We start from the raw sequence: 288,358 nt of genomic DNA, 5'->3' as shown, positions 1-288,358 counted from the left end.
ACAATTCTATTCTTTCAGATCTTATGTATATCATTCTATAATTTTCTGGCCTAAGTTGTTTTTGATATGAAGTCAACTGTCATTTTTTCATTATTCCCCTCCATGTAATGATTTTTTTTCTCCTGGGGTTATTTTTAAGATCTTTATTTTTGTTTTCTAGCAGTCAAACTCTGATGAACATACGTGTGATTTTCTTTGTATTTATCTTGATTGGAGTTCAATGATATTTTTGGATTTGCTAATATATTTTTGATCAATTTTAGAAAAAAGTTGGCCAAATTTTTTTCTACCCCATTCCCTCTCTTTCCTTCCAAGACTCTAGTTACATGAATATTAGAGTACTTGATATTGATTCAGATGTAACTGAAGTTTTGTTAGCTTTTCTCCCCCCAGTTTTTTTTTTCTCTTTATGCTTCAGTTGGATGATTTTCATTGACTTTCCTTCAAGTTCACCGGTCTTTTTTTGTTGTTGTGTGTAATTTGCTATCAGTCTCATCCAATGGTTTTTTTCAAAAAAATTTTTTTGATTTCAGATATTGTATTATTTAGTTCTTAGATTTACAGTTGCCCCTTGAACAACATGGATTTGAACTGTGCAGGTCCGCTTATACACAGATTTTTTCAATAAATATGTATTAAAGTACTACATGACCCACAGTTGGTTGAATCCAGGGATGCAGAACTGTGGATATGGTGGGCCGACTGTAAAGCTATATGAGGAGTTTCAAATGTGCAGAGGTCGGTGCCCCAACCCCTGTGTTGTTCAAGGGTCAATTGTATTTTTTTAATTATAATGTTGAAATCTCTTATTAAATTCTCAATATATACATTTATATCTATATCTTTTAATATAACTGTGTATTATTTTTATCAATATCTTAGTTATTTTAAAATCTTATCTGAAAATAACAAATCTGGATTGTTCTGAGTATGTTTTTTTTGAATAACGTTTCTCTTGACAGTTAGTTACATGTTCCTGTCTTTCCCCCCTTCCCCCCACAGGCTAGTAAATTTTCATTGACTACTGGATATTTTGAAGGACACTTTATAGAGACTGGGTTCTGTTATCTTCCACTAGAAGATGTTTAGTTTTGTTTTAGAAGGCAGTTAAATTACTCACTGCTAATCCTGAACCTGTGAAGGCTTAGTTCTATAATCTGCAAGACCAGGTCCCCTTTCTTGCCATAATTCTTAGGGCAAATTCTTTAGTTGTGAAATGTTTCCTTTACTCCTTAAGTGGTTTTTTTGTGTTTCCATGAAAAACTTGAGACGTTTTCCAAGTTCCTCCAATTTTGAGGTCTAGAATTACACACTTTCCCCTTATTCATCTCTTTTAGGTTTCCAGCTACTGTTTTCACTCTGGTATCCTTGGCGTCTCTCTCATGTATGTGCAGTTTGGAGATTAGACAAGCATTTGAAGGAAATCTCACATGCAAAGTTGGGTCCTTATGGATTTCTTTTTTATCTGAAATTTCTCTTTTTAATTTCCAATGACTCTTGCAGTTCCAAACTCCTTTTCCTGGTTCCTTAGGTCAAAACCAAACCAAACCAAAACAATCTGTGCCTTGCTTTGCAAGTTTTAGCCACTCCATGCTATGGAGTGCCCTCATGGAACAAATTATATAACACATGTGATTTTCAGGAGTCAAATCCCTTCCATTTTCTGTTTGATTTTGGTTGCTTTCCTGTGCCTTCAAACAGTTATTTAAAGAAAGTTTGTCCAGAGTTTGTAATTGTTATTTGCAAGAGGGTTAGTCTGATATAGAAGTTCTTCCATTATTTACTAGAATCCTGCTTATAAATCATTACATATGTCCAAAATATTCAGAGGTGGAGGCATTTAGAAAAAAAAAAGAAAAAGTTCACTTGTAAAGAGTGCAGGAGAGTCAGACTTCAGGAGGACTGGCTCATGAAATACAGAACACAAAAAGCATTTTAGGGAATCAAAGTGCAAAATTGCATGTTTACCAAGTTTATGTTGGTCTTCTTATAGTGACAGATGACAACTCTGTCACAATTAATGAAGTTCAGAAAGTTTATCACATGTCCTTAGACAGCAGCATAGCAAAAACCTAAGAAAATAATTTTGTTAGAGTCCAGATTTACAAGAAATATTCAAGGTTTTATTATTTTAGAGATCAGAATTAGTCAGAGTAACTTTTGCTTGTTTTTCTTTGTTTGTTGTTTGCTTTTTATCTTAGAATGAAAAGTGTTGATTATTCTTATTTTCTTTTTTGAATGATATTTGGTTATTGAGACATAGAGATTTGATTTTTGAGAGACAGAGATTTTATGAGTCTGTCTCATTTCTCATCATTATGCCATATGTAACATTCTTTTTAGGAAGTTGAAAATATGCATCAAGTTCCTTAAAGCTGTTCATATTCTTTTGTCAATAATTCTAATATACAAAAAGCTTACACAAATTGATGAGAAAAAACATTAAAATTTGAATGGAAGAATAGGCATACATGAATCAGACAATTAACAGAGGAAATATAAATGAAAAACATGGGAAAATGTTCCAAATCATCAAACAAATTCAAAGTAAAAAAATAACATCCAATTTTCCTGGTGTTACATTAATGAAGCATATAATACTTAATGTTCACAAGGATACCATTAAGTGGATAGTCTCATGTACTACTGGTAGAAATATAACTTGACAAAACTTTTTTGAAAACCATTTGTTTATATGTTTGAAAGCCTTAAATATTCATAAATTTTGGCCCAGTTATTCTCTTTCCAAAGTGCTATTTTAAGAAAATAATCAAAATTCAGAAAAGATAATATTTATATGGAAGTTAATTAAGACATTTTTATTCAGTGCTAGTTAATTATATATATGCTGAAATGTTTAAAGATGAAGCTTATTGTTATCTATAGATAACTCTAAAATGCATCAAAATTTATTGATGGGTGTATAGAGGAAGAATAAATGGATGGATATATTCTAAGCTAAATATAGTTGAACATTAATTAGTTAATGTTTAATTAATAGTAAACCTAGGTGGTTGGTATATTGTTGTTCACAGAATGATTCTTTCAACTTTTCTATATGTTGAAAGTTTTTAAGTTAAAATGTTGGGATAGGGCTTCCCTGGTGGCACAGTGTTTAAGAATTTGCCTGCCAATGCAGGGGACACAGGTTGGAGTCCTGGTCTGGGAAGATCCCACATGCCGCGGAGAAGCTAAGCCCGTATGCCACAACTACTGAGCCTGCGCTCTGGAGCTTGCAAGCCACAACTACACTACTGAGCCCACGTGCCACAACTACTGAAGTCCGCCCGCCTAGAGCCCGTACTCCACAATAAGAGAAGCCACCGCAATGAGAAGCCTGCACACCACAACGAAGAGTAGCCCCCGCTCGCCGCAACTAGAGAAAGCCCGCGTGCAGCAACAAAGACCCAACACAGCCCAAAATAAATAAATTTATAAAAAAAAAAAAGTTGGGATAAAGAAAACAATAATTAATAACCACAAATATTTGAAGAGTCTAATGTATAATTAATTATAGTGCATACAAATGATATATTAATGAAATAGTTATTCAAATAATGTTTTAAATGAGTTTTTAACAAAGCTTGTTTAATGAGTTTAATATTAGGAGGGAAGTAGAGGATTCAGTGTACCCTTAATTAAAAAGAAACTGTATGTATATATTATCATTTTAAAAAAGCAAGCTAGAGAGAAATGTATCGACATTTTAATGTTTTTAAAAAGTTCTGGATGCTAGTGTTATGGATGTCTACTTTCTTTGTGCCTTTTTCCATATTCCAGATGCTCTGTAGATCACATGTATTCGTTTTTTATTGTTGGTGTAACGTATTACTACAAAGGTAGTGGCCTAAAACAATATACATTTGTTATGTTTCAGTTATCTTAAAATTGTAGACTGTAGACTCTGAGTCTGATGTGGGTCACTATGGGCTAAAATTACTGGGCTGTGCCCCTTTCTGGAGAATCAAGGGGAGAATTTATTTTCCTGTCTTTTCCAGCTTCTAGAGGCCACCCCCTAAAACTTGGCATGTGCCTCCTTCCTCCACCTTCAAAGTCAGCAAAGTTGCAGAAGCTTACTCTTCTCCCTTAGTTACATCCTTAAGTGTCATTATTCTGCCTACCACAGCATGTATTACTCCTGTAAGCAAAAAAATATGTATTTAAAGTTAAAAACCACCTTAAATTATTTCTAAAGTAGTTCACTTACAGGACTCAATCTTAAGAAATAACAAATATAATCCATGGTTTATGTAGAAGATTATTTATTGCATTTTGAATAATAATGGTGAAAAATTACAAAGAATTACAATTCCCCAAGACAGATGACAATAAAATAGGTTCATAGAGTATTATACCTCTAGTTGTTATCCTATGCAGTCATTAAAAATGTTTATGACTATTTCTATCTGCTTGGGAAATTCTCAGTTAAAATGTTGTATATAAAAAGCAGAAGAAAAAATCTATGTACAGTTTGATTTCTACAGTGGAAATGTATATATTGGATGGATGTATGTGTAATCTTACTCTCTCTCTCATATGTATATGTATGACAGAGATGGAAGGCAACACAATACAGCAAAATGTTAACAGTGGTGTCTTTCTTGGTGGTGGGATTGCAGGTGATCAAGACTATCTCCCTCTTAGTTGTGTACTAGAAAATGAGTGTGTGTGTGCATATACATGCAAGTACAGTTGACCCTTGAACATCATAGGTTTGAACTATGCAGGTCCACTTCTATGGGGATTTTTTTTCAGTAGTAAATATTACAGTACTATGTGATCCTCAGTTGGTTGAATCCAAGGATGCAAAGGGTCGACTATAAGTTATATGTGAATTTTCGACTGCATAGAGAATTAGCATCCCTAAGCCTTACATTGTTCAAGGGTAAACTGTATGTATATATGTGTACACACACACACACACACACACACACACACACACACACACACACATATATATACCAAATAATATATCAAATAATTAAGGTGGCATTCTCACTGTTCATTTTCTAATGAGGTATTTAGCTTCCCAATAGATGTAGTACTTCTTATTTTCTACTTAAGAATGCTGTGATTTGTTTATCCATTTATTTTATATTTATGGAGCTCCCATGATGTAAACTACATTGTGAGGGTCCAATAGAGCTGTTAGATTTGTCTTTATCAATTTATATCTTTGATGAGCAAAGAAAATTCTATGCCTGTTTCTTCTCTCTGTTCTCTTTTTTCTCCTAAAGGTAAATTTTAAAACATTGATATGTTTCTAAACAGAAAGTAACTTTCACACTTCTCAAAATAGCTTTCTACTAGCACTTGAAATTCAGGTGTTTATTGGAATTTTTATAGGATGATCCCCTTAACAACTTCGGCAAGAACACTATATTTTTCAAATAGTTTCTAATGCAAACTATAATAGCAAGAGGGTATTTCAGAACTCATTCTAAAACAGCTCTATCCCCATTAGAATGAAACACTGTATAACATTTAAAGATGATGTTTAAAAAAGATTGAATTTATTTTTTGAAGGCAGTATAAAAAAAAAGAAGACAAACACACGGAACCTCAGGTGCTTATAATCAAGATAATAAAACAAGCCTGATACACATAAAATATTTAGATACTATGGTAATATTTTATTAATATACATATTATTAACTATGACTGGCTCATCTCTGGGTGATGTAGCTTCATCTCACTAGGGCTGAAAGAGAAGGAGATGAGGCTGTGGGCGGAGAAGAGGAACCCTTTTAATTTATCACAGCTCAATGGATTATTTTAATCCCTTAATGAGGCGTGGGAGTCTCTGAGTTCACATTGACTTCTTTCCCATATGTCTCCTCTGCTTTTTTCCCTATGTACATTTTAAATTGTTCTAATTTTCTATTGAAAGTATAAAACTCCAAGTGGCCAGTTAACAAGATTCCAACAATTTTTAGAGGAGCAGTTGAGAAGTAGGTTTTGGCATCTGAGAGATCTTTATTCAGATCCAAGCTCTGCTGTTCTGTGCACACACTTCAAACTTAAATTTCTTCGTCAGTAACAATAGGAATAAAATAACAAAATAATTTGGTATTTTCTTGTGAAATAACAAGTAATAGTTATTTTTACTTGTAAAAGTAAATAAATTAATGAAAGTCTTAGAGTCCATTTACCTATTAGGTTCTGAGGTTTTTCTGAGAAATCAAACTTATGTGGTATGCAAATTTATTTCTTGGGAAGGATAGATATGGGAAGTGAAGTTGTCCATAAAAAAGGATATATATGTGTTCACAGAATTAAGGGTACTGTTGATTAGCTGCAAGGATACTCAAGAATTTCCAACTACTTGTCCATGTACTCCATGTTAATAGAGCAAGGGTCACACCTTGTCTGTTTTACTCTTTTCTGTAACCCTCTCCTCTCTAAGTCTATCACACCTAATTCCTTTTTGTAGATTTAGGCTTACTCCATCCAATACCAGAAGAAGTTTGATCTGAGACAGAAGGAATCAACCAGTTCTCACCTCACAGTCTCAGCATAATTTCTTCTAGGTATTGATACACAGGCCTGGGATTGTGTTTTAATCTTTATTTCTTTTTTTTTTTCAAATCATTTTCCTGCAAGCCATCTATGACAAAGGGCTAATTTTTGACCTTACTGGTCCTCCTGTAAACCAGAGTCCTTCTTCTGAAACTTTATCCAATGGCTGTAGCTCTTCTACTCTTAGATGGAACATCCTAATTCTACTTACCTGTTTGGACTTGAGAGTATTGTCTGCCTTGGATCCTTTCCTGCTTTGTGCCATTCACTTGTGGGCAAGCTTGTGCATGATACTAACTTTTCACCTGAATTGATATAGTAGAGTTTACTAAAGAATATTTGTTAGCCAGACCAAACCTCCTGTGCTATTTTATTCTGAGTTCTTTGAACAAATATTTATTGAACTTTCTCTGTATGTCAGGATCCCAGAATATGGAGTTGACTACTACTGAGAAATTCTGATGTATAACACTGACTACCCACAGCAAGAATAAAACAACTGCTTGTTAAAACTTGAATGGGGGAAGGGAGTCTCTAAGGGAAGGAGTGTGTTTGTGTGTGTGTGTGCAGGTATTATTTATCATGACAGACCAATGGGAGCCTCGCCAAAATATTTGGCATTGGCTGATGGCCAACATCTCATTTGCTTTCCCCATGAAACCAGAGGACCTTCATTCCTAGGCTGCCAGAGTGACACTTTCTGAGGTCAGCTCATGAGCCCAGTGCTGGGAAATGTCATTTAGCATAGCTGGCATGTTCCTCAGACAACAGTTACCTACTGAGAGTAGTGGTGGAGGCAAATTGCTTCTCAGTTTTATGCAACGCTGACTCATCAACCCAGTGGATGCATTTCTTTATCTGGGACTTTGCTGAGGATTAGTCTGGACAGTGTATTGAGGCAAATCTGCCTATCAAACCAATACTAGAGGGTTTTATTTATTTATCAAATCTTTTTCTCTTCTATCATAAAGAAAATTAAAAGCAGGAGAAAAAGAAAAAGTACAATTAAAAATATTAGTAAAAGTTAGAAAAAAAAGAGAAAATGTAAGCTGTCAGAGCAGTCCACTTTGTAGATATCTAGAACAATTGCAGCGGTCACTCTTTTGCCCCGGAAAGGGATTCATGTGTTATAGAGTGATGAGCTTCCCTATTCTCTTTCCTTCCATTTCCCTCTGGTTATGGCTGCAAAGGAAGGATATTTTTGTGATCCATTCTACCATTTTAAGATATCAGGGTTTCTGAATTCTATACGCATTTGGTCCCATTCCCTTAAGGATTGTGTCACGTAAGCACCAGGACCTGAACCCTTACACTACCCTCCTTAATCATTAATCCAAGAATCCAGGAAAAACTGTATTCCTATCCACTCATGCACCAGAAGAGGAGGTTTTGGAAACTACTCCAAAAAAGTTTTGATAACACTCTAAATAATAGTGGTTTTCAACTTTTTCTTAGCTCTGGAGCCCTTTGTTAAAATTAAAGTTTTCAAAAATATGGTGGAAATGGATGGAGACTTAATTCCTCAGTTACTACACTCTAGTCTGGGCCCTTCAAGTGGCTCCTTGAACAAGTGCCTTAAAGCCATCTGAATATGTTAAATGTAACTTATGCTTATTGTGGAAAATTTGGAACATTCAAAAAAGGAAATCACATCACACAATAACTACCTTTAAACATATCATGTATGTGTGCCTGTCTGTGTGTGTTTGCTTTAAAAGTTTTGAAAACATAATTTTATATCCCATATTTTATTTGGAATTTTAATATGAATAATATCTATTCTTCAAAAATACTTTATTTAATGCTATATCACATGGCTCTGCCCTTTCCCTACTGTTGTATATATAGGTTTTTTCCCCAAATTTTGTCTATTATTATGACTAGTATTATGATAGATGTCTTTTTGTATATGTCCCAAGGATAGATCACAGAAATGAAAAAATCTGTGGTCTCAGTAAAAAGTTTTTTATGAGAAAGAAAGAGTAAACCAAGCCTCATGTATTGTCTGTATGTCCAGTGTTCTGGAGGGAGCCTCAGCCACCCCTCTGATTGGATACAGGCTTGATTGTTAAACCCAAGGGGTTTAACAGAAGCAGAAGTGAGCTGGTTGAGTAAGAAGGAAGTGCCCCTGCCTCTCTGCATGCTTCTCAGCCCTTTCCTTGCTTTTCCACAGAGAGGGTAATTAGTAAATCTGAGCACTCAGAGCAGGCGTTAGCAAACTTTTTTTTGTAAATGCCAAAGATAAATATTTCAGGCTTTGAAGACCAGATGATATTTTTAACTACTATTCAACTCTGCTGTCATAGAGTCAAAGTAGACATAGATAAGATGTAAGAAAATGGTCACGTGTTCATTTAAAACTGTGTTTGCATAAAACTTTATTTACAAAGACAGACAAATAGAAGGTGGGTTGGATCTGGCCTGAAGTCTATAGTTTGCTGACCCGTGACTTCAAGCCCGAGGTACTGATTGGAGGTTCACTAGTGTGTAGGTTCACTGTAAATATGAGTACAGCTTACTCAATCTGGTTACCACTTCTCCAGGCCTTGCAACTAGTAAACTGAGAAGGGCCAGCTAACAGGGTTGGCCATCTTCCTTTTTCTTTTTCTCCCTGAACACTGGTCATTGTGCTGGGTCCTGGGGTGGTAAAAGTTGGAACCAGGCTTGCATGTGAGAAGCAGGTGACCCTGCATAGGGCTTAAAACTAAGCTGCGTGTTATAACCCAATATTATCAGTACTTTTCTTTAAGGAGTATTCGGCAAAACTCAGCTAAAAACAAAGAGAGATTTTATAAACCATGTGCTATAATTTCTTCTGTGTTAAGCTCCTTTGGAAATCTTGCTTGGTAAGAGGGTGGTAGGGCATGTTTGCAAATTCTTGGGTCCTCTGGTTAGATACCACTAAAAATTCACCCCATAATTTTCATGGAAGCAATACCTTTTCTGCATGCACTGTTGACAGGACATTTCAGCACAACGGGCTATATTTTCTTCCCTGGCTAAAACTAAAAAATATCACTCGAGTGTCCATCTGCATGTTGTTCAGAGAACAGCATTTAGAGATGGCGGGAAGCCAGATGGACTAATCTGATTGCACGTGGAACAGGGGCTTCTGGCCTGTCCCATGGGATCTTCTGTGAGGAAACTCTAATGAAAAATAGATTAGATTTTTACCAAGTGGAGCGTCGGATGTCAAATGCCTAAATTGTACCACTTCCCATCCTCATTACAATTACTGTCATAAGAATTGATTCACATTGTGCTATTTTCTTTTTTTGTCCTTATTACAATTTTACCAGAAAAAAATAAGACCCAGTAGTGCATTATCTGCATGGCCCTGGGAACCACTGGTCCTTGTAATTATGAGGTTTATTTTTTTGCTCAGGCAATCTGTACGTGGAGGTGTTTTATGAAAACACATGTTCTCAGCTGGGAAAAGCATGCCATGGGATGTGGAAGAGGGAGAACTTGTTCGAAGGAGAGAAAGTAGAGTCAGCAGCAGAAACTGAGGCATAATTTAAACATACAAAATGGTAGAGGTAGTGTGCTAGAGAAGCATTTTAGAAGGAAGTAAGGATAACAACTAATAATAATAACCAAGGGAGCAAAAAGCAAAATGGCAAAAGGATTCTGTAGTTATTTTTTTAAGATCAAGGTATTTGAGTAATGCTACCTCCAAGGGAATAATTTCAAAAAAGATGAATATTGAGATGGATGTGGAGACTTTCTAGTCCGTTCTCTGCATTGTGCAGAAGGAGACAGGGTTACAAAGCTCAGTATGATCAAAATGTGGACCTGACCCTAGATCTCTGATTCTTGAACTCTTGTCTTCCTTTCGTCTATAATTTTCTGTCTTGATGAGCAAATGGTTTGGGGCTCACTTCTCATTCAGATCCGAGCTTTGCATTGCTTTTCCTTGAGTGGAGATGGGTCAGCATTTTATTAGGTATTCTAAAGAGTACTAGTCTTAAGAGGTGATCCATGGAGGAAAAGAGTTTCTCAGTTAAATATACTTGGGAGATAGTTGGGAGAAGCTGCTCCCTACATCACTTTCTTGGATGGAAAGACTCACATTAAAGAGCCTGCTTAACTTTATTTAACCCAGAGTATCTGGAAAGTATTTTGCTCTGGAGCCCATTTTTGGTGTGTGTATGTTAATAAGACATTACAGAATACAATTTGGGAAACTGATTTGGATGGGACTGTCCATGAGGGGCTTGGCCTCATTGAGAGTGCTAGTAGTAGCACTGATTTAAATTGCTGTTCTAGAAAGAAGAGTGAACTAATAATATTTATTGGGATTCCATGATGTGACTTGCAATGCTCTTTATAATCATTGTTTCCTTTTTGTCCGCTCATAACCCCATACAGTAGATTTTATATTCTTTACTTTACACAAGGAGCTTGAGATTCTGAGAGACAAAGTGGGGTTTCCAAGGTATCTCATAAATTAGTTGTACAAAAGAATAACCAACTGAGGTTATTTTTCTCCAAAGATCAGTCTCCTTGAAATAGACCGTAGAAGGCAAAGGCAGGTAATCATTTCCTGGTAGAGTGAGAAACATCCTAGATTTTCAGTGCTAAAACCAAGAGAATTTCAAGGAAACTGAGGGTGAAACATTGGTCATTCTATGTTTCTTCCTCTTACCCCCAGAATAAATATAGATGAGCCATACTGGCACTCCTTTCTGCTGAGGCTGCATATGGCCTCAGCATCTTTCTTGACACTATGCTCCAGGAGGCCACTACCAGTCAACTGAAGCAGGGTATGTGGGTGGGGGTGGGAGGAGGACTGAGGAGAGGGTATTTGTCATCTCCACCCTATATTACTTTGGTTCATATGAAACCTTTTGCCTCTCAGAAGCCTGAGTGCTAGGGGAGGGCGGCTGCTCTGGTTCTGTATTTCAGACTCTAAGTTTTATCCACCACAGAATGAGTTAACATTTAGTGATTTTTTACTTCCCTTCAGGCTGGTAGCTTTCATTTGTGACCCAAATCCATCCTTCTCAGTTCCCTAACCCATTAAATCTGGACTAGTCTTGTTCTTGTATTTTGTTTTAGTCTCAGCTCTTGGTCCTCAGAAGGTGCCTTAAGCAAGTGATCTACTCACTTAATAACAAAGAGCATGATTCTACAAATTTGAAATCAGAGTCAATTTATTGAAACTTTATTTTGTGTGTGTGGAGTAAAAATACGTTTCTTCTCTCCTTAATCAACATGAAATCGTAATTAGTTATATCATAGATCAAAATAAATATTAAAAGTTGCATGAGAAACTAAATAATGAAGTCCTTCAAATCCCAGGTTATATGTTATCTAAGAGAATATTTTCTGATATCCAAAGCTAAAAAACAACCCTAATTCTCTAGTCCTATACAGTTTTTTTTAAATAAATTTATTTATTCATTTGTGTGTTTTTTTGTTTTTCTTTTGGCTGTGTTTGATCTTTGTTGCTGTGCATGGGCTTTCTCTAGTTGAGGCAAACAGTGGCTACTCTTCATGCGGTGCACGGGCTTCTCATTGTCGTGGCTTCTCTTGTTGCGGAGCACGGGCTCTAGAGCGCAGGCTCAGTAGTTGTAGCACACAGGCTTATTTGCTCCGTGGCATGTGGGATCTTCCCGGGCCAGGGATTGAACCCATGTCCCCTGCATTGGCAGGCGGATTCTGAACCACTGTGCCACCAGGGAAGCCCCCCTACACAGTTTTTAAGTAAGCTTCTAAAATAGAGCATACATGACAAAAAGAAACAAATCATAAATGTACATACGGCTTGATGCATTTCACAAAGGGAACACAGTCTTGTAATCATTACTCAGATTAAGAAATAGAATATTATCAGTATCCTGGAAGTCCTCCTTGTGCTCTAGGCCTCTGCCCTCCTCCCCAAATCAGCCACTCTCCTGAACTGGATCACTGTGGAATAGGTTTATTTGTTTCTGACCTTTATATAAAGGGAGTCTTTTGTGTCTGGCTTCTTTCATTTACTATTATGCTTGTCACAGGCATTCAGGTTGTTGCGTGTAGCAATATTTCATTCTTCCTCATTACTGTATAGTATCTATTATTAGGTCACAGTGCATTTATGCATTCTACTGTTGAGGGACACTTGTTTAAGTTCCAGTTTTGACTAGTATAAACAGTGTCACAATGAACATTCTCTCACACGCCTTTTTGATGTACACATATAGCATTTCTATTGGGTGTGTACTTAGGAGTAGAATTGCTGAGTTATGGTGGTGGGTCCATAGGTTCAGCTTTAGTAGATAATATCAAACAATTTTCCAAAGCAGTTGTGTTCATTTACACTCCTAGCAGCAATTATATGAGAGCCCCAAGCACTCCACAGCTTCCTCAAGGCTCGGATTTATTACAGTAAAGGAAGTATTTTTCTTCAGTCTTAGGAAAATCTTTGTGGAAGTTGATCCCCTCATTGATGACCCTTGCTTATCGCCTTTTATCTCTTTTTCAGAAAATTCTCTACTGCTTTAAATCTCCCCTTTCTCATTCTGCATTTTCTTTCCTACTCTTTGTTAGAAACATTCTATCTGCCTTTGTAAAGAGGAAAATTGTAATGGTAACAAAAAAAATGAATCACTGGAATTTTAGGCATCAGTATTGTGTGTGTATATATATTTTTTTAAAGATTTCAGTTTTATTTATTTTTTGCGGTACATGGGCTTCTCACTGTTGTGGCCTCTCACTGTTGTAACCTCTCCCGTTGCGGAGCACAGGCTCCGGACGCGCAGGCTCAAAGGCCATGGCTCACAGGCCCAGCCGCTCCGCGGCATGTGGGATCCTCCCGGACCAGGGCACGAACCCACGTGCCCTGCATCGGCAGGCGGACTCTCAACCACTGCGCCACCAGGGAAGCCCAAGATTTCAGTTTTTAGAGCAGTTTTAGGTTCACAGCAAAATTGAGAGGAAGGTAAGAGAGATCCCATATACTCCCTGCTCCCACTCATGCATAGCCTCCCCATTAGCAACATCCTCCACCAGAGCACTACATGTGTTACAATTGATGAAACTACATCATTATCATCCAAAGTCCATAGTTTACATTAGGGTTCACACTGGTCTTGAACTTTCTGTGGGTCTGGGCAAATGTGTAATAATATGTGTCTACCATTATGGTATCATAGACAGTAATTTCACTACCCTGAAAATCCACTGTGTTCTATCTGCTCATCCTTTCCTCTCCCCAACTCCTGGCAACCACTGATCTTTTTATTCTTTTCATAGTTTTTGCCTTTTCCAGAATATTTTATATATATATATATAATATATATACACATATTTTATATATATATATATATATATATATATATATAGTCATATGATATGTAGCCTTTTCAGATTGGCTTCTTTCACTTAGTAACATGCATTTAAGGTTCCTCCATGTCTTTTCATGGCTTGTTAACCCCATTTCCTTTCAGTGCTGAATAATATCCCATTGTCTGGATGTACCACAGTTTATCCATTCACCTACTGAAGGACATCTTGATTGCCTCCAAGCTTCGGCAATTATGAATAAAGTTTCTGTGAACATTTGGGTGTAGGTTTTTTGTGTGGACTTAAGTTTTCAGCTCTTTGAATACCAAGGAGCACAATTGCTAGATCCTATGGTAAGAGTATCTGCAAGACTTTTGATTGTCCTATCCATGGCCTGTTCCACTCACTTCCTGACCCCCCATCTTTATACCAGATATTTCCACACAAATATTCTTCAAATCCTTTAAACTCAACAAATCTAACATTGAAATCATTAACTGCCCAGCCCTGCTCCTGTCAAACTAGCTCAACTTCTGGATTCTTTCTTTTGCTTTTAATAATCTCCATTCTCCTGTGGCTACCAGGCTTAGCAATGTCTAGTCATCTTCCTACCCCTCCCTTTCCCTCCGTACAACATTAGTAACCAAGTTTTCCAACTTCTTTCATTCCAAGTTCTCCTTTTCCACTGACACTATCCTACTGCAGTACCCCATTTTTGCTTAAGCTATTACAATATCCTCTTCCTTGTTTCTAAGCTTTCAATTATTCCATTAATCTAATCCATTTTGTAAATTCCTATTTGCTAAATAATTCTTCATAAGTAATACTTTGATTGTATTGAAAAATTATCAGTTGTTTCCTAGTCCCTGGTGATTAAATTCAGAACTCACTCATATCTTGTCAGTCAAGACCCTCTATATTCTGGCTTCTACCTTCCTCTCTTGACTGATTTTTCTCTCTCCCCTGATATACTTTGTGACTTCCTGCCTTTGTGCTTAGCTCAACTTGTTCTATTTTAGAATGTTCCCCACACCTACATTTATCTCTTAATTGTTCCTCAAAACCAGATGAATAGCTATGAGTTTCCTAATTGTGTACTGATCATTCCATGTATAAATTGTCTCACTCTCCAACTAAACTAAAATCTCTCTAATTGGAGCTCTCTCAAATTTGACTAATTATAAGAATCATCTGAGCTTTGTAAAGATATACAGATTTTTAGGTATACGGCAAGCCTGCTGAATCCTAATCTCTATGGAACATCAGGTAGGTGTGTGAAACATCATCTAATCATATAAAAGACACTGGTGTTCCTTTTCACATGTTGTCTATGGTGCCTTAATGTTTTTTGCATATAATACGATATTTTCTGCTAGGTTACAAGACTGCTTAGGGCTCAGGACAGATCATAATCTCTGTATGCCTTGCATTTCTCAGCACAGTTATTTGTATACACTAGGTGCTTAATGAGTATAGACTGAAAAAGTAAATAATATAGTTCCCGGGGTACTACAATGATTATTTAAAAAAAAATTATCAGCAGCATTCCAGCCAAACCCTATCTGTTCTTGGCCTTGTCATCTTTTTCTAAAATGTCTTTTATCACACTCTGATCTCTTCTTTTGGCTGACAGGACCTATATTTCCAGGATCGGTCTTAGGTTCAAACATCTTCCAGAAAACTGGGAAAACAATTAATCCTGTGTCAATATCTCTTACGTCTGGGAAACCCTATGCCTGAATCAATGCAGGTACACTGTTTTTGATGGGGAAAGGAGAATATTATTCACTCTAACAGAGCTATGAGCCCAGAGTATGATATGAAAATCATGAGTATAAAATTATCTTCCCCATATGTGTGAAGACAGAAAGATATCGAAATGCCCTGGGTAGTTTGTTCTTACAATTGCTCATGGTGATTTATTTAACTTCAAATCCCTTCTAAGTTTTTCTGAAGAAAGATAAGGCCAAATTACCTGCTGGTGCCTAATCTTTCAGTACGATTACTTAAGAGAACACTTTGGGGCAGTTTTGTGCTTTGATGATATTATGGTGCATTCATGATTTAACAATGGTGAGATGATTGTCATTTATGGGACCCATCCTCACTGCACAAGTGTTTCTGATTAGGATAAGACCGAAATTGTTGCTGATTAGAGTCACACACTGCGGTTGGCTGTTAATGCCCCATATCTCCTTAGAAAAAGGTGGCACCTGTAAAAATCAATAATGCATGAGTTGAGAAAACTCTGAGATGGCATTCCTGTTAAGTCCAGAAGGAAAGACAGAATCACTTTCTCAGCCTCCAAGTTTCTCATTTTATTCACATCAAAGGGTTTATATGGAACACCTGTGTTGTGCTTTTTACTCTGCCAGCTGTTGTGGGTTAGACAAGAGAAATACGTCATTATTCCTACCGTCAAGTAGTTTATGATTTTATTAGGTGAGACAAGACATTTAAACATATGCAATTAAAAGGCAATGCAAGGCAGTATGTGGACAGGTTGCAAAGCATGTTATGTAAGGAGAGAATGCGATCCGATTTATAAGAGAGAGAAGGAAATGGGCCATCCTTAAGGAGAGTTGGATTTAAGAATGGTCCTGATTTTATGTGAGAGTAAAATGAAATAAGTAAGTAAGGAACAAAACCACTGATAAATGAAATAAGTAAGTAAGGAACAAAACCACTGATAGAGCTGAATGTCTTTCATCTTTTAGGCAGGGGGTTGAGCACTGAGTAGGAAATCTAAGAATTTTTAAGTGGACAGCTTGGGTAATTCTTAATGTCTTGTATTCATTACCCTTGAAAATGCCAGAACATAATCAACCTTTTTCTAATGGGGGTGTCTCATTTTGCATTTTAAAGTGATTTTATTTACAACTGGTCTAATCCTTATCTTCATCAGTGGCAGCCTCTGAGCCATTAATTTGCAGTCTTTGCATTCTGGTATTTTCCTGCTATTTCTCTTTGTGAGTGTACTTCTCTCTCTGCAGTGATCTATGGTGCTCAGGAAATGATTTTTAAACTGACAGCCTGAAAGATACCATCCCTGAGAGAGTTTATTAAGCCCACAGCCAATGAACTTGGTTCAGCCAATGCCTTTAAAAGAATGAGTGTCTGAGAAACTGCAGGGCACTATATTGTTTTAGCACTGAAAAATGAGACGGAGATTTTGAACAGTGTGAAATGGACATTTTGTTCTGTAGTTGAAAATGTGTGTGAGAGAGGAAAGAGGTTTTGCCAGTGGAAGAATGAAGGAAGTATGAACAGGGACAAATTTATGTAAGTGGCAGTTTTCCAGGGACTCTTGGGAGTCTGTTCTCTCAAGGGTCAGGGCAAGGGAGCAGGATTCTTCTGGATAGAAACCAGAAATTCTACAAAGGCGATCTTTGCTACTTCTTTCTTCTCCTGTTTTAAGGGGGAAAAATGAAGCTTTAAATAAAGCAGAAAATGCCATGGATTATTTAGACACTCACTTACTTTCCTGTAGGCATGGATTGTATCAGATGGTTCTGGAGACTTTGTCCAGCCCCTGATTTTGAGAGTCTCTGTCTCCTGAGAAAGCAGTTTGTGTTTAACTTAGACATAAAATATAGACTCTGTTGAACATTCTAGAACATTCGCCATTCAGCTCAAATAATAATGCAGTGAATTGTGTTAAATGTACATTCTCCAGTATATTACCTGGATTACAGCTCCCAATTCCTGCTTTCATCTGTCTGTTCAGTCTCACTTATTAAGCACCTATACATGACAGGAGACCAGGATACAATGAGAGAGAAGCCCCTGACCTTAGGGAGCTTTGAGTCCAATAGGAAAATTACCAAATGTAATTTGTGGTGGAAACAGAGACTTGGAGGTCAGAAAATGATTCCAGAGCTGAGCTGAGTTTTGATGCCTTTTAAGAGTTAGCTAGGTGGGCTTCCAGGGTGGCACAGTGGTTGAGAGTCCACCTGCTGATGCAGGGCACACGGGTTCGTGCCCCGGTCCGGGAAGATCCTACATGCCGTAGAGCGGCTGGGCCCGTAAGCCATGGCCGCTGAGCCTGCGCGTCCGGAGCCTGTGCTCCAGAATGGGAGAGGCCGCAACAGTGAGAGGCCCGCGTACCGCAATAAAAAAAGAGTTAGCTAGGTAAAATGTGGAAAGGCCAATAGATTATGTATCACAGAGCTTTAATTAGAGAGTTAAATTCATATGATATTGGAATATTTCGTTAATTGCACTCGACTGTAATTGCTATACAAAAGTTACCTACATGTATACAATAATAATTTTTTATTTTTATTTTTTTTGCAGTACGCAGGCCTCTCACTGTTGTGGCCTCTCCCATTGTGGAGCACAGGCTCCGGACGCGCAGGCTCAGCGACCATGGCTCACGGGCCCAGCCGCTCCGCGGCATGTGGGATCTTCCCAGACCGGGGCACGAACCGTTGTCCCCTGCATTGGCAGACGGACTCCCAACCACTGCGCCACCAGGGAAGCCCTATAATAATTATTATTATAAAAAACTGAAAGAAGAAAATGCCCAAAGGAAAAATGATTCAGTTAGTCATGTATAGTTTGATTATGTCACATATATTCAAAACAACAATTTTATCTGTAATAAGCTAAACTCTGACCGAAAAGATACTGTATTACATTACAATCTATTGGCCTTTCCACATTTTACCTAGCTAACTCTTTTTTTATTGCGGTACGCGGGCCTCTCACTGTTGTGGCCTCTCCCATTCTGGAGCACAGGCTCCGGACGCGCAGGCTCAGCGGCCATGGTTTACGGGCCCAGCCGCTCCACGGCATGTAGGATCTTCCCGGACCGGGTCACGAACCCATGTGCCCTGCATCGGCAGGTGGACTCAGAAAGACTGATTACTAGCTCTACTGATACATATGTTCTCAAATGTTTAGTTGTTTCCTCTGGTTGCCTTTTGGGGTGAGGAGTAGAGCTGCTTGAATTAGTAAGTTTTAGTGGTTATCTGAAACAGGCGTTATGAAGAGAAATTATATATTTTGTGGGCTTTTAACACGTGTTCTGGTGGCTTCAAATGCATAACACATTTCTTAATGTGTGACTTTGGTCACAACACTTATTGTACCCTCTCCATCTATTAAATTGGGGAAAATAACATCTTTTCTTCTTTATAGGGTTGCGGTGAGGATCAAAGCCATGTGTGTAAACGTCCTTCATAGACTAAAAACTTGCCACATTCTGTTTTGGGGTCAGAAATATCAAGTTAAGCCCTCTCTGGAAAATTCTGACCTTTCAAACTATTCCACACTGCTCTTGATTTTCAGTTTTCTATCTTCTTACTTTATATATAAAATTAATAATTCTAGAATTCACTATATATGTATACAAATATGGAAGAGAGCTGGATTTTAGTTATATGTTCTCAGAATGTTTGTTTTTTCTTTTTCCATCTTCTTATCAAGCCACCTTTCATATAAAATTAAATGACCACTTAAGATTAACTGTTCAGGCCTAGCAGGCCACCTTCTCTTCTGAGAATTCTCCTATATAAATTGCTGCTCTGAGATCTCTCTCACTGTCATGTCATTAATTGCAGAACTAATTTGTTTGCTCCCTTGCCCAGGTTTATTATCATTAAAGACTCTCTGTGAATCGTTGGAGAGTCTGGGGGCTGAATTGCTATAGGGGATATGTTGTAAGTGTGAAACCTGCATGAGCTTAGAGTCATTCAAACTCAGATCTGACAATACATCAGAAAAATATAAGGTGCAATGCTAGTTCAATGTCCTTCATGATGTTTTTAAGCATGGAAGGGATCTTAGGGAGAACTCACTTCAGCCACATCTCTTCCTCCTGTTCTGGAAATGATGCTGAAATGAATGAAGTGCTTTGGCCCAGGTTGCGCCTCAAGCACCAGAACTCACATCTCTCAGCTTAGGGCTCTTTCCATGACGTGCTTCTCCTTCCCCTTTCTGGTATTGTAAATTTCAGGCCCAGGTGCTTCAGAGTCGGATGCAGGATTTGTCAGGGCTATACAGTGAGAGTGTGGCTTTTGGTTCATATTATTCAATTCAGGGTTTCATCCTAATAGGCAAGAAAATGGATTTTAATTTAATCTTTCAGTATCATAATCTTAAAAAATTGTTTAGATGAAAACATTTAGCTCTTTATGTGGGTATGGTGGGCTCTATTGACATAAGTTAATGTAGCTTATAAATTAAGTACACATATGTGGCGTAGGACTTAGAAAACCTGGATTCTATTTCTCTTCTCTCTACCATTTGGCTGTGAGACTATCAGCATTTCAATGTTTCAGAATCTTAATTTACTTTTCTGCAAAATGAGAAGACAACTGTCTACTACATAACATTGCCGTCTGGTTTAAAATAATTTGTGAATGTGGAAGCTCATGTTGTCTGTAAGATATAATGCAAATACATTAATATTATTACTTAACTGTGTGCTCCAGAGCCCTCCAGCTTTGCTGCCTCCTATATGTGGTTGAATCAAGTCATATACAACCCCAGCACTAGGTAGCTCCATAGGAAGTATCAAGGGTCTTCCTTAAAGGTTTTTAATTCTGATCATCGATTATCTTCCTTGTTGAATTTTAGTCGTATCTGAATGCTAATCGTTCAGAGCTTTGACTCTGGAAATGAGCAATGTCAGGGAAAAGTCATTTATGTTAAAAAAAATCACAAATTAGGAGAGATAACAAGGAAACTGAGGTGATTAAATGATAGAAGGCTTAGTATTCTGAGCCTTAAAAGAAACTATAGTTTATTTTGAATGTTTATTTTGAAGCAGAATTTTTGTGACTTTCCCCCGTGCTCCATGTCCATGCTAATGTTAACAGATGTCCCACCTTCCAAAAGAGAGAGGCAAGCTTGGCAGCTCTTCTCAGCAACAAATTTAATTATGACTGCAAATATGATAATGGAGCAACCTTTCCAAGTTTTAATTGGATCTGCACTTGGCAGAAGCAACCTTCGTTTTTCCACCATATGGGTAACAGTGGTGCAAGGTGCTGTCTTGTGCCCTTGCTGTGAATTAGTCAACTCTTGATTATCTGCACAGGAACCAGCCATGTAGTGGATCAGTCATGGCTCTTTAATAACCCCATCCAGTTCTCCCTGAACCTAATAGGTAGCTGGACTGCCTCACCACATTGTCACTTCGTTTAGTCTTGAGAACTGTAAACTTATTTTAATATTTATTTGGCAGAAAAACCACATATTAATTCTATGTCAGCTTATTCATCACTCGTTGCTATCAGATTCCATTCTAAATGTAATATTCCCATGATCTTAGATGTGTACTGTGTTTTATGATTTGCAGAATATAGTACAAATTGTGTCATATAGACACCAGTCCTATGGCTAGGAAAGGTAGACATTGCAGGTGAAGAAACTGAGTTTCAGAAAGGTTGAGTGACACCTCCAGGGTCATCTTATAAATAAGAAGTGTGACTTCAGCCTTATGTCTCTGAAGTTAGGGCTCTTGCTTCTGTATGACACTTTCCCCCAAAGGACAAGAGGGTTATTTAGATGATCTACTATTTGGAACTATGTATACTATAGCTTCCCTTTATTAGTGCAGGTAATGGAGAGTTTGAGCTTGAATAAAGATGGGAAAAGATGGATATGCAGGCAAAGAAGCAGGGAAATCTTGATATGGTTATGATATCCATTATCTTTCTAAACATTCCTCTCTGTCCCCCTTAGAACCATTGTCCTCTCGTAGCTTCAGGCAGGTCTGTGGAGGTTCTTGGACACGAGGTACAAATGGAGAAGAAATAAGGTTTTTAGTATAAACAGTGCCCGAGGGCATTGAAATGGTTATCATGGACATGTAAAATTTTAATCCAACAACATATATATTGAGTAATGATTAGGTCCTTGCCAGGCACTTGATTAAGCTTCGGGGATAAAAAGATAACTAAAATATATTGTCTTTAAGACACTTATTGGCTAGAGGGAAAGGAAGACATAAATGATTTTGACACCTAGTAAACATAAAGTTAAAAGGAAGTTTGAAGTGCTGTGGGAACCCAGAGGGTGGAAAAACTAATTCAGTGTGCTGGTGAATTTCAAGCCTTCCTGGCTTAATTTGCACATATGGGAGAGCTGAGACCTTTAATAATCATGAAATTTAAAAAAATCTCTTGAGTCAAATGAAGCTATAATTCCAAATTAAGGCTGAGTGTATAGAAATACTTAACCTTGTAACACTAAGGCTAAATCTTTTATGATCAACTCTTTAGAGCCGTATCTGGAAGGAGTCTTTTCACTCATAGCGTGTATAGTCAGCATAAAAGCATGATGCAGAATAAAGCAGAGAAAGCGCTCTCAGTAGCAAAGCAGCATAGATCATTGTGTGGGAGGTGGGGTGCAAACCCAGATAACTGAAGACCCTCGATTTAAAAATGTTGCTTTGGTCACAGCAACCGTCCTAGATGATTTCAAGGCATGTTGAAATAGCAATGTTCCAAGGCATCACACGGTTCCAGGGAGGGCTTTCAACCATGTGGTCCAGGCTGGGCTGCGTGGGTGGAAGGAATGAAGCCGCTTTACAAAATGCTACATGCTGTCTAGGTGCAGGGCAAGGAGGTGGTCTCTCCAATTTGTCAAAAACTCATTTTCAAGCCGCTAGGTCTCCTAGCAGCAGAATGGTTTCTGGAGCCTGCTTTTTCTTTCTTGGGCCAAAATAGGAGTATTTAGCCAGAAGCAAAAGTTGAAAAATAATGACATTAAAAAGGATTGGAGTGCTTAAAATTATGGACTTAATCAAGCATTTCTATAATTTGGGGTGGAGGGATTCTGATTTGGAGCTACATGTAAGATACAACTTCTATCTTTTCACTGCCTCTGGAACCATGGTCCTAATAGGCCACTCCTTGGCCTTTCTCTGGCTCAAGTGGGTAGATTACATGGAAATGATCCTCTGTTTTTGTTTCTTTGCTAAATATTACTTAGTTAAAACATTCCTCCTCTGGTACAAAAAAGAAGTGCTGTATGTGGGTGTGTGTGTGTGTTTGTGTGTGTGCAGAATGCAGCAGAAATAGTGGACGTTGCAGTAATTCAGTTTATTTTTTAATTAAAAAAAATTTTTTTAGTAATTCAGTTTAGAGTAATATTCTTTCCCCGTAAGTAGCCATTAGGGTGGTATGGGTACAATGTGAAGTAATTTGGCAGAATGATATTCTGAAAAAAGACTGGATCTTAAGACAGAGAAGTGAATTTGAATCCCACTCCTGTTGCTTACTAGGTGGTGAAATGTCCTGCTCCTGCTGAGATGGTCTTCTCCCCTGTTCCCATTGTACAGAATCATAGTCTCTTTCAAAGCTTCCCCTAGTTACCTCTGGGAGTCCTCAGGTTTGGGGCGCTTGCACACATGTGCTCAGGGACAAGTTTGACCATGTTCTTTGGCTCTGCTTTCTTGTCGAGGCTCCTGATGTGGCTCTGCAGCTGCCCCACACCCACCCTCATCACAGTATGGCTTCAGCAGGTTAACTGTCATCCAGGGTGGGAGGGACTCAAAGTACACTGGGTTTGTGGCCTTGGAACATGGGTTTGGGGATGAGCTTGGTGTGATGAAAATGGCTCTCACTCTGATTCTGTCTCACTTCACAAAATGTCCTGAAGAAGCACAATTTGTTCCCAGAATCTCACATATCCTTTATCAGACCTTATCTTGTAGCTTCTGGCCTTAATTTCTCTCTCTACAGGACTTTGAAACCAGTCCTTCTGGCCAGCAGGGAGACAGATGCCAAGCAATTCCCTCCCAAATCTAATTCTCCCCTCTATCTTTGACTCAAGCCTCCCTGTATTAAATTCTTCCCCCGCACTTCAACCCTGCACCATAAAGTCATACGAATAAATACCCAACAGTGTCACCAGCCTGCCAGATCCACAAACAGCTCAGCTCTGAATCTCAGGTTTCAATCTTTGCAACCCAAAGAAACAGCAAAGAAAATAGTCAAGCTCTGTTGGTAACTGGAAGGTTTCATGACTTAGTAGTATGTTACAGTAATAATTCAGGAAAGTAGTAATTCTGATACTTATCAGATCCATTTCAATGACAGATGAATGTAATGTACATGGTCAGTGCAAACTGAGTCTTTATAAGTATATACTGGATTCATCCTGTTATAAGAACAGAACAACAAAATTATAATTTGGCAAATAATAATGCTTGCAAATAAACAGTACTTTTAAAAACACTTCCAGAACCATCTTGCTTTTAAAAACTATTTTCTAAATGTTTATTTGAAATACACCTTGATTCAGGCATATCACTTACCATATCTTTATTGTACTTTACAATAAAGTGACAATAAAAATACTAAGTATAATAATAACTTTTATTAGATATTCACTGAGATCAGGCACAGTTCTAAACATTTTACATATATTAATACATTTAATCTTCTTTACAACCTTATGAGATGGCTATTGTTATTATTAAACTTTTACAGATGAGGAAACTGAGGATAAGAGAGGTTAAGTAGTTTGTCAAAGACAGCCAGTGAGTGGTGAAGCTGAGATTTTTTTAAACCTTGGCAGTTTATTAAGTTTCTTCATCTTTCTTCTTTACTCCTTTTTCCTTTTATACTCTTTTATAAACTATTGCATTGCTTAGTAGGTATTTGTTTAGTTTCTTTCTTTCCCCACTAGATGCTCCCTGATAGAAAGGACTATAACTTAATGCAGCTCAGTGTTACACCTGGCACATGGTCAGGACTAAAATGTCTGCTGAACATAGAAAGGATTCATCAGTGAACCTCAGGACTATTTATCTATTTCTGTTTTGTGTATGGAAAATGTTGTTTAGAGAGAAATAACAAAGAACACATGGGCCACATTCTCATATTGTTCCCAACCAATCTGAGGAGAAAAATCTCTTCCCAGATCAAGAGTGATGTGACAGTCTGAAAGATGACATGAATACAAGACAACAAGCTGGTACAGCTAATGTGTGAGAAAGTCCCAAATGAATGACAAGTAAGGAAGGGGGAGCAGCCCTGGGATCTACCAAGTTGCTCAAAAACATAGAGTGAGTTAGTGTTCAATCAAGGACCAACACTGGAGTCTTTCATCTGCCAGGTTATCATTAGCTTTTAGATAAAACAGTTAGATCAATGTGGGTCAGTTAGATCTGGGTAGATTAGAGTCCAAAACCTACAAGAGGGTAGAAAAGAACTAAAGTTACTGATTTCCAAATGAATGATCCAAATAGCAAATTCACTTGATTTATAAAACTCTTGGGTCTGTAGCTTGTTAGTTCACTAAATTATTCACTTTCATTCATTCACTCACTCACTCAACCATCACATTTATAATTAGTGCTTACTATGTTTTAGTCGTGGATGTCTCTGGGTTTGAAAGAGAAAAGTAGAAAGCCCTAAGTTTCAGAATAACTTTTCCGGCTAGGCAACCATTTCTTGGCAGCAACGTGGCATTGTGGGAGGTGTTTCAGAAACCGCTGCTGATTTTGGACGTGAATCAGGTCGAATCGGGCACCTGACTAGTTTTATCAATTCAACTAGCATATTTTGAGTACCCACTATATTTAAGCATTGTAAGAATAAAGTGACAAAATGTTCCTGCACTTAAGTGGCTTGCAGTGTATTTAATTAGGTTTTATAGAGAGTCTATAAACCAGAAGCTGTGGGAGTACATAGATGAGGAGGATCTTTTCATGTAATATAAGCTGAAGAATTGCATAAGTTCATTAATGCCTTGGCTGAGTGTCTGTATCTAGTGCTCACAAGTATCCATGTTCTGCTCTCCCTCCTGGGTACCACAGCTTACCATTTCCAGATCCTTTTTGTAGTTAGCTACAACAATGTGATTGGGTGCTGTACAACAGAATGTGAGTAGAAGTGTTGTACCTCTGCCCCATCTGCCCATAATATTCTCCCCTGGACTGTGCCTACTCTATTTCTTCATCAGCTGGTGGAAAGGATAGGTCTCTATGAACCTAGAGTCGTGGGGAGTCATGAGATGCAAGAAGCTTGGATGAAAAACCACCTGCTGATGCATGATGGGGTGTGACATGAGTGAGAAATTGCGATAAGCCATGATAAGCCAGTGTGATCTGGGGGCTGTTGCTTGCAGCAGTTAAACGACCTTAATTATTCAGCATCAGTGCTTGACTTACACAGTGCCAAATTCTAAAAGCCAGGACACTAAGTCCAGGCATAAGAGGGGCAAAAATAAAACTTGTAATCATGAACTGTGTTCAAACTTACAAAGCACTTTCATGTACAGTAGTTAGTTTTGTCATCGGGTCATATAATAACCAAAGGAAACAGGGCAAGTAGTATTATGTCTGTTTTTCCAATAGGGAAACTAGGCTGTTTGTGTTAGTTAGGCTACTTGGAAATATAGGACTATCAAAATAAACTTTAGTTCAGTTAGGAAAATGCTGCTCTTTAGGACTATCTATGAACTAGGATTTTTTTCCTAACACAGAGTTTTACTCAATTTTTTTTCACAGCCTCTGCCTCCCTGCTTTAACCAGATACATAAGCATGGGATGAAGCGAGAAGAACATGAGAGAGTTAAGATCATCCCCCTATGGGGGACCCCATTGACTCTCCTGGGACTGCTGTGAACTCCAGGAGCACAATTCCCATGGTAGCCTCCATAGCACGGCAGAACTGGGCCTTTTCCCTGCCTGGATCACTATAATTATTTGAGGGCATCTGGATTCTTTAAATATAGCTTCTGACAGAATACCTTTTCTCTTTTCACTCCTCATCCATACAGGCAATTCTGTCCTCCCCAGAGCATCAAACCTTCCTGCAGCCTTTGGCATACCTTTTCTTATTTTAGACTTTGTTTATGTAATTGTGCATCTTATTCTTTCTTATAAAAGGAGAATTTTCTCATGCAACATTTTTACATAGCCTACAGGGACTCTGTACTGGCAATAACTCACTTCAACTCCTCCCACTCAGGGGATTTTTCTAATTCAATTTAACTTCATTATTTTATGCAACTAATAAGCCTAGCATTTTACTAGGGATGGGGCATATAAAGAGACTAGGGTATGATTCCCACTGTTAAGTGGATATTTTTCACAGGAATAGTTTTTTAAAATATTTAAACCAATCAGTATTAATATTCATTTGGAATGACCTTATAAATATATGTGATACACCTTCAATAGACACCTGATTATACTGCATTGTTCTTGTGAGAGTAGAACACATGACAGCAAAGGAGCTCTGAGGATGAAAGAGCAGATTCTACTCAGGCTTGTCTATGTCTGCAAGACTAGATAAGCCTACTGTTGTGGGTCAGGTACTGTATTAGTCTAGACTCTTCTGGTAGCAAGTTATAGAAAATGTAATTTGAATTGGTTTGAGCCAAAGTGAATTTATTGGCTCCTATGTCTGAAACATCTAGGCCATAAATCTGTGCATTAGTGGGATTAGAAACAAATCTTCCAGTTTCAGAGGTTGGAATTAGAACAAGTTCTTTTTCTTCTAGATATGCGGGCCTTTACACACACAGAAATAGAATCACTTAATGTAGATAAAACAAAAGCAAGTTTTAGGGCAACTACCTATCTTTCTTAGATACAGCAGGAAACAAAATAAAGCATTCCAGCAAGAGGACAGTTAAAAGTTAACAGCTTCTCACCAATAAGGCCAAGTAGATGGTATAGATGTCCTGATAGCCTATGGTCCTCAGTCTTCAAAATAGTTGGGTCATAAGATGAGAAAACACTTGTCTAGTCAGTGACTTCCAGCAGGTATAGTAGCAGAAGGACAGGCTGGTGTGTGTCCTCCTACCTTGGGCTCCCTGAAGAGATGGACCCTCTTTTTTATAGCCTCATCTGTGTATGAGTTAGGTAACTCAAGCACACCAGGTTTTGCCAAGGCATTTAGGCAATGGGGCTGAAGGCAAAAAAATTATACATCTTTTAAATATATAATTAAAAACCACCTATACACTATCATTTTAAATGTAGCAGTTGTACCTGAATTCAAATGCCATGGTATTGTCAAGTTATTGTCAAATTGGACTAGCCACCTTTGTATCAGTGGCCAAAATCTTTTAATGATGCTATTGAACTATCTAGATATCAAAGAAAGAAATTCTTTTTACAAAGAATCTAAAGGGCTTCAATGTCTTGTACCAAGATAATACTCAGGCTTGGCTGGATCTAAGTTCTCAAACAAAGGGTCATTCTCCTCATTTCTCAGCTATCCTTTCCTCTGTGTTGATTCCTTCTCAGGCAGATTCTCTGTTTAATGTGCAGACTGCTGCTCCAGTGTTATGTTTCATCCCCTCATTAACCAATAGAAAGAGAGAGTCTTTCTTCCCCAAAATTGAAACAAAAGTCCTAGAGTTGAGTTACTGAATCCACTTAGATCATGAGCCTATCCTGAAATAATCACTTCCAATGAGTCTCTAGTTTTGTTTTTTTTTTTTTTTTTTTTTGCGGTACGCGGGCCTCTCACTGTTGTGTCCTCTCCCGTTGCGGAGCACAGGCTCCGGACGCGCAGGCTCAGCGGCCATGGCTCACGGGCCCAGCCGCTCTGCGGCATGTGGGATCTTCCTGGACTGGGGCACGAACCCGTGTCCCCTGCATCAGCAGGCGGACTCTCAACCACTGTGCCACCAGGGAAGGCCCTATCACCTCTTTTTAAAGGTGAGAAAATCAGGTTCATGGAAATGAAATTTTCCAATGTTGCATAGCTAATAATAGCAGAGCCAGTATTTTCATTTAGTTCTGATTAAATTTTTTTTATATATTCTGTATATAGTACCATGACTGTTAAACTAAGTGTAATAGGATTCTAAGCTTATAATTGTTAAATGTGACGATTCTGTTTTTACATTTGTGTGCCTTCTTTGTGCTTTGTTAATTCTTTAGTTTTAATCAGGTCACACTTAAATATTCCAGTCTTTCCCAATGAGGCAATGTCCCTAGGGAGTGCATATGGCTGGCATCAGGATTAAAAGTAGGATGTGTTTGTCAAAGGCAAAACCCCCTTGGACAACTGTCCTTCCTCTTTCAGTGATTCCTTCTCAGAGCTCTTCCCTTCTTACTTGTAGAATTTTGAGTTTAGGGTTTTTTTTTAAGAAATAATTCTCTTACCACACCACCCTACCCCCCATGAACATACATGATTTGAAAATTCCAAACTCTTAACAGTTTCTGTTCACAATATGTGGAAGGAAGAGTCAGAAGCACATTTCACAGTAAGCACAAAATGTGGCAAAACTAGACAGAAAAACACCCAGTGATGGCACAATTCTGTTAAGAGCAATGGGGCTCTTTCCTTTACCAGGCAGCAAAGCTTATTTTAGAATCATACCTATATATCTATAAAACAAATTTAATTCTATACAATGTGGTTTTGTGTGTTTGTTTTTTAAGATGTGATTCTAAGGTTAACTTCTAACCCTCTTCACTAAAGAAAAGTTAAAGTGCTTATGGTGGCCCTATTTGGCTTCTCTTTCACTATTCTTTTTCATGGATGGGTTTCTTCTGATTTCAGGCAGCTCCTATCCCACACAGTTCATGCTGAGCTAGTCACTTCTTACTATTAGAGAATATTACAGTACATAAGATTCAGGGTCTCTCAGATGACAGTTGTTCATATTTCACTATTAAGGCACAAAGTCCTTGTCTTTGTCTACATATTCTGGAAGCTTCCCACTGCCACTGTACAATGTTTCAGTTTTCTGCTTGCTGTCTTTGATTTGTAGGACTGAATAAAACCATTTCCAAGTGTGGGATAGCCTGAGGAAAGCTCCATTTCTACAGAAATAAATCGACTCTGGCATAGCATCATCTAATATTCCCTTTTTCATTAAACTCCTTGATCCCCTTCTTTTCCCCCTGTCTCCTCTCTCCTCCTCCCCTGGCTATATGGATAAGTGGAGCATTGTTGCTCTAAGCATTTCAGGCCAACATCAGTGTAGGCTACAAAAGCACATGTGGACATGGTCTGCAGACAGTACCGTGGAAGGCAAGAAACTTACCAGAAGATGTTGAGGATAATACATATCTCTGATGTCTGACCCTATCCAGGGCAATCTGGCTCAAAGGAGAGTAGGGTCATGTTCATGAGATAACTTTCCTTTTCTGTACTGGGAAAGTCATCAGTCCAACAAATAACTGATTAGCATCTTACAGTCTACAAAGCATTTCTAAATGCATTAGCTCCTTTAATCCTCGCAACTCAGAGGTAAGTGTTATTATGATCCCCCTTTTCAGACAAGGCTCAGATTCAAAATTCAGAGCCAGAGCTGTGTCTGAATCAAGATCTTTTAGCTCTGAATCTCCTCTCTTTCCTTGATGCTTCATAGCTGTACCAGAAAAGGGTGTAGTTTTTGTGTCTTTTTAACACAGAAACATACCCTGCATTGCCTTTTGTGTGAGTATGGTGAGGTACAGGTCTGTTAAATGATTCACTTAAAGAGGGACCCAACAGGCAAGAAGGGATCTACTTACAGGGCAAATGCAAGGAAATTTGCTTTAGATAAAGGATCAAGAATAAGCTGTATATGAAGATCAAATGATCAGGAATGGGGCAAAGAGGGGCTATTTTTTTCTGTAACCTAGGAATCCATGCAACTTGTACTTTCTTTAACAAATAGAGGCAAATAAACTGCATTCTTCTGCGTGAGAATATTCAAAATTATGAAAGTCAGTATTTTCAAAAGAAATATTATGTCTATTGAAAAAACTCTTGAAATTCTCTAAAATAAGTCAGCTAGCAGAGGTTATGACTAGCAAAGGCAAAACAGAAAAGAGGAGGATTTTTCTTGCCAAGAGAAACTGCTGTGGCAGCCAGAGAAGTCCCTTCACATGCACTGTGAAAGGAAGCCCAGTCTGTGCTTGTCTTAGGTGATAAAGGAGGAGGTTTGCTAAGGCCTTTTCTCCCTTTAAGGTTTTTGATTCTGTGGAGGTGAAATAAATTCCGGACATTTAAAGACAAGCCTAAAATATAGAAAGCAGCCAAGGCTCCTTTTCTCAGTGTGACAGTGTTGCTGACACACAGCTGGAGATTGATTTATCTTCACATTTAAGGAAAGTGTTTAAGAAACTACAACACATATGGACATTAGGCAGTTCCTTTCCCCTGCATAAAGCAAAGTGATAAATGGTGTGTGAATTTTAAAGACATAAATTTTCCACTAAAAACACTAAAACATGTGAACTAAAATATCTGAAAATTGCTAGTTATTCCCCCATTTCAAATGTACAAGGTGACTCATAGGAGAGGATTGAGAAAATTTAGTTGAAATCTATTAGTCTCTTATTTCAATGCTAGTCTTACATCACCCTTTCCGTGCCTCACATTTATAAAATGCGCTGTGATTTTCCTTTAGAAGACTGAGGTGGGTTGGATTTATCATCAGTCTACCCCCTCTGCATGTCTATGATACCCAGTTTTTATTGTTGAAAATTAAATTAGGATGATTTAAAGCCGACCAGATCAGAAGCAGACCTTTAATCTTTTTTTTTTTTTAATTTTAAAAATTTATTTTTGGCTGCATTGGGTCTTCGTTGCTGCGCACGGGCTTTCTCTAGTTGTGGCGAGCAGGGGCTACTCTTCATTGCCATGCGTGTGCTCCTCATTGAGGTGGTTTGTCTTGTTGCGGAGCACAGGCTCTAGGCACGTGGGCTTCAGTAGTTGTGGTGCACGGGTTTAGTTGCTCTGCAGCATGTGGGATCTTCCTGAACCAGGGCTCGAACCCGTGTCCCCTGCATTGGCAGGCGGATTCTTAACCACTGCGGCACCAGAGAAGCCCCAGACCCTTAATCTTTAAATCTTTGAATTTTATGGTAGTCAAGAAGACCAAGTCAAGAGAAAGGTCCAGGAATATGTCAAAGTTTTATATGGCATCTGTCAACAATGCATCTACGGTAACCCAATTACCTCCAATTCACACACGTCTTCTTCTTTGGACGTTTTAGTTTGATCCCCTTAGGAGTCTAAGTAGCCAGCTTGCATCAACATCTAGACCAGAGGTTAGTAAACTAAAATCCCTGGCCAAAATCAGCCCACTTCCTGCTTTTATGAATAAAGTTTTATTGGAACACAGCCAAGCCCATTTGTGTTGCCTATGGCTGCTCTCACACCACAATGGCAGAGTTGACTAGTTGTGATAGTTTGAACCTAAAACACCTAAAATATTTACTAACTGGAGCTGAACATAAGTAGTTTGCTGACCCTTGGTCTAGTCCCATTCAGGCAAGTGTTATAGGGCTGCAAAAGGGATTTTTTTTCCTTCCTGATTCTTTGATTTATAGAAAACTTAATTTTTTTCAATTAAGTATCTATTATTTGAAAATTCACCGGACCTGGCTGTAGACAGATTCCATTCTTTACATTCAAATGACCATTAGACTTGGCAGACATTTCTGTCTGTGGTTCTCTATTTTACCATTTAAAAATACTTTCAATAGAAAGTATATTTAATGGAAAGATTAAAAAGCCATTTCTTGTCTACTTAGCTAGCTTACAAATCTCCGTACTCCCTGAAAATATCCGCAGAAATATCCACGTGATTTTTTCAGTGACTTGAAACCACCATGTCCACTGCTCTCTGCCCCACCCCCCATTCCCACTCTAACCATGTCTTCAATGGTCAGAGTACACAGTCCCAACAGAAATACGCAGAAGACACATAGGGCCCTTTCACGTAAAACAGCTTTAATTTTCACAGTTTTCCTTGTTGCAGGAATTGAGATTCCCATAAGGAAATAACACTCTCTTTAGTGGGTTTGAGTTGGATCCTGAAACTATAAAGTTTCCTCCTAACAGTCTGCTCATAAATCCTTTTAAGCATGTAGCCCTTAGTACAAGTTCCTACTAAATTAAATATCAAGCAGCGCTAGGAAAGAACTGGTAGGTACATTTGATTATTTTATAAGGTTGGGAGACAGAAAGTGTCACAGGAGTTTGAAACTATGATTGCTGCTTTTCCCTTGTCACTTTTCTCATTTCCTGAAGAATTGTAAGAAGTTCCAAGCTCGTGCTCTCCTGGCCATGCGTGTTCAGTCTTGTCCTCAGCTCTGATACCAAGTGCCAAAAGTGCTTACCCAGAGGACATAGTGAATTCGGGGAAGTTTTCCTTTGTATTGTTGAGATTCTTCCTTTAAACAAGGAATATGCATCTTTGGGGCACTCCACCACATCATCTGAGGCAATAAAACAATTCACTAGTGACTCAGCAACTTTAATTTTCTCTCCCATATACCTCAAGTCTCAATAATTCTGCAAGCCAGAAGTGAAATTCTCCAAATTTCCCCTCCTTCTAATATTAAAGAGGAAGATAAGAATCATATTATCAAAAGAGAACTAGAAGCATGAGTATATCCCACAACACGAGGCACTTAGGTTATTTGGACAATATGCAATCATTGAGTTCTAATCCTTGGGCTGCCTTTAATTAGTCATACAACCTGAGGGAGTCCTTTCATATCACTGGATTCGTAAATGTAAAACAGGAGAGAGATTAGGACATGATTTTTAAAGTACTTCTGGCTTATATATTCAGATTAAACTCAAATTCTGAACTGTGAGGGCTGTCAATCTCAAACAGTTTTTCAGTGAATGGCAGTCTTGGAAAATTTACTGTCCTATGTCATCCTCTCTCTGGCCCTAAATAAACCTTTTTAGAACTCGCAGTGAGAAAGAACAAATCCTTGAATACCCTTGGTAAGATAAATGGCCCTTCTGTTTGGAAGACTGTGCTTCTTGACCAAATGTGCATCTTTGGCAAGGGCCCAAGTAGAATGATGAGAAAAAGAGGAAGTAGCTGCCTTTCCCACCAGGTCAGCTGAAACCACTGTGACCCTTAGAGATGTGTTACAGATGGCCTCCACACACCAAAAGGAATTGCAGCATTTTACATATTGTCTCATCTAGAGCCAAGGAAATAGAGAATAAGCTATGCAACTTCCTTCCTAGGCCTATAATTTCATGATTTTCTTAAGTCTACAATTGAAACTTTGATAAGCACACGTTTTTATTGAGATGAATCTTGCCTTAAGAGCCGCAGGTGGGACATAGTTTATTAGGGGCCTCTATGTTAAGGATTACATGTAATCCTCCCTTAGTTTTTGTAGAAAAAAATCTTGACAGTAACACTGTAATATTTGACCTTAATAACTGCACCTGGAGTCATTCACCAAGAATACCAGAGGAATTTTGCCAACAAATTTAGCTCTGCACACTAACAGTAAATCACATTCATCTGCACTTTTTAGGAGGTTCTAAAGCAGCTAAGTTAGCCTTGATGAATTAGTTCTTTCTCTGAAACAGGGAATCACATAACTTATTATTAGCACATTTTATGGAAACGACACTAATCCAAATTGTGAGTAATTTAAGATGTGTATTTCAAAAGTGCATGATTTAATTCAGTGTAATGAATGAAATTAAGAGTAAATTTCCTCCCACTTCTTGTCATGAAATACACGGAGATGTTATAATGCATGGGAAGCAGATTTGGTAATACAGCATGCTTGGGGACTTAAATCAAAAGATGTCTTTTTACCCTGGCATTCCACTCAGTGGTCCTACGTAGAAGTAGACTGCTGTCTGCCCCTGGGGACCAGTGATTCTTCAGCACTCTTTCTTTCTAAGTCTACAAGCACTTAGAATGCATCATCATTGAGACCATTCAGAAAAGAAGTGTCTGTTGAGGAACAGGAAGAAAAAGAAAAAACTCGACATTATCCAAACCCTAGAAAAAATGCACAAACACCTTTCTTCTTATACCTTGAACCCCGATATATGAGTAATGGATTTAAGATTAGTCTTTTAGGAGGTCGGAATAAGACCTTTAACCCAACTGCCTCACCTACGAGAAAGTTGTCCATCTTCACTACCCTGCCCAGGTCAAGACCCTTAATATTTTCACCTGGGAAAGTACTGCAATAGCGCTGTAACTGATTTCTTTGCAGCCACTTTTGCCTCTGCCCACATGCTTTCCACATTGTTAACAGAGTCATCTTGTTGAAATAGAATTTAGTTCCAATCACTCCCATGCTTAAAAATCCATCAGTGTTTCCCATGACCCATAACCATCATGATAAAATCCAGATTAGTCAGTACTGGAGCCAGGCTCCTTCCACATGATCTGGGCTCGATCTGTATCCCCAGAAGGATGCTCTGCTCCAGTCTACTCAATCTAAGTGCAGTCTTCCAAATGGTTCCGGGTTTTCATGCCCTTGATTTTTTTGTACATGCCATTCACTTCTCATTTAAGCTGAAACTGGAAGAATGAGAAATGACAGCCAAATTTGTTGGGCACTTAATTATGAGCCAGTTAGGATTCTGAGGGTTTTCGTTTATTAATGCATTCAGTACACTCAGCAACAGCACGAGTAGGTACCCTTATTATCCTCACTTTATAAAGGAGGGACCTGAAGCACTTGCCTGAGTTTACACAGGGAGGAAGAGTCAGATCTGGGAATCCACACCACATGCTCATGACGGCAGTGCTCTGCTGCTTCTAGGTCTCAGGAAGCATTCACTCACCCTTCACCGTGCAGATCAGAGGTGATTCGCCGGGAAACTCCCATGATGCCCCTGATCTGAAGACAGTGTTGTGTATCTGTGCTTTGTATCCTGTCCCCCTGTTGTAACTTGTCACACAACTTGCTAAGTTCCGGGAGAGACAGGGATCTTGACAGTGTCTCCTGCCTTTTTATGCTTAGTACTTCATAAATATTTGTGGAATGGAGAAAAACTCATTGTTTCCTACCATAAACTATTTCCTTTTGTTTCAAGATTTTCTGTATTTCTAGTGAATAAGTTAGCCCCTAGAAGACAGGAGGTATTCAGTAAATGTTGGGTGATGAAATGGAAGAGCAAATGAGTTTATGGGCTATTTCTTGGTGCCCATAGGAAGTAGGAGATCAGCTTCTATAATGGCAGTTCCCTTAGTTTTCTTTATCACTTTTTGGCCACTCCCTTAATTATAAATACCCCTACTCCACACATCTATGAACTGTAAAGAAAATATTCTCTTGTGTAGAAACTAGAAACTTCTCTTGTGTTACCTTTGACTTATAGGGTATAAGTATATTTTTAATTTTAACACAAAAATAAAAAATTACAACAGAATGTTTTCAAGATTGCTATTTGCTATGGCAATAAAAGTGAAGGAAACCCCTACTATATGCCAGGTCCTGGTGTAAACATTTTATATGATTTTATTTCATCATCATAGCATATTTTAGGATAAACATTATTACTCCCATTTTGCAAATGAGAAAACTGAGGTGGAGAGTGATTAACTATCTTACCAGAAGTGACACTAAGAGTAATCGGCAGAGTATAAACCCAAACCCAGATCTGCCTGACTCCAAAGTATCTCTCTGATTTAAAGTCTATTCAGTGGCTTGGTGTCTGAGGCCAGGGGGATGCCTGTGTAACTGGCTACCCTTTGGGATTACAAATTCAAGTAAATTCACCTATGTGACAAACCTATCCACTCCATTCTGCAGTGGCAGGCTCTGTATTGAGTTTGCAGTGTAATAGGAAGAAGGCATCATTTCCTAGTGATAAAGAGAACAATTCTGGTGCTAGATTGCTGGTTTGAATCCCTGCTTGCTTGTTGTGTCTTTGGGCAAGTGGTTGAACTTCTCCGTACCCAGTTTTTCCACCTGAAAAACAGGTAATAACAATAAATGAAACAGTTTATAATAATAAAACCTACCCTCTGGGGTTGTTGGACTCTGGCTCCTGATCTCTGATTTAAGTTACAGCTTCCCTGTCAGCATTCCAGTGCTGGATAAGCTGGCATCTCCATGCCTCCTTAGTTTAGTGCTCTGTTGTCTGCTTTTTCCTGACTCTAATATGCCGTTCCTCATTCCAGGCTCTGCCGCCGGAGGGAGGCATGTGGTCATGAATGCAAACAATCCTTTTGCTAATGTATTTTCCCCAAGAAATGATGAAAATTTCTTGCTTCAGCTCTAACCATCTTGCAGTTTATGTATACACTCTGCTATATTAATTGTAGTCAATTACTTAAGGTTAGCAACTGAAATTCCCAGTAGTAGTAAAGAAGCTAGCCATTTGTAAGTCATCTGTAGTAATTTTTAGTAACCGATCATTAGACACTCATTAGCTCATTTGCTTAGTGTTGTTTTTACTTAGTAAGACAGTTAATGAGCTAATTACAAGGAAAAGAATGGTGATTACATGACAATTAAAGGGTTTTATATGTAAGTAAACTACATTGTTTTAAATAACAACGTTTAAAACTAAAACAATGGGCTAAATGATTGAAGGTAATGTGATAAGAATTGTTCTATCCCTTATTACCGATTTTCATGGTGCATTAGTCTTGCTTGGTGTGCAAAAGACTAAGCAAATCTCAGGTGATGAGAGTTTTTCAACCTCCGCTCTATTGACATTTTGAGCCAGATAATTCTTTGTTGTGGGGACTGTCTTATGCAACATTGGATGTTTAGCAGCATCCTATTCCTCTACCCACTAGATGCCAGTAGTACACTCTCATTTGTGACAACAAAAATGTCTCCAGTCATTGCCAAATGGACCCTGGGGGGCGAAAACGCCCTACTTGAGAAGCACTGGGTTATATTAAATATCTCTTTCTATTTTTTTTTCTTTTCCTCAAAGGTATTTTATTTTCACTACTTACCTGAAGCTGATTTTTTTTTTTTTTTTTTGCGGTACGCGGGCCTCTCACCGCTGTGGCCTCTCCCGTTGCAGGCACAGGCTCCGGACACGCAGGCCCAGTGGCCATGGCTCACGGGCCCAGCCACTCAGCAGCATGTAGGATCTTCCCAGACCGGGGCATGAACCCGTGTCCCCTGCATCGGCAGGCGGACTCTCAGCCACTGCGCCACCAGGGAAGCCCTGAAGCTGATTTTTTAATGCTCACTGTAACATCTGTGGACTCCACTAAGAATTAACTGATAAAGGGGCAAGAGCACTGAATTTGGTACCTGAAACCTGACTCATAGTAAGTGTTCTACTTACACAGTGAGTAATGAAGCATTTTTGAATATTAGTTTCCTCATCTCTACAAGAAGGACAAGAGAATCATTTTTAGTTTTCAAATAGGGTTCTAAGAGTTTGAAGCCAAAAAATGCTTTGCAATATGACATTTAACCTTTGGTCCTAAGGATCATCTAGAACCTTCCCTGACCCACTGTCTATTTTTTTCTTTTCTTTTAACATACTTATTGAGTGCTTTCTATATACCAGGCACTGGGGATACAGAAGTGAACAAAACAGACAAATATATGTTGTGTTAGAGTGAGAAATAGCACAAAGACAAATAAGCAGAGAGTGGAGATGGAGAATTCAGTTTTTAGTAGGGTGGTCTGAGAAGTTCCAACTTAGAAGGAGCCAAGACTTGAAGGAGAAGGGGAAGTGAATCATGTGGATATCTGAGGGAAGAATATTCAAGACAGAGGGAACAGCCAGTACAAAACCTGTTTCTTTTTTTCTTATACAAAATTTGAAAAGTTTATGAAACTAAATAGACATCGTTACTGATCTTGTTGCTTATAAAATTAAAATTGGGTGTTTTATTACAAGCATCTCAGAATTTTTCCTTTTAAAAGTTATTAATGTACATTTTCAGGATACTTAAAATATGCATAATTATACCTCTTTATTATAATATTGGGATAATTTGAAGAAATAAGTAATATCTTTGTATATTCCAACTAAGGATAGTGAAAGTAAAATTTTATTGAGAGTCAGTTAAAAAATAGACAAACACTGTTGTGTTACTTTTAGTAACATTAATTAGTTGCTCTTGTCAATTTGAGTCTATTGACAAGAACTCTGCATGACATTAAGAAGTCATACAATGACCTATACAATTTGAAATCCTCAGGATACCTATAAAAGTACGTCTCATTTTAATTAGAAAACCTAATAAAGTAAATAAATATTGGTTTTAGAATCTTAACCTCACAATACAAAATCAGTCATAACTGTAATAAAGACCATGTGCTCTCACTGCTAGATTTTCATATTCTTTGCAGGCCACAAAGTTCAAGGGCAGATCATAGATCTTCATTTTGTATTTGGAAGCATAGAGATTGATTTTTTAAAGTGATATTTCCATCAATTAACACTATGGTTAATTGTATGTTGGGCTGACAAACTCAGTTGTTATCGGGGTCTCATAGACTATCCATTCTGGAACTCTACCAGTCTACCAGTCTTTATGTCAGTGTTTCTTGGATCATTTAGAATGTACTATTCTCTAGTAATTCTTCAGGAAAGGCACAAAGAAACAATATAGTCCTCAAATCCTTGCATGCTCATAATAGTTTATATGTGGGCTTTATACTTAAAAGTTAGTTTGCTGGTATGTAGAATTCTTGGCTCAGATTTTCTTTCCCTTAGTAACTTAACATGTTATTCCATTGCTATATGGAATAATGCACTGATGTAAAAATATGATGACACTTTTATTTTCCTTATAAGTGAATTGGTTGGTTTGCACGAATGTCTAAAGGATTTTTTTTTTTTTTTTTCTCAACAGTCCTGCCGCTTTACTAGAATAGATCTCAGTTTGGGTCCTTCTGGGCTGATTTTCCTGGGTGGATTGTATACCCTTACAGAATATAATGTCAACTTTTTTTTTTTTCTTTTAGTTAAAACTTATAGGAAAGTTTTATTCAGGTAAAGTTTGTGTATTTGTTCTGCTCCATTACTTTGGTTTACTTCCTCAGGGATTCTACTAGAAGTTTTGTGTCAGATTGTATTTTTCCAAAGATGGTCACACTCACCTACTTATTCCACGCACATGCTCTTCTCCCATTATGGCTGATATGCTTCTCACCAAGAGGTGAGTCTCTGTTCCCTCCTCTTGAATCTGGATCATGGCTTGGAACTACCTCGACCAACGGATGACGAAAGAAGTGATACTATATAACTTCTGAGTCTAGGCCGTAAGAATAATGCAGCCTCCTCCTGGCTGTTTCTTGGGATACTTGCCCCTTGGGACCCTGCCCTCATGCTGTGAGGAGGCCAGGCCACCTGGAGAGGCCACATTCCAGTGTTCCAGCTGTTACCAACCAGGGTTCTTGGCCTCCTTAATCAATAGAAATTGATCAGAGGCCAGACAAGAAATTCGGGCAAGGCTTTATTGGGGCCCCTGCTGCAGCAGAGGGGAGCGAGAATGAACAACAGGTTCCCTTGCTGGCTCGCTCCCTGAGTGGGGGCAAGCTTGTTCTTTATATGGGGTGAGGGTAGGGGTATGTCCAGGGGTCGGGCTGGAGGGGTGGCTTAGGTGTTTTGCCCACCCCTTAGGTGGTTTTGTGTGCAAGGGGCATGCACAGTACCCCGCTTTTGCTCCTGACCCCCTGCTTTTGCTTCAGGCTCTTCAAAAGTGGCAGTTTGGTTTTTGGTCTCTTTGTATCTTTTGGGTCCAGGATTTGCCCCAACTGCACATGCGTGCAGTTATTTTTAGTCCCATATAGTTTCTTTGTATTTTCTTGCTTGAGGAGAGGTGTGTCCATGTGTAAGCATTGCAGCACTGCAGCAAAGGATCCCAGGTCCCAGCCTGTCTCACAGCCCTAGCCAGGCTCTCAGAAAAGAACCAACGATGACTGCCAGGTATATGACAGAACAAGGGTTTAGATGATTCCAGCCCCCAAGTCTTCCAGCTGAAGCCCTAGACATCATGGAGTAGGAATAATCTCTCCCACTTACGTACTGTCTGACACTCAGAAACCAAGAGAGATCGTTGTAGGTTTGGGGAATATTTGATACATAGCAACAGAAAGCTAACAGAGGTGTGTTGGTTCTTCATTTTTTTAAAAATTTCTATATCTGCTACTTTTTTTCTTTTTCAACTTCCATGGTCTTTTGTGTTTATTCACTTCTGTGTTCCTTCTAGTTTAGTCATTTAGTCTTCATTTCTGAAAAGATTTTTAGCAATGTATTTTAAAATTTTCTTGAGCTCTGTTCTCTTATTTCACCTATTTTTATGTTGTACTCTGTGTCTTATATCAAATTCATGTGCTTTTTAGCTTATTTGAGGAAGTAGGTTACCGTTTTGGTTCGTTTTGTGGACCTATCTTTCTGGTGTATTTTCATTATTTGTAGTGGTATTAGTTTGTCCCTCTTCTCTATTTTGCTTATGAGAACTTTGTAGGTTGTATTACCTCCATCCTTTTTGGTTGCTCACTTTTATGTGAAACTAGTTTTCCTGAATGTTTAGGAGAAAAGGGTTGGGTTGAAGTGGTCATTCTGGTTTCCTGTCTCTTGAGCTCCTTCTTTTATTCTTTTTCTTGAAGTTGTTCTGAGAGCTGCCCCTCAGGGATGCCCCCGCCCCACCTCTATCGGTGTCTCTTTTTCCCTGTGTACCCGCCATCCCTGCCCTGTCCAGTGGGGATTCTCCTTCCAGCAGTTTTTCCTCCATGAGGGCCTTTGTCCTGGAAGGGGAGTTTATTAGTTTTGAGAGTTCTTAGGGGCATATTCTTCAGCACTTTCAGATCTCTCCACAGATTCCTTGTACCTGGATGGCTGCAAGGAGGTGTTCAAACTCCTCCCAGGGTTCATTGCTGTCCTCATTTGGCTTGCAATGTGTGCTGTCCAGTGTGCCCCTGTTAACAATTTGGGGTCCCCTGTTCTCAGGTGTGTGTGACGCCCCTTGGCTTTATTCCACATAGATGCTGATATCACAAGGGCCTTTTGTCTCTAAGTGGTCATTCCCCACCTGTTTATATTCTGGGGTTCATAGGAATACCTTTGTTACTTGGTGTTGTGGGTGTTGTCTGTGTGAGTTTTGTTTTGCTATTTTAGTGGCTTTATATGTTTTAATGGGGGAATTAGGGAGAATCATCACCATTGCTATGGTTCTAGTATTCCACCTATGATTTTCTTATGTTTTTTTTTTGGCGGTACGCGGGCCTCTCACTGCTGTGGCCTCTCCCGTTGCGGACCACAGGCTCCGGACGCGCAGGCTCAGCGGCCATGGCTCACGGGCCCAGCCGCTCCGCGGCACATGGGATCTTCCCGGACCTGAGCACCAACCCGTGTCCCCTGCATCGGCAGGCTGACTCTCAATCACTGTGCCACCAGGGAAGCCCCATCTATGTATTTAAATCTCACTCTCTTGTATGTGTTTCTGAGGCCACCTCAGAGCTGCTTGTCTATAAAGAGAGGATATAAATGAATTTAGAGAAAAGTCTGTGGCATGCCACCTCTGCCTTCCTAACAGTCAGCCACCAGGAAGATGGCAGGCAACGCAGCCATAATCTGCCTAAATGGTGCCCATTAGAATGCCCTCTACATGCAGAGTTTCTTTCCTTGACACAATTTCTTACAGTCAAAGCACTCTTTGTCGACATTACCTCTCAAGACTTCAGAAACTTGACAACTATTTGGAATGTGAGGGAATGGGGTAGGAGGTGAAGTGAAGGAAAGGAAAATGGTGGGGATCATGCCAGCACTGGGTTCTTGAGTCCCATTATTTTCATAAGAGAATATACTGATAAGTTTCTTCTCTATGTTGACTTTTGCCCAACAGTTTAGCCCTTAACAGCTGGAAATAGCCGATAAATAGAATAACTCCCATCAAGAACTGGTGGGGGGAAAAACCCCGGAGAAAATGAGTGGTAGATGTAATATCATGAGCCCTTGCCCTTAAGCCCCTATCTTATAGATTCTCCAAAGGCTGGTGGAGTTATCAGAGTCCTCAATTCAAAAATCTGCCCGAGTTTCCTGATCTTCCCAAGCGCATGCTGAGCAGTCAGCTGAAACCCAGCTGCTTTTGACTTCACCTTATTTATTTTATTTATTTATTTTTTGCGGCACACGGGCCTCTTACTGTTGTGGCCTCTCCCGTTGTGGAGCACAGGCTCCGGACACGCAGGCTCAGCGGCCATGGCTCATGGGCCCAGCCGCTCTGCAGCATGTGGGATCTTCCCGGACCGGGGCACGAACCCATGTCCCCTGCATCGGCAGGCGGACTCTCAACCACTGCGCCACCAGGGAAGCCCATAACCTCACCTTACTTTTATTAAGGTGTTAAGGGAGATTAGACTTGAATTACATTTGGGAAAAAAATCTCTACTACTATGAAGCAAATAAATCTTTAATGGTATTAGAACAGCACTATAAGGTTTCTTTCTGCCTTTTCTCCCCCTACCAAATCTTACTTTCTAAACAACATATTGCCGACTTAAGTGTAAACCAATCAGTAGCATATGGCTTAATCTTCTCTCAAATCCCCTTTGGGCTCAAGGAATTAATTGACAAACTTAGCAGCAAAAGCTTCCTTGTAGTATTTGGAACCCCAAACTCAGGCAGCATGCCTGGAATCACTTAGAGACTCCAATTTCAGTTAATGGCCTTTTCTCTATCAAAAAGTCTTAGAGGGCTAATGGGAATGCAGCCTTCATAGCTGACTACCTCAAGCTCCTGTGTCACACTTTCCCCTCTGCCTTTCTTTCTCTAAGATCTTATTAGGAAACAAGCATCTGTTAAGTTCAAACCAAAGAGCCTCTTGCTCTTGTGCAGTGAGGCAGTCAAGCAGGGGCAAATGCAGAAGCTGGGAAAACTGAGCTGTGCTGTTTCTTTCCTGTCTACTCTTTCAGAAGTCCCCTGAATTCTAAACATCCCACAGAGAACTCAGAATGAGATAAAAGTTTCTCACTACAGGCACATGTTAATTAAGATTCTTCTGTCTTTGCCAGAGCTTAATTAAATAGGAAAGTCAGCTGGTATGCAGGAAAGACTATGGACTTTGGAGTATTGAAAGACTGGAGTTCCAATCTCCTCTCTGCCTCTCACTGGTTACCTGGCTGGTTACAAAAGCTGAGCTGAAATGGCAGGTGCATGACGGGGGCTGTTGGGAACCCCAATCAGCTCCTGCCTGAGGTCTGGCGGGGGATGAGCTCTAAGGCTGGGAGAGTTTGGTCTAAGACGGCAAAATCAATTAAGACCACACACATTAGATTCTGACCAATGTTAGAGTTGCTTCAGACATGGGGAATGTGTAAAGTAATCAAGAACAATAGAAATCAGACTATCAGGGACCCAAAGGCAATCTGCATTCGACTTTTTGGTAACCTCACTCCCACCACTTAAGACACAAATAATTGTCCTCGGGCCTCTAAAATAATTCATTTTGCTCTTGTCTAATGGGGTACACTCTCCCTGTTAGCGGGAGAAAGGGGAGGAGCTGTTATGTATGCTGTGCATGTGGGGACTCAGAGACATGCTGGACCAGTCTTTTCGGCTATGGGTCTTAACCCCATAGTATCCATTTCTTCATCTGTAACATGGGTATGGTAACATGTACCTCATAGTATTGCAGCGAGAAGTCACTAAAATACTGTCTATAATATGCTCAATGCAGTAAATGCCACATCATAGGGGCTCATTGCTAGATCTCTTACAATCTGCTATCTCCTAGTTTATGAAGTGCTGTACATCGATGTCAAGGATTACCATATCCTGAAGGTGATGGGACAGGTGATTGTGAAGTTCATGGGGTTCTGCTTGTGTGTAATTTGATTGAAAGTTTTAGGAGTTGGAATGAATCTTGGAAAGGTTGGTTATTCCCAAAAGCCCTTTAAAAGGCACAGCTATCAAAAGCAAGGTGCCCCTGAAACCTCAAGCTGCTGTTTTGTGACACTGTTACATGTGGGAATAGAACATCCCTTCCCCCAAATAACCACAAAATTCAATCAGTGTAATTACAGAAATCACAGCTGACTCATATTTTTCTTCTGCTTTTTTATGTTGCCTTATTATCTCTGTCACTAGTTGCTTTATAGCTGTTTTATTACCCTCATAATGTTTTGAGACATCAAACTTCAAATAACTTTTTTTTTTAATTTTGGGGAAAAAATGAAATAGAAAAGAACGTGGAGAATAATATTACTAACACCTATGTACCCACCACAGAAAATGAATAAATGTGAAATTGATAAATTTCTTTTTACTTCTGATCTTTCTTTTAAGTTGAAGTCTATCTCACTAATCCTGTTCTCCTTACTCAGAGTCAGTCCTTAATATACCTTTTGTGTGAATCCTGCTAGCCCATGTTTTTGAAAATTTTTCACTATATACAAAAGCTTAAAACCTATGTGTATTTTGTATTTTTTAAAAATTATGTGAATGTTTTGCAACTCCCTATTTCATTCAACGGCATGTTAGAGAGTGAGCCATGTTGATTGACACATGCAGATCTATTAATTCACAGTAACCACTGGATTATATTTTATCGTGTATCTGTGCCAGGAGACTTTATCTCTTATTGATGTATATTGAGTATTTCTTAACTTTTTGCTATTTATTTCCTAAAATGCTTTAGTAGTTTGACAACATGTAAACTTACAAAGCTGCAAGATAAATAAAGCTTTTTTTTTTTTTTTTTTTTTTTTTTTTTTAACATAACCAGGAACAAACCATCACTTTCAGGACAGAATTCTGTAAGATGCAGCTTCGCCCACTTGGAGCACCAGAATCTTGACTGTAATGAAATTGGTTCAATATGTTCGTTTTATATCTGTAGTTCTCAAATTTTAGTTTTTGTTAGAATCACCCAATTTGTGTCTTTAAACAAACTCTCTAGCTTTTCCTTGGTTTATATTTCAGGAAACCCTGTCTTTAAAGACACGAGTTTAGTGTCTAGCATATAGAAATGCAATTGAGTTTTTAAAATTGTGCTTTTATCCTGAAATTTTGCCAACCTCAGTAGTTCGGGTAGCTTGTTTGCAGACTCTGTATGACTTTCTGCATATCATGGCATCTGCACATAAAGACAATTCTAATTCTTCCATTCCAATCTAGGTGCCTTTATTTCTTGTCTTGATTTACTGCACCAAAGACAAAATGAGTAAAGGGAGTGAGTAAAGATACCATTTCCCGCATTCCTGGTCTCGGGGGAAAACACTCCATATTTCAACACTAAGTATGATGATAGCTGTTGGTTTTTCATAGATGACCTTTATCAGGTTGGAGGAAGTATCATGTATTCCTAGTTTGCTGAGAGTTTTCATTAGGAATGGATGTTGGATTTTGTCAAATGTTTTTCTGCTTCTCTTCAGATGATCGTGGTCTTTGTTTTTAACTTGTTAACATGGTTAATGACATTGATTTATCTTTAAATATTAAACCAATCATATTTATGGGATAAACTCACTTGGTCATTATGCATTTTTTTAAAAAAAATATTGTTAGATTTGATTTGCTAATACTTTGTTAAGGTTTTTTGTATTTTTCATGAGAGATATTGTTCTGTGGCTGTCTTTTCTTTTAATGTCTTTATTTCATTTTGGTATAAAGATAATTATGGCCTCATAAAATCAATTAGGAAGTGTTCTCATGTATTCAATTTTCTGGAACAGTTTGTGTAGAATTCTATGACTTTGTTTTAAAGTATTTTATAGAATTCACCAGTGAAATCCTCTGAACTTTGAATTCCTTTTGTGGAGACATTTTTAAACTGCAAATTCAATATGTTTAATAGGTGTAGGGCTCTACAGATTATCTAATTATTCTTGAAGGAGTTTTAGTTATGCTTATCTTCCAAGGAATTTGTCCATTTCATCTAATTCATCAGATTATTTAGACATAAAGTTTCTAACATTCCATTATTACCCTTTTAATATCTGTTAGGATCTGTAGTTATGTCTTCTCTTTCTTTCAGGTGTGTCTCCTCTCTTTGGGCTGGCTAGAGGTTTATTACTTTTATCTACTCAAGGAACAAGATGTTGGTTTTATTGATTCTCACTATTGCTTTTATGTTTTCTGTTTCACTGAGCTCTGCTTGATCTTTATTTCCTTTTTTCTGCTCACTTTGGGCTTAGTTTTGTCTACTCACTAATTTTGATATTTTGTTTTTATTTAATTCCAAATCCTTTCTAATTTCCCTTTTGATTTCTTCTTTTGGATTTATTTTGGAATGCATTTCCATTACATAGAAACTATTTAATATTTTCTAGCCTTGCTTTAACATTTTTAAGGTGGAATTAGAGCAGTCTATAGTCTACAGCTTAGCTTTCTCCATCTTTCACAGTGGAGAAAGATACCCTGCTGAAAACCCAAATGTCTGATGCATTACAAGGTTCTTCCACTCTGCCTGGTGGGAACACAAACTATTCTTGGTCCCATGTGAGCTCTGGAGACTGTTCCCTCTAGTCCTTTTGAATTGTTCTTTCCCTGACTTTTGGGTAGTGTTCTTAGTTGCGTACACTAAGTTCTCACCTGGAGCCTGGAGGGGAACTCTCCACAGACCTCCAGAGCTTTCTGTCTGTGCAGCTCTTCTCTCTTCTCTGGCACTTTGCTCTGAGAACTCTTGCCACCTTGACTTGTCGGGACTCCCCCATTCAGCTTCTTGACTCATTGCTCTGGAAACTCTACAGATGGTAAGCTGGAGCCACTGTAGGGCTCCCCTTATTTGTTTCTCTTCTCTCGGGAATCATTACCCTGTGCTATCTAACATACAATGTCTGAAAATCTTTGTTTCACATATTTCACCCAATTTTTAAATTATTTCAAGCAGGAGTCAATCTAGTGATTCTTACTTCATCTTGCCATGCAAGTAATTTTTTAAAAAAGTGAATATGACCCTAGATTTCCTTGCTGTACATACAGTATGCTGAGCAACTGAGGTACATAGTCTCATACTACTTGGAACTGGTTAGACAGCACCCAAAATATTATGTTTAATATCCATTTGAAGAAATTCATGAGTGACCTAGACTGTAGCCCAAAGACTGTGATTAGAACGGAAATGTGTTTAGAATGGGGGGTGATGACTGTCTTCAGGAATCTTTTTTCCATGTAGCAGTCAGAAGGGATTCTTTTAAATTTTTTTTAAATTTATTTTTATTTTTTATTTATTGCGGTATGCAGGCCTCTCACTGTTGTGGCCTCTCCCGTTGCGCAGCACAGGCTTCGGACGCGCAGGCTCAGCGGCCATGGCTCACGGGCCCAGCCGCTCCACGGCATGTGGGATCTTCCCAGACTGGGGCATGAACCCGTGTCCCCTGCATCAGCAGGCGGACCCTCAACCACTGCGCCACCAGGGAAGCCCCCAGAAGTGATTCTTTTAAATCAGAAGTCCAATTATATTTCTAACTTTCTTAAGACCCTCCCATGATTTTTCATTATACGAGAATAAAATCTAAACTCCACACAAAAGCCTATAAGGCCCTGCATGATCTGGCAAGAGCTGCTTTTCTGATTTTCTCTCCTAACAGTGTATCCCACTCCCTCTGAGCATCACTCACGCGGACTTTCTTGTTCTTCAGAAATATTAGGCTCGTTGCTACCTTAGGGCCTTAATTTTTGCTGTCCCCTCCACCTGGACCATCTTTCTCCATGTGTCTCCAAGGTCAGCGTTTTAAAAAATCATTCATATTAGTATTCATATGCTACCTCTTCAGAGAAGCCCTCTCTACTCTATTTAAATAGCCAATCCCCACCCTACATTATGTTTTTCAGAGCACTCACCACTTTTCTTCTCTGATTATATTTTGTATTTATTTGTTTACTTATTTGTCACTATCTTTTCCCCCAGCATGTAAGTTTCATGAGGGAAGGGACTTTATGTGTCCTGTTTGCTGTTACATGCGCAGTCTCTAGAATGGTATCTGGCATAAGTGTAGACATGCAATAAATTCTTATTTAACGTGTGAAGAAATGAAGACTAGATTTTTATGTGTGCTCCAGATTTAATTATATGCTCCAGAATATAATTATATTCTTCTAATTATACCAGAGATAGAAGAGAGAATGATCATTATTGAGCACCCATTAAACACAAGTCACTTTACATATATCATCTCACTGAATAGGGACAAAATAAAAATCATTTTATAGACCTCAGATAAGGTTCAGAAGGGTTACTTTTTTTGTCTAGTTAATAGAGGAGCAGGGATGTAAGTCTCAGCCTGATTTTCCCCAAATGCCATCATCTTTCTATCATATTCCAGTACAGATCCTCAGCTTGGTCAATAGAGCACTAGTGAGTTCATTAACTTCATCTAAATGAACTGGTCATGTAGGTCACATGGCATACTGTGGGAATGAAACAAGAGGTGTTTTTGCTTTGTGGTGGTTGACTCAGTGCAGGTGAAATAACTGAGATCCACATGGGTAAAGTATGTGCATATCGCCCCTCATTGTTTCTTGTTCCTCTTCTCTCTCTTTTTTTTTTCATCCTTTATACACTCAAGACAGATTTAAAATCCCATCTTGAATTCTAAGAGACTGTCTAGGGAAAAATCAGTACAGCTAGTAGGAGATATTTGTTGTTGATGTTTAAGACTTTTTTTTCCTGGAGGGCTCTCTAGTGAGGTAGAAAACCTTCTAAGAAGAATTACTCCTCAAAGTCTTCAGCTAAAACATTTGTAAAAATTGACAAGCACTGAATTTTCCACTGGGGACAGTTGCAGCGCAGTGGGTTTTCTTCAGGGTCATGGTTCTTAAGGGCAGAGCAAGTAACTTGGTTACATTAGCACAACTTATCATGTCCTGGATACACAGTTGCAGAAATGCTGTGGATTGATCTTATAGTCAGTGTGGCACCTCCGAATGGGCTGAGTGACCATCCCAGGAACATTTGAGCAGAAAATTAATGAGGAAGAATGTTGCATAAATATATTGGGCTGGGTAGTGGATATTTGATGCCTGTTCAGAAACTCAGTATCCATTACCCCATCCACCACCTGTTGCTTTGTAATAGCATTGCAAGTAACTTTTGAGCAATAATTTCTCTGTGATTGTGTGTCATCCTGGTAGCACTGTACATCAGTATGGTCTCCTCTCCCCTATCCAAAGAGTGGGCATATGTTTTAATGTTGACTCAAGTCAACATTGTCAAATGTCAAATTAGTCAACATTGACTAATATCACTATCTTGTGATATTGGAGGTGCTGTGAAACATGGAAAAATACTTATTGTATTCTAGTGTGAGCACTTTGATCAATGGCTTACCGAGAATTCCTTCTCAGCGTCTACTTCTCCAGCCTTTCCATGGACTATGTCGCTATTCAAGATCTTTCCAATAAAGATTATGTTCTCTTTAAGCTTGTCAGAGTTCATTTCTTATAATTTATGAAAATAAATAAAGAAAACCTCATATAAAATAGAGTCAGGAAGCCCTGAATGGGGAGCTCTTACACACTCATTGCAGGAAGAAGGAAGATAAGAATTATTTTGACAAGTGAGGACATGAATCACATGGGAATTTTATTTCCTGCTTTTAAGAAAAAGAAGGAAGAACTCTCCTGCCCCAGCAACAAAGCTTTAACTCCAGAGTGCAGCCAATGAGAAAATGTCAAAATCTCAAACTCTTGCTCTTCTCTAAGGAAATTTTGTTCAAAACAACCCTCCCTAGTTTCCTCCTAAAACCTAACAAAATCTGACCTTCCCTTTGTCTCTTTGGACTTGCCTATGTTTCACCATAGCTTGCTTGTCCTGAACTGCAATTCTCTGCTCTTCCCAAATAAACCCATTTTGCTGGTAAAATAACTACTGCTTTATTTTTAAGGCCGACAAATCAAAGAAGCTGTCTGTGGTGGGTCTGTGAATGTGTTTTGGATGTTGAAGGCATTTTCTTAATTATGGCACCCTGATTTTGACAGAGAAATGAATGGAACAGTGAAATAAGTTATTGTGAGTTAGCAAGGAGTTTCCTTATATGGTAGTTTGTAGACCCTTGAGTGATGCTTTGACCTTTCACTAAGCTAATGACTCTGGGTTGTTGAAACGTTGTGTGTTTCTAGATCACAAAGCTTTGGGGTCTCCCTGAGGAAAAAGAAAGTATTGTCAAGTGTCTCCAGTTTTTTGCATTTTAATTTCATGTATCCTTTTACACTGATCGTTTGCTGATTTGGTAGCAAACTGAAGTAGTAGCAGCCGTGAACTAGATCTAAGTTATCATTCTCATACTCTTTGGAATTGAAATAGCCCTTTGTTATGTGACCTGGTTCAGCTTGTTTTCTCCTTGGCAATCAGCTTAAGACACGGCCTTGAAAATGGAGCTTTCATATTAAGAATGTGATTTATGCTATTTCTTCTTCAGCAAGAACACAGGGCACAGGAATCTACCTCAAATTCCAGGAAAGTTACGGACTTCCGGCAATACTTCCTTTACACAAGTCATTTAGGGACATTCAAATTTCCGGCAAACCAGAAGTAATTTAAAAACTCAGTACCCTGGGTTGTTTCTCATCAAATCTGGTCTAGGTGTCCCATTCCTTATAAGAACTGAACAGAAAAAGAAAAAAAAAAATCTTAATATTCTACCTTAATTCTGGGATGCCTATTGCTTGAAACTAGATTTATATTTCAAAGTAAAATGGCTCTAGAAGGCAATGGAATCTAAGAAATGTAAATCAGAACCAAAGGAGCATGACTTGTAATTGCATTTCTGAAAGACTTCAGTGTAGTGTGTAGGATCTAGACTCAAAGATCTGGTAAGAGTGGGAACAAAAATGAATCAGGTTAGGTAGAGAGACACGTTTGAGACATCATCAAGTGAAAAATATTACTAGGTCTTTTCAGGTAACTGGCAGTAAGCAGCGGAGATTGCAATTATTACAAATATTTTTTCTTCCATCCATGCCCGTTGTTTACTGGGCCATGTTAATGCTATATAATAATATATTCAAAGACTCATAGAATTAAGAACATTCATTCTTGAATGGGGTAGGTGCTGTACTGATACTCAGTCAAGAGACATGGTGTGTGAATTTTCTTTATTTCTGCTAACTGTCCCTTTGAAGAGTGATTAAATCCTCTTCTCAGATTTACAGCTCAAGGAAAGTTTGAGGTGCACAGCTTCCAGCCCAGCTTCCAGTTTCTATCAGAGATTTATCTGGTTTGGTCTTGCTATACTGAGTTGAGATCTGATCTTACTCCCCAGTGGCTGTTCATGATACTCCGAACTACAAGAGAACATATATGCAACATCAGCAATAACACAAATGAATCCAGAGAAAAACAAAAAGTTTTATACTCTGGCTTCAGCCTGCAGTTTCATGAGTGTTTTCTCTATTCCTTGCTGCCTCTGCTAATGGTTTGGTTGTGGGAATATCAGGTAAACTGGAAGGCCACTGCCTTTCAACCCTCAAATTCTTTTTCTCTTTCTTCCTCCACTTTCCCCAGAGGATATCAGCCCCAATTTGGACATGGAAAGCTGTCTTCTTCAAATATCAGTACCTGGTCAGGAGCAAGGTAGGTGTTCAGTTTCTGGCTGGCAGCAACCACAGGTGTCTGAGTAGGGGGGGTAGAGTGAGGAATGGGTATGACCGTGCTTTGGATATTAAAAAGAGCAACCCTATGAAAGGCCCTGGTTCCTCATTTCATCTTTATCCAAAAATATGCACATTTGGGCATGCCTATTATCTTCTGATTTCCAGAAATGGAGTTCAGGAAGGGATCTCTTGATTTTAAATATTAATACATGCATATACAGTGATTTATTCCTGAGCACATGAGAATTTTTATAGTCTTTTATCTATAAATGGATTAGCTACATTTTACAATCACAAATTGATAACACTCTTCTCAGAAAGCTTTGAGATGCTGTAGTTTCTCTCATGAGTCAGTGTATACCCAGTGTGTCATACGTACATTCATGTCTGCAAATATAATTAAGGAAATTCTGCTCCTTAAAAATGCTATATCCCAAAACGTTATAGGAGTATTTTTGATTATTCTCTTATTTGCATTAGAGTCTCCACTATACCCCTTTTCAGGGTGAGAGTTAGCTACCTTTACGGGAAGCTTCTATTTTTTAGGCAAATGGGGTCAGAAATAATTTAAATCGCCTCAAAGGACCATGTATTAACTCTTGGGAAATGCTAATCCCTGCGTTTATGAACTGGCTTTTTGATAGTTATGTGAACCAACCCAGCGTATTTATTTCTTTTCTTTTCCCAGAACTATTTTAAATATAAAATCTAAGTGATTCTTTGGTGGGGGCCTGGATAGAAAAAAAATAAGCTCTTTTTCATGTTGATTACTTTCTGTTCAGAGTGACAGCATCATTGGTTCCAGCTTGACACCAGACACAATAAGCAAACTATAAAGTGCTCCCCTTCCTAGCTGCATTTCTTTAGCAGCCCTTCAGACAGCCTTTCTGCTGTTTAAAGGTGTTGGAGATTTTCTGTTGTATTGACAACTCTGAGGCCTGGTGAGGGTGGAAGTGTAGAAAAAGCTAGTAAAAGGGAAGAGCTTTGTTTACCTGCATCAAACTAATTCTCCAAGGTTTAGTTTACTCACTGCACTTCAGAAAATGCAGTAAGAGAGAAAGAACTCCAAAGCCCTTGATTGCCCATCTGTTTCACCTAAAGATCAGGCTATCCTCCCCTGGCCGCTATAATATTTCACCTTGCCTTCTGACTTTACGACTTCAGTTCACATAAAGTAGTCAAGAACAGTATTTATAACAGAAAAGCTTAATAAAACCAAAAGAGGCAGAAAACGGGTCACTGATGGACATTTACTATTTGTTCATAGATTTTTTGTTGTTGTTATTGTCGGTTTTTTTGTTTTGTTTTTAGTTAGAGGGTAAAATTCAAGTCTTAGGAAGTATGTTGTGAAATCTGCTACAGTGGGACCATTAGACTTCTCCCCACAGACATGCTGCCTGAATGACTCACCCACATTTCCTAGGTGGAAAAAAATTATTGAAGCTAAAAGTGACTTTCACTTGGAATTAATCATTTTTTTAGCTACCCATTTTCTTTCTCCCTCTTTAGGATCAACATAAGAAGGATAAGCAGGCTGACTTTGTGGGCATGCAACGTATGTAGTCACAAAGTCCCCATGCCCAGAAGGGCCTCTTGATTTGTTTAATGGTCTTCTGCCCCCTTCTTAAAATTCTTAACATTTGTTGTAAATTATGTAATTGGTCCTGAGGCTAAATTAGAGGTAATGCTTATTTTGATGGTGAACTAAGAGTAATAACAGAAACACCAGACTGGAAGGTCTCACCTAGGAGGTATCACTAATTAGCAGTCTAACCACTGGCAGTTAACCATTTAATCTATCTGGTGAATTCTGTTAGTGAGTGGGCCTAGACGGGTAGTTTAAGGTACATGGTATATTCGCCTTGAGGTATCATGATTTTTGCTGCAGGGCAATGTGGGGGAGTGAGTGGACTGGCCTCTGGGTCCCTTTCCTGCTTCAATGTGAAGAGTGGGTCTTTAATCTCTTCCATGTTCCAAAGATCTCTTCAGGGTCAAGATTCTATGAATAGTGTTCTCAGGGGTCAGGACTTGTGATTGGGGATGAGGTAAAAACAGAGAAACATAGAGGCCAATGATTTTCCAGGATGAAAGATTTGGACTGGGAGGGGCCAGATGCCAAGAAAATTATGATGGCAAATTAAACTCCTCTTTATTTGCCAGCTGAAATACTATCTTCACAAGGAATTCTTCCTTGACTCACCTAGTTTCCTGTGACATTTCTTGCTTCTGATCTCCCATAGGCCTTAAGATTTTATCACTCATTTGACACAAACTTATGCTGCTTTAAATAATATTTTGGAATAAAAATGCTAATATTAGCATTGCAGTACCATATATATATATTTTTAAAAAAATAGATTTATTTATTTATTTAATTTTTGGCTGTGTTGGGTCTTCATTTCTGTGTGAGGGCTTTCTCTAGTTGCGGCAAGAGGGGCCACTCTTCATCGTGGTGTGCTGGTCTCTCACTGTCACGGCCTCTCTTGTTGCGGAGCACAGGCTCCAGACGCGCAGGCTCCGTAGTTGTGGCTCACGGGCCCAGTTACTCCACGGCATGTGGGATCTTCCCAGACCAGGGCTCGAACCCATGTCCCCTGTACTGGCAGGCAGAGTCTCAACCACTGCACCACCAGGGAAGCCTGCAGTACCATATATTTTGTTTTTGGTAGAAAAAAAGTTTCATTTGTGTGGCCTGCCTCCCCAGCCAGTTATAACTTAGCACATGGTAATCTATCAAAAATAGTTCTGAATGCATTTATGGAATGAATAAATATATTATAAGCTCTTTGAAGACAGACAAAATTAATTTGGAGTTCATGTTTTTCTCTCAAGACCTAGCAGAAGATTATGTGTATTCCACTGATATTGGTTATGAAGTGATTTAACAGTTGCCTCCCTGGAATGTTGCCTGGGGAAAGTTTTATGAAGGTACACAGAAAGTATCAGTATACTATAAAATAGCAAGTCTATATTCATTTTAATTTCCTGAAGGAAACTGATTTTTCTTACAAAATATCTCAAATAAATAAACAAATAAGTAAGAAATGTAAAAGAGAAGAAAAGAAAAAAAAGCATTTCCTTCCATTTCCTAGCACAGTGACCCTGATCCTTCAGAAGGAAGTTATCCAGATGGAAATTATCCTCTAAAACATTCCCACCTTCATTGCTCAGGTTATAGAGACACAGACCAGCAGCATCACGAAACCATAGCCAGGATTTTGCAGATCATACTGGAAGAAAAGGAAATTTCCCTTAGAAGTCATTTGATTCACATTCAGTCCTTAAAGACCATATATATATGTATATACATATTTTTTTTTTTTTTTTTGCAGTACGCGGGCCTCTCACTGTTGTGGTCTCTCCCGTTGCGGAGCAATAGGCTCCGGACACGCAGGCTCAGCTTCCATGGCTCACGGGCCTAGCCGCTCCGCGGCATGGGTGATCCTCCCGGACTGGGGCATGAACCCGTATTCCCTGCATTGGCAGGCAGACTCTCAACCACTGCGCCACCAGGGAAGCCCCTTAAAGACCATATTTTGACCAAACATATAAACCAAGAATTAAAGCTTAACACCCATATATACACTACCAAACGTAAAGTAGATAGCTAGTGGGAAGCAGCTGCATAGCACAGGGAGATCAGCTTGGTGCTTTGTGACTACCTAGAGGGGTGGGATAAGGAGGGTGGGAGGGAGGGAGATGCAAGAGGGAAGAGATATGGGAACATATGTATATGTATAACTGATTCACTTTGTTATAAAGCAGAAACTAACACACCATTGTAAAGCAATTATACTCCAATAAAGATGTTAAAAAAAAAAGTGCCAGCAGAATGAGTCAACCCACCATACATTCCATAAAATCTTCCCTAGGACCAAGAAAAATTTGACCAGAGCTAGGCAATTAGACACCACGCTAATTAAGAGTTAACAGTTTCAGTTCAAGATGGCCATAAAGGAGGAGCCTATACCCACCTCCTCCCACAGACATCCCAAATCTAGAGCTACGTATGGAAAAATGCCTTTTGGGAAAAACAAAACAAAACAAAACACAAAACAAACTAGCTGAGCAACTCCTACACATTGGGTGAACAAGAAAAAAAACACATCCAAGAAGGTAGGAGAGACTGAAACACAGTATTGCCAGAAGCCTCACACCTGGTGCACAGTGACCCACAGTTGGGAGGGAAATCAAATTCCTGAGCTTCTCTGTAAAGAGTGAAGGGATTTCACCCCCACATCTGGAACCCTAGCTTTTAAGACTTGCACCTGGGAAACGAGCCCCCAAAACATCTAGCTCTGAAGCCAACAAGACTATCGCAAACTGAGAAACAGTCCATAAAGGGCTTGCGTGGATTCAGCCACCCTCGACCCTCGATCCTAGCACAGAGGCAGCTGACTGAAAAACGCCCAGTCTCTGTGGAAGAGGTTTATCTTAAAGCATTGGCCTGAGAGGCAGGCGTCTAATTTAACACACATCCAGGGGCCTACTGAAATACTCTCCAAAGACAGAGGCTGATGGGTGCCATCTTTGTGTTCTCCCTATATCTGTGAGGTTTTCTTTTAATTTAATTTTTTTGTTGTTGGACAAAAATCTTTTATTTTAACTAGAGATCAAATAAGTATTACCTTAATAAAGACAGACAGGCAGCCAAGTTGTAAAAACAAAACAAAATGAAAAAAGTTTAGTATAAATAATTGTCTATTTTTCTTTGAGAATTTATCTTAGTAATAATTACTGAATGCATTAGTCACGGTGAAAATTATATTCTATTTTACATATACTTCTCTACTGGTACAGAAAAATGAAACTGGCTATGGTCACCACATGATACTGCTTTTGATAGTCCCAAATTAGACGAGCCACTGGTTTTGTTATTGGCAGAAAATGTCCCATCATAATTGTGAAACTCCTGCTGAAAAAAAGAAACAATAGTGTTTGTAAAGCCACTGCAAAATAGAAATACTAAATAGAAAAAAGAAAGTCTTATAATTTGGTACCATCTGTTAATGATTTTCTTTTCAATTTCCACAAGAAAAGAAATAATTTGATGCTATTGTTTGAAGAGGTTGAGAGAGGTGTTAATGTCCAGTGTCAGTTAATTGTCTCTTGGTAAGAAAATCACACACATAATACTTTAGATAAGGGAGAAAACCTCATTGTAAAATGGTGTTGGATGAGAGGACAATTGTTCTATTAGGTTTAAGAGTTTTTGGCCTATGGAGATAAGATTCACTATTGCTATATTAGATGAATTTCTTTTAATAGACTTCAGTAAGTTAACTTCATCAGTATGCATCTTATAGCAAGAGACACACTTTCCTTGCTATAGTATTTGGGGCATGGCTCTAGGGACCCCATTTACCTCTTTTTTTTTAACATCTTTATTGGAGTATAATTGCTTTACAATGGTGTGTTAGTCTCTGCTTTATAACAAAGTGAATCAGCTATACATATACATATATCCCCATAGTTCTTCCCGCTTGCATCTCCCTCCCATCTTCCCTATCTGACCCCTCTAGGTGGTCACAAAGCACCAAGGTGATCTCCCTGTGCTATGGGGCTGCTTCCCACTAGCTATCGATTTCACATTTGGTAGTGTGTATATTTCCATGCCACTCTCACACTTCGTCCCAGCTTACCCTTCCCCCTCCCCGTGTCCTCAGGTCCATTCTCTACATCTGCATTTTTATTCCTATCCTGACCTAGGTTCTTCAGAAACAGTTTTTTTTTTTTTTTTTTTTTTTAGATTCCATATATATGTGTTAGCATATGGTATTTCTTTTTCTCTTTCTGACTTACTTCACTCTGTATGACAGACTCTAAGTCCATCCACCTCACCACAAATAACTCAATTTCGTTTCTTTTTATGGCTGAGTAATATTCCATTGAACATATGTGCCACATCTTCTTTATCCATTCATTTGTCAATGGACACTTACGTTGCTTCCATGTCCTGGCTTCTGTAAATAGAGCTGCAATGAACATTGTGGAACATGACTCTTTGAATTATGGTTTTCTTAGGGTATATGCCCAGTAGTGGGATTGCTGGGTCATATGGTAGTTCTATTTTTAGTTTTCTAAGGAACCTCCATACTGTTGTCCATAGTGGCTGTATCAATTAACATTCGCACCAAGAGTGCAAGAGGGTTCCCTTTTCTCCACACTCTCTCCAGCATTTATTGTTTGTAGAGTTTCTGATGATGGCTATTCTGACTGGTATGAGGTGATACCTCATTGTAGTTTTGATTTGCATTTCTCTAATGATTAGTGATGTTGAGCATTTTTTTTTTTTTGTGGTACATGGGCCTCTCACTGTTGTGGCCTCTCCCGCTGCGGAGCACAGGCTCTGGATGTGCAGGCTCAGCGGCCATGTCTCACAGGCCTAGCCACTCCACGGCATGTAGGATCTTCCCGGACTGGGGCATGAACCCGTGTCCCCTGCATCAGCAGGCAGACTCTCAACCATTGCACCACCAGGGAAGCCTGATGTTGAGCATTCTTTCATGTGTTTGTTGGCAATATGTATATCTTCTTTGGAGAAATGTCTGTTTAGGTCTTCTGCCCATTTTTGGACTGGGTTGTTTGTTTCTTTGATATTGAGCTGCATGAGCTGCTTATAAATTTTGGAGATTAATCCTTTGTCAGTTGCTTCATTTGCAAACATTTTCTCCCACTCTGAGGGTTGTCTTTTTGTCTTGTTTATGGTTTCCTTTGCTGTGCAAAAGCTTTTAAGTTTCATTAGGTCCCATTTGTTTATTTTTGTTTTTATTTCCATTTCTCTAGGAGGTGGGTCAAAAAGGATCTTGCTGTGATTTATGTCATAGAGGGTTCTGCCTATGTTTTCCTCCAAGAGTTTTATACTGTCTGGACTTACATTTTGGTCTTTAATCCATTTTGAGTTTATTTTTGTGTATGGTGTTAGGGAGTGTTCTAATTTCATTCTTTTACATGTAGCTGTCCAGTTTTACAAGCACCACTTGTTGAAGAGGCTGTCTTTTCTCCATTGTATATTCTTGCTCCTTTATCAAAAATCAGGTGAGCATAGGTGCGTGGGTTTATCTCTGGGCTTTCTATCCTGCTCCATTGATCTATATTTCTGTTGATTACTGTAGCTTTGTAGTATAGTCTGAAGTCCAGGAGCCTGATTCCTCCCACTCCGTTTTTCTTTCTCAAGATTGCACTGGCTAATCAGGGTCTTTTGTGTTTCTATGGAAAATGTGAAAATTTTTTTCTAGTTCTGTGAAAAATGCCATTGGTAGTTTGATAGGGATTGCATTGAATCTGTAGATTACTTTGGGTAGTATACTCATTTTCACAATGTTGATTCTCCCAATCGAGGAACATGGTATATCTCTCCATCTGTTTGTGTCATCTTTAATTTCTTTCATCAATGTCTTATAGTTTTCTGTGTACAGGTCGTTTGTTTCCTTAGGTAGGTTTATTCCTAGGTATTTTATTCTTTTTGTTGCAGTGGTACATGGGAGTGTTTCCTTAATTTCTCTTTCAGAGTTTTCATCATTAGTGTATAGGAATGCAAGAGATTTCTGTGCATTAATTTTGTATATTGCTACTTTACCAAATTCATTGATTAGCTCTAGTAGTTTTCTGGTAGCATCTTTAGGATTCTCTATGTATAGTATCATGTCAACTGCACACAGTGACAGCTTTACGACTTCTTTTCTGATTTGGATTCCTTTTATTTCTTTTTTTTTTTTTTTTTTTTTTTTTTTTTTTTTTTTTTTGCGGTACGCGGGCCTCTCACTGCTGTGGCCTCTCCCGTTACGGAGCACAGGCTCCGGACGCGCAGGCTCAGCGGCCATGGCTCACGGGCCCAGCCGCTCGGCGGCATGTGGGATCTTCCCAGACCGGGGCACGAACCCGCGTCCCCTGCATCGGCAGGCGGACTCTCAACCACTGCGCCACCAGGGAAGCCCCTTTTATTTCTTTTTATTCTCTGATTGCTGTGGCTAAAACTTCCAAAACTATGTTGAATAAGAGTGGTGAGAGTGGGCAACCTTTTCTTGTTCCTGATCTTAGTGGAAATGCTTTCAGTTTTTCACCATTGAGAATGATGTTGGCTGTGGGTTTGTCATATATAGCCTTTATGATGTTGAGGTAAGTTCCTTCAATGCCTACTTTCCGGAGGGTTTATATCATAAATGGGTGTTGAATTTTGTTGACAGTTTTTCTGTATCTATGGAGATGATCGTATGGTTTTTCTCCTTCAGTTGGTTAATATGTTTTATCTCATTGATTTATTTGCATATATTGAAGAATCCTTGCATTCCTGGGGTAATCCCCATTTGATCATGGTGTATGATCCTTTTAATGTGCTTTGGATTCTGTTTGCTAGTATTTTGTTGAGGATTTTTGCATCTATGTTCATCAGAGATATTGGTCTGTAGTTTTATTTCTTTGTCACATCTTTTTCTGGTTTTCATATCAGGGTGTTGGTGGTTGTGTAGAATGAGTTTGGGAGTGTTCCTCCCTCTGCTATATTTTGGAAGAGTTTGAGAAGTATAGGTGTTAGCTCTTCTCTAAATGTTTGATAGAATTCACCTGTGAAGCCATCTGGTCCTGGGCTTTTGTTTTTTGGAAGATTTTTTTTCACAGATTTGTGATTGGTCTGTTTATATTTTCTATTTCTTCCTGGTTCAGTCTCGGAAGGTTGTGCTTTTCTAAGAATTTGTCCATTTCTTCCAGGTTTTCCATTTTATTGGCATAGAGTTCCTTGTAGTAATCTCTCATGATCCTTTGTATTTCTGCAGTGTCAGTTGTTACTTCTCCTTTTTCATTTCTAATTCTATTGATTTGAGTCTTCTCCCTTTTTTTTCTTGATGAGTCTGGCTAATGTTTAATCAATTTTGTTTATCTTCTCAAAGAAACAGCTTTTAGTTTTATTGATCTTTGCTCTTGTTTCCTTCCTTTCTTTTTCATTTCTTTCTGATCTGATCTTTATGATTTTTTCCTTCTGCTAACTTTGGGAGTTTTTGTTCTTCTTTCTCTAATTCCTTTAGGTGTAAGGTTAGGTTGTTTAGTTGAGATGATTTTGTTTCTTGAGGTAGGTTTATATTGCTATAAACTTCCCTGTTAGAACTGCTTTTGATGCATCCCATAGGTTTTGGGTCGTCATGTTTTCATTATCATTTATTTCTAGGTATTTCTTCAGTGATCTCTTGGTGATATGACAGTAGTGTATTGTTTAGCCTTCATGTATTTGTATTTCTTAAAGATTTTTTTCTTGTAATTGATATCTAGTCTCAGCATTGTGGTCGGAAAAGATACTTGAAACAATTTCAATTTTCTTAAATTTACTGAGGCTTGATTTGTGACCCAGGATATGATCTATCCTGGAGAATGTTCAATGAGCACTTGAGAAGAAATTGTATTCTGTTGTTTTTGGATGGAATGTCTTATAAATATCAATTAAGTCCATCTTGTTTAATATATCATTTAAAGCTTGTGTTTCCTTATTTATTTTCATTTTGGATGATCTGTCCATGGGTGAAAGTGGGGTGTTAAGAGTCCCCTACTATGATTGTATTACTGTTAATTTCCCCTTTTATGGCTGTTAGCATTTCCCTTATGTATTGAGGTGCTCCTATGTTGGGTGCATAAATATTTACAGTTGTTATATCTTCTTCTTGGATTGATCCCTTGATTTTTATGTAGTGTCCTTCTTTGTCTCTTGTAATCATCTTTATTTTAAAGTCTATTTTGTCTGATGTGAGAATTGCTACTCCAGCTTTTGATTTCCATTTGCATGGAACATCTTTTTCCATCTTCTCACTTTCAGTCTGTATGTGTCCCTAGGTATGAAGTGGGTCACCTGTAGACAGCATATATACGGGTCTTGCTTTTGTATCCATTCAAGCAGTCTATGTCTTTTGGTTGGAGCATTTAATTCATTTACATTTAAGGTAGTTATCGGTATGTATTTTCCTATTACCATTTTTTTAACGGTTTTGGGTTTGTTATTGCAGGTCTTTTCCTTCTCTTGTGTTTCCTGCCTAGAGAAGTTCCTTTAGCATTTGCTGTAAAGCTGGTTTGGTGGTGCTGAATTCTCTTAGCTTTTGCTTGTGTGTAAAGATTTTAATTTCTCCGTTGAATCTGAATGAGATCCTTGCTGGGTAGAGTAATCGTGGTTGTAGGTTTTCCCCTTTCATCATTTTAAATATGTTCTGCCACTCCCTTCTGGCTTGCAGAGTTTCTGCTGAAAGATCAGGTGTTAACCTTATGGGGATTCCCTTGTATGTTATTTGTTGTTTTCCCCTTGCTGCTTTTAATATTTTTTCTCTGTATTTAATTTTTGATAGTTTGATTAATACGTGTCTTTGTGTGTTTCTCCTTGGATTTATCCTGTATGGGACTCCCTGTGCTTCCTGGGCTTGATTGACTATTTTATTTCCCGTATTAGGGAAGTTTTCAACTATAATCTCTTCAAATATTTTCTCAGTCCCTTTCTTTTTCTCTTCCTCCTCTGAGACCCCTATAATTCGAATGTTGGTGCATTTAAATGTTTTCCCAAAGGTCTATGAGACTGTCATCAATCATTTTCATTCTTTATTTCTTTATTCTGCTCTGTGGTAGTGATTTCCACTATTTTGTCATCCAGGTCACTTATCCATTCTTCTGCCTCAGTTATTCTGCTATTGATTCTTTTTAGAGAATTTTTAATTTCACTTATTGTGTTTTCATCATTGTTTGTTTGCTCTTTACTTCTTCTAGTTCCTTGTTAAACGTTTCTTGTATTTTCTCCATTCTATTTCCAAGATTTTGGATCATCTTTACTGTCATTATTCTGAATTCTTTTTCAAGTAGACTGCCTATTTCCTCTTCATTTATTTGGTCTGGTGGGTTTTTACCTTGCTCCTTCATTTGCTGTGTGTTTCTCTGTCTTCTCATTTTGCTTAACTTACTGTGTTTGGGGTCTCCTTTTCTCAGGCTGCATGTTCGTAGCTCCCGTTGTTTTTAGTGTCTGCCCCCAGTGGCTAAGGTTTGTTCAGTGGGTTGTAGGCCTCCTGGTGGAGGGACTGGTGCTTGTGTTCTGGTGGATGAGGCTGGATCTTGTCTTTCTGGTGGGCAGGACGGCATCCAGTGGTGTGTTTTGCGGTGTCTGTGACCTTATTATGATTTTAGGCATCCTCTCTGCTAATGGGTGGGTTTGTGTTCCTGTCTTGCTAGTTGTTTGGCATAGGGTGTCCAGTACTGTAGCTTGCTGGTCGTTGAGTGGAGCTGAGTCTTAGCATTGAGTTGGAGATCTCGGGGTGAGCTTTCACTGTTTGACATTACATGGAGCCAGGAGGTCTCTGGTGGACAAATGTCTCGACCTCGGCTCTCCCACCTCAGAAGCACAGGCCTGATACCCAACCGGAGCACAAAGACCCTATCAGCCACATGGCTCAGAAGAAAAGGGTGAAAAAAAGAAAGCAAGAAAGCAAGAAGAGAGCAACCAAACCCAAAAACAAATCCACCAATGATAACAAGCACTGAAAACTATACCAAAAAAAAATTTTAAAAAAAGGACAGAGAGAACCCTAGGACAAATGGTAAAATCAAAGCTATACAGACAAAATCACAAAAAGAAGCATTCACATACACAGTCACAAAAGGAGAAAAAGGAAATATATATATATATATATATAAAAGGAAGAGAGCAACCAAATCAATAAACAAATCTACCAATGATAATAAACTCTAAATACTAAACTAAGATAAACATAAGAGCAGAAAGAAATTAGATGCAGAACGCAAACCCCAAGTCTACAGTTGTTCCCAAAGTCCACCGCCTCAATTTTGTGATGATTTGTTGTCTATTCAGGTATTCCACAGATGCAGGGTACATCAAGTTGATTGAGGAGATTTCATCTGCTGCTCCTGAGGCTGCTGGTAGAGATTTCCCTTTCTCTTCTTTGTCCTCACAGCTCCTGGGGTTCAGCTTTGGATTTGGACCCACCTCTGCGTGTAGGTCACCTGATGGTGTCTGTTCTTTGCTCAGACAGGATGGGGTTAAAGTAGCAGCTGATTAGGGGGCTGTGGTTCACTCGGGCTGGGGGGAGGGAGGGGTATGGAATGTGGACGAGCCTGCAGCAGCAGAGGCCAGCATGACATTGCAACAGCTTAAGGCGTGCTGTGTGCTCTCCCAGGGAAGGTGTCCCTGGATCATGGGACCTTGGCAGTGGCAGGCTGTACAGGTTCCCAGGAGGGGAGGTGTGGATAGTGACTTGTGCACAGGCTTCTTGGTGGCTGCAGCAGCAGCCTTAGCGTTTTATGCCCGTCTCTGGTATGCACGCTGATAGCCACAGCTCGCTTCTGTCTCTGGACCTCGTTTAGGAGGTGCTCTGAATCCCCTCTCCTCATGCACCCTGAAACAATGGTCTCTTGCCTCTTAGGCAGGTCCAGACTTTTTCCTGGACTCCCTTCCCACTAGCTGTGGCGCACTAGCCCCTTTCCGGCTGTGTTCATGCAGCCAACTCCAGTCCTCTCCCTGGGATCTGAACTCCAAAGCCCGAGCCTCAGCTCCGAGCCCCCACCCACCCCAGTGGGTGAGCAGACAAGCCTCTTGGGCTGATGAATGCTGGTCGCCACTGATCCTCTGTGTGGGAATCTCTCCACTTTGCCCTCTGCACCCCTGTTGTTTCACTCTCCTCTGTGGCTCTGAAGCTTCCCACCCCCCCCACCCCCCCGTCACTCCCTGTCTCGGCCAGTGAAGGGGCTTCCTAGTGTGTGGAAATATTTCCTCCTTCACAGCTCCCTCCCAGAGGTGCAGGTCCCATCCCTATTCTTTTGTCTCTGTTTTTACTTTTTCCTTTTGCCCTACCCAGGTATGTGGGGAGTTTCTTGCCTTTCGGGAATTTGAGGGCTTCTGCCAATATTCAGTAAGTGTTCTGTAGTAGTTGTTCCACATGTAGATGTATTTCTGATGTATTTGTGGGGAGAAAGGTGATCTGCACGTCTTACTCATCCACCATCTTGAAGGTCTCCCCTTTTTTAATTTTAGATTCCACATATAAATGAGATCACACAGTATTTGTTTTTCTCTGTCTGACTTGTTTTACTCAGCTTGATGCTTTCAAGTTTCACCCATACTGTCACAATGGCAGAATTTTCTTCTTTCTGTGGCTGAATAATATTCCATTTTATATATATGCCACATTTTCTTTATCCTTTCATCCATCCATGGGCACTAAGGTTGTTTCCATGTCTTAGTTATTGTAAATAATACTGCAAGGAAAATGCAGGTTCAGATATCTCTTTGAGATAGTTATTTCATTTCCTTCAGATATATACACAAAAGTAGAATTGCTGGATCATACAGTAATTCTATTTTTAAAATTTTGAGGAACCTCCAAATTGTTTTTCATAGTGGCTGTACCAAGGTACATTCCCACCAACAGTGCACAAGGGTTCCCTTTTCTCTACATCTTTTCCAGCATTTATCTATTTTCTTTTGGATAATAACCATTCTAACAGGTATGAGGTGATATCTCCTTGTGGTTTTCATTTCTGTTTCCCTGATGATTAGTGTAGTTGTGTACCTTTTGGCCATTTACATATCCTCTTTGGAGAAATGTCTATTCAAGCCCTTTGTCCATTTTAAAATCAGATTTTTTTTTTTTTTTGCTATCAAGTTGTCTGAGTTCTTTATATATTTTGGATATTAACCCATTATGAGATATATGATTTGCAAATATTTTCTCCCACTTCTCTCAGTTTTGTGGAAGAGTTTGAGAGGATCATCTCGTTGTACAAGGTCAGAGGTTTGTTCCCTGGCAGGGCTGCAAACTGGGCTCCACAATCACTTCTGGTCAAATAGGGTCTCAGGCTGTGCTCCCAGACTGCATATGGTGCTGCTGGCTGAGCTCTGTGTTTAGGTGAGGCTGTAGGTAGGGCTTCATGATTGGAAGGGCCTTAGGCTGCACTCTGTGAGCAGGTAGGCTCCTGGCTGTGCCTGGCTGTCAGGTGAGGTCGCTGGCCAGGCTCTTTGGTTGGGCATGGTCACTGGCTGAGCTCCCTGCCTGGGCATGTCACAGACTGTTTTCAGCAGTCTGGTGGGGCTGTAGGCTGGGCTTTGTGGCTTGGGTGGTACTGAGGCTTTACAGGGTCACTGTTCAGGCTCCCTGGCTGTGCCGGGCCAGTGGCTATGCTCAACATTTGGGCAGGGCTGTGGGTTTGACATCCTGCCCAAGTGGGGCTGTAGGACGGGATCTGTGGCTGCCCATGCATGGCAGGAGTCTATGCTCAGCAACTGAACAGAGCTGCAACTTTGATTCCTTGCTTAGGTTCTGTGGGTTTTGGCAATATTGAATTGACATGCATACTCTAAAAAATCTCACTATGGTCAACACAGGCTCAGGCAATGTTACACAACCATTTCAGTTAAAATCTAAGTTAAAATACAAAATTATTTTAATAATTGAAATACTTGATCCAGATCCACACAGTAATTAGGCATTGAATCTGGAATTCGAACCTCTTTGTTTGATTTTAAACCCTGTTTTATTCCCAGACGTTGAGATATAGTAGTGCATGGAGCACTAATGTGTTTTGTTTGGGTTTCACAGTGTTTTATTAAAAATGTTTTTAATTATATATACATAGGATATATATATGTAGGATATATATATATATGTATGTATATATACATATCATTTACATAAATATATGGATTTTCAGATTTTGGAAGATGAAAAATAAAATGTTTGAGATGAAATACACACTGGGTGGGTTTAAGGGATGATTAGATGGAGCAGAAAAATAGATTAATGAACTTGAAAACATATCCAGAATAGAACACAACAGAGAAAAAAGACTAAACAAAAAATAGAGTGTTAACAAGCTCAGAGATAAAGTCAAATGGCCACATAATTATGAAACTGGAGTCCTTGGGGAGACACGCTGGCCATTAACACTATAGCACTATAGCATGCAGCAAGGGACTGTGGAGGGGTGAGGCCACTCCGTCTGGTTAGGTGCGGTACAACAGAGGGCCCAGATTTGGGTCCATCCTTTAGCAAGGAGGCTTCAGTGACCATGCCAAGGCTGCAGGTGCTACTTCCATGACACTAGGCATGAAGGGAAGCTACATGTGAAGGGTCACAGGTTCAGGGCCTTTAAGGGCCTCTGTTTCAAAGAGAGCCCAGTATGTAGTCAGCAATTACCACTTAATGGCATATAGTATGGGACCAAGGAGGAGGGCAGCTTCTTATCTGAGAATCCCATGGACAGCTTATGGCCATCATAGGTGGTCCAGAGACTCTCAGACACAGAAGGGAGTTTGCTAAAGTCTCTAGAATGAAGGAGTTTCTGGAGAGCCCTAAGGAGAGTACCTACTGCTTTGTAATTTGGATAGATTCTACAGACTTTCTTTGGAGGGAGCCCCATTCAAAGTGGGAAGATTTGCAAATAATGGCATTAATGGGCTTAAGTAAAACTTTGTATATGCTTCTAGAACCCTCCAAAGCCTGAAAGATGTTGGACTTGTTTTATAGCTGTAGATGCTGAAAGAGTCAATAGCTGTTTCCTGACAGCATCAGGGATAGAGTGGCCTTTGGTTTACCAAATAATTTTAAGGAATTTAATTGAGGCTTTGAATCATATTTGGGGCAATGGCTCATCCTCATTTTTTTTTTTTTTTTTTTTTTTTTGCGGTACGCGGGCCTCTCACTGTTGTGGCCTCTCCCAGTGAGGAGCACAGGCTCCGGACGCGCAGGCCCAGCGGCCACGGCTCACGGGCCCAGCCGCTCCGCGGCACGCGGGATCTTCCCGGACTGGGGCACGAACCCACGTCCCCTGCATTGGCAGGCAGACCCTCAACCACTGTGCCGCCAGGGAAGCCCCATCCCCATTTTTTGAGCTCTTTTATGAGTATTTCTATGTACTAACAAGTATATTAAATGAGTCATCTTGGAAGAGAATATCATCAATGTAATGTCATATCTGTGCCCCAGGAGAAAGCTGAATGCAGTTAAGATGTTGCCTGTAAAGATTACGTGTGATTAAAAGCTGTTGAGGTACCCAATGACTAGCTGGGTATAGGTCTGTTATGTCACTTCAGAAATGATGGCAAACTGCAGTTGAGAGACTTGAAAAAGGCACTGAACAGAACATAGCCAAATCGATAATGGTGCATATTTACCAGTTCCTGATTAGATAGAGTCAATAATTTCAATAATATGCCTCAATTGTGGGAACATGGCATTAAATTTGAGGTAATCTACTGCGAAGCACCATTCACTCCTACCAAGTTTAAGAATAGACCAAATTGAGCTGTTAAATGGAGAAGCAATGGGGATAATCATCCCTTATGAAATAGATACCACTCTTTGAAAGCTCTGTTTTAATTTACTCTGGGCTATATTAATTGCACAGTCCCTACTGGGCTTACTTGCTTTCATTTATGTTAGCTGGCTACCTCTTGTAGGCGTTTATATACTACACTGCTGGAAGCCAGCCATCTGTATGAGTTAACCTCCCCCCCCACCCAACCCCAAACATACTAGCCTTCCTGAAAGAACCTCCATGTCACCTGTTTTTTTTCAGATTCTCCATAGCAAACGGGATTCTTCTAGACACATGGCTGGCATGCAATCGATATGTTGAGTTTGAAACATACGGTTCCCTAACATCCTTCTGTGAAGTAAGCCAGTTTGGGAGACACTGTAATATAAAGGTCGTAAAGGTTAGTATCTGAACTGGGTTTGGTTTTTGGCTTTTCCTCTTATTAACATTGCAAAAAGAGCAAGTCAGTTCCCTCCCTAAGCTTCTCATTTATAAAATAGAGGTGTAATAACATGTATTCTAAAGTTACCATGTGTATTCAATGAAATCTAGTTTATTGACTACAAAGTGGTTAATCAACGTGTAGCCTCCAGGGCATCCCCCTTTCCACACTATTTCAAAGGAATGTTCTCATCTTAGACATTGTTTTAACCAATTAATTACATTTTGATTGCTTGTGGGATGCCCATCTCCTCTTTAGGCTGACTCTGTCAGCACTGTTTATAACTTAGTCGGGCTTTACTTATACTGTGTTTAGCTACCTTGATCAGTTATTTCTAGAATTTCCTCTGATTTTCAAGTGGATAATTTGAAGTAGAAATCTGAACTTGCTTCTACCTTAGGAAATTCATCTCCTGTGACAGTGCATGTGGCAGATGGCATCCTCTGATCCTTCTGCTATACTCTGAAGGGTGAAGGTGGTTTGCAGTTTTTTCTTTCTTGATGATACTATTTCTTGTGAATGAAGAACATGAAAATAGAATTCACTGCCTACTCTACTTCTGTTTAGAAAACTGTCCTTCAGATTTGCTCGTCTGCATCTGTCCTTTAAACCTTTCCACAGCCCACTTCTCTTCCTCCCCTAAGACAGCCGTACTCCCGCTTTCCATCTGACAATACATCTCCCACACACCTTATATAATACTGGAAAAGAAGGGACCTTACATATCACTGAGTCTAATTTTTTGAATTATTATTTTTCAGACTAGATTTGCTCAATTTACCTTAGCCATAAGTGAAAAGAGGATTAGAACTTCATAAGCCAGCACTAAAGCAGGCATATATATCTAAATATTAGTCACTTAAATACAAATAATAGATGCAAACTATTATATATGGAATGGATAAACAACAAGGTCCTACTGTATAGTACAGAGACAAACCATAATGGAAGAGAAGAGAATGGAAGAGAAGAAAAAAATAAATACAAATAATACATGCCTGATGTAATAATTTAAACATTATGAAAGCATTTAGATTAAAATTAATAGTGTTTTTTCTCAAGCTCCAATTCTGCCCTCTTCAATGTATCCACTGTTAAACATAAAATTCTTATCATTCTATATATTTTTATTTGTTTATGCAAGATTACATCAATTGTATACATATAAAATTTTATTATAAAATCAGGATCACAGTATGTGTCATTCTGGAATTTTTTTCACTTCACTCTATTCCATGAATACTTTTTCAAGACAGCACTCAAAAATATAACTCAGTTTTTAAAATGAATGCATTATATCCCATATTAAGAATGTACATCATTTACTCAACCATTCTCATATTGAAAGATGCTCTAATTTTCCCATGTTTTTTGCTAATAAAATAATGCTTTTATATACATTCATATGTCTATATTTTATTTTTATTTTTAAAATAAATTCCTGGAGGTAGGATTGCTTGGTTAAAGGATGCCTGCACTATAAATTTTAATCCATATTGCCAGAAGGCAATTCAAAACTTGTTGCAAGTTAAGCCTTTCAACAATGCATGAGTAGACTTCTTTACTTACTTCCTTGCTTCATGAAATGTTGCTAAACTTTTCCAGGTGGAAGGAAAACTTTTACCTTTTAAAAATTTGTATTTATTTTGTGTTTTGTCAACTATTGTGTTTCATAGTATTTTCATATTGGCCTTTTGCATGTCATTTTTTGTGATTGCTTCTTCAGATACTTTTGCTCATTTTTATTGGTTTATTTATCCTTTCTTAATCAGTTTGAAGGAGCTCTTTGTAAATTAATGATAATTATTCTTTGTCTTCATACATATTGCAAATAGTTTGTATTTTCCTAAGTTTATCTTTTGTTCTTTGGTTTTGTATATAGTACCTTTTGCCATAAAAGCTTTTTTAAGTTTTACTGAATTAAATCATTTATAAAATACTCCTAGGTTTTCTGCTTTCCTTTAGAAAACTTTCACAAGGAGTGGGTATTTTACATAGAAATGCATACAAATTCTCATATTTTTTTCATTTTTAAGAACCCATTCAGACTTAAAAGCCTTAGGCCAAATTTTCATTGCACATGAAGAATTTTCTTACAATGCATTTTAATTTTTCTGGAAGCGTGTCCTCATGAATCACATCTTTAAATTCACTGTACCAGTTATGAATTTATTGCCTCTTAGCCTGAACTATACTCTTCTTCACTGTGCTTTGGATACTGGAGCTGGACCCTGTAGACATTTCTTCTTTCCAGTTGGCAAAATGTTTGTCTTTGATAATAAAGTGTGCTGGAGTGATTCTGCAAGGCCAGAGCAGGAAGAAGGGATTTCTTTTCCTTCTTCCAGTCTGCTGTGATAGCCACATATTGGTTTGTGTGTGTGTGTGTGTGTGTGTGTGTGTGTGGGTGTGCAGGTAATAGTGGGAAACATGCTCATCTCTACAGCCCTCATGGTTTGTTTGCAGCCTTCACTCTTCAGCAAATATGTCCTCCATTCAGCAGCTGTCTACCCCTGTAGTCTAGCTGTAGTGGCTGCCCTTTGGCAAGCTGATTTTCCACTATTGGCTGTGTGTTCCTGTAACTGCTATACCTTTTTTTAGAGATCTGAATCTCAGCTTGTGGGAAGGGCTCCTATAAGTTTCTAAATTCCTTTCTTGTTTGTTCTCCCTTAGTCCTAGGAATAGTGCTGCTTCCTGCCATTGCTGCTTCAATTGCTACTATGTCTTAGAATCCTCTCTTACTGCTTTTAGTATTAACCATTCTTTATTCATTAATAATTCTTTATATTAAATTTTCCTTGTTAAATTACTGATGTGGTGTTTGTCTCCTGACTTGGCCTTATTTGAAATGTAAGCATAATTTTAAGGTTTCTGGGAGAAAACGTCTTCTGTGCATCAATAAGGATTGGTGTGTAGATTTACCTTCAACGATGAAGTTACAAATGTTGACCACAGTGACAAATGAAGGCAACATGATAGGTAGATAAAACTCCCAAATATAGAACTTATAGTAATTTCCCAATCGGTAGTAGTTTGTGTTTTGCCTTATAATATTTGCCATAACTATGGATCACCTGTGCTTTTATTTATTAATATTTTTCCTTCAACCAAACCATATTTAATTGTCTTTACTTTTAATACAGTCTTAGATTTACAGAAAAATAAGCAGATGGTGCAAATCAACCCATTTTAACTTAAATAACTTGTTTAAAAATTAACTTTATAAAATAGTAGGTAGTAATATATATTTGCCATAAAGCATCAACTGATAAAAAGTATTTAATTATTAAAATAAAGTGTTCACGTATTAACTAAAATCATATCTTGTAACATTGTATGTTCTATGTTTGAGAAAGAGTAGATCAGAATATCTCTGAGGCAAGTCTCTGTCTATAAACTATAGACACAATATGTTCATGCACTTTTTGTTTGTTTCAGGAGAGTGTGAAGGTCAATTGTTCCAAATACTATCTTTTATAAACAACAAAAATACCTATCTATATATACATATATATCTATCTACATTTGCATTTGTGTATGTATCCACAAATCTTTCTGAATATATGACTAATATCTATGTCTGAAATATCTTAATCTATATACCATCATTTCCTTTTTCTTTGGAATTTGTTCACTTACTTGATGTACTGGCATAAATCAGACCCATCATTATCCCTCAGCTGTTCCTGACATTTTTATTTAAATCATAACCTTGAAAGGGCAAAAGCAAATTGCTTTCTCTAGACTCTGTAACCCTATAGCAGTCAAATAGTGCTATTCATGATTCATCAGCCATCAGGAAATGTTTTCAGTGAAGATGATAAGGAAGAAATTTCAAGGATTTTCTATTGTTTATTGAGTTCAAACAAAGCACGTGGGGTTGCTGTTGCCACAGTAACAGATCTGTCTGCATTAGTTCATAGCTTTGTCTTTAATAATAAGAAACTGGATTCTTTGTGTGTGTGTGTGTGTGTGTGTGTGTGTGTGTGTGTGTGTAGGCATGAATGTTTGTGTACTTCTATTTCACTTTACATTAGATTTGTGACCTTTATTGTAATGGCATATGCACATACAGATCCATTTAAGGACTAAACAGTCTTTTTTTTAGACTCCTTCTGAGGCATAGACTGTTCCCTCTTTTTACTAATAGCAATAATATTACAGTGAACATACATGTACATATCTCCTTGAACATGGAAAAAAATCTTTAGAGAGATTAAAGGGAAATTTCTGAGTTAGGGTTAGTATTATATTATAAATGTACAAGCAATATATGTTTCTATTTTCCCACATTGTTTCCAAAAGTTAATTTCATGAACCTTATTAATTTCATTCAGTTAAATGAATGTGTGAAATTGTATCACATTTTAAATCTACATTTTCTCTGGACTTCCCTGGTGGCACAGTGGTTAAGACTCCATGCTCCCAATGCAGGGGGCCTGGGTTCAATCCCTGGTCATGGAACTAGATCCCACATGCATGCTGCAACTAAGAGTTCACATGTCACAACTAAGGAGCCTGTGAGCTGCAACTTAGGAGCACATGTGCTGCAACTAAGGAGGCTGCCGGCCACAACTAAGGAGCACACCTGCTGCAACTAAGACCTGGTGCAACCACATAAATAAAAATAAATAAATCTACATTTCTTATTTAGTAGTGAAATATAATATTTTTTTCATATATTGTCCATTTGTGCTTTTTTGTTTGCAAACTGCTATTACAATATCCTCTGCTCATTTTTATGATCTCATGTCAGCCTGAGGTATGTCTTTTCTATCTATTTATGACAGTTCTATTTTTCCTACAAGGAAGTTCATCAGTAAGCCTACGCTGGGTTCTGTTGTATTAACAACCTTCAAATCTCAACGGCTTCATGCAACAAAGATTTATCTTTTTCACAGGAAGTCTACTGTGGGTTCAGATGTCTCTTCAGGAAAGCTGTCCTCCATGTAAACACTCAGCAATCTAGACTGCTGTGACTTTTCAACACAAATTCTCCTCCACAATTCCTGTGCAGGGAAAGAGAGCTGAAAGGTCTCACACTGGCAATTAAGTCTTTATGTCTAGAAATGACACAATTCATTGGCCAGAATCAGTCACATGGCTTAGCTTAATTGCAAGGGGCAGGGAAGTGTAATCCTGCTACATGCCTGAAAGGAGAAAAGGGCCACTTAACGATGATCACTAGACATTGTTATCACAGGAAGATTTAAAACTTTGTGGACATTTATTCTTCCTGATGAACTTTAAAATTATTTTAAGTTCTCTCCCCAAATAGCATTGGAATTTTAATTAATATCGCCATACCATTTCAGAGTAATTGGTGACAAAGAAAGAGGAGGAGAACTGACATCCTCCATTATTAAGCCTTTCTATTCATAAGCATCTTCGTGTCTCCAAATATTTAAACTTCATTTATATCTTACAGGGAAGATTTACAGCTTTAGCCATATTTAGTGTCTCTAGTCTTTAGTTAATTTCTAGGCACTTTATATTCTATGTTGCAACTATAAACAAGATTTTTTTTTCTAATTGGTTGTTTCTCATTTATAAAAGGACATTTAGGTATATTTATTTGTATATTACAACCTTAAGAACTCTCCTTTTAGTTTGAATAGGTTTTAATGGACTCTTTTAGATTTCTCCAGGTAATAATATTGAATATAATATATTCAATAATAATATTGAAAACAATATTTTTACTTTTACCCAGTTCTTTCTCACATCTATATATTTTTCATATAAATAAATATTAGTTTTCTGTTTAAATAACAATAGTTTCAAATAGTAGTAATAATCACATGCAAGATTACCTTGCTACTATAAAGAGAATGACTTTAGGATTTTACAATTAAGAATGACATTTATTACCAGTTTGAGCGAGTCTCACTCTTTACATGATTAAGGTACTAACTAAGATGATTAGGAATGGATATTAAGTTTTATCAATTATCTTTTCAGTATCAAGATAATCACATGATTTATCTATTTTGACCTACCAATATGATGAATTATATTTAAAAATTTTCCTATTAAGCTCCTTTGCATTATATAACAAAGCCAACTTGGTCATACTATACTATACTTTTAATTATGTTTATGGACTCATTTTACAATTATTTAGAATTTTCCTGTGTTTTTAAATAATAATTGGCCTAAACTTTAGTTCTCTTTGTGCTATGTTACACCTTGCTGGCAAGATTATGCTAGCTTTGTATAATGAATTGCAGAGATACATCTTTTTTATTTGCACTACAATAGTTTAAGTGGCATCTGGATTTTCTGATAATTAAAAATTTGCAAGCAATCACTTATAACAATCTTTTGTACTGGAATTCATTTTTGACTATATTTCCCAATCCCTTCTTCATTCATTTTTTTATTAAGTTTGCTTACCCTTCTTAGGACAATTTTGGTCCTTTTTGTTTTCTTAGAAAATGCCCATTTTATCATAATTTTCAAATACATAAGCACAGAATTGTAGACTATATTCAACTATTTAAAATATACCTCTGCATTGACGGTTATGTTTCTTTCTATACTACTTTTGGGGGTTTATATTCTCTTTATATCATAACTTTATTATTTCTTTCTTCCTGCCACTCAGTCTAATTTGATGTTAGTTTTTATAAATTACTGTGCTGAATGCTTAATTTATTTTTATCTCATTTAATGATAACACCAATTATAGTGTAAAATTTCATCACAAGAAATTAGTTCATATCTCATAAGTTTTGACATAAACTATTCCCTTTCCTATTGTTATATATATTGTCTTATAAAATCAGCTTTAATTTCTTCTCTTGCCCAATTGTTATCTTAAAAAGTCTTTTCTATTTTTAAATAGTTGAGTTTTTGGTTAGCAATTTTGTTTTTATTTCAAGTTTACTGCATTATTAATAAAGCCTTTTTTTTTTTTACTTTGAAATATTTTGAAGTTTCTTTAGCTTGTTCTAGTACGTGCTGATTTTAATGTGTTCTAGGGAAATTTGAAGTATGTGTTGTTCCTAGGGTACAAAGATTGCTATACATCCTTCTAATTTGTGTCCCTATTCCCATTGTTGACCCCATGCAATCCATGCTCCATGCTGCTGTTGGGGAGGATTAAGGAGGAGTGTTGAGCTATAATTAGGCACAGGGATAAGGATCAAACGTCTGTGGTTAACTGAGACATCAGAAATGCCTCAACATATCTCTTTTTATTTCCTTGTACATGCCTTAGCGTTCTGCATTTTTCATTATATCCTGAATTCCCTTCATCATAGAATGTTTTACATATTAAAAAATAGTGGGTACTAGTTAAAGACTTGGAGGCATGGTCCTTACTCTTCTTATATTTGTTAGGTTTGTTTTATTTGTTGAAATGTGCATTGAGACATTGGGGAGAACCTTTATACTTCTGTTTTCCTGATGCCACTGAAATCAGTGCATCTTCATTAAAATCGGGCTGTTCTTAGTTTTGATTGGCCAAGGATATCAGTTTCCTGAAGACAAACACTTGAGAATTAGGAGACTGGTACATAATTAACCATCAACAAATATTTTTTGAGTAAATAAGTTTGGGGGGGGTACTTTTTTAATAAATAAAATTAAAATTTAAAGTTCAAGTGAAAGGCTCTTCATTGTAAGGCTCATAAATGGTAAGACTTGGATTTGAGCCTAGGTCTTCTGACATTGGGTCAGCTTTTCCCAGTGAAGTGTTGCTTAAAATTTTGCAAATTTCTTTTGCAGCCCAGATAAGAATAAGTGTAAAGGTAAAATTCTGCAAAATCTGCTTTTTTGTGGGTTTTGCCAGTTTTGTCAGCAGAATCTTGTCATTTGGGGTCTATCTCACGTACATTAAGTTTTTGTAAAACAATTATACACACACACACACACACACACACACACATGTGCATACCTATATGAAATCTAAACAGTAATTAACTCTATTTTAAAACACAACAAAGGATTAACAAAGAATTACTGAATGGGATGAGGAATATATGCAGTTTACTAGTGAGTTAATCTATGTACATTTATATAAGAAACAACCAAAAAATAATGTAAAGTTTGGTTTAAGGACGAACTTTTATTCTGTTCTTACAGAAGAATTGGTTAAACCAAAAGTAGGAAACAGCAAAAGGCAATGTCTCTCTTGGTTTTATTTGGATAGCTTTAAAAAAAATTATTCTCATTCTATATTTTCCATTGATTCTTTTCTGCATTCTGTGTTATGTATATCCTATACCAACTTTTTTTTTTACAACTTCTTTTTTTTAAAGGGTTCTTAGTACTAAAACTAGAGAATTGTCAATATTTTTTCTCAGTCTGTAATTGATGAAAGTTCCGGCCTTAGAGAGTCATCACTGATTGTATCCCTGGATCTTCCCATCTCTATTCCTGTTTATAAAGAAGTTGAGGAGGGGCTTCCCTGGTGGCGCAGTGGTTGAGAGTCCGGCTGCCGATGCAGGGGACACGGGTTCACGCCCCGGTCCGGGAAGATCCCACATGCCGCGGAGCGGCTAGGCCCGTGAGCCACGGCTGCTGAGCCTGCGCGTCCGGAGCCTGTGCTCCGCGATGGGAGAGGCCACAGCAAGTGAGAGGCCCGCGTACCGCCAAAAATCAAAAAAAAAAGAAGTTGAGGAGATTTTCTCTTCTCTCACATTGACAGTATACACACACACACACATTTCTAGAAGGCCTGTGTGGAGAAGCAGCATGTCTGCTTATTCACTGCTGCATATTTCTGCAGGCTCAACACAATGCCTGACACAGAGCCAGTGCTCAACATCTGTCCAAGGTCTCTCTGGGCTATGCTCTCTGTTTCTCTGTCTGAATCTTCTCTCTCTGATCTGGCCTAAAGCAGGAGGTGGGGATGAAAGTAAAGAGTGTTCAGGTTGGATACATCTTGAAAATAGCCTCCTTCCAGAACTCGTTGACTCTCTCTTATTTCCGTTGTATACTATTCAAAATCTCACATGTCTGCAACTGCACAGGGTTTTTCTATTAACCACTCATGCTTTCTGTATGAGAGCCAATGCTTCCACATGGACACATTGTTTTAGTCTAATTTCTGATACGAAAACATAAAACAATATCACAGTTTGTTTTGAAAAATGGGAACTATCATATAAAATCCCACCACTCTATCACAGTGTCCACTTTTGAGTATCCTCTTTGTTTTCCACATGTATCTCAGTCTTTCCAAAGTAGCCATCATCCTGCACATATTACTTTGTATACTCATTTAATACAACGTTGCAACATTTATTCTTTTTTTTTTATTGGAGTATAATTGCTTTACAATATTGTGTTAGTTTCTGCCACACAGCCAAGTAAATCAGCCCTATGCCTACACGCATCCCCTCCCTCTTGGACCTCCCTTCCCCTCCCCATCCCTCACAACTAGGCCATTACAGAGCACCGAGCTGAGCTTCTTGTGCCATACAGCATGTTCCTACTAGCTATGTATCTTACACATGGTAGTGTATTTATGTCAAACCTAATCTCCCAATTCATCCCACCCTCCCCTTCCCTCCTGTGTCCACACATCGGTTCTCCATGTCTGCCTTTCTATTCCTGCCCTGCAAATAGGTTTATCTGTACCATTTTTCTAGATTCTACACATAGGATTTAATATACTATATTTGTTTTTCTCTTTCTGACTTACTCCGTATGACAGTCTCTAGGTCCATCCACATCTCTACAAATGAACCAATTTCATTTCTTTTTATGGCTGAGTAATATTCCATTGTATATATGTACCACATCTTCTTTATCCATTGGTCTGTCGATGGACATTTAGGTTGATTCCATGTCCTGGCTATTGTAAATAGTGCTGCAGTGAACATTGGGGTACATGTGTCTTTTTGAATTATGGTTTTCTCAGGGTATATGCCCAGTAGTGGGATTGCTGGGTCATACGGTAGTTCTATTTTTAGTTTTCTAAGGAACCTCCTACTGTTCTCCACAGTGGCTGTATTAATTGCACATTCCCACCAACAGTGCAAGAGGGTTCCCTTTTCTCTGTACCCTCTCCAGCATTTATTGTTTGTAGATATTTTGATGATGGCCATTCTGACTGATGTGAGGTGATACCTCATTGTAGTTTTGATTTGCTTTTCTCTAATAATTAGTGATGTTGAGCATCTTTTCATGTGTCTCTTGGCCGTCTGTATGTCTTCTTTGCTGAAATGTCTATTTAGGTCTTCTGCTGATTTTTGGATTGGGTTTTTTTTTTTGGTATTGAGCTGCATGAGCTGATTGTATATTTTGGAGATTAATCCTTGGTCTTTTATTCATTTATTTATTTTTGGCTGTGTTGGGTCTTCCTTGCTGTGGCTTTCTCTAGTTGTGGCGAGCAGGGGCTACTCTTCATTGTGGTGCACAGGCTTCCCATTGTGGTTGCTTGCTGTGGAGCACGGGCTCTAGGTGTGTGGGTTTCTGTAGTTGTGGCTCGTGGGCTCTAGAGCACAGGCTCAGTAGTTGTGGTGCACAGGCTTAGTTGCTCCATGGCATGTGGAATCTTCCCAGACTGGAGCTCGAACCCATATCCCCTGCACTGGCAGGAGGATTCTTAACCACTGTACCACCAGGGAAGACCTGCATTTAAGTCTTTAATCCATTTTGAGTTTATCTTTGTGTATTGTGTTAGGTGGTGTTCTAATTTCATTATTTTACATATACACCATGGTTAAAGTGGGATTTATCCCAGGGATGCAAGGATTCTTCAATATACACAAAACAATCAATGTAATACACCATATTAACAAATTAAAGAGTAAAAACCATATGATCATCTCAATAGATGCAGAAAAAGCTTTTGACAAAATTCAACACCCATTCATGATAAAAACTCTCCAGAAGGTGGGCATAGAGGGAACCTACCTCAACATAAGAAAGGCCATATATGACAAACCCACAACAAACATCATTCTCAATGGTGAAAAACTGAAAACATTTCCTTTAAGATCAGGTACAAGACAAGGATGTCCACTCTTGCCACTATTATTCAACATCGTATTGGAAGTCCTAGCCACAGCAGTCAGAGAAGAAGAAGAAATAAAAAGAGTACAAATTGGAATAAAAGAAGTAAAACTGTCACTGTTTGCAGATGACATGATGCTATACATAGAACATCATAAAGGTGTCACCAGAAAACTACTAGAGCTAATCAATGAATTTGGTAAGGTTGTAGGATACAAAATTAATGCACAGAAATCTCTTGCATTCCTATACACTAACAATGAAAGATCAGTAAGAGAAATTAAGGAAACAATCCCATTTACCATTACAATAAAAAGAATAAAATACCTAGGAATAAACCTACCTAAGGAGGCAAAAGACCTGTACTCAGAAAACTATAAAACACTGATGGAAGAAATCAAAGATGACACAAATCGATGGAGAGATATACCATGCTCCTGGATTGGAAGAATCAATATTGTGAAAATGACTATACTACCCAAAGTAATCTACATGTTCAATGCAATCCCTATCAAATTACCAATGGCATTTTTCACAGAATTAGAAACAAAAATTATACAATTTGTATGGAAACACAAAAGACCCCGAATAGCCAAAGCAATCTTGAGAAAGAAAAATGGAGCTGGAGGAATCAGGCTCTCTGACTTTAGACTACACTGCAAAGCTACAGTAGTCAAGACAGTATGGTACTGGCACAAAAACAGAAATATAGATCAGTGGAACAGGATAGAAAGCCCAGAGATAAACCCACACACCTATGGTCACCTAATCTATGACAAAGGAGGCAAGAACATGCAATGGAGACAAGACAGCCTCTTCAGTAAGTGGTGCTGAGAAAACTAGCAACATTTATTCTTGCATGTACATGACAGTTATAATTTTTTACCTTTAAGAATTTATAGTGTTATGGACTTCCCTGGTGGTGCAGTCGTTGAGAGTCCGCCTGCCGATGCAGAGGATAAGGGTTCGTGTCCGGGTCCGGGAAGATCCCACACGGCGTGGAGTGGCTTGGCCTGTGAGCCATGGCCGCTGAGCCTGTGCATCCGGAGCCTGTGCTCCGCAATGGGAGAGGGCACAACAGTGAGAGTCCCGCCTACTGCAAAAAATAAAAATAAAGAATTTATAGTGTTACATCAAAATCAACATGGCTTTGAGCCTTGAAAGAAATGGAGAGGATATTTTCCTAATAAGTAAAATATTCAGTATACATATTGGGACAATATCACAAATTTAGTGTATGACTTAACTAGTTCTCCAACCCATGTTTTCTGACACCAAATCTAGAGGTTACTCCTAATACCACCTAATAGCTTCTCTGGATAAGAGGCTTCAAAACACCTGCCTTCCAAACACCACTATATTTGTTTGCCCCTTTAGTTTGTAAGAGTTGTAGCACTTTATCTGCACAGAGTGAGGATATAGAAATGCCTCTGTTCTACTGCTTAGTTGTTCCAATAATGGCTCCTGAATTTCCTTCAGGAGTGCCTGCTTTGTTTTCTACCTTTCACCTTTAGTCTCCCTAGGTAAGTTGGGTTGTTTAACCACCACTCAAAGTGAGCCATTTTTCTCAGGTGGTCATAATTGGGAAATTCTCCCTAACCCAATCACTTGTGCCAAAGGCATCAATACTCTTTTAGCTTGAAGAACATGATTTGCCTGTTACAGAATACTTTTTGAGTATTAGTTTCTTAGCAAGATTTTTTGAGGCTTCTCGTCCATTGCATCCCACCTCCTACATACTGGGTCATACAGCTTCCTTCATGGTGATTATACAGCTCTGAGGATGCTCTGTCCTAGCACTGTAAAATGTTCTTGTGTAGCCACTTGAAGTCACATCCAGTTATTCCATCCAGAGGCAATGCTGTAGTCTTCCTTAAAAAAACTGTTTTTGTCTCAAAGTTCACAATATCTCCTGGTTCTCTCATAATTCCATCTTAATATTCCACTCTTCTGTATAAAATGGCACACAATCACTAACACTTTCTGATTGTGGAGCAAAATTGCAATATTAGTAAGCTAAGCAAAAAAAATGCAAGTAGAATTCCTCTATAGAATAAAGGTCTACTAAAGATGACAAAAGAAAGCAGAGTATATCTCAAATTTAAATACTCTGACAGTGAGCAAGAAAAGGAAATTTAAAACATAGCTTTTATTTGTGTAAGGGATTAGAGTCAGAATAGTTCCTGGAACAAAGCAGATGCTCAGTATATGTGCTGAACAAATGAATGAGTAAACAGCTGGTACATACAGCTTCCCTCCTTGTTCATTGATTCACAGATGCCTTTAGCCATCAGTCCTAGAAAATGGGTTCTTTTCCTACTGAATGATCCTAAACTTCTTTTCTGAGAGATCTAAGCCCTAATTAGTCTTCTATTTATCTTTGCTGTTCGTTACAGTTTTATAGAAAGTTTCCTGGGCTCTAAAACCACTGTTCCAGCTCCATGGAACATCAAAATCCTATCTCCCCTTTAGAATTAAGGTCGTTTCCATTGCATTGAAACCTTTATATTGTCACTTTCTGGATACCTTGTTAGGATCCCTTTTCTGGACACTAAAACCTCTAAAGAAGCAAGGCCTAGGGGAATGGGTTTGGGGAGCAAAATATATTAAAATGAGTCAGTAGATACACTTCTAATTAGATACACCTCCACATTTGTCAGCAGCTTGCTGACCTCTCCCTTACTTCCTATGCAGCTCCCATTTGGAGTTTCTACCAGAGTGTTCTCTGTGGCTAGGTGACATCATTCTTGCTCTTTGACTTACAAATGAGGCTAAGACCATACATGGCTTAGTTAACAGCACTTAGGTGTGTCCTTATATCTCTACCTCTTGCCATATTATATGTCACTAATTGCAGGAAAGGAGTAAAGTAGGACAGAAAATCCTTATTCAATAATAACAATTGAAAACATATGCCTTGATGCTCCCGTAGGTCATTCTTTGTATAAAAACGGGAATCTAAAGATAATGATGACTTTTTCATTGTTTACTATTATATGGTTATCTTTACATAAATTCTGTTTTCAACACAGTTTTGCTTCTTTCTTTCTTTCCCCTTTCTCCCTTCCTTCCTTCCTTCCTTCCTTTCTTCCTTCCTTCCTTCCTTCCTTCCTTCCTTCCTTCCTTCCTTCCTTCCTTCCTTCTTACTATGTATGGGTCCTAATTTCTCTTTGCAGGGGTTGTAATTCCCGTTCCTCTTGCCATCACCCCTCTCACCTGTCTATGGTAAATACTCAATAACTATGTGCTTCTGTCAATGCTTTCAGGCTGATCTATCTCATTCTCCAAGTGGGGCTATGTCATCTCCCAATAAGTAGATGGGATGGAATAATTAAACGTCAGACTTGGACCGTTAGAGAACTGTGTACCTAGACTGCATTATTTTGACTCTTTATAAACTGTCTTTACTGAGCTAGGTTTGGAGTGACACCAAGGTTAGTATTGAGGGATGTTATACAGAAAACAGCTGTGTGAATCTTGCAGCTGCATGTCTTGTAGGCATGACATTGAGGCTTTACAGTCTGTTGTATTATATAGCTTCTTCTATGTAAGGATGCAGAAGAAATTCCATTCATGTCCGAAGTCCAGAAAGGTTGGACTTCCCTTCAACAAGATTGTAACTCTAGTAATTAATCATAATATTTTTACTACTTTTTGCCCAGGGAAATCAGATATAAATATACACCTCCTTTTGTGAAAATGTATCACTTGTTATAAATCTTGTACCAGTCTTATCTTTCTTTGACTTATTTTTTGACTTCATTACCTTTTCACACCAATTAGCTCACTTATTTCAAGATTTTATATTATTCAATTGTTCACTTTTCTGTAAGCTGCCTCAAATTCTTCCTCATTTTTTTGAATGAATCAGATAAGCATCTATAATAAAGTTTTTATAAACACCCATAAATAAATTTTAATATTCAGTAGTTGGTTCAATTAGTATAAAAAACTTTATAAGAATAAAATTGAATTTAAAACTGATTATAGGGCTTCCCTGGTGGTGCAGTGGCTGAGAGTCCACCTGCTGATGCAGGGGACGCGGGTTCGTGCCCCGGTCCGGGAAGATCCCACATGCGACCGAGTGGCTGGGACCGTGAGCCATGGCCGCTGAGCCTGCGCGTCCGGGGCCTGTGCTCCGCAATGGGAGAGGCCACAAGAGTGAGAGGCCTGCGTACCGCGAAAAAATAAATAAATAAATAAATAAAACTGATTATAAAACACTTTTGATGCTAAACTCTTACTATTATATGCTTATCTTTACATAAATTCTGAATGAAAATGAAATGAAAATTATATTGTTTTAAATTTATATCCTGTTAATCCAAACATATATATTTTTCTACCATTAATTGCTTCTGAATTAATTTTTCCAAGCCATGTATTTTTAAATTATTTTAACTTTTTGTCATTGGATTATTATTGCATTTTCAAATTATTTGTGGAGATTCATTCTGAAAATATGCAGATGAGATTTTATGTTTCTTGTTCAGACTTTTGATTTTTTATATTTAGGAATTTTTACATCTATATCATCTGTACCTTGAGATGGAAACCTCTTCAAGGTCAGGGCCCAAAATGACTCTATTCTTTATTATTAGTCACTAATAAACTGCCTTCACTACTTACTACCTCTGTGACCTTGACCAAACGGCATCTCAGCTCTGGGCCTCAGTTTCCTCACTGATAAAACGTGGATAATTATAATAACCATTTCATAAGGTTGTCGTGGTTGTTTTAAAGGATTAATCACATCAGGAATTTGTAACTAACACTTTGGGTATATTAGTAATGGCAAAGTAGCTGCTTAGCTGACAACTCCCCAAATCTCTGTTGTTTTACAACATAGAAGTTTATTTTTCACTCCATAAATGAGAGAGGGTACTCCACACAGTAATTTAGGGGCCCAAGCTGATGGAGGCTCTGCCATCATCAACATATAACTTTTAAGTTTTTACTGGGTGATCTATTATCTATCTGCCCTATCTATCTATCTATCATCTATTTCAGGTGGCAGTGGTGGGATATATGCCTGGAGAGGAAAAGGGTTAATGGAGAATATCAGAAAAACATCACTTCTTCCCACAGTCCATATGGTCTTCCTTGTATTTGACTGTAACTGGGAAATGTAGTACCTATGTGGGCAGCTTCTTCCCAGCAGTAATTCTTCCCTTCAGAAGAGGAACATGAACCTTTGATAGACAGCTTGATATCACTACCTCACAGATACATGGGAAGTAATTGGTACATGTTGGGTATTGTTTATATATCTTTATATATCACTCAACATGCTGTATCATACTTACAATTTCCGTGTTAGACTCTCCAGTTAGGCAGGAGTCCTTTGAAGTCACACAGGGACTATATTTTGCACAGAGTCCCTGATTGTTAGCAGAATTGAAGAACAATATAAGTTCTTAACAAATGCTTGGTGAATGGATTTCTGTGGATGGCACTCACTTAAGAAATAAATAAATATCTGATCTGTTGTTGAATATACAATCATAATCACCATTAGTATTAACTGAAAATTACAAATAGCTCCTCTACATTGGAAGTTTAAAGTTCCAAAAAAGTGAACTAGTCTCATTGCTTGGCCTCACTGAGTATCAACAATCTGAAGAAAAATAAGCCATCTGGGTGTGGATGGATTTGAAGAATAATAGATGCTGTCATGGCAGTTAATGACAACATGGTCACCCCTTTGTATAATGGTTGCCACTGACTTCCCGTTTCTCCACACCTTTTTTGGGAAATACTCAATAAACCAAGATGTGTAGTACAATTTATCAATGATTTTGTAATCTTAAATCAATATCTAGAGTTATGAGAATCTGCTTAGATTGACTAAGCTTTCCTGCACTACTCCAGTTGTGTTAACACCTGCTTTTCCAATTAGATGACATTTAATCTAATGGGGAATGGGCTGTTGAACACAGTGTCACGTTCCCTCACAATTTGGTCCTCATTACTTCTATTAAAATCACAAAAGAGGACTCCAGTAAGAGGTGAGTAACTTGTAATCTAACCTTTGCATTCTCAGAGCCTTATATCCATGTCTCTCATGACGTGCAATACTTTCTCTCTTCTAAGAAGGCGATATCTCAGAATGCTAGAGCTACAGAGGTAAAAACTGGCATGGACGGTTGTGTCACTATTCCTCTGGAACTTTCACATATCCTCCCCCTTTTTCTGGTTCTTCTGAGATCAGGACAAAAGGAGGGTTCTGGATGGTAGGAGAAAAGGTTTTTTTTTTTTAGTTTGTATTTCTCTTGTGGTTGTACATGCACTGTCTCTTGGCGGGCATCCAGATATTGGCTCTTCTGTGGGTGTATCAATGGATTCTCCAAAGGCCCCTATGGACACATCTCTCATGAACAGGCCCCTGATATGGATGCACCCTCTGGCTGGACCTGATGATACCTTCCAAAAGCTTTTGCCTGTAGCAGAAATCCCTATAGCTTCTTACCACTTGCTTGTCCTATGCTAGCAGGGCATCCTCTTTGGTAGAAGCCCAACAAGACAATTCAAACATGGTTACTTGGCCCCTAGGACATACATCCTTATCCTGCCAAATCATGGAAGAGCAGTCTCCCCAAATTCTAATAGCCCTCTTTTAAACGTGTAGACAAAGCCTGATCCAGCCAGCCTCTCACCTTCAGATTTCCCCAGTGACTACTATTTGTGTTCATTTGTGCCCGCAAACTCCTGGGGCTACATAGCAGACTCTTCAGATATCTCTCCCCATAGCTTCACTTTGGCTCCACAGAGACTTGGGACAGGCCTATGAATTTTTCTTGCTCAAAGGGCATTAAACTAGTATTAACCTCACTTCTTTTCTGATATCAACTTAATCTTTAAGCTTTCTTTCTCTTGACATGATAGAGGGGAGACACCACCCTTCCAAATCTTTTCCTAAGGGGGTAGGAAGAGAAAGAAAAAGAATTCTTCACTTGTATGAAAATTCTTCGACCGATTCTGTTCAATAACCATTTGAATTTCTAGTCTTATAAGACAGAAGCAGAAGATGATGGAAGGTTTCATAGTCACTGATTTGATGTGTTTATGTTTTAGCACAGCATGGATTCATCTTATATACAATAATTATCTGATAAAAATTTGTACAACTGCCACAGATCAAGCCATTTCAGGGTCTTCAATTATTTTAAATTCCAAAATCCCATACCACATTCAACTTTTCAGTTCCCCTGACTCTCTACTATATTCTTATTTTTGTGTGTTTTTATGTTTTGCTGCATGCTTGGACCATTTTTCTTTTCTTACAAACCATGTCTTGTAAATCTGTGTTTGGATTTAATTTTCTTTGCATAACCCAAGGGATATATATCATGAAAATCTGTTGCTTTGCCACTAAGTGGTTCTGATTCTGAAATTAAATATAGTAACTCGTATGATTATGTGTATATTGGCTAGATTTTTCTGTGTTTATAAGTTAGGTATGTTGCCTTCTGAGGTTGAATGGCAACTATTACCACTTGTCTCTCCTGAATCAGTCAGTTCATCATTAATTTCCTTGTCCATTGTGTCATTCATGATGGTGCTTGGATATTTAGCCCTGCAGGGAGAAAAAAATAATCTAGGAATATGTTTTATTGTTTTCTGTGTTAGAGTTTCAGCCGAAATCCTGAGATAATAGAAAATGTTCCATTTAATATATTGTTACTCTAATAGGAAATTTTAATGGCATATTTTCTTTTTTGTAAAGTATGAAAAAAATCTTAACTAACCTACTTGAGACTTTTGACACATATTATCACTCACATGGCAGTTAGGTGATAACCATAAAGCTGAGTGAGATGCAGTTGCTGGGAGGTGGGGCTAAGTGGTCCTTTTCCCCACACCAGACTGACAGTACACACTTTCCAGCCTTCTCCTCAGCAAAACTGAAAATAGCCACACATCTTGAAACTTCAGAGTGACTTACAAACATTCAAAAATCTCCCATTGTTAAATAGTCAGATGCTGAGGGTCTGCTAAGTGGAAGTAATAGGTTGTTTCAAGGATTAAAAGCAATTAAATTTTTTTCTGACCCTGACATCCTAAATATCTCTCCTGCTTGACTGAAACCTTTCTGAGGACTAGGGATCACTTACTTATCTCTATCTCTTCCACCATCCCAGTGGGGTTGAACATATGATCTTTAGAGTGTTGCCAACTTGGATTTTGCTCTGGAACTTAATGGGGTCCTGAATCATCCTACGATTCAGGAAACTAGCCAGTGGTTTGATTTCTTTGTCAGGGTTTTCTCCCCTTTATAGAGAAATTCCTCAAAACCAGATGTCTATATTTGCTGTTTCCATTTCCTTTACCCTCAGTCTCTTTTGAACCCATATTAATTGGTGTTTTGTTCCCTCTTCCACTGAAAGAGCAATTCTATAGTCCTTGATGATCACCATGGTACCAAATCCAGTAGGTGATTATTATTCCTCATCATATTAGATCTATCAACAATGTTAGGAAGAGTCGATCATTCTCTTCTTGAAACACTTTCTTCACTTTGCTTCCAGGAAGTACCCTGGTTGTGTTTTCCTTCTATTTTGCTTGTTACCCTTCCTCGATCTCTTCTGTTTGTTCTTCCTCATCTCCCTGAAGCTCATTCTTCAGACCTCTTCTCCTCTGGTTCTATACTCACTCCCTAAGCTCTCTCTCCCAGTTTCAGGGTTTTGAAAGCCATGTGAACTCTGAAAACTACTAAATTTATATTTACAACCCACATGCCTCTCCCAAAATCATTCTCAAACATCCAACTGCCTACTCAACACATCCCCCTTGATGTAAAGTTGTCATCTCAGACTTAATATGGCTAAAACATAACTCTTGATTTCTAAGCTCCCAATCTGCTCCTCCCACAGGGTTATCTTAGTGACTGGCAGCTCCATCCCAGTCACCCAAGCCAAGAATCTTGGATTCAACTCGAGTTTCCTCTTTCTCTTGTAAAATTCTTTCAGTGGTACCTTCAAAACATATCCTGAATCCAATCATTTCTCAAGACCTTCTTTACTACCTATTTTATCTAAAGCAATATTGTCATTCACTTGGATTATTATAACCTCCTAATTTCCCCTGTCCACCCCAACACTTGGCAAAAGTAAGCATTCCAGTAATATGAATTAACTAAATTCATATTAAATTTGAATTCAGATTTTTGCTAAGGGAATGAATGAATGACTGCTTATTGTTACTGGGTGGCTGTTTGGAGGTCATGTCCCCCAGGCTCACCCTCAGGATTTGAGATCGCTTTGAGACTCCCTCACCAATCAACACATATGTGTGCACGTCTGTGTACACAGTTCTCACCTCTCTTATCTCTTAATAGGCTTTAAAGACTGCCTTTTAACTCTTGGTAATGTTATTCCAGTAAGGCAGTGAATGCCCCTTTAGGTAGAAGAAGGTGAGCTCCACCTTAGGAAAATTATGGGGCTAAGCTGGCAAGACATTCTAAAGGGTAGAAGTGAGAGCTTTTTTTTATTTGAAGACTAAGATTCTTTTATAATAGATGATGGAATAGGAAATTAACAATGAGTGGAATCTGGCAAAACTACCTATATAAGTGGGATCTTAAATCAGATATAATTGGCCTCTGACTTCACAGTGACAGGAACAACTTCAAGATCAATGACTACTGGTAAACATTTTCTTCCTAAAAAGAGCCCAAATCAGCATTTATGCTGGCTTGATTTGTTACTCACTCACTCTGACCCATTCCATTATTTATTGCCAGAGGTCTGAGGCTTGAATATTATCTCAGCCCTGATTTTCTTATTGCCCTACTTTTAGGCTTCATGCTATGTGGACTTGATCTGCCTTTGGCTATTAGGTTCATCAAAAATGTTCAGTTTTTAATAATAACTTCTAGTTCTTTATGCCAGGTGCCCTAGGGCCTTTGGATCCACAGCCAAATCACAAAAATGAATAAAAACAACTTTTCTACTTTCACTAATAGGAGTGCAAACTTCTCATCACATTTTCAGCAGAATTGTCCTTTCATCAAAGTCTCTTATTTGGGGTGATTGGGTCTAAGATTTAATCAAAGGACATTTGGCTCAGACAGAAAGGTGTGGAATTGTTAACACTTCACTTCAACCCTGCTTTGAGTATTCAGATAATAATAATAATTATAGCTACAGTTAATACTGCTTACCTTGTGCTAGGCAATGTGTTGTATTTTTTACTTTTAACTCTACTGACAGCCTTATGAAATATGTACTATTTTTTATCTCTTTTCTATATATGAAGATATGAGGTTTAGAAAGGTTAAGTGACTTGCCAAAAGTCACAGAAGAGACAAATTGCAAAATGGATACTCACAAATGTACTCCTAATGCCAAAGACTATTATTTGAAAAAACTTCACACTACTATCTCCCTTAGAGCAAAGGGTAGTGACTATGAGGCAAGGCATGTTGCTTTCTCCTCTTTCTGTAAGAGAAAAGGACCAACATGTGAGTCCTCTCCAATTATTTTCATTTCTGTCCTGAAAGAATAAGGTAACAGAGTCATTTAGATGCCCCTTTGGTGCCCAAGTTGAGACAAATGATTTCCTAACGTTCCCTACTTGATAGAAGCTTAGGGAAGCTACTCACTCAATTATGTCATTGAACAAACCATGAGATCAGGATATTTTCTGTCCTGGCAGATTCTGAAAAAAATGGAGCCAGAAACCTTTTGGAGGAAAAAAGCCACATTTGAGAAGCATTCTCTGGCATTATCCTGTCCCAAGGCATCCACTTTCTGTGACTTATTAAAAGTAGCAAATGCTAATGTTTAAATTAGATTTTTAGTATATCAATTTCACTATTTTTTAGAAAAGGGTTGTAATTCTACCCCTGGGCCTTTTTAGCTACATTAATAAGGCCCAAGCCTATATAAATAAATTTTGATTGTCTGAAAGTGAAAATACTTCATGAATCAGACTGACAAAAACAAGGAAACCCAAACTCATTTAAACCAATAATTGGCTCATTCCTACTTTTGGCAATTCCTTATATATTTCCCAATAAATTAACATGATTACATTTGAGACCAGAGAACATCAATTTTCACTTTAAATTAAAGAGAAAGTACTTTGATTTATCATTTATCTGACCAGCAACAGGTCTCCAGAGACTCCAGGAACTTATTAATATATTGAGCTTTGAAGTTTTTGATTTGGTAGAATATCTATGTTGAGTCAGTATTAAGTGGTATAATGCTCAAATTCCTTCTCAGCTAGTTAGGTCCATGGGTTAGAAAATGCTGCTAGCAAAGGCACTTATTCTTCATAGAGTAGAGAAATTTGCTGTTCTGAATTATTGGTTGGATTCTTAACTCCAGCTTGTAAATATTTGCAGTGTTTCACAAGGCAGGAACCAGGGACAATCGAACCATGGCATTCATTAGGGCCTTTTGTACTTTGCTAAGCTTGATCTCATCACTAAAGGAAAAAAAACAGTGTTGCTTTCCTTCTACCTCCAAGAATCTCATCTTGCTTGGTCAAATCCACACCATTTTTTAAAAGATAAAGCAGAAGGCTCTTTGGGTTATATCTAAGGGCATCAACATTGGGAATGGCTTAGCCAGGGCAAATTACTTTATATCAAGGACCATTTTGTCAATTACTCGATTGTATAGAAGAGACTCCTGTGACATCTGAGCAAGCATGGTCAGAGGAAAGAGTGGTTGAACTCTTGGCTTCCACCATCATGTGATTGCTTACTCAACATCTCCACTCAATAAATTCAGACGAGTCTCATATTTAACATGTAAAAATAGAACTCTGGTTTTCCCTTTGTGGAGGGTTGAATGGTGCCCTTCCCAAAAGATATTTCTACCTGGAATCTGTGAATATGACTTTATTTGGAAAAGGAACTTTGCAGATGTAATTAGGTTAAGGATCTTGAGATGAGATATTCTGGATTATCCAGGTAGGTCCTAAATCTAATGACAAGTGTTCTTATAAGAGACAGAAGAGAAGATACACAGAGGAGGAGAAGGTCATGTGAAGACAGAGGCAGAGATTGTGGTCATACAGCTCTAAGGCAAGAAATGCCACCAGAAGCTGAAAAGGCAAGGGAAGATGCTCCCCTAGAGCCTTTGGAGGGAGTACGATCTTGCTGACACTTTGATTTTGGACTTCTGTGCTCTAGAACTATGAGAGAGACTAATTTCTGTTGTTTTAAGCCATCAAGTTTGTGGCACTTTGTTACAGTTGCCCCGGGGAAACTACCTCCCTCTTCAAATCTGCTTCAGCCCCAGCCTTCAGATGATAGTAGCTCTGGTCTTCCAGCTCAGGCCAAAAACCTGGCAGTGGGGGAGGTCATCCTTGGCTCCTTTCCTCTCATCTAATCCATCAGCAAATCCTGTTCCTCTACCTTCAAAATATTCCAAGAAGTCAATTATTTCTCATTATTTCCATTGCTACAGTCATCATCTCTTGCCTACCGTATTACAAAAGCCTACTAACTCATCTCCCTGCTTTGATCATGGCCTACTACACTTCATTTTCAACAGAACAACAGGAGGAAGACTTTAAAAACCAAATCAGATCATGGCACTTCTCCATTTAAATAATGTCAGTGGTTTCCTATTTTACTGAGTAAAACCCTAAGTTCTTACAATGCCTCTAAAGCCCCAAGTCAACTGCTCATTACCCTTAACTCGCTGTAAGAACTGCCCAAAACACCTTTTCAGAATGTGAAACTCCTCCCCTTAAACATGCCCTATTCCCCTTACCCTGATTAATCTCTCCCATGACACTTAACCTTCTAACTATGTGATTAACTTTTTACTTAAGCATATTGACAGTCTTCTCCCATAAGAATGTAAGCACCATGAGGGTGGGGTTGTTTCTTTGGTTTTTTGCTTTTCCTATTTTTACCACTGCTGTATCCTAAGCTTCTAGAATAGTAGGCAGCAAATTCTTTCTACAAAGGGCCAGGGAGAAAATATTTTATGTTATGTGGTCCATATGGTCTTTGTTGCTGCTATTTAATTTTACCATTGTATCAATAGTATGAAAGCAGCCATAGACTGGGTGTGGCTATGGTCCAATAAAATTTTATTTGCAAAAATAGGCATTGGGCAGGATTTAGCCTGTGACCTATAGCTTACCAATCTCTGTTCTAGAACAATATCTAGCATGTAATATTTGTTGAGTGAGTAAATACATGAAATTCACAAAAGTGGGAAGATTATTAATCTTCTGGGAACCTCATTTTATTTAGCTATCAAACCAGGATATTAATGTAACTCTCCTAGGGGTGTTTTCAGGTTTAAATGAGAAAAGATATGTGAGAAAACCTGGATGAGTGTCACATGCATGAAATTCATAACAGGACTTTCTCCCTCTGCCATGTAGAGAGTAGGAAAACGTAAAATGGGTTATTGAAAAGCATTGTCTTAGTCCACTTGCTTTAAACAGTAAATAGTTATTTCTCCCAGTTGATGGCTGGAAGTCTGAGATCAGGGTGCCAGCCTGGTCAGATTCTTGGTTTGGGACCTCTTACTGGTTTACAGACCACCATCTTCTCATTGTATCCTCACAGGCCAGAGAGAAGAGAGTAAGGAAGCTCTCTCACTCTCTTATAAGGATGCTAATCCCATCATGAGGGTTCCGTCCTCATGAAGCAAGCAAGGCCCCACCACTTAATTCCATCATGTTGGCGATTAAAGTTTCAATATATGAATTTTAGGGGACCACAAACATTTAGTTTATAGGAAGCATCTTGTATTTGTACATTATTTTTAATTCTGGGCATTTCACATGTATTACTTCAGTGGATCCTCACAGAAACCATCTGATGGAGTTGGGACCCTCATACTCATAGAGCTTATGTGATTTCAAAATCCCTCAGCTGGGGGCAGTGCAGTATGAGAATCTTATCTTGGGATCCTGATCTCTGATCATGTGCTATTCCCATCATGATGGCCTCAATCATTTAAAAGTTATTCTTCTTGAAAATAGTGCAGTTTTTCTAAAATATCAAGTAGTTCAGTTTTGTTCCAGTACCACAGTCTTCCCATTCCATGCCCCAGATATGAGTTATATAGAACAAAGACTTAGAGGAGTCTCTCTATGTGGTGCCTGCAACACATCTAGTTGTACTTATTTGCTAAACAGTTGCCACAGTGGGCTATATTTCTAAGATATTTTCCCCCTCACTGTGAATTCAGAGCAATGAGAAATAGAGGGGAATAATCAGCACAGGAAAAGTACCTCATAAGATGCAGAGGGGGCACTGAGATATGGTAGGAGCAAAAATTTTGATTACATACAGAGCTCTGGCCAGAGGGAGTTGGAGGAAGTTTCTGCTGGGAATCCCCTTCTCCCACTTTTACTTGGCTGCACAGTACATTTGGATACCAGGCGTCAAGAATGTTTTTCTGACTCACTGCGGGGATTTCTGGGAAGTCAGCTTGTCAATATGGGGCAAGAAAAATCATCATGAGGCCTGATGGCACGGAACCAGGAAGACTGCGCCAAAGAATGTATCTGTGGCTGTGCTTCCCTCATCCTTTGTGTGCATCCCATTTCCGCAAAGAGAAAGCAAACACATTACTTTGCTTCTTAGTCTTTTTACTCCTCTGGACAACTGTCAAAAAAACCCTAACCAATAAGACCTGTGTATTTCTATTTTGCAAGTATTATGTCTTAAGTATTATTTCTTAAGATCATTTCTCTCAACCCCTTTCTCGCTTTGTTCCTTTTCCAACCAAAAGAAATGTTAATTTCATTAGTTTTTGTAACCATAGTGGAGAGGTCCTTCATGATTCATGGATCATTGCTCCAATCCAGTCTCGTTAATTTTCTGTGTCACATAAGTCTTGAGGTCCATTAGTCTCAGGATTATTGAAAAGAGGATGCAGTCGCTTTTTAACATATTAATGCTGTTTAAATGGGCCTTTGTATACTAATTTGGATTTAGTAAACGTAGTTAGGGTTGGGAAGAAAAAGATGAAAGGGACCCTGTGACTAAAAAGACAGTGTTAGCCAGGAGCTACATTTGTAATAAGATCATTAAAACATATTTTCATAATGTGCAGGAGCCAAAAATATTTGAAAAGTGGGATGAAGAGAAAGGATAATATTGGAAATGGCAGGGGAATGATTTTCTACTGTATCTCAGCTCTGCCAATAAGGCAACCAGGGAAGAGAAGGGTTGAATAAACACAAAATTTTGGTTGCTGCACAAAATAAGATCAAAGAAAAGGGAAGAATAATCAGAGGTAATGATGGTAAATTGCTTTTTAGTTCAGAGATAATTGACCCGCACTGAAGACATAATTATGGTACCTTGAGGAGATTAAAAGAAAGACAAAGGCAAAGGCATGGAGTGACAACAAACATGATTCAAGATCCTATAATTATGATGTTTTTATAACCACAATATTTTGATAGTAGCCTTTCAACCTACAAAATGCAGTAACAGCAGAAAACCAAGTAGATTCCATTTCAGTTGTCAGATATGTTTTCTTTTATTTAATTTCTATTTCTTCTCCTTTTCAGTTTCTTCTAACAGCTGCCGGTACTTGAATGGTATCTGCTAGTAGTAAAGATGTGGAAAAGTGGAGAGAAATGATGGTGTACTTAGATGAGAAGGGTGAGTCTGCAATGAGAATTCTCCACTCCTGCCTTTTCATCCCGCTCAAGCTAGGGTATTTTGGGCTCAGTCTGAAATTCTAGCAGCTCTCAGCTGGGCTTTCTATTAGATGTGAATTTTCCAAAGTATGACTTAGGCACATAAGATGATTTTAGATCATGTGTGAACAATTTTTTTTTTTTGTTCCATCAGTTATGGATTTGAATGAGCATTTAAAAAGTTATTCATCCCTTAAATCTGTGTTACCATGGTTGTTATTTGCTTAGGATGAGGCCAAGTAAACATAGCAAGTCAATTTAAAGGATAATACAATTAAATAATTGTATTAATGGTGCATGACTTTGGTACAAATCACGATAGAAGCTATCACAAATTACTGACATTTGCAAAATGCTGGTTAGTTCCTCCCTTTCCTTCATCCCACGGAGCTGTCCCATCACTGCCCCACGGTGATACAGTGAGAGAGAGATGGGATAGCAGTTCTGAAAAACCATCAGAATGGAAATTGTACTGCTATATACTGACCACATTGGTGTTAGTTAAGGCAATATGTAATCTCCAGAAATCTGGACTTGAATTATGTAACGAGTCAACTACTCACTGTTGGCAGGTTAGCTATTAATCTAGAGAGTATGCACAGAGAAACCCATAGGTGCCACCAAAGCTGCATGTTGTAGCAGGGATACATGTGTTTTCTGTCTCAATGTGTGTGTGTACGTGTGTGGTGCAAGGTTGACTGCAGGCAGAATGTGCCTCAATGTGGAACAGGTGGTGTGCTTTTCAGAACCAAGCAGACTCTTCAATCAAAATGTGATCTGTCAAGAATAACATACAGAACCCATTATAAGAAATTCAGTTTTTCCCAACTCAATTCTCTCCTTACCTAGCTTCTCCTGTTACACAAATGAAGACACACACCTTTTCTTTGATCCATGGCTCAATCCATCATTTTTGGAAGTGCAATTCACTGCTTGTTTAGTTTTTTAGGAGGCTGGTATTCACCACTCATTGTACTTTCTAACTGAACTTCTAAAAATCTTTTCAATTACACAAAAACTAGAACTGACATCCAAACTACTTGCTCAGAAGGAAGTGAGACAATTTTTCTAAGTATACGAGGTGAGCCAAGTGGGTTGCAAAGTCTAGAACAAAAATGGTCTCCAGGTTGGGAAAAATAAGCATAAGAAATACAAGGAAAATTGGTTATGAAATCTTCTTAGATGGAAATATCTTACCAGGTAGACCTCAGAAATGCTATTTAAAATTTTTTCAAGATTAGGTACACAATCCTCACATACCATTCTCTTTATGGCAAAGGTTTCTGTTTTGAAAGTTGCCATCTACTGCTCTCTCTCATTTGGAGCATCCTCCAGGACTTGGTGCTCAGCTCACCAAGTCTACCCTTTGCTCATGTCTCCGATTGTGAGTATTAATCTTCCCTAAAACTCTTGCAGGACATTTTCCTCAACCAATTCCTACATAGTCACCTTTGGTAGGGGGCGTTATTCAGCCTACAACATGTGATTTTCAACTCATTTGCCTTTCAGAACTCATGTCATAGAAATGTTTAAGGTTGGACAAAGGAAAAAGTCACTGGATGTTTATATTTAACTTCAGTTAACCATTTTATTTAATGTCCTTGCAAATTACATAAATTCTTAAATATCTGTCATGTGTAGCACACTTATCTGTCTATCTATCTATCTGTCTATATTTGTAGTGTGTGGTATACTGGGTACCAGTTTCTTCACTGCAGTTGTCAGTCATACCCATATTCAGTTATCATTAATTAACACTTGGAGTGTCTAACTTGACCTTAAGCATCTTCCTCTCCATTCTCAGCTTCCATTTCAGGCTTGTGTAAAGGGTTCCCTTCCTCTCTATATCTTTGTCTCATAGAATTTCTCCAGATTCTTACCCTTGAACTCTCTTGCTATTTGCTTGACCAGTGTTATCAATCTTTTACTTCAGATTCATTTCCTCCATCTTTTTTGACTTGATACTTCATTAAAAAAATTATTTCTCCCTTACTCAGAATATAATCTTGATGCAGCCACTTTGTTCCCATAAGAGTTTTTTTTTTTTTCTTCTGTATAGTAATATCATTAGATGGGAAGGTGAATTTTGTCGAACAATAAACCTTTCCCTACAAGGCTACAACATTTTAACTTATTAACTACACTGAACATGGCCCCACACAGAAACAGATACAACAGATTTCTGCCATACCCATCAGTTTAGTTTACAGCCAACACCTGGCATTTGTGTTGACATTTTCAACCTACACCTCTCTGGCCAGACTGGATTGTGATACTCTTTAGTTTTAGCCTAGAAATGGCCTCTCAACACGGTGCTTGAGACAACCATCACTAATCGTCAAAAGGAAACATATGCACCCTTGGAATAAATCCATGGAAGGAAACTTGGTAGAATCATATGGTCATGTGTAGAAGGAAATAATATATCATGTAATAATTTCACTTGCCCCCTTACTTCACAGGGCATTTTTAGTAGTTTTAATAAGTATTATTTTTCAAGTACTTTGTAACTCAGGTGCAAGTGCCTAGGTGCATCAGTCTGTTTGAGGTCTGTAGGGCAAAAGTCAATATTAAACCTTCTAAGCTTGACAGCTCCATTTCAGACATGCCCAATTTACCACACTTCAGCTTTAAGCAACCTGGGTCAGGATGAAGGCTGTGTTCTGCTCCTGTTTGACACCTTCTGAGCATCCATTGTCAACATTAACAAGCTGTGTATTGACATTATTCAATATACCATATCTGCCAAGATACATTCTAGCCATTAAACAAGGGTGTACTTTTAAACTGGCAATGGGAATGACTAGCATAATGCTTACAGTGTCAAAACTTGAGCACACAATGTCACTCATTGGCTATATAGGTGTAGGGAAGATGCAAGATGCAAATTTTGGTTTCCAGGAATTTTACAAGGAAAAGGTAAGGACCTCCAAATCTTTTAATCAGTTCTTTCTTTCAAAAGGAATTACTTGCAAAACAAACTATCTATCTATCCATCTTTTATTTATACTTATATACTTGTGTATATGAATGTGTGTATATGTAGATATATATTGTGTGTATATAAATACATATATTTCTGCTATTCATTCTATTTCTGCACCTCCTCTTGTATTCAGTAGTGAGGGTTAGTTTCATATTCTTTTTGAGTCATGGGTTATTCATGGAATCACTGCTCCTTAAGGTCGTGTGTTCTATATCTCACTCTGCTGAACACCACTTGTATCTCCCACATACACCCCCTTCCGTAGTATGCTTGGGCACCAGAAAATCACAATAGCCTTTACTCCCCATTTTTCTTGTTGTCCAAAACACCACTATGCAAGCCTTCATGGGTATAACCAATTTTTTTAAAAAATTGGAGTCTAAAGGAAATTACAATATAAGGGAAGAACAGTCAGTGGGAAATACAACTATTCCCATAGTAGAAAGCATCCAAGAATTTCAACTTTGGAGGGATAATGGTTGATTCTGAGTGTGGGGGGTATCTTTGGAATGTTTTCTGTTCCTTACTCTGTATCACTGTTCTCATATGCATCTCTTTCTGGGACCACGACCTTCTTCTACTTGCTGTGCTTCAGGCTACCCATGCTATTCCCTACCCACATGGAGGACATATGACAACGTTTTAATTATTTGTTTAAGTAATATTTAGAATAACGGTTCTGAGGTCTCCAGCACAACAGAACCCATGGCCCCGTTCTCTTCGACCCCACTGAATAATGTGTTCAAGAGTAGTGGGGTCTGGAGGACATTATTACTCAAAACCCACACAAAAGTACAGGATGGTGTAAGGCAATTCCCTTTGAGTATTTTCCACCAATGGGAGTTGAAGATTCATTTCTTCATTATTTTGGTTGTCCAGTAGCTAACTATAAAATCAAACAAAGAGAAATACTTACCTTTCAAAAAGAAACAACTCTTAGGATAAGTATAGTCTAAAGCAGAGGTAACAAACTCAGTTGCTTAGATGGCCAGGTAAGGAAATTGATTGATTGGGTAGGGTAGGGGTTGTGTCAAACTGAAGACTATGTATTTCTTTTAAAGGTGCATTTCACAGCTATCAGGACCTCAGAAGTTGCTCAGTTCCAGGGAGTAACACATTAGTATCACATAAGTACAACTCCATTGTATTAATTTTACTTAGGTTACAAGCTAAGTGGTGCTCTTTGAATTTGTAAGACAACATGGCCCTGTGACATTATATTTGATTTTTAGTATGTGGAAATTCAAGCTTAGAGTTGTCAGGACTTTCTTTCTTTCTTCCTGAGAAAACACAATTCTATGTGTGAAGTCTCCAATTTAATTTTTTTGCAAGTAATTCAAATAAAAAACAACTCTGTGTAATCCAACAAAATGTCTGCAGACCAAATTTATACTATAAGCAAAGCTACTGCAGTCCATCTAAATCCTTAAGGCAAGAGAAACCTTTTCCTAACTTCCCTAATAAGTTGAGAGATTGTTTTTCTTACAGTGGGGATAGTACTTCACATTTTAATCAGAATGACTGTACCCCATGTTTTGCCTGAGGCAGTCCTGGTTTATGGCAATAATCATGGTATCCAGTTTCATTTAGCATTTGTCCTAGATTTTTCATTTTTTTTGAGCATAATGTCATTATAGATAACTGCATTCAGATAACCAGTGTGCCTTTGGTTGATTTCATTTCTACTTCTAGTTTCTGCCATCTTGAGTGTCAGATGCATGTGCAGTGAAAAGGGTTCTTACTTTAACACGTAGTTAAATATGAAAAATGGGTTAGTGATGACCTATTTCTCTTTTCTGACTCTTTCCAAATGTAAGGTAGCTAACACCCTAAATTCTTCCTTTGAATGATAGCATTAAGATGCTTGCTGGTGAACTCAAGTGCCCTCTAGAGAAGCTAGGGACAGCTAACACTTACTTTTAGGCAGAAAAGGGAGAATTGTTTATTGCTGCTGTTTCTGCTGGCCAGTTGGTGAATTGCTGTGGGCTTACCTTGAGATGCTAGACACACAAAGCACCAATCACAGACAGTGGGAAACTAGCAAAATTATAGGTGAGATATATGTAAAACATGTTTGAGAAATATTTATTGGAATGCTGTTTCTACAGTGATTTTTGTCATTTATTCTATGGTTACTCTATCTACAACAATTTATTTATTTTACTGTTTCATTATGCATTTTTAAATTTTGTAATAAATTATTGCTGCAATGAGCTAAAGCAAAAAAGTGTATATTTAATAAGAGATTAAAAATGAATTTTTGCTTCTTAAGAACATTTTAATGAATGTGAAGCTTTCATAAAATTTTATTGACAATTATTATTCACTAAGGAGGTTGTCATGATATTGATGACCACATAAAAACCAGGAGTCAAAAATATACTGAATAAATAAAATATTAAAGAAGCATCATCATCTATTTTGAAAGTTAGTAGTTACTTTAAGAATACTATCTCATTGGCAATGACTAAAAACATACAGCTCCAGAAAGTGCACTTACATTTCATCTTGTGAAGAATGACTTTTCATTTAGATCAAATGATGGCTTCAAATTAATTTCTTTTATTGTTGATTCCAACTTTCCTTGTGAGCATAATAAAAGTAGAGTAATTGTTGCTAATATGGTAATTTCATTAGCAGAAGAACTTTGTAAAGATTTAAATGATACTAGTTTTTTTTCCCTCAGTGTAAACAAACAATTCAAGTAGAAAATAAACTTAGATAAATTCAACAATAGTGAATTTTTAAGTCCCAGTTAATGGAATCAAAATCATTCTGTCGAAATTACAACATCTGACAGTATTGTGAATACTATTATAAATTTAGTTAAATATGTCAACATTTAATATAAAATATTTATTATGTGGAGAAAAGATGAATACAGATTTTAGTGGAGTATGGTGGTAAAAATAATGTTCTTATTAAAATAAAAGGCCATGGAGCAGAAATGTACTTGAAGTTGGTTGTGGTACACACATTATTTGTAATTGCATCTAAAGCAAACATACTATTTTACCAATCAAAATGGAAGCTGTAGAAATCAAAATAACAAATGTCATATATATCCACTTAGAATAAATAAACTACAACTTTTTTTTTGGTAATGAAGATGGTATTAAATTTTAAAAAATACTTCAGCATGGCAGTACATGCTTACTGCTCTTAGTTATCCAGTATTAGTCAGAAATGTTGGATTTGTGATGAGAAACTTTAGAAAATAAACTAAATGTTTTATGATGCTTTTTTTTTTAAAGTAACTCCTTTAATTTTGTTCAAAATTAATTGGAAATCTTTAATCAAAATATTTAACACATGAATGCCAAAAAACTGCAGCTTTTGAAGTATTTAGCAAGCTTGCAAACAGGAAGACAGTGAATTTGGTCTCTCAAAAAGGAAAGGAGAAACTGAACAAATAAAACAATAAAAACCTAGATTGTAACTTTGCTATTCAAACTGTGGTCCTAGGCAGCATTGGCATCACCTGGGAACTTGTTAGAAATGCAGACTCTCACCCACCCCAGAATTACTGAATCAGAATCTTTGTTTTAACATGATTCATGGGGCTTTTGTATTTACATTATAATTTGATAAGCACTGGTATAAAAGGATTCATTTAGAAATTTGGTAATTACACTTCAGAATACCTTGACAACTAAGAAGCATACTTTGATGATACTTTTTTATTAATGGGAAAATTTATTATTCTCTGCTAGGATGACATGAAATTGAAAAGGCCTATGAAGATGGCATAATTTGGCAAAATATACAAAATAATCATAGAGAAAAAATCATAAATATAGATTTGATTATTTTTTATTAAAGAAAATATCTAAATGGAAGCAAAAGTAACAGTATCCATAAAAATATTTTTTCTGAAATATTTACCATTAAAAAAAGCAAAGAATTAGGATTGAGAAAAACATCCATTTATGAGAAATTGCTCTGAGCTTGTCAGATACCTCAGTGTCTCTGGGAATGATTTTCTCAATTAAAGACATTTTGGTCTACAGAGAAAGGTCAACTGGAGGTGTCAACAATTTAAAATCTATTACATATAAAATGCAATGTTGAGGGTGATGTGTGAAATTTAATTTTAAAAATTAAAAAATAACATTTTGAAAAAAGCAACTTTAAGAAGAATACTAGTGATAAGAGATTAGAGGTAGATATGGCTAAGAAAGTAAAGTAAATTAATCCATACCAAAATAAGTATTTTACTTATGTTATTTATAGTTTTTTGCTATAACATCAATAATCAAACACTAAAGTTTCATAATAATCAGTACAATACTGTTTTATTTGTAGCTACATGGATATATATTATTGTAATTTAGAGAAAGAATTCTATTTTGAAAATAATTTTTAATTCAATTATTTTAAGGTCCAGCAATATATTTGATAGTCAATAAATTATTTCAAAAATTATATAATTTTTAATTATCCCTCAAAAGTGTTTGGACAGTATATCATAATGCAGAACTGTGTTAGTTTCTTTCCATTTGTTTCTTTCACCTTACCCTTTCCAAATTATTCCTCTGCTGACCTGTTTAAAGAAAAATAAAGGTAGCTTTAAATTACCTATTTTCTTAAGTGTGAAAAATCTGGTTAAAGCCTTGAAATTGTCACTTTTAAGGGCTCAACTAAATTAAATTCTCAGGCAAGAACAATAATCCTCTTCAGTTTTGAAGGGTGGGAAAAAGAATAAAGATGGGTAGTTTCAGAACTGCAGTTACATCTAAATTCATTTAAAATGATTTTAGTAACTATGCATTTATATTGACATTATGCCTAATACGGCTATTATACCACATTAATATGTAGTACCTACTATCACTACTGTCACCATCCAGGTCCAAATCACCATCTATTACAGGGATTATTGAGGTAGCCTTCAAATAATACATCTCCTCTTGCCCTATTACAGTTAAATGTTAATATAACAACCAAACATTTTTGCGGTACGCGGGCCTCTCACTGTTGTGGCCTCTCCCGTTGCGGAGCACAGGCTTCGGACGCGCAGGCTCAGCGGCCATGGCTCACGGGCCCAGCCGCTCCGCGGCATGTGGGATCTTCCCGGACCGGGGCACGAACCCGTGTCCCCTGCATTGGCAGGCGGACTCTCAACCACTGCGCCACCAGGGAAGCCCCAGCCGAACTTTTTTAAGTCCACTTTATAACACTTTTCTGCTCAAACTTCTGGTGACTTCCAAATTCATTCACAATAAAAGCCAAAGTTCTTACAAAGTCCTATAAGCCCCTTCATGTTTGCTTTCATTTGGATTATACATACCACAGTGAATGTAATAATGTGATGACTCACATTTTATTTGGTCTTATTTCAGAGATCCTTGATTAGGATTTCTCCGTTGTTGCTACCGTTGTTGCTCCACATCTCACGCTCTGCTATCTTTTCTCTCTCCCACCATGAGACTCATCCCACTCAGTCTCTAATTCTACCTGCTCCTCTTTTAGAGAGAGTTCCATTTAGCCAGCTAGCCTTCCCCTAGAATTCTGGAAAATACATTTTTTTCTTTCCTGTTTTACTGCATGAGATTATTAGCCAGTGATCTATTTCTCTGGTAGATTGATTTTTGACAAGCATTTTTTCCCAGTTAGACTTCATCTTTCTAATTTAGGACTTGCCTTTCTGGCTACCAATCAATGGCTATTAGAGCAATACAGATCTGCTTGAATATGAGAATGAGCAAAATGCACTAAGGCAGTAGTTTTGCTGAGTCTCAAAAATCATCCAATATCCATTCAAAGCCCACAATGTCTTTTGTTCTGACCTTCTCAATTAACTCTGTTGTGAATCATCCATGTGTATATTTGAGAACTGATTCTGCTACAAAGGTAGTTTTCCAAGAACGATATAGCTTGTGGCAGTCTCTCTATATTTTGATCTCTAAAAGAAACTATTTTCTGTACCATGCATTTGGACAATAGAATATACACTGCATTTTCTTTTTTTTTTTTTTTTTTTTAATATTTATTTATTTATTTGGCTGCATCGGGTCTTAGTTGCGGCACGCAGGCTTCTCTCTAGGTGTGGCACGCAGGCTTAATCGCCCCTCGGCATGTGGGATCTTAGTTCCCCGACCAGGGATCGAACCCGTGTCCCCAGCATCGGAAGGCGGACTCTTAACCACTGGACCACCAGGGAAGTCCCTACACTGCATTTTCTAATGTATAATTGTTTCACTCATTTAATAGTGCATTCCTCCTAGGTGTTGAGCACACTTAAGTTTCAGAGCTATTTTCAGGGTACCATTAGTCAAATGGCAAATTTGTGCCAATTTTTTAAAAAAGCAGCTTTTCTCTTAGAAGACATAGTTCTGTGTCAGGTTGCATAGTTTGATGAGCAGAGCATGGGTTATTTCAAACTTTATCTTACTTCCTTGGCTGGGCATCTTTGGGCAGTGAAAAACTTACACCACAGTATGTGACAGTTCTAGAGATGAAAGGCATTTCCTTTGTCCTTGAGGAATTTCAGTAATGTTGGAAATTTCTGGAGGAGCTGGACTCTTGTTTGATCTTTTTTATTCCCACTTATACCTAGAAGAAAGACCTGAACACATAGTAAGCTCCTGATAAATACTTATAGGGATGAAACATCTAACTTACTAGAAATAATGGGATAGTATAGTCTAAAAATCAGCATGTGTTTTTTCACCAGCTTTTTTCTAGCTGTTGTGAAACTTTAAATTTTGACTGAAAGGGGAATATAAAAAAATTAGAAAGAGAATGAGAGAGAGGGAGAAAGAGGAAGATGAAACAAATATACTTATTGATGAATTGAATTGCAAATGGTCTTTGTTGTCAATATTAAAATAATACATAATTTCATTTGGAGAACACAGTAACTCTTTGATTGCTTTCAGAGATATAAATCCCTGTGCATATAATAATGAAATGAATTCTTTGAAATATGGGTGATGATAAAGATTCTTTGATTTCAGATGTCTATTCAGCCTCTTTTCACCTCTCTGCAGAGCAGCGGTTATTCTTGTTAGCAGAGATGTCAGAGGATCCATCTGAATTTTACGGATACCTATTTAACACTCTTCTCAACCAACACTGGACAGATCCTTGTCTATCAATTATACAAAAAGAGATGTCACTTGAAGTAAAACCAATGTCTCAGAACAGAGACAAACCTCTTCCATGTACTGACATCTTCTCTCCTTTAGTGAGACTTAAGAACAGTTCTCTTGAGTAGCTTTATCACTAGTTTATCATCCTTATATTTGCAATTGAAACACTGGTGTGCCAGAATGTCCATGACTTCCCCGTGAATGTAGTACCTGTTCATACCAGCTTTTCTCTAGGGGGCTCCTTGCACACTATCAGTTATGGAAGGTGTAATTGAACAGGAGCCCCAGCTGCTGTGTTCTGAAATCTACTGCCACATTTGTACCTAGTCCATGCTTCCCATGGCTGCTTCCAGCCAATGACTGAGCTTGGCCAGGATACACAGGCAGACCCATTCCTGGGAGATTTGGGACTGCTCTCATGGATACTTTGGCTCAAGTACTCTCTCAAGACCTTGTCAAGCCTTCTTCTGAGAACATGGTGGTCTAGAACACGTCTATCAAACATTGGGGTCAGACTGGCATCATGGTCTGATGGCTCGCCCAGCATTTCCCATATCATTTTTCTATTTTTTCTCATAAAGGTATTTCCCTAATAACTCCTTGTAAATTTAATCCCATCTTGGCATCCAGTTCTTGGATAGCCTGGAATAACACAGAACCTGACTCTTAGCAGCATATGCCCAGAATTCTACTTGGAAAAAAGGCATAGAGTCGACTGCCTTTGTTCTACCTCAGGTAGAATATTGGTAACTCATTGAATGATAATCCCCATTTTCATAGTTTAATCTCATTTCTTCATCTGTTGCTTTTTACCCATTTAAACTAACCCCTGAGTCATAGCTGTACTCTAGAAAACCACATCTGTTCATACCTGTCTGTTGGGTCATTTGGTCACTGACTCTGTATGTGAGGCCCTAAATTCAAGTCCATGTGGTTGAACTTCCTAACTGCAGTCTGTCATGTGACCTTAATCTTGTCTATATCCTTGACTGGGATGAAACTGTAGGTTTGCCTCAGGGCCCACAGAATTTCTGCTCAAAGTTAAATTTGTTAAAGGAAGAAAGTAAAACTTCTATAATATTTTAAAATGGAAACCTTTACTAAAATCTTTATATACCACTTTATTCTTATGTTCCAGGCACTCTGCTAATTAATATGCATGCATTATCTCTACTAATCCATATCAACCCCTTTAGGCTGGCATGATTACTGCTCCATTTTACAGATAATCAGCCTACCAGAGGTCTCACACTAATGAGTGGTGGGTCCAGTGAGTGTGACCACAGAATTTTGCTCTTGATTTTAATGTCTATATGACATTTCTTCACTATTAAAAGCTGTGTGACCTTGACTAATTCACTTAGCTGTGGTAAGCCTATTATACATATGTAAGAGGAAGATAATTATACTACTGACCCTTTATTGAGTTTCTCATGTTTTTGTCATTTTAGGTAATGCATTATATTAGTCCTCATTACAATCCTAGAAGGTAGGCATTGTTCTTGTACCTATTGCTGTGTAACAAAACATTGCAAAACTTAGTGGTATAAAACAATAATATTTTATTATTTCTCATGATTCTGGGCATGTACAATCTGGGTGGTTCTTTTCCTGGCCTCACTGGAAATAATTCATGTGGTTACTGTCATCTGATGGCTCCACTGGGACTGGAGTTTCCAAGAGGGCCTCAGTCACATATCTGGCAGTTGAAGGGAAGAGGCTTTTCAGTTCTTCTACCTGTAGCCTTTTAGCCTTCACTAAGCTAGACTGACCTTCACAGCATCATGGCCTAAGGATTCCAAGGAAGTGAAATTGAAAAGTATAAAATAACTTAAAGCTTAGGTATCACACTTGTAAATATTGCTTTTGCTGGTCAGGGTAAGTCACAAGGCCAGTCCTGATGAGAAGAGCAGCAATGCCACATTCCAAAGTGGACATTATTACATTCATTGGGAGTCATTATTACTATAAACCTCATTTTAAAGGTGAGAAAACTAAATAGAAAAGTCAGAATTAAAATCCAGATCTGTATTCTCACCTCTTTGGTTTTCTTCCCGCTCTGCCGTGCTATCTGCCTCCTTCTCCACAGTTTTGGTATTAGGACTAGATGAGACTGATACTAGGGAAGCAGTCTGCAAACTCAGCTGTGTCATTCAAAGTCCTCTCAGGTCTATGTATTGAGTTTTTATTCTAGCACATATTTATTAAGTGTAAGACACTGTTTCAGGGCATGGAGTTATAACCCAATGATAAAGTAGGATTGGAACTTGAACATGGATCCTCTGAATACCAATTCATTACTCTTTTTACCATATCAAGGGATGATAAATGCATGGAACTTATGCTGCCACTACCATTCTTCCATGACCCTGGTACCACTAATTGATCAAAGTAAACACTCAAGATGAAAGATTTTTAATATATAAAATGGGGAAACAGTAGTCTCAAATAGTGCTGGGGAAACTGGATATTCACATGCAAAAGAATTAAACTGCACCCTTATCTCATACTTCTCACCCAAAATAACAGGAAATAGATTAAGGACTTAAATTTAAGACCTGAAACCATAAAGCTCCTGGGAGAAAACTTAGGGATTATGCTCCTTGTCATCAGGCTTAGGAATGATTTTTTGGATTTGACACCAAAAGCAAAGGCAACAAGAACAAAAATAAACAACTGGGACTACATCAAATTAAAAAAACTTCTGCACAGCAAAGGAAACCAGCAATAAAATGAAAAGGCGACCTATGGAATGAAAGAAAATATTTGCAAGCCATATATCTGTTAAGTGGTTAACAATCCAAATATATAAAGAAGTCACACAACTCAATAGAAAAAAACAATCTGATTAAAAAATAGGCAGAGGAATGGAACAGACATTTTTCCAAAGAAGACATATGAATGGTCATCAGGCACATGAAAATGTTCTCAACAGCACTAATCATCAAGGAAATGCAAATCAAAGCCATAATAAGATATTACCTCAGGGCTTCCCTGGTGGCGCAGTGGTTGAGAGTCCGCCTGCTGATGTAGGGGACACGGGTTCATGCCCCGGTCCGGAAAGATCCCACATGCCGCGGAGCGTCTGGGCCCGTGAGCCATGGCCGCTGAGCCTGCGCGTCCAGAGCCTGTGCTCCGCAACGGGAGAGGCTGCAACAGTGAGAGGCCCGCGTACTGCAAAAAAAAAAAAAAAAGATATTACCTCATACCTGTCAGAATGGCTATCATCCTTCACAATATATGAAAATCAAACCATCATGCTGTACACCTTAAACTTATACAGTGATATATGTCAATAATTAACAAAACTGGAAAAATAACATTATATAAAAAGGAATGACCATCCTCAGAAAGATAAGAGATAACAAGTGTTGGCAAGGCTGTGGAGAAAAGGGAAACCAGGTGCACTGATGATGAAAATGTAAATCGGTGCAGCCACTGTGGAGAACATCATGGAGGTTTCTCAAAAATTGAAAATAGAACTGCTGTATGATCCAGCAATCTTACTTCCACGTATGTATCCAAAAGAAATGAAAACACTATCTCAGAGAGATATCAGCACTCATAAGTTCATTGCAGCATATTCACAAGAGCCAAGATATAGAAACAATCTAAGTGTTCATCAATGGATGAATGGATAAAGAAGTTGTGGTACATTACATACAATGGAATATTATTTAGCCATGAGAAAGAATAAAATCCTGCCATTTGCAACAACATGGATGGGCCTTGAAGGCACTATGTTGAGTGAAATAAACCAGACACAGAAAGACAAATACTGTGTGGTATCACTTATATATGTAATCTATTTTTAAAAGCCAAACTCAGATACAGAGAGTAGAAAAGTAGTTTGCTAGGGGATGAGGGATAGGGGAAATATAGATTGTTAAAAGGATACAATCTTTCAGCTATAAAATGAGTAAGATCTGAGGGTCTACTGTACAGTGTGGTGACTATAGTTGATAACACTGTATTATATAATTGAAACTTGCTAAGAGACTAGAAATTAAATGTTTTTCCCTCCCTATCTATCTATGTATCTATCTATCTAAATATGTGAGGTGAGGGATGTGTTAATTAATTAGATGGGAGGAACCGTTTGACAATGTATACCTGTATCAAACCATCACAATGTACACTTTAAATATCTTACAATTTTATTTGTCAATTATACCTCAATAAAGCTGGAAAAAAAATGGGTCCTACTTGAAATTTATCTATCTTTTCAGATAATAGACAGATATACAGTAAAATCATTGGTCATTTTCTTCTTAAAGGATGGAACTGCCCAACTCAGCTTCCTAAAATATCTAAGACAGGGTACTTTGCAGTCAAAAGAACACTTTTTCTTTTGTTTTCCCTTTTTAAATTAGGTATTTCCTTTCCTGGTAAACTGGGCATGGAAATATTTGGGGCCTCTTTACCACTATTCCACAAATCCTTTTCTGATTGTTTCTTCTTTTCCTCAGCCCCTGCCTCCATTTTTTCATCATTTCCTCTCTGTCTCTCTTTTTTCTTCTTCCATCTTTCTCTGTCTCTGTCAAAGGCATAATTAGCACATCTTGCATTTAGAAATGAAATCCTGCAGAGTGCACTATTATACTACGAATAATGATTACACCCTAATTGCAGTAAAGTTGCCATTTGGAATAAGAAGTTTAATGCTCTGCACATCTGCAATGAATAAATCAAAAGAAACCATTGTTGATTTTGTTTCATGATTCCTGCAACAAATACCAATTTTGATCAAAGCAGTTGCTTAAATGTTTCCTTTTCAGCAGTACCTCACTGCAATAATGAATGCAAGCATTAGAATGATGGCCACTGTTTTTCACCATGCAAACTCAGACATTTCTCTGAGTCCTAGAGATCTGTTTGTATACAGTCGCTGCTGACTTCAAACAATTTAAAAATGCTGAAATCATAAAGGCATCTGAAAGAAAATTAAAATTCTCATTGGTCAGAAAGTTTATCTGGACAAAATGGACCTCATATGTGAGTATTTATATGATAAACTGGATGTAACTAATCAGGCAATCTAAATGTAGTCACAAATCTATTTTTAATCTATGATATTTTTTGTCTGAATGAACGTGAAAATTTACTTCCCTTACTATTGTTTTGAAATTGTAGAAACTGAAGTGAATTCTGAGGATCATTTTGTCTAGTTTCCTGTTTCTAGAACTTCATTCAAAAAACTTTTATTAAGCCTCTATCATATATCAGATCCTGGTAGTTACAGGGACATTTCAGGATGAATATAATACAGTGTCCATTATTACTAGCTATACCACGTAAGTCAGGAGGGTATTTCTACTTATAGGCATCTTTAGGAATAAAAATTCCATGAACTCTTCACGTTATCCAAATGATCAAAGCAAGCAGTTCTACTTCACTTATATTTCTATGTAACTCTAATTATTACTAGGGGATTAGAGGGGAAAAGAAACCCTCAGCTCTCAGCTCATACACAAAGACATTAATTGTTATTTTCCTTTGCAACCAAGGAAAATAGCCTATTGACCTAGTGAAAAGAATTAAAATGCATTTGTTTCACAATTGCTTGGCATGAAATCTATTTGGCATAAATTCAATTAGTCATTTATTTGAGGGAAATGCATTTCCATCTGTGGCCATGTCAGCTGAATCAGCTACTGGGAGTCCACTTACTGTGATGCTCCATCTATAATTATTTTTGTTTTTTCAACCCAGGTGGGTTTTAACGTACTCCAGTTAGTTGCTATATAATTTTATGGTTATTTGTTTGCTTTTCCTCCAAAGATCTTAGTATTTTGTACTCTCTAAAATAAATAAATGATGTGTATACTTTTACCTAATCTAAAATCACATGCACATGAATCTATCATAGTGGTTTAAGCAGTGAATTCAATATGTATCAGAAAGTGAAGCATGAGTAAAAATGCAAAAAAGTGGAACCTAATTGTCAAGTTTACGGAATAGTCAGGGAATGCTGCCCACTGGTCCTTTCTGTGGCAGACGTGCTGGCAGTAATAATGGAACTACCATTTAATTTGCTTTTTTTTTAAAAAAAAAACATCTTTATTGGATTATAATTGCTTTACTATGGTGTGTTAGTTTCTGCTTTATAACAAAGTGAATCAGTTATACATATACATATGTACCCATATCTCTTCCCTCTTGCATCTCCCTCCCTCCCACCCTCCCTATCGCACCCCTCTAAGTGGTCACAAAGCACTGAGTTGATCTCCCTGTGCTATACGGCAGCTACCCACTAGCTATATATTTTACATTTGGTAGTGTATATATGTCCATGCCACTCTCTCACTTTGTCCCAGCTTGCCCTTCCCACTCCCCATATCTTCAAGTCCATTCTAGGAGGTCTGTGTCTTTGTTCCCGTTTGCCCTAGGCTCTTCATGAACTTTTTTTTTTTTTTTGGATCCCATATATATGTGTTAGCATACAGTATTTGTTTTTCTCTTTCTGACTTACTTCACTCTGTATGGCAGACTCTAGGTCCATTAACCTCACTAAAAATAACTCAATTTCATTTCTTTATATGACTGAGTAATATTCCATTGTATATATGTGCCACATCTTCTTTATCCATTCATCTGTTGATGGACATGTAGGATGATTCCACGTCCTGGGTATTGTAAATAGAACGGCAATGAACATTTTGGCACATGACTCCTTTTGAATTATGGTTTTCTCAGGGAATATGCCCAGTAGTGGGGTTGCTGGGTCGTATGGTAGTTCTATTTTTAGTTTTTTAAGGAACCTCCATACTGCTCTCCATAGTGGCTATATCAGTTTACATTCCCACCAACAGTGCAAGAGGGGTCCCTTTTCTCCACACCCTCTCCAGCAATTATTGTTTGTAGATTTTTTGAAGATGGCCATTCTGACCGGTGTAAGAAGATATCTCATCGTAGTTTTTATTCGTATTTCTCTAATGATTAATAATGTTGAGCATTCTTTCATGTGTTTGTTGGCAATCTGTATATCTTCTTGGGAGAAATGTCCATTTAGGTCTTCTGCCCATTTTTGTAGTTGTTTGTCAGGGAGCCTGATTCTTCCAGCTCCGTTTTTCGTTCTCAAGATTGCTTTGGCTATTTGGGGTCTTTTGTGTTTCCATACAAATTGTGACATTTTTTTGTTCTAGTTCTGTGAAAAATGCCAGTGGTAGTTTGATAGGAATTGCATTGAATCTGTAGATTGCTTTGTGTAGTAGAGTCATTTTCACAATGCTGATTCTTCCAATCCAAGAACATGGTATATCTCTCCATCTATTTGTATCATCTTTAAGTTCTTTCATCAGTGTCTTATAATTTTCTGCGTACAGGTCTTTGGTCTCCTTAGGTAGGTTTATTCCTAAATATTTTATTCTTTTTGTTGCAGTGGTAAATGAGAGTGTTTTCTTAACTTCACTTTCAGATTTTTCATCATTAGTGTATAGGAATGCAAGAGATTTCTGTGAATTACTTTTGTATACTGCTACTTTACCAAATTCATTGATTAGCTCTAGTAGTTTTCTGGTAGCATCTTTAGGATTCTCTATGTATAGTATCATGTCATCTGCAAACAGTGACAGCTTTACTTCTTCTTTTCCAATTTGGATTCCTTTTATTTATTTTTCTTCTCTGATTGCTGTGGCTAAAACTTCCAAAACTACATTGAATAATAGTGGTGATAGTGGGCAAACTTGTCTTTTTTCTGATCTTAGTGGAAATGGTTTCAGTCTTTCACCATTGAGGATGTTGTTGACTGTGGTTTTGTCATATACTGCCTTTATTATGTTCAGGAAAGTTCTCTCTATGCCTACTTTTTGCATGGTTTTTATCATAAATTCATGTTGAATTTTGTCAAAAGCTTTCTCTGCATCTATTGAGATGATCATATGGTTTTTCTCCTTCAATTTGTTAATATGGTGTATCACGTTGATTGATTTGCGTATATTGAAGAATCCTTGCATTCCTTGGATAAACGCCAGTTGATCATGTTGTATGATCCTTTTAATGTGCTGTTGGATTCTGTTTGCTAGTATTTTGTTGAGGATTTTTGCATTTATGTTAATCAGTGATATTGGCCTGTGTTTTTACTTCATTGTGACATCTTTGTCTGGTTTTGGTATCAGGATGATGGTGGCTATGTAGAATGAGTTTGGGAGTGTTCCTCGCACTGCTATATTTTGGAAGAGCTTGAGAAGGATAGGTATTAGCTCTTCTCTGAATATTTGATAGAATTTGCCTGTGAAGCCATCTGGTCCTGGGCCAGGAATCTTTGTTGGAAGATTTTATTTATTTATTTATTTATTTTTTGCGGTACGTGGGCCTCTCACTGTTGTGGCCTCTCCTGCTGTGGAGCACTGGCTCCGTAAGCACAGGCTCAGCAGCCATGGCTCATGGGCCCAGCCACTCCACAGCATGTGGGATATTCCTGGACCGGGGCGCGAACCTCTGTTCCCTGCATTGGCAGGCAGACTATCAACCACTGCGCCACCAGGGAAACCCTGTTGGAAGATTTTTAATCACAGTTTCAGTTTTAGTGCTTGTGATTGGTCTGCTCATATTTTCCATTTCTTCCTGGTTCAGTCTCGGCAGGTTGTGCATTTCTAAGAATTTGTCCATTTCTTCCAGGTTGTCCATTTTATTGGCATAGAGTTACTTGTAGTAATCTCTCATAATCCTTTGTATTTCTGCAGTATCAGTTGTTACTTCTCCTTTTTCATTCTTAATTCTATTGATTTGATTCTTCTCCCTTTTTTTCTTGATGAGTCTGGCTAATGGTTTATCAATTTTGTCTATCTTCTCAAAGAACCAGCTTTTATTTTTATTGATCTTGGCTATCATTTCCTTAATTTCTTTTTCATTTCTTTCTGATCTGGTCTTTATGATTTCTTTCCTTCTGCTAACTTTGGGTTTTTTTGTTGTTCTTCTTCTTCTTTCTTTAACTGCTTTAGGTGTAAGGTTACGTTGTTTTAGATGTTTCTTGTTTCTTAAAGTAGGATTGTATTGCTATAAACTTCCTTCTTAGAACTGCTTTTGTTGCATCCCATAGGTTTTGGGTTGTGTTTTCATTATCATTTATTTCTAGGTAGTTTTTGAATTCATCTTTGATTTCTTCAGTGATCTCTTGGTTATTAAGTAGTGTATTGTTTAGCCTCCATGTGTTTGTATTTTTTACAGATTTTTTCCTGTAATTGATATCTAGTCTCATAGCGTTACAGTCGGAAAAGATACTTGATACAATTTCAATTTTCTTAAATTTACAAAGGCTTGATTTGTGACCCAAGATATTATCTATCCTGGAGAATGTTCCATGAGCACTTGAGAAGAATGTGTATTCTGTTGTTTTTGGATGGAATGTCCTATAAATATCAATTAAGTCCACCTTGATTGTGTTTCCTTATTTATTTTCATTTTGGATGATCTGTCCATTGTGAAAGTGGAGTGTTAAAGTCCCCTACTATGATTGTGTTATTGTCGATTCCGCCTTTTATGGCTGTTAGTATTTGCCTTATGTATTGAGGTGCTCCTATGTTGGGTGCATAAATATTTACAATTCTTAAATCTTCTTCCCTTGATCATTATGTAGTGTCCTTCTTTAGCTCTTGTAATAGTCTTTGTTTTAAAGTCTATTTTGTCTGATATGAGAATTGGTGCTCCAGCTTTCTTTTGATTTCCATTTGCATGGAATATCTTTTTCCAACCCCTCACTTTCTCTGTATATGTTCCTAGGTCTGAGGTGGGTCTCTTGTCGGCAGCATATATACATGTCTTGTTTTTGTATCCATTCAGCCAGTCTATGTCTTTTGGTTGGAGCATTTAACCCATTTATGTTTAAGGTAATTATCAATATGTATGTTAATATTCCCATTTTCTTAATTGTTTTGGGTTTGTTATTGGAGGTTTTTTTCTTCTCTTGTTTTTCCTTCCTAGAGAAGTTTCTTTAGCATTTGTTGTAAAGCTGGGTTGTTAGTACTGAATTCTCTTAGCTTTTACTTGTCTGTAAATCTTTTAATTTCTCCATCAAATCTGAATCAGTTCCTTGCTGGGTAGAGTAATCTTGGTTGTAGGTTTTTCTCCTTCATCACTTTAAATATGTCCTGCCACTCCCTTCTGGCTTGCAGGGTTTCTGATGAAAGATCAGCTGTTAACCTTATGGGAATTCCCTTGTGTGTTATTTGTTGTTTTTCCCTTGCTGCTTTTAATATTTTTTTCTTTGTATTTAATTTTTGATAGTTTGATTAATATGTGTCTTGGTTTGTTTCTCCTTGGCTTTTTCCTTTATGGGACTCTCTGTGCTTCCGGGACTTGATTAACTATTTCCTTTCCCATATTAGGGAAGTTTTCAACTATAATCTCTTCAAATATTTTCTTTTTCTCTTTTTCTTCTGGGATCTCTATAATTTGAATATTGGTGTGTTTAATATTGTCCCAGAGGTCTCTGAGACTCTCCTCAATTCTTTTCATTCTTTTTTCTTTATTCTGCTCTGTAGTACTTGTTTACATTATTTTATCTTCTAGGTCACTTATCCTTTCTTCTGCCTCAGTTATTCTACTATTGATCCCTTCTAGAGAATTTTTAATTTCATTTATTAGGTTGTTCATCACTATTTGTTTGCTCTTTAGTTCTTCTAGGTCCTTGTTAAACGTTTCTTGTATTTTGTCTATTTTATTTCCAAGATTTTGGATCATCTTTACTGTCATTATTCTGAATTCTTTATCAGGTAGACTTCCTATTTCCTCTTCATTTGTTAGGTCTGGTGGGTTTTTGCCTTGCTCCTTCATCTGCTGTGTGTTTCTCTGTCTTCTCATTTTGCTTAACTTACTGTGCTGTGGTCTCCTTTTCATAGGTTGCAGTTTCATAGTTCCTGTTGTTTTCGGGCTCTGTCCCCAGTGGCTAAGGTTGGTTCAGTGTGTTGTGTAGGCTTCCTGGTGGAGGGGACTAGTACCTGTGTTCTGGTGGATGAGGCTGGATCTTGTCTTTCTGGTGGGCAAGTTCATGTCTGGTGGTTTGTTTTGTGGTGTCTGTGGCCTTATTATGGTTTTAGGCAGCCTCTGTGCTAATGGATGGGTTTGTGTTCCTGTCTTGCTAGTTGTTTGGCATAGGGTGTCGAGCACTGTAGCTTGCTGGTATTTGAGTGAAGCTGGGTCTTGGCATTGAGATGGAGATCTCTGGGAGATTTTCACCATTTGATATTACGTGGAGCTGGGAGGGGTCTTGTGGACCAATGTCCTGAACTTGGCTCTCCCACCTCAGAGGCACAGCCCTGATGCCGCACTGGAGCACCAAGATCCTGTCATCTACATGGCTCAGAATAAAATGGATAAAAGAAGGAAAGAAAGAAGATAAAATAAAATAAAGTAAAATAAAAGTTATTAAAATAAAAAATTATTTTTGAAAAATTATTTTAAGTAATAAAAAAATTAAAAAAAGAAAGAAAGAAGAGAGCAAGCAAACCAAAAAACAAATCCACCAATGATAACAAGTGCTAAAAAGTATACTTGGAAAAAAAAAAGAAAAAGAAAGGACAGACAGAACTCTAGGAAAATGGTAAAAGCAAAGCTATACAGACAAAATCACACACAGAAGCATACACATACACACTCACAAAAAGAGAAAAAGGGGAAAAATATATATATTGTTCCTCCCAAAGTCCACCTCCTCAATTTGGGATGAGTTGTTGTCTATTCAGGTATTCCAGATATGCAGGATACATCAAGTTGATTGTGGAGATTTAATCCGCTGCTCCTGAGGCTTCTGGGAAAGATTTCCCTTTCTCTGTGTTTGCACAGCTCCCGGGGTTCAGCTTTGGATTTGGCCACGCCTCTGCATGTAGGTCACCTGAGGGCGTCTGTTCTTCACTCACACAGGACGGGGTTAAAGGAGCAGCTGATTCGGGGGCTCTGGCTCAATCAGGCCGTGGGACGGGAGGGGTGCGGAGTGTGGGGGTGAGCCTGCGGAGGTAGAAGCTGGCTTGATGTTGCACCAGTGTGAGGCGCGCTGTGTGTTCTCCCAGGGAAGTTGTCCCTGGATCACGGGACCCTGGCAGTGGCAGACTGCACAGGCTCCCGGGAGGGGAGGTGTGGATAGTAACCTGTGCTTGCACACAGGCTTCCTGGTGGCGGCGGCAGCAACAGCCTTAGCGTCTCATGCCCGTTTTTGGGGTCTGCGCTGATAGCCGCAGCTCACGCCCGTCTCTGGAGCTCCTTTAAGCGGTGGTCTTAATCCCCTCTCCTGGCGCACCAGGAAACAAAGAGGCAAGAAAAAGTCTCTTGCCTCTTCGGCAGGTCCAGACCTTTTCCTGGACTCCCTCCTGGCTAGCCAGGGTGCTCTAGCCCCCTTCAGGCTGTGTTCATGCAGCCAACCCCAGTCTTTTCCCTGGGATCCGACCTCCGAAGCCCGAGCCTCAGCTCCCAGCCCCCACCCATCCCGGCGGGTGAGCAGACAAGCCTCTAGTGCTGGTGAGTGCTGGTCGGCACTGATCCTCTGTGCAGGAATCTCTCCATTTTGCCCTCCACACCCCTGTTGCTGTGCTCTCCTCCGTGGCTTCGAAGCTCCCCCGTTTCGCCACCCACACTCTCCGCCCACGAAGGGCCTTCCTAGTGTGTGGAAACCTTTCCTTCTTCACAGCTCCCTCCCACTGGTGCAGGTCCTGTCCCTATTCTTTTGTCTGTTTTTTCTTTTTTCTTTTGCCCTACCCAGGTACGTGGGGAGTTTCTTGCCTTTTGGGAGGTCTGAGGTCTTCTGCCAGCATTCAGTAGGTGTTCTGCAGGAGTTGTTCCACATGTAGATGTATTTCTGATATATTTGTGGGGAGGAAGGTGATCTCCACATCTTATTCTTCTACTATCTTGAAGCTCCCTAGTCTAATTTGCATTTGATAAATTTCAAAGTTACTGAAAAGATACCTCATAGAAGTGTATCTCTGTGAAGTTTTCAGCCGGTATAATGCACAAAGACAAACACAGGGTCACAAAAGTTCTCATGTACTCTAAATTGAAGTGTAGAATCAGACACACAGGAAGGTGAGTCAAGATTATCTCTGTCTTACATGGGTAATACAAGCCACTCAAATCCCTTCAGTTCTGTCTTTTTGAAGGTATTTGAGACCACAAGAGAGTTTGCCCAACCCCCTTTTCTTTTCCCCTTACCCATCACACATGGGCTCCATTATTCCGCGTGCTTGCCTTCTTAAAGACTGATCAGATTACCAATGCACAGGCTTTCTCTGTTATCACTGGTGCCACCTTTATTGATACATATGATCATATTAATGTTCCCTTCATTGTTGGTCAAAGGAACAAATTGGCCCACCATCGAGAGGTGGTGATGTAAAAAGAAATTCAGATACATATAAATATGCAATCTGATATACATGACTCAATCCACTTAGAAAGTGTATCTTTATGTTTCTGAGAAGTGGTAAATGTTTCTTTTTCTTTTTCTCCTGCAATATCTGTTGGCTTACGCTTGGCATCCTTCGTAATGCACATGTGTAGGAAATGAAAATTTCAATAGAGAAGGGAGAAAGGTGGGCAGGAATAGGGAAGAAATGGGAAAGGCATTTAAAATGTTATCAATTTATGAATGCCAGTGTTTCATCTTGTTATACAAAAAAGTAAATGCATGTGTGAGTGTGTCTGTGTATACTGTCTTTGATTCACTTGCTCTTCTAATTAGGTGAATGCAAGATTATTTTTAAATTGTGTGTCACAGCCAAAAGCACAATTGATGTCTAAAGTACAGGCTTAGTTCTGTATGACTCCCTCTGTCCCTCTTCCTTCTTGCTCTCTGAAGCAAACACCCATTCTTCTGGAAGAATAGCTCCTCAGGGAGTAGGTTTAGTCCCTCTCTTCTATGTCCTTTGAGTACTTTGAGTCCTCTCAAATTGCTGCCTTTTTTAGGGCTTTGTATGAGTCCTCTAGGGATATGTAGATACAAACCAGATAAGTGCCCTTTCCAGGTCACCTCTTGGCCAGTAATTTGGTCTGATTGCTTTTGGTGCTGCATGTTGGGAGTTCTTGAATAGTTTGGCAACAAATTAAGGATGCAGAAGAGTTGTTTTTGGTAGGGGAAGAGGCAGGTACTACTCTTGACTCCTGCCTTAAAAAAACCCCTCCTGGTCCCCACAGGGAATGGTTGGTTGTAAACCTTGGCACCCTTAAATTTTTTCTTTTATATAGGGGTAGGCAACATCTGTGCTTTAAGCACTTTATAGAATAACTATAAAATAAAGGAGAGCCTAAAATTAATAAAATACATAATGTGAAGGCATAGCAGGCATATTAGAATGTGCCACCTTAATCCTCATGATGTCCTTATAACCTCATTTTACAGATCGGGAAGCTGAGGCACAAAAAGTTTAAGTACCTCATCCAAGTTCGCACAGTAAGTTGCAGAGCTGGAATTTGATCTAAGAGTCAAATATTCACTACCCAAGAGAAAATCTTATAAGCCTGAAGCCAAAAAAGCAGTAAAAATAAACTGACATAAATACATAAATATTTAAAACCTGTATTCATCAAAAATTATAAACAAAATTGGAAATCAACAAACTGGAGAAAAATGCCATTGCACTGTATGGCAATATGTTTTGTAAAGGAGCAAAGTGCATTTTAATATTTGATTTGTACTGAAAAAGAGGAAGCTAAATTCTATTTCCTTTGCATATTTAGAAAATAAAAGAATCAACTTCTAATGATTAGAGTTAATATCATTTTAAAGGAATTAAATTTTGGTGGTTCTAGAGATTATGTAGGGAGACCCATAAGAAGATATAAAATACAGAAAGCTAGCATATTAGAATAAGGAGAGACTAAGGATATTAAATGAAGCCAGAAATTAAACAAAAAAAAATGCAGACCGTAGACTATTTTATCCTTGTAAACGGACTATGAATGGCCTTCTCAAAATATTTATATCATTACAGCAATGTCTTTCTAAAAGATGGTTCCCACACAGTCCCTGTATATAGCTGATAGCATCTCAACAGAATACAATTCCATAAATGCACATCTACCTTGTACAGGAATGAATATGAAAATACTTTTAGGTATAAGGTAAATGTACAAAATCAGTAATAATTATAAACTACTCAACCATTTACAGAATGTAATGGATGAAAAAAAAAACCTTATTTCACAATTGCAATGAAGAAGATAAAAACCCAGCAATAATTTTAACTTAGATTACATGACATCTATATCAAGGAAATCTATAAACTCTACTGAGAGACGTTAAAAAAAGACTAAACTCTAACCAACATTGTAAATTAACTATGATTCGATAAAAAAGGGTTATAAAATAAATAAATACTAAGAAAAAAAAAGACTAAACTATGGCAAGTCATTCTAAATTAATAGATGGAAAGTTCCAATATGATAAAATAACATGTCAATAAATGTATCTGTTAAAATATAGTTCTCATTAAGGTGTGTGTGTATATATATACACACACCTTAATTCAACATTTTATCATATATACATAAGATTTTGGTAATTTGTCTAAGTGATTCTAAAGTTAAATTGAAGAATACATATATATCACTATCTGGGAGAGAATTTTATCAACCTAAAGCTAATAAAACAGTAAAAAAATCAATTAATAAAAATACATATTTAAAACATATATACATAAAACATTTATAAACAAAATGGGAATATCAACAAACTGGAGAAAATATACCAAAAATATAATTGTGATAAATTGTAAAAATAGGCATTGAAGAAAAGGGAAGCTGGATCCACCAGTTCCAGTGCCTCACTGATTGAGGGTTGCCCTTGGGAAGGTTGAATCCATGGCACTTTGGGGCGACCGCAAGCTCCCATGAACCTGGAGAAAGTCTTCAAGCAGAAAAACAGAGATGCTGATGATGGAGATAGGAAGCTGTCAGCGTGTCTGGGAGCTGTCCATGTGACTGCAAGTGAACTCAGGGAGGGTGGAGGCAATATGGGGCAGGGGAAATTCAGCAGTATCTCTACAAAGGAGAAGTGTCTTGATTATAGAATTTAATGAAAAATGCTGGAGAAAAACTGTATGTATGGAGAACAATGACCATTATGTAAGAAAAGTGCATAGGTTAAAGACTGGAAGGAAGCATGGCAAAACATTAAAAGTGAATGTCTTGGATTCTAGAACTATCACCAAATTTCATTTATAATTGTAATAGCAATAATATAGAAATAAAGAGTTGTCATAATTATTGTTGTTGTTAATTTTGTTTCGTTTAGAGCAGACGTTGGCAAACTACAACTCAGTTTCTATTTTTTGCAAAAAGAGTTTTATTGGATGCATAGCCACACCCATTCATTTACATATTTTCTATGGCTGATTTTGCTATAACTAAAGAGTTGAGTGGTTGCCACAAAGACTGAAAACCTAATATATTTATTTTCTGAATTTTTACAGAAAAGTTTTGCTGATCCCTAGTTTAGAACAATATACTGAACTAATAAGATAATTTGAGCACAATTTGAGTATTTAGGGGGAAAGCAAATGGACAAGGCAGTAAAGTACTGTATTTATGTAATGCACATTGTGACATAAATTTAAGAAGTGCAAAGGTAGGGACATAATCTACTCATAATATCGTCTCAGGTAATAATCAAATTCAACTTTTCTATCCTATATTTTGGCTGTTAATCTTTTATAGCACAGACTGGGAAAATTTGAGAACATCAACCATTCCTCTTGAAAGAGTTCAATCAGTGCTTGAGTTTCAAATCAATACCATCTTGAAATTATGTGAAGATAATGAAGTGGCCCACTAGCAAATTGCCTTTAAAATTGGGTTTGAAAAGCTTCAATTAAATGGCTTCATTAAGAAAAGTGAGACCCTAAATACCCAATAAAAGGGAGCAGGACTCCTTTGAGAAATGAGTAATTCCAGGACTGAGGCAGAGAAAATACAAGGTGAACCTAGGAATGTTTTAGTGCCTGAAAGTAAGAAAGTGTTCAAAAACTATTGAGAACATGTCAAGTGGATACAAGAGCTAAACTGATGTGTCTGGCTAAATTTGAGACAATTTAAGCATAAAAAATACTGATGGCAATGGAGTATAATACAAGTAAAAAAATACATGAACTTATAACAATACTAAAAAATGGGAAAGGGGGATGGGTGCTTTACTTCATAGAAGAATGCCAGCTAATACACGTGGAAGAAATGATAGTGTTAGAATATAACCATTTAGATACCACCAATATAATAATTCAGGCAAGGATCATCAAGGATGCTAAAATTACTTGGTGAAATAGGGAGCAACATATTTCATAGTCTCAAAATATCACCCTAGTGATTGCTTGTTAAATGACAGAGAAAGGGTACTTTCATAATGAAAAGATTGGACACTAATCTGACCTGAGTCAAATATTTAAACTTGGGCCCCCATTAATAGAACGAATGTGACTCAGGAATTTATACAACATCACCTATGTAGTATTCTTATCAAAAATGTTTACTCTGAATTTAATCATGAAGAATCAGGCAAATCTAGAATATGGGACATTGTACTAGTCAATTGACCTAAACTATTAGGAGATTGTTCTAGGTTGAAGGAAATTATTTTGGTTTAATAGGAACCAAATGCAATACATGTACTCTGGATTCTGGACAGGGGGAAAAACAGATATAAATGACATTTGGAAAAATTTGAAGATGAATTTTATATTAGACAACATTATTAAATCCATGTTAAATTTCTTGACATTGTAATAACATTGTGGTTATATAGGATAATGTTCTTGTTCATAGGAGATAGATGCTGAGGTATTTAGGGGTGAAGTGTCATGGTATTTGCTATGTACTGCACATAGTTCAGAAATGAGAGGGGAGTGCGAAAATGTAGCAAAAATGCTAACTAATATTTATTCAAAATTATCTTTATTTAAATTACTTTTTATTATTTAAATTGCATTTGTTTTGTTTTGTAATAACATTATTGCAAACATTTATCATGCAACTACTATGTCTAAAGACCTTTGCTAAATGTTAGATCACTAAGAGACATAAACCATATAATCCAGTTCTCAAGAAGGCATTTATTTACATGGCAAACATTTCGCAATTACTATATGTTAGATACTAAATAGATAACTCCAGAAATAGGTACTGGAAGAGTTCATAGGAGAAAGCAGTTTCTTGAGCTGAACTAATTTGATGCGCTACAAGTAATAAGTGAGTCCTGAAGGAAATACCTCCATTTACTATGCTGAAAACTCCAACTAAAACCTTATACTCACCTTTCATGGTAAAATCTCTGAAATCCAAATTCTGATGAGCTCACCCTTACAAAATTCCAAATGTATTGTTTTATTCCTAAAATCTTCTATCATACTTTCTCTGATCAAATATAGAAAGAATAAAAGTAAAGAGTGAGTTTTCTAATCCATTGGTGTCTGGATAACCCTCACAAATGGACTTATTTCCCACCTGGTAAGAGATATGCAGCAGGTTGTTCTGACACTTTGTTGGATCTTAGCAACATTTCCTCCCGTCTGTGCTTTCACTTTATCACGAGAGACTAGAAGCCTACAAACTACATTTCTCTGATTCCCTTGCCAGCTGGCTTCTAATTTGGTTCTTCCAATAGAAGACACTGAAGGCATATTGGAGGGCTGGAGAAAAGAAGTCAGTCCCCCTGGTTGATTTCTCAGACAAAAGAAGTCCAGGCTCTTGAGGTCCTGCTCAGGTAGAGTTCCACATGGTGCAGTGGCAGCAAAGACACAGCAGCCTCCACAGCATGGGGCTATCTGCTCTGGTTCTGGTAGGGGTGGCATGGCAGCTGTAGACACCAGTGCCTCAGTAGCATAGCCCTGTGGCCCAGTGTCTGTGATGATAATAGCTGAGTACGCCTTTGGACTTACAGCAGCATCAACAGAAGAACAGTGTCTTAGCTTTCTGCCAAGTAGCAGAAATGGGGTTCCAATAATGGCTGTGGATGCTCTGGCAACCTCAGTGACACAGCAGAGGCTTTGGGTACCACAATTTACCCTTTTGCTCCTTCAGTCCTATTAGAAAATGGAGGCTTCCTATCATTACCAATGTCTGAACAAACTAAACTTTTATTTTTCTCCTCTAGTCAGTCCAACACTTTGGAAATGCTGTATTAAATTCTCCCTACTTGGAATTCCCAGAGCCATTCCTGCTTCGTTTTTGTTTTGGACTGAACATTGACTGACACATCAGTGACTTTAAGGATTTGTGTATAATTGGGCTTCAGGACTTGGGGTCCTGGGAGCAGCAGATTTTAGGTTTAATCTAATACATTTTTCTTTATGACTGCCTCTTGGGTGTGTTTAAGAAACTTAAATTTGATTCACTTATTTAGATGGTTTCCTGATACATTTTCTGCTGATGGTAGCAAGAGCATGAGGTATCAGGAAAGCTTTGAAGCATGGGAGCAGCAGAAGTGGTGGTGGTTGGTTTTGCTGGATGATACCTGTATAACTTTGGGAATTACTCCTAACAATATGTAGTTAGCACCTCCAAAGTGCCAATACTGAACTACATGACTTCACATGTTTTACCTCATTTTTCTTCCCTGATCCTGTGCCAAGAAACCCCTCAACTCCATAGTCTAATGAGTATTATCATTTCCTCCTTAGGAGAAAGATATTTTGGCCACCTGCATTAGGATATCTTGGGGTGCCTATTAACAATCAGGTTCCAGGAACTTACCCTACACTTACTAATCAATAATCTCTGTGAGTGGCACCTGGGTGTCCTAGGTGATTCTTATGCATCCCCAAATTTGAGAAGCACCATCAGAGAGAAGTAACTTGTTCAAGGTCAGAGTATTAGAGATAACATTTGAACTTGTTGGTCTGACTTGAAATCCCATGTTTCTCCCACTCACCCCACTTACATAGTCTCATCATCTAAGGAAAGGAATTGTTGAGCAAAGATGAGAGGTCACATGCTCTCAACTATTATATTAATGTTCTACATTTGATGAATATTTTGAGGTTCCAAGGTATTTTTATCCAGCTTTCCCATTTAACAAAGCATAATATGGTTTGATTAAACAAAGACTTTTTCTTCAAATTTATTCCGAGCACTGTTTCATATTTCTCTTCTCTTGGCAAGTGATGAAACAACTCAAATTATCTATCATTAAATATATTATGAGAATATACCACATGTCAATTTACTACACTTACTGGTTATGAAATGGAGGGCAATTTACCTCTGTCTTCTTTATTTCTCCAACAACCTGCTTGTTATTTGTTGCTTTGACTTTTCTTCTAGTATCTCATCTAATTTAACAATCTTGATTCATTTCAATTCAGCAGGCATTTATTGATAGCTTATGTTTTTCACACTGTCTTAGGCCCTGTGGGAGATAAAGACTCTGCCCCCAATGGAGCATGTTCTCCAAAGCTCCTCTTGGCATGGCCTCATATCTATGCTATGCTGCTTTTGGAGTGAAATCAATAAAAATCACCCTTTCATCTTTAAAATTATCCAAATTGACAGCATATGGCTCAGCTATTTCTCAATTAAGAGGTCATTGAGGGCTTCCCTGGTGGCGCAGTGGTTAAGTATCCACCTGCCAATGCAGGGTATACAGGTTCGATCCCTGGTCTGGGAAGATCCCACATGCCAAAGAACAACTAAGCCCGTGTGACACAACTACTGAGCCTGTGCTCTAGAGTCCGTGATCCACAACTACTGAAGCCTGCGAGCTTAGAGCCCATGTTCTGCAACAAGAGAAGCCGCTGCAATGAGAAGCCCATGCACTGTAACGAAGAGTAACCCCTGCTCGCAGCAACTAAAGAAAGCCTGTGGGCAAAGAAGCAGCCAAAGAAAAAAGAGGTCAGTGAAAATGTCATAAAATATGCTAGGCAAGGAAGTTGAAGTCTCCAATGTTAAATGTAATTGATGTTGAAGATGTTGCAAAACCAATTCCTTCTTAAGACATATTTCCCAGGAGTGGGATCACAAGCTGATTCACTTGGCTTTCCAGTGTGTTAAGGTAAGCAGTCTTTTCAGAATCAGAAATTCCCATTTTAAAGGAAAGTCTCAGCTATTTGGGGTCTTTTGTGTTTCCATACAAGTTGTGAAATTTTTTGTTCTAGTTCTGTGAAAAATGCCAGTGGTAGTTTGATAGAGATTGCATTGAATCTGTAGATTGCTTTGGGTAGTAGAGTCATTTTCACAATGTTTATTCTTCCAATCCAAGAACATGGTATGTCTCTACATCTATTTGTATCATCTTTAATTTCTTTCATCAGTGTCTTATAATTTTCTGCGTACAGGTCTTTTGTCTCCTTAGGTTGGTTGAGAACGAAAAACGGAGCTGGAGGGATCAGGCTTCCTGAGTTCAGACTATACTACAAAGCTACAGTAATCAAGACAGTATGGTGCTGGCACAAAAACAGAAAGATAGATCAATGGAACAGGATAGAAAGCCCAGAGATAAACCCACACACATATGCTCACCTTATCTTTGATAAAGGAGGCAGGAATGTACAGTGGAGAAAGGACAGTCTCTTCAATAAGTGGTGCTGGGAAAACTGGACAGGTACATGTAAAAGTATGAAATTAGATCACTCCCTAACACCATACACAAAAGTAAGCTCAAAATGGATTAAAGACCTAAATGTAAGGTCAGAAACTATCAAACTCTTAGAGGAAAACATAGGCAGGACACTCTATGACATAAATCACAGCAAGATCCTTTTTGACCCACCTCCTAGAAGAATGGAAATAAAAACAGAAATAAACAAATGGGACCTAATGAAACTTAAAAGCTTTTGCACAGCAAAGGAAACCAAAAACAAGACAAAAAGACAACTCTCAGAATGGGAGAAAATATTTGCAAATGAAGCAACTGACAAAGGATTAATCTCCAAAATTTATAAGCAGCTCATGCAGCTTAATAACAAAAAAAACCCAACAACCCAGTCCAAAAATGGGCAGAAGACCTAAATAGACATTTCTCCAAAGAAGATATATAGATTGTCAACAAGCACATGAAAGAATGCTCAACATCATTAATCATTAGAGAAATGCAAATCAAAACTACAATGAGATATCTTCTCACACCAGTCAGAATGGCCATCATCAAAAAATCTAGAAACAATAAATGCTGGAGAGGGTGTGGAGAAAAGGGAGCACTCTTGCACTGCTGGTGGGAATGTGAATTGGTTCAGCCACTATGGAGAACAGTATGGATGTTCCTTAAAAAACTACAAATAGAATTACCATATGACCCAGTAATCCCACTACTGGGCATATACCCTGAGAAAACCAAAATTCAAAAAGAGTCATGTACCAAAGTGTTCATTGCAGCTCTATTTACAATAGCCCAGAGATGGAAACAACCTAAGTGCCCATCATCGGATGAATGGATAAAGAAGATGTGGCACGTATATACAATGGAATATTACTCAGCCTTAAAAAGAAACGAAACTGAGCTATTTGTAATGAGATGGATAGACCTAGAGTCTGTCATACAGAGTGAAGTAAGTCAGAAAGAAAATGACAAATACCGTATGCTAACACATATATATGGAATTTAAGAAAAAAAAAATGTCATGAAGAACCTAGGGGTAAGACAGGAATAAAGACGCAGACCTACTGGAGAATGGACTTGAGGATATTGGGAGGGGGAAGGGTGAGCTTTGACAGGGCGAGAGAGAGTCATGGACATATACACATTAACAAACGTAGTAAGGTGGATAGCTAGTGGGAAGCAGCCGCATGGCACAGGGATGTTAGCTCGGTGCTTTGTGACAGCCTGGATGGGTGGGATAGGGAGAGTGGGAGGGAGGGAGATGCAAGATGGAAGACATATGGGAGCATATGTATATGTATAACTGATTCACTTTGTTATGAAGCAGAAACTAACACACCATTGTAAAGCAATTATACCCCAATAAAGATGTTAAAAAAAAAATTGAGGGCTGTGCTTGATAGGAAACATTTTCAAAATGCAGGAACAAACTTATAAGACATTTAGTACACATTTCAACACACATTTATGGAATGTTCTTATGGGAGAGAATAAAAATAAAACCTGGTTTTAACTTACTATCAAGTTGCTTACCATCTAGATTTATACAAATATATACATAAATATTACCTAAAGCATTATTTTTAATGATCATAAATGAGGACATGTCCAAATAGTGATGATGATGATAAAGATGATGATGATGATAAATAAAATAAGGACAATGTATTTTTATATGGCTTTATAGCTTAAAGTGCTTTCACAAACATTTTCTCACTTAATCCTCACAATAATTGTTTGAGACAAATATTCTTTAATTGAGATAACTGAGCATTGATGAATTAATTTGTCTGTGTTTCAGAGCTTTGAGGGGACAGAGCTAGGACAAAAATCCAGTTTATTCCAAGGTTAAATCTGGACAAATGATATGAGAGAGAGGTATGAACTGTCCTTTGGATTTTAAGGGACAGTTCTAAGAAAGAAATGGAGTCTATTTGTTCAGATTAAAGAGTTAGGCTTTTTAATTTGCCAAAGGATGTAGATACAAAGAAGTGATCTTGTTCTCTGGGCTTTTTATATCATCCAACAAATCATCCTACACTGCCTGTTAATAAACCAACATAAAATTCCTAACTCATATTCAAGTGTGATTGATGGTTGTGTGATTTTATGAAAACAATAAGTTAATATCATTAATTAGTCCATAATATCTCAACTGAGTCTACTAATTGGAAAATGAGCTTGGAAATGTTGGTCGAAAATAAATTATACCAATACAGTCATACAGTTTTGGACCTAGTTAAAAGAATTAAACATTTAAATCATTATATTTTCTAATTAAGCATCATCCTAGGACACCCTTAGAGAAAACACTGAAAGGAAGGAAATGCTGTTTGACTTTCAAGCCAATAGTATTTAAACTATGGCTAGGAAAGAGGGAGGGAGGGAAAAAGAGAGAGTGAGGGGAAGAGATAGAGGTAGATTGAGGAGGGGATGGAGGGAGAGGGAGAGAAGGAAAGAGAGAGAAAATGTTTAGCTTTTAAATTCATATTCCATGATGCCTATGGTATAGATATTTAAGACTGAGTTTCTGGAGAAAACATACAAGTAAATAATAGTACCATGGCTTTTACTTTAAACTAGTAGAGAACTTCTGTAAAAATATCACAGAGAATAGATGGCATTTTTAATTGTCCCCTATGTTTAACCTACCTGAAACAATAAAAGAATAAACCTCCCTTCACAATAAAATTAAGAAATAATTATAGGGCTTCCATGGTGGCGCAGTTGTTGAGAGTCCGCCTGCTGATGCAGGGGGCACAGGTTCATGCCCTGGCCTGGGAAGATCCCACATGCCATGAAGTGGCTAGGCCCGTGAGCCATGGCAGCTAAGCCTGCGTGTCTGGAGCCTGTGCTCCACAATGGGAGAGGTCACAACAGTGAGAGGCCCACATACAGCAAAAAAAAAAAAAAAAAAAAAAAAAAACCTTATCAGATATATGGTTTGCAAACATTTTTCCCATTCTGTAAGTTGCCTTTTCATTTTGTTGATGGTTTCTTTTGCTGTGCAGAAGCTTTTAGTTTGATGCAGTCCCAATTGTTTATTTTTATTTTTGTTGCCTTTGCTTTTGGTGCCAAATCCAAAAACCATTGCCAAGACCAATGTAAAGTAGCTTACCATATGGTCTCTTCTAGGAATTTTATGGTTTTAGGTCTTAAAGTCCTTAATCCATTTCCAGTTAATTTTTGTGAATCGTATGAGATAGTGTCCAATTTAATTATTTTGCATGTGAATATCCAGTTTTCCCAGCACCACTTGTTGAAGAGACTATCTTATCTGCATTGATTATTCTTGGCTACCCTGTCAAATGTTATTTGAACATATATACATGGGTTTATTTTGAGGCTCTTGATTCCATTCCATTGGTCTATGTGTCTTTTTCTATGCCAGTACCATACTGTTTTGATTACTATAGCTTCATAATACAATTTGAAATTGGGAAGCTTGATATCTCTAGATTTGTCTTTCTCAAGATGGCTTTGGCTATTTGGGGTCTTTTCTTAAATTTATTTATTAAATAAATAATAAATTTATTTATTATTTATTTATTAAATAAATAATAAATTTATTTATTATTATGGGTCTTTGTTTCTGTGCGAGGGCTTTCTCTAGTTGTGGCAAGCGGGGGCCATTCTTCATCGCGGTGCGCGGGCCTCTCACTATCGCGGCCTCTCTTTTTGTGGAGCACAGGCTCCAGACACGCAGGCTCAGTAGTTGTGGCTCACGGGCCTAGTTGCTCTGCGGCATGTGGAATCCTCCCAGACCAGGGCCCAAACACATGTCCCCTACATTAGCAGGCAGATTCTCAACCACTGCACCACCAAGGAAGCCCCTGGGGTCTTTTATGATTCCACACAAATTTTAGGATTGTTTTTTCTATATCTGTGAAAAATGCCATTGGAATTATGATAGAAATTGCATTGAATCTATAGATGGCTTTGAGTAGTATGACATTTAAATAATATTTACTTTCTGATCCATGAGATTTTTTTCCATTTATTTGTGTTTTCTTCAATTTCTTTCCTCAGTGTTTCCTATAGTAAACTCAACTGATTTTTATATGTTGATTTTTTTATCTTGAAATTTTACTGAATTAGTTTCTTGGCTCTAACAGTTTTTTTGTGGAGTCTTTAGGACTTTCTATATGCAAGATCATGTCATCAGTAAACAGACAATTTTACTTGTTCCTTTTCAGTTTAAATGACTTTTACTTCTTTTTCTTTCCTAATTCCTCTGACTAGGACTTCCAGTACTATGTTGAATAGGAGTGGTGAAAGTAGACACCCTTTTCTTTTGATCTTAGCTGAAAAGATTTCAACATTTTACCATTTAATATGATGTTAGCTGTGGGTTTGTCATACAATATATGGCCATTATTATGTAGAAGTACATTCCTTCCATATCCAATTTTTTGAGAATTTTTATCATGAAAGCATGTTGAATTTTGTCAAATTTATTTTCCTGCATCTATTGACATGATTATATGATTTTTGTCTTTCATTCTATTAATGTGGTGCATTATATTTATTGATTCATGTATGTTGAACCATCCTTGCATCCAAGGACAAATCCCCCTTAATAAACTCTTGAATTTGGCTTGCTAGTATTTTGTTGAGAATTTTTACATCTATATTCATCAGGGATATTGGCCTGTAGTTTTGTTTTCTTCTAGTATCCTTATCTGGCTTTGGTATCAGGGTAATGCTGGCCTTATAAAATAAGTTTGGGAGTTTCCCTCCTCTTCAGTTTTTGGAAACAGTTTGAGAAGGGTAAGTATTAATTCTTTAAGTTTCTGGTAGAATTCACCTGTGAGACCATCTGGTCCTGGACTTTTCTTTGTTCATATGCTCCTGAATTGATCCCATTAAAGGGCAGGGGTTGGGGGGACACATGATGTAGGAAAGAGAGGGTAACTGTAGAACTGAAGTTTTCAAAGAAGATAGAGGAGATTAGAGAAATTCAGATTACAAACAGAGGAGCTAGACTTTTCTGAAAGAAAAAAAGTTTAATTGAATTAATTATTGATTGTTTCTAGATGCTGGACTGAGATGCTACTTCAAGGCTGGGCCACATGGACTTGAGCTTCACCATCTGGCCTCTGTTCCCTCTCCCACTCACCTTGTGCTACTCTGCCCTCACCCCTTTGTCCATCTGGCCACACTGAGACATTCCTCATACCAGTTCACTACTCAGATGAGGCAAGTTATTTCCTGTTTTAGGGTTCATGTCCTCTGACAGGAACACCCCTTAACCAGCTTTACAAAAGGAAGCTTTCTTTAATCCTTCAGGCTACAGTTCAAATGTTATGTTCTCCAAGAGTACTTCATTGACCCCTCAACTGTCTCTCCATCTCATCACTTCCATCCTACCATCTTGTTTATTTCCTTTTTAGAATTTACCACAACAAGCTGAAGCTAATGTTGTTTGTTTGTATGTTTGTTTATTTATTAACTATCTTCACCAACTAGAATGTGAGCTTGAGGAAGGAAACTTGATGAATCTGTTTACTGCTCTACCCTGCAGTGTCTAATATATAGAAGATACGTATAGAAGTTAATAGATATTTGACAAACAAATAAATGGAAGAAAAACACATCCTTTGTGACACTTTGTAAAATCACTTTTGCTGGTTTCTCTTCTCCCATTTTCTTCCTTCTGTTACCACATTTTCAGTCTGGCTGATTTCTTCTATTCTGTTGTTGCTCATTATGGACATGTAGAAATTGATCTAGCAAAAATCAGACTCCACTCAAAATGCAGGAAGTCGGGGGTCAGGGTGGACCCGAAGGGAGTTTGGAAGGGAGCTTGAACATGTTAATCAATTGACCCTCTTCATAGACTCATATTTTTTTAAACCTAAACAAAGGTAAAACATTCCTAAACACAGTGAGCTTGTCCTAAAAGCTCTAAAGAAAGTGTCTCTTACTAGGAATGAGGATGATCAGAGTGTGAGTTGGCCTAAGGAGAAGCAAGAAACACATCCTTAGGATCCCAGTTTCATACTATTAGAAATACATGCCATCTTTCCTTTTCTTGAGATAGCCTCTGATCCAAGATATATGAACTGGTGTGAGGCAGAGTAGAAGAGAGGGAGAAGCAGCAATCAGCTTTTTATTATAAGTTCCCTTCAGATTCAGCTGAACAGAGGTAAATAATACTAAACTACAAAGAAGGACTGGGAGCTTTGAATAATCTTCTTAACTCTAAAAGTGGGAATTCTGAAAACTGAGGAATGATATTTCCCTAAGAAAGAAGACACTGTTCTAAGCTCATCCCTGACCCCAACTGCTATTTTTAGCAAATAATAGGACCAGAGAGAAATGCTTACATTCAGGGATAAATAATAATCTACACATAAGATGGGAATATATCTCATTAGTAACAGGAAGGACTGACCAAAGCCAAGAGAAAAGAGAAAGAGATGAGGTAAAAAGATTTGATAGAAGGAGGGAATTCATCATTATCTTTAGATGATGTAGTGGGATGAATAATGACAACACTCTGTGTTACATTACTTGGCAAAAGGGACTTTGCAGACATGATTAAGTTAAGGATTATGAGATGCAGAGATTATATTAGATTACCCAGGTGGGCCTAAGTAATCACAAGGGTCCTTAAAAGAGGGATGCAATACAAGTAAGGAAAACATGTAAAGATGGAAGTAGAGATCAGAGAGGAAGAAAGATGCTATACTGTAGGCTTTGAAGATGGAGGAAAGGGCCATAAGCATGGAATGTAGGTGGCCTCTAGAAGCTGGAAAAGGCAAGGAAACAAATCCTTCCCTAGAGCCCTCAAAAGGAATGCAGCCCTGTGGGCTTCTGTGCTCCAGAACTGCTAAAATTTGTGTTGCTTTAAGCCACTAAGTTTATGGTAATTGGTTACAGGGGCAATAGGAAACTAATACAGATGATGTGTTTATAAACCTGGAAAGCCCAAGATGATTAATTTTCAGACTCTTTTAGAGGTGAAAAAGTTCATTAAAATATTTCTACTTATAAATCAATGTGCAGAAATCAATAGCTTTTCTATATACCAACAGTAGCCACTTGGAAAATATAATGAAAGAACAGATCTGATTTACTACATCCACAGGGGGGAAAAAAAATGTTCCTTGAAATAAACAGTCTAGAAATGGGATACCTCAGTGGTTCTTAATCTTGGCTGCATATTATTATAATCTGGGAGAATTAAAAAATCCTCATGTTCAGATTGTACCCCAGACAAAGTAAATCAGAATCTCTAGGGGAGAGCCTTGATATTGATATGTTCTTAAAAGCTCACCAGAGATTTCAATGTGTAGCCAGATTTAAGAACCATTGGTAAACTGTATTTTGGGTTGGGGGTAGGGGTTGCCTCGAGTTATAGTCAATTAGGATAGAATAGTCAAGCCCACACTTGAGGATTGAGCATCTGGACTGAGATGCTGATCATAGCAATAAAAGGAAATGAATTCAATAGGTGCTTTGCAGGCAACACTGAAAGGACTTGGCAACAAATTCAATGTGGAAAATGAAGAAGAAGGCTAATTCAATGATTATTCAAAGGCTTCACAATGGGCAGAACTTTATGTCGCTAATTCAAACAACTATGTAGGGGGATAGATGTCCATATTGAAGGAAGAAAACATGCTGACGTGGAAACTGAAGCGATGGTGAGGAAAACACGTGCATTCCTTAAGCAACTGACAATAGGCATTTGAGATCTCAGGGAAATTGGCAAACCTAGAGAAAAAATTTGGGCATCACTATCTCAGACATGAAACAGCAAGAGAGAGAGAAAAACAGCTTCACAGGAAAGCCTGTAAGAAAAGAAAGAGGAAACATAACCAAAAGAGAAAAATGAGTAGAAATAATAGAAGGTATGCTACTGCTACATAGAAGTGCTGTAACTAAAAGGAAATATGATTTTGGAAAAAGGTGTTTTTCAGGTTCAAAAATTAAAATAAATTTAAAAAAAGAAAGGAGGCTAAGGAAAGTCCTTTGGATCCACCACTAGCAAAGCTACAAGTTAAGTGACATTAAGAATAGATGAGAATGTGAAATCTATCTACTGAAATTACAAAGCATATTTGGAAATATTGATGATTTTAGCCAATCGAATCTAAGTTAAGAGAAATGGATGCTCCTTCCTAATTGACCAATTAAATTCAATAAATATGTACTGAGCATAAAACACAGTGCTTAGTGCTATGGAAAATACTGAATTTTGAAAGCATCATTCATGATGCCATAAAGCGCTTATATTTTGGAATGCGATATTTCAGTTGCTTTGATGGATATTTTGGTGGCTTTGTAGGTCACTAGTCACTTTGAATAAATGTCAGTGGGAAAGTGCTGGCATGTGCCAAAAGCCCAAATGAAATAAAAATTCTGTCTCATCTGTTACATCCTAAAACTACCTCAAGATATGCAATGTTTATTTTCTCTGAAGTAACAACTTTTTTGACCATAGTTTAAAAATGCAGTTTTAGTATTTCTGAAGATGTTTTCTGTGGGCATGTCTAACAAATTTACACTCTTGGCAGATAAGATTAGGGCTAGAAAGATTAGATGACTTGGCTAAGATCAAGTAGCATTTGGGAAGAGAAAGATCAGATTCCCAGACCTTTTAACTGGCCTAAAATGGTTCTTATATTTTGGTAATACATAAAGAAATACATAATATTCAGAGACCCCATCCCAATTTATAATGGTCCTAACCCAGTAAAAGTTTACTTTTTCTCACGAGAAAGCCAAACGTAGGTATGCTTTGTCAGTAGGAGTCTGACTTCCCTGTTGATGACTCAGGGACCCAGGCTCCTTCCAAATTGTGACTTCCCCCATTCTGCAGGTCCTATGGTCATGCTATCTTCTGTATTCAGTTGATGGAAGGGGAAGCAGAGTGGTAAGTAGACACATACATTTCTAGAAAGCCTTGCTTGGAAAGTGATATAAATCAATTCTTACCACATTCCTTTGATGATAATTACTTACATGGACACAACTTGATGCAAGGTGGGCTTTGTGAGAGAATGGATTTTAAGAATAAAGGGCAGTCTCTCCCATACATTACAAATGAGACTTTAAAAATCAATAATTTAATTCAACATTTTAATAATACTTCTGAGTCAACACATCTAGAAGCTAGTTGCTAAGGGAGATCACTGCATGATCACTAAGCCCCACTGGTTGTTTGGTTTAATTTAAAAAATATAATGAAACCTGATTTTTTTTTTAGTGGCACTTCTAGCCCAGTATCTAATTTATTGATATGCACAATTACTCACTGTTTGAATATAGTATACAAACATAGTAACATAAATTCTGCAAGTGTCATACCACTACTGTAATTACTTGTCATGTTCTCACCTTTCCCTTGGCCTGTCAATGCTTTTTTTTTTTTTTTTTACATCTTTATTGGAGTATAATTGCTTTACAATGGTGTGTTAGTTTCTGCTTTATAACAAAGTGAATCAGTTATACATATACATATGTTCCCATATCTCTTCCCTCTTGTGGCTCCCTTGGTCCCACCTTCCCTATCCCACCCCTCTAGGTGGTCACAAAGCACCGAGCTGATCTCCTTGTGCTATGCAGCTGCTTCCCAGTAGCTATCTATTTTACGATTGGTAGTGTATATATGTCCATGCCATTCTCTTGCTTTGTCACAGCTTACCCTCCCCCCCATATCCTCAAGTCCATTCTGTAGTAGGTCTGTGTCTTTATTCCTGTCTTACCCCTAGGTTCTTGATGACACTTTTTTTTTTTCTTAAATTCTATATATATGTGTTAACATATGGTATTTGTCTTTCTCTTTCTGGCTTACTTCACTCTGTATGACAGACTTTAGGTCCATCCACCTCATTACAAATAACTCAAATTCGTTTATTTTTATGGCTGAGTAATATTCCATTGTATATATGTGCCACATCTTCTTTATCCATTCATCCGATGATGGACACTTAGTTTGTTTCCATCTCCGGGCTATTGTAAATAGAGCTGCAATGAACATTTTGGTACATGACACTTTTTGAATTATGTTTTTTTCAGGGTATATGCCCAGTAATGGGATTGCTGGGTCATAAGGTAGTTCTATTTTTAGTCTTTTAAGGAACCTCCATACTGTTCTCCATAGTGGCTGTACCAATTCACATTCCCACCAGCAGTGCAAGAGTGTTCCCTTTTCTCCAAATCCCCTCCAGCATTTACTGTTTCTAGATTTTTTGATGATGACCATTCTGACTGGTGTGAGATGATATCTCATTGTAGTTTTGATTTGTATTTCTCTAATGATTAATGATGTTGAGCATTCTTTCATGTGTTTGTTGGCATTCTGTATATCTTCTTTGGAGAAATGTCTATTTAGATCTTCTGCCCATTTTTGGATTGGGTTGTTTATTTTTCTGTTATTGAGCTACATGAGCTGCTTATAAATTTTGGAGATTAATCCTGTGTCCGTTGCTTCATTTGCAAATATTTTCTCCCATTCTGAGGGTTGTCTTTTGGTCTTACTTATGGTTTCCTTTGCTGTGCAAAATGTTTGAAGTTTCATTAGGTCCCATTTGTTTATTTCTGTTTTTATTTCCATATCTCTACGAGGTGGGTCAAAAAGGATCTTGCTGTGATTTATGTCATAGAGTGTTCTGCTTATGTTTTCCTCTAAGAGTTTGATAGTTTCTGCCCTTAAATTTAGGTCTTTAATCCATTTTGAGCTTATTTTTGTGTATGTTAGGGAGTGATCTAATCTCATACTTTTATATGTACCTGTCCAGTTTTCCCAGCACCACTTATTGAAGAGGCTGTCCTTTCTCCACTGTATATTCCTGCCTCCTTTATCAAAGATAAGGTGACCATATGTGTGTGGGTTTATCTCTGGGTTTCCTATCCTGTTCCATTGATCTATCTTTCTGTTTTTGTGCCAGTACGATACTGTCTTGATTACTGTAGCTTTGTAGTATAGTCTGAAGTCAGGGAGCCTGATTCCTCCAGCTCCGTTTTTCATTCTCAAGATTGCTCTGGCTATTCGGGGTCTTTTGTGTTTCCATGCAAATTGTGAAATTTTTTGTTCTAGTTCTGTGAAAAATGTCAGTGGTAGTTTGATAGGGATTGCATTGAAACTGTAGATTGCTTTGAGTAGTAGAGTCATTCTCAAAATGTTGATTCTTCCAGTCAAAGAATATGGCATGTCTCTACATCTATTTGTATCATCTTTAAGATCTTTCATCAGTGTTTTATAATTTTCTGCATACAGGTCTTTGGTCTCCTTAGATAGGTTTATTCATAGATATTTTATTCTTTTTGTTGCAGTGGTAAATGGGAGTGTTTTCTTGATTTCACTTTCAGATTTTTTATCATTAGTGTTTAGGAATGCCAAAGATTTCTGTGCATTAATTTTGTATCCTCTTATTTTACCAAATTCATTGATTAGCTCTAGTAGTTTTCTGGTAGCATCTTTAGGATTCTCTATGTATAGTATCATGTCATCTACAAACAGTGACAGCTTTACTTCTTTTCCAATTTGGATTCCTTTTATTTATTTTTCTTCTCTGATTGCTGTGGCTAAAACTTCCAAAACTATGTTGAATAAGAGTGGTGAGAGTGGGCAACCTTGTTTTGTTCCTGATCTTAGTGGAAATGCTTTCAGTTTGTCACCATTGAGGATGATGTTGGCTGTGGGTTTGTCATATATGGCCTTTATTATGTTGAGGAAATTTCCCTCTATGCCTACTTTCTGCAGGGGTTTTATCATAAATGGGTGTTGAATTTTGTTGAAAGCTTTCTCTGCATCTATTGAGGTGATCATATGGTTTTTCTCCTTCAATTTGTTAATATGGTGTATCACGTTGATTGATTTGTGTATATTGAAGAATCCTTGCATTCCCAAGATAAACTCCACTTGATCATGGTGTATGATCCTTTTAATGTGTTGCTGAATTCTGTTTGCTAGTATTTTGTTGAGGATTTTTGCATCTATGTTCATCAGAGATATTGGCCTGTAGTTTTCTTTCTTTGTGACATCTTTGTCTGGTTTTGGTATCAGGGTGATGGTGGCCTCATAGAATGAGTTGGGGAGTGTTCTTCCCTCTGCTATATTTTGGAAGAGTTTGAGAAGGATAGGTGTTAGCTCTTCTCTAAATGTTTGATAGAATTTTCCTTTGAAGACATCAGGTCCTGGGCTTTTGTTTGTTGGAAGAGTTTTAATCTCAGTTTCAATTTCAGTGCTTGTAATTGGTCTGTTCATATTTTCTATTTCTTCCTGATTCAGTATTGGCAGGTAGTGCATTTCTAAGAATTTGTCCATTTCTTCCAGGTTGTCCATTTTATTGGCATAGAGTTGCTTGTAGTAATCTCTCATTATATTTTTGTGTTTCTGCAGTGTCAGTTGTTACATCTCCTTTTTCATTTCTAATTCTACAGATTTGAGTCTTCTCCCTTTTATTCTTGATGAGTCTGGCTAATTGTTTATCAACGTTTTTATCTTCTCAAAGAACCACCTTTTATTTTTATTGATCTTTGCTATTGTTTCCTTCATTTCTTTTCCATTTATTTCTGATCTGATCTTTATGATTTCTTTCCTTCTGCTAACTTTGTTTTTTTTTTTTTGTTGTTGTTGTTGTTGTTGTTCTTTCTCTACTTGCTTTAGGTGCAAGGTTAAGTTGTTTATTCAAGATGTTTCCTGTTTCTTAAGGTATGATTGTATTGCTATAAACTTCCCTCTTAGAACTGCTTTTGCTGCATCCCATAGGTTTTGGATCATTGTGTCTCCATTGTCATTTGTTTCTAGGTATTTTTTGATTTCCTGTTTGATTTCTTCAGTGATCACTTCGTTATTAAATAATGTATTGTTTAGCCTCCATGTGTTTGTATTTTTTTACAGACCTTTTCCTGTAATTGACATCTAGTGTCATAGCGTTGTCGTCAGAAAAGATACTTGATACAATTTCTTAAATTTACCAATGCTTGATTTGTGACCCAACATATGATCTATCCTGGAGAATGTTCCATGAGCACTTGAGAAAAATGTGTATTCTCTTGTTTTTGGATGGAATGTCCTATAAATATCAATTAAGTGCATCTTGTTAAATGTATCATTTAAAGCTTGTGTGTCCTTATTTATTTTTGTTTTGTATGATCTGTCCATTGCTGAAAGTGGGGTGTTAAAGTCCCCTATTATGAATGTGTTACTGTCGATTTCCCCTTTTATGGCTCTTAGTATTTGCCTTATGTATTGAGGTGCTCCTATGTTGGGTGCATAAATATTTACAATTGTTATATCTTCTTCTTGGATAGATCCCTTGATCATTATGTAGTGTCCTTCTTAGTCTCTTCTAATAGTCTTTATTTTAAAGTCTATTTTTTCTGATATGAGAATTGCTACTCCAGCTTTCTTTTGTTTTCCATTTGCATGGGATATCTCTTTCCATCCCCTTACTTTCACTCTGTATGTGTCTCTAGGTCTGAAGTGGGTCTCTTGTAGACAGCATATATATGGGTCTTTTTTTTGTATCCATTCAGCCAATCTGTGTCTTTTGGTGGGAGCATTTAGTCCATTTACATTTAAGGTAATTATTGATATGTATGTTCCTATTCCCATTTTCTTAATTCTTTTGGTTTTTACTGGAGGTCTTTTCCTTCTCTTGTGTTTCTTGCCTAGAGAAGTTCCTTCAGCATTTGTTATAAAGCTGGTTTGGTGGTGCTGAACTCTCTCAGCTTTTGCTTGTCTGTAAAGGTTTTAATATCTCCATCAAATTGGAATGAGATCCTTGCTGGGTAGAGTAATCTTTGTTGCAGTTTCTTCTCCTTCATCACTTTAAATATGTCCTGTCAGTCCCTTCTGGCTTGCAGAGTTTCTGCTGAAGTTTAGTTGTTAACATTATGGGGATTCTCTTGTGTGTTATTTGTTGTTTTTCCCTTGCTGCTTTTAATATGTTTTCTTTTTATTTAATTTTTGACAGTTTGCTTAATATGTGTCTAGGCATGTTTCTCCTTGGATTTATCCTCTATGGGACTCTCTGTGCTTCCTGGACTTGATTAACTACTTCCTTTCCCATATTAGGGAAGTTTTCAACTATAATCTCTTCAAATATTTTCTCAGTCCCATTCTTTTTCTCTTCTTCTTCTGGAATCCTTATAATTCGAATGTTGGTGTGTTTAATATTGTCCCAGAGGTCTCTGAGACTGTCCTCAGTTCTTTTAATTCTTTTTTCTTTATTCAGCTCTGCAGTAGTTATTTCCACTATTTTATCTTCTAGGTCACTTATCCGTTCTTCTGCCTCCGTTATTCTGCTATTGATCCCATCTAGAGTATTTTTAATTTCATTTATTGTGTTGTTCATCGTTGCTTGTTTCATCTTTAGCTCTTCTAGGTCCTTGTTGAATGTTTCTTGTCTTTTGTCTATTCTATTTCCAAGATTTTGGATCATCTTTACTATCATTATTCTGAATTCTTTTTCAGGTAGACTGCCTATTTCCCCTTCATTTGTAAGGTCTGGTGAGTTTTTATCTTGCTCCTTCATCTGCTGTGTGTTTTTCTATCATCTCATTTTGCTTATCTTACTGTGTTTGGGGTCTCCATTTTGCAGGCTGCAGGTTCGCAGTTCCCGTTGTTTTTGCTGTCTGTCCCCAGTGGCTAAAGTTGGTTCAGTGGGTTGTGTAGGCTTCCTTGTAGAGGGGACTAGTGCCTGTGTTCTGGTGGATGAGGCTGGATCTTGTCTTTCTGGTGGGCAGGTCCACCTCTGGTGGTGTGTTTTAGGGTGTCTGTGGACTTATTATGATTTTAGGCAGCCTCTCTGCTAATGGGTGGGGTTCTGTGCCTGTCTTGCTAGTTGTTTGGCGTAGGGTGTCCAGCACTGTAATTTGCTGGTCCTTGAGTGAAGCTGGGTGCTGGTGTTGAGATGGGGATTTCTGGGAGATTTTCATCATTTGATATTATGTGGAGCTGGTAGGTCTCTTGTGGACCAGTGTCCTGAAGTTGGCTCTCCCACCTCAGAGGCACAGCACTGACTCCTGGCTGTAGCACCAAGAGACTTTCATCCACACAGCTCAGAATAATTGGGAGAAAAAGTAGAAAGAAAGACAGAGGATAAAATAAAATTTAATAAAGTGAGGTAAAATAAAATAAAGTTATTAAAATAAAAAAATTTATTATTAAGAAAAAAATTTTAAAGTAAAAAAAAAAAGAAATACAATCAAACAAATGAAAAAAAGGGATAGATAGGACCCTAGGCGAAATGGTGGAAGCAAATCTATACAGATAAAATCTCACAGAGAAGCATACACATACACACAAAAAGAGGAAAAGGGGAAAAAGTAATAAATCTTGCTCTCAAAGTCCACCTCCTCAATTTGGGATGATTTGTTGTCTATTCATGTATTCTGCAGATGCAGGGTACATCAAGTTGATTGTGGAGGTTTAATCCACCGCTTCTGAGGCTGCTGGGAGAGATTTCCCTTTCTCTTCTTTGTTCTCACAGCTCCTGGGGCTCGGCTTTGGATTTGGCCCCGCCTCTGCATGTAGGTCGCCTGAGGGCATCTGTTCTTCGCTCAGACAGGACGGGGTAAAGGAGCAGCTGCTTTGGGGACTCTGGCTCACTCAGGCCAAGGGGAGGGTGGGGTACAGAGTACGGGGCCAGCCTGCAGCTTCAGATGCCAGCGTGACGTTACACCAGCCTGAGGCGCGCCGTGTGTTCTCCCAGGGTAGTTGTCCCTGGATCCCGGGACCCTGGCAGTGGCGGGCTGCACAGGCTCCCCGGAAGGGAGGTGTGGATAGTGACCTGTGCTCACACACAGGCTTTTTGGTGGCAGCAGCAGCAGCCTTAGCGTCTCATGCCCATCTCTGAGGTCCGTACTTTTAGCCGTGGCTCGCACCCGTCTCTGGAGCTCCTTTAAGCAGTGCTCTCAATCCCCTCTTCTCACGCACCAGGAAACAAAGAGGGAAGAAAAAGTCTCTTGCCTCTTCAGCAGGTCCAGACTTTTCCGCAGACTGACTCCCAGCTAGCCGTGGTGCACTAACCCCCTGTAGGTTGTGTTCATGCCGCCAACCCCAGTCCTCTCCCTGTGCTCTGACCGAAGCCCGAGCCTCAGCTCCCAGCCCCGCCTGCCCCGGTGGGTGAGCAGACAAGCCTCTCGGGCTGGTGAGTGCCAGTTGGCACCGATCCTCTGTGCAGGAATCTCTCTGCTTTGCCCTCCACACCCCTGTTGCTGTGCTCTCCTCCGCGGCTCCGAAGCTTCCCCCTCCACCACCTGTAGTCTCCGCCCACGAATAGGCTTCCTAGTGTGTGGAAACCTTTCCTCCTTCACAGCTCCCTCCCACTGGTGGGATAGGGGTCCCTATCCTTTGGTCTCTGTTTATTCTTTTTTCTTTTGCCCTACCCAGTTACGTGGGGACTTTCTTGCCTTTTGGGAGGTCTGAGGTCTTCTGCCAGCGTTCAGTAGGTGTTCTGTAGGAGTTGTTCCATGTGTAGATGTATTTCTGGTGTATCTGTGGGGAGGAAGGTGATCTCCGCATCTTACTCTTCTGCCATCTTCCCCCATCCCCCCGTCAATGCTTTAATCATGCAAGAGAGATATTTGTGTTGAACTTTTATGTAAGCAGTTTCATTAACAATAATAAAATACATCTCTCATCCGATTTGTTTTGGATAGGGTAGGACCAACATGGATTTTCTATAGCTGATAAAGTGCAGGTCTGAAGGACAAGTGGCAGAGACCGACACTGAGGCTATTGAACAAGCATCTGTGTATCTGTGCTGTCATCGGCCCCGGGTGCTTGCCTCTGCAATTCTGCATTGTGACACAGTAGATGCTAATTTTAATAAGGAAAAGAAAGACAAGTAGTGCTAATATGCAAATATCTGAAGCATTCTAGTGTAGCTGAGCTGATTAAATTGCTTATTATACTGAAGACTCAAACAGAAGGAAGGGAGAAGCAGGGAATTTTCCCCAAAGGGAGTTTTCCCCAAAGTAGATCTGATCATAGACTTACAGCCTCCAGGTAGAATATATATCCCGAGTACTTTTTCCAAGCAGGAGTAGATACTGCTGGGTTTTATCCTTGCATGTCAGCAACTGCAGAGTGAGGGGGGATGCTCATGGTTGCTCCCCACAGGTGGGGGAAAAATATTCATTTTGATTCCCCTTTTCACTGCATCTATGCTGATGTATTTAATTTAGCAGAATGAAATGAGTTGAAAGGAAAATAGAAATTGTGATTAAAAAATATTTTAGTGTTACATGACAGCCTTTATTTTCAGAGAATTGTTGTCTCTCAGGAATTCTGAACTTGATTTCTTCTCTCAGTCAGAGAATGTGACTGTGAGGGCTGGAAAGGAAATATTTTGAGCATATCCTTTGGCCTACTATATTCCTTGTCCATAAAATGAAAATAATAGTGTTGAGAAAGTTCATGGAGGAGAGTTATAATAGAGAAGAGGATGAGCAATATTGAATTTCCAATTTTAAGGTAGAATCTGAGTCCAGCTATAATCTGATTTTTCTTATTTTTCCAGGGGTTTAAAAAAATTTTCTCAACATTCTGCATTTCATTGTGCTTTAGAGCGTATGCCAGTCATCAACTTGTTGCCGCTCAGTTCCAAATCCACCTTTCTTTGTCTTTAGTAATACCTGGCAACCCTGGGTTGGTATATTGTATACATTCCTCCTTTGCCAGCTGGAACAAAGCTAGCCCTTGTCAGTAGAGGGCGCTGGAGGAACGCTGCAAGATGAAAGGGGTGTTCATTGATTCTGGTAGTGTTCTTACTCCTTTGGCAGTGGGCAGCTTGTCAGTGAATCTCAGCACAGCCACCACCCTGAAGAGCTTCTCAGGAAGTCCCGCTGGTACTTACGCAGGCACTTCCTACTTGCTAACATTGACTGGTATCACCTCAGCAAACATCTTCCCACTCCAAGGAGACACAGTCACACTGCTCCAAGGAGATCTGGCTCTTAGCCTTGGGGGAGGCAGGACCTTTCCATTGTTCCTTCCTCGAGTGCTGTCTCAGCCTAAGGTAGTGGCTGTTTCTTAGGTTTGCCGTTCAGTTATTCTTTAGCATTCACTTTCCCCCTATTAATAGTTAATCCCCTTTCACGTGATCAAAGTTCTTGTTATTAGTTTTTTTTCTGTGCAAATCACTCATGTAACTTTTGTCTTCTGACAGACCCTGACAGATACAGAGTGCTTCTAGAATTTTCTTTTGTGACTAGGGTCGTCTGAGCAGGGACTTTGGGATGTGCTTAGGATACTGGGAAAAGCACATGTAGTTGGTTCTAAATTCTATCCTTGTCACCAGGATGCCTTTGTACCTGTTTCTAGTGGCAGGACCGTTTGATGTTGATGAATAGGTCTTATGCATTATTAAATATTAAGAACCTATCAGGAGGAGGTTAAGAAAAAAAACTCCACTGGATAAGATAGCAGCAGAAAGTTTTATTTCTAGGCTTGCACTTCTCAACTCTCTTGTCAAATGTCCCTGCTGCTCTATGTCATGTGGTGCATAGCGACAGGAAAAAAGTGAAATGAGAACAGAGAAAGATGTTGCAATGAATATATTTTGTTCCTTCTTTTTGATTTGAGCCTGTTCATCCCATCATCTCCTTCCATTGAACTGGTGAACACTCCAAAGAATCTGAAATACAGAGTGTTCCCTGTTGTCACTGTTTATCCTGATGACAACTAGGTGACCCAAGTCATGTAATTTTTCCTCAAGATTGAGCATTACAACAAAGATAGTGCAGTATCTGAAATGTACAGCGGAGTGATTTTTGTAAATGACATGACATAGTGACATTGTATCTTTTCAGGGTATTGCAAACAAAAAAAGTCAAATACCAAAGAATGGATTTACTAAGAAGTGTAGATCACGTTTGTGAGGAAAGCATAAAACCATTATCTATTTCTGTATAAAAATTATCCCAAATCTTAGCAGCTTAAATCTTTAACAATTATTAATTACCTAACAGTTTCTGAGGGCCAGGAATTTTGGAGAAGCTCAGCTGGATGTTTCTGGATTGGGGTTTCTTATGAGGTTACATTTAAGATGTTGGCTGGGGTCATAGTTATTTAAAGGCTTCACTGAGGTTAAAAGATCTGATTCCAAGATGGCTCATTGCATGGCTGGCAAGTTGGTGTAGGTTGTTGACAGGAAGCCACAGTTCCTCATTAACTGGACATCTCTGTAGGCTACTGTAGTGTCCTCACAACATGATGACTGGCTTCCTTCAGAATGAGTAATCCAAGATAGAGCAAGGATAAAGCCTTTGAAGTTATATACTTTCACCTCTGCTGTATTCTGGGGTCACTCAGAACAACCTTGATAAAATGTGGGAGAGAGCTGTACCAAGGCATTAATTCCAGGAGATGCAGATCATTGGCGACATATCTTAGAGGGTGGTTACCACCGGTATTTAAAGAAGAGATGAACACATTAAGAAAATTACAATGTTTCTGGATGGGAAGACTAATACTCTTCAAAATGTCAATTCTCCTTATATTCATATATTAATTTAATGCTATTCCAATCAAATTGCTTCTTTTTGGTCAAAGATTTTGACAAATTGGATATACTAGTTCATCTGGAAAAGTGAATGCGTTAGACATATAGTTTTAAAATTCTGAATAAAGGATAATTAGGTAGGCATTTGCTCTATTAAGCTGTTAAGTTGTTAAAAAGGTACAGTAATTAAAACATTGTATGGATCAGGACATGCTGGACATTAAAACATGCTGGATCAGGAATGATTTAATAACCTGGTTAAAACTGTAATAAGGGGTCTGACTCTGTTTCTGATGTTTGCAAACAATTTGAAGCCCCACCAATCTCTTCTCCCCTTCTGCCTTACATCTGGGCAAACTGATAAGAGAGCCCAGGTGTTCCCTTCTTTGGCATCAGCATGAAGTTGAAACCACAGAAGATTCTGCCTGTCCATGGGAAACCCTCACCCTGGCCCCATCCCTAACCACCATAAAAAAAGCATTGTTATGTACTGAATTGCATCCCCTCTACCAAATTCGTGTATTAATATCCTAAACCCTACTACCTCAAAATGTGAACTTGCTTGGAGATAGTTTTTTTTTACAGAGGTAATCAAGTTAAAATAAGGCTATTAGAGTGGGCTTTAATCCACCATGACTGGTGTCCCTATAAGCAGGAGAAATTTAGACTCAGACAGACAGAGAGAATGCCATGTGAGGATGAATATGGCCATCCACAAGCCCAGGAGAGAGGCCTGGAACAGATCCTGCCCTCAAGGCCCTCAGAAGAAACCCACCCTGCTGACATCCTGATCTCAGACTTCTAGGCTCCAGAACTATGACAGAATACATTTCTGTTGTTTAAGCCAGAGGTCCCCAACCTTTTTGGCACCAGGGACCGGTTTCGTGGAAGACAATTTTTCCACGGACCAGCGGGTGTGGGGGGATGGCTTCGGGATGATTCAAGCACATTACATTTATCGTGCACTTTATTTCTATTATTATTGCATTGTAATATATAATGAAATAATTATATAACTCACCATATTGCTGACAGGAGGCGGATCTCAGGTGGTAATGCGGGTGATGGGGAGCGGCTGTAAATACAGATGAGGCTCCACTCACTCGCCTGCCGCTCACCTCCTGTTGTGTGGCCTGGTTCCTAACAGGCCACAGACCAACAGCAGTCCGTGGCCTAGGGGTTGGGGACCCCTGGTTTAAGGCACCCAGTGTGTCGTGCTTTGTTACAGCACACATAGCAAACTAATACAGACTTACTACCAGCACCATTTCCCTGTTCCTGAGTCCATTGTTGGACCTGCTTTGGACCCTACTGTGCTCTCTCCAGAAAGCTTCATTGTGTAAATAGTAAATCTTTTCCTATCCTCTTGAGGAGTGTGTGTGTGTGTGTGTGTGTATGTGTGTGTGTGTGTGTGTGTGTGTGTCTGTTATCATCAGTCTCAGCTTATGAATCACGTTTTGGATGTATGTTGCAGGGGGGTCTTCCCATTTCTGAAATGACCACAGCAGGAGTCCAATTAAAGGCTCACATGTTTGCAGAGGCAGCATAATAGAGTGGTTTAGAACCTGCCCTGGAGCCAGATGCCTAGGTTCAAATCCAGTTCTACCAGTTACTAACTCCATGACTTTGGGTAATTCAGTAACCCTTATAGGCTGCAGTTTTCTGGTCTTTATAATGGGAATAATAATAGTAATACTTCATAGGGTTGTTTGGGAATAAAGTAGTTTAACTTTAAGTGTTAAAAAAGTACCTGGCATATAGTTAGCATTTAATTGAATTTGTTAAATAATATATACACTACCAAATGTAAAATAGATAGCTAGTGGGAAGTAGCTGCATTGCACAGGGAGATCAGCTCAGTGCTTTGTGACCACCTACAGGGGTGGGATAGGGAGGGTGGGAGGGAGACGCAAGAGGGAGGGGATATGGGGATATATGTATACATATAGCTGATTCACTTTGTTATACAGCAGAAACTAACACACCATTGTAAAGCAATTATACTCCAATAAAGATGTTAAAAGAAAAAAAAAGTTAGCATTTAATTGAATTTGTTAAATAAATCTTTGAAAATTTAATGAATGATAAATGAAACAGTTCAAATCAGTAAATAAGAAAAGGATTATTTAATGTTTATTTTTTTAACAAATGTCACATTGTATATACTTCCTTATACAAATACAAGTTCCAGATGGATTCAATGTGTAATATTAAAAATAAAACCATAAAAGTAATAGAAGAGAGCCAGTAAATATTTTTATTCATATAGTTCCATTCTTTCATAAATAATACATGTGTATGAAATATGTATGGAAGTAAAGCAATAGATATGTATTGTTTTATATAGTCAGGGGATGTGGTAAACTGGCTAGACACTCTCAAGTCCTGTTTCCTTTTCTTGGAAATGCAGAGAGCTTAAATTTCTCAGTCTCCTTTATATCTGACTGGGATCTTGTGACTATGTTCTGGCCAATGGGGTCTGTGAAAAAGGGATATAGACTATTTGAAGGCCTGACCACAAATGTTTGTGCAGTCTCCCATAGTCTTTTGTTCTCCTGTTTATCTGCCTACAAGCAAAGGACTCTGACAAGGTAAAAGCTACACAATGAGTAACCATTTCAAACAGAGCCACTCAGAACTGTATTGTTCTGTGATGTGAATGAGAAATAAACTTTCATGGTGGTAAGCCACTGATATTTTGGGGTTGTTTGGAACAACAAGTAACATTACATAGCCTAACTAATTTTGGGGGTGGTGGGGGTCCATTAAAATAGAGGGGAAAATGTTGCCTTATAGAACCAATCTTTGTTAAAGCAAAGCAGAGTAAAATATAATTAATTGTAGAAACACTACTGCAAGGTTAAAAATAGCTATGTTGTTGAAGCTGACCTTGGCTAGTAGAGAGTGCAAAACATACAATAATTAAAATGGAATGTTTATGACCTAATGTCATAAACACTGAATGTCTAAATGTCTGAGTTCATTATTGGCAAGTTGGTTTGGGGACAGCAGTGTAGTATAGGGAACTCCAGCTTGTGTGAAAATTAATCATATGAAGGTCAAGGGCTATCTATAATTTTAGTTGGGGAAGACCCCAAGTCAGAAGCCATCAAAGAATAGACTGCAAGATTTTTACCATATGATATTTTTAAAGTCTGCATGGCAAAATCATCATAGCAATATTTAAAAATAACTGACAAACTGGGAAAATAATTACATAGTACATAACTAGGCATTTTAGTAGATAAAAATGCTTATAAATAACTAAGAAAAAATTAATACCTTAATGGAAAAGTTGGTAAAAAAACAAGAAAAAGTATTTCACATACACCTACATACAAAAATGCTGTTGACCAACAAACATGGGCTAAAATGTTTACTCTCATTTAATATCAAAGAAATATAAATTTAAATAATAAACTGAAGATTAAAAATGAATAAAGCTCAGTGTTGACATGGATGTTGGGAAGTAAGCACTCCATACATATATTTTGGGACGTCTGGTTGTAATTATCCAATATTTTTGGAGGGCAATTTGTGCATATCCTTTCATCTGTCAGTTTTACTTCTACCATTTACACATTTATTTCAAGGAACCCAGTAATTATGTGTAGAATTGTTTACAATAGTGAAAACTAGAAACAAATCAGGTGATTAAATAAGTTATGGGGGATTCTTACAAGAGACTATCATTCAAATGTCAAACAAAATGAGGTAGGTATTTGTGACTTGATGTAGAAATGTTCCCATAATACATTGTTCACAGACTGGGGAGGGGCACAAGCAGGCTACAAAACATTTTGGAAATAAATATATATATATGATGTACATATATTTTGCCTCCCTTTCTTTCTAGAGTTGCTTTCCTCTAATGTTTTCGGAGTGGGATTCTTATCTTCCATTCACTCCTGAGGTATTAGGATACAACAGTGCTTTTCCACTCTTACCTGGCTTGTGCCTTCTTTCCAATCTGCTTTGAAGTATTGTCCCCACTTGGGGATCACAATGTTTCTTCAGTATGATATTGTTGCCATCACATGCTGGCCTCAACATAAGGGCAGTGTTGGAAAAGAACTGAATGTTCCACACTAAGAACAATTCTGTTAAAAGAAACTCAAAGAAGAAAATGACAGCATTTAAGTCAGGGTAGAGAAAGAAGGTAGTACACACTTGTCATTATGTGTGTTGAACAGAACAAGGAAAGGGACATTTGCTTCTTGACAAACTGGTCTGAAATGTCCTTCCTACAGGAGAGTGAAGAGAGAGGTGGAATGTTTTCCAGGGGAGGGCTCAGTCCTTTACCTGAGGTCTCTCCAGCCTCTGTGACTGGTTTGGTTCCAACATCTCCTCCCCTCTGCTAAAACCTACTTTGACTCTTGGCAAGAATGTCATTAGTGGAGGGAAGACAAACTTGGTCTGACAGATTTTAGAGTTAATGGTACCGTTAAAATAGCTGTCAAAGTAAACCCTGCCAGAATTCATGGAACTCATGAAATAGAGTAATTTGTTCAAAATCTTATTATCCCAGGAGCATGTATATTAGGAAAAGGAAGATGAGGTGCTGCTTAATGTTCCTTGTAAATGAGTATATCTCTTCCCCTAATTCTAACTCATGGCCTTAGGGAGTTGACTTTCAACTGAAATGGGCAGCAGGGGATTTATGGGGAAAAATAAATAATAAAAAAAATATATATTTTTGTATCCTCAGTTTTTCCTTAAGGGAAGCCACACACATATATTCAGAGAACACCACGATGCTCTTGTAGAACTGAGTCAACTCCTAGTCTTGGCTCTGTGTTAGACTAGGGGTGACTCAGTGGTTAGTGATGTACTGCCTAGTTAGGGTACATTGATGGAAAGAAATCACACAATAGAGGATGCTGTTGGGTGATGCTTTTCAATCACTGGAGCTGTTGTATGATAAATATTGTATTCAACAGTATGTATTATTCATGCTTTCTGCAAAAATGTCTGCAAACTAATCTCTGACAAGCACAGATGACAGGAAATACTTAATGCAGGGCATTGGCAGCTTGCTGACATGCTGCCTACACATTCAGTGTAGGCAGAAGCTCCCTTACATACAGAGATGAAGTGCTTCACAAGTGGGATAATAATAGGCCTCAGTGCCCAGTGCATTTTTATTTATCCAAGAAACTGAAATGCTTCCCAAATGTTGTCCTATTCCTCAGTGTTTAAATCGGAGCAGAGAGAGTTTAAATGCTTTTCTACCGTCTTCCAGCAAATCTTATGTAGGTGAGAGTCCTGACATTATATGCACAAACTCTCCAGTAGGCACCTGGCAATTTCTGTGCCCCGCTAACCTACAACAGAGGAGTAATGGGGCAACTTAAGTGTTGATTATAAATGTCAAGATGTTTGTAGGCGTGGATTTGAAGTGGTCTAGGTGACATAGAATATTTGTAGAAGTCATGCCCTGAGCAGCAAAAGTGAAAATGAAAGTGTGTTTTCCTGAGAATTAGGAGACATGGGGAGGTGTCAGGGAAGGGTGAGGCTTGTCATCAGACCAGATCTTTGAGACCTAAAATTTTATCAGCTCTGAATTCACACCCAAAGGGAGCTGAGAACTGAACAGTAAGGATTCAAGTACTTATACATCCTAGGGCTCTGAAAACTATTGAAAAAAATCAGAAGGCAAATATCATTGATTCAGAGGGCTGGAAAAACCCTGGGGATTGTCTCCATTAAGCCACTGCCCCCTTTTCCTTTTACAAATGAAGAAATGGAAATCTCATAAGCCATAGTGATAAAGCGACTTACCTAAAGTCATCCTATGGGTTAGCACTGAACCAGGAAAGAACCAATCCAGTTCCCTCTTTCTGCTTCTTGGACATTCATAGGAGTTAAGGAGACTAGATTGTTTTTAAACCAACTCTTCCTTGGAAATTTAGAGAGGTGGTATCAAAGCTGTCATTTCTTCGAATATTCTTTCAGATCCACTCTATCTCTTCTCCTTCTGGAATTCCAATGACAAGAATATTGGATTTTTCATCATTGTCCCACAGGTTTCCAAAGGTTCTACTCATTTTTTTTTCCTGTCTCTTTTCTCTGTTGTTCTGATTGGGTATGCTCTTTTATCTGTCCTCAGTTCACTGGTTCTATCCTTTGTCATCTCCCCCCTATTATTCAGTTCATTCAATGAGTTTTTTAAAATTTATGTTATCATATTTTTCACTTCTATAATTTCCATTAGATTCTTCTTTATAACTACTACTTATTAAAATTGAGTTTTGCTATTTTTAGCTTGCTTCAGAGAATTTATAATTAACTGTTTAAGTGTTTTTACGATGGCCGCTTTAAAATTCTGGCCACATAATTCCAACCTCTGATTTGTCTCAGCCTTGGTATCAGTCGATTGTCTTTTCTCCTCCAAGTTGTGATTTTCCTAGTTCTTGGTATGATGAGTTTTTATCTACTATACTCTGGACATTTTGCCTATAACCTCCGGACACTCTGGGTCCTATTTAAATCTTTTATTTAACAGATAGTCACACCATTTAAGGTTTAAGCATGCAACTCCTGGCCTACTTTTATGAGCTGTATCTCCAATGAGAGTTTCCTAGTCAGAGTTTTTGCGTGTCCTTTTGTCCTGTTTAGCATATCTGGTGCCCCTGGGGCTCCATTGTTCCCTGCTGGTGCTGCCTGAGGGGACAGTAGGGACTTCTCCAGACTGTGCCCCATAAGTGTCTCTCAGTTGAAAAAGGGAGTCTCAGGACCACGGACAAAGGGGCTTCCTGGGCTCGACTACTTGTGGTGGTGGGAAAGGGGGATCCCCCTTGCTAATGACTGGCTGCTGCTTCTTAGCTGGGTTCCCTAATGAGAAGTGGTGCCCAATTCTTCTGGTGCATGCAGGGGACTCCCGTTTGATCCTAGAAGAGGAACGAGCCTGCCTGGACTGCCTTCTGTTGCTCAGTCAGGGGTCAATAACTCTCATGCTTGGTTACTTTCTTCTGTTGGGATGCACTGGTAGGGTGTCCTAAGAATGTTGTTGTGTTGTTCCTACAGTCACGGGGCTCCAAACAAGTTTGGCTTCCTCTAACCGCCTTTCAGAACTCTCCTTTGGTCACCACTGGCTTTATTTCCAGGGGTTATTGTATTTAATGAGGAAGAACATGGAAAAACAGGTCTATGCCAACATGTCTGGATCAGAATCTACCAGTTTCATTTTTATTACCATTTTATTCTTATTTATGGTGTGTGTGTGTGTGTGTGTGTGTTTGTACACGTGCACATGCGTGCACGTGAAAATTAGCAGCAAAAGGAAGAGAAGCCAGGTGGAGTTGTGGTGACCTAAAGAACCGTATTATCCCTTTGGCCTTAGTCTGTCAGATCCTCAGGTAAACTCCACTACATTTGCTATAGTAAACCTAGAAAGCATAACTGAGTCACTGTTTTGGGGGATTGGGGCGTGGGGGAAGTGTGACAGCCCTGCAATGAAACAGTCACTTTGTGAGAATGTGATATGATTTCAGAGACTTTTGAACCCAGATATCAAAGAAGCTCAGAAATGAGACCATAGTGTTTCCTTATAACCAGAACTCTGCCTTTCTCATATGAAGACTTCTGATAATTTTACGAAAGGGCTTGCAGTTACTTCTTTGTCCTGTTTCATACAAGGTTTTAAAAAAAAAAGGGTTTCAAGCGGGTAGTCAGATCTAGAGAGGTTTCACCCTAAAATTTAATATATTTTTGGAATAATCTTACATTTACAGAAAAGTTGAAAGTACAGTACAAAGAGCTCCCCTTTTCTCCAAGCCATTTGTGGGCAAATTGCTATCACCTGCAAAAGCTGCAGTATGTATTTCCTACACAAGAGTATTTTTGTATATAACGAAAATGTAATTTAAAAATTAGGAATTTATCACTGATACATTGCAACCATCATATTCTCAGCCCTTTTTCAAGTTTTGCCATTTGTCCCAATAATATATTTTCTGGCAAAAGGATTCAGTGCAGAATACTGCATCGCATTTGGTTGTCAGGTCTCTTTTGCCTTCAGCTGGGAGCAGTTCCTAAGTCTTCCCTTGACTTTGGAGACCTTGACTCTTTTGAAAAGGCCAGGCAGGGGCAGCTTCATGTGTGTGTGACTTGTGTAGTCATACAGGACCCCATGCTTAGAAAGACCCTGTACTTTGTTTAGTGTTCTATGTTACTTCTTAAAAGTGTTGATACGTTTTGAACAAGGGTCCCTGCCTTTTCAGTGTGCACTGGGCTCCACAAATCACGTGGCTAGTCCTGAGTCTAGTTGTTTTACTGAATGTCCCTCAGCTTGTCTGATGCTTTCTTAGGATTAGATTCAGGTTATACACCTTTGGTAGAATATCATAGACATGATACAGCATTCTTACTGCCTCCTTTCAGGTGGCACAACATTTTAATTTGTAGCATTACTGAGGATATTAACTTTGATGACTTAAGTTGGTGTCTGCTAGGATTCTTCAATTTGTAATTAATATGTATTTTGTGGGGGGTATTTTGAGACTATGTAAATGTATCATTCTTCATTACAGTCTCAATTTATTTGTTGTTTTTTTTATATCAGTATGGACTTGTAGATTCCGGTTTTACTCAATGATTATAATCAATTATTATTATTTATTTTGATAGTCAAACTGTCTCAGATTTGACCAGTGGTACCCCTGCAAAATGGCTCTATAGCCTTTTGAGAAATCTGCATCATTTGGGGGGTGTTGCCTTATTTTCAGGTATAAGAAGATATTCCAGGCTCAGCTTGTATCTTCCCAGCCATCTTTCTAAAAAGTCCTGATTTCTATAGGTGGAGAAGTGTATTTAAAATCATGATCTGGATGCTAAGTATGCTTCTTGGTATTGAGTGTTACTGTCAGTAGACAGAGCTAGGGACACACACCCACACCCACACCATATCTATACATATTCGCATGCATACATACATACACACATTTATCTATCATCTACCTATATCAATCTATCTATCTATCTATCTATCATCATCTATCCATCCATCCATTTTGAAAACCATGAGTTCACACTGATATCTACAACTCAAATCCTACACCACAAAATACATTCCAGTTTTCTCTCTTTCCATACTTGTAACTCCCTTCTCCAACAAAGAAACTTTGCTCTCATTATCTTTAATATATTCACTTATTTGATCTATTCCCTAATCTCCTGTTGCTGCTGCCTGTTACACACCCCTCTCCCCCTTCACTGGATGCCATCAGTTTGTCCCCTGTGTGGGTGCTTCCTCTCTTTACTGGGGTCCCCAAATCTTGGACCACTGTTGCTGCATCCCCCATGTGGATCCCCTTCTTTTCCTCACTTTGGTTTCAACATCCATTCCAGGGTCTACCTTATTCTCCTTCCAATATGATGCCTACCTGTTGAATTCTACCTAATAGCATTTTTTTTTTTTTTTTTGGATCTCAAGGTCTTTACTCTGGGTGAAAAAAGAGAACTCTTAAAAGTTACATACTATATAATTCTATCTATATAACATTTTTGAAATAAGATAATTATATAGATGGAAAACGTATTACTGGTCGCCATGGTTTAGGGATGATGCATAAAGAGGATGGATGTGCCTATAGATAGGTAGCATAAGAGAGAACTTTGTGAGGATAGAACAGTTCTGAATCTTGATTTTGGTGATGGTTACAGAAATCTACACGTGTGATAATGACATAGAACTATACGCACAAACATTGTACAAATGTCCTTTTCCTGTATATATATATATATATATATATGTATATATATATATGAGTATAATTGCTTTACTATGTTGTGTTAGTTTGTGCTATTTGACTGAATTGTTTTGGAAGGAAAAGAATGGGAAGGGAAAGAAAAAGAGGAGGAGCCTTAAGTTCAATCTTAATGAAAATCCCAATTATTTTCAAGTTCTGTTTCACTTCAAAATGTTACTAGGAGCCAAATATAAAAGAAATTTGTTATATACATTTTGAAAATTCCATTTTAATGTAGGAAAAGTTAATCCTCTTTCCAGCATCTTAGGTCTTTAAGAGAATTAAGGTTTGTTTCTCCTCATTTTCTACTTCTTATAGGAAATTCGGACAAAGACATTTCAGGTTGGTTTCTTCTGAGTTTTACTACTCGACAAGTTACAAAGTAAAAATGTTCTGTCATAAAATCAAGGTCCAATGACAAATCAAGAAATTTTCAAAGAACGAAAACAAGTAAATGCATATTTAGTCTGTATCTGGGAATAAATGACTATTCCAAGTTTCTGATATCTATTCAGTAGTATTGAGTTTGTTGATCACACCCTACCAAGCTTAATACTACTCTTAGTAGGATATAAAAGAGTCTCATTACTTTCCTCTCCATTAGAAAATACTGTCTGGCTTCTCTGCCTGACTTCTATAAACTGCCTAATCCCAAGAATGCTATTATAATTTAACTGACTCTCTACCTTACCTTAAGAAGTCATCAGGATTAATTTCATCATGAAGTGTGCCCATCCATAATTACCAGGCCAACAATAATACTCTCAATATAAGGGAAACTGAAATACATATAATTTATATATATTTATATATAGTATATATTTATGACTTATAAGTACATATCTTATATGTATAAATTTAAAATTTACAGATATTTATAGACGTTTCAGTTTCTCTTATATTGAGCATGCTCATTTAAAAGAAGAGTATATCCAGTCTCCAGGAGGTTGATTGTGATTCCATCTGTGTAACTGCTAAATTTGAGACTACAGAGTAATATTGACTTCATACGAGTAAGAATTAGTACAGACTTCTCTGATTCCACTTGGCAACGTCTGCCCGCATATACACATGTAAACACATGGCTCACATGCTACTCTACTTGTTAGAAAGGCAGCGTGGTGGCATGCAGGAGAAGTTGGAGGTGACAAAAGAGTGAGTACCCGGAGGAGTATTGATTTTTTCAATGCTGGCCTTGGTTGTCTCTGATGAATTCCAGGTTGCTCTACAAAATAAAAGAATAGTTTTAGAGCAGCTATAACTGAATACGAAATAGAGTTGAAGGTGAATCATTTATATGTTTGTTCAAAAGACTCTCCCTTTCTGAAGTGAGCCTGTGTGGATTTGTATGGCACAGGTGAGAACTACAAACCCGTTTGTTTTTTTATGGCTAGCCACTCACCACTCCTCCAGTACCCTTCACATATTGGATTTCTCTTGATGACCCAGCCCAGAAGCACTGTTATTCCTTGAGGAAAGATACAAAGGAACATAAATGCAAAGTTTCATGGTATTAATAATACCATCTGACTGCTTGCAAGGAAGCAGCTGTCACGCAGGTCAAAATATTACACAACATGTTCAGAATTAAAAGTTGGAATTAATTTTAATAAATGAATTAATGTTTTAAAAACTATTCAAAAGGTCTAGAATGAGAATATATACAAGCACTTATTATTGCAAGATGCATAATTAGGTAATAATGCATATCCTGAAATGTCTTAGTTATAGCAGTACTCTATAAACTTTGTGTTGTTACTCCAGAAGACCCATTAAAATGAATAAAGGTTTGTCTTTTTTGACTCTGTTGGTACTATTGAATTCAGAGTAAAATTTAAGTGTATTGGAATGGGGGAAGAGAAACAGGAACACGAAAAACCCTGAAATGCAACAGGCTGTCCTAAGGGGATTTGGGTAGAAGTACCTAGAACAGTGCTGGCTTTTGATAAATATTTGATGAATAAATGGATGGAATATGAAAAAAAATTAAAGCAGTACATTCTACTGTGGTGAATCTAAACAACAGATGGAAAACAATCAATTTAAGGGACATATTTTCTCTTACTTAAATCATGCTTAATCTTATCTAACATGGAATCACTTAAGTATCATTTTAATAGTTTATATTTGGGTTTGTTTAAATTTAATGAAATTCATTTCATTAAACTTTCTAGAGCCTCAATATATTTTGTCTACCAAGTGAATGAGGTGAGAACACAGAAACTCACATTGATCCTGTACCTTTCCAGTATAAAATTATTATATTTTAAATGAAGATTTGTGTAAAAGATACTAACCATAATGCAATGTGATTGTTGCTGGTGGGGATGTGGCTGTGTGAGATACAGACATGAGTTAGCTTAGCTCCTTCCTTCAATGATCTCACACTCTGGTTTCAGAAACAAACAAAAAATTTGTTACTATAATATAGAGCTGAACAAACATTTTGGAGAGGTAAAAGCCACATGCTATAGGGAGAATAAAGAGAAAGGGATTAAGTCAAGTTTCATGGATCAGGATGTATGTCAAGGTGATGGTGCTAAAGGATGCATAGGATTTTGATGGATAAAGAGAGCAATGAGAAACAGAGAATGTTCATCTGGAACAGACATAATCATTTAGAGATGAAAAAGCAAAGGACCTGTTAAGGAAACCCAGAGAATATTATTCCAGTTTGGATGGGGCACAAGATACATGCAAAGAAGTAAGTTCAAAATGTAGCTTGAAGTCACACTGTGGAAACCTTAACAGTCAAATTAGAATTCAACTTGATACAGTAGGTAAAAAATAAGGACATTCATCTGTTATGGACACTTAGGCTGACTGCATATCTTGGTTATTGTAAGAATGCTGCAGTGAACATTGGATGCATGTAACTTTTTGAATTAATGTTTTCTTCAGGTATATACCAAGGAGTCGAATTGCTGGATTATGTGGTAGTTCTATTTTTTATGCTTTGAGAAACCTCCATACTGTTTTCCACAGTGGCTGCACCAATTTACATTCCCACCAACATTGTACATGAGTTCCCTTTTCTCCACATCCTTGCCAACATTTGTTATTTGTACTCTTTTATTTATTTATTTTGCGGTAGTGGGCCTCTCACTGTTGTGGCCTCTCCCATTGTGGAGCACAGGCTCCAGATGCACAGGCTCAGCGGCCATGGCTCATGGGCCCAGCCACTCTGGGGCATGTGGGATCTTCCCGGACTGGGGCACAAACCCATGTACCCTGCATCAACAGGTGGACTCTCAACCACCGCGCCACCAGGGAAGCCCTATTTGTACTCTTTTTGATGACAGAAGATGTGACATATATACACATTGGAATACTACTCAGCCATAAAAAAGAATGAAATATTGCCATTTGCAGCACCATGGATGGACCTAGATAATACCATACTAAGAGAAGTAAGTCAGACAGAGAAAGATGAATACTATATGACATCACTTATATGTGAAATCTAAAAAAATAATACAAGTGAATCTATATACAAAATAGAAACAGACCAACAGACATAGAAAACAAACTTATAGCTACAAAGGAGAAAGACGGGGGAGGGATAAATTAGGAGTATGGGATTAATAGATACAAACTACTATACATAAAATAGATGAGCAACAGGGAGTTACTGTATAACAAAGGAAACTATATTCAATATATTGTAATAACCTATAATGGAAAATAATCTAAAAACTATATATATATATATATATATATATATATATATATATATAACTGAATCACTTTGATGTTCACCTAAAACTAACACAGTATTGTAAATCAACTATACTTCAATTAAAAAAAAATCATCCCCAAGACTGAATATCAAGGAAAAAAATCTACTCCAGCGTGCAAAGTAGAGAAAACAGATCTTAGAATAAAGGGAAAAATAATCTGTGGAAAAGACATAATTTGGAATATCTGAGTTTAAAATTTGGTCTTGTCTTTCTTTGATTTGTTTTATCATTGGAGAAATTTCTTTAACTTCTTTAGGCATCAGGTTGATTATTTTTAAAGTAATAATTACTTACTTTCTTATAATGCTTATTATTCTTCAATGCGAAGACTTTTATTTTACAGTCAATTAAAAAGGTTCATAAAGAAAATACTGGAAGACTTCTCAAAACAATTGCTGAAAATATGCTCCATGGTATTGTCCAAACTTCTTGTGTGGAAAGCCATGGATGAAATGATTCTCAGCATGCAGTGCTAGCTTGTCTCTCTCTCCTCTGATGACTGGCTAGAACTCCTTCCACATTCAAGCAGAACCCAGTATACGCCTCATTATTGAAATTTTCTCTGGACTCATTTATAGTGCTTTTACTAGCATTCTAAAGTCGTACCATTATTAAACTTAAATTACACCCCTGTACTTAAAAATAAAGTGACATAGCATGGCTGAATGGATTAAAAAAAAACAAGATTCATATTTATGCTGACTACAAGAAACTCACTTCAGATTCAAAGACATACACAGACTAAAAGTGAGGGGTTGCAAAAAGATATTCAATGAAAATGGAAATAAACAAGTAAAAAGGTAGGGCAGCTTTCCTTAAATCAGAAAAAAAGCCATTAAAACAAAGACTGCAACAAGAGACAAAGAAGGACATTACATAAATGATAATGGGTTCAATACAACAAGAAGAGATAACATTTGTAAATATATATGCACCCAATACAGGAGCACTTAAATTTATAAAGCAACTATTAGCAAACATACAGGGAGAACTTGACAGTAACACAATAATAGTAGGAAACCTTAACACCCCACTTCAATGGACACATTATTCAGAGAGAAAAATCAATAACAAAACATTGGCCTTAAATGGCACATTAGATCAGATGAACTTAGTAGATATACACAGAATATTACACCCTAAAACAGCAGAGTGCACATTCATTTCAAGTGCACATGGAATATTCTCTAGGATAGATCATGTTAGGCCAAAAAACAAGTCTCAATTAATATAAGAAGACTGAAATCATATCAAGCATTTTTTCTGACCACAAATGCATGCAACTAGAAATCAGTTATAAGAAGAAAACTTGAAAAAACACAGTCATGTAGAGGTTAAATGACATGCTACTAAACAACTAATGGATCAATGAAGAAATTTAAAAGAAACCTTTAGACAAAGGAAAATGGAAATACAGCTTTCCAAAATCTATGGGAAAAGCAGTTCTAAGAGGGAAGTTTATAAGATACAGGCTTACCTCAGGGAACAAGAAAAATCTCAAACAATCTAACCTTACACCTAAAGGAACTAGAAAAAGAAAAAAATAAACAAAACACAAAGTTAGTGGAAAGAAGGGAATAATAAAGATTACAGCAGAGATAAATGAAATAGAGACCAAAGAAAACAGTACAAAAGGTTAATGAAACTAAGAGCTGGGTTCTTTGAAAAGATAATAAAATTGATAAACCTTCAACCAGACTCTTCAGAGAAAAAAAGAGACCTTCCCCAAAATCAGAAATAAAAAAGGAGAATTTACAACTAACACCGCAGAAATAAAAAGGACCATAAAAATTACTATGAACAATTATATACTACTTGGACAACCTAGAAGAAATGGACAAATTCCTACAAATGTAAAATCTCCCAAGACTGAATCAGGAAGAAATTGAAAATATGAGCAGATCAATTACTAGTAATGAAATTGAATCAGTAAGAAAAAACTTCCAACAAACAAAAGTCCAGGACCAGATGGTTTCACACGTGAATTCTATCACATATTTAAGAAAGAGATAACACCTATCCTTCTCAAACTACTTCAAAAATTGAAGAGGAAGGTATTGTTTCCAAACTCATTCTACAAGTCCAGCAATACCTTAATATAACATACTTCACAATCACGTGGGGCTTATTCCAGGGATGCAAGGATTGTTCAATCAATAAATGTGATATAACAGACTAAAAAAAGAAAGGATAAAAATCTCAATATATGCAGACAGAGCTTTTGAAAAATTCAACACTCATTTATAATTAAAAACTCTCAACGAAGTGAGTATAGAGGGAACATATCTAAACATAGTAAAGGTCATATGTGATAGGCCTATAGCTAACATCATACTCAACAGTGAAAAAGTAAAAACATTTCCTCTAAGATCAGGAAGAAGACAAGGATGACCACTCTTGCCACTCTTATTCAGCACAGTATTGGAAATCCTAGCCAATCAGACAGTAAAAAGAAATAAAAGGAATCTTAATTGGAAAGGAAGCAGTAAAATTCTCACTGTTTGCAGATGACATGATACTATATATAGAAAATCCTATAGACAACACAAAAAACTGTTAGAAAAAGTAGTTTTAATATAATAAATAATAATAATAAATACATTCAGTAAATTTGCAGGATACAAAATTGATATACAAAAATCTGTTTTATTTCGATACACTAATAATGAACTATCAGAAAGAGAAATTAAAAAGAAAACAATTCTATTTACAACTGTACCAAAAAGAATAAAATTTCTAGAAATATATTTAACCAAGGAGATGAAGAACCTGTACTCTAAAAACTATAACATATTGATGAAAGAAATTGAAGATGACACAAATAATGGAAAGATATACCATGCTCATGAATTGGAAGAATTAATATTTTTTAAATGTCCATACTACAGAAGGGGATCTACAGATTCAATGCAATCCCAATCAAAATATCAATGACATTTTTCACAGAACTAGAAAAAATAGTCCTAAAATTTGTATGAAACCAAAAAAATCCCCAAAGAGCCAAAGTCAATTTCATGTTGAATATAATCCAGGCAAATTATATTTATTAATTTAAAAAAATATTCATTTAACTCAGAGGAAAAATAGAAGATGACTTTGGTATGCACTTTTTGAGGATAAGCCTTATTTCAATACTTGAAATAAGAAGAGTGTTAGGCTCTGAGTGAGCAATAGTAAAATTTGACATAAATGTCATCTAAACCAAGAAGGGATGCTTTACAAAGGATTCTTAGTGGTTGATAGTTCTAATATCTTGGTGAGATAATAATATTTTTCTGTTGCTTGACTTGTATGCATGCCTTAGGCTGTAAGGAATATAAAACAATCTGTAAGTTATGACTTTAAGCAGATTTCTCTAAATGTTGTTTATGGTGCAATTTCCTAGTAGTTTTCTCAAAGTAAGGTCCATGGGTTGATGAATGAGCATCTCTAGGAGGAGTGGATTTCTGCTTCCAGTAGCAAAATACTTTTGCTCCCATGGTAACATGAGGCAAAAACAGATAATATAAGGATCATGCTTTTTTTAAAAAAAACATCAGGTTACAAAGTAGAGAATGATGCCTTGATGAACTGAATTCTTGAGAAGGGTTCCTTACAGATGAGCAGAAAGTTTCATACCTGAAGGATTGTGTCTGGTTTAGATATGTCCAAGTGGAGCAATTGATCTGATTTACATGAGATTTTTCAGGGATGAGGAGAAACCAGCTGAGTATTTAAATGAGAGTATTGTGCAATAAATTGAAATCTATACATATTCAGACTCAGTCTGAAACTCTCATTGCTACACCCTCTTCCCACCAAAACTTTTATGTATACAGAATGTACAGACAAGGGGTTAGAAGGCAGATTTGTGTGTGTGTGTGTGTAGGCTTGCACATTTTCAGAGTATTTAGATTCTATAGCTCTTGTGCATTTGAATCAAATGATGAATCAAAACTATCTGAAAATGTGGCCAAGTACCCCTCCCATTTCAAACACTGTCAAAATCAAAGGGATTGATCCCTGATCTTCCTAGCTGTTTCAGGAAGTTGTCAGTGAGGCTAATGGGGTAAAGTTAATGTATTTAAAACTGCAGCTCAGCCCCAACTAAACTCAACTCTTGAAGTAATGTGAATGGCCAGCCATCCAGCATATCCTTCAGACATTCCTTTTCTGAAAACAAAACAAAATATGATATTTCAATCCCCATTCTTCTTCTATACACAATGTCCAGAATACAGTTAAAAATTACTAGATATGTGAAGAAGTAAGCCTGGGCCAGGACCCCACCTAGATCAGCTAAATGAGACTCTGTGGAATAACTAGTTGGAAGAGAATGCTTAAATGGAGGAGGTTTCATGTAACATAAAAGGAGGAACATAATAGGTGTGAAAGAACAAAGATTGCTTTCTGTCATGAATGCTGGGGAGGTGAAATGATTTAAGAAAGGAAGTGAGAAGCATCATATGTTGCATAAGAGAAGGTATGAACCAGATGAAATCATATTGGTTTCTTTATTCCTTAAAAATAGTCTCCTGTTTTGTCCACCAGAAGTAGAATTTATTAAAACTCACAGCTCAATCCATGGAAGTTCAAACTTCCTGTTACAAGTTTGCAAGAATAACTTTATACTTCAAAGGTTGCTGTTCTTAAAAGCTTTATGCTTGTAAGACAAGCAATTTCTAATCAAGAAAGAGAAAGCACAAATTATATCTTGTGGCTAATTGTACTTTATCAAGCTATTAATTTTAATCAGAAAGCCAATATGGTAGGCTACAAGGAATGGAGAATTAACCAGATGCTCATTGATAAACTAGAAGAGAAAATTTTATGTGAATGTTTTCTCTGTTATCCTATTTAAACAGATGTTCTGCCTAATCTGTATTCACTTTACTTACTATTTTATCTTTGACCCTTTCTTTGAAGGTATTCATGGAAGAGAATGTCAGTATTTATCTACCTGCTGTGCTTCCATCTGTCTAAGCAGTGCATGGGTACACACAAATTATATTTTCTTTGTATGACTTTGAATGACAGAATGTAACCAAGACTTCATAGACATAGAATGGTCAAATATTATCTCTTTAGTCCCAGGATAAACTATAACAGCATCTTACATCTGAATAGTTTATGTTAGGAACAGGTGCTTTCAAATACTTCAAACTAGAAATCCTGATTTCCAGATTCCTCAGAGGCCTCTCAAAACAAATTTTGTTGGCCTGCACATTTGGCCATTTTGTTATTAATTTTCTCTGTCTGGACATGTGGGCTAGGGTAGAAAGAGCAACAGTAATTATTTGTGATATGTGTTGATTATTTTAACTGCCCAGTCAAATAAGCTCTCATGTTTGCAGTCTCAGGTGTTCATTGATGGTCTGGGGTTAAAAACTCAATCTGAAAAGAGCTTGAGCTATTTGGGATTTGTTTCATTGTTCAAATGGCTTGGTACTTTTCCAAGTGTACAGGGACCTGAAGCAGACAAAAGTATCTCTGTTAAGATGTCTTTCCATATATCTTAAATAAAAATGTATTTCTTGCCCATAAGGGGCCTTAGATATCAATTTCTTAGTAGGAATAGGGGAGGAGATATTGCAGCTATAAATTGCTCCAACAAGAGACCTTAAAATGTCAAGGATTCTGTTAAAGGTGATATCTTGGTATTCTGGACAAGAAAATGTATTAACATTATGAAAATATTTCCAAGATGGTCAATGATATAGCTCATGGCATAAATAAATTTAAGTTCTTAACACATACCTTATCTCTGACAAGTATATTGGGGATAGAGACTTTCTCCATCAGAAAAGACCAAAATAAACTTTGGCTGGTGTTTGTTGATACCATTTTTACATAATTTGGGCATAATCTTCTTGAAGTCTGATTTGCTTTATAAAAGTGATACAACAAAATAAATGCCTGACACCTTCCCATCCTAATGCATCTGTCTCTGAAAAAAACTAGCATTGATAGCAATGCATAAGAAATTATGTCACAACTCAGTGTCTTAAAACAACAAACGTCTCACATATTCTGAGGAATCTGGGAATATCTTAGATTGTAATGGTTCATAATCTCTCATAAGTTTCACTCAAGATGTTGGCTGGAACTTCTGTCATCTGAAGGCATGGCTGGAGCTGAAGGGCTCACTTCTAAGAGGGAAATTTTAGAACTGAAAAATATAATACATGAAATAAAAAACTCACTGGATGGACTCTATAGCAGACTGGAGAAGACAGAGATTGATAGAATCTGTCTAAAACATATGACCCAATTATATGATATCTTTAAGAAACTGACTTATAATAATGTAGGTAGGTTGAACATAAAAGAATGGAAAAAGATACCCAATGCAATCACTAATTAGAAGAAACCTGGAATAGCTATACTAATATACTTTTTCTCCCACAAAGTGGATTTCAGAGCAAAGAAAATTACTGGGACAAAGAGCGACATCAAATAATGATAAAAGGTTAGTTTACAAGAGGATATAACAATCCTAAATGTATGAGTACTAAACAACAAGGCCTCTAAATTCATGAAACAAATGATAGAACAAAGGAAAAATAGACAAATCTACAATTGTTGGGAATTTCAACATCCCTGTGTCAATAACTGGTAGAACTATTAGTAAATCAGCAAAGATACAGAAGAACTAAACACCAAAAACTATAGGATGTAACTAGCATTTGTGGTACATACCATCCAACATCGGCATACATATTTTTTTCAAGTGCCTATGGAACATTTACCAAGACAGATCACTTCCTGGGCTACCAAAAAACCCAAAAAAACAAAACAACAAAACCTTAAATTAAAAAAAGTGAAATAATTAAAAAATGTTCTCTTACAATAATGGACTCAAACTAGAAATCTATACCAGAAAGATAAAAGAAAAATCCTAACAGCCCTAAATATTTGGAAATTAAAAGGCATACTTTTAAATGTTCCATAGGTCAAACAAGATGTCTCAAGGGAAATCAATTCAATAGGTCTGGAGTAGATTCAACAATTTGCATTTCTTATATAAGTTTCTGGTTGACACTTATGCTGCTGGTTTATTGTAGGTGTAGGGGTGGAGCAGTGGGGGACCACATTTTGAAAACCACTGAGGTAGAGCATTGGAAATGCAGAGTTCCTATTCCAGAGATATTATGTTGTGCATACAGACCACTATGCCAAGTCAAGCACTCCTCTTTATGATCATGTATTTCCTACTTATAAATTATTCTCTAATAAAGCTTAATTTACATTTATACCCCCATGACACTAGTGAGAACCATGCCCCTTTGCCTGGCATCTTAGTTACTTGACATGTTTGTTACCTGTTCAGCCCCTGAAGACTTGCTTGTTACTCCTGTTTAGACAGTGTAATTGAAAGATGGCACACAGAATGTATAGTGTAATATTTACCCTTACTTGATATGTTTGAATTGAGAAAGCCAGCAAATATATAATTTGTTCCTACATCAGCACCATATTCACAATTAAGCTAACTTCTACTTTAATTTACAGTTGTGCCTGGTTTGTGTGGTTCAAATAGCTAGATGGGTAACAGAGGGATGGATTATTGATTGCACAATCCCCATGCAGTTGAGCCTTTTCTTAAGAAAAAGGAAAAGAAGAAAAAAAGATAAAGAAGAAAGGAAAGAAAACAACAACCAAAAATCCTCTCTGTTAAAATTATAAGCAAATATGCAGCTACTCACGAGTGTCTTATATGCCTTTAAAATTTAATGAAAGGCTCTGTGTAAGACAGGTACCAATCTACAAATGGCACAGATCAATTCAATAAATGGTTATTATGTCCCTATGTGTGTCAGACGTTACATTTAAAATGTATAGGGAGTTGAGGAAGATGGCAGAAGAATAAGACATGAAGGTCACCTTCCTCCCCACAGATACATCAGAAATACATCTACATGTGGAACAACTCCTATAGAACTCCCACTGAATGCTGGCAGAAGATCTCAGACTGCTCAAAAGGCAAGAAACTCCCCACGTACCTGTGTAGGACAAAAGAAAAAAACAGAGACAAAAGAATAGGGATGGGACCTGCACCAGTGGGAGGGAACTGTGAAGGAGGAAAGGTTTCCACACACTAGGAAGCCCCTTCATGAGCAGAGACTGCAGGATGAGGAGTGGGGAAGCTTAGGAGCCACAGAGGAGAGCACAACAACAGGGGTGTGGAGGGCAAAGTGGAGAGATTCCCACACAGAGGATCGGTGCTGACTGGCACTCACCAGCCCGAGAGGCTTGTCTGCTCACCCGCCGGGTCAGGCGGGGGCTGGGAGCTGAGGCTCAGGCTTCGGTCGGATCACAGGGAGAGGACTGGGGCTGGTGGCGTGAACACAGCCTGCAGAGGTTTAGTGCACCACAGCTAGTCTGGAGGGAGTCCAGGAAAAAGTCTGGACCTGCCAAAAAGGCAAGAGATTTTTTTCTTGCCTCTTTGTTTCCTGGTGTGCGGGGAGAGGGGATGAAGATCGTTGCTTAAAGGAACTCCAGAGACGGGCGCAAGCTGCAGCTAAAAGCGGCGCGGACCCCAGAGATGGGCATGAGATGCTAAGGCTGCTGCTGCTGCCACCAAAAAGCCTGTGTGTGAGCACAGGTCACTATCCACACCTCCCTTCCAGGGAGCCTGTGCAGCCCGCCCTGCCAGGGTCCCGTGATCCAGGGACAACTTCCCAGGGAGAACGCATGGCGCTCCTCAGGCTGGTGCAACATCACAATGGCCTCTGCCGCCACAGGCTCACCCCACACTCCATGCAACTCCCTCCTCCCGGCCTGAGTCAGCCAGAGCCCCAGAATCAGCGGCTGTTTTAACTGGGTCCTGTCTGAGCGAAGAACAGACACCCTCAGGTGACCTACATGCAGAGGCGGGGTCAAATCCAAAGCTGAGCCCCAGGAGCTGTGCGAACAAAGAAGAGAAAGGGAAGTCTCTCCCAGCAGCCTCAGGAGCAGCGGATTAAAGCTCCACAATCAACTTGATGTACCCTGCATCTGTGGAATACCTGAATAGACAACAAATCATCCCAAATTGAGGAGGTGGACTTTGGGAGAAAGATATATTATTTTTTCCCCTTTTCCTGTTTTTGTGAGTGTGTATGTTTCTGTGTGAGATTTTGTCTGTAAAGCTTTGCTTTCACCATTTGTCCTAGGGTTCTGTCTGTCCTTTTTCTTGTTTCATTAAAAAAATTTTTTTTCTTAATAATTGTTTTTTATTATAATAGTTTTATTTTATATTATCCTCTTTCCTTCCTTCTTTCTTTCTTTTTTTCTTTCTTTCTTTCTTTCTTTTCTTTCTCTCTAATTTTTCTCCCTTTTATTCTGAGCTGTGTGGATGAAAGTCTGTTGGTGCTCCAGCCAGGCATCAGGACTGTGCCTCTGAGGTGGGAGAGCCAACTTCAGGACACTGGTCCACAAGAGACCTCCCAGCTCCACTTAATATAAAATGGCAAAAATCTCCCAGACATCTCCATCTCAACAGCAAGACCCAGCTTTGCTCAATGACTAGCAAGCTACAGTGCTGGACACTCTATGCCAAACAACTAACAAGACAGGCACAGAACCCCACCCATTAGCAGAGAGGCTGACTAAAATCATAATAAGTCCACAGACACCCTAAAACACACCACCAGACATGGATCTGCCCACCAGAAAGACAAGATCCAGCCTCATCCACCAGAACACAGGCACTAGTCCCCTCTACAAGGAAGCCTACACAACCCACTGAACCAACTTTAGCCACTGGGGACAGACAGCAAAAACAACGGGAACTACGAACCTGCAGCCTGCAAAATGGAGACCCCAAACACAGTAAGATAAGCAAAATGAGAAGACAGAAAAACACACAGCAGATGAAGGAGCAAGATAAAAACCCACCAGACCTAACAAATGAAGGGGAAATAGGCAGTCTACCTGAAAAAGAATTCAGAATAATGATAGTAAAGATGATCCAAAATTTTGGAAATAGAATAGACAAAAGGCAAGAAACATTCAACAAGGACCTAGAAGAGCTAAAGATGAAACAAGCAATGATGAACAACAAAATAAATGAAATTAAAAATACTCTAGATAGGATCAATAGCAGAATAACGGAGGCAGAAGAACGGATAAGTGACCTAGAAGATAAAATAGTGGAAATAACTACTGCAGAGCTGAATAAAGAAAAAAGAATTAAAAGAACTGAGGACAGTCTCAGAGACCTCTGGGACAATACTAAACACACCAACATTCGAATTATAAGGATTCCAGAAGAAGAAGAGAAAAAGAATGGGACTGAGAAAATATTTGAAGAGATTATAGTTGAAAACTTCCCTAATATGGGAAAGGAAGTAGTTAATCAAGTCCAGGAAGCACAGAGAGTCCCATAAAGGAAAAAGCCAAGGAGAAACACACCAAGACACATATTAATCAAACTGTGAAAAACTAAATACAAAGAAAAAATATTAAAAGCAGCAAGGGAAAAACAACAAATAACACACAAGGGAATCCCCATAAGGTTAACAGCTGATCTTTCAGCAGAAACTCTGCAAGCCAGAATGGACAGGCAAGACATATTTAAAGTGATGAAGGAGAAAAACCTACAACCAATATTACTCTACCCAGCAAGGATCTCATTCAGATTTGATGGAGATATTAAAACCTTTAAAGACAAGCAAAATCTGAGAGTTCAGCACCACAAAACCAGCTTTACAACAAATGGTAAAGGAACTTCTCTAGGCAAGCAAAAAAAGGGAAGGAAAAGACCTACAATAATGAAGCCAAAACAATTAAGAAAATGGGAATAGGAACATACATATCAATAATTACCTTAAATGTAAATGGACTAAATGCTCCCACCAAAAGACACAGATTGGCTGAATGGATACAAAACAAGACCCATATATATGTTGTCTACAAGAGACCCACTTCAGACCTATAGACACATACAGAGTGAAAGTAAGGTGATGGAAAAAGATATCCCATGCAAATGGAAAACAAAAGAAAGCTGGAGTAGCAATTCTCATATCAGAAAAAAATAGACTTTAAAATAAAAACTATTAGAACAGACAAAGAAGGACACTACATAATGATCAAGGGATCCATCCAAGAAGAAGATATAACAATTATAAATATGTATGCACCCAATATAGGAACACCTCAATACATAAGGCAAATACTAAGAGGCATAAAAGGGGAAATCGACAGTAACACATTCATAATAGGGGACTTTAACACCCCACTTTCACCAGTGGACAGATCATACAAAATGAAAATAAATAAGGAAACACAAGCTTTAAATGATACATTTAACAAGATGGACTTAATTGATATTAATAGGACATTGCATCCAAAAACAACAGAATACACATTTCTCTCAAGTGCTCACGGAATATTCTTCAGGATAGATCATAGCTTGGGTCACAAACCAAGCCTTGGTAAATTTAAGAAAATTAAAATTGTATTAAGTATCTTTTCCGACCACAACGCTATGACACTAGATGTCAATTACAGGAAAAGGTCTGTAAAAAATACAAACACATGGAGGCTAAACAATACACTACTTTATAACAAAATGATAACTGAAGAAATCAAAGAGGAAATCAAAAAATACCTAGAAAAAATGACAATAGAGCCATGACGACCCCAAACCTATGGGATGCAGCAAAAGCAGTTCTAAGAGGGAAGTTTATAGCGATACAATCATACCTTAAGAAACAGGAAACATCTCAAATAAACAACCTAACCTTGCACCTAAAGCAATTAGAAAAAGAAGAACAAAAATATCCTAAAGTTAGTAGTAGGAAAGAAATCATAAAGATAGTATCCAAAATAAATGAAAAAGAAATGAAGGAAACGATAGCAAAGATCAATAAAACTAAAAGCTGGTTCCTTGAGAAGGTAAACAATATTGATAAACCATTAGTCAGACTCATCAAGAAAAAAGGGAGAAGACTCAAATCAATAGAATTAGAAATGAAAAAGGAGAAGTAACAACTGACACTGCAGAAATACAAAGGATCATGAGAGATTACTACAAGCAACTCTATGCCAATAAACTGGACAACCTGGAAGATATTGAGAAATTCTTAGAAATGTACACCCTGCTGAGACTGAACCAGGAAGAAATAGAAACTATTAACAGACCAAGCACAAGCACTGAAATTGAAACTGTGATTAAAAATCTTCCAACAAACAAAAGCTCAGGACCAGATGGCTTCACAGGTGAATTCTATCAAACATTTAGAGAAGAGCTAATACCTATCCTTCTCAAACTCTTCCACAATATAGCAGAGGGAGGAACACTCCCAAACTCATTCTAAGAAGCCACCATCACCCTCATACTAAAAACGGACAAAGATGTCACAAAGAAAGAAAGCTACAGGCCAATATCACTGATGAACATAGATGCAAATATCCTCAACAAAATACTAGCAAACAGAATCCAACAGCACAATAAAATGATCATACACCATGATCAAGTGCGGTTTATTCTAGGAATGCAAGTAGTCATCAATATACGCAAAACAATCAACGGGATAAACCATATTAACAAATTGAAGGAGAAACACCATATGATCATCTCAATAGATGCAGAGAAAACTTTTGATTAAATTCAACACTCATTTATGATAAAAACCCTGCAGAAAGTAGGCATAGAGGGAAATTTCCCTAACATAATAAAGCCCATATATGACAAACCCACAGCCAACATCGTCCTGAATGGTGAAAAACTGAAAGCATTTCCACTAAGATCAGGAACAACAGAAGGTTGCTCACTCTCACCACTCTTATTCAACATAGTTTTGGAAGTTTTAGCCACAAAAATCAGAGAAGAAAAAGAAATAAAAGGAATCCAAATTGGAAAAGATGAAGTAAAGCTGTCACTGTTTGCAGATGACATGGTACAATACATAGAGAATCCTAATGATGTTACCAGGAAACTACCAGAGCTAATCAATGAATTTGGTAAAGTAGCAGGATACAAAATTAATTCACAGAAATCTCTGGCATTCTTATACACTAACGATGAAAAATTTGTAAATGAAATTAAGAAAACACTCCCATTTACCGTTGCAACAAAAAGAATAAAATATTAAGGAATACACCTACCTAAGGAGACAAAAGACCTTTATGCAGAAAACTATAAGACACTGATGAAAGAAATTAAAGATGACACAAATAAATGGAGAGATATATCACGTTCTTGGATTGGAAGAATCAACATTGTGAAAATGAATCTACTACCCAACACAATCTACAGATTCAATGCAACCCCTATCAAACTACCACTGGCATTTTTCACAGAACTAGAACTAAAGATTTCACAATTTGTATGGAAACACAAAAAACCCTGAAGAGCAAAAGCAATCTTGAGAATGAAAAATGGAGCTGGAGGAATCAGGCTCCCTGACTTCAGAGTATACTACAAAATTACAGTAATCAAGACAGTATGGTACTGGCACAAAAACAGAAATATAGATCCATGGAACACGATAGAAAGCCCAGAGATAAACCCACGTACATATGGTCACCTTACCTTGATAAAGGAGGCAAGGATATACAGTGGAGAAAAGACAGCCTCTTCAATAAGTGGTGCTGGGAAAACTGGAGAGCTACATGCAAAGGTATGACATTAGAACACTCCCTAACACCATACACAAAAATAAACTCAAAATGCTTTAAAGACCTAAATATAAGACCAGACACTATCAAACTGTTAGAGGAAAACATAGGTAGGACGCTCTATGAGATAAATCACAGCAAGATCCTTTTTGACCCACCTCCTAGAGAAACGGAAATAAAAACAAATAATAAACAAATGAGACCTAATGAAACTTCAAAGCTTTTGCACATCAAAGGAAACCATAAACAAGACCAAAAGACAACCCTCAGAAGGGGAGAAAATATTTGCAAGTGAAGCAACTCACACGGGATTAATCTCCAAAATCTACAAGCAGCTCATGCAGCTCAATTTCAAAAAAACAAACAACCCAATTCAAAAATGGGCAGAAGACCTAAATAGACATTTTTCTAAAGAAGATATACAGACTGCCAACAAACACATGAAAGAATGCTCAACATCATTAATCATTAGAGAAATGCAAATCAAAACTACAATGTGATATTATCTCACACCAGTCACGATGGCCATCATCAAAATATCTAGAAACAATAAATGCTGGAGACGGTGTGGAGAAAAGGGAACACTCTTGCACTGTTGGTGGGAATGTAAATTGATACAGTCACTATGGAGAACAATATGGAGGTTCCTTAAAAATCTACAAATAGAACTACCATATGACCCAGCAATCCCACTACTGGGCATATACCCTGAGAAAACCATAATTCTAAGAGTCATGTACCAAAATGTTTATTGCAGCTCTATTTACAATAGCCAGGACTTGGAAGCAACCTAAGTGCCCATCGACAGATGAATGGATAAAGAAGATGTGGCACATATATACAATGGAATATTACTCAGCCATAAAAAGAAACAAAATTGAGTTATTTGTATTGAGGTAGATGGACCTAGAGTCTGTCATACAGAGTGAAGTAAATCCGAAAGAGAAAAGCAAATACCGTATGCTAACACATATATGGAATCTAAGAAAAAAAAATGTCATGAAGTACCTAGGGGTAAGACGGGAATAAATACACAGACTTACTAGAGAATGGACTTGAGGATATGGGGAGGGGGAAGGGTAAGTTGTGAAAACGTGAGAGAGTGTCATGGACATATATACACTACCAAACGTAAAATAGATAGCTAGTGGGAAGCAGCTGCATAGCACAGGGAGATCAGCTAGGTGGTTTGTGACCACCTAGAAGGGTGGGATAGGGATGGTGGAAGGGTGCAAGAGGGAAGAGATATTGGAATATATGTTTATGTATTTGTGATTCAGTTTGTTATAACGCAGAAACTAAAACACCATTGTAAAGCAATTATACTCCAATAAAGAAGTTAAAAAAATGTATATTATGGTCTATGATAGCCATACTATATTCACTAATTTTATAATTCTTTTATTTCAAATATTTTGATCCATGGAAAAATAATCATCTTGTATAATTTAGTAAATCATGTTCTATGGTTAGCTGGATCAAATTAATTTTAGCTGCAGGGAAAAAGATCTCAGATTATGATTTTTAAAACTATTTTATGATTTTTCAAACATCTACAAGGATAAAAATTAACTGTGATTTAAGTTCTTTTTATCAATGTTAACAAGTCATTAATTATAACCAATAGAAGAGCAAGAATTAAAGAAATAAAAACCAAATGAAGTTGAAATTGAGAGGAGAAATTTTTTATCCAAACCTTGCTTTCTTGTATCACATTTAAATAGAAATCTTAAATTCTTCTTTTCTGTTGTGGTTTCAGGGCCTCCAAACTTCTTGTCCATGACTCGTCAATGAGAGCAGAAAAATACAGGCTTCAGTCTATAAGTCAGAAACATTTAAATTCCTGCTTGCATCTATGTTTTTTTAAGAACAAATGTAGCTACAGCTATGTTCAGGAGTAGAACCAGTGATGATGACTGCCAAAACAGAATTCTGAGAATGTCTTTTTAAAAGTCTTGTCAATTAATTTTAATGACAATAAGTATAGAAATTAACTGACTTCATTAAGTGACTCCCCCTGCTAAATGAATAACTTAACCAGTCTTGGCCAACTATTAGGTTTACTCTTTAAGAAACACATATGTAATACACACACATGTAGTCCATTAATTACACATTAAGATAATTTTCAATTTAATGACAGAGAATACTGTTTTCCACTTCTTAGACATAAGTTTTAGTTTTATTTATTTTTTTCTAGCATTATTGGAATAAGACAATGAATGCATCTATTTTTCCTTTAGCTAACGATCATTAAACACCCACACTGTTTAGGCACTGGATCTTAATTACACTGCAGCCCTTTTTCCACATAAACTGTGCAGGTTACATCATCCAAGAGGACGATGTAAGGCTACATCATCTTGCTCATCACATTAGCACCTACTAGACGGATTTTCCAAGAGTGCATTGGAGCCTGTAACTCAGTGACCAGGATTAAGTGTTAAAATTTTCTGAAACCTTGACGACTAGAAGGGAAGGGGGTTGGGACTACAATTTTAAAGTCTGAGGAAGGTTTTCTTTATCACTAAAAAAAGAGGCTTATGGCTTCCCTGGTGGCACAGTGGTTGAGAGTCTGCCTGCTGATGCAGGGGACACAGGTTCGTGCCCCAGTCCGGGAAAATCCCACATGCCGCGGAGCGGCTGCACCCGTGAGCCATGGCCGCTGAGCCTGCGTGTCCGGAGCCTGTGCTCCGCAACGGGAGAGGCCACAACAGTGAGAGGCACGCGTACCAAACAAACAAAACAAAAAAAAAAAGAAAGAAAGAGGCTTAAATTTGTTTAAATAAACTTTTAAAAAAATTTAGGATAGTTTTAGAGTTACAGAAAAAATTATGATAGTACAGAGAGTTCCCATATACCCTATACCCATTTCCCTTATTATTAATAGTTACATTTGTAGTTCATTTGTTACAATTAATAAGCAAATATTGATACATTATCATTATCAAAAGTCCATATTTTATTGACTCCTCGGCTTTTATCTAATTTCTTTATAATGTACCAGGATCTCATCTAGGAAACCATATTATAATTAATTGTCATGTCTCCTCATGTTCTTCTTGGCTGTTGCAGTTTCTCACATTTTCCTTGTTTTTGCTAACCTTGATGGTTTTCAGAAGAAATGAACAGATATTTCGTAGAATAGCCCTCAGTTGAGATTTGTCTGATGTTTTTCTCATAATTAGACTGGAGTTACAGGTATTGGGGAGGAATAATCACAGGGGTAAAATGTCATTCTCATCACATTGTATTAAGGGGACATACTATCAACATGATTTATCACTGTTGATATTGCCCTGGTCAAACTTTGCAATGTTTAAGAATTTTGTCCATTTTAAAGTTATTCTCCACCCCCAACCCCCTTTTTCTGTACTGTACTCTTAGGAAGCCAGTCACTATGCACAACCCACACTTAAGGAGTGGAAAGTTATGTTCCATCATTTAAAGAATGAGTATCTATATAAATTATGTGGAATTTCTCTGCATGGGATATTTGTCTATTCTCCTCCATTTATTTATTTATTCAATCGTTTATTTACATCAGTATGGACTAATGGGTACTTATTTCATTCTTTGTGTTATGATCCTATACTACTTTAATTGTCCTGCTTTAGAGATTGAGAGCGCTTTCATTTGGCTCTTTGACATAACATAATTCCTGTCCATGTGTGTGTGTGTGTGTGTGTGTGTGTGTTTGTGTGTGCATGTGTATTTAATTCGACTTTCTTACTTTTCTTATTTTCTGCCCCAATCTTGGAATCAGCTACTTCTCCAAAATCTTGGCTACTGTTTTAGAGAATGGCATTGGACATCAAGATCTTGATTCTAGGTATGCTTGTTGCTGCTAAAGAGTCATTGTTTCTAGACTCTCTTAGCTGACAGAGAAAGGAAATATATATATATATATATATATATATATATATATATATATATATATATATATGTTTGTGTACTAACTGGTATATATGCATGTATTTGTAGATATCTCTATATGTAACCATCTATATCTATGCTAACTATACATGAGCTCATATTGATGTCTCAATCTCTGATCCATTAACACATGGATTATTCTTGCCTTTTCCCCTTGCTTTTCTGTAATCCCTGACTCTGACACTGATAATCTGAATCTTTTCATCTGCTAACCATTTACTTGTTTAATTCTAGTGTACACATATAGCAGTTTCAGAATTGTTAACCCATACCTCTGGGAACCAACTTTATCAATTAGAATATAATGCTCACTACAACTCCTTTTTAAATCAGTCTTACAGACTACATTATTTTCCTGCCTGATTGATCTGTCAATTACTGATTGACACAGGACTGTTGATGTCTCCAACTATAATAGTGTGTTTTTCCATTTCTCCTTCAGTTCTATTAGTTTTTACCTCACATATTTTGAGATTCTATTGTTAGGAGGATGACTGTTTAGGACTGTTATGTCTTCTTATAAAATTGACCCCTTTATAATATGTAATACTCCTCTTTATCCCTAATACACTCCCTTGTTCTAAAGTATGCTTTGTCTGAAATCACCAATCTTTTAATTAGTGTTTGCATGGTATGGCTTTCTCCAGCCTTTTTACATTTAATGTACTTGAGTCACTATATTAAAATGGGTTTTGTATGGACAATATACAGTTGATGTTTGTTTTAAAATTGAGTCTGACAATCTCTGATCTGGTGATTTTAAACCATTTACATTTAAAGACATTCCAGAAATTGATATAGATATATTAATATCCATCATATATTTAACTGTTTTGTAGTTAACTTAAATGCATATATAACTGCATTTATTGATTGTTTCTTTTTATTTCTGTTTTTCTTCTGGAGTCAAAAAACACCAAAATCCACCTGGATAAGATTGAGAAATTAGATTAATTTCTTTGGCTCAGGTGAGTTTGTGTTGTTTTCATCTCTTGATGGAAAAGTGTCATTCAATCATACTTTCTCTTTCATTTATGATGCACAGAGGATAGGAGCAATATAGCGTTATTTAAAAGTGGATTTAGGTTAGGTAAAGATTTATATTGTTAACCTTAGAACAATCACTAAAAATTTTTAAGAGAAGTATAATTGACATACTGAGAGGAGATAAAATGAAATAGTATAAAATGTTCAATTAAAACCAGAGAAGTTGTGTTGTTTTCATGGTGGTCATATCCTCATCCGTATTAAAATACAGTTGAATTAATTTACATATTTGATAGCTGGAAAACTCAGATCCCCAGAGAACACGAAGTGACTTCTCAGCTGCAATCTTTAGACCACCCAAAGGGAAGTCCTTCAGGATCATTCACTTTTAGTAGGCAAACGTTTTATTTGCTCCCAGGCCCTGAGGCTGTGCAGCTCCTCTATCAAGGACAGGCAGAACAGAAACTAGAAAGGGTAGATTAAAGAAAAAGGGAAAAGTTAATAGAGGTTACCAATGTAATTGATAAAAATGAGATTGAAATGTTTTCAGGATTTCCATTATGCCAAAAAGATAGAAAAGTTCAGCTATTATTTTATTTCCTGCTGTGATCTGAAATAAAAAGGTTAAAAGTGACCTTCACTAAATTAGGATAGTTTTGTTTTGCCACAGGGAATACTAAAAATTTAACAACATGTCTTGATTTCATGTTGTTTGAAATACGCCAGGCAAAGAAAATTAGGTAAACCATACAAGCTGAGATATTTGTAGATTGTTTTATAGGCTAACATTTGACAACTGTCTATGGTGTAGAAAGCATGAGATGGGTGTGTCGATTTCCCACAGGGTCTGTTTTATTGGAAGCCATTGCTCTACGTACTCAGAATGTCTGTTCTTGAACTCCTTGGCCTTTTCATGTCCAATGACATGATACTGGCTCATTCTTAAGAGTGGTTCACGGTGATGCAGCCAGAGAGCTGAGGTTCTATCCCGGGAACATTGTGCTTGCTCCTCTACTTCTCAGGCAGCATCCACTGATGTATTTCATGAATGACAACATTAACATTCCTCTCACCCTGCTCTGGTGTCTTGTTGAAACTTTTCAGAGACTTGTTTCCAGTAGCAATTTAGAATTTTCCCTATTACACTGATTAATTTATTTCATCTAGAACTTTGAAAATGGATAAATCAAAACTGTGAGCTTTGAGCCCCACTTGGTATAAGAAAGAACCTATTTTTTAAAAATATTGCATATGTTTTTATGTCTGACTTCACATATTTTCTAATCAAGAAAGATCACTCAAAGATTTATATGGAATATGAAAGGGCCCCATTACATCACACCAATTAACACTATTTACAAAATTCTTTCTAACTATTTTGGCAAAAATTTTTATTACAAGGGAGAAAATTTACCTACATATCTCCCTAAGCTAAGTGTTCTCTCTCTCACTCTTCCTCCCCTCCTTTCTTCTCTCCCTGGCACTCTCCTTTCTATGCTCTTCAACATTATTCTATTGTTTATAAGAGCTAAACATCTTCGCTGTCTTGATTTTTTTCCTAGATCTCATTTATGTATCATTTAAGCAGAAGTTATATAGGTTATATGGTTGTATGTTGTCAATATGGAGCTTAGTTTAAGATGGTGATTCCAGGTCTTATTTTCTTGAATTCTGTTTAACAGAATTAAGTTAGGCAGTTAAGTGCATTAACAGATGCACTTGTTATATTCTCTCTACCCAGCATTCTTTGAACACTATTACTATATTTGGAGTATATCCAGTCAAATTCAATCTTTCAGGTTTCATTAAGTTCCTTTGTATCTAGTTCCCAGGCATATGTCTTAGACTTCACCTGCTGATGCCTGCCTGCTGTGGACTGAATTGTGTCCTCTTCAAATCCACATGTGGAAGCCCTAATCCCCAATGTGACTGTATTTGGAGATAGAATCTTTAAAAAGTAATTAAAGTTAAGTGAAGTCATGAGGGTGGGTCCCTAATCTTACAGGACTGGTGGCCTATCAGTTTTCTCATCTCTTTTTTTATTGATTAGTGTATCATTTTGATATATTAACAAAACTTTTCTTTTGTCTGTAATAGGTATTTCAAACTTTTTTTTTCAAGTTTATTGTTTGCCTTTTAATTCTTTAGTGTTTATTCAGAAATGTTCTCTTTTTATAGCATAAACATTCAACCCTTTCCTTTAATGTTTCAATATTTCTTTGCAAGCTCTGAAAAACTTCATTCTTGAAGATTTTAAAATTATTTTTTAAAATGTTTTATAGAACTTTTAAATTATTATTTTTATATTTAAATTGTGATTCATGATGGATTCAGAAAAAAATAGATGCAGGATTTTACTTTTACTAATGATGGAATAATTATCCCATGTATTGAATAATCTGTTTTTCTCCCACCAATGTAAAATGCCACATCTATCACACTCAGTTTCCTTAAGTTTTTATGCCCATTTTGGACATCCATTCCACCATGTTGATCCATCTGTTTAATCCTGTGCCTGTAGTTTCTCTGAGTGTTTCTCTTACTTTTTAACTCTAAGGGCACCAGACTTTTCCTCAGAACAATGTTCCCCTGAAGCACTCTGAAGTGCTTTTCTGTCCCATGCTCCTCATGTCACAGAGCTAGGGAGTAGAATGTTTTCATGCTCCTCATTACTGCTTCCAGACTATTCTCCATTTTCTTCCTCTCTAACGATACCCACATTTAAGTCTGAAGTCTTCAAACTGATCTTTGAGTCACTCTCATTCAATCTTTGAAGATCTTAATTCTCTCTCCCTGTTGGCTTTATTATAATCTTGGTGACTTCCATATCTATGTAGATGATCTCTGTGTCTGAACTTTCTTTTCTCTAGTGAGCTTATCCCACTAATTCCCACAATCATGTACTTGTCCTCTTTGTTTCCACAATAGCAACATTCTTTAATCCTCACTTCTCAGTTTCTGGGTTCCTTTCCTCCAGTGATCTTCTTTTGCAAGTACATAAGTCAGTATTTCCACAGCCATGTGCTAGCCTTGTTAGTACCAGTATTACTGACCTCTTCATTATCTCAATTTAAACATTCCACTCTTCAACTAGCACCTGCTATTTTTCTAGCTCACTCCCTCTAGTCCTCCATCACTAGCATTCCTTCACACACTTGTGCTTAAAACCCATCAGTCCTACTACCTTTTTACTGTCTCTCACCCTACTCCATACTGCATCTTCTTACTCAAATATTGGAGTCTCTCCCTTGCATACATTCTCTCTCTTTATGATACTAACTTGCTAAACTGATTAACTCCAACTCTCCATGGATTCTGCCCCTGCACAAGATTGAACCCAGCTGGAGAAAGCACATAGCCATTCTAACCATTAAAAGGTCTCCTTTTTAAATTCATAATTGTGGTTTCATGTAGGCTTTTAATACTGCCTAGCAGACAGACTATATTTCCTTGGTCTATTCAGTCTCTCACTCCCCTAGATGACCATTTCATTCATTTTTTTCCTCTCCTCAAATCCCCCCAAGACCTTTTCCTACATCCTCATTCTCAGCTAAGAACCTTGTTTCATATTTCACTGAGAAAACAGAAGCAGCCAAAAAGAAATTCCCAAGCTTCCACCACCTCCTCAGTTCAACTACCTGCACCATTTCCTTTGCTTTCTCTTCTGGTTCTATGGATTTCCATCCATGTTCCTAATCAAAGCCAAGTCCTCAACTTGTGTGCACCCTTTGTTCATTACTTCCTAGTGTCCCTTATTAGTTTCAGTTAATTTCCTCAGTCTCTAAGTATTTTAATGCCCATGGCTATAATTTTAGGATCTCTTTTCTCTTTTTCTATCCACAATCACCATTTGGTGATCTCACCTGATTTCTTGGCTTTTAATATTATCTACTTTTGCATGACTACCAAATTGACTCCAACCCAGAACTTTCTTCCAGACATCAGATTTGTATATCCAACTATCTCTATGAGGATAGATGTTTTAGATTGATACATCCTCTGAAATTCATGTGTTGAAGCCCTAATCCCTTTGTTACCTACTCTAATGGCTGAGGCATGTCTGTAGAATTCTAGGAATTTCGTGATCCACCATTTGAAAGTCATAACTGTAATCAGTAAAGGATTTTTGACTAGGTAAGGGAGACAGCTTAGTCTCCTAGAACATTCAAAACTTACCAATACTAAAATGCTTATATTTTAAAAATAAACTTAGTTTTCATTATTTAGTGACTGAATGCCATCTCTTGCTGAGACAAGTACTAGAGTTTGGCAAATTATTTTGCATGGACTTTCTCAATTCACTTTCCTAGGATCCTGGGAGAGTTAGAAACTATTGAAGGGTATTAAGCCTTTAAGTTAAGTCCAAGATATGGCCAAGTGACAAAAACTTTATATACCACCTATTTTTTTTTAAATAATGTCTAATTCTATTCCACTCTATTTATATCCAAAATAGAGAAAGCTTCAGGGAAAAGTGTCAAACCACAGTATAAAGCCAACTCAAGTAGTTACAAAGAAAAGGGTTTTCTGCATGTGTTGAAAGTTATTTTTGACATTTCTATAAATAAGCTCATCTCACATTTCTGTGCACTTCCTTCACTTAATAAGAATTTTAAAGGTCTATTAGCAGAGTTTGCTCTTTTATATATTATCTAAATTTCAGTTAACTTACTTTTTACTTTTAAATGAAAACTGGGTGGAAATATTGCTACTGAATTTCTACACTCATTAAAATAGTTTAAAGTGTAACTCTATCTCTCTGAAAAAGCAACTTGTCACTAAGGTGTCTATTTGAAAATACATTTGATTAATTTTATACAGCTGCCCAATATCAATTGTCAAGGGTGCAGACTGAAGTCTACAATAAGACTGAAATCATGTAAACCAGAACATATTTATTCTGTTTGAAATGATTAGAATTTCATGATTAGACAACATGACAGAATTATCTGGTAATGTTCCAGGAGTCTGATTGTTTCATAGAAAATAAGGAGCTAAGTATAGAGAAACTTACAATCATAGGATTTTCTAATGTCTGCAGTAATTTTCTAATTTAGAGTAGAGGAGATTATTTTCATGGTGTAAGCAAATGGGTTCTGTGTGTGTTGGGGTAAACAATCCTTTCATCAATTTTAAAATAAAAAGATAAACAATACAGCAAAAAGATAAATGAAAGAAATGTGTGTACCATCTATCTAATCACCTCAGTTACTTCATATTTTTCTCCTGTAGTTAATGAGTATTTATTAAGTACCCATCACATCTCAGGAAGTATGACAGGTTCTGGGAACATAGCAAAAATCCAGGACAGGATTTCCCTCTGCATTCATGAAGTCTAAACGGTGAGAAAAACACAAAGTGAACAAGTACAAGTATGAAGAATGGCATCTGGGAGGTGTGTACACAAAGATCTAATTTGGCCTATGAAGACTTCCATGAAAATTGAATTTTATAGAAGCTTGAAAAAATGAAGCACAGGAGTCTGAGGAGAAAGGAAGAAAATATTCCAGCATTTTACCTGCAACAGGAGAGAACTTTTCTTATTACAGACACATAGAAAATTCCAATGTAACTGCATAAAATAAAGGGAATAAGAGTGTATGAGGTAAGCCTAGAGGAACTACCAGGAATCAGGGACTCATGTTATTTGATCCAAATCCATAGAATAATTCTAAGTGGAAAGGGGTAAGCATGACAAGATTTGCATTTTAAAAGACCCCTTTAACTGTTTGAGAAAAGAATAATGATTCCCAAAAGAGAATGGCAGTAGAGAAAGAGAGAGGTGGTTGAGTTTTGAGCTTTTTAGGAATCAGCCTCCATTAGATTCAGTAATGATTAAGCAGAGGTGAGAAGTGGAGGAGAAGAGGACAGGTGTGAATCTTAGGTTTCTGGTGTGGACAAGTAGGTAGGCCAATTAATGGGATGAGGATGACAGAGGAAGAACAGATTTGGGGGCTGAGAAACAAAGAATTCACATGCATGGTTCTAAAGCTCAAATGACAATTTGAATCTGGAGATTTACATTTGGAGACCATAAGTGTTTAGATGGCATGGAAAATAGTGAGAGTGGATAAGATTGCCTGGGGAAGAGAAAAATGAAATGCGGAAGCGTGTGGGGTTTTTCAAAAGTATGGTGGGGATAAGTAGTATGAAAGCCTGAGGTAAGAAACAGGTGTGGGAAAGGGGAGCTTTATGTAGAGGATACCAAGACTAGGAGTTGAGAAATGTTGGTAAAGGAAACTATGTAGAGGGGTTTATTTTTGTGTTTTCCTCAGGAAAGTGATGACTGTAATACCTAGCTTTTTTTTCATATTCTCCTCTGACATTATAAATTCATGTTTACTGTCAAGTAGCTGAAATAACCTCTAAAGTTAGATGTACCTGTCTTTCTTTGCATGGTAGTGTGGAGAACTGAGGGTCATGATGAACGACAAGTATGAACTGCCCCAAATGCACAACAGTTGACATTAAAAAGATAAAAGTCACATGTGCGCAAAGATAATCAGGGAGTGCAATGTTAGGATCAGACAAGACTGAATGCAAGGTAGAGCTTTAAAGGAGACAAACTGGGGCACTTTCTAATGAACAAGATGTAATCCACAAAGAACATATAAATGTCACAAGTCTTTGTATAGCTACTAAAATACCATCACAATACATAAAGCAAAAAAAACAAAAACAAGCAAAAGCAAAAATAGGACAAGAAATTAACATAACACATCTCTCAGCCAGCTATGGATAAAATAGACAGACAAAAAATGAATATGACTAAGGAGGATAAATAAGAGGAAAAATAAGTCAAAGACATAAATCTATATTCCAGACTCTATGAAGCTAACAGAGAATGTCCCTTCAATTTAATCAACACAGAGTGTTCATACACATGCACACACACAGACATGCACACCCATACACACATATTATTTTGCTTTTTGGGGAGATATACATGTATATTTCTCTTTATATATGTTTATACATATGTAAATCATTGTTCTGTTTAGTTTATACATACACGTCTCTATCCTATAAAGCATAATAACTTCCAAAAGTTATTGGTATGATCATAAGCTATATAATAAAGGTTATATTATCTAAGCTAAGTACATTGAAACTAGAAATTACTAATAAAATAGAAAAGTAACACAAAAACAACTACTTAGAAATATAAGGCACACAAAATAACTTGTTAAAATGTTAATTAAAGTAGTCTAAAAAGTAAAAATAATAAAAACATAAATCACGATATAAATAATATTATTGAAAATTGTACTCAGAAAAACTCATTTCTTAGACACTTGTGTTATTAAATAATATAATACAAAAAGAATTAACTGTTAACTGAACCTAAGTTGGAAGAAAGATTTTTAAAAACTTAAGGAAAATTAAATGAGGAAATAAAGATAAAAGAAGAGGTTAGTGAGATAGAAAACAGAAAATAAAAAGAACAAAGGACGAAATCTAAAAACTGGTTCTTTGCAGGGCATGACAAACTACTTTCTGACCTATTGTAAACTGACCTATGACAATTTAGTTCTTTTTAATCACAAAGGTAGTTTCCAAAATAGTAAAATATGGTAGATAAAAGTAGCTTCTAAAACCTCATTACCAGTTATTGATGACAAGTCTCAGACTAAAATTTGTCATGAATATCAACATTTATTTATTTTTTAAATTTTACATGTGAAACAGAACATTTCAAACATTTTGCACTATAAATGATTTCATGTGCACTTGCTTTTATTAGGTGAAGTGATCTATATATATCTGTTATATCTAGTTGATTTATAGTGCTGCTCACATCCTCTATTTTCTTATTTAACTTTGGTATAGATATTCTATCAATTATTTAAGAAATCTCCAACTATTAATGTGAAGCTGTCTATTTTCCCCCTTCAGTTCTGTGGGTTTTGCTTCATACATTTTGGAGACCTATTGTTTGGTGCTCATGTTTGGATTATTATATCTTCTTGATGAATTGACCCTTTTATCAATATATGGTATGCTTCTTTGTCTCTTGTAAGAGATTTTTACTTGAAGTCTATTTTGTCTGATATTAGTATAGCTACCCCAGCAGTCTTTTGCTTCTATTTGCATGAAGTATCATTTTCTATCCTTTCATTTTTAACCTATTTGTATCATTGGATCTAAAATGAGCCTCTTATAGACAAAATACAGTTTTTTAAATCCAGTCTGCCAACCTCTGACATTTGATTGGAGAATTTAATCCATTTACTTTTAAAGCAATTGCTAACAGGAAGGACTTACTTCTGTCATTTTGATATTTGTTTTCAGTATGTCACACTTCTTTTGTCCTTCATTTTCTCCATTACTCCCTTCTTTTGTGCCTTCTTTTAGGTGATTCTTTGTAGTGTACCATTTTGATTCACTCCCAATTCCTTTTGTGTATATATTTTTAGATATTTTCTTAGTGTTTTCCATGGGAATTACAGTTACCATACTAAATTTATAACAATTTATTTTTAATTGATATTATCTTTGCTTCAATAGTATACAAAACTCTTCTACAATACAGATCTATCCCCCCTTTATACTGTTATTGTCACAAATATATATTTATACATTTTGTATTCGTTAACATAGACTTACAATAATTGTTCCATGCATTTGTCTTTTAAATAATGTAGGAAATAGGAGGAATTGCAAATCAAAAGTATAATAATATGATTTTTATATTTGCTTATAGAGTTACCTTTACTGGAGTTCTCTATTTCTTCATATGGCTTTGAATTACTGTGTATTTCAGCCTGAATGACGTCCTTTAGTATTTCTTGTAGGCCAGGGCCAGTCAGATTTTGATGAACTCCCTCAGCTTTTGTGTATGCAGGGATTCTTGATTTCTTCTTCATGTATAAATTTGTTGAGTATGGAATTCTTGGTAGACAGTTTTTTGTTTGTTTGTTTTGTTTTTTCCCCTGTAGCACTTAAAAAAAAATCATCCTACTCTCTTCTGGCCTATTCAAGTCTTTTGCTCTTTAAATAATTAGATTGTTTGATTTTTGTTGTTTAGCTGTAGGAGTTCTTTACATATTTGGATATTAACCCCTCTTCAGATATATGACTTGCAAATATTTCCTCCCATTTCATAGGGTTTCTTTTCTCTGTGTTGATTGTGTCCTTTGCTGCACAGAACTTTTAAAGATTTTTTTAGTCCAATTTATCTATTTTTTCTCTTGTTACCTGTGCTTTGGATATTATATTCAGAAATCATTGCCAAATCCAATGTAATAAACTTTCATTTTATGTTTTTTCCTAAGAATTTTAGTTTTAGCTCTTATATTTAGGTCTTTTATCCATTTTGAGTTAAGTTTTGCATATGGTGTAAGGTAAAGATCCAAATACATTCTTTTCCTTATAGATATCCAGTTTTCCCAGCATCATTTGTTGAAAAGACAGTCCTATTCCCTTTGAATGATCTTGGTATCCATTTAAAAAAGCATTTGACTATATATGAGAGTTATACTTCTGGGCTCTTTATTCCTTAGTCTATATGTCTGTCTTTATGTCAATTTCAAACCTGCTTGGATTTCTGTAGCTTTGAAGTAAGTTTTGAAATCAGGAAGTGTGAAAACTCCAACTTTGCTCTTCTTTTTCAAGATTGTTTGAGCTGTTTTGGATTCCATATGGATTTTAAAATGGATTTTTCTATTCCTGCAAAAAAAAAATCACCTTTGAGATTTTGTTAGAGATTGTATTGAAACTATAGGTTGCTTTGGGTAGTATTGACATCTTAATAATATTGTCTTCCAATCCATGAACATGAGGTGTATTTTCATTTACTTGGGTCTTATTTGATTTTTTTAGGCAACATTTTGTAATTTTCAGCGTACAAGTTTTTGCATCCTTGGTTTAGCTTATTCCTAAGTATTTTATTCTTTTTGATGGTATTGTTAAGATTTGGTTTCTTAATGTCCTTTTTGGATTGGTCATTGTTAGTGTTTAAAAATGAAACTGATGCTGGCCATCTTTGAAGATGATCTCTCAGGGAGGGCAATATTTTAAATATGTTGTAGCTAATCTATATGTATCGAGAGTAACCCATCTCTCCAGGAAGAGTCCACTGTAACATTTATTGTACAGATAAATAACTCACTAATTTTACTGGTGAAAATTCATTTCTGATATTAATTATGCTAATTTACAAAGCTTCTGGTGTAACTGGTATATCAATAGCTGAAGCACTTATAGTAATCACATTTGAAATATAGACTTCCAAAATAGTATGCTAGCTGGGTCATGAATTTATAATTAGGTCTATGGATTTTTTTCACCTTAAGTGTAACTTAGACTAATACCTACATAGTATCATACTGTCTATGTTGATGTATATTGAAAGTAAATTGCCAATTATAATTAAGAAAAAAATGAGAGTAAGCAGAAACACACAGAATTAGAACTGAAAAGTGAATCATTCACAGATCCAGAGAACATTTTTTAAAATGTGAGAGAACCTTTTTATCATATTATGCAAATGAATTTAAAACTTGGGAAAAAATACTATTTTTAAAGGAAAATATATATCATCAAAACTGTCTTTAAGGAGTAAGAGAAAATAGGACAATAGTCATAGAAATACCTGAAAAAGTTATTGGAGAACTATCTTCTAAAATGAAAAGGAAAGAAAAAAATGAACAACTAGCCTTATATATTTCACTGGTTAATTGTGTAGAGAATTCATTAATCTGATGTGATTTGTGAGGTTCAGGGGCATGGAGAAATAAGATAGACATCAAAATTCTTTTTATTTTTTGGAAGACAGTCAATTTAATACAGGATGCATAAAAAGAAAAATACATATAGAATTTAATTTATTAATCTTGATGAAAATATTCTAAATTAATAAATAAGTTCATAGAGTCTAGCTGTAACTTAAAAGAATACTGTGGCATGACAAAACAGGGCTCATTATAAAAATATAAAAATGGTGAAAATAACAATCTATTAATTAAAAGCATAACAGAAATAAAACCTTGTGATCATTTCAAAAAATGTCAGTCTCATGTTTAATATGAAATACTAGAAACATTTCTATTAAATTTACAAACAAGACAAGGAGCCCACAGTCACTTTTAACACAGAGTGGAAAAACTAGTTTATTTCCATTAGACAAGAACACAAAATAAGAGATATGAATAGCAGCAAAGAGGGAGTAAAACCTTTACTTTCAGCTGACAAAACCAAAGAGAATTGATTAAAATCTATTTTGAAACAATAAGCATACTGACTAGTTTGAAAGTAATGTATAAAATTATTACTTCCCTATAAACAAATGTAGTTTATACCTGGAGAAGTGAGTCTTCAAGCTTTTAGTAGATGAAACTGCTTCTGCTTCTTGGATTGGGAAGGTAGAATTTTGAAATATACCTTTTTACCTCTTCTGAAAACACTTTAAAGGATCCCTTTGGTTACCCTAATTAAGGTAAGCACCACTAACTGTTGAAAAAGTCTGTAGCAGGACTCCATATGGCCTGGCAAAAGGCCTCCCTAAACACTCCTCCATACTGAGTACTGGTTCATGGGAATAAGCTGGGTACATTTTCATAGTAGTCATGTAACCTGTTGGGAGGAACCCAACTATATTGAGATCCCAGGTTTTTTTCATTTGAAACACAGTGTCATTAGAACTTATTGATGGAGTCAGAGTGTTGTGAATTCTGACTGGAAGTGACAGCTTAGCCTAATGTAGGCATAACTTTTGAGAAAAGCATCTAGACCAGAGTCAGGGTGTAACACCCAGGTCTAGACTACAGGCTCATAAGGAAAGGCTGGTTCTAACACAGAAAGGGGCTGAGACTAAAATCCCTAAGCTGACCCAGACATCAGACCACAGTAGCCCTGATTTGGGAATAACTGAGACTGTGAATGCAAATGTAAATGTGTAGCTCAATCTTGGAATCACCTAGTAGATACACATCTACTAACATTTCTAGTAGATACACATCAATAGGACCAGCTTTCAACAAAAGGGCACTTTGAAGAGGCAGGAGCAATGGCAGTTGGGGGCTAATTGTACTCTCTAGTTTCCCTCCCCTTGGCATCTGAAGGGAAAACAGATGTCTTAGTAAACCACCTGTATTCCTAGATATTTCAGTGGGGAAACTTCAAGAGGGAGAGAAGGATATTTCCTGCCAAAATGGGCAATGACAGCAATATACTGGAAAAATAACAACAGGGAATAACATTTTTAAGGTTATTGTCTTGCTGGATACATAAACAATACCCAGTGAACCATGTCACATTTATTCAGTGGGATATATATTAAAAAGATGAGGTAAAAAGGATAAGGCAGTTTTTTACATACAAATTTGGAAGGGAATTAGAAGTATGTATCAAGGAAAGAAACACATCTATAAGAGGATTCCATTTGAGGAAAGTCTGATCTCATCCCCTGCATGAACATACACACATACATATGAATACACACACCTTTGCTTATTGATAGACTACATGAATATATTCATTCTCAAAACTGTTTACCATGATTTCCTCTAAAGAATGGAAATTGAGTAGCAAATAGGAATTTTAATTTTTATTCTCTATATTTCTAAGCTCTTCACATTTCTGTATAATAGTATGTGTTAGTTTTATGATAAAAGCAACAGATAATTTTTAAATATATTTTTTAAAATCTGAGAGTGGTCAGTAATGCTCAACTAGTGTGAAAACTTAGTAATGGAAAGGATTCAGTATATTTAACAGGATGGAAGTTTTATTAAAAATTATTTCCTCTAGGGCTTCCCTGGTGGCGCAGTGGTTGAGAGTCCGCCTGCCGATGCAGGGGACACGGGTTCGTGCCCCGGTCCGGGAGGATCCCACATGCCACAGAGCGGCTGGGCCCGTGAGCCATGGCCACTGGGCCTGCACGTCTGGAGCCTGTGCTCCACAGCGGAAGAGGCCACAACAGTGAGAGGTCCACGTACCGCAAAAAATAATAATAATAATTTCCTCTTAGTAGGAAAATGTACTCAGTTTAACAATTCTAGCGATGCCTATCATAATTTCATAAGCATTTATTAATTTAATTTTAAAAATAAAGAATTTACAAATCCAAAAATTTTGAATTGCACATATGTCTAATATTGTTCAGAGGGAAACATAACTTCATGGGATTTTTGAAAGGAAGGTTGACAGTTGCTTCAAAGATCATTTCAGTTTATGGAAGAGCATATCAAAGTGAATTTGATAGATTTTCTTATTGATTAAGGCAGCCAACAAATAGATGTTTGAGAGGATAGACTTTTGAGGAAAAGGACTCATGATAGAAAATAGTGATAGTAAATTAATAGTGGCATAAATTCTTATAAGTCCTATGAAATCAGTACAGCAAAAGTCTTATCTAAATAGCTGAGGTACCTTGAGGTTTAAATAACATTATAAATTGCTAGATTGACCAAAATTCTGTGGCAATGAGAAGAATTTTAAATAAAATTGTGTTTATCTATTTGATTTCCTTTGAGTCAGAAGTTACAGTCTTATTTCCCACTAACAATCAATCTTTGGAGGAAGACAGCTTTTACTCAAGACCTTTGGAGAAAATAGATGGTGGCATGAGATGCTGATACAGTAGATTCTCATTATCATGATAGTTATATTCTATAAAGTTGCCATGAGCACTGGATTAATTAATACTGAACCACTTCTCCCATATTGAAATATAGGGTTAAGTTCTTTCAACTCTTTGGTCCCATTTTTTGTGAATTGATCAATACATAACTTGGTTTTGTGTGTGTGTCTGTGTCAAGACACCTTACTTAATATATATTGTGGATTCACAAACATTAAACTTCCAGTCAACAGCATCATGACTCCTGTCTTATCTAATGTGTATATTTTCTCCATAGGGCACATCAAAGCCTTCTTGGATTTAGAAACACTAGGCAGCACTTTGGCACTGTGCTTGGGGGCCATTTTAAACAGTAAAATCACCAATAAAAAGCACAAAAATGCAAAAAAAAAAAAATACCCAAGAAACATGCTACTGAATAGAAAACAGAAAGGATACTTGCTAACACTATGAGACCTGAAACAAGAAGGTAGAGTTTTACCATGTTCAGCCTCAGCTTGGAATGAGCATGTTGGAAGACTTAAATTTTCTGCTGTGCTGGTAATATCCAAAAGTGACCACAAAAGCACCATGGATATTGATTTGGAAGTTATAAATAATTGTTAGTGAGTGGGCAAATTTGCAAAAATCAAATCAGCAAATAATTAGGATGGACTGTATCTTCCAACCAAGATGCATGGTTAAAATCCAGATAACAACTTGAAGTCCAAGTTGTCATGCTTTAATCTGTAAGCTTTAGGTATGTATTTTCCTATTTTCTTTCCTATTTCTTTGGAATCAAATTAACTTTCATTTTATTATCCATAAAGCTCCTATTCTTTGTGTTGATTTTTGCCTCCTTAGTCATTTCAGCTATAAGTAAAACACTTGGCTAGATTTTAATTATGTGTTGATAAAAGACTGAAATTAACCATCATTTGGGTTTGTATACATTTTCCTTTGGGACCCTTATAGCTTCTTTCCCTTTGTGCCACTTGGTATGGATCTTGGTTTCCTAAATAACTTGACAATTAAAAGGCTTTTTAGATTGTGTATACTACAATGGGTCAGACAGCAAGAAATATAAAATTTAGAAATCTAAAATTTTCATACCTGGTTAGAGAGGTTCCTATCTCTACCAAGAACAGGGTCCTGCTGTGGGAGGTCGCTTTTGTAACTGAACTTTCACAGACATAGAACTTGAAAAAGGACTAGGGAATAGAAGGTGCCTATTTGGAGGCTGCTAACTTTCACAGACCTCACAAGTCAGATATGCTGGTTAAATTCAACTTAAAGCTCTTTTGATTTAGACTTACCTAATGCTCTCTTCATTATAGATTTCATTCAAAACTATTTGATAGCCATATATATATATATATATATATATATATATATATGGAAAATACATCATTAGTTGACTTTAGATGACTGTCCTTCGATTGTGGTACAAAAGTCAACTGGTTATATTACCTGCAAACTAGAAATGGATTTGTCAATTTAGTGGTTGGAATACCTGCCTTTAGGATAGTCCCTGATATCACTTGGGTTACTTTTAAATCCATGTTTGCCTTTGCTGAAGAAGAGATAATTAGATTCTTAATTCAAAGCAGAAAACAAACCAACCTGAGCCTTGATTTGAAGACTGAAACTCCAGCCTTTTAAGGGGAATTCTGGATCACTTTCTTTTATCCTCAAGCTTCTTTACTTCATGCTTTATAAATAGCCCAGAGAGTAGGGGACTCCAATGGGTTATGATTCAAAGAATGTGTGAGGAACAAGACAATACCACCAAGGCTATAGAACTCCTCACTAGAGAGGGTCATGAAATTGATCAGGTGTTAGTTTAGAACAGAAGCTCTTTGGATATAATTTGTCCTCTCACTGGGAAACATATGCTATTTTAAAGGAAGAATGTTATGCTTATACCTCTCCAGGATCTTTAATATTATAAAAATTACCCAAGAAGCAAATAGTAAAGAAATTATATAATATAGCTAATAACCCCATTTCTGGTCTGGGTTTTTTCAGATTAGGGCTTGGATATTTCCCCTTGACTTAGAACATTCTTGGCTCCTGGTTGAGAATTACACTGCATATAAACTCTGATCATAATCCTCCTCTTAGTATTCATTTGCTATGTTCAGCTCTCTGATCTCCATGGTCTTAAATGCTGATGCATAGCTGTTGTCCCCTAGCCACTGTCCCACCAAATGATCCAACAAAGGAGTACAGGAAAACCTGATACTTTTTAGAAGTTAAAATGGCCATCCACTAAAACTTCATGTGCAATCATGACAACTCACACAGTGGTGAAATTAGGATTGCCTTTGTTCCCATATTTAATGGTATATCCATCAGGGTAGCCTGAGGAGTAACCACAAGGGGGGTCTGAGAACTGAAACCATTTACAATGGCAGAGCTAATTTACTATCCCAGGAAATTCCTGCCCAGGAAGACTAAGTTGAAAATAACTTTTTGTTGTTTCAAGAGCTTACTGCAAATCCATTTGTCCAAACAATAGACTAATCAACCAGCTGTCATCAGCTTAAATACCCCCTCTTCAGTACAATAGATAGATAGTTCAACCAGGCTCATCAAACCCAAGGCCTCCTCTTTGTGTCCACCTGTCCTGTACTATGTCACAGATTTGCTCTATCCTTATCATTCCCCACACTGAAAGACACACCTTAAAACAGACTGTCCCCCCACCAGGACTTCTCTGGCGGTCCAGTGGTTAAGACTCCGCCCTTCCACTGGCAGAGGGCATGAGTTCAATCCCTGGTCCCTGGTTGGGGAACAAAGATCCCACATGTCACATGGCCAAAAAACAAAACAAAACCAAAACCAGATAAACAAACAAGAAAACAGACTCTTTCCCAAGTCTTATAAATGCCTTGCCTTCCCCCTCCCCACTCCCCAGCTAAGACAGGACTAAGACTCTGTACTTGCTTCCTTTAGTGAAGGTAAGCAAAAATTCCAGTTCTGCTTAATCATCAGAGTTTACTTTGTTGGTATTTTTGGAGTGCTGGCAGCTTGCAAATGAGAAACTGATACACACGGAGAAACTTACTTACCAAATACCACATAGCTAGTAAGGGTTACTTCAGAAGCTGTAAAAGGGTAGATGCAGGCAGTAGATTAATTTTGTTTGGTTTCATTCATTTAAAAAGTTGGATTTAGTAGTTAACACTTAGAAACTTGAAGATTTCATATAAAATCGGAATTTCTGACTTTTATCAAATATTGAATTTGGTAAGCTGTGCCTGCTTTTTTCTGCATGGTAATAATTATTAGGTCCTTCAGATGTAATGCACCCTTGTTGGTTCACCACAGTCCCTGCCATTTCCTATTGTTTATTTCTGGCCAACTCATTTACTTCAGGGGTCAAATAGTAAATGTTTTTGGTTTCAAGGACCATATGGTGACTGTCTTACTTTCTCAACTCCGTTGTTGTAGCAGGAAAATAGCAAAAGACAATGCATAGATGAATGAGTGTGGCTGTGTTCCAATAAAACTTTATTTATGAAAACAGTCCTGAAGGCATCATTGTGACCTCTGAGTTGTGTGATATGCCTAGCCACTGTTGGCATTTGAATTTGGAACCACTGTTATGAAGGAACCTGGTCTGGCTTTGAGGAAGTGCCCATGGATTCCGAGGAAAAAGAAGCTGCAAGGTAAAACTAAAAATTTATCAGAGGGCTTCCCTGGTGGCGCAGTGGTTGCGAGTCCACCTGCCAATGCAGGGAACACGGGTTCATGCCCCAGTCCTGGAAGATCCCACATGCCGCGGAGCGGCTGGGCCCGTGAGCCATGGCCACTGAGCCTGCGCGTCCAGAGCCTGTGCTCCACAACGGGAGAGGCCACAACAGTGAGAGGCCCGTAAACCGCTACAAAAAAAAAAAAATTATCAGAAAGGTTAAAAACAAATTTATTGTTGGACTTCCCTCTTCTAAAAAATAACCCAAGACAGGAAATCTATTGTCCTGACGGCTGGAGAGAAAAGTGAGTATAAGAGGTCAAAGTGGGTGAGCCTGGCTTTATGTATTGCTGACATGGAAAACCAGCAGTTTACGGAATATTCAAGTTGCATTTCTAAGTGTTGTATACATATGCACAGCTGGTTGCTTCTAAGTATGCATGAGAAAATATAGAATTGTTTAAAATTAATGTTAAATTTGGATGTAGATAGAAAAATAAACTTGCTTTAGATAACAAACTTTCTTGGCACATATAAATTATGTTTAGATTTGTGAAACTTCAGTTTTTGATGACTTTTTTTTTTTTTTTGCAACAACTCTTCTAGCAACAAATTTAGGACCCAGAGAAATACGAAGTATTATCTGAAAATACCATATCTTGAAAATTTGTTTAAATATCGAACTTATTGCAATCATCATAACCAAATATATATATATATATATATATATATATAGTTACTCTGATCCTGTAAAACATTATAAAATTCTGTGAAATTTGCCTAAGTAAAATAGAAATCTAGATAGTGAACATCAAGATATAAATTTTTAAAAATTTGTTAATTAACACTTCACTAATTCACTCCTGAAAATTCCGAGAACAGCTGGGATGAAATCATATTTGGCTATGTATGAAGGCGACTTGGCAGGAAATGCTTGTGTATTTACAAGTCTATGTACAATCCTCTTTACTTGCATTGGCAATTTTGTTAGTCTTCTTAAATAAGAGGCACATTTTTTTGCTATTTCAATTTCTTCACCAATTTCCCTTGTAGGCTCTTGAAAAGTAGTTTCTATTTCCATCATTCTATTGAAACTTTTCTCAAGAAGGCCATTTTCTAAATTTCTTATTTACACATTTGTTAACCTTTTTTTCATTTTTCATTTTCCAAGACCTCTCTGCTGGGTACTTGAAGTTTTTACCACCTTAACCTTTTACAACCAGAATGTTGCTGTTATTCTTTTATCATTTCAATGTCTCCTTCTGTTGACTCTATTGTTCCTCCTATAATCTAGCGAGTGAAATATTCTTCTAGTGTCTATCTTTGGCTGCTGGTCTTGGATCTTTCTTATTCTTGTCGTTGGAAATATCAAAGACTTCAAACCCTGTATGCCGACAGTACTAACATCTTGCATAGACTACATTCCTTTACTTTTGCTTCCTGGAAATTTCCATTATTGTTGCTATGGAGGACATTTTTGTTAAAGTCCCTCCATTGTGTCTGATACCAGCCATATGACATTTTCCTTCTTCTTTCTTTATAAGAATGGCAGATATTGAAATTATCCAATGTTCCTAAACAAGATGGTAAAAAAAAAATGATACAGCCCTTTTTTACTGCATGATGTTTTCCCTGTTTGCACTACAGAAGGTAAATATAATTTATAGGTTACCTGTTTGAAATTATTTTGTGTAGAGACCTTACTCTTCATGTATTTGTTTACCTAGGGTCTAATAGGACTAGGCTTTATCTAAAGATGCATTTTTTTTTAACCCCTGAAAAGATTATAAAGATTATAAAGATGTTTATTACAGCCTTTGGGGCTGATGACCTAGAAATTCCTGCAGAGCATCAGATGCTGACTGCAGGAGTGTTCCTTTGTTAATCCACTTGTTTGGGACTCAGGTAGTTAAGAACTGTAGATGATTTCAACTTCAGTCAGAGGGTGATGTGAAATACAGCTTTTACATCATATTTAATAGAGAATGTTATAGTTTTTTTTTTAACCTTGCATTTAATAAGGAATAAAAAGACATGTCAATTTAAAAGATTAAAATCTGAAAATGTTACTGAGTCCAAGCTTGTACTCCTCACCACAATAAATGGAAAGAGAAGTTGCGGGGGCAAGAAATAGTGACTTTATGGGCTTCCCTGGTGGCGCAGTGGTTGAGAGTCCACTGGCCAATGCAGGGGACACGGGTTCGTGCTCCAGTCCGGGAAGATCCCACATGCCACGGAGCGGCTGGGCCCATGAGCCATGGCCGCTGAGCCTGTGTGTCCGGAGCCTGTGCTCCACAACGGGAGAGGCCACAACAGTGAGAGGCCTGAGTACTGCAAAAAAAAAAAAAAAAAAAAAATAGTGACTTTATTCAGAAAGCCAGCAGACCTAGAAGTTGGTGTCTTAAAGAACCATCTTACCTCAGTTAGAATTCAGGCTTCTTTTACATTTAAAGGGGTGGGGGTCTGGCTGGTTGTTGCAGGCTTCTTGGTTCTTCCAAGACCCCAGAGGGGATGTGATAATCCTTTGTTCTTGCAGCTGTCCATGTAGGTCTGGTCACTATGTTCCTGTAAACCTTTAATAAGACAAATGTTATTTTCTGTTCTGCAGCTTTTTATCTCTATGTGAATGAAAAAATGTTATGGCTTTAAAGGTCAAGACTGGGAGGCAGAACCTTGAGAAAGGGCTACTACGTATATTTCGGGCTATAGGCAACATTCCTTTACAAAGGTGCAGAGCCAGCATGACTAAGCACAGGCAACAGAGCACAAAAGGAAAGATCCAATATGGAGTTGGGTTTGTTCTTCTTGTTACATTACTATGAGGCATAAACCTTATCTCCTCCCTGTAATTAGGTCAATTACTCCTACTAATATAGTAAGTCCAATATTTTAGTGCTAATATACTGAGCCCCTAATGACCAGATGGCAGGTATAATGTTAGGTCTAGTGAAATCCTTACTTTGGTCCTAGTAGAATTTACTACAGGAACCATGGCTGCTAATGAACCTATAGTAGTGATGACAAATTTAAGATTATTTAAAAATCAGAATGGAGTAACTATGGTTCAGGCATCCAAAATGGAGCCAGGTGGCCATTGTAGATAGGGTTTCAGACATGTTCCTACATTACTGAGAACTTGAATTTTCTCTGAACTGTGTCAAACTCAAGGATACCACCAGCACTTTTTCAAAACAGTATCTGCTAGTAGCTGCTAGCTGCAACCTTGTAGTTTCAAAGTCCCCCCACCTTTGCAACTGTGTATTATTTCTGACCCCAACCAAACCTTGCTTAACAAGCACCCTTACTTCTTGCCAGCTCCAATCCTAATTCTCCACAATTTATGTAACCTTGTGGGGTTTTGCCTTATAAAGCTCCCTCATTTTGTAGTCCAGTGGAACACAATTTAAGCGTTTTCTTTGGATTCGTGCTTCCCAGGCTGTAATCCTAACAAACCTCAAATACACACTTATTATTTTTTTTTTTTTTTGCCTCAACCAGGTCTCTGTTCTTGGAATTCTTGGTTAACAGATGCATTGCCAATATAACAGTCTCATCGTATCTAAAAGCCAACTCACCCAATTTTTTCCAAAATCCTATCTCTGTATCACCTCCTTATAACACCACTATTCTGTTTTTCCAAACAAAGAGGAGAATAATAGTAACAATGAGCACTTAATAAATGCATGCTCTTTTCTTGGCACTGTTCTAAGTACTTACTTCTGACCATAACCCTTTGAGGTGGGGACTATTTTCATTCCTACTTAACAAATGACATACAAGTTGAAGTGATATGCCCCAAATAAAATGGGTATTAAATGATGGAGCTGAGACATGAACCCAGCCAGTCTTACTCCAGACCCATGCATGCTATTAACCATTCTATTGTATAAACTCTCAAAACTTGAGAGTACCTTGGAAGACCGCTTAGTGAGTTAGAAAGGTCATGTGGATACTATCTAGATCAACTTGAGTTAAACTCTATCTCCATCACTTTTGTGCTGTGTGACTTCAGGAAATGTAGTTAACCTTCCTAAAGTTCAGGTTCATTATTTGTTAACCGCAACTAATTATTCCAGCTTTTTGGGTATCTTTAAAATCAGAATTAAATCAGATAATATTTTTAAAGTACTTTAAACAAGAGTCTTGGAACATAAACCACTTAATTAGTTGCCAAGTTCTGTTGAATATTTAAGTCTTTAAATTCTCTTTCATATTTGCTTATTCCTTTCAACCACTATCCTCATCACAAATGAAATAAAGTCTATCTTTAATTGTTCTTCATTCTGGACAATACAGACTCCATATTCTGGCATTCAATTTTTCTCATCATCTGGTCCTCAATTATTGCACCACCCTAGAGTTCCCCACGTGAACCCACTATTCCATCTGGACTTGTCTTTCCACCACTGTCTAAGTGTGCTTTTGTTATTTCCACCTCAAAGCCTAGTTCACATTGTGGCCCCTGTTTTCTGCATCCTGGAAACCGTAGTGTATACAAGACATTAGGGAGAAAGAAGAGTGTTTTTCTCCTAATTTCTAGTTATAAACCTTTTTGTTGGGGACTTGGAAGTTCTTACTATGGTTTCAGATTTTAGAAGAAAAGCCACTGAGAATCTAAATCAACCAAGGTGTTAATTAGGTTTTAATATCTAGTAAACAAGTTGGTTCTATTTCTCACATCAGAATCTACAGATCTTCTTCAGCTTAAAGCCATTTTAAGACACAAAGCTGTAATAGAAGGGAAGAGAATGGCAGAGTAGAATACCAGACAGTATTCTTTCACACCTCTGTCTTTATTTTAAGGTAAACACACAGAAAAATAATGGCGTGGATTATGCAAGGAAATGAAATAATGCAACTGCATATAAAAATATATTCCCACAATTCAAATTTTCACAAGTTGCGATTAGCCTTCTTCCCAATTAAATAAATGCTCCTGATTTGTTGTGGTATGAATGGTGAGAGGGTGGGGGGAGCTGATAGCCATGTCCTGGCAGAGGGGGCATAAAGCAGTGGTTCATGGAAATAATAGATCTGTTCAAAATATTAAGGCAAATTCAGACATTAAGACAAAACAGCGCAAAACAAATGAACACACAAACAAAATTCCACAGCTGGGTCTGTGTAGGTGTAGCTTGCTTCAGAAATATTCACAAATTGTGCAAATTTGGGAATAACTAAATTTTAATCAACCTAATCACCATATTTTGAATTTTATTTTGTTAAATTAATTTTTATTGGCATATAGTTGATTTACAATGTTGTATTAGTTTCTGCTGTACAGCAGAGTGAATCAGTTATATATATACATATATCTAGTCTTTTTTAGATTCTTTTCCCATATAGGTCATTACAGAGTACTGAGTAGAGTTCCCTGTACTATAGAGTAGGTTCTTATTAGTTATCTATTTTATATATAGTAGTGTGTATATGTCAATACCAATCTCCCAATTTATCCCTCCTCCCTCTCCCCCTTGGTAACCATAAGTTTGTTTTCTACATCTGTGAATATATTTCGGTTTTGTTGAAAAACTTAAGATATCAAGACATTTGGATGTAATCTTTTTAAAGACCAGTCTTTTCATAAAGCAAAGTTGTTGTGCAGAATTTTCTATGCACAAGTGTAGGTTTCTAGTTATTGGCTCTGCTCCAAGAAAGTTACCGTAGTTCAATAATCTGTCACTTTTTTCAGAGTGATGTCAAACTGGAAGTTTGGCAACTTCAAAAAGAAAATGTACTTGAACCTGAGCAGGGTTCTTCCCACTTGTGGGGAGAGGCTATAGCAACCAATGTATTCATAGTGGAAACATCACCTTTCAGTGACCCAGGATGATGCAAACATTATTGCTCAGGCTTTTTTTCCCCTCTCCAAGTTCTTTCTTCACCGTATTATAAAGCAGAATAACATTACCTATAACATCAGATTGCCAGGAATGATAGAATCTAACAAATGGAGAACTGAGTGTTTGGTAATTATGTTAACTTCGAAGTCAAAAAGTTATAGCAAATGAGTATGATATGAAGTCTCCTATCCAGTCTCACTTTAAAGCTGGAATTAAAATTGATGTTTCTGAAAGCACAAGTACTGAGAGTATAGATTACAGAAAATTATGTGTGAGATGAAGTTTTTATGTTTAAAGAATATGACTGCTACTAAGGACCATGTAAATACATTTTTAAAGTCAGGTAGTTAATTTAGTATAGATACAGCTGCTGTGAGACTCTTTGAACTATTCACATCAGAGAAGCAGAAGAGATTTTAAGTCAGTGGACACAAGTCCAAGTCCTGATCCCAAGACCTCTTAGCTGCAGGGATACTGGACAAGTTATTATGCTTCTTTAAGCCTCAGGTTTCCGAGGAAGTAATAATATTGCCTGCTTTACAGGGTTACGGGGAATGTTTAAATTGTAAAATGTGTAGAAAGGGGTTTTGTAAACTCTAAGGCATATTATTAGATTTTTCATGAATAAAACAGTTTAGGACTCATTTTAGGTACATCATCACCAAGTAGCAGTAAATGTCTTGATTGCATTTGTAATCTCTTGCCTAGAGAAGATTCTCTTACTTGCCCTCTTGATTCTAGTTTGCCCCGTTCCAGTTCATCCCTTACTCTGCTCTCAGGGAAGTCTCTCTTTCCCGTCCCCTATTCTGCCCCCTCCTTCTCATCCTAACTTCCCTACCTGTGCCATCTCCTTCTCTCTCTTCTTCCCTTTCTTTATTCTCTTTCTCCATCTAATATGAATACATAGACAGTTAAAGAGAATAACATAATGAAGACTTGTGTTTCCCTACTTAGTTTAATCAAGTCTTAACATTTTATCATATTTTCTCCAGAATTTTAATGAAATTAAACATTTCAGTTGAATCCTTCTGTATACTTCCCTGGATCCCACTTTCTTCAGAGGTAAATATTACCATGTCCTAGTTAAGAGCAGGGTTAAAATTCCAGCATTTTATTATTTACTAGCTATATAACAAGGACAAATTATTAATCTCCGTGTACCTCAGTTTTCTTATCTATAAACTTGGAATAATAATGGTATATATCTTATAAGGTTGTTATGGTGATTAAATGATAGAATTAAGTATCTGTAAATCATTTGCAGCAACACATGACACTAATTCCATTCTCAAAAAAATGTTATAAACTAACACAGCAATGTAAAACAATTATACTCCAATAAAGATGTTAAAAAAGGGACTTCCCTTGTGGCTCAGTGGTTAAGAATCTGCCTGCCAATTCAGGGGACATGGGTTCAAACCCTGGTCTGGGAAGATCCCACATGCTATGGTGCAACTAAGCCTGTGCACCGCAACTAAGCCTGTGCACCACAACTACTGAGTCTGAGTGCCACAACTACTGAGTCCACACACCTAGAGCTGGTGCTCCACAATGAGAAGCCACAGCAGAGAGAAGCCCATGCACCAGAATGAAAAGTAGCCCCCCCGTTGCCGCAACTAGAGAAAACCTGCGCGCAGCAACGAAGACTCAACGCAGCCATAAATAAATAAATTTATTTTTTTAAAAGATGTTAAAAAAATATTATAATTATTTACTGGTAGCTGATGAGGTAGAAGTATCATGAATTTTGGTATTTATCATTCTCATGCTTGCTTTTGCATATTATTACATATTTATGCATTCTACATAGTAAAAATATTCATGTTTTAAAATTGTATATAATTGGTATCACATATACGTATCATCTTACAATATACTTATTTTGTTTAACTGTAGGTTTTTGAGATTTTTTTCATGTTAAGTACATTTTCAGTTCATTTGTTTTAATTGCTTTATACTGCTTAAAAGATTACATGAATGCACCACAATTCATTTATTGTCCTGTAAACGGATATTTGAGATGTTTTTAATATTTTTGCTGATGCAAATCAGATTACAAAAGAATAGCATTTGTTGTGAAGCATTTATTCCATGTATTAACATTGTCTTAAGGGCTACACTCACAGGTGGAGATGCTGGGTAAGAGGACATACACCTTTTCTGCTCCATGAGTATGACCAAGTTGTCCTTGGTGGTTGTACCAACATTTACTCTCTCCAGTAATATGTGAGAATTCCTGTTTTTTCAAAAATAGGAGGAATTGTTATACTTTTAAAATTTTATCCATTAGAATGGATATTAAGTGTACTTCATTGTGGATTAGTCCTTTGTCAGTTACATGTATCTCAAATGTATCTATCACAGACACTGCCTTGTCTTTTAGATTTATTTACAGGGCTTTTGTTTGAACAGAGGTTTGACATTTTACTGTAGTCAAATTTATCACTCTTTTTCCTTTTCATTTCTTAAAAAAGTATACCCTTCCCTAAGGTCTTAAATGTATTCTTCTATATATTCTTTGGACATTTAAAGATTTTGCTTTTCATACTTTGGTCTTTAATCTACCTGAAATTTATTTTTGTCTAAATATTAATTGGGAATCCAATTTCCTTCTTTTTCCTGCTTGATTAACCAGTTGTTCAAGCATCATTTATTTAAAAATTCACACTTTCTTCCCAAATACTCTAAAACATAATTATGGTAATGACAATGCTGTATAATATATATTTGAAATATATTTATAATATATGCACACACAGGTGTATATCACATATACATATACTATATATACACATAATATATACACATATATATGCAAATATATATTTATATGTTTGTAGATATATACATGAAACCTAACCATATCACCTGCATACTTAAAACCCTTCACTGTCTCCCTTCTTGTTTAAAAGATGAAATTAAACTTTCTCAACAGTGGAGATAAGTTTCTCCATGATGGTTTCCTTCTTTCCTATACTTCTTAATCTCTTGTCATTGATATCTATGCCTTACACTTCAGCTGAAAAGAATAATCTGTAGGTTTTGAACTTGTCTTGCTGTTTTACAGCTTCAAACTTATTTGCATGACATTCCCATACCTGGAGTTCCTGATCCTTCAAGGTACACTTGGCATAAGCCTTTCTAGTCTTTGAGATTCGGTTTGAGTCCTTTTACTCCGTAAAACCCACTCAAGCAGCCTTAATGATTCCCCCCTTTTCACTTAGCACATTTTCAATGCAATTATTTTTGAACTTGCCACACACATATATACACATCCTATTCAGTGTGAGGGTTTGTCTTGAGGCAGGAGTGCCTGGAACCCATGCATATGTTTCCATAAAAGCCTGTATGCACAGCAAGTATTATAATTATATTTGTCAATCCTCCTACTACACTGGGAGCACTTTTATTTTTGAATCAGCACAGTGCTTGATACCTGATAAATTCTCATTAATATTTTTTGAATGAATGAATAAATGTATTTTTATAGGCTGTGCATTAAAAACGTGAAATGTCCTTAGGATGCTGTTTCTAGTTAGCCACTTTATAGGAGAATAGAAATTTCATATTTGACTTTAAAACTGTAGGATTTATGACTTAGACTAGATTTTCTTGAGAAATAACATCAGATCCAAATTGGAATTTAAGTTCTGAGATCTGGTGATCTTATGAAGTATCAGGTGAGACAAATTAATGATTAAGACTTTCACAGTCAAGCAGAAGTGAAGCTTCACAACATGGGCAGATTCCCTAATAAATCTGACAGATATTATTAATATTCAGAGTCAGTTTATGTGTATACTCAAAGAGCTCCTAGCATTAATGAGCTATGCCACAGACTTTCTAACTTGTCATCTGCTACAATGATTTTGTCAGTTTTTGGTGTTTTGATTGTTTTGGTTTTTTATTTTGAGCAAGACAGAGCAAGGAGAGAAAACTGGAAATCCAGGAAAAGATAATCTGGTGGCACTGTATGAAAAATCATAAATAGTACCTATATAGCACTGAAGGAATTTCTCATCTCTGATCTTCAGCTACCTCATCAAATGAAATGAAGAACCTGGATTTGTCTGTCTCTAGTATTCTCTATTTTAAAATGTTCTATCATTTTAGGGTGAAAAGTATTATGTTGAGTCAGTTTCCTGACCCTGGAATGTTTATGCATAGTTTGAATGACCAGGTCAAGATATTCAACTGTGGATTCAAGCATGTGGTGGGGATTCAAACATGTGGTGGGGATTCAGGCTTAAGTGATTTGTTAAATCTCTTCTCTCATTTGAAAAGGGACAGAGAGCTGGAGTAGTGGGAGATAAGCAAACAGCAACTACTTTACTCTGTTCTTCAGAGTACCCCCTGGGAGTATCAACAGAACTCCCATAATTTATTTAGCACTTTAGACTATCCCAAAAGTAGAAGTTGGTGATGCTATTCAATTACTATCATAAAAATCAAGAGCTCCTGGATTATAAGGAAGCGTTTTTTGATAACAGTAGGCTTGATCTTTCAAACATAAAATAAGCATCATATACTTGAGATTAAATTTAGAAGCCTGGGCTAAAAAGGCAAATTAAGTACAAATAACTAAGTAGATTTTCTATACTGATATTTGTGGGGGGAAAAAGTTCCAAGTGTATATCAAAGAAGTGATTGACTTCTAATGCACTACAGTCTAGACAGTATTTACCTTTATACAGGATAAAGAGGGACATGTTGATGGGGAAAATATTTTCATCCCTATAGTTGAATTTATTATCAGTTGAAAAGATACATGTACCTTAACACTTAGCTTGCTCTGTTGGATCACAAAAAAAGCTGTCTTAGGTAGGACCCCCTGGAAATGACTCCTGAGATAAGAATTCCTGTACAATGGAATTATTGGGAGAGTGCTCACAGGAGAAGGGGAGTAATGGAAGAGTAGGGCAAGATGAACTAAGCAAGAGGTGGTGTCAGCTGGAGACTAGCTTCCATCTGATCCCTTGGGTAAAGTCTGGAGCACAGACTGCACCCCAGAGTATGCCCAATCTTGAGGCAAGGGGAATATGCTTTTCCTAACTTCAAACAGTTATTGGCCAAGATCTGGGAGTATACACAGAATGTATCAAGGAGGCAGTTCTCCTTTAAGCAAATTATCTAATTCTCTAGAGAAAAGGGGAGCTGTAAATTGTCATCAGCCAGCATTTTCAGCAGACAGGGGTTTGGTGGGGTCTCAACAGCATCCTCTTTTCTGACAAATTTTCCCCAGATGATGATCACTACTTTTTTGTGTTCCAGACCTACTCTATATGTAATTTAGTCTAGTTCTTGTCATAAAATTTTGTTATCTGTTTACTTATGCCTGTACCATCAACTGTGAGAGTCTTACATGAGGAAATATGCTTTCAATCTCATGCCTCAGAATTCAACACAAGTACTATTTTAGGGGGGAAATAAAATTATTTTCTTTCTAATTGTTTCTCCTAGGAATTCTAAAACCCTAGGTATTAGTTTCCACCCCAAATTTTAAGTCACTAAAAATGTGTGTCCTGTGAACTCTCTGAACTCATTTGAATAGATGATTATGATGTTTCACATTTTATTTTTGTAACTCTTGGCTATGGTTTATTGTATTACAAATATGTTAATTGTATCCCATGGCAACCATTAAGAAAAATATACATGGGATTTGTTTTTTTTTTTAACATCCCATCTGTTATTGAGCACTTGGTAAAATGGCAGGATTCCAGTAGGGCTGTCATAGTCCTCTAGGTTTCCATGTGCTCTATGTCACCCAAAACTCCTTGGCCTACTTTTTCACTATATGGAATTCATGCCACATTCTTCTGATATTAGTGGAACATGTGATTGAGATATATTTGCTCGGTTGCCAATATTCTAATGTGAACTCAATCTGAAGTCAGGCAGGAGCTGGTCTTTTCTGCCTGGTGCCTCATAAACCACCCATAGCAAAACTGAACCAACTAATTAGGGCCATAATTTATGTATGGTCAACTAAAGAGTTTTTAATGACTCATAAAATATTTGTTGGCTCTAAGAACAATTCACTAAAAACCAGATGGCCCATAGTATTCTCCTTTTGTTGGTTCAACCTACCTGTTTTCTACAGCTCACAGTCAAGATTAGCTCCTCTTGGTACTATAATATTTTTTAAATTGTAATTTTCTTTCATTGTCAACATTACAACATGAACCATAAAGTAGGAGCCAAGTAGTTAAGATAAAGTGACAACCCTCGTGTCAATACGTCACTACAGGGAATTTTTGAAAGAAAGGTGATCGACAAGTTCCCTTTCCAATGATTTATTTTGGTTTTGGTAATGTAGGGAAAAAAATCAATAATCTGATAAAAATGGTCAAAGAATATGAGTGTTCAACATACAGAAGAAGAACTATAAATCAGTAATATGTGTGTAAAACAGTCAACTTTTCCAATATTCAAAGGTATTTTATTCATGAAAATTGGGAGCATGAACTAAACGCTATTTTGCAATTTTTTCTAGGTCACTAACAATCTATCACCAAAAAGGGTACACTTGTTCTCTATCAATTAACAGCACCACATTTGTTGTTACTTTATTATTTGTGTTCATTAAAATGAAACATTTGATGCAGGAAGTGCCCATCATTATTTGGTAGTAATAATAGCTATTATTTGTTGAAAAATTCCTACATGATAGACATTGTACTTTGTGCTTATACAAAAATTATTTTACATAATCCTTATAACAATTTTATTGTTTTACATATAAGAAAAATAAGGCTTATTTATTTAAGCTTAATAAGGCTTATGAAGAAAAATAAAGTTATTTTGAGATTTTTTTCAAAAATGATATCATTGAAAATGGTGAAGCTCAGATTTTAAACTCTGTTATGTCTGTCTTCAAAGCACCTACATTAAGTCCACTACACATGAACCTTCAAACTGTGAACTTTCAAAGATGCAAACGTGCATTCTCATGTCCAGTCACATAAGTTAGTTCCCATGTCTGGCGTACATTGTCATGTGCATGCATCCTCTACAAATGGTTGTGCTTTTGTGTACTTTACTGTACAGTACTGTTGCTGTGCAACACGAGGAGCTTACTAATGAAGACCTGATGGAATTGGAGGCCCAGAGAAAGGACAAAGAGAGACAAGAGGAAGAAGTAGCTAAAAAAACAGATTCACGACACAGGAAATGGCAAGGGGATTTTCTTTATTTGAGGAGGCACTGTTAGTTTTTGAGGCATAGGACCCAAACATAGAACAATACCCAAAGGTTGAAGCAGCCATTCAGAATGCAATCCAGGGCTACCGTGTCATATATGATGAGAAAAAAAAGAGCTACTATCCAGACATCACTGGATTGTTTTTTCAAGAGGGTAGATAGAATTGAATCCAGCAAGAAACCAGAACCTGTACCAACAGTGTCAGCCATGAGTGAAATTGCAGCTTGCTCTCCATCTCCTATTGCTGACGATCTGATCCTTCAGCTCTACCATCTCCCACGTCCTCTCCCTCCTCCGGTCAGTAACTCTTCTTGCCTGTTCACTCGATGCCAGTCACTCGATGCCAGCTGTTGTGCTGTACTACTGTACCTTTCAAGGTACTGCACTGTAAGATTAGAAATGTTTTCTTTATTTTTTGTGTTTGCTTGTTTTTTATGTATTATTTGTGTGAAAAGTATTGTAAACCTACTACAGCACAGTACTATATAGCCGACTGTGTTAGCTGGGTATCTAGGCTAACTTTGTTGGATTTACAAACAAATTGGACTTACGAACGCACTCTCAGAATGGAACTCATCCGTATGTAGGGGACTTAATGTACTCCTTACAAGAAATTAAGTTCCCTCCTTAATTTGAGGTGAGATTGCTTTTTGTTGAATACATTTTTTTGACTCTATATAAGGATATTGCTCTAAATTCATTCAGTTTGCTGAGTCAAGTGACCTATTGTCTCTACTAGAAATAAAGGGAGAGATTGAGAAAGAGGAGAGCAGTGGCCAAAGACAGAGAGGTGAGGTTCTGAATGAGAGAAAATTTGTCCTTGACTACTGTACCTGAGTTGGGCCATGGTGTTCTCCCGTTGAACATAAATAATTTCACAGGACCCAGTATCAGAAAAGGTCACTCTGACCATCCTGGAACAAGTCAAAACAGTACCATTTTGTCACCTGAGTCACAGACAAAAACAACACTGTCCAAACTACAGCAGTGATCAAACATCTCCCTGTTCAGCTAATATGAGTGACTGCTGCTTCTTTATCTACGGTTTCACTCTGCTCCATCCCCCTTACCTTTTAGATAAAAGTTGGTAAAATATTGTGATGGTTAATTTTAAGTGTCAACTTGACTGGTTACAGGGGCTCAGATTAAACATTATTTCTGGATGTTTCTCTGAGGATATCTATGGATGAGATTAGCATTTGGATTGGTGGACACTGTAAAGCAGATTGCCTTCCCCAATACGGATGGGCACCATTCAATCTGTTTCTCTGGAGAAGCTTGACTAATACAGATAATGAATCAGATTTTTCCCCACTTTCTGACTGCTCCTAATGCACAGCAAAACTATACCATCTTCAACGCCCCCGCCCCAAACTACCTAACACATGCACAAATCCTACAACAAGCCCCTTCTAGTACTCTCTTTCTGAGACACCTTACAGTTTCCATGCTGTGTTCTCTTTCTTGCCGCAATGAGCCAAAAAATACAATTTTCCTTGACTACAGGTGTGTTGTTATTTGTCCCTGGTGGGAAGGCATTGAAAAGCTCCTTTTCTAATGAAGCTCTTGGATTTAAGTATGGCTTTGATAAAGCTGCCCTCTTTGATTAGCTCTCAAGGAAAGACTTCTGGTTTGACTAGAGGTTAGCAAACTTTTTCTATAAGAGGCTAGTTATTATTTTCATCTTTTCCCACCATACAGCCTCTGTTGCAACTACTCATCTCTGCCCTTATAGCACAAAAGTAGCATAGACAATATGTAAACAAATGAGTGTGATAGGGATAGAGTAGGATAATTAAATAGTCAGTTTAGAAATCCCACTAGGGGATTAAAAACAGAAAGGGAATTTTAAGGGAGTTTGGGAGATTGTTGTAAGCTAATGACTGCTCAAGAAAAGAATCTAGTAACCAAGCGACAATCTACACTACCTTGAAGGAAGACCAGGTGCATCCAAATGTCAGACACACTCAAGCCACAAACCCAGATAGTTAAAACACAAGACAATAACTATAGGGCCTGAATCTTGTTACATGTTAATATTCCTTGAAGAGTATCATTTCTGCATGTAGCCAAGACAGAAATATAGGTGAAAGGGAAAAAAAGCTAGGTGAAAGGGGACATTATACTGAAACCTGAGATAAATTACCATATTTTAGTATACATTACCACCCTTTTGCTAATATGCAGATGATTTAAATAACACCATGACAGTCCTGGTTAAACCATATAGGGCCAAAGGAGGAACTAATGATGTAAGCCTTGACATCTGCCCAAGAATGAGGAAGAAAGTGGTCTTCTCCCCTCCCCATTTTTTCTTTGATCATAAGAGCATGGCCCTCTCTGTTCTTGGGGCTGTTGCACTCCCTTGCCAGCCCACTCGTATAGCTCACAAGCATCCTATGTTAATAAACGCACTCTTTGCCTGCTGCTTTGCCTCACGCTAAATTTTTTCTGTGACAAGACAAAAGAACCTGAGCTTCAGTAAGTCCTGACACCAGGTGAGCAGTTTTAATCAAAAGACAGTGGGTTTGAGTACCCTCCTAGTCAGGGATCGTGGGTTCAAGTTCCAATATGAGGTGTGAGTCCCACCGAGAAGGAGTGTTATTTCAAGTGAGGCTGAGTTTGGCCTGCCCAATGGCTGTGTTTAGATCCCTGAGTTTGACTGACTTGACTGGGGTAACCGTTAGACTCTCACTGACACATTTTTCCTCAAGAACTACTCTTTCAATTGTCTTTATTTTCTTAATTAGAACCTGATTATTCTGTATATACTTCTTCCCTTATGATTGTCATATAAAATGTCCTTTCATATAGGTAGAATTCTAAATTATATAACATCTATAGAATTAGCTTTGCACATTTGAGTGGTTCCACAGTGTTCCCTGCAAAATGAATCAATGTAGTCATTTGATTAAAAAATATTTTTAAGCCACAACTCTGCCCTGGATACTCTTTTAGGCACAGAAAGATAATCGTCTCCTTTAGGAACTCAGAGTATAGCTGGAAATTCAACCACAGAGACAATTAATTATGAAGAATAAATTTTAAAAGGCTAAATGTTTGAACCAAATGCTAACAGAAACCCATAGAGAGAATGAACAATTCCGTTAGCCTAAGAGTGAAGAAGGAAGTTAGGAATTTACAGGTTTTGAAACCAGAAAGATCTGGGTTCTGGCCAAACCCTGACTCAGCTACTGATTTGCTGTGAATTTGGGCAACTTATTTAATCTCTTTTCTTCCTCTGTTTAAGGATGTTAGTACACATTTTAGAAGATTGTTATGAGAATTGGAGATATTTAACATAAGGCCACCTATGCAACACTCAGCAAGAAGTTATAGTAGACATTACTACTATTCACCAATATTCAGTTGTCTACTACCTTAGATACATTGAATTGTTTTTCTCCATTCCATTAAAGTTAAGCCTAGCTATGTGGCTCTCTATAGCCAGTGGAATATTGTGGGAATGTGATACATATCACTTCTGAGTGGAAGTTTAAAATCTTCTGTACTCTTCTTCTTAGTGATAATGATGAAAGCTGTGTTGAAATGGAAGTGCTATAAAATCAAAGTAACCTGGAATGTTAAGCCAATACTTAGAGAGAAACCCATACCTGTGGTGGGTTTTATGCCAGTGAAAAAATGAACTTTTTTTGTTAAGATTTTAGGGTCATTGGTGGCTGCACCATATTCTAACCATTTTGATTAATACAACAGTAGATACTTTAAAAAATGTACTTATTATTATTAGGCAGAGATGCAGGAGAGGAAGGACAGTGGAAGAAATGAGAACTTGGATTCACACAACAATTGAATCAAATTAAAAGGAGGAGATTATAGAGATATTTTTGTTCCTTAACTCCTTCTCCATAGAAGAATTAGGAAAAATGTAAGGAAGTATTAACTTTCATGATATATATTTCAAGTGACTTGGAAATTTAAAGAAGTGCTATATACTTGAATATTTGAGAAGGTAATACTTGAAAGGTCACAGGGAATATTTAGAGTAGCACTTTCTAATATAACATAAGCCAAAAATGTGGTCATTTATGTAACTTAAAATTTTCCAGTAGCCACAAAATAAATAGTAAAAAGAGAAAGAAGAAATTAATTTAATGATGTATTTTATTTAACTTTATCTAAAACATTATAACTTTAACATGTGATCAACATAAAATATCAACAATATATCTTCCAATCATATTTTCATATTAAGTCTTTGAAATCTTGTGTCTACTGTGCACTCAAGGCAGATATCCATTTGGACTACTCAACTTTCAAGTGCTCCATAGCCACAGGTCACTAGTGACTCTTATATTGGATGGTGCAGATTTAGAGACTGGGTAAGGAGAGATGTAGGGAGAAGAGGAAAGTTGTAGAAATAAACACAGTCTACAAATACACTTGTACGTTCTAGTGAGTGAATGGGGAAAGTTCTCTTACTTTTCTGGGCCTTAGTTTCCTCCCCTATAAAATGGGGATGATACTTAATGAAGTATTTTAAGGATCACACAATATTGTGCATATAAAAATACCTCATAAGGAACACCAACACAACATCGTAAATCAACTATACTCCAATAAAATTAATTAATAAAAATATAACAATTAACTTTTAAAAATCTGTATTTTCCAAAATAGAAAAAAAAGAATAGAATCTAAAAATAAAAATGTGTTCTCAATAAATGGTATAGACATTCATTCATTTATCAGATAAGTGTTTATTTAAGGTCTAATGCTGTGTTGGTCACTGTTGAGGGGATCATGGAGTGAGTGCCCTGACTTCAGTCAGCTCTCTGTATCAAACATTTACAAAACGTTGAATAGGTAGAGAAGACACTGGACAATTCAGTGAGATAATAAAGAGGGATATATGGTGTGGGGAAATGGTTTTATGACACCTGGTTTCAAGATCCATCTTTGCCAATGACTGGCTGTGAGACATTCAGCAGGTCCCTTACACTTTATGCATTTGCTTACTACTCTGTAAAACTGGACATAACAAATGGTAATTTTACAGGATTGTTCTAGTGTCTAAATGAGGATATATGCGGGACAGTAATTTATCATCTGTGAAGAGTTACAGAAATTTGAGAAATTATTAAGAGCTTTCATGGAGGGATTTTAAGTTTGTCGGTATTATCATTTATCCACAATACAAGCAAACACAAAATGTGAGTGTTTCTGAGTTGAGGGGTTTCTTCTACCCTATGATTTGTCACATGGGCTTTTTCTTTTTCTTTTACATCTTTATTGGAGTATAATTGCTTTACAATGTGGTGCTATTTTATGCTGTAAAACAAAGTGAATCAGCTATATGTATACATATATCCCCATATCCCCTCCCTCTTGCACCTCCCTCCAACCCTCCCTATACCACCCCTCTAGGTAGTCACAAAGAACCGAGCTGATATCCCTGTGCTGTGCAGCTTCTTCCCACTAGCTATTTTACATTAGGTAGCATATATGTGTCAATGCTACTCTCTCACTTCATCCCAGCTTACGCTTTTCCCCCAACCCATGTCTTCAAGTCCATTCTCTACATCTGCATCTTTATTCCTGTCCTGTCCCTAGGTTCAGCAGAAACATTTTTTTTTTTTTTTTAAGATTCCATATAGATATGTTAGCATATGGTACTGGTTTACTCTTTCTGACTTACTTAATTCTGTATGACAGAATCTAGGTCCAACCACCTCACTACAAATAACTCAATTTTGCTTCTTTCTATGGCTGAGTAATATTCCGCTGTATATATGTGCCACATCTTCTTTATCCTTTCATCTGTGGATGGACACTTAGGTTGCTTCCATTTCCTGGCTATTATAAATAGTGCTGCAATGAACATTGGGATATGTCTCTTTTTGAATTATGGTTTTCTCAGGGTATATGCCCAGTAGTAAGATTGCTGGGTCATATGGAAGTTCTATTTTTAGTTTTTTAAGGAACCTCCATACTGTTCTCCATAGTGACTGTATCAATTTACATTCCTACCAACAGTGCAAGAGGGTTTCCATTTCTCCACATGCTCTCCAGCATTTATTGTTTATAGATTTTTTGATGATGGCCATTCTGACAAGTGTGAGGGGATACCTGATTGTGGTTTTCGTTTGTATTTGTATGATTAGTGATGTTGAGCAACCTTTCATGTGTTTGTTGGCAATCTGTATATCTTCTTTGGAGAAATGTCTATTTAGGTCTTCCACCCATTTTTGGATTGGGTTGTTTGTTTTTCTGATATTGAGCTGCATAAGTTGCCTGTATATTCTGTAGATTAATTCTTTGTCAGTTGCTTCATTTGCAAATACTTTCTCTCATTCTGAGGGTTGTCTTTTTGTCTTGTTTATGGTTTCCTTTGCTGTGCAAAAGCTTTGAAGTTTAATTAGGTCCCATTTGTTTATTTTTGTTCTTATTTCCATTAAGCTAGGATGTCGGTCAAAAAGGATCTTGCTGTGATTTATGTCATAGAGTGTTCTGCCTATGTTTTCCTCTAAGAGTTTTATAGTGTCTGGTCTTACATATAGGTCTTTAATCCATTTTGAGTTTATTTTTGTGTATGGTGTGAGGGAGTGTTCTAATTTCATTCTTTTACATGTAGCTGTCCAGTTTTCCCAGCATCACTTATTGAAGAGGCTGTCTTTTCTCCATTTTAAAACCTTGCCTCCTTTGTCAAAGATGTAGTGACCATATGTGTGTGGGCTTATCTCTGGACCTTCTATCCTATTCCATTGATCTATATTTCTGTTTTTGTGCCAGTACTATACTCTCTTGATTACTGTAGCTTTGTAGTATAGTCTGAAATCAGGGGGCCTGATCCCTCAAGCTCCATTTTTCTTTCTCAAGTTTGCTTTGGCTATTCAAGGTCTTTTGTGTTTCCATACAAATTGTAAATTTTTTTGTTCTAGCTTTGTGAAAAATGCCATTGGTAGTTTGATAGGAATTGCATGAAATCTGTAGATTGCTTTGAGTAGTATAGTCATTTTCACAACGTTGATTCTTCCAATCCAAGAACATTGTATATGTCTCCATCTGTTTGTATCATCTTTGTTTTCTTTCATCAGTCTCTTATAGTTTTCTGCATACAGGTCTTTTTTCTCCTTGGGTAGGTTTAGCCCTAGGTATTTTATTCTTTTTGTTGCAGTGTTAAATGGGAGTGTTTTCTTAATTTCTCTTTCAGATTTTTCATTGTTAGTGTATAGAAATGCAAGAGATTTCTGTGCATTAATTTTGTATCCTGCTACCTCACCAAATTCACCAATTAGCTCTAGTAGTTTTCTCTTAGCATCTTTAGGATTCTCTATGTATAGTATCATGTCATCTGTGAACAGTGAAAGTTTTACTTCTTCTTTTCTGATTTGATTTCTTTTATTTCCTTTTCTTCTCTGACTGCCGTGGCTAAAAATTCCAAAGCTATGTTGAATAATACTGGTGAGAGTGGGTACCCTTGTCTTTTTCCAGATCTTAGAGGAAATGGTTTCAGTTTTTCATGATTGAGAACGATGTTGGCTATGGATTTGTCATATATCGTCTTTATTATGTTGAGGTAGGTTCCCTCTATACCCACTTTCTGGAGAATTTTTATCATAAATAGGTGTTGAATTTTGTTCAAACCTTTTTTCTGCATCTATTAAGATTATCATGTGGTTTTTATCCTTCAGTTGTTAATATGGTGTATCACATGATTGATTTGCTTGTACTGAAGAATCCTTGCATTCCTGGGATAAACCCCATTTGATCATGGTGTATAATCCTTTGAATGTGCTATTGGATACTGTTTGCTAGTATTTTGTTGAGGATTTTTGCATCTCTGTTCATCAGTGATATTGGCCTGTAGTTCTCTTTTTTTGTGATATGTTTGTCTGGTTTTGGTATCAGGATGATGATACCTTGAACAATAAGTTTGGGAGTGCTACTCCCTCTGCCATATTTTGGAAGAGTTTGAGAAGTATCGATGTTAGCTCTTCTCTAAATGTTTGATAGAATTCACCTGTGAAGCCATTTGGCCCTGAGCTTTTGTTTGTTGGAGGATTTTTAATCACACTTTCAATTTCAGTGCTTGTGATTGGCCTGTTCATATTTTCTATTTCTTCCTGGTTCAGTCTTGGAAGGTTATACTTTTCAAAGAATTTGTCCACTTCTTCCAGTTTGTCCATGTTATTGGTATAGGTAGTATTGGCATTGCTTGTAGTAGTGTCTCATGATCCTTTGTGTTTCTGCAGTGTCAGTTGTTACTTATTTTTCTTTTCTAATTCTGTAGATTTGGGCCTTCTCCCTTTTTTCTTGATGAGTCTGGCTAATGGTTTATTAATTTTGTTTATCTTCTCAAAGCACCAGTTTTTAGTTTTATTGATCTCTTCATTTCTTTTTCATTTATTTCTGATCTGATCTTTATGATTTCTTTCTTTCTGCTAACTATGGGGTTTTTTTTGTTGTTGTTGTTCTTTCTCTAATTGCTTTAAGTGTAAGGTTATGTTGTTTATTTGAGATGTTTCTTGTTTCTTGAGGTAGGGTTGTATTGCTATAAACTTCCCTCTTAGAACTGCTTTTGCTGCATCCCATAGGTTTTGGGTTGTCCTGATTTCATTGTCATTTGTTTCTAGGTATTTTTTTATTTCTCTTTGTTTTCTTCAGTGATCTCTTGGTTATTTAGTAGTGTATTTGTTTAGCCTCCATTTGTTTGTACTTTTTACAGATTTTTTTCCTGTAATTGATATCTAGTCTCATAGCATTGTGGTTGGAAAAGATACTTGATACAATTTCCATTTTCTTAAATTTGCTGAGGCTTGATTTGTGACCCAAGCTATGATCTATCCTGGAGAATGTTCAATGTGCACTTGCAAAGAAAGTGTATTCTGTTGTTTTTGGATGGAATGTCCTATAAGTATCAATTAAGTCCATCTGACCTAGTGTGTCATTTAAAGCTGTGTTTCCTTATTTATTTTCATTTTGGATGATCTGTCCATTGGTGAAACTGGGGTGTTAAAGTCCCCTACTATGATTGTATTACTGTCAATTTCCCCTTTTATGGATGTTAGCATTTGCCTTATGTATTGAGGTGCTTCTGTGTTGGATGCATACATATTTACAATTGCTATATCTTCTTTTTGGATTGATCCCTTGATCATTATATAGTGTCCTTTATCTCTTGTAATAGTCTTTATTTAAAAGTCTATTCTGTTTGATATAAGTATTGTTACTCTAACTTGCTTTTGACTTCCATTTGCATGGAATATCTTTTTCTATTCCCTGATTTTCAGTCTGTATGTGTCTCTAGATCTGAAGTGGGTCTCTTTTATACAGCATATATAGAGGTCTTGTTCTTGTATCCATTCAGCCAGTCTATGTCTTTTGGTTGGAGTGCTTACTCCATTCCCATTTGAGGTAATTATCAATATGTATGTTTCTATTACCATTTTTTAAAATTGTTTTGGGTTTGTTTTTTAGATCTTTTCCTTCTCTTGTGTTTTCCACTTAGAGAAGTTCCTTTAACATGTGTTGTATAGCTGGTTTGGTGGTGCTGAATTCTCTTAACTTTTGCTTGTCTGTAAAGGTTTTAATTTCTCCATTGAATCTGAATAATATCCTTGCTGGGTAGAGTAATCTTGGTTGTAGATTTTTCCCCTTCATCACTTTAAATATGTCCTGCCACCCCCTTCTGGCTTGCAGAGTTTCTGCTGAAAGATCAGCTGTTCATCTTATGGGGGGTCCCTTGTATGTTATTTGTTGCTTTTTCCTTGCTACTTTTAATATTTTTTCTTTGTATTTAATTTTCAATAGTTTGATTAATACGTGTCTTGGCATGTTTCTCCTTAAGTTTATTCTGCTTGTGACTCTCTGCGCTTCCTGTACTTGAATGACTATTTCCTTTCCCATGTTAGGGAAGTTTTTAACTATAATCTCTTCAAATATTTTCTCAGTCCCCTTCCTTTTCTCTTCTTCTTCTTCTAGGACCCCTATAATTCGAATGTTGTTAAGTTTAATGTTGTCCCAGAGGTCTCTGAGACTGTCCTCAATTCTTTTCATTCTTTTTTTTCTTTATTTTGCTCTGTGGCAGTTATTTCCACTATTCTATCTTGCAGGTTGCTTATCCATTTTACTGCCTCACTTATTCTACTGTTGATTCCTTCTAGAGTATATTTAATTTCATTTATTGTGTTGTTCATCATGGTTTGTTTGCTCTTTAGTTCTTCTAGGTCCTGTTAAACATTTCTTTTATTTTCTCCATTCTGTTTCTGAGATTTTGCATCATCTTTACGATCATCATCTGAATTCTTTTTCAGGTAGACTGCCTATTTCCTCTTCATTTGTTTGTTTCTTCATCTGCTGCATATTTCTTTGTCTTCTCATTTTGTTTAACTTACTGTGTTTGTGGCCTCCTTTCCGCAGGCTGCAGGTTCGTAGTTCCTGTTTTTCTGTTGTCTGCCCCCAGGGGGTGATGTTGGTTCAGTGGCTTGTGTAGGCTTCCTCATGGTGGGAACTGGTGCCTCTGTTCTGGTGGGTGGGGCTGGATCTTGTACCTCTTGTGGACAGGGCTGTATTCGGTGGTGTGTTTTGGGGTGTCTGTGAACTTAGTATGAGTTTAGGCCATCTGTTTGCTAATTGGTGGGGTTGTGTTCCTGTCTTGCTATTTGTTTGGCATGGGGTGTCCAGCACTTGAGCTTGCTGGTCTTAGTGGAGCTGGATCTTAGGGTTGAGATGGAGATCTCTGGGAGAGCTCTGTCCAATTAATATTGCATGAGGCTGGGAGGTTTCTGGTGCTCCAATGTCCTGGACTCGGCTCTCCCACCTTGGAGGCTTAGGCCCAATCCCCGGCTGCAACACCAAGACCCTTCCAGCTGCACAGCATGGAGGAAAAGGAAGAAAAAAAAAAAAGGAGCAGACAGAACCCCAAAACAAATGGCAACAGCAAAACTAAACAGACAAAATCACACCAAGAAACATACACACACACACACACTCTCAACAAAAAAAAGAAACAAAAAACAAACAAAAAAGAACAGTCAGAACCTTAAGATAAATGGTAAAAACAAATCTAAACAGACAAATTCACACAAAGAAACATACACACACACACCAACAAAGAGAGAATTAAAAAAAAGGAAGATAGCAACCAAACCAATAAACAAACCTATTAGTGAAAACAAGCACTAAAAACTATACTAAGATAAACATAAATCCAAAAACAAATCAAACACAGAAAGCAAACCCCATGTCTACATTTGCTCCCAAAGTCCACCACCTCAATTTTGGGAACATTCATTTTCAATTCAGGTATTCCACCAATGCAGTGTTTTATCAAGTCGATTGTGGGGATTTAATCTGCTGATCCTGCGGTTGCAAGGAGAAATTTCCCTTTCTCTTCTTTGTTTGCACAGCTCCTGGGGTTGAGCTTTGGTTTTGGCCCAGCCTCTGTGTGTAGTCTGTCCTTGGGTGTCTTTTCCCCACCCAAACAGGAGCAGGTTAAAGCAGCAGCTGATTAGGGCACTCTTGCTCACTCAGGCCAGGGAGAGGGAGGGGTATGGTAGTCATAATTGGAATGTGGGGTGAGCCTGCAGCGGCAGAGGCCAGCATGACAGTGCAACAGCCTGAGGTACACTGTGTTCTCCCAGGGAAGTTAGTCCTGGATCATGGGACCCTGGCAGTGGCGTGCTGCATAGGTTCTCGGGGCAGTGTGGGTAGTGACCTGCGCTTGCACACAGGATTCTTGGTGGAAGTGGAGGCAGTGTTAGTGGTGCGTGCCTGCCTCCAGGGTCCAAGTTGATAGCAACAGCTCATGCCTTTCTCTGGAGCTCACTTAAGCAGTGCTCTGCCTACTGTGGGCACACGGGAAAGGAATTCCCTCTCCTTGCGCACCCCGAAACAATGGTCTCTTGCCTCTTAGGCAGGTCCAGACTTTTACCCGGACTCCCTTCTGGCTAGCTGTGGCTCACTAGGCCCTCAGACTGTCTTCACACAGCCAACCCCAGTCCTCTCCCTGGGGTCTGACCTCCAAATCCCGAGCTTCAGCTCCCAGCCCCCACCCACCCTGGCAGGTGAACAGACAAGCATCTCAGTCTGGTGAGTGCTGATCAGCACCAATCCTCTGTGTGGGAATCTGTCTGCTTTGCCCTCTGCACCCTTGTTTGCTGTCCTCTCCTCTGTGGCTCTGAAGCTTCCCTCTGCCTGTCCCTGTCCGTGAAGGGGCTTCCTAGTTGTGGAAACTTTCCCTCCTTCACAGCTCCCTCCCAGAGGAGCAGGTCCCACCCCTATTCTTTTGTCTCTGTTTTTTCTTTTTTCTTTTGCCCTACCCAGGAACGTGGGAATTTTCTTGACTTTTGGGAAGTCTGAGGTCTTCTGCCAGCATTCAGTAGGTGTTCTGTAAGAGTTGTTCCACATGTAGGTGAATTTTTTATGTATTTATGGGGAGGAAGGTGATCTCCACATCTTACTCCTCCGTCATCTTGAAGTTCTCCCCTTGGATCACTCCACATGTGATTCTTCTGAGGCTTATTTTCTCTGGGCAAGTACAAAGTTGATTGGGAAAATAAATTTAAAAAAACAAATAAATAATAACATTTGGATTCAACTTACAATCTTTTTTGGGCTCTGGGGAGGAAATTGGTTATGTAAAAGGAATTATTGGATTCTCTTTGCAGGGCTGAGCCAATTTTTTGGTTCCTTCTAGGACAACTACACACTTCTCCTTTGAAGACTCACATTCTGTAACTGAAATGAAGTTCTCCAAGGCTCCCTTCCCTTTCTCACCCTGCAGTGCATCTGTAGTCACTCTCAGCGCAAGTCAGAACCAGCACCCAGTCAAAACTCCTTTAGAGAAATTTTGCTGATAAACTTTAAAAATTGTCCTCAATCCTCAACTTCCCTTTTATCAGAAGAAATAAGTAAGGTTGATGACTCTGATGACAATCCAAAAGCTCTGGAGAAAAACAAAAAAGCATATTTTTCAGGCTAGGTAACTTCCCTCATCCTTCATCCTGAAAGCAAGCCTTTTCCTTTCTTCTCTAATTAAACAGTTAAGATAGCAGTGATTATTCAACCAAAAAACACACAGACCTGTCAAACTCTCCCGTCCTCCCTTCCCTTCCAGGCAGATTGTTGTGATTTGTGAGAAAGTGTCAGGAGCAGATGTTTGCTGGGCTTGGAGGTGGAGGTCATTCTTCCAAAGTCTCCTTAGGGAGTCCTATTTCTTCAGCACCTTCACTTGTTCAGCCATACATTTGGGTCAAGATTTGAGCTGGTGTAATTGCTGAATCCAAAAGAGGGTTACATCATTAAAACTGCCAACAAGGAGGGCAGGTATTCTGTATTATTTTCAGACTAATGGAAGAAATGTTAAATGGAATTTTACCTCTTTTCTCTGGCTGCTAACAGTGGTCCAAAACTTGGGATAAAGGTGCATCAGGTACAAAACATTCTAAGGAAAGAGGTGAGGAGTCACAAGAACTGGGGCCACACATGTCCCTCAGGCTTTGTTAAGAGCCAGATGAAATTGCTCTCCTTGTTTCCTGCCCTCAGGTCACATAAGAAGGAGGAGAAGAGCAGGAATGAGAAATGTGTGTGAGTAGGGAATCTCATGGATGGTGTATACATCCTGCTTTTAGGAGAAACTTAAGAGAGAGTCATTTATAGAGATTGGGGGACACCTATAAGAAGGAGGGAAAACTGGCATTGCATTGTCTAGAGGAACACAGTGTTGACAATGCATTTGCATCTCTGCCCATATCTGCCCATTTGTAGAACGGAAGATGAGAATTAGAATGAGGAGAGGGAGAAGGGAGGGACAGTGGAGGAGCATCCTCTATGCCTACTGTTTTGATGGTAAGGATGCATGCAGGCCCTTCCTACCTAGAGCATTAGACTAGGTGGTCTATAATTCAGTGTGTTGAATTTTCTTTGTCCTTAATTGTGGATCTTTTATTTCCATTAAAACAAAAACAATGTGACCATGTTGTCTTCCAACTTCACTCCTCACAATAAAAGAGAAATATAGAAGAGGAAGAAATCACCCCACACCATGAGGACTCTTAAAGCAAAGCATGCCAAATTTAAGAATGGTTTGCTAATCATCATGCTTGGCACTTTCTAATCAAAAGCATATTCTTGACCTTGCCCTTCTTAGAATGGAGAAAACTCCCTAAAGTAATTCAGGGCTGTGTCACTTCAGGCTTGCCATAGAACTAATTCTGAGTCTGGGATAAGAATCCTGAAGTGCCCCACATCACCGGCATTAAAAGCTTCAAGAAGTCAAATTCTGGGACCCTCTTGTCCTTCCCAGTCCTAAGCATGCACCTCTTCTCATCGTTCAGTTGGCTAATGATCCCCTTCCAGCAGGTGTAAATGAGTTTTCACACTCCATCCTGGCTTTTGTCGAGGCTTTAATGTAAGTAGTTAATGAGTGCTATTGCTCTGAGTTTTCTCCTGTGAAAGAAGGGCATGTCTAACTAGTGATATAATGACAACTGCACACTAATGTTATTCTGTTCAGTGGTGCTGAAGAGCACTGAGAATTTAAGAAAAATGAATCCCTCAAACAAAGGCAGACTAAAAACATATTAAGCAGAGCTGTGCTGACAGCTTAATTCCGTTACTTCTACACGATCTTGAATCCACTCAAGCATAACAAAGATATCTCAGAGGCCAGGGAGAAGGAAGCAATATCCTCATTAAAAATGCAAGCAGAGCCTAGAGGCAGACCCGGCATGGTAAATTGCCCTGACTGGTGAGGAGAGGCCAAGGAGGCGAAAATTGATCAAACCAAACATTGTGACTTCAGTGTTTCTGGGCACGGAAATACTCAGAAATTTGACATCCTGCCAAATAGGACTGCAAATGAATAATCTTCTCCAGGACTCTTGACGTTCCTGCTGTTCACCTCTCCCAGAACAATAGGTTTTTATTTTGACGATCAACTTCCAGAGCTTTGGAAAGTGCTAAACCCAACAAAACAGTTTTATTCTCTTTGCAGTTAGCGCATGATAGTCGTGTTTCAAATGTGATGATGTGCATTTTAAATAACACAGGTAATACTTTTGGAGAGAAATATTTTTTAAAAACTCTGTTACAATTTCCCCTGTGATCCTTATAAATTACTTGAAGCACAAGTTGTTCACTTCATTCAGTAATGGGTGGCAGGGATTGGTTGCTAAAGTATTTCTCTTTTCGTGTTAGGAAGTAAAGTTCCCCAACTCACTTGAGTTTCCCTGATATTTTTTAAAATATCTCTAGCGTTGGTTTTCTGTATCTTCCAGATAGGATTATGCTTTGTTCATCTGTGTAGCCCTGGCATCTTGTGCTGGCTGACACAGAGCAGTTGCTCATTGATGTTTGTTAAATAAATAGATGAATAAATGAGTGAATGAATGAAGTAATTGGTTAATCCAAAAGTCAAAGAAGAGACTCTTATGAAAGTATACATATATACTTTGTTTTATTTTAACCAAAGGATATAAATTCCTGTTTATTTACCAGTCCTTTGATATAGGGCTTTCTTTGGGTATCATTACACCCAATGAAGTCCCTTGTTTGTTTGTTTTTTTATTGCATAAAACACACCAGTAGTGCATCTTTCAAAATTTCAATTTTGGTATCTTTGAAGGGAACAAGAACTTAATGACAAATATCAAGCAATTTGAGTGCAGACTTTTTTTTAGATTTTCATGATTTCTCCCCAAATGTTTTACATTTTCCCTCATACACCTAATTCAACAATTCAACAACATTTGGAACGCTATTGTACTAGTTTTTGAAGAATCTTTTGCTTTTCTAATAAAAAACCCCAATAATAGCAAAAAACCAAAATAAGACAATGTAATTAGTATTACCCTTACCTCTTTTTTTCTCCTTCTTTTTTCCTTCCATGATAAGGAGGAACTGGGCATGATAGCTGGAGTTTCAGCAACCATTTTGTGACATAAAGGAGAGACCGGTGCAATCCCATGTTCTTGACTGTGGGGTCTTGAGTTACTGAACTGTAACTGCCTACCTCTGACTTCTTGTAAAGTGAGGAAAACAATTCCTTGGTGCTTTCTGATTCTTACTGCCAAATATATTCCTAATTGATCTAATGGTTTCAGAAATGCATGGACACACTAGAGAACTGCCTACTAGCTATGAGTATTCAACTGTCACGAGCATCAGTCAGTGGGTATTACAGAGGGATTGGAATGAGAGTTTACAAGCATGTTGGTTAAGTGGAGGTCACTTAGGGAACAGTCTAGTGTTCACTGAATGTACTATTGCAAAGCAGTGTAAAGCACAGTTGCCTTTCATGTCAAGATTTTTTGTCTATGGCTTGAAAATGTCATTTTTAATCAGGTTAAATTCCAATATTTAAAACAGTGTAGTATGTGTGTTTTGGTTAAATAGAGCCTTTGATGAGACTTCTAGATGTCCTAAATGGTAGAGAGGTCAACCTCCTGGCTCTTCATTCAATGTCCTGGAAGTGCTGAAACTGTATGTTGTCTCTAAAATACCCTATGCTGGTTCATAATTATATTCCTTCAGATGTAATGTCCCCTCTACCCACAATGCCCCTCTTCCCTTGACAATGTGGAAATTGCCTATTTAACACTTCAAACACTTTTCAGGTATACCTCCTCTGTGAAGCCCTTCCTTATCCCAAGATCCAGGACATCCCTGGCCCTCCTCCCCACAGAGCAAATCAGTTAATCACTGCTGAGTTACCTTCTGACCTTGGATATACTTTTACCATTATCCTTGCACCAACCTCTTCACATGCCTGCTTCTACTTCTGAAGAGTTGGGATCATGTTTAGTGTATTCATATTTGTAACTCCAGCATCTAACACAGTTCCTGATATATAGTGATCCCTCAATACATTTTTAAACTAAATTAACCGTGCCTTCTTTCCTTTCCTCCTTTCCTCCTTCCCTCCCTCACTGCTTCGGTACTTCCTTCCTTCCCTCCCTCCTTCCTTCCTCCCTTCCTTCCTTCCTTCCTTCTTCTCTCTTTTAATTTTTTAATAGCAAGGAAGTGCAGTATACCAGGACTTGCTCTGAAGTCCATCTGCTTGGTTTGAACCTGGCTGGGCCACTCACAAGTTCAGTGAGCTTGGAAAAATTACTTGAGATTTATAACCTTAGTTCCCTCACCTGCATAATGAGGTCTAAAGTAATCTGCTCCATAGAGTTTTTAGGAGGTTATAAATGTAATTCATGTTTATATGTATCTGTGTAGCATAATGACAGTCACACAGTATGTTAATGATTATTCATGTGTTGTCTTCCTTTAAGGTACTCAGTTTCACTTACCTTTCTTCCCTAGGACCTCTCTCATACTTTTTGTGGTCCCTAAGGGAGCTTTAAGGAAACTTACACTCTGTGAATCTCAGTGTTTACCCAAAATCACAAAGCAAGTGACTGTAAAAATAGTACTAGCAATTAGTGAACATTTTTATGGGTCAGGGATCTTGCTAAGAGTTTTATGTGGATTATTTTATTTATTTCTCATTTAAAGACAGAGAGAATGGGCTCAGAGCAATTTAACAATTTGATCAGTGTTAGTTACAGGGCACTGGGTGATGTAGCTGGGATGAGAATCCAGGGCTCAGTTGGGTGCTCTTTCTTGGGACCATTATACTCTCCCTTCATTTCCATTCATATCCCATTCTCCTAGTTCAGAACTATGTCATTCTTTATAGCTCTTAGTTCGGCATGAGACACATCAAAGATGCTAAATAAATACATGTTAATTGACTGATCAACTAATTCCTCTCCATTACTTAAAGGCCTTTACTGATACCTCTTTTAAAACTATTTATGTTTCTCATAGAAACTATGAAATCTGTGGCATATTTAGAAAAAACATAAATTCAGTTAAGCTGGACATTAGATAGAATTGAATATGACATTTAAAATGATGTTAACAAAAGCTCTATTCCAACATGCAAAAATATTATTTAAAGTATTTTCAATGACAACAAACCCCCAGGATTTAAAACTGTACATGTAAGATAATCTGAACTAACTTAAATTACACTGCCATAATAAAAGTTATTGATTCTGGATGGTGGGATTAGAGTGATTAACTTTTTTTTTCTTGTTTTATATGTATATACATTAGTTATAATTTTATAACTAGTAGAAAAACGTTTTAAAGAAGTATGCAGGAAGGCAATAGTCAATATGAAATTCTAATGATGTCTAAAAAATTAAAATGAGATGACAGTCTCTTATCAATGCTTAATTGCCTAAGAAAAGGCTGGATAATTTTATTGATCTCTAGCTAAGTCAGAAAGTTTTAAAACCCTTTAAGGCTTTTTTAGTAGCATAACAACTGCAGCTTTTTAGGACACCTAACATTAGGCCGCATGGAAATGCATAGTCCTCAACTATGGTTTCTGACTATACATGATTAAAGTCTTCATTTACACTCTTTTTTTTTTTCATTTACACTCTTAACAACTGATTTCTCTAACAAGTTTTTCAAAGAGTTGCTCACCATTTTGTAGAGGAAAGATTACAGTTCTTGTTAACAGAAGAATAAACTAATTTGGGGATTCTTTCAGGAAGTTGCTTGTATTTATGTAATTTTTAAGCCTATAGGTTGGAAAACTTACATAAAATTGTTATGCCCAGTTAGCAGATATAGGTCCTACTCATCTTTTCAGGGGAATTTATGCAACCTATATCAAAGGAGTATTCCCGTCTAATGAATTTCCTCATATGAATCTTTAAGAATTGTTATAGCGTATCAGAAAGAGCTTGGGTTTCAGAGTTAGAGCAAAGTTATCATACTATATGCTTCAGGCCAATAATTAAATATACCTAGAGCAACAAACAAGTAAACAAATATACACAATGGCAAACATTGCTTGTATTATTACCAAGATGTGGACATCTTCTTTAACTTGAATTCTAAAAATAATTATCTATTCTACTTGAAATGATGTTTCAGATGACTACAGGAATCATAACTGTGCTGATACAGAAATTAACCCTTTAAAATTTAAAGAATGATATTTCTAAGGGTTATAAACCTTCTTGCCTTACTGAATTAAGAACGTTGAATATAATTTATCCTTTCTTGATGATGTTCTGTCTAGGATTTCCAATACTATGCTGAATGAGAGTGGTGAGACAGCCCGAGAGGTTTGTCTACTCACCCGCTGGGGCGGGCGGGGCTGGGAACTGAGGCTCAGGCTTCGGTCGGAGCGCAGGGAGAGGACTGGTGGTGTGAACACAGCCTGAAGGGGTTAGTGCACCAAGGCTAGCTGGGAGGGAGTCCAGGGAAAAGTATGGACCTTCCGAAGAGGCAAGAGACTTTTTCTTCCCTCTTTGTTTCCTGGTGCGCGAGGAGAGGGGATTAAGAGCACTTCTTAAAGGAGCTCCAGAGATGGGTGCAACCCGCGGCTAACAGTGTGGACCCCAGAGACGGGCATTAGACGCTAAGGCTGATGCTGCTGCTACCAAGAAGCCTGTGTGCGAATACAGGTCACTCTCCACTCCTCCCTTCCGGGGAGCCTGCGCAGCCCGCCACGGCCAGGGTCCCATGATGCAGGGACAACTTCCCCAGGAGAACGCACGGCACACCTCAGGCTGGTGCAATGTCATGCTGGCCTCTGCTGCCGCAGGACCCACATCTGCACCCCACCCTCTCCCTGGCCTGAGTGAGCCAGAGTCCCCGAAGCAGCGACTCCTTTAACCTCGTCCTGTCTGAGCGAAGAACAGACGCCCTCCAGTGACCTACACGCAGAGGCAGGGCCAAATCCAAAGCTGAGCCCCCGGAGCTGTGAGAACAAAGAAGAGAAAGGGAAATCTCTCCCAGCAGACTCAGGAGCAGCAGATTAAAACTCCACAATCAACTTGATGAACCCTGCATCTGTGGAATACCTGAATAGACAACGAATCATCCCAAATTGAGGAGGTGGACTTTGAGAGCAAGATTTATTATTTTTTCCCCTTTTCCTCTTTTTCTGAGTGTGTATGTATATGCTTCTGTGTTAGATTTTGTCTGTATAGCTTTGTTTTCACCATTTGTCCTAGGATTCTATCCGTCCGTTTTTTTTTTGTTGTTGTTGTTTTTTTGTGTGGTTTATTTTCTTACATTTTTTAAAAAAAAATTTCTTAATAATAATTTTTTATTTTAATAATTTTATTTTATTTTAACTTACTTTATTTTATTTTATTTTATCCTCTTTCTTTCTTACTATTTTTTCTCCCTTTTATTCTGAGTGGTGTGGATGAAAGGCTCTTGGTGCTGCAGCCAGGAGTCAGCGCTGTGCCTCTGAGGTGGGAGAGCCAACTTCAGGACACTGGTCCACAAGAAACCTCCCAGATCCACATAATATCAAACAATGAAAATTTCCCAGAGAGCTCCATCTCAACACCAGCACCCAGCTTCACTCAACGACCAGCAAGCTACAGTGCTGGACACCCTATGCCAAACAACTAGAAAGACAGGAACACAAACCCACCCATTAGCAGAGAGGCTGACTAAAATCATAATAAGTCCACAGAGACCCCAAAACACACCACAAGACGTGGACCTGTCCACCAGAAAGACAAGGTCCAGCATCATCCACCAGAACACAGGCACTAGTCCCCTCCACCAGGAAGCCTACACAACCACTGAACCAACTTTAAAAACTGGGGACAGACACCAAAAACAATGGGAACTATGAACCTGCAGCCTGCAAAATGGAGACCCCAAACACAGTAAGATAAGCAAAATGAGAAGACAGAAAAACACACAGCAGATGAAGGAGCAAGATAAAAACCCAACAGACCTAGCAGATGAAGAGGAAATAGGCAGTCTACCTGAAAAATAATTCAGAATAATGATAGTAAAGATGATCTAAAATCTTGGAAATAGAATACAGAAAATGCAAGAAACTTTTAACAAGGACATAGAACTAAAGAGGACACAAACAATGATGAACAACACAATAAATAAAATTAAAAATACTCTAGAAGGGATCAATAGCAGAATAACTGAGGCAGAAAAACGGATAAGTGACCTGGATGATAAAATAATGGAAATAACTACTGGGGGGCAGAATAAAGAAAAAAGAATGAAAAGAACTGAGGACAGTCTCAGAGACCTCTGGGACAACATTAAATGCACAAACAATTAAATTATAAGGGTTCCAGAAGAAGAAGAGAAAAATGGACGGAGAAAATATTTGAAGAGATTATAGTTGAAAACTTCCCTAATATGGGAAAGGAAATAGTTAATCAAGTCCAGGAAGCACAGAGAGTCCCATACAGGATAAATCCAAGGAGAAACACGCCAAGACACATATTAATCAAGCTGTCAAAAATTAAATGCAAAGAAAACATATTAAAAGCAGCAAGGGAAAAACAACAAATACACACAAGGGAGTCCCCATAGGTTAACAGCTGATCTTTCAGCAGAAATTCTGCAAGCCAGAACGGACAGGCAGGACATATTTGAAGTGATGAAGGAGAAAAACCTACAACCAAGATTACTCTACCCAGCAAGGATTTCATTCAGATTTGATGGAGAAATTAAAACCTTTACAGACAAGCAAAAGCTAAGAGAATTCAGCACCACCAAACCAGCTTTACAACAAATGCTAAAGGATCTTCTCTAGGCAAGAAACACAAGAGAAGGAAAAGACCTATAATAACAAACCCAAAACAAATAAGAAAATGGGAATAGGAACTTACATATTGATAATTAACTTAAATGTAAATGGATTCAATGCTTTCACCAAAAGACACAGATTGGCTGAATGGATACAAAAACAAGACCCATATATATGCTGTCTACAAGAGACCCACTTCAGACCTAGAAACACATACAGGCTGAAAGTGAGGGGATGGAAAAAGATATTCCATGCAAATGGAAACCAAAAGAAAGCTGGAGTAACAATTCTCATATCAGAAAAAATAGACTTTAAAATAAAGACTATTAGTAGAGACAAAGAAGGACACTACATAATGACCAAGGGATCAATCCAAGAAGAAGATATAACAATTGTAAATATATATGCACCCAACATAGGAGCAACTCAATACATAAGGCAAATACTAACAGCCATAAAAGGGGAAATCGACAGTAACACATTCATAATAGGGGACTTTAACACCCCACTTTCACCTATGGACAGGTCATCCAAAATGAAAATAAATAAGGAAACACAAGCTTTAAATGATACATTAAACAAGATGGACTTCATTGATATGTATAGGTCATTCCATCCAAAAAACAACAGAATACACATTTTTCTCAAGTGCTCATGGAACATTCTCCAGGATAGATCATAGCTTGGGTCACCAATCAAGCCTTGGTTAATTTAAGAAAATTGAAATTGCATCAAGTATCTTTTCCAACCGCAACACTATAAGACTAGATATCAATTACAGGAAAAGATCTGTAAAAAACAAACACATGGAGGCTAAACAATACACTAAGTAAAAACAAAGTGATCACTGAAGAAATCAAAGAGGAAATAAAAAAATATACCTAGAAACAAATGACAATGGAGACACAACGACCCAAAACCTATGGGATGCATTGAAAGCAATTCTAAGAGGGAAGTGTATAGCAGTACAATCCTACCTTAAAAACAGGAAACATTTCGAATAAACAACCTAACATTGCACCTAAAACAATTAGAGAAAGAAAAACAAAAAGAAAACCAAAGTTAGCAGAAGGAAACAAATTATAGAGATCAGATCAGAAATAAATGAAAAAGAAATGAAGGAAACAATAGCAAAGATCAATAAAACTAAAACCTGGTTCTTTGAGAAGGTAAACAATATTGATAAACCATTAGCCAGACTCATCAAGAAAAAAAGGGAGAAAACTCAAATAAATAGAATTAGAAATGAAAAAGGAGAAGTAACAACTGACACTGCAGAAATACAAAGGATCATGAGAGATTACTGCAAGCAACTCTATGCCAATAAAATGGAAAACCTGGAAGAAATGGACAAATTCTTAGAAATGCACAACCTGCCAAGACTGAATCAGGAAGAAATAGTGAATATGAACAGACCAATCACAAGCACTGAAATTGAAACTGTGATTAAAAATCTTCCAACAAACAAAAGCCCAGGGACAAATGGCTTCACAGGGGAATTCTATCAAACATTTAGAGAAGAGCTAACACCTATCCTTCTCAACTCTTCCAAAATATAGACGAAGGAGAACACTCCCAAACTCATTCTACGAAGCGACCATCACCCTGATACCAAAACCAGACAAGGATGTCACAAGGAAAGAAAGCTACAGGCCAATATCAATGAAACAAATCAAAGGACACTAATGATGAACATAGATGCAAAAATCCTCAACAAAATACTAGCAAACAGAATCCAACAGCACATTAAAAGGATCATACACCATGATCAAGTGTGGTTTATCCCAGGAATGCAAGGATTCTTCAATATACACAAATCAATCAATGTGATACACCATATTAACAAATTGAAGGAGAAAAAACATATGATCATCTCAATAGATGCAGAGAAATCTTTTGACAAAATTCAACACCGATTTATGATAAAAACCCTCCAGAAAGTAGGCATAGAGGAAATTTTCCTCAACAGAATCAAGGCCATATATGACAAACCCACAGCCAACATCATGCTCAATGGTGTAAAACTGAAAACATTTCCACTAAGATCAGGAACAAGACAAGGTTGCCCACTCCCACCACTCTTATTCAACATAGTTTTGGAAGTTTTAGCCACAGCAATCAGAGAAGAAAAGGAAATAAAAAGAATCCAAATTGGAAAAGGAGAAATAAAGCTCTCACTGTTTGCAGATGACATGATGCTATACATAGAGAATCCTAAAGTTGCTACCAGAAATCTACTAGAGCTAATCAATGAATTTGGTAAAGTAGCAGGATACAAAATTAATGCACATAAATCTCTAGCATTCCTATACACTAATGATGAAAAATCTGAAAGTGAAATCAAGAAAACACTCCCATTTACCATTGCAACAAAAATAATAAAGTATCTAGGAATAAACCTACCTAAGGAAACAAAAGACCTGTATGCAGAAAATTATAAGACTCTGATGAAAGAAATTAAAAATGATACAAATAGATCGAGAGATATACCATGTTCTTGGATTGGAAGAATCAACATTGTGAAAATGAGTATACTGCCCAAAGAAATCTACAGATTCAATGCAATCCCTATCAAACTAAAAGTGACATTTTTCACAGAAATAGAACAAAAAATTTCACAATTTGTGTGGAAACACAAAAGACCCTGAATAACCAAAGCAATCTTGAGAACGAAAAATGGAGCTGGAGGAATCAGGCTCCCTAACTTCAGACTATACTACAAAGCTACAGTAATCAAGACAGTATGGTACTGACACAAAAACAGAAAGATAGACCAATGGAACAGGATAGAAAGCTCAGAGATATACCCATGCACATATGGTCACCTTATCTTTGATAAAAGAGGCAGGAATGTACAGTGGAGAAAGGACAGCCTCTTCAATAAGTGGTGCTGGGAAAACTGGACAAGTACCTGTATAAGTATGAGGTTGTATCACTCCCTAACACCATACACAAAAATAAGCTCAAGATGGATTAAACACCTAAATGTATGGCCAGAAACTATCAAACCCTTAGTAGAAAACATAGGCAGAACACTGCATGACATAAATCACAGCAAGATCCTTTTTGACCCACCTCCTAGAGAAATGGAAATAATAACAAAAATAAACAAATGGAACCTAATGAAACTTCAAAGCTTTTGCACAACAAAGGAAATCATAAACAAGACCAAAAGACAACCCTCAGAATGCGAGAAAATATTTGCAAATAAAGCAACTGACAAAGGATTAATCTCCAAAATTTACAAGCAGCTCATGCAGCTCAATAACAAAAAAACAAACAATCCATTCCAAAAATGAGCAGAAGACATAAATATACATTTCTCCAAAGAAGGTATACAGACTTCCAACAAACACATGAAAGAATGCTCAACATCATTAATCATTAGAGAAATGTGAATCAAAACTACAATGAGATATCTTCTTACACCGGTCAGAATGGCCATCATCAAAAAATCTATAAACAATAAATGCTGGAGAGGGTGTGGAGAAAAGGGAACATTCTTGCACTGCTGGTTGGAATGTGAATTGGTACAGCCACTATGGAGAACAGTATGGAGGTTCCTTAAATACTACAAATAGAACTACCATTTGACCCAGCAATGCCACTACTGGGCATATACCCTGAGAAAACCATAATTCAGAAAGAGTCATGTACCAAAATGTTCATTGTAGCTCTATTTACCATAGACAGGAGATGGAAGCAACCTAAGTGTCCATCAAGAGATGAATAGATAAAGAAGATATGGCACATATATACAATGGAATATTACTCAGCCATAAAAAGAAATGAAATTGAGTTATTTGTAGTTAGGTTGGATGGACCTAGAGTCTGTCACGCAGAGTGAAGTAAGTCAGAAAGAGAAAGACAAATACCGTCTGGTAACACATATATGTGGAATCTAAGAAAAAAAAAATGTCATGAAGTACCTAGGGGTAAGGTGGGAATAAAGACACAGACCTACTAGAGAATGGACTTGAGGATGTGGGGAGGGTGAAGGGTAAGCTGTGACAAAGTGAAAGAGTGGCATGGATATATATACACTACCAAACGTAAAATAGATAGCTAGTGGGAAGCAGCCGCATAGCACAAAGAGGTCAGCTCGGTGCTTTGTGACCACCTAGAGGGGTGGGATAGGGAGCGTGGGAAGGAGGGAGACACAAGAGGGAAGAAATATGGGAACATATGTATATGTATAACTGATTCACTTTGTTATAAAGCAGAAACTAACACACAATTGTAAAGCAATTATACTCCAATAAAGATGAAAAAATAAATAAAAGCATGGTGAAAGTGGGCATCCTTGTCTTTTTTCCTAAAAGAGGGATAACTTCCAGGTTTTCATCATTGAGTATCATGTTAACTGTGGGTTTGTCATATATGCCCTTTATTGTGTTGGGGTGTGTTCCATCTCTACCCATTTTATTGGGAGTTTTAATTCTAAATGGATGTTGAATCTTAACTGCTTTTTCTGCATCTATTTAGATGATCATATACTTTTTTCCTTTATTTTGTTAATGTGCTGTATTACATTGATTGATTTGTAGATGTTGAACCATCCTTGCATCCCTGGAATAAATTCCATTTTATTATGGCATATGATCCTTTTAATGTATTGTGTTTTTCCTTGCTAATATTTTGTTAAGTATTGTTGTATCAATGTTCATCAGACTTATTGGCCTATAATTTTTGTTTGTGTGTTGTCTTTGTCTGGTTTTTGTATCAGGGTAATGTTGGCCTCACAAAATGAATTAGGAAGCGTTCCCTCCCTTCAATTTTTGGAAGAGTTTGAGAAGGGTATATTAAATCTTCTTCATTGCTTAGTAGAATTCATCTGTGAAGCCATCTGGTTCTGGATTTTTGTTTCTTGAGAGGTTTTTGATTGCCCTTTCAATCCCTTTATTAGTGACTGGTCTATTCATATTTTCTATTTCTTTTTTACTCAGCCTTGGGACGTTATATGTTTCTAGGAATTTGCTGATATATAGCTGTCATAATATTCTTTTATAATCCTTTGTATTTCTGTGTATTTGTTTCTCCTCTTTCATTTCTGACTTTATCAGAGCCTTCTCTCTTTTTTCTTAGTGAGTCTTGCTAAAGGTTTGTCAATTTTGTTTATCTTTTCAAAGAATCAGCTCTTAATTTCATTGATCTTCCTATTGTGTTTTCAGTTTCTATTTCACTTATTTCTGCTATGATCTTTATTATTTCCTTCCTTCAACTGACATTGGACTTGTTCTTCTTTTTCTAGTTCTGTTAGGTGTAAAGTTAGATGGTTTATTTGAGATTTTTTCTTGTTTTTTTGAGGTAGACCTGTTTTCCTATAAAATTACCTCTAAATACCACTTTTGTTGCATGCCATAAAGTTTAGTTTGTTGTATTTTCATTTTCATACATCTTCAGGTATTTTAAAATTTCTCCCTTGATTTCTTTGTTGACCCAATAACTATTCAGTAGCATACTGTTCAATCTCCACATATTTGTGATTTTTCCAGATGTCTTCTTGTAGTTGACTTCTAGTTTTATACCACTGTGATCAGAAAAGATGCTTGAAATAATTTCTCTCCTCTTAAATTTGTTGAGGTTTGTTTTGTAGCCTGGTATGAGGTCTATTCTAGAGAATGTTACATGCATGCTTGGAAAGAATGTGTATTCTGATGTATTGAGAAGAAATGTTCTATATAAATCTATTAAGTCCATCTGGCCTAGTGTTCACTTATGGCCACTATTTCCTTATTGATTTTCTCTCTGGATAATCTGTCCATTGATGTAAGTGAAGTGTTAAAGTCCCCTACTATCAACATGTTGCTGTCAATTTCTCCCTTTACTTCTGTTAGTAATTGCTTTAGATGTTTTTTCCCTCCTATGTTAAGTGCATATATATTAATAACTGTTATGTCTTATTGATGAATTGTCCCATTTATCATTATGTAATGTCCATCTTTGTCTCTTGTCACCTTTTTTGGCTTGAAGTCTATTTTGTCTGATATGAGTATGGCTACATGTGCTTTTTTGGAGGGCTGTCATTTGCTTGGAGTAACCATTCTCCATCCCTTTACTTTGAGCTCATGTTTGTCTTTACAGCTGAGATGAGTCTTCTAGAGGGAACATATAGGTGGGTCTTGATTTTTAATCCATTCAGCCACTCTGACTTCTGAGTGGTGAATTCAATCCATTTACAGTTAGAGTGATTATTAATAGTTAAGGATGTAGTATTGCCATTTTATCTTTTGTTTTCTGGTTGCTCTATATCTCTATTATTTCTTTTTTTCTCCCTGTGCTATACAGTAGGCCCTCACCAACCATCTACTTAATACAAATAGTGTATATATGTCAATCCAAATCCATCCCATCCCTTTTCTTCCTTGGTGTCCATACATTTGTGCTCTACATCTGTGTCTCTATTTCTGCTTTGCAAATAGGTTCATCTCTGCCATTTTTCTAAATTTCACATATATGTGTTAATATACATGTTTGTTTTTCTTTCTGACTTACTTTACTCTGTATGATAGTCTCTAGGTCCATCCACGTCTCTGCAAATGGCATGATTTTGTCCCTTTTTATGGCTGAGTAATATTCCATTGTATATATGTACAACAACTTCTTTATTCATTCCTCTGTTGATGGACATTTAGGTTGCTTCCATGTCCTGGCTATTATAAATAGTGCTGCAATGAACATTGGGGTGCATGTATATTTTAGAATTATAGTTTTCTCCAGGTATATGCCCAGGAGTGTGATTACTGGGTTATACAATAGTTGTATTTTTAATTTTTTAAGGAATCTCCATACTGTTCCCCATCGTGGCTGTATCAATTTACATTCCCACCAACAGTGTAAGAAGGTTCCCTTTTCTCCACACCCTCTCCAGCATTTATTGTTTGTAGATTTTTTGATGATGGTCATTCTGACTGGTATTGGTGGTATCTCATTGTAGTTTTGATTTGCATTTCTCTGATAATTAGTGATGTTGAGCATCTTTTCATGTGCCTCTTGACAATTTTTATGTCTTCTTTGGAGAAAAGTCAATTTAGGTCTTCTGTCCATTTTTTGATTGGGTTGTTGTGTTTTTGATATTGAGCTGCATGAGCTGTTTGTATATTTTGGAGATTAATCCTTTGTTAGTTGCTTCATTTGCAAATATTTCCATTATTTCTTTTCCTTGAATTTCTGTCTGCTATTTTGGTTCAATGGTTTTCTATGATGTTTTTCTGATTCCTTTTTCTCTTTGTTTCATGTCTCTGCTCTAGTTTATGTTTTGTGGTTACCATGACATCTGTATAAGATGAATCACAGATAAAATTGTCCTGTTTTTGCTGATATAATCTTACCTTTATTTGCCTATACAGGGTCTGTCCTTTTCCTCTTCTCCTTTTATATTTTTGTTGTCCTAAATTATATCTTTTTACGTTGTGAGTTTGTTATCAAATTGAAGTAGCCATAGTTATTTTTTCATACTTTCCCACCCTTTCACCATTGTGGTATAATAAACTGTTTTACAATCTATTTTGATAGAGTTGCAATTTTCTGATTCTGTCTGTCTGTTTACCATGTTACTCAAAGTTTTGTGTATTTTTGAATTTTGGTTCTAGTAGAAGAGATCCTTTCTAGTAAGGCAAATCTAGTGATGATTAACTCCCTCAGCTTTTGTTTGTCCAGGAAAGTATTTTTCCTTTGTATCTGAATGATAGAGTATCCTTTGGTGACAATTTTTATGTTTCAGTATTTTGAGTGAGAATGTCATTCTAATCTCTCCTGTCTTATAGAGTTTCTGCTGAGAAATCTTTTCATAGCCTAATGGGGGTTCTTTGTAGGTTCCTTTTGCCCTTGTTGCTTTTAAACTTCTTTCTTTTTCATTGACTTTTGACAGGTTTAGTATAATGTGTCTTAGAGAAGGTATTTTTCATTATGGTAATTAGATGTTCTCTTAACTTTATGGACTTGTATATCCAGTTCCTTCCCAGGTTTGGGAAGTTTTAAGCTATTGTTTCTTTAAATAAACTCTGCTCCCTTCTCCTTCTCTTTTCCTTCTAGTATAGACATTACCTTAATGTTGCCTTTCCTAAAAGACTCAGATAGCTCTCATAGAATTTTCTCATTTTTAAAATATCTAATTTATCTTTCCTCTTCTACTTGTATCATTTCTAGATTTCTATCTTCAAGCTTGCTAATTCTCTCTTCCATATGATCTGCTCTATTTCCAGTGTTTTCTAATGCATTCATCATCTTGTTTTTCAGCTCCAGAATTTATGTTATTTTCTTTTTTAGAGTTTAAGTCTCTTTGTTAAGGGTTTCTTCTGTTCATTCATTTTATTCCTGAGCTCATGAACTGTCTTTCTGAGTTTTCTTGTAGCTCATTGAATTTCTTCATGACAGTTATTTTTAATTCTCTATTTGTTAGATCACAATATTCTATGACTCTAAGTTTGGTTTCTGAAGAATTCTTTCTTTTTGTGATACAGTTTTACTGTGGTTCTTCATTGTGTTTGATGGCACCATGACTGTCACATGTAAAGTAAATGTTGTCCTTTCTTCTTTATATAAAGCTTTGTTGTTGTTTTTTTCTTCCACTTGATTCTAATGTTTCATGTTAGAAATTAGGGTCTTCATTTATTTTTCAGTAGGTGGCACTTTAGCACAAGTTTCTGGTGTCTCTTTCCTGAACTGCCTCTGGCTATGTTTGAGAGTTGACACTTTCCTCTGTCAGAGTGTTGCTCAGTACCCTTGATATCGCTGCTGTGCTTCCAGGGTTGTTGGTGTCTTGCTACAGCAAGTGTCATTGGTTTTGCTGCCTGGGGCACCAGGATGGTGGTGCCTCTGCAATGTCCAGGATGTCCTGAGTCACAGGTTCTGTCACTGTAGGGGGAGTGGGAGAGGGGACCCAGGGTGCTGGGCTCCTGTGCCATGTCTGGTGTTGGGTTCATGAGCTCCATCACTGCAGGGACGGGGTGGGGGTCCAGAGTCTTGGGTGCCTCCACAGCTGGAGAGATGGGGTCACAGGCCCACTGCCTCTGCTGCCCAGTTACCTGTGACCATGGGTGCTTCTGTGGTCAGAAGTAGAGAGTCATGTGTGTTGCCTCCCTTCCTTCTACTGGGTTCTCTGGAACTGTGGACTCAGCCACTGTGGCAAGGGAATTGGTCTTGAAGACACTGCCTTCACTGTCCCCCCCGGTTCTGACTCCTCTATGTGTTCCAGCCCACATAACTTTAGGTGTACAGATATGGAGAATACTCAGCCATCCTGGTGTGTGGGGCAGAAGCACCTTTGTTGAGTTGTGGATGTTTCACTCGTTGTATGTTAAAAGGGGAGAGACAAAGAGAGCATCTCCCTCCAGTATGATGTTGATGTCACACCCTGATTTACATTTATTTAAATAGAAAATATAACTGGTATCTATATCAATATAGATAAGTAAATAATATATATTCAATTTTATATATAATTTATAGATAAATTTATTATAATTTATTTATTTATATATACATAAAAGAGTAATTTTATAAAGTGCCAATCAATACATGCATGGCATATACTAAAAAATAGGAATTACATGTCAGTTTGTTATACTTTTATTTCAATTTTTTATATGTTTTTGTAAGTATAGCTATGTGCTGGGCCATATATATACTAATATTTCTTGCTATGGAATGATCCAACATATTTGAAAGCCACTGCTCTTATACCACAGTGACTTGAGCAAAAGAAGGGTCTATACAATCAGCTGAAAAGGCCAATAAAAGAACAACCACTCTTTCTGTTTTGCACACACACAGAGTGATAATTCCTCAATGCCAGGTTATAATCACTCTTTGACAGGCTCATACTTGTTGCCTTGTCTTTTCAGATTTGTAGTCAGGCAGCAATCTTTGTTTAAAAGAACATCTCCCGTTTCTTATAACTACATGCAAGGCTGGGAATTCTGGTCTTGGCTTCCAAGATGTTCATAGCAGTGCCATCAGTTTAGAAGTTGTTGTCCTATCTTTCAAATCTTTATTCTGCTTACTCAACTTAGAGCAGCCCTCTTCAGGAATAATGTGAAGATCCTACTGCCCTCACCTATTCTACCATCCTTAATCTAACAGAGCAATTAAGAGTATAAACCTATAGACACAAGTGAATTTCATACTGTAATTTCTAAAAAATATATGGCTTATTTTAATTATATTATGTAGAAGGAATTTATATTCAGTTAACTTAATGCATGGGCAATTATGCTATTCTCTAAGAGTAAATCTGTAATTATTCTTATATCATTTCTTTTCTAGATAAGCTTTGTAAGTTTTTGAAATTAAGAAAATAATGTTTAAACTAATAAAGTTGAAAGTCTCAGCAAAAATGTTGTTTTCTTAAAATTAAAACTACTAAAAGTAATAAAACGAAAAAAATGACTATATATGAAAAGTAGGATATGTGCTTTCAGTAAAAGACAGTATGAGTAGTGGAGATGCATTTTTTGTTATCATTGTTGTTGAGGAAAAAAAAATAATGTTGCTCTAAACTAAAACAATTGCCAGAATAAGAGGGGAAAAAAAGATAAGAAAATGAAAATAGTAAGTTATAGAGTATTTATGAGAAAGGAATCTTTAAAGAGGAATTTTCATATATGTTCAATCTTGAAAAAGAAAAACAGAGCTGGAGGAATCATGCTTCTTGACTTCAGACTATATTACAAAGCTACAGTAATCAAGACATATGATACTTGCACAAAAACAGAAATATAGATGAATGGAATAGGCTAGAAAGCCCAGAGATAAACCCATACACCTATGTTCACCTAATCTATGACAAAGGAGGCAAGAATATACAATGGAGAAAAGACAGCCTTTTCAATAAGAAGTGCTGGGGGCTTCCCTGGTGGTGCAGTGGTTGACAGTTCACCTGCTGGTGCAGGGGACACGAGTTCGTGCCCCAATCAGGGAAGATCCCACATGCCACAGAGCGGCAGGTCTGTGAGCCATGGCTGCTGAGCCTGTGTGTCCAGAGCCTGTGCTCCACAATGGGAGAGGCCACAACAGTGAGAGGCCTGCATACCACAAAAAAAAAAGAAAGAAGTGCTGGGAAAACTGGACAGCTACATGTAAAAGAATAATATTAGAACATTCTCTAACACCTACACAAAAATAAACTTAAAATTGATTAAAGACCTAAATGTAGGTACAAACACTATAAAAATCTTAGAGGAAAACATAGACAGAACACTCTTTGGCATAAATCACAGCAAAATCTTTTTTGACCCACCTTCTAGAGTAATGAAAATAAAAACAAAAATAAACAAATGGGATCCAACTAAACTTAAAATCTTTTGCACAGCAAAGGAAACCATAAACAAGAAAAAAAGACAACCATCAGAATGGGAGAAAATATTTGCAAATGAAGCAACTGACAAAGGAGTAATCTCCAAAATACACAAACAACTCATGCAGCTCAATATCAAAGAAACAAACAGCACAATCAAAAAATGGGCAGAAGACCTAAATAGATATTTCTGCAAATAAGGCATACAGATGGACAAGAGGCACATGAAAATATGCTCAACGTCACTAATTATTAGAGAAATGCAAATCAAACTACAATGAGGTATCACCTCACACCAGTCAGAATGGCTATTGTCAAAAAAATCTACAAACAATAAATGCTGGAGAGGAAATGGAGAAAAGGGAACCCTCTTACACTGTTGGTGGGAATGTAAATTGATACAGCCACTATGGAGAACAGTATGGAGGTTCCTTAAAAAAATTAAAAAAAGGAACTACCATGTGACCCAGAAATCCAAGTGCTGGGCATATACCCAAAGAAAACCATAATTTGAAAAGACACATGCCACCTAGAGGGGTGAGGTAGGGAGGGTGGAAGGGAGATGCAAGAGGGAGGAGATATGGGGATATATGATTATGAATAGCTGATTCACTTTGTTATACAGCAGAAACTAACACACCATTGTAAAGCAATTATACTCCAATAAAGATGTTAAAAAAAAAAGGAAAAAAAAAATGACACATGCACCCCAATGTTCATTGCAGCACTATTTACAATAGCCAGGACATGGAAGCAACCTAAATGTCCATCAACAGAGAAATGGATAAAGAAGAATTGGTACATATATATACAATGGAATATTACTCACCCATAAAAAGGAATGAAATTGGGTGATTTGTAGAGACATGGATGGACCTAGAGACTGTCATACAGAGTGAAGTAAGTCAGAACTATAAAAACAAATATTGTATATTAATGTGTATATGTGGAATCTAGAAAAATGATATAGATCATCTTATTTGCAAAGCAGAAGTAAAGACACAGACATAGAGAACAAACATATGTATATCAAGGGGGAAGGGGGGTGGGATGAATTGGGAGATTAGGATTGACCTATATAAACTATTGATACTATGTATAAAATAGGTAACTGATAAGAAACTGTATAGCACAGGGCACTCTACTCAGTGCTCTGTGGTGACCTAAATGGGAAGAAAATCCAAAAAAGAGGGCATATATGTATACTTATAGCTGATTCACTTTGCCGTACAGTAGAAATCAGCACAACGTTGTAAAGCAACTATACTCAAAAATTAATTAAAAAACCCATAATTTGAAATCGTTGATCTTAAAAAATAAAATAACCAGACCTTTAGCTAGCCAAGATGAGTTTACTTGGGAATAGCAGAGGAATTGCAATTCAGGACAAGCCAACTATGATGAACCATAGGCAAGTTCAAGGAGACCAAAGGAAAGTCAGTTTTTATTATATTTTAAAAGGAAACTGGGGAGGGCTGTGGCAGTTTCTTTTTGGCTGCAATTATAGGCAACTTGTTGTTGCTGTCAGAAGGTACTCTTTCTTCACCTGGGGCTTGAAATATGCAGTGAATGATACGTGTGTTAGAGCCCTCTCTTCATGGTTTCCTCACTCCATTTTGAGTTAGGTTTCCGTTGTGCATTTTCACAAGATTATAATTTCAATAAATTAAGTACAAACATACCTCAGAAAAATCATAACAGTGACCTGGGTAAATATTTTAAAAAGCTTTAATGGAAAACTCATTGATTCATAAAGTTTCTAACACAAGATCCAAATTGAGAAGAATTAATTACAGGAGACTAAGGATGATTATAATTTTTATGACTTCTTATTCAGGTTCTCTAATATTTTACTTTTCCAGATTTAAGGAAACGTTTCTTAAACATCTATGACTTATAGCAATTTGATAAAATATACGTTTTTAAATAAAGATGAAATATTTATCTATCTGTTTTCTGTACCTGATCCCTCCAAAAATTGGGAACTCTCATTAAATATTCTTATTTTTTTAAATTATTATTATTATTATTATTTTGTGGTACGTGGGCCTCTCACTGTTGCAGCCTCTCCCGTTGTGGAGCACAGGCTCCAGACGCGCAGGCTCCGTACGCGCAGGCTCATCGTCCATGGCTCACGGGCCTAGCTGCTCTGCAGTACGTGGGATCCTCCCAGACTGAGGTACGAACCCGCGTCCCCTGCATTGGCAGGTGGACACTCAACCACTGCGCCACCAGGAAAGCCCAAATATTTTTATTTTTTTTACAATATATGTATTTGCATAAGTTCAATAAGAATCTGTTCTCATTCTAACAGAAAACAATTGGAAATGTTGGTTATGTTACCAAGGCTTGACTGAATTATTATATTCAAGAGAGGTGGACATAGACTCAGATATGACCAGACAGCTTTAAGAAACTGTTTGAAAAAATTGGTCAAGGTTCCAGCAAAGCAATCTTAAGAAAAGAGCTAACCATCAATAACCATTCTTGCTGCATTTATCTAAATAATCAGGCCAAGTTTAATACAGACAAATTAACTTTGCTGTGATTATCTTTGATAAAATAGGAGAATAATTATGAAGAGAGAAATTATGTTTGCACCTATATAGATGTTAGATTCTTGTCCTGTTAATTGCCTTCAAGGTTTTATTATACACATGTAAACTGGACTGGGTCCTAAACTCTTCTAGTTTCTCCAAATATCTGACTACAAATCTCTAAACTAATATTTCCAATTTTCTCCCACCCATCTGATTTGAAATCATTAAGAACAAAGACTGCCCTTATATCTCCTTGGAAGGGACGTACCAGGTTCTCCTCACTACCCAGATGGCAGCCAAACTTCAGAGACTCCAGCCTTAAGTACACATCTCACAGGTAAAGAAGAGTCCATCTGACACCTGTTTCTATACAAGCCATGGAAATCTCGGAATCAAACTGACTAGGAATTGAAACAGATGACAGTTGAGGGAGACAGCTTTCTCAAGATGATCGGACCAGACCTGTATATCTTTTTCCTGCTGATAATTTTTACCTTACCCTCTTCCTTTTTTTCTTGGAAAGACAATGCTCTTATCCACATTTTTCAATCTATTGCAAAAGGGGAAAACTTACCTAATTTTGGGGTTTGCCACTAGAAATTGTAATCTGTTCGTGACAGTGGTGACTCTTTAGTCCATACTGCAACAATTTTTTTCACTTGTCCCAAGTGCCACTGCTGATTACACCTGGTGTCTCCTTGACATCAGCTACAGAGTAAGACTTTTGAAGCCTGTCATTGGTCCACTCTATTAAGCCTCCATGGCCTCTTAGAACTTCCAGGAGGCATACATGACTCCAAGTTTGCCTCCATAGGGAAAGTCCTCCTCCTTTGGGTTGGAATAAGTGCCAATTAATGCTTGATCAAGAATCTCTCCCTAATGTTAGGAGAGCTGGCTGATTCCACAGCCAAGGCAATAGAAGCCCAATGATGATCATTGGTTAAAGTAATTTTGGGAAATCACATGGTCCTCAGTTATCTACTTGCTGAACAAAGAGGCATTTATGAAATAGCAAACAACACCTGTTGCACAAGGATAAGTGTCTCTGGAGAGATTTAAAAATTACACAAAATCAAGAAACAATCCCATTGGTTACAACAAATTTCACCCGATGACCTCTGGTCTTTTCACCTATTTAGCTGGTCACCCTCAGGTTTGGACTCCTATTTTAGAACCATCATACAAACTGAACTTGTCATATTACTTTTAACTTTGCTTTGCATAATCATTTTTGAGTTTTGTACCTGTTGCCTGTCAAATCTTTATAAAAAGGATGAACCCAATAGAGTGATGCTGGCTCAGCACTTTGAGGTGAACTTCAGTGCTTATAACCTTGATAAGATATAGACTTTAGATGAGAAATGCCTGAACATTCTCACTCCCACTCTTCCTTGTTACTCAAGTGAGGCCTCAATGGTTTCCAGTCTGCACTTTCCCTCTGACATGGGACATGACAACTAGGAAGGGTCCTTCCTCACATTGAGGGACAAAACCACTACATGCAGAAGATCCAACTCTTGATCAGTGATGCTTTCAAGGAGAGATCTTGATCAAAAGAGGGGAATGTGAAAATAAAGGAAACCTCATTTAAAAATCGAGGCTGGAAAGCCTAAAGGTGGAACTCTCATGCACATACCACTCATTGCAGCCTGGATAAACAGCAGGAAAAAGGAATATAAGAATTACTTTGACTAAGGAGGATATATTTCACCTGAGAATTTTACCTGCTTCTTTTAAGAAAGATGAGGAAGATCCCTCTTACCCCAGCAGCAACACTCTAATCACTGCTTGCAGCCAGTGAGAAACCACGACAATTCCTGCTCTTCTCCAATAAACTTGTGTTTAAAATAGTCCTCACCAATTTTCTACTGAATCCTAGTAAAAGCTGACCTTCCCTTTGTCTCTTTGGACTTGCCTATGTTTCACTATAGCTTGAATGTCCTGAATTGCAATTCTCTGCTATTCCCAAATAAACCTGTTTTGAAGATCAATAAGCTTTAGAATATTTATCATAGTTTGTGTGTGCATATGTGTATGTGTGTATGTGTACATGTACACATATGCCTAATATTGGGTTCTTGGTCATGTTCCAGTTTGATCAATAATGTGAACTTCCAATAAGTGATACACTACTAAACATATATTTTCATAACAACACATGTTTTCATGAAAATAATATATTGAGGTCATTTAAAATATTTTACAGGTGATTTTGAAAGTAGTAAACAGTATTTAGAATATAGTATTCAGTATTTGGAGACTGGTGCAAGATACCATACATTCTATGGTATTTTGTTATGACAACCAAGCTAGGACATCTCCCTTTTTAGATGGCCAGCTACTTGAGGGCAGTAATTGGATCTTATTCCTTCCTGTATCTCTAGCGTGGTGATTCAGAATCCTGGATGCACATCACAGAGTATTTTAAATATATCAGCATCTTGGTCCTATTCCAGATAATTGAATCTGATTTTCTGAGGTGAGGGCCCAGGCACCTTCTACTTAAAAATACTACCCAATTTGTTCTTATGTGTAGACAAAGATGAGAAAGACTGTTCTAGCAACTAGTAGAGTGCCATCACATCATAGGCACTTCATACATGCTTTGGGATTAAATTACTGCTCAAAACAGTAACTAGAAAACAAAATATTTAATTTTTAAGTTATAAATGCTTTTCAGTTTGGGAGCAAATGGCAAAAATATCTTCATACTTTTTTACATTTATTTTATGTGGTATTTTACATAGAATAAAGGAGAAAACTTTAATAGGAAATAATAATTAGAATGCACCATTTTTCAAATCCAAATGTACTGCATTCTTTCCCTCAGACTTAGTTATTTCATTGTTTTTATACATAATGCAAGAATTACTGCTATATTAAATAATAATTTAAAGTTAGGCTTTTTGAGAAACAAGTCAGCCACTGAAATAATGATAAGCCTTGATAGGTAGTGAATGGGTTATCTGACACTCCAAAACACTTTCAAAGGAGACTATCTGGGAAGCTGGAAAGATCACTTTGAATATGTTCTCTGAGAAGTTGTCTCTGAGCTGAAATAGGACAATTTACTGCTTACATGCAAAGCAACTTAAGAAGGAAACAGAACAGGGGCATAATCTTCCATAAAGAAAGAAGACAATTTATTTCTTGAAAAATAGGCAGAGGGACAGACTACCAGACTACTGCCAGAGTGTTTTGCAATTCAGAGGATGGCGGTAGTTGGTTTATAATGAGTTTTTCAAGGAAGCAGTGTAGAGCTACTCTCTGGAACTTTGCAATATTAGTCTAGCCCTCAACCAGCTTTAAAAATGATAAATCTTTGTCCCTGAAATAGCATCTTTTATGTTTAATTTATTTTCTTTAGCTTGAACAAAGCCTCCCTGTTTATTTTCTGTGGCCCTGGGGGTTAACAATTCATTTTCTTCAGCCTCAAGAATGTCGCCTTCATTTATTTTCCACAGTTCAAGGAGGAAACTTTTTAGATGCAGATCAAATGGTATCACTGACCATATAAGCTAAGGGACAGAGCAAATATGGAAGTTTATTCCTCTGTCCTTGTTATGCATTTTTCTACATCTGACAGCACACATTAGGTTTAATTTAATGTGTGTAGTCATGTAGGCAGCTGCAGCTACAGATTTCTGTGACATTGTAATAAATTGTCATTTGTTTTGAAGACTCCATACTGGTGTGCTAGACCTGGCTGGCACCGTCTCATGAAAGTTATTTTGTGAACCTCTTCCCAACACCATGATCAGTGATATCTTGTTGGTAGCTTGAAATTGACTGCAGTGGTAGCATTTACATCAAGAAATTGGCAAATCTCACAAATCAGGTCTTTTGTTTCTTTAGAAAGCTAGTATTAAACATGTTCCAACACATTACTCTCTCTACGTGTGTATATCTGTGTGTGTATTGAACAACTTTATTCTGTTTCTATATGTAGCAGAGATTAAATTCATAGCTTCAGGGATACTTTTTTTTTTTTATTCAGTTAATTATCCAGAAGTATTAATGTGAAACTAATTCAGTCATGAAGTGCCTATACTTTACTGCTCCCTCAGGTCTTTAACTTGTCAACTTTATGTTTGTTTTTAGTTGCTACGACTTAAGGAACTTTTGAATATTAGGCATTCACAATTTATTATTCTATTCTTATTTGTTTAGCACAGTGTCTCCAAACATCCATTCAATACAGAATCCCCAAAATCAATCTATTTTCCTATCATTCTATCTCCCCATCTTCTCTCCATCCTAACTACCACTCCAACTTCCACTGCAACCTCAGACAGGAAGATAAGAACTTCTAAGACTGACAAACAATATTCGTATTTATGGCTAAAACAAAATAGTTTAAAGCATATTCCCTAGGGAAAACAAAAATAAATACAGAATGTCCAAACATTAATATTTGCCTTGAAGATATATCTAGAATAACATAGTTCATTTCCAACTAGCATATTCAGAGGAGAGAGATCAAGTTTGGTAAACTTGATGCCACAGGAGAGAAAGTTGAATGAAAGGACATACTAATTCAGATGATGTAGTAGGTACCAATTCAATGTCCTTCCAGCCACAATGTGCTAGATATGGGACACTCATCCAAAAATTGTATAGTCTATGCTCAAAAACAGGGACAATAATTTGGAATTTTACCTACCTTTTCTAAATAAACAGAGTTTTGAGAGGCCTCTCCCGTTGCGGAGCACAGGCTCCGGACGCGCAGGCTCAGCGGCCATGGCTCACGGGCCCAGCCACTCTGCGGCATGTGGGATCTTCCCAGACCGGGGCACGAATCCGCGTCCCCTGCGTCGGCAGGAGGACTCTCAACCACTGCGCCACCAGGGAAGCCCTAAACGGAGATTTTGACATTACTTAATTCTTGCTAAAATATTAGCAAAGTAAAAACTACTTAAAAATAAAATCATCTTAAATGATTAAAGTTTAATTGAGTGGGAGTGGATTCTGGTATAAAAAGTAAATATGACCCAATGTTGATAAGAGTTTAGGTGAATGGACACCTTCATTTATGGCTGGTGGAAGATGAAACTGAGAGCTACTTTGGCCAGACACCCCAAAATCTGAAATGTCAGCATACTTTTGGACATTATTCTATGGATTTTATGCTGTATGTGTGGGGGGGAGTTGACATGAATAAAGATTTAGATATAGGGGTGTTGATCAAAGCATTTTTCATCAAAGGTTAGAATAATATAGGTGTTCAGAAATAGATAACCATGTAAATAGTGGTATAGCTATTGTCAAAATGCTAACTATTTGAGCTTGAGTAACTTAAATCCCTCTGAACATATCTTCCATTTGTAAAATGAGTAAAATACTAATAGTTGACACTTATATAGTGCTGATTGTATGCAGCCACTGTTCTAAGTATTTTACATATTTTAGCTCATTTACTACTCACAAACTCTGAAGTGGGTACTTTTATTATCTGAAGTGCCTAGAGAGTGAGTGACTTGCCTACAATTACAAACAGCTAGTAAGTGGCATAACCAGGCTTCTAACCCAAATTACTGGCTTTGCCTCTCCTCTGTGTTGCATAATTTTCCCTATGTACCTCACAGAACTGGAAGGAGTGTATGAGATAGGAATATAGACTGCCAAACATTTGGAAAATGCTCAATAATACTTTCCATTAAAAAAATAGAACTAATATAAGCTAGTTGAACTTGGTCAAGTCTAAAGAGACAGATCAGAGGCAATGCAACTGTAAAGGGGATTTGAGTAAATTGGAAAAATCTTCCAGGAAATGTGTAAACAGGTAGGCAAATGGTCCCAGCAAAGCACTCCTGGACAGATTTGGAATTGTCTTACAGTTGCTGTAAAGACTTGTAATATAGAACTTTTGAGGACTAGAAAGCAAGAACAGAAATTACTAGAGTACCAGAAGGAGGAAACAATTGTAAGAAATACCACAGGTATTTAAAAAGTGCTGCATAGCTGCATAGCTGAGACAGAAGGGATTGAATTTGGAGCATCTACCATTGTCTATGAAAAGTGAAACAGCAGTCAGGAGGCTGCCCACTGGGCAGGGAAGACAGGACACTGTTAATTCATTCACAGCACAAGAAGTTCCAGGGCAGAATTGGGAAATCTGGTATCAAAGACTGGCTTCTCTGGATCTCAACACCACTACACTGGTTGGTAGTGTAGATATTCAGTAAGTGCCCATAAAAAAAGGGAAAAAAAACAAGCCAATTGCATTGCCAAGCCTTTTTTTTTTTTTTTTTTTTTTTGCTGTGCCACGTAGCTTGTGGGATCTTAGTTCCCCAACCCGGGTCCACAGCAGTGGAAACCTGCATTCTAACCACTGGACTGTCAGGGAATTCCCTGCCAAGCCATTCTTGATTGAGATTTTACTAATTTGAATTCTGAAGTCTTAGTAATTAATACTTGACGAACACTAAATTGGTCAACTTCTTGTATCTAATAGGAACTTTTCAAATTACTTACGTGTTAATGTTTCTTGGGTCCTGGATAGATCTTACTTAACTTAATTTTTATTTAAGTTGAAAAATTTTGGTGTGTACCCACACAAAAGCACTTATACATACACATAGATTTTTCTGTGGGATAATTAAGCCCTGTAAGATATAAGCCTGTTTTTCACAAGCCTTAAATAACAGGTTGTTTTTTCCTCTTTCAAACTATATGTTCTTTAGTAATATTCATCCAGTTCCACCATTAACCTAGCTTTATTCATGCCAGAATGTACTACGTATTCTATTTTGTATATATATTTTTTATTTTGCTATATTTTAAATTTAATTACCTCTTGAATGCATGATTGTTAATAAAGAAAATTAAAATACACAGAAGTTTTTCAGGTTTTATACCTGAAGATCCCTCTTCAGTGTGACCCATGTACTTAGTACTCAAAAGTAAGTTCTGACTCTTACACATATTCTCTGGGACAATGAATTTACATACTTATGTTTTAATATTTATATTTTAAAACATTTACTTAATAATATATTTTCTATTAAAAATAATATAGGCACTTTTTTCTCAATAGGAAATTTCAAGTCAACAAGGCTTAACTGTGTTATCTGATAGGTCATTAGCAACTTGCCAGTAATTCCCAAATATATTTGTTTGCTTCTAACTTCAATCATAAAAAATCAGTATTTTTACTTTTTAAACTTACTTTATGTCATTCTATTCTTTCAGGTGTCATGTTCTTTATATAAACATGTGGTAATATATCCTAGACGCTCTGAGTCAGATCTGGGCACTATGTGCTATGACTATTTACCTAAACAATTCACTTTTTGTGTTTCTTGAACTATGGTTTCAGGCCAAGTTCTATTCATAAATTTACATTAAATTTATCATTTTATTTCTGGCCTCACTTCTTCTCCTAAAGAGGAAAAACATGATTATTTTTTTGACATTCTCTCTTCTCTCATTTTTTTTCCACCATCACTCACTTTTGCCTCACAGCCACACAGCACGATCACTACCACTGCTTTTTACTATTAACTTACCTCACTTCCCCCAAAGGTGTTTGCATTTAATAACTGTTAATTTCCTGTTTTTAAAGCCCCTTGTAATTAGTTTTTTATGTGTATGTGCTAGCTTGCTTCAACAGGCCCTCTAGCCTAGGAGACTGTCATTGCTTTGGGATCTATGCTGTGTTGCAAAATAACTCTAAGTGCCCACCCAACCTTCAGTTGCCAAATGCCTAATCTTGATGGCATGGTTTGTATTTTGTATGCCACTTCCAACATATGGTTGTTAGATGCCTGGGACTTTTTAATTTCATGTCAAGTGGATTGTTCAAATGTTCTCAGGGGTAGGGATATAGCTTTTATTGGACTCTATATTGCTTCAAGCCTAATGTAGAATTTTCTACTCCAAAAAACTTTCCTATATTCTTGAGGCATAAAAAATAATACAATTATAATGTTTTCTACTCTTATATGAATTTATCAGTTCCTACATGCAATTCTATCAGATACACTATTAGGTATATTCTATTTAAAATTGTAGAATCTTTCTAGTGAGTTTTTCATTACCAATTTGTAAAGACCATCATTAGCCCTATTAATAATTTTTTTCATTTTTTCATTTATTTTTTTTTTAACTTTTGACTCCTTTCACCCATTTTTCCCAACCCCCACCCTCAATTCTGGCAACCGCCAATCTGTCCTCTGTATCTATGAGCTTCTTTTTGTTTGTACATTTTGGTTTGTTTTGTTTTTTAATTCTACATATAAGAGGGATCATACAGTATTTGTGTTTCTCTGTCTGACTTATTTCATTTAGCATCATGCCCTTGAGGTCTATCCATGTTGTTGCAAATGGCAAGATTTCCTTCTTTTTTTATGGTTAAACAATATTCCAATATATTTAATATAAATTTCTTTATTCATTCATCCATTGATGGACATTTACGCTGTTTCCATATCTCTGCTATTGTAAATAGTGTTCTAATAAATGGGGGTCTGCATATCTCTTTTTGAATTAGTGTTTTCTTATTTTTTTCTTTTTAGATAAGTATCCAGAAGTGGAATTGCTGGATCATATGGTAGTTCTATTTTTAATTTTTTGAGGAACTTCCCTACTGTTTTTCATACTGGCTACACCAATTTTCATTCACACCAACAGTATTCTCCACATCCTCTCCAACACTTGTTATTTATTGCTTTTTGATACAATTTGTGATATTTACTTGTGATATTTCATTGTGATTTTGATTTGCATTTCCATGTTGATTAATATTGAGCATCTTTTCATGTACTTGTTCACCATCTGTGTGTCTTCTTTGGAAAAAGGTCTTTCAGATCTTCTAGCCAATTTTTAATTTGAATTTTTTTTGCTGTTGAATTATTAAAAATTAAATCAAAAATTATTTAATTCCTTCAGATATTTTGGATATTAGTCCCTTATCAGATTATGATTTGCAAATATTTTTTCCCACTCAATATGCTGCCTTTTCACCTTGTTGATGGTTTCCATTGTTGTGCAGAAGTTTTTAGTTTAATGTAGTCCTAGTTTATTTTTGCTTTGTTGCTTTTGCTTTTGGTGTCCTATTTAAAAATCATCACCAAGACTTATGTCAAGGAGCTTACCACCTGTGTTTTCTTCTAGGAATTTTATGGTTTCAGGTCTTATGTTAAAGTCCTCAATCCTTTTTGAGTTAATTTTTGTGTGTGGTGTAAGATAGTGGTCCAGTTTCATTGTTTTCCATATGACTGTCCAGTTTTCCCAGCACCATTTATTGAAGAGACTGTCCTTTCCCCCTTGTATATTTTGGCATTTTTTGTCTTAAATTAATTCACCATGTATACATAGGTTTATTTCTGGGCTTTATATTCTCTTTCATTGATCTATGTGGCTGTTTTTATGCCAATGTCATACAGTGTTAATTATTATACCTTTGTAATATAGTTTGAAATCAGGGTGCATGATGCCTCCAGCTTTGTCATTCTTTCTCAAGAGTGCTTTGGCTATTCAGTGTCTTTTGTGGTTACATACAAATTTTAGGATTAATTGTTCTAGTTCTGTGAAAAATGCCATTAGAATTTTGATAGGGATTGCATCGTATCTATAGATGGCTTCGGTAAGTATAGACATTTTCTTTTTGAATTTAATTTATTTTTTTATAGAGCAGGTTCTTATTAGTCATCAATTTTATATACATCAGTGTATACATGTCAATCCCAATCACCCAATTTATCACACAACCACCCCCATCCCCCCACTGCTTTCCCCCCTTGGTGCCCATAGGTTTGTTCTCTACATCAGTCTCTCAATTTCTGCCCTGCAAACCAGTTCATCTGTACCATTTTTCTAGGTTCCACATATATGCATTAATATACGCTATTTGTTTTTCTCTTTCTGACTTACTTCACTCTGTATGACAGTCTCTATATCGATCCACGTCTCAACAAATGAACCAATTTTGTTCCTCTTTATGGCTGAGTAATATTCCATTGTATATATGTACAACATCTTCTTTATCCATTCGTCTGTCAATGGGCATTCAGGATGCTTCCATGACCTGGTTATTGTAAATAATACTGTAAAGAACATTGGGGTGAATGAGTCTTTTTGAATTATGGTCTTCTCTGGGTATATGCCCAGTAGTGGAATTGCTGGATCATATGGTAATTCTATTATTAATTTTTTAAGAAATCTTCATACTGTTCTCCATAGTGGCTGTATCAATTTACATTCCCACCAACAGTGTAAGAGGGTTCCCTTTTCTCCACACCCTCTCCAGCATTTGTTGTTAATAGATGTTCTGATGATGCCCATTCTTACTGGTGTGAGGAGATACCTCACTGTAGTTTTGATTTGCATTTCCCTAATAATTAGTGATGTTGAACAGCTTTTCATTTGCTTCTTGGCCATCTCTATGTCTTCTTTGGAGAAATGTCTATTTAGGTCTTCTGCCAATTTTTGGATTGGGTTGTTTTTTTTTTAATATTGAGCTGCATGAGCTGTTTATATATCTTAGAGATTAATCATTTGTCTGTTGATTCGTTTGCAAATGTTTTTCCCCTTCTGAGGGTTGTCTTTTCGTCTTTTTTATTGTTTCCTTTGCTGTGCAAAAGCTTTTAAGTTTCATTAGGTCCCATTTGTTTATTTTTGGTTTTATTTCCATTACTCTAGGAGGTGGATCAAAAAAGATCTTCCTGCAATTTATGTCAAAGAGTGTTCTTCCTATGTTTTCCTCTAAGAGTTTTATAGTGTCTGGTCTTACATTTAGGTCTCTAATCCATTTTGAGTTTATTTTTGTGTATGGTGTTAGGGAGTGTTCTAATTTCATTCTTTTACATGTAGCTGTCCAGTTTTCCCAGTACCAGTTATTGAAGAGACTGTCTTTTTTCTATTGTATATGTTTGCCTCCTTTGCATAGATTAGTTGACAATAGGTGCGTGGGTTTATCTCTGGCCTTTCTATCCTGTTCCATTGATCTATGTTTCTGTATCTGTGCCAGTACCATATTGTCTTGATTACTGTAGCTTTATATTATAGTCTGAAGTCAGGGAGTTTGATTCCACCAGCTCCATTTCTTTCCCTTAAGACTGCTTTGGCTATTTGGGGTCATTTGTTTCTTCATACAGATTTTAAGATTTTTTGTTCTAGCTCCGTAAAAATTGCCATTGATAATTTGTTAAGGATTGCATTGAATCTATAGATTGCTTTGGGTAGTATAGTCATTTTCACAATATTGATTCTTCCAATCCAAGAACATGGTACATATCTCCATCTGTTGGTATCATCTTTAATTCCTTTCATCAGTGTCTTATAGTTTTCTGCATACAGGTCTTTTGTCTCCTTAGGTAGGTTTATTCCTAGGTATTTTATTCTCTTTGTTGCCATGGTAAATGGTAGTGTTTCCTTAATTTCTCTTTCAGATTTTTCATCATTAGTGTATAGGAATGCAAGAGATTTCTGTGCATTAATTTTGTATTCTGCTGTTACCACATTCATTGATTAGCTCTAGTAGTTTTCTGGTGGCCTATTTAGGATTCTCTCTATATAGTACCATGTCATTGGCCAACAGTGAAAGTTTTACTTCTTGATTTCCAATTTGTATTCCTTTTATTTCTTTTCTTTCTCTGATTGCTGTGGCTAAGACTTCCAAAACTATGTTGAATAATAGCGGCAAGAGTGGGCAACCTTGTCTTATTCCTGTTCTCAGAGGAAATGCTCTCAGTTTTTCACCATTTAGAATGATGTTTGCTGTAGGTTTGTCATATATAGCCTTTATTATGTTGAGGTAGGTTCCCTCTATGCCCACTTTCTGGAGAGTTTTTATCTTAAATTGGTGTTGAATTTTGTCAAAAGTTTTTCTGTATCTATTGAGATGATCATATGGTTTTTCTTCCTCTATTTGTTAATATGGTGTATCACATTGATTGATTTGCATATATTGAAGAATCCTTGCATCCCTGAGATAAATCCCACTTGATCATGGTGTATGACCCTTTTAATGTGTTGTTGGGTTCTTTTTGCTAGTATTTTGTTGATTTTTGCATCTATATTCATCAATGATATTGGTCTGTAATTTTCTTTTTTGTAGTATCTTTGTCTGGTTTTCATATCAGGGTGATGGTGGCCTTGTAGAATGAGTTTGGGAGTGTTCCTTCCTCTGCAGTTTTTTGGAAGAATTTCAGAATGATGGGTGTTAGCTTTTCTCTAAATGTCTGACAGAATTCACCTGTGAAGCCACCTGGTCCTGGACTTTTGTTGGAAAATTTTTAATCACAGTTTCAATTTCATTACTTGTGATTGGTCTGTTCATATTTTCTATTTCTTCCTTGTTCAGTCTTGGAAGTTTATACATTTCTAAGAATTTGTCCATTTCTTCCAGGTTTTCCATTTTTTTGGCATAGAGTTGCTTGTATTAGTCTCTTAGGATGCTCTGTATTTCTGTGGTGTCTGTTGTAACTTTTTCTTTTTCATTTCTAATTTTATTGATTTGAATCCTCTCTCTGTTTTTCTTGATGAGTCTGGCTAATGTTTTATGAATTTTGTTTATCTTCTCAAAGAACCAGCTTTTAGTTTTATTGATCTTTGCCACAGTTTTCTTTGTTTCTATTTCATTTATTTCTGCTCTGATTTTTATGATTTCTTTCTTTCTACTAACTTTGGGTTTTGTTTGCTCTTCTTTCTCCAGTTCCTTTATGTGTAAGGTTAGATTGCTTATTTGAGAGTCTTCTTGTTCCTTCAGGTCGGCTTGTATAGCTGTAAACTTCCCTCTTAGAAATGTTTTGCTGCATCCCATAGGTTTTGCATCATTGTGTTTTCCTTGTAATTTGTCTCTAGGTATTTTTTGATTTCCTCTTTGATTTCTTCAGTGATCTCTTGGTTATTTAGTAACATATCATTTAGCCTCCATGTGTTTGCTTTTTCAATGCTTTTTTTCCCTGTACTTCATTTCTAATCTCATAGTGTTGTGGTCAGAAAAGATGCTTGATATGATTTCAATTTTCTTAAACTTACTGAGGCTTGATTTGTGACCCAAGATGTGATCTATCCTGGAGAATGTTCCATGCACCCTTGAGCAGAAAGTGTAATCTGCTGTTTTTGGGTGGAATGTCCTATAAATATCAATTAAATCTATTTAGTCTATTGTCTCATTTACAGCTTCTGTTTCCTTATTTTTTTCATTTTGGATGATCTGTCCATCAATGTAAATGAGGTGTTAAAGTCCCCCACTATTATTGTGTTACTGTCAATTTCCTCTTTTAGAGCTGTTAGCAGTTGCCTTAGGTATTGAGGTGCTCCTATGTTGAGTGCATATATATTTATAATTGTTATATCTTCTTTGTGGATTGATCCATTGATCATTATGTAATGTCCTTCCTTGTCTCTTGTAACATTCTTTATTTTAAAGTCTATCTTATCTGATATGAGTATTGTTACCCCAGCTTTCTTTTGATTTCCATTTGCATGGAGTATCTTTTGCCATCCCCTCACTTTCAGTCTGAATGTGTTTCTAGGTGTGAAGTGGGTGTCTTTTAGACAACATATATATGGGTCTTGTTTATATATCCATTCAGCAAGTCTGTGACTTTTGGTTGGAGCATTTAATCCATTCATGTTTAAGGTAATTACCAATATGTATGTTCTTATGACCATTTTCTTAATTGTTTTGGGTTTGTTTTTGTAGGTCCTTTTCTTCTCTTGTGTTTCCCACTTTGAGAAGTTCCTTTAGCATTTGGTGTAGAGCTCGTTTGGTGGTGCTGAATTCTCTTAGCTTTTGTTTGTCTGTAAAGCTTTTGATTTCTCCATTGAATCTGAATGAGATCCTTGCCAGGTAGAGTAATCTTGGTTGTAGGTCCTTCCCTTTCATCACTTTAAGTATATCATGCCCCTGCCTTCTGGCTTGTAGAGTTTCTGCTGAGAAATCAGCTGTTAACGTTATGGGAGTTCCCTTGTATGTTATTTGTCATTTTTCCCTTGCTGCTTTCAATAATTTTTCTTTGTCTTTAATTTTTGCCATTTTGATTACTATGTGTCTTGGCATGTTTCTCCTTGGGTTTATCCTGTATGGGACTCTCTGTGCTTCCTGGACTTGGGTGCTATTTCCTTTCCCATGTTAGGGAAGTTTTTGACTATAATGTCTTCAAATATTTTCTCTGGTCTTTTCTCTCTCTCGTCTTCTGGGGCCCTTATAATGCAAATGTTGTTGTGTTTAATGTTGTCCCAGAGCTCTCTTAGGTTGTCTTCATGTCTTTTCATTCTTTTTTCTTTATTCTGTTCTGCAGCCGTGAATTCCACCATTCTGTCTTCCAGGTCACTCATGTGTTCTTAATCCTCAGTTATTCTGCTATTGATTCCTTCTAGTGTAGTTTTCATTTCATTTATTGTATTGTTCATCTCTGTTTGTTTGTTCTTTAATTCTTCTAATGTTTGTTAAACATTTCTTGCATCTTCTTGATCTTTGCCTCCATTCTTTCTCTGAGGTCTTGGATCATCTTCACTAATATTTTTCTGAATTATTTTTTCTGGAAGATTGCCTATCTCCACTTCATTTATTTGTGTTTCTGGGGTTTTATCTTGTTCCTTTATCCAGTACATAGCCCTCTGCCTTTTCATCTTGTTTCTCTTTCTGTAAATGTGGGTTTTTTTCCTACAAACTGCAGGATTGTAGCTCTTCTTGCTTCTGCTGTCTGCCCTCTGGTGGATGAGGCTATCTAAGAGGCTTATGCAAATTTCCTGATGAGAGGGACTGTTGCTCTGATGGGCAGAGCTCAGTAAAACTTTAATCCACTTGACTGCTGATGGGTGGGGCTGGGTTCCCTCTCTGTTGGTTTTTTGGCTTGAAGCAACCCAACACTGGAGCCTACCTGAGCTCTTTGGTGGGGCTAATGGTGGACTCTGGGAGGGCTCACACCAACGAGTACTTCACAGAAATTCTGCTTCCAGTGTCCTCATCCTCATGGTGAGCCACAGCCAGCCCCTGCCTCTGCAGGAGACCCTCCAACACCAGCAGGTAGGTCTGGTTTAGTCTCCCATGGGGTCACTGCTCCTTCCCCTGGGTTTGGATGAGCACACTACTTTGTGTGTGCCCTCTGAAGAAGTGAAATCTCTGTTTCTCCCAGTTTTGTGGAAGTCCTGCAATCAAATCCCAGTAGCCTTCAAAGTCTGATTCTCTAGGAATTCCTCCTCCTGTTGCCAGACCCTCAGGTTGGGAAGCCTGACCTGGGGCTCAGAACCTTCACTCCAGTGGGTGGAATTCTAGGGTATAAGTGTTCTCCAGTCTGTGAGTCACCCACCCAGCAGTTATGGGATTTGATTTTACTGTGATTGTTCTCCTTCTACCATCTCATTGTGGCTTCTCCTTTATCTTTGGATGTGGGGTACCATTTTGGTGAGTTCCAGTGTCTTCCTGTCTATGGTTGTCCAGCAGCTAGCTGTGATTCTGGTGTTCTCACAAGAGGAAGTGAGAGCACGTCCTTCTACTCTGCCATCTTGGTTCCAATCAGCATAGACATTTTAACAATATTAATTTTTACAATCTATGAGCATGGAATATCTTTCATTTATTTGTGTATTCTTCAATTTCTTTCATTAATGTCTTACAGTTTTCAATATACAGGTCTTCAGTATACAGTGTTTCAGCAGGCTCCTAGATATGTGTGTTAAATTAGATGCCTGCCCCTCAGGCAGGTGCTTTAATGTAAGCAGGTGATCCTCCTCCACTTTAAGTCTGGGAATGATTGGCTGCCTCTGAGCTGGGCCACAGGCCAGGTGTGTGCACAAGTGATTTAAGAGTCATTTCTTAGATCACTACAGTGTTGTGGTTCTCAGGACACAGGCCCTGCTGTTTTACAAAATTAGATGTTTTGGGGGCTCATCTGTAAGGTGCAGGTATTAAAACCTGAGGTGCCAAATGTAGGATTTGAACATTCACTCCCCTTGGAAAAGCTCTCAGTTCTGAATTTTCCCCTGATCACTGTGCTGGGGTTACTGTGTTGAGGAGGTTGGGTGTGGTTTATGGCAATATTGTGTCCCAGCTTCTCCTACCATCTTCTATGTGGTTTTCTTCTGTCTGATGTGCAGTCGTCACTCATCCAGGCTTTAGATTTCTTTTAAGAGGAAATTATTCTATATGGAGATTCTTTAAAGCTTACTTAATTGCCAGATTCTCTTCCCATTATTGGCTGTCACCCAGGCTGGCAAAGAACTGGAGGTTTATCCTCTGGACAACTTCAAACAGAGATTCTAGGGACCACAGGAATATGTGCACAGTTGAGGGTAGGGATAATGTACTAAAATACAAGGACACTAAAAGCAAAAATTACATCTGTAGGAAGGGGAATGGAAGTCTCCCTTGAGGAATATTACCATCCTCAGAGAAAAGAAAAAAAATCACCTTATAGTGAAACCCATAGTAAACAACTCCCAGTCATATCCTCAATCTTCCAAAGATATTTTTATTGCCAAATTATTTAATATGAGCTGACAGCCAAAGATCATGTTGTCAGAAATTTGAAAAAAGTCTTCAACCTGAAAGACAGAAACCAATATAAACAAAAACAACAATGAAACTGGAGAAATCAGAGATTATGCAGGGAGTTTAAAAACTAGAATTTGAATGATTTTTGAAAATCGTTAATATCTTCAGAAAGATAAAAGATAACTTTCCTTTCATGAAACTAGAAAAACATGCTATAAAAAGTATCTTTCTGGGTTTCCCTGGTGGCGCAGCGGTTGAGAGTCCGCCTGCCAATACAGGGGACGTGGGTTTGTGCCCCGGTCTGGGAGGATCCCACATGCCGTGGAGCGGCTGGGCCCGTAAGCCATGGCTGCTGGGCCTGTGCGTCTGGAGCCTGTGCTCCACAATGGGAGAGTCCACAGCAGTGAGAGGCCCACGTACTGAAAAAAAAAAAAAAAAAAAGTATCTTTCAGAGAACAAGTAAATTTAAAATATGATAGTAAAAATTAAAACATCAATAGATATCTTGGATGATAAAGTTAAGGATCTCTTCCAAAAAGTAAGATAAAAAGACAAAAATATGTAAAATGGGAAAGGAAATATAAAGCAAAGGAATAGTCTGAATCCACATCCATGTAAGAGAATTAAAAAAAGAGAAAACAATAAAAATGGAATGGAAGAAATTATAAATAAATAATTAAAAAATAAATCTTTGAACTTGAAGAATATGTCTCTTTATTAAAAAGGTTTTAAAATGACTGAACAAAGGATGAGAAAAGATTTTTCCAAGGTACATCATCTTGAAATTTCAAAAGATTAGGGACAAAAAAAAAGGAAAGTTTTCAGAAAGAAAAGCAAAACATAGTGAAGCAATAGCAATGAGCAAGAAGAGGAATCAAAATTGAGTTGAAATTCTCAATAGCAAAGTCTCTGTTATACTGTCAGGAAATTATTTCCAATCTGGACATCCATAAACAACCAAATCATCAATCAAAACCTGAGAGTAGAACTTCTGCTCACAGTAATGAGAGAGTAGGTTATATTAGGCCAATTCCTCCTAGTAAGAACAAGCAAAAAACCTGGCTAAGATACTTTTTCCAAAATATGTGTGAAGGCCTTAGAAAGCTATCAGGGTGGGGAGGACCTGAAAATTCAATAACTGGTGGAAAAGGAAGTCCAAAGAGGGATGCCTGACGTCTGGCTCTGTTTTCTCCTGAAACATTTCCTACATCTAAAGCAGTGCCCTGAGAGGCTGGAATACTGACTCTGCCATCCAAAGTGCCTAAAGTGAACTGTGTATATTTAGTTCACTGAACCATAAAATTTAGATATGCACAGCCCACAATCCATTACTAAATGCAAATGGTAAATGGGCTGCCTGAACAGGTTTGGGTAAAAAATAAGACGTATGTTGAGGACTGAAAGGGTAGACAGATGGATGTCTTCTACTCGCCCCTCCAGATCCTCTTTCCACCATTTTCAACTTTTAATATCTGGAATGGTCTGGCTCTCAGTTGGGTTTGGGCCAACAGGAGGCATCAGCAGCAGATCAGAGGAGGGATGAGCACTGAGGTTTGGTTGTTCCTCTGGCTCTCTCCTTGTTGGCCTGCTGGTTGACAATGACTATTTCTTTTCTGTAGGGCACCCTGCCTGGCTGGAGGCCCTCTCCTGTAGCTACTGAAAAAACAGTTCAATCCCCAGCTTCCAGACTCCTTTCTCTTTGACCTTCAGACTTAGGATGGTAAAGGATCTCACTGTTTCTAGCAAAATGGTGCTTCTCTATTCTTACTAATTTCCCTTAATTCAGCTCATACCCTTGAAAATATTTCCTTTATTAAAATTTCTTCAATTACCTCATTTCACAGTGCCATCTGTTTCCTGTCAAGACCCTCTTGATATAATTTCTAATTTAAAATGCAAACTTTATCATAGTATTTAATTATCTCTTTCTGGACTCTGTTCTCTTCATTGATGTGCTTAAATGTTCTTGCACCAACAGCACACTGTTTTAATTAATCGAGCATTATAGTATAGTTTTATCTCTGATAGGGCAAGCAGTTCTTACATGTTTTGGTTTCAGTATGCCCTTGCACTCTTAAAAATTATGGAGGAGTCCAAAGAGCTTTTGTTTATTAGAGACAAAGTACCAAATTTTCCCATACTAGAATTAAAATGAAGATATTTTAAAGTATTTTATAATTCATATAATAATAATAATAAATCTATCACATGTTAACATATTTTATGGAAAAATATTTATATGTTCCCCCCAAATTAATGAGAAGTACTTTATTATTTGAAATTGCTTCAAGTATTTTTAATATCTGGCTTAATAGAAAAGATCTGTATTAGCACATCCACATTTACACTGAATTTGTTGTAGCATGTTGTTTTCTTTGAACTATATGAAGCAAATTTCACCTCATACATATCGGTAGTTGGAAAAGGAAGGAATATTTTAATAGTCTTTTCAGACAATTGTGGATATTTTTCTTTGATCATATATACAAGTTTGACAAACTAGTTTCTTAGAGATTATTTTTCATGTGGAATATGAAACCACATCAATGAACTTCTTACATTGAAAATTCATTGGTCTATCTCTCACTTGAAATGGATCTTGGTCTCAAATATGATTTTGTAATATCATGTATTGGTCATTTGGAAAATACTGATTTGTTAAGGTATGTAGATCTTCCAAATGTTGAGATAATTTATTAGACAATGTCAAAAAGAATCACATTAATCAATATCACTAAGGATGTCATCAGAACAGTCTCAACTACTGGGAAGCTCTCAAGCTAATGGTGGCAGATACAAGTTCCTCAAAATTTTAATTTTCACTTGAAAATGCAAATTTTATTATTGACAACAAATAATGGCAACTGTTTTTCTTGAAAATGACAGGCTCAATTTATTTATTTTTGAGAAAACATCTGCCAAATATTTCAGTTTGAATAGTCTGTCTGTTTATCACTCTTTAAAGTAAAAATGGTGGCAAGTTCAGTCCACAATTCAAACAATTTCACAAATCCTGTTTCTCAAGAGTATTATTGTACTTCAATATGCAATAGAGGTACTTTAGTTGTACTTTCTATTTTTTCATACAGAATATTAAAAATGTATATTCTCAAAGGTCAAGATTTAATACCACTAGCAACATATACTTCTTCACCAAGGACATTCTAAGTAAAACTGTCTCTTTTTTTTTTTTTTTCACTGTGTATGTGTGGCAGTGAAAACATAACTTCATGTACAGTTTTGTCTCCCTGTCTTGATTCGTGCAAAGGTGTCAGCAGTTTACCCACCACTGCTTCCACACCATCAGTATAAATAGCAACACAAAATAGCAAATTATATCTTAGTATTGTTTATGAAAAAGAGTTTTGCTTTTGTGGACCCCTGAAAAAGATCTTAGGAAACCCCAGGGTCTACGGACCATAATTTGAGAAAAACTTTAATGGGATAACTATTCTGTGCTATGCTAGAGGTAATATATAGCATAACGTTAGAATCTGGAGATCTTAAAGTGAGATTGTTTTGGAACTAAATTCTGACTTGACCACTTATTTTGGGCCTTCTGACCACTCCCACTCTATGAGTTACAATAATTCTGACTCCCTGGAATGCATGGAAGCAGATGCCCAGTAAATTTGAGTTAATGAATATAAAAGGGTAAAAAGATGATATGTCTATATATTTAATTATAGAGTCATAGGGTCCAGTTATCTCAAAGTGAAGAAAAATATGCTTCCTTATATGAAGGTTTTTTTAGTCCTCCTCTCAACCTCAAGATATAATCATTTCCAGTATTTTCAAAGTATTGTGAATATGTTCCTATTTAAATAAATTTTTTTTGTTTTGTTTTGATTCATAATGTTTCTCTCTCCCCCTTAAGTTTAGCTCCTTGAAACCAGGAAAGATATTATTATTTGGTTTGTTTTGTTTTTTTGTTTGTTTTATTTATTCTATTTCCAAACACAGCCTGAGCTCTGACAAAGGGTGAGCATTCAGTAAATGGTGATTAAATAATGATTGAATGGCAAATCAAGTTGACCCTGAAATCTTTTTTTTTTTTGATTCATTTTACACACATTCTTTTTAGAATTAGGAAGGAGAATTAGGAATTAGGAAGGAGATATGGTAGATTTCTTTGTTTCTTAAAGACAAACTTAACTTGGTGATAGAATTATATACAATGGCATCTGTTCCCCTGAGTGCAGAACACCAACAATAAATACTTAGGTATCTGAAAGAAGGTTATTTTTTGTTATTAGTTTCCTTTATCACATTTTTAGACTTTTGCCAAAAAGTAATTAGACAACAGAGGATAGAGCCATGGAATCTTCCTGGAGAAAGATGATCAAATATCAGTGAGGAAATGTTATCATTTCTTCTGGTTCTTATTTTGCATAAGAATAAAAAAGTTATATCTTTTCAAACAACATATAAGACGATTAAAGAGAAGAATCTGAAATTCTACTCTAAGATCAAAGAATAAGAAGTGTTCTATGTACTATTCTGATTCATCCTTTAGGGTCAGTTGGGCCACAATAAGAACAATAACAGTGATCCAGAAAGAGAAAATGTAGATCTTTAAGGCCCACATGGAAGTGTTTCTACAGGAAGTTATGCTCAGTGGAGGTGGAAGTGGAGAGTCCCATTCTCATTACTATTGCAGTAAAAGAGCACAGGGTGACTATGCTGTAGGGCTTTTATTCTGCTTTCTCTTTTCTTTTCTTTTAGGAATAAAATATTTATAATCTTCAAGGGCAGGCTCATATCTAAATAAATAAGAAGGTAAATAAATAACTGCCTTTTCTTGTAGCACATGATGAGTCCAACTGGGAAATGCCTCTCTTCAGTCAGCTGCCCTGTCTTTGGGAGGCCTGATGCTGCAGAATATAATACATACCACTGCTACTCTAGCTCTTATCATTTTGCAATGTTTTCAGGTAATGTCAGTGTCTATCGATATTCATTCTTCCAGTTTAGAGAAAGTAGTTTAAAAACTCTAGTGAGTTAAAGGACATAGTTATTCTTTTTCTTTTCTATTTTCTTTTTTTTTTTTTTGCATGGCCCATGTCACTGAATTTATAGGATTAAAATCGACATGTAATAACTTCTCCAGTTTGTGTCCTCTACATGTTCTTGAAATCTCATTCAATCGGGAAACACTTTCATATTTCAATCATATAAAACTTTTTTTTTTTTCTTTTCTAAATGAGGGTAAGCTCTGAATTCTGGATGTAGGGTTAAAACATGAAGTGTAAACATTAGTTACACTTTTCAAATGTCAGAAATGGAGGGACTTTAGAGATTGTTCATTTCAATAACCAATTTGAAGATGAGAAAACTTTCTTTGAGAGGTGAACAATACCTACCATTATGGTCTATGTACTGGGAGCTAAAGATTGTGTTAAACACAGTGCATGTATTATCTCCTCTGATTCTAACACCTTTGTTACCGGAAGGGGGACCCCTTCCCAGGGCTGGAGAGTGGGCTCTTGTCTAACACTCAGAAATGAAGTATCTGAGACACATGTGTTGACAAAGCAAAAGACTTTATTGGGAAGGGGCATGCAGGCAGAGAGCAGCAGTGTAAGGGAACCCAGGAGAACTGCTCTGCCATGTGGCTCACAGTCTCAGGTTTTTATGGTGATGGGGTTAATTTCTGGGTTGTCTCTGGCCAATCATCTTGCCTGTGCCCATATTTGGTCTGACCTAGGGTCCTTCTTGGTGGAGCATGCATCTCTCAGCCAAGATGGATTCTAGTATGAGCGTTTCTGGGAGGTTGGTAGGACATATTATGGGCTTGCATCTCCTGCCTCCTTTTGACCCTTCCCAAATTCTCCCAGTTAGTTTTCAGCAGCAGCACCATGTTCCTTATGGGGACCTTCTGTTGTGAGACAACTCAAGCAAGTGGTTATTGCTGTGCCTGGTCAAAGTGGGTGGTTTCAGTCAAAGGTTCCCTAATACCTTTACAGACAGGTAAACCATCTCCAGCCTATAGAAGTGGAATCTAAGGCTCAAAGAGGCTAAATAATTCACCTATGTGTCATATCTAGTAAGAAAGAGTCAGGGTGAGGACTTGAATCCAAGTTTTTCTGCTTGACATTCTAACTCAAGTCAGAGCTCCAAGGGCTTGTGTTGAGAAACTTCAGAAGGAGAAGGTCTTAGCTCAGTGGAGATAGTGTCTTTAAGGTTATCACTTAGTTTCTGGGAATTGGTAGATTTACGATGTCAACTAGTGAGGTGATAATTGAATTTTTAGCTCAACTCAGAATGACTTGGAGAATGTAATTTATTTTTCAGTACCTACGGGAATTTTAAGGTTCTATATTGAGCAAGAGCCCTAGCAGTTCTCTCTAACATGGTATAAACTGTATGGGTTGGGGGAATGTTGCTAAGGCATCTCCCATCCTAACAGTAATATCAGTGACATGTATTCCTCAGATTCATAGCCTCTGTCACGATTTGCTGTGTGATTTGGGCATATCATTTCAGCTTAATATCACTTTTCTCAACAGTAATTTGGTGACAATAAGAACTGCTTAACAACTTAATGGTATTGTTGTGAAGATTTAGCAGAATAATGTATATAAAAGAAAATTTTAAGTGTGGTACAAATTTAAATATTATTGTGCTAAAAGTCACCAGGCTTTTGTTAAGCAGGTTTGACTAGTGAAGTCAGTTCATGCAGAAACCTGTAGTAGGTGCTGTAGATTAGCACACTAACCTCTTAATGTGGATAAGAATCACCTGAGGAGCCTGTTAAAATGTAGATTCAGATTAATTAGGTCTGAGTGGGGCTTAAAAGTTCCCATCTCTACAAAGCCTCCTGGAGTATGCCAGTGCTGCTGGTCCACAGATACATTTTAATAGCCAGGGTCTAGATTACAAAATTTCAGTATTAATGTACCTTATGGAGTTGAAAATTTTGGCTGAAGTAACATATTTTTAAATAAAATTCTAAAAATGTTGGGGTAATGAAAACTGAAACTGAAAATTATTTAGAAAAAAGGATAGTTTATTTAACTCCCTCATTTTGTAAAAGAGGAAAATGGACCCCCCCCCCCCACACACACACATACACACAAAGGTAGAGTTCCTTTCTGAATGCCTTCCCCATCCCCTACTCCCCATCTAGCTGGTGGAAGAGGCCAGGTCACCTGACCTGAGGATGGTGCTTTCTCCACTGGGCTAGACTTCTACAACTGAACATCCTTCACACACTGCATCTAATTATCATGGACCCCATGCATTTCTCAACTTTATGCAAAACTGTAAGGCAGTAGTGAAGGTGAGCCTTCTCAGTCTGTAAGGGCTCTAGGAAGCATAGTATCCATCTTTAGATAGAAACTGCAAGCCCAGCTCCTAATTTTCAGGTCCAGACTTCATGCAGCATCACTAACACAGCTCTTTCCTTCAGTGAGATTACATTCCAGTTCAGGGTGACAAGTTTTGGCAGTAAGATAAGACAAGCTGCTTCTTTCAAATGATTCTTCAAATTATACCTCTATCTACACACAATTCTGAAATATCCTAAAATACAGAAAAGCTAAAAAGATGATATAACAAATATCTGTATTTCCATTTTCCCAAATTACCGACTGTTAACATTGTGCTACCTACGCTTTTTTTTGCTTCATTCTTCTTAATTGGCTATGTGATCCATGTTAGATACTGTCCTGGGTACCTGGGATAATGCTGTGAAAAAGATGAACAAGGTCTCTGCTCATGAACCTGCATCTAAATGGGAAAATGGAAATATAAACATTAAAAACAAAGGGAAAATATCAGAGTGTTATGTGCTATGCAGATAATTCAAACAGTGACATGACAGGGAGAGACTGGGTGATTATTAAAGACTGGGTGGTTAAGGATGGCAGCACTGCAGAGCTAATATTTAAACTAAGGTTTAAATGGAAGTTCAAGCATGTGGAGATATGGCAAAAGAAGCATTCTGAGCAAAGGGGACCACTCTGACAAAGGCTTTAGAGGGAAGCAAGCCTGCTGTTAAAAATAGAGAAAGAATGCTGGAATGTAGAAGACAATGCAGAATGGTAGAGAAAAGGTCAAAGAGCTGGGCAGGGGCCAGTTACTTTATGGTGAAGAGCTTGGTTTTTACTTTATATGAAGTCAGAAGCCATCGGAGGCGTTTAAGTAAGGAATTAATATCATTTATCATTTATCACTGAGAACATGATTACTTAGCTTGCTTTGTGCATAGAATGAATAATTGGAAGCTGGAACAGATAAGTTAGGGGTCTATGGAACAATTCAGGCAAGAGATGACAGTAATTCGCAGAAAAGGGCACAGATAGGAAATATGTTTGCATGTAGAGTTTTGTTGGAACTTGTTTATGGATTAGATGTTAGGAATGAGGGAAGGAAACATGTAAATGATTGTTCCTTTTATTGGGAGAGAAAAATACTGGGCAAGCAGCAGGTCTGGAGGAGGAAATCAAGAGTTTGTTTTTGGCCATGTTAATTTTGCAATACCTATTGGATGGATCAACCTGTCCCCTGGAGTTCTAGAAAGAGTCAAGGCTGGAGATCTGAGAGTCTTTAGAGTTTATATAATATTTTAAAACCCTGGAATAGGCAGCTGTCTCCTGGAGAGAACATGTTGACAGAGAAGTGGGTCCTGGGCACACTAACATTTTGGAAGACCAGACAAAGGAAGAGGAGCCGACAAATAAACTGAATGGTTGTGGCCAACAAAGTGGGAAGGAGTGTGCATTACTCAGGGGTCTGCAGAAAAACAGAAGAGTTTATATATTATTGTGTGTGTGTGTGTGTGTGAGATAGAGAGAGAGAGAGAGAGAGAGAGAGAGAATGTGGATGTGTGGAGGTTGGCAAGTCCAAAGCCAGCAGGTTGAAGACCCAAGGAAAGAGTTGATATTCCCGCTTGAGTCTGAAGGCAGTCTTTTGGCAGAATTTCCTCCTCCTTAGGAGAACCTCAGTCTTTTTTCTCAAGGCCTTCAACTAATTGAATGAGACCCACCTGCATTATGGAGAGTGACGTACTTTACTCAAAATCTACTGATTTATGTATTAATCTCAAATCTACTGATTTATATATTAATTTCATCTAAAAATACCTTTGCAGCAACATGTAGACTTGTCTTACCAAATAAATATCAGGGCACCATGGCCTAGCCAAATTGACATGTAAAATTAACTATCACAGGATGTTATCATGGAAACCCAGAAAAGAATATGTTTAAAGAAGGAGAGGGCGACCAAATATGTTGACTACTGCCAATAAATTAAGTAGGATAAAAGATCTCACATTTAGGATTCGATGTCTAGGAAGTTATTATTGTCCTAGACAAGAACAGTATCTAAGTGATAGGTACAGAAGCCCAATTGCAGTATGCTGAGAAGAAATAATATGCCTACAATTTTTTTTCTTTTTTTCTCAATCTTTGAGAAATAATGAAAAATAAAGCCACTTTTTAACACATCCCATTCCCCTCTCTCCTCTCCATTTACAGAACATCTTGACTAAAGTTATAAAGTTAGAATCCTTGAGATTATTTAGGTAGACTCCAAATCTCTTTTTCTAATGACAGAGCAAATGAAAATAAGCCATAGTTGTCTCAGCTATTTGAAATCTTGGCATCCTATGTATATATATATTTTTTCTGTAAACAGACAACTTCTTTTTAGAATGAATTAAGGTAGAAATAAAACATAGTGAAACTACAATTTATTATAGTACATTGATCAAGTGAAATATTATATAATTTATACTAAAAAGGTTCATATAATGGAATTAGTGAATAAAAGTTAAATATCTTTTAAAATCAAGTCACAGTCTTACCACAAAACTCATTTCGCCATTGCATATCACCAACTAGATTTGTACACATTCATGCTTTAAAAAGAAAATCACTGTTCTTAGGCCAAGGCGACTGAGTTCTGGTATGGGACCAGACACTAACTCTTTGTATGACCTTAGCAAGTAAGTCCCCATCTTTAGGGTTTGTTTTTTTACCCATAAAATAAATGATGTGGTTCAATTAACTGATCCCTAATGTTTCTGCAACTGTGACAAACTATGCTTCTATGCAGCTACAGCACTAGAATTTAAAAAAGGGAGACAGGTATAAGATTGAATAGATCAAATTTTCTTTGTTTAAGTGTGACACATACAATAAATAATATCACAAGAAAGTTCTGCTGCTTTGTCATCAAAGGCATTAAACAATAAAACATATCAGATTAAAGTAATAAATCATGAGTTCCTAGAAAATATACTTGGGTAGAACTCTACCAATTTATTGAGAATAAAAATCAGCTGGAGAGCTTGTTTAAAATGAAGATTTTGAGTTTCTTCCTCAAGGATTCTATTAGGACTATGCTATGGCCAGGCTAAAGTTTAAGTACCTACATTTTTAATGTCTCAGGTTCCAATTGGGTTTTGATGTGAATGAGTCCAAAGACAACATTTGAGAAAACAATGAGTTAGAAAAAAAAATCAAACTAAGGTTAAAAAAATTCATGTCCCTCTCATGTGGAGAAGAATTCCTCATTTGAGTAAGTTGAAATGCAGAGCAATATTTTTTTCTTTTCCAATCATATTCTGTTTAGGTAAAAACTATTTGGTTCCATAAGAAACTGCACATGTATGGCATTTGTTTGGATGGGTTAACATGCTACATCAAATGATCTATGATATGGGCAAGTAACTAGGGCAAAGGATACACAATATTCCAAGTGTAAAGAACCCTTTATTACTATGGACAAGATATGATACTTGACTATAGAGACTTTCTCAGGATTAATGTCAATGAGTGAATATCTCCTTGTCCCAATTGATGGGAGTTTAGTCTAGTCTCTGTCACTAGTTATTCTACTTTGGGCGAGTTAATTATTATCTCTGGATTCAGTTATTTTAGTTGTGTTATAATGACCAAGATGGTTTCCTAATTTTATTTCTGTTTGAAAGACAGTTATCTTCTACTACTAACATGCAGTTGTTAACCAACTCCCAATAGGTTTTGAAGTACAATAAAGCTATTTCCTCTAAAACAATGGCCAAACTCATGGCCCTGGTCAATATAATATACCACACATGTTCATTAAAAAGTTTTTTGAAATGTATCATATATGCAGAAGTATACATAAAACACATATGCCCAGTGTAAGATCTTAGAAGAACTCCATGTGTCCAGAAAAAAACACCCTTCCTACGCCTAGAGGTAAGCACTATCCTGACTTCTATTATAATCATTTTCCTGTTTTTCTTCATAGGTTTTAATCATTTATACATACTTACCTAAAAAATATTGTTTAGTTTGTCAGTTATCAAGCTATATAAATGGAACAGTTATATATTCTTTTGATTCTTTTTTCTTTCACTCAATATTTTTTTGTGAGGCACATTCATATTGCTATGTGAGCTGCTTTCACAAAATGTCTTTGTTATGTAATATCCCACTGTATGAAAACATCATTATTTATCTATTCTACTGCTGGTGAACATTATGAACAGTAATGCTACTAATATTCTTTTATCCTCATGCAAGACTTTTATTGGAACATATTTCTAAAGAGTAGAAATATGTAATTATAAGGTATTCACATCTTTAACTTTATTAGATAATTCCAAATAGTTCCAAAGGGATTGTGCTAATTTATAATGTCTTTGCACTACCTCCTTGCCAACACTTAATTTTGTCGGATTTTTAGCTTCTTTTTGCCAATCTGATGAGTTTGTACTGGTATAATTTATTCTGTATTTATTGACCTGATTGTTAATGCAGATGAGTACTGTTTTATTTATACTGTAGTAGTATACAGTAGTATACTGTATTTATACTACTTGGCAGTACATCAGCATGTTGTTCCCCTAATGTTAGTTTATCAGTAGTTTTTCATATATACTGGATACCCTGTGGTTTGTCTTCTCTTTATGGTGTCCTGACTAAAAGTTCGTTTTTATTTTTTTAACATCTTTATTGGAGTATAATTGCTTTACAATGTTGGTTTAGTTTCTGCTGAATAACAAAGTGAATCATCTATATGTATACATGTATTCCCATATCCCCTCCCTCTTGAGCCTCTCTCCCACCCTCCCTGTCCCACCACTTTAGGTGGTCAAAAAGCACACAGCTGATCTCCCTGTGCTATGCAGCTGCTTCCCACTAGCGCTCTATTTTACATTTGGTAGTGTATATATGTCAATGCTACTCTCTTACTTCATCCCAGCTTCCCCTTCCCCCACTCCATGTCCTCAAGTCCATTCTTTACATTTGTGGCTTTATTACTGTCCTGCCACTAGTCTCATCAGAACCATTTTGTTTTAGACTCCATGTATATGTGTTAGCATGCAGTATTTGTTTTTCTCTTTCTGACTTATTTCACTCTGTATGACAGATACTAGGTCCATCCACCTCATTACAAATAACTGAATTTCACTTCTTTTTTTGGCGAATAATATTCCATTGTATATATGAGCCACATCCTCTTTAACCATTCATCTGTTGATGAACATTTAGCTTGTTTCATGTCCTGGCTATTGCAAATAGTGCTGCAATGAACATTGGGGTACATGTCTCTTTTTGAATTATGGTTTTCTCAGGGTATATGCCCAGTAGTGGGATTATTGGGTCGTATGGTAGTTCTATTTTTAGTTTTTTAAGGAACCTCCATACTGTTCTCCATAGTGGCTGTATCAATTTACATTCCCACCAACATTGCATAAAGGGTTCCCTTTTCTCCACACCCTCTCCAGCATTTGTTGTTTTTAGATATTTAGATGAAGGCCATTCTGACTGGTGTGAGGTGATACTTCACTGTGGTTTCAATTTTCATTTTTCTAATGATTAGTGATGTTGAGCATCCTTTCATGTGTTTTTTGGCAATCTGTAAGTGTTCTTTGGAGAAAGGTCTATTTAGGTCTTCTGCCCATTTTTGGATTGGGTTGTTTGTTTTTTTGATATTGAGCTGCTGTATGATCCTTTTACTGTGCTGTTGGATTCTGTTTGCTAGTATTTTGTTGAGGATTTTTGCATCTATGTTCATCAGTGATATTGGCCTATAATTTTCTTTTTCTGTGACATCTTTGTCTGGTTTTTGTATCAGGGTAATGGTGTCCTCGTAGAATGAGTTTGGGAGTTTTCCTCCTTCTGCTATATTTTGGAAGAGTTTGAGAAGGATTGGTGTTAACTCTTCTCTAAATCTTTGATATAATTCACCTGTGAAGGCATCTGGTCCTGGGTATTTGTTTGTTGGAAGACTTTTTTTTTTAAGTTCCAATCAAATTTTATTAATCTGCAGTAAAATTCAAATTCTATATAATTTTTATGGTTCACACAATAGGATGTATCTTTTGATTTTTTTAATATGATTTTATTTTTGTATACAGGAGGTTCTTATTAGTTATCCATTTTATACATATTAGTGTATATATGTCAATCCCAATCTCCCAATTCATCACAGCATAACCATACCCCCATGCTGCTTTGCCCCCTTGGTGCCCATACGTTTGTACTCTACATCTGTGTCCCAATTTCTACCATGCAAACCAGTTCATCTGTACCTTTTTCTAGGTTCCACATATATGCGTTAATATACGATATTTGTTTTTCTCTTTCTGACTTACTTCACTCTGTATGACTTACTGAGACTGACTTACTTCAGTCTCTAGATCGATCCACGTCTCAACAAGTTACCCAATTTTGTTCCTTTTTCTGGCTGAGCAATATTCCATTGTATATATGTACAATATCTTCTTTATTCATTTGTTTGTCGATGGGCACATAGGTTGCTTCCATGACCTGGCTATTTTAGATATTTAGATGCAGGTCATTCTGACTGGTGTGAGGTGATACCTCACTGTGGTTTCAATTTGCATTCTCTAATGATTAGTGATTTTGAGCATCCTTTCATGTGTTTTTTGGCAATCTGTAAATGTTCTTTGGAGAAAGGTCTATTTAGATCTTCTGCCCATTTTTGGATTGGGTTGTTTGTTTTTTTGATATTGAGCTGCATGTGCTATTTATATATTTTGGAGATTAATCCTTTGTCTGTTGATTTGTTTGCATATATTTTCTCCCATCCTGAGGGTTGTCTTTTCATCTGTTTTGTTAGTTTCCTTTGCTTTGAAAAAGTTTCATTAATTCCCATTGCTTATTTTTTGTTTTTATTCCATTACTCTAGGAGGTGGATCAAAAGACATCTTGCTGTGATTTATGTCAAAGAGTGTTCTTCCTATGTTTTCCTCTAAGAGTTTTATAGTGTCCGGTCTTACATTTAGGTCTCTAATCCATTTTGAGTTTATTTTTGTGTATGGTGTTAGGAAGTGTTCTAATCTCATTCTTTTACATGTAGCTGTCAGGTTCTCCCAGCACAATTATTCGAGAGACCCTCTTTTCTCCATTGTATATCCTTGCCACCTTTTTTCATAGATTAGTTGACCATAGTTGTGTGGGTTTATCTCTGGGCTGTCTATCCTGTTGCATTGATCTATATCTCTGTTTTTGTGCCAGTACCATATTGTCTTGATTACTGTCTGAAGTTAGGGAGTCTGATTCCTCCTGCTCCGTTTTTTTCCCTCAGGACTGCTTTGGCTATTTGGTGTCTTTTGTGTCTCCATACAAATTTAACATTTTTTGTTCTAGTTCTGTAAAAAATGTCATTGGCCATTTGATAGGGATTGCATTGAATTGGTAGATTGCTTTGGGTAGTACAGTCATTTTCACAATGTTACCTCTTCCAATCCAAGAACATGGTATATCTCTCCATCTGTTTGTCTCATCTTTAATTTCCTTCATCAGTGTCTTATAGTTTTTCCCTACAAGTCTTTTGTCTCCCTAAGTAGGTTTATTACCTAGGTATTTTATTCTTTTTGTTGCAGTGGTAAAGGGGAGTGTTTCCTTTACTTCTCTTTCAGATATTTTGTCATTAGTGTATAGGAATGCAAGAGATTTCTGTACATTAATTTTGTATCCTGCAACTTTACCAAATTCATTGATTAGTTCTAGTAGTTTTCTGGTAGGGCCTTTAGGATTCTCTATGTATAGTATCATGTCATCTGCAAACAGTGACAGTTTTACTTCTTCTTTTCCAATATGTATTCTTTTCATTTCTTTTTCTTCTCTGATTGCTGTAGCTAGGACTTCCAATACTATGCTGAATAATAGTGGTGAGAGTGGACATCCTTGTCTTGTTCCTGATCTTACAGGAAATGCTTTCCATTTTTCACCATTGAGAATGATGCTTGCTGTGGGTTTGTTGTATATCGCCTTTATTATGTGAGGTAGGTTCCCTCTCTGCCCACTTCTGGAGAGTTTTTATAATAAATGGGTGTTGAATTTTGTCAAAGCTTTTTTCTGCATCTATTGAGATGATCATATGGTTTTTCTTCTTCAACTTGTTAATATGGTGTATCACATTGATTTATTTGCATATATTGAAGAATCCTTGCATCCCTGGGATAAATCCCACTTGATCATGGTGTATGATCCTTTTAATGTGTTGTTGGATTCTGTTTGCTAGTATTTTGTTGAGGATTTTTGCATCTTTATTCATCAGTGATATTGGTTTGTAATTTTCTTTTTTTGTAGTATCTTTGTCTGGTTTTGGTATCAGGGTGATTGTGGCCTTATAGAATGGGTTTGGGAGTATTCCTTCCTCTGCAAGTTTTTGGAGGAGTTTGAGAAGGATGAGTGTTAACTCTTCTCTAAATGTTTGATAGAATTCACCTGTGAAGCTATCTGGTCCCAGACTTTAGTTTATTGGAAGATTTTTTTTAAATTAATTTATTTATTTTGGCTGTGTTGGGTCTCCATTGCTGCGCACGGGCTTTCTCTAGTTGCAGCGAGTGGGGGCTACTCTTCATTGTGGTACGTGGGCTTCTCATTGCAGTGACTTCTCTTGTTGCAGAGCATGGGCTCTAGGTGCGCAGGCTTCTGTAGTTGTGGCACGTGGGCTTCAGCAGTTGTGGCTTCACAGGCTCTAGAGCACAGGCTCAGTAGTTTGTAGTGCATGGGCTTAGTTGCTCCATGGCATGTGGGATCTTCCCCGACCAGGATCGAACCCGCATCCCCCTGCATTGGCAGGCGGATTTTTAACCACTGCACCATCAGGGAAGACTTATTGGAAGATTTTTAATCACAGTTTCAATTTCATTCCTTGTGATTGATCTGTTCATATTTTCTATTTCTTCCTGGTTCAGTCTTGGAAGGTTACATCTTTCTAAGAATTTGTTCCATTTTTTCCACGTTGTCCATTTATTGGCATAGAGTTGCTTGTAGTAGTCTCTTAGGATGCTTTGTACTTCCGCAGTGTCTGTTGTAACTTCTCCTTTTTCATTTCTAATTTTCTTGATTTGAGTCCTTTCCCTCTTTTTCTTGATGAGTCTGGCTAATGGTTTATCAATTTTGTTTATCTTCTCAAAGAACCAGCTTTTAGTTTTATTGATCCTTGCTATTGTTTTCTTTGTTTCTATTTCATTTATTTCTGCTCTGATCTTTATGATTTCTTTCCTTCTAATAATGTTTTGTTTTGTTTTTTCTTCTTTTCTAGTTACTTTAGGTGTAACGTTAGATTGTTTATTTGAGATTTTTCTTGTTTCATGAGGTAGGATTTTATTGCTCTAAACTTCCCTCTTAGAACTGCTTTTGCTCCATCCCATAGGTTTTGGTCATCTTGATTTCACTGTCATTTTTTTTCTAGGTTTTTTAAATTTCTCTTTGATTTCTTCAGTGATCTCTTGGTTATTTAGTAGCGTGTGTTTAGCCTCCATGTTTGTATTTTTTATGGATTTTCTCATGTAATTGATATCTAGTCTCATAGCATTGTGGTTGAAAAGATACTTGATATGATTTCCATTTTCTTAAATTTGTCAAGGCTTTTGTGACCCAAGATATGATCTATCCTGGAGAATGTTTCATGTGCACTTGAAAGGAAATTGTATTCCAGTACTTTTGGATGGAATGTCCTACAATATCAATTAAGTCCGTCTGGCCTAATGTGTCATTTAAAGCTTGTGTTTCCTATTTTTTTTCGCTTTGGATGATCTGTCCACTGGTGTAATGGGGTGTTAAAATACACTACTATTATTTTGTTACTGTCAATTTCCATTTTATGGCTGTTAGCGTTTGCTTTATGTCTTGAGGTGCTCCTCTGTTGTATGCATACATATGTACAATTGTCATATCTTCTTCTTGGATTAATCCCTTAATCATTATGTAGTGTACTTCTTTGTCTCTTGTAATAGTCTTTTTCAAAATTCTATTTTATCTGATATGAGTACTGCTGATCCAGGTTTATTTTGATTTCCATTTGTATGGAATATCTTTTTCCATCCCCTCACTTTCAGTCTGTATGAGTCCCTAGGTATGAAGTGGGTCTCTTGTAACCAGCATATACACGGGTCTTGTTTTTTTTTTTTTGTGGTATGCAGGCCTCTCACTGTTGTGGCCTCTCCCATTGCAGAGCACAGGTTCTGGGCATGCAGGCTCAGAAGGCATGGCTCATGGGTCCAGCTGCTCCGCAGCATGTGGGATCTCCCGGACCGGGGGCACAAACCCATGTCCCGTGCATTGGCAGGTGGACTCTCAACCATTGTGCCACCAGGGAAGCCCATGGGTCTTGTTTTTGTATCCATTCAGCCAGTCTATGTCTTTTGGTGGGAGCTTTTAATCTATTTACATTAAAGGTAATTTTCTTTATGTATCTTCCCATTAACATTGTTAAAATTGTTTTGTATTTGTTTTTTGTATGTCTTTTTCCTTCTCTTGTGTTTCCTGCCTAGAGAATTTCCTTTATCATTTGTTGTAAAGCTGGTTTTGTGGTGCTCAATTCTCTTAATTTTGCTTGTATGTAAAGGTTTTAATTTCTCCTTCAAATCTGAATGATATCATTGCTGGATAGAGTAATCTTGGTTGTAGTGTCTTCCTTTTCATCACTTTAAATATATCATGCCACTCTCTTCTGGCTTGCAGTGTTTCTGCTGAAAGTTCAGCTGTTAACCTTATGGGGACTCCCTTGTATGTTATTCGTTGGTTTTCCCTTGCTGCTTTAAATTTTTTTTTTTTGCATTTAATTTTCATTAATTTGAATAATATGTGTCTTGGTCTGTTTCTACTTGGGTTTATCCTGTATGGGACTCTTTGCATTTCCTGGACTTGAGAGACTATTTCCTTTCTTATGTTAAGGAAGTTTTCAACTATAGTCTCTTCAAATATTTTCTCAGACCCTTTCTTTATCTATTCTTCTTCTGAGGTCCCTATGATTAGAATGTTGGTGTGTTTAATGTTGTCCAGAGTTCCCTGAACCTGCCCTCAAATCTCTTCCTTCTTTTTTCTTTATTCTGCTCTGCTGTAGTTATTTCCACTATTCTATCTTTCAGGTCACTTATCCGTTCTTCTGCCTCACTTATTCTACTACTGATTCCTTCTAGAGTGTTTTAAATTTCATTTATTGTGTTGTTCATCATTTGTTTGGTCTTTCATTCTTCAAAGTCCTTATTAACACTTTCTTGTATTTTCTCCATTCTATTTTCGAAATTTTGGATCATCTTTACTATCATTATTCTGAATTCTTTTTCAGGTTGACTGCCTATTTCCTCTTCTTTTGTTTGGTCTGGTGGATTTTTGCCTTGCTCCTTCATCTGCTGCATATTTCTCTGTTTTCCCATTTTTTTAAACTTACTGTGTTTATGGTCTCCTTTTCGCAGACTGCAGGTTCTTAGTTCCCCTTATTTTTGGTGTGTGCCTCCAGTGAATGAGGTTGGTTAAGTGGCTTGTGTAGGCTTCCTTGTGGGGGCTGGGCTGGTGCCTGTGTCCTGGTGCATGGGGCTGCATCATATCCCTCTGCTGCACAGGGCCATGTCCAGTAGTGTGTTTTGGGGTGTCAGTGAACTTAGTATGAATTTAAGCAGCCTGTCTGCTAATGAGTGTGGTTGTGTTCCTGTCTCGCTAGTTGTTTGGCATGGGGTGTCCAGCACTTTAGGTTGCTGGCTGTTGGGTGGAGCTGAGTCTTAGTGTTGAGAGGGAGATCTCTGGGAGCGTTCATGCCGATTATTAATACATGGGGCTGGGAAGTCTCTTTTGGTCCAATTTCCTGGACTCAGCTCTCCTACATTGGAGGCTCAGGCCCAACACCTGACCAGAGCTCCAAGACCCTGCCAACACCTGGCACAGAAGAAAAGGAAGAAAAAAAAAAAAAAGGACAGAGCGCTAAAATAAATGATAAAAGCAAAACTAAACAGACAAAATCACACAAAGAAACATACACACACACACTCACAAAAGAAAAGAAAGAAAATGAACAGACAGAATCCCAAGACAAATTGTAAAACAAAACTAAACAGACAAAATCACACAAGGAAACATACACACACACATACTCACAGAAAAAGAGAGAGAAAAAAGGAAGAGGACCAACCAAACCAATAAACAAACCTACAAATGCAAACAAACACTAAAGTCTAAACTAAGATAAAAGTAAAACAAAAACAAATCAAAGGCAGAAAGGAAACCCCAATTCTACAGTTGCCCCCAAAGTCCACCACCTCAATTTTGGGAACACTTGTCTATTCAGGTATTCCACAGATGCAGGGTTTACCAAGCCAATTTCAGGGATTTAATCCACTGCTCCTGAGGCTGCATGCAGAGATGTCCCTTTCTCTTCTTTGCCCACACAGCTCCCAGGGTTCTGCATTGTTTTTGGCCCCATCTCTGTGTAGGCTGCCCTCAGATGTCTGTTAGCCACCCAGATAGGAAAGGGTTTAGGTAACCACTGATTAGGGCTCTTTTGTTCACTCAAGCAAGGGAGAGGGGGATACGGCAGTCACAGTTGGGATGTGTGGGCAGTGTGTGTGGTGGCAGAGGTCGGTGTGAAGTTACAACAGCCTGAGGCATGCCATATGTTCTCCCAGGGAAGTTCGCCCTTGGTCATGGGACCCTGGCAGTGGTGTGCTGCACAGGCTCCCGGGAGAGTGGGAGTAGTGACCTGTACTCGCACACAGGACCCTTAGTGACAGTGGCGGCAGCAGTAGTGGTCTGTGCCCGCCTCTGGGGTCCAAGATGATAACCGTAGCTCTCACCTGTCTCTGGGCCTCACTTAAGCAGTGCTCTGCTATCTGTGGGCATATGGAGCAGGAAGCCCTCCTCCTCTTGAATCCCAAAATAATGGTCTCTTGCCTGTCCAGCAGGTCTAGACATTTTCCCAGACTCCCTCCCACCTATGTGTGGTACACTAACCCCCTTCAGGCTGCCTTCATGCAGCCAATCCCAGTCCTCTCCCTGGGGTCTGACCTCTGATGCCAGAGCCTCAGCTCCCACCCCCACCTGCCCCAGCGGGTGAGCAGATACGCCTCTTTGGCTGGTGAGTGCTGGTTGGCACTGATACTCTGTGCATAAATCTCTCCACTTTGCCCTCTGCACCCCTGTTGCTGGCACTCTCCTCCATGGCTCTGAAGTTCCCCTACCACTCACTTCCTGTCCCCACCAGTGAAGGGGCTTTCTAGTGTGTGAAAAACTTTTCCTCTTTCACAGGTCCCTCCCCGAGGTACAGGTCTTGTCCTTATTCCTTTGTTTGTTTTTCTTTTTTCTTTTTTCTTTTTGCCCTACCTAGGTCTGTGGGGATTTTCTTGCCATTTTGGAAGTCTGAGCTCTTCTGTCAATGTTCAGTAGGTGTTCTGTAGGAGTTGTTCCACATGTAGATGTATTTTTGATGTATTTGTGGGGAGGGAGGTGATCTCCACGTTTTACTCCACTGTCAACTTGAAAGTCTGCCTGACTAGATGTTCTTAATTTCAGGGGAACAAATTTATCATCTCTCCCTTTATGATTACTGTATTTTTTTGTCCTTTCCTACTCTGAGATATTACAATATTTTCTAAAGCCCTAAAAATTTACCTTTCCTTTATTAACTAATTTTTATATAGGAGATAGAAGTTGAAATTTATTTTTAATTTTTTAAAATTAAGCTAAAATTTATTCACAGTAAAACAAAAATATTACTTGTACAATTCAATACATTTTGAGAAATGTAACCAACACACCAAACAAGATGTTATAACATTTCCCTTATTCTGGAAATGTTCTTGTCCCCTCTAGGCAACCACCATCCCCACAGGCTTCTTTTACTCAATGTATTTTAACTTACCCTTGCCTCACCTCTTCATTCCTTCCTGTAGATCAGAGTTTCCATCTAGTATCATTTCTACTCAGCCTCAGGACTTTCTTTTAGCATTTCTTATGCTATAGGCTAATGGCAATAAATTCTCACAGCTTTATTTCATTAAAATGTCTGTATTTTGCCCTCATTTTTGAAGGTCATTTTTCCTGGATATAGAATTCTGGGTTGGCAGTTCTTTTCATTAAATATTTTTACTGATGATGTTGAATTTTACCTAGTCCTATACTCCTGGAAAACAGTGGTTAAAGAATCTCCCCAGTGTTCTGTGTTCAGGAAGATAGCTTACTACACAGAACACTCTTTCTCATATGACCTACGTAAGACTCATGAATATCCCCCTTTTACCTATGATAATAACAGTCATGGATCCTCCAAATTCCTGCTTTCTGCTTCATGAATGATTAACTAAACTGTTTGTCCCCACTGATCAATCATAATAAAATGCTTGTTAACTAAACTTGGGTAAGATTCTCTCATTCCCCCACATCCCTGTACCAACATATAGTTTCTTTTTAATAGCTTGGGAAACAGGCTGGCTTCAGGGTAGATCATTATCTGATCATACCACTCTTCCATACCAAGGCCCTACACCCTGTTCTTTCTAGCCTGTTTACTCCTCTCTATAAAAGAAAAATCCTTTTTACTTAACCGTTGAGATGCTTGCAGATCTCACGGTCAAAGTATTCTCTCTATTGCAATAGTCTCTCCCTCCTCTCCGTGCAATAATCATTTTGAATAAAGTGTCTCCCTACTAAGTCCATATTCGTTTTTTACTTGACACTGTGTAACAAAACAACTGTGAAACTTAAGGCCTTTTAAAAGAAAATCATTTATTATATTTCATGATTTTGTGGGTTGACTGGAATCATCTGGGTGGTTCTTCTGCTCCATGTGAAGTCAGACAGAGATACACTAGTTTGGGCAGGCAAATGGGTTGAAAAATCCAAGATAACTCACTTTCATGGCTGGCTGTTGTTGTTGGCTTTGTGCTGGGAGCTCAGCTGGGGCTGCTGACTGGAGTGTTTACACATGACCTCCATTTCAGCTTGGGCTTTTCACTGCATGGCAGCTGAGTTCTGAAGGGGAGCAAATGTTCCAGGAAAAGGAGGCACAACCTGCCAATCCTCTTAAAGGCTAGACCCAGAACTGGCACAGTGTCACGTCAGGCATACTATATTGGCTAAGCAGGCACAGAGCCAGCACCCCTTCAAGGGTAATTGAAATAAACCCCATCTCTCCTTGAAGGGAGTGATAAAGATATGGCCATCTTCCATCCAACATACTTTCAACTACTTTAAAATATCTTTTCATTATTTTCTGACCTCAATTGTTTATGATGAGAAACCAGACATCACGATTATCGTTGTTCCTCTGTATGTATTTGTTTGCCCTCCCCTTTCTTTCTTTCAAGTTTCTTTCAAGACTTTATCTTTCACTTTCAGCAATCTGACTATAACGTGCCTGGATGTGGTTTTCTTTATATTTATCCTGCTTCGGCTTCACTGAGCTTCTGGGATTGTAGGTTCCTGGTTTTCACCAAGTTGGAAGGTTTTTCAGTCATTATTTCGATTTTTTTCTCCTATACTCACATACTACTTGATTTGATGGAGAAGGGAAAGCCTCAGGCCTTATTCATGGATTTAGGAGCACGGTAGTTGGTGTGGGTTGAAAATGGACTGCACTGCAGTGCAGCCTGACTAAGGCTGCACTGCAGTGCTGAAAGGTGATGATGAGGGAGGAGAATCTTCCCAGTGGGCAGAGCTTCAAGAAATGGACTTAGGCGTCAATTAATTTAGAGAAAAGTGGACTGAAAAAAGTATAGGCATGGACTCCCTGGCAATGGTAAATGGCTTGATTGGTTAGGCAGGGGCTTAGAGGAACATGATTAAAAATTCAGAGATGGAGAAGTCTGGGGAAGAAGCATGTGTATAAACCTATGGAAATGGGCCCAACCTGAATCTGTTTCTCATGTAAATACCTATTAGAGAAGATGCACTTTGGGCATGGCATCAAACAATCAGCTGGATATTAGTCACCCAGTGATTGCACAGTGAGCCCATGAATGGAGTAGCTATGTTTTGTAGACTATAGTTTATTCATGGGCTAAACAGCTTGAGTTCCCTCTCAGAGACTGATCGAGCTGATTGAGTCTGAGCTCATAGTATCATACCATCCATTGAAGAGACATTAAAGAGCCATTTGGTTCCAATCTGATTGCAATGAAACACTTCCAAACTGGAGGTGACAGCAATTTATCCTTACCAAAATGGATGCATAGTCTGGGGTTAAGTTATTTATTCCTATCTGCAATGCCTTAACCTACTATTTGAGGACTCAGACAATGTCTGTTTTACTGGCATAGGATCTCACATAATACCTCTATGGGCAATTGACCTGCTTAATAACAAAGAAGGGATGGTAGTGGGCATATGGCCATGTCATTCACTAGTCCTGCCATACACTTTAGCACGCTGAAGCTTCCAAGCCTGACAGAAAATTGGAAAAACTCTTAAATGCACACTTACATGCTTAAATGCAACACCTTGTGGGGTTGGAGTGCTGTTCTCTAAGATGTGGTATTTGAGTCAACAGCCACTGTGTGCTGTTGTGCTCTGAGAGGTAGAGAATTCAAGGGTTGGTAGTAGGAGTGATCCCTCTCATTACCACTTTCAGGGACCTTTTGAGAACAAACTGTGCACCCTTTCTTCACTGGTGTTAACCAAGAATGCTAACAACAGAGACCTGGTTGAGGCAAACAATGTGTTTACTTGATGTTTGTTAGGATTGCAGCCCAGGAGACACAGACCCAAGAAGCACTTGAATTGTGCTCTGCTGGACTAAAAAATGGGGGAGGTTTGTAAAGGCAAAAAAATGAAAGAATTAGGTTTGTCAAGAATTAGGATTGGAGCTGGCAAGAAGTAAGGGTGCTTGTTAAGAAAGGATCAGTTGGGGTCGGAAATAATTACGTAGTTGAAAATGGTGGGGGCAAGGACTTGGAGACTACAAGGTTGCAGCTAGCAGCTGTTAGCAGATATTGTTTTGAAAAAGGCCTGGTGGTGTCCTTGAGTTTGATACAGTTCAGAGAAAATTCAAGTTCTCAGTAATTTTGGAATGTGTCTGAAACCATATCCACAATGGCCACTCAGCTTCATTTTGGATGCCTGAACCACAGTTACTCCATGTTTATTTTATTTTTTTTTTTGGTACGCGGGCCTCCCACTGTTGTGGCCTCTCCCGTTGCAGAGCACAGGCTCCGGACGCGCAGGCTCAGCGGCCATGGTTCACGGGCCCAGCTGCTCCACGGCATGTGGGATCTTCCCAGACCGGGGCATGAACTTGTGTCCCCTGAATCAGCAGGTGGACTCTCAACCACTGCGCCACAAGGGAAGCCCTTTATTCTACTTCTGATCCTTCAGTTCGAGTCCACTGTTGCTAATTTCTCTGTTTCAATTACTCTTGCATTAAAGTTTATACTAATTTCATAAGGATTTATTTCATCCTTTGTGAGTGAAAAATGGACTTTTCTACAAGAACACTGGAGAACTACTGCACCCCTCCTGCCTATTCTCCTATTGGTACACCTGTGTTCTGGTCAGGCCCCTGTCTTCCATTTCACACGTTGGGTTTTTCTAATAAGGTACTGATCTTGATTGGCAATGGGTGTGGGCTCCTATTTGATGCATTGTCATGGATTTAAACATAGTTATTAGCTCTGTATGTCTTGGGTAGATAAAGAAAAACCTCTCAATCCCATAGCCATTGCCAAAAAGCAGGAGGATCGATGTTATGCCCTCCGTCTGCTTCTCTGGGTGGGGTGCTGTGTCAGGACCTTGCTTCAGAGAGCTGTGTGGATGAAAGGCTCTTGGTGCTCCAGCCAGGAGTCAGGGCTCTGCCTCTGAGGTAGGAGAGCCAACTTCAGGACACTGGTCAACAAGAGACCTCCCAGCTCCACATAATATTAAACGGTGGAAATATCCCAGAGACCTCCATCTTAACACCAGCACCCAGCTTCACTCAACGACCAGCAAGCCACAGTGCTGGACAACCTATGCCAAACAACTAGCAAAACAGGAACACAACCCCACCCATTAGCAGAGAGGCTGCCTAAAATCATAATAAGGCCACAGACACCCCAAAACACACCACCAGACGTGAACCTGCCCACTAGAGAGACAAGATCCAGCCTCATCCAGCACAACACAGGCACTAGTCCCCTCCACCAGGAAGCCTACACAACCCACTGAAACAACCTTAGCCACTGGAGACAGACATCAAAAACAACGGGAACTACGAACGTGCAGCCTGCAAAAAGGAGACCCCAAACACAGTAAGATAAGCAAAATGAGAAGACAGAAAAACACACAGCAGATGAAGGAGCAAGATAAAAACCCACCAGACCTAACAAATGAAGAGGAAATAGGCAATCTACCTGAAAAAGAATTCAGAATAATGATAGTAAGGATGATCCGAAATCTTGGAAGTAGAATGGACAAAATGCAAGAAACAGTTAACAAGGACCTACAAGAACTAAAGATGAAACAAGCAACGATGAACAATGCAATAAATGAAATTAAAATCACTCTAGATAGGATCAATAGCAGAATAACTGAGGCAGAAGAACGGATAAGTGACCTGGAAGATAAAGTAGTGGAAATAACTACTGCAGAGCAGAATAAAGAAAAAAGAATGAAAAGAACTGAGGACAGTCTCAGAGACCTCTGGGGACAACATGAAACGCACCAACATTCGAATTATAGGGGTTCCAGAAGAAGAAGAAAGAAAGAAAGGGACTGAGAAAATATTTGAAGAGATTATAGTTGAAAACTTCCCTAATATGGGAAAGGAAATAGTTAATCAAGTCCAGGAAGCACAGAGGGTCCCATACAGGATAAATACAAGGAGAAACACGCCAAGACACATATTAATCAAACTGTCAAAAATTAAATACAAAGAAAGCATATTAAAAGCAGCAAGGGAAAAACAAATAACACACAAGGGAATCCCCATAAGGTTAACAGCTGATCTCTCAGCAGAAACCCTACAAGCCAGAAGGGAGTGGCAGGACATACTGAAAGTGATGAAGGAGAATAGCCTGCAACCAAGACTACTCTACCCAGCAAGGATCTCATTCACATTTGATGGAGAAATTAAAACCTTTACAGACAAGCAAAAGCTGAGAGAGTTCAGCACCACCAAACCAGCTTTACAACAAATGCTAAAGGAACTTCTCTAGACACGAAACACAAGAGAAGGAAATGACCTATAGTAGCGAACCCAAAACAATATATAAAATGGAAATAGGAACATACATATCGATAATTACCTTAAATGTAAATGGACTAAATGCTCCCACCAAAAGACACAGATTGGCTGAATGGATACAAAAACAAGACCCTTATATATGCTGTCTACAAGAGACCCACTTCAGAACTAGAGACACATACAGACTGAAAGTAAGGGGATGGAAAAAGATATTCCATGCAAATGGAAACCAAAAGAAAGCTGGAGTAGCAATTCTCATATCAGACAAAATAGACTTTAAAATGAGGACTATTAAAAGGGACAAAGAAGGACACTACATAATGATCAAGGGATCGATCCAAGAAGAAGATATAACAATTGTAAATATTTATGCACCCAACATAGGAGCACCTCAATACATAAGGCAAATACTAACAACCATAAAAGGGGAGATCAACAGTAACACATTCATAGTAGGGGACTTTAACACCCCACTTTCACCCATGGACAGATCATCCAAAATGAAAATAAATAGGGAAACACAAGCTTTAAATGATACATTAAACAAGATGGACTTAATTGATATTTATAGGACACTCCATCCAAAAACAACAGAATACACATTTTTCTCAAGTGCTCATGGAACATTCTCCAGGATAGATCATATCTTGGGTCACAAATCAAGCCTTGGTAAATTTAAGAAAACTGAAATTGTATCAAGTATCTTTTCCGACCACAGCGCCATGAGACTAGATATCAATTACAGGAAAAGATCTTTAAAAAATACAAACACATGGAGGCTAAACAATACACTACTTAATAATGAAGTGATCACTGAAGAAATCAAAGAGGAAATTAAAAAAATACCTAGAAACAAATGACAATGGAGACACAACGACCCAAAACCTATGGATGCAGCAAAAGCAGTTCTAAGGGGGAAGTTTATAGCAATACAAGCCCACCTTAAGAAGCAGGAACATCTCGAATAAACAACCTAACCTTGCACCTCAAGCAATTAGAGAAAGAAGAACAAAAAAACCCCAAAGCTAGCAGAAGGAAAGAAATCATAAAAATCAGATCAGAAATAAATGAAAAAGAAATGAAGGAAACAATAGCAAAGATCAATAAAACTAAAAGCTGGTTCTTTGAGAAGATAAACAAAATAGATAAACCACTAGCCAGACTCATCAAGAAAAAAAGGGAGAAGACTCAAATCAATAGAATTAGAAATGAAAAAGGAGAAGTAACAACTGACACAGCAGAAATAAAAAAAACATGAGAGATTATTACAAGCAACTCTATGCCAATAAAATGGACAATCTGGAAGAAATGGACAAATTCTTAGAAATGCACAACCTGCCAAGACTGAATCAGGAAGAAATAGAAAATATGAACAGACCAATCACAAGCACTGAAATTGAAACTGTGATTAAAAACCTTCCAACAAACAAAAGCCCAGGACCAGATGGCTTCACAGGTGAATTCTA

The sequence above is a fragment of the Phocoena sinus genome, chromosome 20 (assembly GCF_008692025.1).
Source record: "Phocoena sinus isolate mPhoSin1 chromosome 20, mPhoSin1.pri, whole genome shotgun sequence".
Taxonomy (NCBI): domain Eukaryota; kingdom Metazoa; phylum Chordata; class Mammalia; order Artiodactyla; family Phocoenidae; genus Phocoena; species Phocoena sinus.
The sequence above is the reverse complement of the archived record's forward strand: the minus strand, read 5'-3'. Positions refer to the sequence as shown.